Source organism: Centropristis striata, chromosome 17 (assembly GCF_030273125.1).
Source record: "Centropristis striata isolate RG_2023a ecotype Rhode Island chromosome 17, C.striata_1.0, whole genome shotgun sequence".
In the NCBI taxonomy this organism is placed as follows: domain Eukaryota; kingdom Metazoa; phylum Chordata; class Actinopteri; order Perciformes; family Serranidae; genus Centropristis; species Centropristis striata.
In genome coordinates, this window is record NC_081533.1 from 23,581,383 (window position 1) to 23,825,175 (window position 243,793).

At 39.1% G+C, this 243,793-nt stretch overlaps 13 protein-coding genes and 1 non-coding gene across 17 annotated transcripts in view; 8 read left to right on the plus strand and 6 right to left on the minus strand.

The window, feature by feature from the left end:
- syt4 (synaptotagmin IV) overlaps positions 1-4,299 on the plus strand; it is a 7,809-nt gene extending 3,510 nt beyond the window's left edge. Inside the window, exons 4-5 of the mRNA XM_059354122.1 lie at positions 2,825-2,945; positions 3,414-4,299. Coding sequence (XP_059210105.1) covers positions 2,825-2,945; positions 3,414-3,733 — 441 coding nt within the window. The 3' untranslated portion in view covers positions 3,734-4,299. The remainder of the gene's footprint in view (positions 1-2,824; positions 2,946-3,413) is intronic.
- A 25,898-nt stretch (positions 4,300-30,197) lies between these two features.
- Positions 30,198-57,025, plus strand: si:dkey-183c6.7 (urea transporter 2). The gene is made up of 9 exons (XM_059354847.1): positions 30,198-30,425; positions 31,170-31,320; positions 31,863-32,052; positions 32,676-32,804; positions 34,564-34,753; positions 40,384-40,531; positions 49,737-49,871; positions 53,745-53,794; positions 54,914-57,025. The coding sequence occupies exons 2-9, from the start codon at positions 31,194-31,196 to the stop codon at positions 55,094-55,096; spliced, it is 1,152 nt and encodes a 383-aa protein (XP_059210830.1). The 5' UTR covers positions 30,198-30,425; positions 31,170-31,193; the 3' UTR covers positions 55,097-57,025.
- A 283-nt stretch (positions 57,026-57,308) lies between these two features.
- On the minus strand, positions 57,309-79,312 carry si:dkey-183c6.8 (protein O-GlcNAcase). The gene is made up of 17 exons (XM_059354849.1): positions 79,212-79,312; positions 76,763-76,814; positions 71,653-71,750; positions 70,619-70,749; positions 70,340-70,511; positions 70,145-70,243; positions 67,412-67,681; positions 66,084-66,170; positions 64,975-65,453; positions 64,345-64,519; positions 63,175-63,231; positions 62,662-62,747; positions 62,361-62,465; positions 61,193-61,284; positions 60,868-61,057; positions 59,577-59,736; positions 57,309-59,061 (listed from the first exon to the last, which is right to left on the minus strand). Exons 1-17 carry the CDS (start codon positions 79,249-79,251, stop codon positions 58,925-58,927), a joined length of 2,430 nt encoding a protein of 809 aa, XP_059210832.1. The 5' UTR covers positions 79,252-79,312; the 3' UTR covers positions 57,309-58,924.
- A 9,474-nt stretch (positions 79,313-88,786) lies between these two features.
- On the plus strand, positions 88,787-140,452 carry LOC131989226 (receptor-type tyrosine-protein phosphatase H-like). The gene is made up of 12 exons (XM_059354416.1): positions 88,787-88,982; positions 91,781-92,035; positions 94,997-95,251; positions 96,177-96,431; positions 98,087-98,341; positions 102,446-102,700; positions 105,333-105,587; positions 132,458-132,712; positions 133,035-133,289; positions 134,190-134,444; positions 138,973-139,233; positions 140,109-140,452. The coding sequence occupies exons 1-12, from the start codon at positions 88,787-88,789 to the stop codon at positions 140,393-140,395; spliced, it is 3,039 nt and encodes a 1,012-aa protein (XP_059210399.1). The 3' UTR covers positions 140,396-140,452.
- Positions 140,453-145,408: 4,956 nt separating this feature from the next.
- On the plus strand, positions 145,409-152,268 carry LOC131989021 (E3 ubiquitin-protein ligase TRIM39-like). Its single transcript, XM_059354180.1, has 8 exons — positions 145,409-145,515; positions 146,861-147,433; positions 147,537-147,632; positions 148,005-148,238; positions 148,762-148,909; positions 149,932-149,958; positions 150,839-150,984; positions 151,076-152,268. Exons 1-8 carry the CDS (start codon positions 145,471-145,473, stop codon positions 151,505-151,507), a joined length of 1,701 nt encoding a protein of 566 aa, XP_059210163.1. The 5' UTR covers positions 145,409-145,470; the 3' UTR covers positions 151,508-152,268.
- Positions 152,269-153,308: 1,040 nt separating this feature from the next.
- Positions 153,309-172,050, plus strand: rpgrip1 (RPGR interacting protein 1). The gene is made up of 38 exons (XM_059354417.1): positions 153,309-153,411; positions 154,037-154,090; positions 154,459-154,579; positions 154,761-154,966; positions 155,069-155,171; positions 155,786-155,923; positions 156,754-156,859; positions 157,012-157,035; positions 157,812-157,958; positions 158,051-158,124; positions 158,284-158,498; positions 159,220-159,326; positions 159,422-159,472; positions 159,832-160,011; positions 160,162-160,279; positions 160,417-160,580; positions 160,668-160,998; positions 161,246-161,403; positions 162,002-162,234; positions 162,733-162,848; positions 163,006-163,214; positions 163,381-163,562; positions 163,746-163,800; positions 163,953-164,028; positions 164,331-164,425; positions 164,527-164,716; positions 164,806-164,890; positions 165,000-165,127; positions 165,340-165,557; positions 167,085-167,166; positions 167,438-167,517; positions 167,790-168,022; positions 168,907-169,057; positions 170,081-170,327; positions 170,432-170,488; positions 171,212-171,327; positions 171,530-171,588; positions 171,821-172,050. Exons 1-38 carry the CDS (start codon positions 153,324-153,326, stop codon positions 171,936-171,938), a joined length of 5,115 nt encoding a protein of 1,704 aa, XP_059210400.1. The 5' UTR covers positions 153,309-153,323; the 3' UTR covers positions 171,939-172,050.
- Positions 166,197-172,050, plus strand: LOC131989825 (PC-esterase domain-containing protein 1A-like). Of its 2 annotated transcripts, none has more exons than XM_059355164.1 (11): positions 166,197-166,559; positions 167,085-167,161; positions 167,433-167,517; positions 167,790-168,022; positions 168,907-169,057; positions 170,081-170,327; positions 170,432-170,488; positions 170,880-170,927; positions 171,133-171,327; positions 171,530-171,670; positions 171,747-172,050. In XM_059355164.1, the coding sequence occupies exons 1-10, from the start codon at positions 166,557-166,559 to the stop codon at positions 171,667-171,669; spliced, it is 1,236 nt and encodes a 411-aa protein (XP_059211147.1). In that variant the 5' UTR covers positions 166,197-166,556; the 3' UTR covers position 171,670; positions 171,747-172,050. The 2 variants fall into 2 exon arrangements, with proteins under 2 accessions (XP_059211147.1, XP_059211146.1); XM_059355163.1 differs by having other exon boundaries at positions 166,198-166,559; positions 167,085-167,166; positions 167,438-167,517.
- A 1,742-nt stretch (positions 172,051-173,792) lies between these two features.
- LOC131989826 (PC-esterase domain-containing protein 1A-like) lies at positions 173,793-177,430 on the plus strand. 2 transcript variants are annotated; one of them, XM_059355166.1, is made up of 8 exons: positions 173,793-174,146; positions 174,678-174,754; positions 175,033-175,117; positions 175,387-175,619; positions 175,915-176,065; positions 176,432-176,678; positions 176,787-176,843; positions 177,128-177,430. In XM_059355166.1, exons 1-8 carry the CDS (start codon positions 174,144-174,146, stop codon positions 177,253-177,255), a joined length of 981 nt encoding a protein of 326 aa, XP_059211149.1. In that variant the 5' UTR covers positions 173,793-174,143; the 3' UTR covers positions 177,256-177,430. The 2 variants fall into 2 exon arrangements, with proteins under 2 accessions (XP_059211149.1, XP_059211148.1); XM_059355165.1 differs by having other exon boundaries at positions 173,794-174,146; positions 174,678-174,759; positions 175,038-175,117.
- Positions 177,431-179,728: 2,298 nt separating this feature from the next.
- On the minus strand, positions 179,729-179,800 carry trnam-cau (transfer RNA methionine (anticodon CAU)). The gene has a single exon. It is a non-coding gene; the product is annotated as a tRNA-Met (tRNA).
- A 4,626-nt stretch (positions 179,801-184,426) lies between these two features.
- On the minus strand, positions 184,427-185,271 carry LOC131989420 (superoxide dismutase [Mn], mitochondrial-like). Its single transcript, XM_059354633.1, has one exon. The coding sequence runs from the start codon at positions 185,209-185,211 to the stop codon at positions 184,504-184,506; it is 708 nt and encodes a 235-aa protein (XP_059210616.1). The 5' UTR covers positions 185,212-185,271; the 3' UTR covers positions 184,427-184,503.
- A 1,734-nt stretch (positions 185,272-187,005) lies between these two features.
- Positions 187,006-200,705, minus strand: LOC131989419 (dynactin subunit 1-like). The gene is made up of 32 exons (XM_059354632.1): positions 200,621-200,705; positions 199,395-199,460; positions 199,091-199,285; positions 198,768-198,849; positions 198,634-198,665; positions 198,163-198,183; positions 196,969-196,992; positions 196,221-196,307; positions 195,687-195,833; positions 195,490-195,513; positions 194,089-194,286; positions 193,701-193,905; positions 193,535-193,613; positions 193,209-193,368; positions 192,878-192,982; positions 192,544-192,735; positions 192,321-192,437; positions 192,077-192,229; positions 191,778-191,938; positions 191,402-191,570; positions 191,043-191,111; positions 190,720-190,932; positions 190,348-190,509; positions 189,963-190,094; positions 189,702-189,827; positions 189,417-189,559; positions 189,149-189,315; positions 188,303-188,424; positions 188,024-188,219; positions 187,856-187,929; positions 187,677-187,766; positions 187,006-187,567 (listed from the first exon to the last, which is right to left on the minus strand). Exons 1-32 carry the CDS (start codon positions 200,654-200,656, stop codon positions 187,433-187,435), a joined length of 3,882 nt encoding a protein of 1,293 aa, XP_059210615.1. The 5' UTR covers positions 200,657-200,705; the 3' UTR covers positions 187,006-187,432.
- A 2,320-nt stretch (positions 200,706-203,025) lies between these two features.
- Positions 203,026-226,942, plus strand: tdrd7b (tudor domain containing 7 b). The gene is made up of 20 exons (XM_059355623.1): positions 203,026-203,184; positions 205,042-205,248; positions 205,467-205,611; positions 209,594-209,807; positions 213,140-213,222; positions 214,904-215,112; positions 216,402-216,767; positions 216,871-217,178; positions 217,632-217,824; positions 217,987-218,098; positions 218,214-218,416; positions 218,501-218,635; positions 220,999-221,082; positions 221,231-221,365; positions 221,493-221,603; positions 222,671-222,819; positions 222,929-223,161; positions 223,248-223,431; positions 223,540-223,700; positions 225,203-226,942. Exons 2-20 carry the CDS (start codon positions 205,042-205,044, stop codon positions 225,421-225,423), a joined length of 3,453 nt encoding a protein of 1,150 aa, XP_059211606.1. The 5' UTR covers positions 203,026-203,184; the 3' UTR covers positions 225,424-226,942.
- A 93-nt stretch (positions 226,943-227,035) lies between these two features.
- Positions 227,036-232,063, minus strand: si:cabz01076231.1 (calcium-binding protein 2). Of its 2 annotated transcripts, XM_059355115.1 has the most exons (9): positions 232,030-232,063; positions 229,911-230,084; positions 229,634-229,696; positions 229,197-229,323; positions 228,349-228,379; positions 228,064-228,207; positions 227,871-227,980; positions 227,531-227,678; positions 227,036-227,335 (listed from the first exon to the last, which is right to left on the minus strand). In XM_059355115.1, exons 3-9 carry the CDS (start codon positions 229,693-229,695, stop codon positions 227,307-227,309), a joined length of 651 nt encoding a protein of 216 aa, XP_059211098.1. In that variant the 5' UTR covers position 229,696; positions 229,911-230,084; positions 232,030-232,063; the 3' UTR covers positions 227,036-227,306. The 2 variants fall into 2 exon arrangements, with proteins under 2 accessions (XP_059211098.1, XP_059211099.1); XM_059355116.1 differs by lacking the exon at positions 232,030-232,063 and having other exon boundaries at positions 229,197-229,320; positions 229,911-230,181.
- A 7,192-nt stretch (positions 232,064-239,255) lies between these two features.
- Positions 239,256-241,982, minus strand: LOC131989228 (mediator of RNA polymerase II transcription subunit 29-like). Its single transcript, XM_059354418.1, has 5 exons — positions 241,842-241,982; positions 240,793-240,961; positions 240,560-240,689; positions 240,111-240,465; positions 239,256-240,032 (listed from the first exon to the last, which is right to left on the minus strand). The coding sequence occupies exons 2-5, from the start codon at positions 240,956-240,958 to the stop codon at positions 239,256-239,258; spliced, it is 1,428 nt and encodes a 475-aa protein (XP_059210401.1). The 5' UTR covers positions 240,959-240,961; positions 241,842-241,982.
- Positions 241,983-243,793: the final 1,811 nt, after the last annotated feature.

The following is a 243,793-nucleotide window of genomic DNA, read 5'->3' on the forward strand; positions in this document are numbered from 1 at the left end:
CTTCACACTGCAAAACTCCTCCAAAAATGACTCACTAATTCTCTCATAATAACAAAAGTGCTAAAGTGCTATTACAATATTACATAAATCAGTACATAATCATCTTGAAATCCATTTACTTATTAAAATATGATATTTAAATCATGGAGACTTCCACAGTGAAATCTTTCATACTGCTTTCAAGGTTAACATTAATGGCCTAATCTGCGTCTTGAATGAAGGTTTTACATTTCAATCTTAATAATACATTTTACAAATGTGCTTCTCATTGAATTTATCTCTAGTTAGCAAAAGGTAGACAGGAAGTGTATCCCTCTGTGGAAAGAAGGAAAGATCTGTTGCACCATTATGGATTTGAAAGCTGATACTGAGCTCTGGTTTTGTTCTCAAATGCACTGCTATGAGGTTGGATGTGTAAAAGCCCTGCTGTGTATTTTTGTAAATGACTTATCAGTTTTTGCTTCACATCATTATCATCTAATTTATGTCATCAACAGTGGGGGTAGATCTGATATGACATGCTTCCTCTCACAATACCAGCCACTTGGCAAACAGGGCTTGGATGTTAGATCTTCATATCATCAGATAATTAAAATGTAATGCAGGGAAGGCCATTTTGAAAGGGAATCACTTGGGCATTTTAATGTTCCCAGTAGTGCATTGGGTAGATGGAGTGATATCCACACCACACCATAATGTATCAATGGGCTGCTGGTCAATAGACTTCTCCTCCAGACTGGTTGTTCCTGGCAATAGTGAGGACCACAAATGGGCTTTAGCTGATATACTCTGCTGTAGTGACAAGTGACAGAAAATACCCATGTGTACTGTATATTTCCTGAAAATGCATTGGACTAAACTTGCATTATGGCTACAGGATTGGCTGCATTACATTTAGTGTACCTGTGATTTTCAGGGATGGATTGTAAGATGATATCTTTGTCCTTATCATGGATTTGTGGTCTGGTATACAGCAGTGCTCTATAGATTGGTACAAGATGGTTCGTACACAAGCATTTATCCATTTGAAGGTGGAATGTGAGATGATATCAATGTAATTATAGATTTGTGGGCTAATAGTGTACTCTGCAGAGCTCTGCTTTAATGGAAGCACTGTGCCTACCAGGTGGGAGAGGATGTGTTCACGCAGTGTACCTTCCCAAGAGGAATGTGAGCTATCTGTAATATCTTTAAAGATCTGTGATACGATATAGTACTCCAGAGAAGGACTGGGAATTGTGGATCAGATTCTGAGAAATATAAAAGGTTTATTCCCCCTCTGCAGAGCTCCTTCTGTATTTTTATCATCAAGAGGATTATATTTCTTAAACTGTGTTCTGCTGGCTGTCTCCACGCTGAGACTAACCATATTTTTTTCAATTCCATTTCTCATTTGGGTCCCTGGAGAGACAAATCTCATAAACCTCTGCTGCAAGGAGGAGTCTGCTGTGTCTCAACGCTTTTTAGTGTAATCAATAGAAGATTGGGTTTAGAATCCATTTTATTGCTTTGCAGTGGGATTCTACTTTTGGATGCTTTTGTATAATTTTAATGTCGGCAGGTAGAAAGGGAAAAAGGTTTGGCCTATTAAAGTGTAGTTATTGTCTGAGTATCAGCTGTACTTATTTTAAGTGCTTTCTTTGTATAAAGAAGACATATTGGTACTAGTTCTGCATAAGAAAGAGAACCACTTTATGTTCAAATAAAAGCACAAACATCACTTTTTGATGGATTGACAAAAGGGCTTAACAGAGTGCAAAAGAACAAAGAATTAAACTGAATAATTCACACATATTACACCCAGTATTTCAGATCTCCATGTGATTATGTGCTTGTTTAAAAAAAATACTTGTTTAAAAAAAATTGAGCCATCTATATTGTTCTCTCTGATTATAAGCAGCTCATTGCTAACAGGGTGGTGGCTCTCTTTGTCTGCGTGGCATAGATCAGTCTCACTGCTTTGTGTGTGTGTGTGTGTGTGTGTGTGTGTGTGTGAGCGTCCAGGGAATCGATACAGAATGTCGCAATCAGCATAGCCATCGCCCTGTTTTCACCCTTGAGGATAATAAAAACAATACAATACAATAGAAATATTTTATTTATTCATTTTTTCGTTTATATCCCCAGGAGAATGATATAAAAACACATCTATATCACACTCACATTTGTATTTTCAGAGACCCTTAACATCAGGTCAGGGATTAGAAGTTGTCTTTGTCTGCATGCTACCTCTCTTTGCCATAGCAACCATGAGCTGAGGCGTGACATCTTGTTAGGTGTGATCGCAGCATCCGAGGCGCCAACTCCCTCGGGTGTGGACACAGACATGGAAGTGTATCACAAGTGTTGCACTGAAAAGGGAGCTTCTCAGTTACACGTTTGGGCTAGTTAAGATATGAGAACGCAGCACATAAGCAGGTGATGATTATTTAGCTGACAGCCATTTAATCACCAGCGATGACACCATTTGCAGTCCAAGCAGCTGCATTTCACCACAACATTGTTGATGGCAGAAAATTAATTGCAAAGTAATTTATCAATACATAGATTTTCCAATAGTCAGATGTTATTAGGTGTTACTGAGTACATGTGTATGGATTCTTTCGGGAAAACTTGTTAAATCGTGAAGCAAAGATGTAAATACAGCAAGAATGAGTGGAAGATTAACACCACTAAAAGTTGTTTTGTTTGTTGGGTGTCAGTCTGTCTGAAAGTCTCTTCTTCACACCTGCCATCTCTTTTTGCATCACCTTTTTGTTTGATGTTTTCACCCGTCCTCTGTCTCCCACCACCTGTCATTCACCATTCTCCCGTCTCTCCACAGAAGTCCTCAGCCCGAGGCGAGCTCCTGCTCTCCCTCTGTTACCAGTCCACCACCAACACTCTGACTGTGGTTGTCCTCAAAGCTCGCCACCTGCCCAAGACTGAAAACAATGGACCTACAGGTAAATAAAGCAGAACTTTTCAAAATGGAATTCACAGGATCAATATTAACACTGAAAAACTCAAATTGCATGTGTGCATGAACTTCCTTCACATAACAATAAACAGATGATATTGAATCATTTCCTCTTCCGTCCGAGCAGCCAAGACTACTTTGGATGCTGTGATAGTTGCCATAATGACACTACCACCGCACTGAAGTAATCTGATCAGGATGTGATAGAGAGCACTTCAGTGACAAGAACACACACACACACACACACACACACACATACACACAAACACACACACACACACACACACAGAGTGTTTACACAGCCAGCCTCTTTTGTCCTCATCACTAACATCCATCATTTCCGCTCCATCGATTGCTGTATTGATCTGTCTTAGGAATAATATGCCTCTCTGCAACCGCTGCAGGGATATTCACCACGCCTTTTTTTTTTGCTGCTGTCATTCTTCTTCTCTAGATCCGTATGTCAAGGTTAACATGTACCAAGGGAAGAAGCGTGTGTGCAAGAAGAAAACCCACGTGAAGAAGTGCTCTCCCAACCCTGTCTTCAACGAGCTCTTTGTCTTTGATCTGCCCTCTGATGAGGGTCTGAGGGACACCAGCGTGGAGCTGCTGCTGCTGGACTCTGACACAGGCAACTCACGCTGCCCCAACACCGTCCTCGGACGCCTGGTGCTGGGCACGTCGGTGGCAGGCACGCCCGGCGAGCACTGGAGAGAGATCTGCGACCACCCGCGTCGCCAGATTGCCAAGTGGCACGCCTTGTCAGAGGATTAGAGCGCCGGAGTGTTGGTGGATTCTGTCAAAATCACAAGAAGATTGGAATGAGGATGGGCGGGATTTAACATCCTGCTCACCAATACCCATTGGACTTTCAGTGAGGGCGGGTGGGAAACAAGGGGGAGGGAACTTTGATGTTATGGGGAGGGTCATTTGAAGTGATGTCGTCATTCACTCAATCATTCACTCACTTATCTTTGAAGTTATTGGGGTTCAGCGGGGAGGGCGGGGCATGACAAAGAGAACCCCATAGCTTTAAATGATCCCAAAGACTGTCACCGAAAATCACCTGGTAACATGCAACATCATCTCCATGGCAACAACACTGTAACCGTGTGCAGTGCAGAATGTCTTAAATGTCGCTATTACTCTTCTTCTTTTCTTCCTCTGCTCCTTCTTCTTCTCTTTCTTCAGCTCTTCTTTATATAAATAGTAACCTAGTCCATCATAGGAAAACCAGAATGAACAACATCTGACAATGCTGTAAAAAATGTGGATTATTAAAGTTTATTTTATAACAACAATGTTTTCTTCATAAAGATGTAGATTGTTTTTATTTATGTTCTCGTTTTGTACTCTTATGGTTGATTTGTTGAACATGTTTTGTAAGTATAAGTGGTATTTCATATATGATTACTTATAAAGTACAAGAAAGCCTAAATTAGGTGGTTAAAGAAAAGACTAAAACAGACTGAGTGCACTGGGGACAGTTAACTGTGGATGCATCTATGTGTGTGAGTGTGTTTCAATATGAGAGTGCTTGTGTTAAAGCGAGTGTGTGTGTGTGTGCATGCGTGCGTGTGTGTGTGTGTGTGTGTGTGTGTATGGGTGTGTGTGTATGGGTGCATATGTGTGTGTGTTTTAGCTCTGAGAGATGTGAACCGCATAATGTTTACTGTAGGTGTATTGTCCCCCTTACTGTGAGCACAAAGACAGCTGAAATGTAAATGTATGTACCTTACTATAAAATATGGCAAGTTCTGAGAAAAAAAATACGCGTTTGAAGTATTTATTTCCCAAGTATGTGGAGTTAATGGTTTATGGTGTGTGTGTGTGTGTGTGTTCAGAGGATTTTTGTTACCACTAGAAGCCTTTCAGCTCTTTTAGGATTAATGAAATAAGTTAAAGATAATCCAACAGCCCCATTTCACAGGAAATCATTTAAAACATCAGTCTGTCCAAGGTAAAAGCCTCTTTTAATATTAAAACTACTACAGTACATGGTTTTCGTAAGGATGTGTGTGTGTCGTCGCCTCCAGCACCCTGGGGATGACATCATCGGGCCCCTTTCCAAGTCTGATGATGTAATAAGTGCTGAGTGGCTAAGTGCTTCAGGATGAAGTCATCATGAATTTAATATCAGTTAAGTGGTTTTGTGAAGGAGGACAGCTGGCTCAGCATGCTTAGTCCCCCCTTGTTTCTTTCTTTGATTTACGGAGATTAAACCACCAAGCAATGTATCTTTCTAACCTCTCTCCATATCCTGCATCTGTTCCCCCTCTTTCCTCTTTCCTCCAGTCTCTAGTCTTACTCTGAGTTACATCATGTGTTTGCATCTGTAGAAGCGGGTCGTTCTGTCACTCTGCCCTTCCTCAGTGACTTTGACCTGGGACAATCTTTGAGACTGCTTTCTATTTTAAACCTCTGATGTCATTTAAAGCAATAACATGTACCAGTGCAATGTGCAGCATCACTTCCACCTCCCTATTCCTTACTTCCCCTAGCCAACCAATCACAAGTAAGCAATTTAGCTGACGCTCTAATGTCTTATTGTCCTGACCAGTGTTTTTTTCAAGGATATTTTGACAGCTGTGTCGGTGAAAAAGACGTGTTGAAAGCTAAAACAAAACTCTAATGAAACCCCCCGTCATCACATTTCCCACATACTTTTCCCTATTCTTTTTTTCCCAATTGTTCAGATGTATTGATTGACTTATAAACAAACAGACCCAAAATTATAGTTTTATGCCTGTCTCTGTCTGCCCATCTTCTGATTCACATTGCCCACAGTTATGAGTGTGTACTCTTTTTATGTAGAAAGAATTAGGCAACAGAACATAATAAAAGCGTGATACAAAAGACTGAATCAATAAAAACCCCCCAAAGAGTTAGACGGAGGCTTTCTCTCGATAGCAAATGTCAATTAAGTTAAAGTAAAATAGAGCATTCAGTGAAGCAGTGAATTTTTCTTTGCTTTTTTGTTTTCATATTGATTTAAGAGCAGACAGACAGGGCAAGGACAGCTGCCTCGTCAGCCTCACTAAACCATTCAGCCAGACATACAAATTCACGTCCTTCAGATTTCATAGTTATTTCACAGCTACTCCGGCTCAGTCTCAAGATACTGATGCAGCTGCATGTGGGTGAACAGCATATGTTAGCATGATAAGTGCGTAGGGGAGTGTGTGCAGTGACAGTTAGTCCCTCAGGATCTAATCAAAGAGCACCTTATGTGATGCAGAACCAAGGCCCCTGATCTCCTCAATACAATCCTCAGTACTGTAAACACACATTGGTGCCCCTATGGACATCAATATGTAACCGGTCTACATCCTAACATCAGTCACAGTGGGGTCAAGTCATTCAGATTCAGAGAGACAGGTACAGAAATCCATACAGCAGAGTATGAATCTGCCTGGAATACAGAGAAGGCTGCGTGTGTGTGTGTGTGTGTGTGTGTGGGAGACGGTTATTTGTCCTAATTGGGCAACATCTAAGAGAGCACAAAAACCAAATACCAAATTAGACATCTCTGTTCTTATTAATGCCTTTGATCACCAACATTCCTCTGAGTCTTAATCATCCAGCCGTTATTATGCTGCTACAGTCTCATGTTTAAGGCATAAACAGAAAAAGAGTTATCACTCTTAATGACCAAAAACCGTTTAAATAGTGTGGATTTAGTTTTTTGTTTTTTAGGTGAATTAAGAGACTTCGTGCAGGGGAATTCAAAGAGAAAGGAAATATTACATCTGAGTGGGTTGCACTAGCTATTCATAAATCCATAATTTTGTGTCTAAAGACCTTCCTAAATTCTACTTCCACGGCCAGGATTGTGTTTAGACATTGCCTGACATGAATTGAGGTGTATTGTTCTTTGGCCCTCGTTGTCTTTGCTTTTGTTTGTGCGCCCATGAGGGCTGGGCACCTTTGGTGCATAACGCTTTGAAAAAGATAATTACTTACTTACTAGCTAGCTAATTCAAACATAGACTGTATATAAGAAGTGAATGTAATCCCCGTGACGTCATCATTGGTTTGTGGAGTACCGTTTTGAAGCCTCAAGTTTGGCATTTTGGCCATTGCCATCTTGGTCGTCGCAATTTTGGTAGTTTGGAGACAAAAGTGACCACATGTGGGTGAGAGGTGTTGCTAAGTTATGAGCTAGATTGGTTAGCAATGTGCAAAAAATGAAAAGCAGAAATTAAAAGGTGACCAAGTTGTTATAATTAAGTTTAATTATTAGTAGAACCCCGGGACAGTCTGATAATGGAAATACCTTATACCTTATACTGTATATAATATAAGCCTTTCAGTCCATGCCTTTTCCTAAAGGTGTGTTTATGTTTTATATAGGAAAATGTTTTATTAAAAAGGGAGAAGTAGGGTCCTTTTCTCATGGATTTCTATATAATCTGACTTCTTTTTGTAATCGGTAGAGTTGCCCCCTGCTGGTCATTATAAAGAATGCAGGTTTAAGGCACCTCCACACTGGCTTCACTTTTGAGGCCCGTAGCTTGCAGCTGGGTTTCAAACTAAACTGATGTACGAATTAAACTTAGCAGCCAACCCTATTTAAATTTACCCCTACCAATTATATGGAGATATATGTGTTTTGGAGTTAGCTGCGTGCATGTTAGAATGAGTGGGATATATCACACTGATGCTATTAGCTGTGATGTTTTCTACTTTGAGGTCTGTGTGTTGTTATGTGCATTGTAATTTAAAATCATCATCAGTTTGCCTCATTACTGAACAGCGTTTTGATTAAGTGTCAGGTCAAATTTGCTGATAATAATTCAAAGCACCTCTTTTATGGCTCCTGGTCTCTGAAATGTGGCATAAAATAGATTGCGAGCCACACCTGGAGCTTGAAGTGCTAAGTATGCACGATAGTCCTCTGAAGCACACCTGAAAAAAAGATCAATCTGCAGCGGGAAGTGATGGAATGATAAAGGGAAAGTTTTCAAAGTGAGACTGCAGAAGTGGAGGAGGTGGCAGATAGATGGCCGGAGGGAGGAGAAGGTGACACAAGAGTCAGGCAGGAATGGAGGGAAGTGTGGAGAGGGATGGCATAGTGCCATGCTTAGATATGCAGTAGAGGCGAAGGAGTCTGAAATTGGAAGATGAGCGATGGAAAAGTAAGTTGGGGACATGGTGAGTAAGTGGTGTGTGTGGGTTTGCAGGCAGTCGTCCAGGTGGACATCTGAGGGTCGTTTGCAGATAATGAAGACAGAACAGGAAGTAGAACGGAGAGGCTGAATGACCTAAACCTGATTATTTTTAAGCGTAAGGTGAAGGACAGAAAGATATTCAGCATTATGTGCCTGTGTTGACCAAGTGATGAAAAGAAGAACCTTAAAATAAGTGACAAGTACAAAAAAAATATGGAAATGATGTCTTGAATTAGTTGGGTTTTTTTGTAGCCTTTTTCCTTTTACCTAACCTCAACCAAACCTTTTTTTTTTGTGCTAAACTTAAGCTTTAAAATCAGCGATAGTGACATGATTACAATGTTTTTTAAGAAGCAGTGTGGTTGCAGCAGTTCAGAATGATTCATATGCACTCATTTATGGTGAAACATTTTTTAGATTCAACAAATCTGTGGTTTGCAGAACTGTACAATGGCAAAAACAAAAGTCTGGTCACTGAGTTGCAACATCCCAATACGAACACTTAGATAGACCTTTTTTGACTTATTATGCCCTAGAATTTGTAGAGTTCACCTGAAACAAGATTGAGAGTAGTTTTCCTTCTTCTATTCATGTGAGTGACCCTGACTGAGTGTTTGGAAGGCAGGGTTTTAGAGAAACCAATATACTTGCTCAATGGGCCCATAGATTTGGAAGATCTGGGTAATTTCATACATATAAGTTAAGATTTCTTGGCTTCTGGCACCACTGAGCAACTTTCATAGGAATTTGAATGAACAAGGCCCAGCCTCGAATGCTGTATCCAGTTCTCTTTATACATCAATAGCCACTGAACTTTCAAGACAAACCGAGACGTTACCTTGTAGAAAACATGAAAGTTTTAAGCATCAGGGATGTAGCTGGTGAAATCAACGCCTGGAAACAGCTGGTCCCAAATAGCTAGCTGTTAGTGCATGACACTAATTGCTGGGGGCACAACTATGTCATGGTAGGTGTACTGCTGAGGTACATTGTGTCATTGTTTGGATGATCGGTTCTCAAGAGAGCTGCAAGCAGCAATACGGGAGGCCAAACAATTAGCCTGATCCCAACAGGCATATTTTGAACAGACACTGCAGTAGTAAACATAAAAAAACAAACCCAGTATAAAATGGTGCCTTTCTGCAATGTATCTTTCTCATCAGTTATTTAGTATTTAATCCCTGTTGTTATAAAAAACATGACATCTTAATTTGTGTCATAAGGTTTTATTAATAAAATTATTCTTTAATCTTCTAGCTCTAATTTTCATGTTATGTTTAATGTTTCATGTTAATGTGATAACACATTAACTACATGTTTTCTAATAAACATATGTTAATATAAAGGGTTGATCCTTTTACTTCTCAAATATTTAAGTGTAATTTAATTTACTTAATTTAATTTACTTAATAATAATTTCTCACCAAAGAATCCCAGTTATGCAAGCTATAATGAGAACCATGGTTTGTTTGCATATGTACAGTATTTTCTTTTCACATAACACTTTCCCTCAAGGCTTTATTGTGATGACATCAAAGGACATATTTATATAACCTATTATCTGTATTGTATCTTTACCCGCGGCACACTGTACCAGTGCACTGAGAGAACGAGAGAGCTGACAGCAAAGAAGAAATAAAGGAGTGAGGGATAAAACAGGAGGAGTACACATATGTGTGGTGACAACACTTCAAAGCACCAGTGAATAATTAATGGAGACAACATCCTTACATAAGACTCCATATTACAAAATGTTTACTGGCTAGAATGCCAGCAGATGAATCATGTAGCTGCTGTTTTATCCTGAGCTCTATAGGACAGAAAATACCACCAGTTAAAGTGTAATTTCTCACTTCTTAAACATGGTAACCAGCATACCTGATACCTGGTGTGAAGGAAATGTGGTGTTTCCTGCATGGTGGAACATGAAGTAGGCGGCGACCTACTTGATATTCAAGACGCAAGGCATTGTGGGAACTCACTCTGTGAACTTAACTCTGATAACACCATAAGAGAGGGGAACATGTAGACCAGTGGGCTCTGTCCTGATGTGACGTGTAGGGCAGGAAGATAGGGCCGCATTGAATCTTGCTGAAGAATCAATGCCGGGAAATACAACAGATAGAAGTCGAGCGGTGTACGGGACTTTGTTGTACTGTAAAAGAGCCATTGGGAATTGTGCGGTGTATGGAACATGAATGTGCTAATAAAACTTGCTGAACGGAGTATTGAGTGCTTTGTGTTTGGCCAGCTCACCCATTAACTTAGTGCAGTTGTCAAAATTGCCACGACACTGGACATACTGTAGGTGTCTCTATGTGATTTCTATTCATCTCTTACTTGTGTATAACAACTTATTCTGTTGATTTTGTGGGGTGCCTAATCTGCCCTATCCTAAGAATAGGATGCAAACCCTGGACCTTGTTTCTGTGAGTCACACTGTATACGGTTTTAAAGCTGGGGGAAGGCAATTTTTTGGTGTCATTGGAAAATATTTACATAATAAACTTTCAGCATATTTTAATTCAAGTCTGGGTGAACCAAAAATATATATGTGATCTGACTTTTCCAATCCACAGAAAATGTGTTATTAAACACCCAGACAAATTGTAATCAGAAAAAAAATCGGCAAGTGTAAAAACTTTGGTTTTAAAAAAGTGAAAAAATTGAGCAGTATTCTCTGCTCTGAAACGATTGATATCTGATATCCAACATCTCCGGTGACTTTCTGCCGCTGTCACACTGGCTGACTATCTTTCTCTAAATGTTCATGCCACACAAACTACAGAGAATAAATCTTTAATAAGTCGGGACCACAATAACGGTTTATTTTCAGGTTCATAGAATGCTCTAGAATTAGTGCATATGTAGGATTTAACTTCAGAAATTGAAATCTTCTGTTGCTATGACCGCTGACACGAGTTGACATTAGCTTCGGCGTTGTAGTGTTTGCGGTGGAGTTATGGCAAGGAAGTTATTTTAGACACGCCCAAAAAATCCTGAACACAGAAATGGAGAAAAACAGTTTAATGGTCTAACTACAAAATTCAGTCATATATAATTTTAAGTATTTTTTTTACATGTTTTCAGCTACTGTTTTGTGACCTGTAAAATATGTTTTGATTCAAATCTCTGATTTTACTTTTCCAAGACTTTAAAAGAAAAAATAGACTTCTGCGGGTCCTGTTTTTTTGTTTTTCTTTTCAAATCTCGTTAGTGTTGGTAGTGCCACAAATACTCCAGAAGGAGGGCTGTATTTTCTTTTTTGGGCCTTTTCCATAAAACTGATTACCTCAGCTTTAAATATACAATATAATATCCGCATTTAAATGTAGAAGAATAATAGGCTTATTTTCTATATTTTGTTGAGTTGTGTACTTACATTATCCCATTAGTTTTCAACGGTTTTCAAACCCAGAGAAGTTATTTCAATCATTTGGTCACCTGTCAATGGCATCATATCCCTTTTGTGCATGTTGTCTGACAGAAGGCTGTCATAAATTGACTTCCATCTAGTCTTGAGCCACATTTTTACAATACACTTTTTAGATCTCTATCTTTTTTTAACTATATATTTTAACCGGGTAAAGTTTTTTAGTCATTGAATGTCTGAATCTGAAAAAATGAGCAAACATTTGTGGAGAAGAAAGAGAAACACTGATCTTTTATGGTGGTTGATTTGATTTGTAGAGAAGGAGACCTCTGTGGCTATTCCAGCTCCGGTAAAAGCCTCCTGAACGATAAACACTGGAGGAATCTTAAGCTTAGCAAGAGACACTGACTGCGATGATGGCAGCCGTTTTGAAGACAACCCCTCTCAAAATTGCATATTGTGTGCTTTTTTTGCCAAGTATAAGACTGCACTGCAGTAGAAAGAATATAACTGACATGTTTTTTTTTACAGACATATTATATTGATGTATATGTGATAGATATAGATGTCATATACTATTATACCCTAACATACTGTATTTCAAATGAAGCTTTGGAGAAAGCTCTTTTCTCAAACATTTTTTCCTCTTCTCTGAAAGGATTGTTAAACATCTAGAGTCTAATCGTCAAAGTCCTTGTCTGTGGTTCAACTCAGTTCATTCTATTTATTATCCCTTATTGAAATCACTACAGGCACAATGTAAAGACGAGGTAATAGGGCATGAAAGCTCATTTCTGTTCACATTTGTAACGACAGAGATGTTTGCCCTATGCTGAGCTTTCCTCCACTGTGAGACTCAACCCATTCTGAGTCACAGTCATTTGTTTTGTCCTCAAGGGTCATTTTAATCCGACAGTGTGCTCCTCTTTTAAACTGTCTATCTGTCTGTCTGAGAAAATCTGTCCCCAATTCACTGTGGAATAGAGGGGATGAGTCATTGTGAAAATGACCTTCACACAGACAGCCAATTAAACAAGTTTTACTGAGACCTTTACATTTGGCAACTCTCTCTCTCTCTCTCTCTCTCTCTCTCTCTCTCACATACACACACACACACACACACACACACACACACACACACACACACACACATACACACATAAAGGAGCATCCAGCACATACATCCTATATAGCACAATACATACTCTCACATATTGCAAGCTATTTGAGTGTGCGTTCCAAGCAACCCTGATCATCGACTCTAAAGTGACAATAACAATACCCATCTGCGTCACACTAATGATCCCATTTAATGGCGACTGGAGGCTGTCTATTAGTCAGGTTGCGAGAGCCCAGAGAAATACATTAGTTTAGGGTTGAAGGCATTCGACAAGAAAAGTCCTGCATTGGTTAATGTGAGGATATAATCGCTTCTGGGGAGTTACAGTTGCTGCTCAAGAGATGAGAAGATGAGATGAGATGAGATGATGAGATGAGATGAGGTCTTCCGCCGCAGGCTGAAGACCTATCTCTTCCAACAATACCTCGGTTAAGCCATGGTCACCTAACACATATATATATTTAGAAAAAAAAAAAAAAAAAAAAAAATTTGCTCTTCTTCTTCTTCTTCTTTTCTATTCTTTTCTTCTTTAACATATAGCACTCCTGTAGCAATGACAGTTAGCTCTTAAAAGTTATGTACTTACTTGATTCCTGTGGTCTATGTCTAGTACCATCAGGTTGAATGCACTTATTGTAAGTCGCTTTGGACAAAAGCGTCTGCTAAATGACATGTAATGTAATGTAATGTAATGAGAACAGTGACTGTGCTGACCTGCCCACCTTCAAAAAACTCAAAAACTCATTTATTCAGAATGGCTTTCAACGCGTGACCTATTTTAGTTATTTTGTTTTTTTTGCTGTTTTTCTTTTTTTTTTTAAATGTGCTTAATCATTTGTAAAGTGTCTTTAAGCTTCCTGAAAAGAGCTCTAATAATAGCATTATTATTATTATTATTATTACAAACATGTGACAGAATCAAAATGGGACTGCACATTAACATTTTAGAGGGTTTCCTTAACTACCATTTTGGAACATTTAATTAGTGTGAATGATGTGAATGGGAATGCTTCCTTTGAATATACTGTTTATCTGTGGAAGGCGGCCACATATTGTAGAAGACTGGCAGTCTTACTCATTAACAGCTCTGCAACAAGGAATTAATCAGCTGTTTTTATGATTTGTAAAAAAAAAAAATCTACAGGATTCTGGGCGCTGCATGTTTCCCCCTTCATTCAAAATATATGGTACAAGTATAATGTTGTGTGGAATCAGTGAGTTGGCTGTAGGCTACAACTTGGGCCCCGATTTCAAGGTACCTTAGCTGCCTCTGCTGCAACTCCAACTGCTGACTGTGTTGGTTGGTGGAACAGATAAACAGGCCAAACTGCAATAAATAAACAGCTGTTTTAGAATATCTGTATTCATCTGCTCCCTTCACTTTACTCAGTGTCTTTGCCAAATGTTTCTCTCATAGGTTGAAAGCCTCTGGTCTAGTGCGGTTGGGAAATGCTGTTCACCAAAGGCAGGTAAAAACGGAAATAATGAATAATTTCATTCACATTTTATTTATTTAAAACCCCAAACCCTAAACACAAAATTGGAGTTTTTTTTTTAATTACCATCCAATTACATCCTAGTGTTTGCCTATTATACCAGTTCTTCACAATATTTGAAATAGAAAATACTGTTTTTTTATTATTATTTAAACAAAACTAATAGCTGAAAAAATCCTGTAAGAAAAATATTGTAGAGGTTGTTCATAAATTGCACCTTCTGCTCCCCCTCAAACTGGCCAAGACATAACCTGGAGAATTTCAACCAATTTAGGATCAAGTAAAGGATTGACATGGGTTGCCATAGCAACGGCATGACAGGCCACAGGTGCCTATCCTTGAGAAAGATGGAAACGAGAGAGACGAGAAGATCCTGTTGGGTTTTACGAGACAGAGCCTATAAAAGATACCAGCCACCTGGGGACTGGAGTGTGTGTGTGTGTGTGTGTGTGTGTGTGTGTGTGTGTGTGTGTGTGTGTGTGTGAACTCTGCAGTTGTGGCAGGAGAGAGGAAAGCCAGCAGGGTCAAAGATCAAGTGTGTGTGTGTGTGTGTGTGTGTGTGTGTGGGTGTGGGTGTGTGTGTGTGTGTGTGTGTTTTATTTAGGCACACACAAAAAGGTTAAAAACAGGTCCGCTGATCTCTTGCCTTGACATTACTGTCTTGCTGTCATGGCAACAGAGCGCTGTAGTGTTGCTGAGGTAGGAGTGTGGTGGGGAGCACGAGACAGGATAACAAACGGAGGCCAATGAGTTGGAGGAGAAGGAGGAGGAATGTCGGGCAGGAGGCAGGAGACTGATGGAGCAGTAAAACAGGAAGGAGGGACTGAGGGAGGGAGGCAGGAGAAATAGAAAGGAGGTGGCGTGAGATAATGAGCGTGAAAGGAAAGGATTGGCATGACTGCACTGATAACTTTTTACTGACCCAGTACTGTCGGTGTAAAAGAAATAACGCAGCTTATTACGACACATATAGACGTTTATTAGCCAGCAACCTCTTGGTTGTTTTAAGTATGGAAAGGAAACGAGGTAAAGAAGGATCTCAGTTCGGGGGGTGGGGAGAGATGGGGGTTGGTGCATGGCTCCAACAAACACAGGACTCAGGAGATGTGTTGGTGTCCCCTGTGAAAACAAAAACCAATGTCGTTCATTTAAGGTAAGTAATTACCTAGCATTTGCTGTTAGGGCCCCACGTCTCTGGAACTCTCTACCCCTTGAGGTCAGACAGGCTACATCACTAGCTTCTTTTAAATCCCTACTGAAAACGTTATTTTATCGCAAAGCCTTTTTAACTACTTAATCTCTTGGTTGTTGTTTTCTCACCCAGCTCGTGCCACTTTCTATGTTTTGACATTTGTGATTCCAACTTGTCTGCATTGCACTTTACCTTCTTTGTTGTTTTATTGTAATTTTTTCTGTCTTCCACTATGTTTTTATCTCTTGCCTGTAAAGCACTTTGTAACTTTGTTAAGAAAAGTGCTATACAAATAAAGTTTTATTATTATATATTATTATTATTATAATTAACTTCCGTATGTCACGTTACGTTCTACATTACCTCACCTACATCAAGTAATTTGTGTCCAGTAGTCATTTTAGTTATGTAAGTAATTTTAATCCAAACCCTGATATTTTTCGGAAACCTAACCAAGGAGTTCAACATTTAACATTATTTAAAAAAGAGACTGACTGTGTTTGAAACAGCACTCGTGCGAACATTTCACAGCAATAAATGCAACGGTCGTTTTTCACAAGATATCATACAAACCTGCTCATGAGAGTACTTATAAGACAACATGAGTGGAGGGATTAAATAACACAATACTTGGCCATGACAGTAAACAGTATAATGGGTTATATGGATGCATCTAAATACCTTATTCAAGAAAACACACGTAACTTGATGCAAGCAAATATTTCTTCTGCTATAAATTGTGCCTTAATATTCAAGGGGGGGAAAAACATATTTGACATGTCTCAGCATCAACCACTATGTTTCTTGAAATGATGTACAGTATTAGGATGTGGACATATATTTCACAACAACTTATATGCCAATTTTAAATCAATTTGATGCTTTGAAGGCACAGAAATTGCATTTCAATAGAATATTAGGTCAGGAAATACAAAACTTTACATAATACCCAACAACAAATATAGAGACAGATCATTTGTACACAGATACAAATACATATCATGACGTCTCTGTACACCTCTATTGAGTTCAATTAATTTGTCTGTTAGTGTGCACCTGCAGGGACCATAGCTCATGAGACACACAGAGAGAAACCAAAAGCAGGTGAAGAGTCACAAAGTAAAAAGCTCAGATGGAAAAATGGCCTTTAAACTGTAAACACTTTTGATGGATTGACTATTGCAGCATGGGACACTTTAACAAACAGGGCTTTGTGCAGTTATGCAGTTTCATGCTGGTCTAAATGCAGTGTCAGCACTCTGAAGGAATATTTAGCATGAAAATGCATTTAATAATAATAAATTATAGTGCAATGTATCTGTTTTAGCTGCTTAATCCACATTAGTCAAAGCCTGGCTGTCACAGTCCTGCTCTTTGTAAAGATATATGGGTTTGAGAATGTCAGTACTTAATACATATTTTTTTTGCATATTATATCTCTTTAGGGACTTACTTTGTCAGTATCTGTCTTTTGTTTACATGCTCAGTCAGTTTTCTCTATGTTTAGTTATCTTGAGGCTTTTGTTTTCTCTGTGTTGGGTTCTGTTTCCTGTTATATTTTGTATTATTACGTTCCTCGTGTGTCTTGTACTTCTTGTCTGCTTTTCACCGTTTCACCTGTGTCCAATCACCTGCAGTCTGTGTGCTCCCTTTGCCTGTGGCCAGTTCGTCTTCACTGACTTGGTAAGCCATTCCCTCGTGTACTCCTTGTTTTATTTTCTCTATGTTTTTTTTCTGGTGTTTTTATAACCCTTATTATGTCTGGGCTTTTTCGACGCTGTTTGTTGCCTGCTGCCTGAACCCTGCTTTAAGTAAACATTTTTATTCTCTCTGCGTCTGAATCCTCTTTTTATGCTTGTACCAGTGTGAATCATTCCTAAATTCTTATGCTGGCTTGCTCTTCCCAGCAGCATCAATCACAACATCAATCACCAGAAGCCATTTAGAAAATACACTGGCATCAGGTCACTGGAAAACACTTTGTTTATTGAGAATACTTTCTTTCTGGAAAGGGAAAAGGTGGAGTTTTGCACCAGCTGTAAAGACCAAAAAGCCTGCATAACAAGTGGTTAATGTTGTGAAAGGGTCTATTTTGACCAAACCATGATCTTTTCCTCAACCTGACCAAGCAGTTTGGTTGCAATCAGAGGAGTCCATGGAAAACAAATTTAAAAACTTGTCCATGTCGAAAAACCAGTGGCTGAAAACTGTTACGGCAACATTTGTCATTTGGACAATGGTTTACGTAGCTGCCATGAAAAGAACAATGATTAGTTGCCCAATTGAATCCAATTCCTGATGACTTCTCTCCATTTTCTCAAATTAGCAGAATCTCTTCTTCTTCTACTGTTTACTAACAGATTAGTCCACAGTAATACATTACACTGCCACCTTCTGACCAAAGTACATTTATATAGCTTTGTTTATTTGCTCTAAACCAGTTGATGACAACGTCCCCAATTCACATTGTCTTTAATATGACATTTTTCGCTTCAAAATTCACTTTGACTCTAATGGAAACACGACTATGGAGGCGATGTTTTGCTGATATGGAGTGCATAAAAATAGGCTTCACCGTATTTAATATACATACTTGATTCAGTGAATTACCAGAAAGCATGCAATGTCATACATATATCACTATCATGTAAAATGACTTATATCAGGAAAGACAATTTTGGCCAAATCACTCTGTCCTACTGTGCTACATAGCAGATTTCCATGCAGATTCACTCTTTTCCTCAGGCAACATTATTAATTTGATTCATTTTGTCATTTAGACTACAGAAAGGTGCTGTAACTCTCTTCATGCTCAGATTTCACAAAGCAGTCCTTACAGATTGTTTTGGTTTCAGAACTGTAGTCACACTATCATTCACTATTATGAAACCCATAATGTACTAAAAATATAACTAGCATTATCATTTGCCTGCTGGAGCTTTATATTACCTTACTGCATATCTAATTTTAGCATGGTTCCCAGATTTGCACACTATGATGTAATACTATACATGAAAGCATTGCATTTTCTAAAAGTCCAGCATTAAAAAAAATCTACTGAACATAAAGATTCAACATCCAACAAAATAAAAAAAACAAATGATCAAAGTGATGTCTAACATGTTGGAAGTGTGTCAGTGGCATTGAATTCTGCAGAATGTGTCGCTGTAGATGTTTATCAGTAAGCAAAATGAAAAGGCAAATCTGTTTCTCAGATTGAATCTCCAGTCTGACAGAATCTCATCCTCTTTATCGCCTTGTATTTCCACAGCTGCTTGCAGAAACAGAGGAAAGGTGTGGCTAATGGTCTGCAGAGAGGAAGGCAGAGGAAGATCAAAAGAGCAACCAAATCTGAACACGGAAGATTGTGTGAGCGTGTCAGATTGGTGCGAATATGCTGTTAACAGACGTTTTACAGCCCAAGGCGACAGATGAAGGGAGTGAAAAACCTTCTTTTGATCTCCCCCCCCCCCCCCCCCCCCCCCAGTTTTACCTCCATCTCTTTTATTTATCACTCTCATTCGACCACTCTCTCCCTGTTCAGTTCTCAGAACATCCTCTCCTCCTGCTCACCGCATCCTCTTTCAGATGCAGCTCTTGTTACCAGCCATCTACTCTGCTCTTTCTCTTTCTCCCTTCTTACCACATTCCCTGTGGTCAGTAGGGGCCTGCAATGGAGAGCCATCAGTCACACACACACACACACACACACACCCTTGATCTTTGACCCAGCTGTCTTTCCTCCCTCCTGCCACAACTGCAGAGTTCGTATATCCTCAATCGATGCCACTCACTTCTCATCCTTCTTTCCCTTGTCAGTCTTTTCATCACGTTATTTTGCATTTGACTGTTTGATTTTACACACATGCATTTAAACACTTTGAAATAGAACTTTATCCAGTATGATTTGGCATGATTGAATATGTGTGTGAATATGTGTGTGTGTGTGTGTGTGTGTGTGTGTGTTTGTGTGTGTGTGTGTGTGTGTGTGTGTGTGTGTGTGTGAGTGTGTGTGTGTGTGTGTGTGTGTGTGTGTGTGTGTGTGTGTGTGTGTGTGTGTGTGTGTGTGTGTGTGCATGCGTGTAAAATCGTCTATTTTCAATCCTCACATGTAAAAATGAAAAGAAATCTTATTTGGTGTAGCTTGATTAACTATACAGTCACAGTATGAGGAGTACAGGCGGGTCAGCCTGTTGCAAGTCCAATTGTATAGGAGTCTATGGGAAAGTGAACCTACTCCTCATTTGATTTATTACCTCAGTAAACATTTTTCTAATGACTTCATAGTCCTAATCACTAGTTTCAAGTCTTCTTCAAACTAGCATGATGTTTATTTCTAAATGATGGTCCCATTAAGAGTAAAACAAAGGATAAAGAAGGGTATGCTTTACGGCAGGTCCAGGGGCGTAATATAAAATAATGGACCCGGTGTAGCCAGGAGCCAGGTGCAGTCAGGCTGACTTATACAATGACATCAAAGTTTGTATGTGTTTTTATAATAGTGTCCCAGGGAAGCCTCCCAGGATGCACTGGGGCAACAGACTCACGGACATAAGTCTCTTTTTATGTGTTCCATTAACTTGATCCCTAAAAGACTTCCTGCACTTCATATGCAGCACACTGCACAGCCATCAAAGTCATTGCAAGGAGGTCAGACATTGTGGAGGTCAGATCGCATCACAGAACACTCTTTAGAGCTCACGGCTGCTGGGTTATGTGGATGAGCAGCTGAAGCATGCTATTGCAGTCGGTGTTGAAGAGGCTGTTTGCAAGCAGCTGTTTGTGCCACCACTTCATTTGCATAAAATTCAAGTGAATAAGATTAGGCATTTTCAAACTTTCAGCTCCTGCAGCTGAGGCACAGAAAAGGCAACAGATTCTCTGTAAAGCTTAACGATTCAAACAGTAAATTTTCTCCCAAAACCAAAATCCTCAGGTTGAATGGATGTAAATTGAGGCTGCAAAATGACAGTTCTTTTGAAGTCCTAACTCTCACTCTGACAATCCACCCTCCTCTGCTTCTTGTTCTCCAGATTTAGTAAAGGCAACCTGGATTTGAAGGGGTAAGTCTGGGCCAAGCACCCCAGAGGCAGGCAGCTGTTGTAGGCTTAGTGGAGGGTCAGTGCTGGTTTATATTTCATCCCAGAGGGGTTGAAAAGATAGAAACCTGCATTTTCCTACTATCTTACAATGCAATAGAATGAGCCCTCCATATACAAGGCACATTTTCCCAACCTCTCTTTCCTGATACAGTCTTAGGGTATTAAACATGTCACTTGGTGACATCAGCCAAAGCTAGCCAATTTACCAGCAACACCAGCCCCAGGAGTCTGAATGGATTAGCTCATGTTATCCAGTCAAGACAGTATTTTTGCTTTGTTAGCTCACTAGCAATTCATACATGTTAGCAAGAAAGCTAATATTAGCTATAATTATCCAGTTAATTCCACAATATCACAATATATAGCATGTTTGGACTCTGCTATAGTGGGTGCTTGTTTGTTGATGTCAGCTGACTCCATTTCTAAGCTAACGTTAGCTAGTGTTGCACACTGTCGGCACTATATGGGAACTGAAGAAAGGGAAAATATAATTAACAAATTCTTAAATACTGTCAATAAAATGTTCTAATGTGTGCAACAACAACTAAAAAATACATAAATTGTTGCATTACTTAAAATGAATGAACATTATTAGCATTTAATCGTTTGTTAACAGTAAAACAACTATTACCTGAAGTTTAACTAACTACCGATTTACCATTTATTTATGATGGTTATTATAAAAGTGTTGTCAGCAATGAATACATATCAATTGTGACACATGGTATGTTTCAAATTAATTTACAACTTGTCTTTGCATCAGATCCATTATTGCATCCTGGGGGAGTTCAGGGATGGAGAAGATAAGATCTGCAGTAATAGAAGTCGAGCAGGGTCTAATGATTTTTGTGTCAATGGCAGCACAACCTACACATTTACCGACGTAGGAAGAGATACACAAACACAGACAGCAAGCAGACAAACACTTTACAAACACACACTCGTGCATGCTGTGTTGATCGTTAGGGCTTAGCCTCTGTAACGATCCCTTGTCTTCATCTGCTGCTGCTGGTTAATTGCTCAGTTGCTGGAGGGAAGACGGAAGGTGATCGATCGGCTTGACACAACAGTGTCCCTCACCTCGATCACGTCACTCACTCGGGAAGCAAAAGGTTGGGCCACTGCATGATTACAACATCTCTTCATGGATTCTATTCTTCAAGTAATGCTATGATGTAGTCATTCCTTTATAAATCTGCTAAGTGAGCAAATCATACTTTAGATGTGCAGTATCGTGTGTGAAACCAGGTCACAGAGCATGTTGCTTCTCTAATTTCAACTGATGCAGCTGAAAGATAGTATAATAATAGTACAGTATATAATATATATATAATATAAAATAATATAATATAATATAATATGTAATAGTAGATAATAAACAATATAAAAGTAAAATGAAAAAATATAAATAGAGTAATTACAAGTAAAGTAATATAATATATATATATAATATATAACAATTACTATTATAATATAATAATTACTATTATTATTATATATTATATTACTTTACTTGTAATTACTCTATTTATATTTTTTCATTTTACTTTTATATTTTTTATTATCTACTATTACATATTATGTTATATTATATTATATATATATTATATACTGTACTATTATTATTATTATTATTATATACCGTCTAGTCACTAGCATTGTTGCCATCATATCACCGGTTAGTTATTACCATCATCTTGCCAACCATCCTACCAACTGATGATGTTCTTTTCTTAACTTCTTAAGTGTCCTTGTTCTTGTTTCTGTTCTGTGTTTTTTTCTATTGTTGTTTTTATTTATGCTACCTCAGTATTTTATTCTATTGTATTTTATTGTACTTGAATACCGGACTGCTGTGACAACCGAATTTCCCTTCGGGGATGAATAAAGTTATCTATCTATCTATCTATCTATCTATCTATCTATCTATCTATCTATCTATCTATCTATCTATCTATCTATCTATCTATCTATCTATCTATCTATCTATCTATCTATCTATCTATCTATCTATCTATCTATCTATCTATCTATCTATCTATCTATCTAGATGATATGTGCATAAAGAAGCTGGGGTTAATCAAATGTGTAATCTAAAAAAAAATTCCAATTTCCAAGGGTGTGGCAGAATATTATTTGTTGGGAAACAGTTTGATACATCTTGTATGACAGTATCACCTTAATTGGCACCTGGTAGCTGTTCTTATATATGCGACATATTCCTGTCGCAATAAACTTCAGCAATAAAACTGTTTTTAAAATCCTTCCGTTACCCTTTCTTGTTTACTTACCAAATGGGATTAGAAGTCAAGGAAAGAAATCATTTTTCAGGGCAAAAACATCATGCACATCTCACCTCTTAGGATTGGAATTGCTTGTGAATTAATAAACATGCTGAAAATACAGGGAAACATAAAGTAAAAGCCAAAACATGATATGTTTGTTTTCTCTCCAACCAGGCTTCAGATTATTTATTTATTTCCATTCAGCTTGATTTTTCTGCTGCGGCTCAGAGGAAGGAAGATAAAATGCTGATCTTACACATGGCCTTTTGGGGGAAAGCATCCCAAACACCCTGTCAAGCTTTCACCGAAAACTGCTGTTTTCACAGCCAGAGATCAAACAGTTGACATAAACTCAATGAAAAGCTATTTTAGGATCAAGGACTTCATATCGAGGCTCTGAGCCTTGAAAACACACAGAAAATGACTAGATATTTTAGTAAAGCATAAACAGTTTAGGCTGAGCAAAAATCCCAAAAGCTAATATTTTTGAGTTATTTGGAGGATAAACTCATGGATTAGAGTACCAGTCTGTCCAGTCTATTCTGAGAGGTAAATGATAGTGTGGTGACCTACTAAATTTCTAACATCGTACAGGCTGATACCATAACCAAATACCATCCTACTAAAAATACCACTTAAAACTGGAGGTCTCTCTGATGAGCACTTTGCTGCTGCACCACCAAATTCAACCATTTGGTCAATTCTACAGAGCTTCAAACATTCATGAGTTTCACAGGGGAGGGGTAGCTTTGATTGGTGTCATGTTCAAGGACATGTTAAAAGGCATGGAAACTGGACCCACTCTGGGATTCACAAGTATGACAAGGAATGGAAACAAGGAATGACATGAGAACCAGCAAGAATTTAGTTGTCATTTTTGGAAACTCTTTTGGAAGAGACTGGTTGGTCTACATATTCTCCTTATGCATCTACGAATTGGAAAGACAAATTTAATTTGGCTTCTTGGATTTTAATCTTGGTGACTGAATTGGATCCTTAAATGAATGTTAACTTTGCTGCAGAAATTCAATATCCGCACTAGATAAAGTCAAACAGAGTGGTTGATTATTTCTCTTGGGTCAACTTTGTTTTCAGCCAACTTTCCGATCATTTTCTTTTCTAACCTGTGAGCCCTTCCTCCACTTTATACACAAGGCTAAATTGACTGCAATCAACAATTTGGGATTGAATTTTTTCTTTACTCAGAAACAGCGCAAACATAAAAAGTCTCCAAGAAAGATGTCTGGGAGATCTGATTGGAAACTAATTGAAATGACAACAGGATTTCCAACCTAAACGACAGAATAGACTAATTCACCCATAACGACACATATGAGCGTGTCATTATACCTACATGTACGGTTGTAAAAAGGCTGCAGTTTCTTTGAATTTAGGCTACAGAACCACTGACCTAGGTTTAGGGCAAAAAACATCCTGGCTATGCGTTATAAAAGACAGTTTAAACAGTAAATAAATGTACGTAAATGCCGTAAGTGAAGTCGTTAAGAGGGTGACATGAGCAATATAAGTTACGTAAAAAAAATGTGATTCACAAACCATGAGCCACCCAAGTTACGTAAAAAATAGTTTACTTTTCTTTTCACACGTGACACAAACTGCGTTCTCCTGGGTGAAAGTCCACCGTTTATTCAACCCATTCACCTTCCCGTCCCGAATGTGAGATCGCTGTCAATCACTACTACTACATCAGCAAGATGGTGGTAGAGGACAGTCTAAAACATAAACATGAGTCTATTTTGGTGCCTGTACAAACGCTCTAGATTCTCGTCATTGAGGGGAAAAATTATAATAAATGGGTGAAATGCTCTTTCTGAGAAAAAGTTAGCAATACCTTGACATTTTGGAAGATAAAATTATTTTCGTGCTGAGAGTTAGTTGAAAAGACTGTTTAAACTCTCAGCCAGCAAGCAATTAGCTGAGGTTAGCTTAGCTTAGCATAGCATAAAGACAGGGTGACATACCTAGCCTAGCTCTTCTGAAGGCAACAAAATCCACCAACAAGCACCTCTAAAGCTCACAAATTTAAATTAAAAATACATTTAATTGAACATAAAATTATATTAATTTTAATCATAACAATGTGTTACTTTACAAATGACAAGACAGACAGCTGAAAAGCTCTAAAGGCTTTACTTGATCTACTGTTTGACCAAAATACACTCTCCTGGTTTGAATCTGTTGCATCAGCCCTGATGTGGTTAAACAGGCTGATGCCTACAGTGAATAAAACACCCAGCTAATCCATGCAGTCATATGCACAGCGCCCAGCTGGTGTGTCACAGCAGGATGAGGAGCTCAGTCATCCCCAGTGGTGAGTCAAAAACACACTGCAGTCACTCACCGCCTCCATGCTGTCTGCTTCATCTTGTGTCGCATATTCATTTGAGTGCATTAGGTTTGGTTTGGAAAGGAAAAATGCATGGAGGGAGAATTACAGGGTAAAGGGTGGCTGTGGAATCAGACATAATCTGCCAGTACTGGGGATTTCAGCTTCTACTGCAACATATTGACTATGAACACAAGAGATTATTCATTAACATATACATGCGTGCAGGCAGGCACATACAATGTCTGTAGAAAATCAGTAACAAAGAATCAGTGTGTTTGTATGAGTCACTTTGAAGAGATATGAAATAGCTAATAGCTGTCACATGCATTACACCTTGAATGTTGAATATTTGATCATAATAATCTTCAAGTCACTGTGTCTTCTAGTTTATAATTTATTTTATTTCCCAGAACAGTAAACTTCAAATGAGAGCTCAACCTTTGCTGTCTTGGATGTTGTAGGCTACATCATACTGAAGGTGCAGAAAAAAATACACAGAGTTCATTAAGACAGTCTGTGATGCAAAGGTTTAACAATGAACTTTCAGATGTAAAGCATTGTTAATATGTTTGAGAATATGTTATGTTCATGTCAAACAGAACTGCTGTCCTATATAGAAGCCCATTAAAAATCAATATAAAGTCTATGGACCGAGCAGAAACTTCTAGGCGGGGCATAACCCAGAAGTAAACAAAATACTGCCTCTGATTGGCTTTTTACCTTAATCTAAAAACCAATCTCACTCCTCGTGCTTAAACCTAACCAACCCAACTAACTAAGGCAACAAGTATTATTAGCCAATCAGAGGCAGAGTAGGGCGGGTCATGACTCTCATATATTTTAAACAGTCTAGATGCTTAGGAAGCATGAACTTGATTTAATGCACCACCTGGTGAGAGTGCTAATTGGCCAAAATCAAACACACCCACAATGTTGCCATATGGGTGCATGGTGTGTCTGGCGAACTATGCAAACTAACCATGCTAAATGCACACAGTGGATCCTCTAGCAGTGCCTTTTAGCTTCAGTGAGGTGTGTGAGCTCACTGGTTTTACTGGCACAAAGAGACAAAGTGGACTGGTTATATTATGCATTGAGAATGAATGAGCAGAGAAGTTGACTGAGGAGCTTTTTGTGATGTGCAATTAAAGAAGACTCTCAGAGAAATGTTAAAACAGGTGGGTACAACAACACACTCACATCTTAACCTGCACTCATCTACTATGTTAAAACATCTCACAGTCACTAAGTTATTCTGGTTAAGTTGTATAGTATATATTATAGTATGAAAAGTAAATGTGGATTACAATTAATAATAAATATAATTATAAACTCTGAGGTATTGGGAATGACTTCTAGTTAATAGTTATATGAATCAGCTACATTTTGATATAAGATTTGAAAGTCTGTGATGAGTGATGGTAGCTGGCGAATTTATAGTAATTTTATCACAAAGTAGGGTTAGATGTGAGCGGAGCTGGTTGGCACAATGACTTAAATGTTACTTTGCAAATGCACTGTTAATATTTTGTTTGGGTATTCTGACCAATCTAGAACTATTTTTAAAGACTAAAATAATGTCCATAATGTTTATTATTATTAACTCAATAATTAGACATTCCTCCTGATGAATTGCTGAAAAATGCTGTTGTTTTTTTAAAATGACCAGACATTCTAAAGTTTATGGTTTAATTAAATGTTAGATTGTTTCTATTGATAGTTTGATTTTTTTTTTTTTTAACTATTATTTAACAATAATCACTCATAATTTGTTGCTGCTTTGAATATTATTACTGTTCTCCGCTATTGTTAACTGGGTCATTAGGGCTCATGTTGCTGTTGCTGTATGATGATCATAATAAACATGCCACTTTTTTCTTTTAAAATGTAATGCTGTGACATTTACTCAGAGTACAACTTCTTTAAAGAAACAATTCCTTTACTTGGGAATTATACTTGAGGACTCTTGCATCCTCTGCATACACACCTGTATATTCAGAAAGAAAGAAGGAGATGAGTGAGAAGATGAAGGGCAACAGATGGCAACAAAGACTGAAAAGGGAGTGATTTGCAAGAATAGTTAGAAGGCCATGAAGGAGAATGGAGCTGCACTCATCACCCGGAGGGCTCTCCACTGGAGCAGCATGAATGAGCCTGCCATCAGTCATTCGCCTCCCCTTCCACTGTCTTTTTACTCTACAATGCTTTCCCTAATAGGCTGTGAAGAAGAAGAGCCTATTGCAATGATACTCGTGCTTGATAACTCATTGTTGATTAAGATGCTGCTTTCCGTGCATGTGTATGTGTCCTCTTAAGTAAAAGAGAAAACCTCAAGATCTGTAAAGTCATGGTTAGACTCATAATTGCTCAAAGTGCAGCCTGCGGAAACATTTCGTGTGGCCGCTGAACGTGGCATGAAATGCATGCATTATATTCAAATCTTCTGCTATCCATTTGACTACTTTTACTTTTAAAAGCTTGAATTCAACACACTACTGCATCAAACTGCTCCCCCCTAACGAGCGTCTGACAAATTTGGAATGACTGTCATCAATTCAATTGCTGTTGGGTAAAGTTATGGGCCCCTCAATCAAATGTTGGCATCTTAAAGTAGCACTCTGTCATTTAGACTTTGAGCACCCCTCTGTTAGAACAAATAATTAGTTCTGAGGTGTATGTCTCACACAGTTTTTCTGCCAGAACAATGAGAGAAATTATGCCTTGTTTTTCTCTCTTTTATCACTAAAAGCTCCATTAAGTCTTTAAGACATGTCATAATGTTTTAAGATGAGTCGCCATTTAGCGTTGACTTCTGGGAAAATTCTGTCCTACGATGAACAGTGTGAAAGTTGCATCTCGAAGTCCAGATGGGCTGTAATTTCAGCACCTCATTTGTGATGTTATCAGGGCTGCATGCTTCATTTGCTGTGGAGATTGGATTCTTTCAGCCAGTTCAGTAATTAGATATTTTAGTGGCTTTGGGGAGTTTATGTGAACTGATCCAAACACTCACAGTGCTGATTGTTATCTTGTTTTGTTTTTTAATTTAATCTCTGCCTGAGGTTAATAATATAATACTTGCTATTAACAATGTGTCTCTTTGAAGTTCTGAGCAGTACTTCTGTATTGTTCTGTTATTGGGAGATTTTGATGTGAAACTAATGCTTTGCAGTACCTTGCTATATTTCGAAGCAGGTAACATGTACTGTATTCATGCAGTGTGTGGCTCTAAATAGACATTTGACTGAAATAGAAATACACTCCTATATTGTGAATATAACTGTGAAGAAGAACGGAGAAAAAAGGATGTAGCTCAGTATAACAGCATGTGCTCTGCATGTTCAACATCTCCAGACTCATAATGATGTTTCTGAAGTTGTAAGCCTGATGCCGTGCACTTTGCCCGCCTGGTGGGAGCCGTCCAACACTGTAACAAGCTGCAGACCTGTCTGTGGGCAAGTTGATCTCATGCTGTGCCCACAAATATTATTCAGTAGTAGTAGAACTTTCGTAAGAAACCAAATACCAAAGCTTAATCTATAAATGTGACATTAGTCTAGGTTATAAACTTGTCCCTATACGGTGATTTTACTAACTTTAAAGGCACTTAAGGAGACTCAAAAGGAGAAAACTGCATAAGAGGTTATTTTTTTTGATAGCAATCAGAGGCTACACTGACCTGCTCACAGTACACTCTGGAGTCTGCTGTTGCTAGACCAATAGCTAGACCAAAAACATTAAACTGCAGGAGATATAAAGAAGTCTCTTCCCTGAAACATATGAGGAAAAAATGACAAAAATGACACTTGACATGTTTTAACAAATTTAGTTTAAGGACAAAACATGACCTTGTAAATACCTTTGCTTATTTTCAGAAAAAAACATACTGTATGTTTAAGGAAGATGTGTGTCTTTAGGAGGGCTGGTCATCCTATACGGGTCAACTTTGAGGCCCCTTTCTGCTAAAAGGTTGCTCACTCTGATGAATTACACAATCTCTCATATAGGTGCTGCACATGACTTTCGGAACGAAATCCACTGAGCTGGGATTGTGTCGTGCCAGAACTGGAGCAGGGCTAACGGGCAACAGCCCCTACGGACATCATGGCAGAGGTGAAGAGACCAAGGAGGGACAAAGAGGAGGAAAATAAGAAGCATCCGGACAAGAATACATCTTGGACTGGCTTTTGGAAAGCTTCCTAGTAAGTAATATTAGCTTGCTTGCTATGTCTTGTGTTGCTGCACCTGTGTGATGTTTGGCTGTTAGCAAAGTTAACAACTTATTTTTCTTCACTCTGAAACTATGGGAGCCCTAAATTGCAGAAAGAACAATTTATTGTAATGTTACTAAACATCCTCAACTAAACATTTGTAAATTTAAGTTTAAATAGTGGGGCCGGTAGTAATAAGTTATGTTGTAAATGGTCTATTTTTGTAGTAAGCATGTGTTGATCAGTCAAAGTATCCTCTTACACACATTTGCAGAAAACATTTGCCGATAATAAACTGCTGAAAATTATTTTTTCTTGAGAACAAAGGTCCTTAAAGTCATGTCACAGGGGTCAGAATTAAGTTGCTGCACAGTACACTGGTAACATATTAGTACAGACAGTACTTTACACTTCACCGTTTAGCCCTCTTCTGTGTAATCTATTCAGCGACCTTTGGTCTGTTATATTGAACAGAAGCACAACGTGTATATTGAACGTGAATACTAAAATTGGCTGTTGGTCTATGGTGACTTGCCCTTACTTAGTCTATGTGCGCGTGAGTGTTTCGCCTTAACAAACCCAACACATTGGCAGGTCAAAGTGTAATCTTCCACTGATACCTGCATCTCTTCCTCCTATTATAGCCCACTTTGGCGTGAATGTCCATCTGTAGTGCTTTTCCCCAGCTTCGCAGTCAGTGATTGATGGAACAAGCCAAGGAGCAGAGACAGAAAGAGGGAGGCGGATGTATTTATTGAAGCAACTAGAAGTTGGATAGAGCGAGGGAGGTGGGAAGTGAGTGAGTGAGAGATGGAGAGATATGAGCTGTCAGGGGTTCTTGAATGGCACAGCAATTTCCACCTGCAAAAACAAGGCTTTTGAATCCCTGCTGCACCGGCTCAGACGGAGTGAAAAGATTCTCTCTGTGATGGTATCTGACATGCTGTTATTGCCTTCACTTGCTGCACTTTGAGTCTGCTAATGGATGTGCACCAACAACCAGACATGCAAACGCATACTGTAAACGCACACGCCTCTCGGAAGATGCGTCGTTGCGTTTCTCGAGTGGAAGCGAAAATCCAATCTTGCCTCTGATATTCAGGTCACTCAGTGAGTTAGGTGTCACTTCAGAAGTGGAGAAAGGTGAAAACGAGGCCGAGTTGCAGGTATGCATACACACAAACTTCTACACACACCACACACACACACAGAAGTGCTCACAACTGTTTTTAAAGTGGAAACAAAATTGAAGGAAAAATCTTTAGAGGTAGAGGCGGTGAGAGGAGCTTGTTAAAAGGGATGTCAACATAAAGTCAAAAGGAAAATAAGTGCCTCTCAGAAAGAAGAATCTGGTGTCAGTATTTTCCTCTCCTGCATCTGTTTTCTCAAAGCAGCAGCAGAGATAGCAGGATTGTATATTACACCTTTCGGTGAGACTTGAGATAACAAAACGTACACTAATGGCTTTGCAATTGAAAGGAAAGACAAACATTCATGCAGATGCTGCAATAAAAGGTGAATGAGTAGCTGAGAGGGACAAACAATGGGTGAAGAGATGGCACAGTGGGGCTGGAAGAGAAAGAGGGACGAGGTGATTGTGAAATGGGACAACAGAACAGGAGCAAGGAGTTCACCAATCTTCCTCTCCTTGACCAGTCCTGATGGCGTTGGACTTTGTTCTTCTGTGGCACAGACGGTTGAAAGCTGAGTGAACACGTTACACAACCCACTAGTTTATAAGTCAACTCCTTTAAACCTCACCGGGGAGGAAAGAGGGACAGAAGGAAAGGGGATGACTGAGAAGGACAGGGAGTACTGTAAGGAGCAACAGGAGTGAAAACAGAGGAGCAAGAAGAACAAAACGGAAGCCATTTTCCACCATTACTACGACATATTTATCACTTTTCTAGTGCTGTGGTCCAGCTGCTGCAGGGATGTGGACGGATACCAAATCAGATGTGAAGGAGGCCAGCAGGAATCATGCCAGCCCCAGCCGGCGTGTGTTGAACGCTCTTCTGTGCTGTACTGGGGACATGGAATACTTGGATAAATACATGCAGGGTAGGAGACTTGTTGCAAGTATTTTTACAGGAATTGTTGTGTTGATTGGGGACTAAATGCAGGCTGTACTCACTTTGAACAGAAACAAAAAATATAAATCACAAAATGTTTTTTTTAAACTTCTAATCTTATAACTCTAACCCAAGTATAAAATGTACTATATTATATGACCTGTATAATAACATTTGCTTGTAAAATGCATAATTCTTAAGGCTAAGCTTTTTCATAAAATTACTAATTACAAAACTTTTTAGCAATTTGCTAAACACTCTAAATGTTCCCATAATCATAAATAATGATAAAATGCTTCCCATTAAAATATGCAGATGCAATAATTGCAGCAGTGGGAGTTATGCAAACATCCTCCAACATAAAAATTAACTATCATTAAACTTTCTCCTTAATTCTTGTATAAAACTCTGAATTGGGATCAATAAATCCAACTGAGAAACATGCTTTGTGTTGCAGTTTGACTAGCTGGAAACATCAGAAAGCTTTGGTGGGGGGGACATCTGTAAAATGTTTTGTTTCTGTGTCCTCAGAAAAGATGTTTGTGCTGCAGCTGGCGGTGTGGGGCCTGAGAGGGGTGACCAGGGTGATCCTAGCCAACAACCCGCTGAGCGGTGCTCTCATTATGGCTGCTCTGTACTGGGCCTCCCCCTGGCAGGGCCTGCTAGGAACTCTCGGTGTACTGACCTCTACGCTAACAGCTGTTATAATGGGACAAGACAGGTGGAATGGCATGACCATTTTCAGAAAAACATCCACAAATGAGCATAGAAGCTCGTAAAAGTCTACATTTGTGTGTACACATTTAATGATCTGTGTACCTTAAAGCCACACAACAGAGAAATGTCCCTTTTAAATAATCAAACCCTCATTAATAACCTGCCTGTTGCCTGGAAGCAGAGGCTGTAACACAAGCCATAATTTGCTCGACCTTACAACTGAAGTTGATTGAGGGTTCTACTTAAAATTCACGAGAATAACAGCTCCATGACTGATAGCCCTGTGTTCACCCACACCAACTGCCTCACATTCTTTATTGTAGTCATTGTCATAATATTTACTATATGCCACACATTGTATAATATGCTAATACACAACCTTGTTTGAAAGTTTAAAAAAATAATTCCATCTGAACTGGGGCTCATAATGTTTTTTAATCTGACGTGTTGAATACATTAGTATCACTGTGGGGCCTCTGCTCATTAAAAATGAAATTTGTTTCACAAGGAGCCATAAAAAGCTACGCGAATGTGTGTTTTGATCTTACTGTACATCAGTGTATTACACAAAATGCACAATGTTATTGTGATGCAGTGTTTGAATCTTTCTGTTCTCTCTGTTTGTAGAGCTGAGGTGTCAGGAGGCCTCCATGGTTTTAACGGCATGTTGGTGTCTCTGCTGATGGGAGTGTTCAGCTCAGCTGGAGACTGGTACTGGTGGCTGCTGCTGCCTGTCTGCTTGGGGTCAGCTACATGGTGAGACACAGTGCTCTGCTGGAATATAGGTCATTTTTTTCAACCAGTAATGTTTTTCATTGAGGACAGTCTCTGTATTTTGTCTGCCACAGAAAAATGTGCACATAGTACAAACACTCCTAGTGTGTCTTTGGACCTATAGCACCTTAACGCCTTTGTTTTTCGTGGTTATTTGGTCATCCTATTTAGTGATGAATTATTACAGACAGAGTTGTTGATTTTTTGTGATTTAATTGTTATTGAAATTCAACAAATCATGCCAGACAAAGACATGTCATGTCATTGTGATTACAGAGATGCAGAATTGTTTGCTGGGTTCTTATCTGATGCCTATGAATGTGGCAAATTATCAAAGAAGTGATGATGTTAAAGGGGTAAAATCACATGATCTGATCAACTGAGGATGTAGGCGATTTTACCATATGTGGCCGGCGTCATGAGGAGATGATTTAGGCAAAAAAAAAAAAAAAATTGACAAAAAATGACGATTATTTTAACAGTGTGACGATATCAAATAAACTTATAATTCCTATTATTCTTGTCTTTATCACAGTCAAAGTGAAGTTACTGCGGTCTGGTTTGGTTTTGATTGGATTTTGTAGTTACTGCAATTTTTACATCACTATTTCTCTGAAATAAAGCAAAATTCCCAAAATAAAATGGACATCAAGGATATCATTTCTAGTTAAAACTCAGTTTCGACCAAAAGTTACTGCAGTAAGGGTTTGTAGGGCAGAATAGTTACACATTATTTCTTGTAAAGACTGTTAGTTTTAGCTGATAGCTTAGCATCCTCCTACCTAGCTCCTCTCCTCTTCTGGCGCCAAAAACCCCCAAAGACTGGTACGGCCAAAATGCTAAGTCCATAAACTAATGAGTTGAGGTCACAGTGGCTATGTCCATTTCTTTTATTCAGATCATGGGCAGGATTTGATATTGCTCTCTGTCTTTATATAATAACAATATAGAAATACACGGTCACCCATAAAGTTGGAATAATTTTGTTTTCAGACACAATCCTCTGTTAATTGTGGTTTCACATTTAGAAGAAATTGATAAATTGAAGTATTGAGAATATACACTTTATCTCTGAAGAATAAATCACATTGTCACAATCAATTAATGGAAAGAGGTAAAGAATATTTTATTCCAACTTTATGGGTGACCAAAAACTGTTGAACTGTTGCATATTATGCATATTTCATGTATTTGGTTCTGAGAAATTATAATATATATTTTATTTATTTCTTTATTCATATTTTTTTATTATCCAGAAACTAATTGACAGACTGATGAATAATGTAAATAATTTGAAGCCAAATTCATCTTAATCGGAAAAAAAGATCAGATTGAATCATGCAATTAATCTTATTTTGTCAGTTTTATGCAGCTTTTTTTTCTGCCACAGCAGCTGCGAGTCACTTTAAGAAACAGTCTAAATTATTCCTGTCTCCAAGGGAACCAAAATACTTTCTTTATGTTAATCAACCTGCAAATATTATGACTTTTCACATACATTGGCAGGCTGAAAGCTAGAGAAAATATTATGCCAGCGGCCTTCCTCTCACCACAACAATCGGTGGCAGATATCAGTGTGTGCCTCTACCTCACTCACAATGTACAGTGTGTGAGAAAATTATCATCTCAGTGAAGCTATTTTGGAAAGGCTCTGTGTTTGGTGAAAATGTGTCTGAAAAAAGCAGGTATACCATTTAATGCGATATGTATACCATCTTTACTCTTTCGTCCCCTCCTCCAGTGTCTTTCTATTCAGTGGTCTCTCTCCATTGTTGGACCGCTGGGACTTGCCTGTCGCTGTGTTTCCCTTCAACATCGTCATTGTCCTCTACCTCCTCTGTACCGGCCCTAACAACCCGTACTTCCCGCACCACCTGACGACACCACCAGGGGCGCTGGAGCCCAACGGCACAGAGCTCATTGCTGTAGAGGTAAGCTGATCCAGTTTTTAATCAAATGTCTATTCATGGGTTCAGTTAAATGATATGAAAGCCAGAAGGTTGCTGTTCATTATTCTGATTATTATTCTGATTATTATTATTATTATTATTATTATTCTGATTATTCTGATTCTGATTCTGATTCTGATGATGATGATTATTATTATTATTATTATTGTTATTATTATTGTTATCAGTAGTAGCAGTGGTGGCATCTCCCCCTTCTTTTGTTTTGTTTTATTTATTGAATTTCTCTTTTCTCTCACTTTTTTTTAACTTAAATTAACTCTATTATTATTATTATTATTATTATTGTTGTTGTTGTTGTTGTTGTTGTTGTTGTTGTTATCAGTAGTAGCAGTGGTGGCATCTCCCCCTTGTTTTGTTTTGTTTTATTTATAGAATTTCTCTTTTCTCTCACTCTTTTTTGACTTAAATTAACTTTATTATTATTATTATTATTATTATTATTGTTATTATTGTTATAATAATTGTTATCAGTAGTAGCATTGGTGGCATCTCCCCCTTGTTTTGTTTTGTTTAATTTATTGAATTTCTCTTTTCTCTCACTCTTTTTTGACTTAAATTAACTTTATTATTATTATAATTATAATTATTATTATTATTATTGTTGTTGTTGTTGTTGTTGTTGTCGTTGTTATCAGTAGTAGCAGTGGTGGCATCTCCCCCTTGTTTTGTTTTTTCAATATATCGAATTTCTCTTTTCTCTCACTCTTTTTTGACTTAAATTTACTTTATATTATTATTATTATTATTATTATTATTATTATTATTATTATTATTATTATCAGTAGTAGCAGTGCAGAGTTTGCATAGTTTGACCCATTAGCAGTGATCAAATAACACTTCATTGTACCATAAATATATGTGTTGGATCGCTTTAAAGATTAGGTAAACTTCAAAAACAAGCAACAAGTCACTGCATCAAAAGTTTACATGTTCCACCGCTACCTACCCTTATTATTCACAGAAATATTTGGTGTAATAATTGCAATAGCCGCCACTGTGTTGTACTGGGGAAATCTGTAAGGACATGACAGCAATGGAATTAAATTTATTGAGAAATAGGGAAATTGATGAACACTAGAGGGTTTACATTAGTTATTTCTTGGCAATGCAATGAGGTGAGTGATCACATAGTTTGAATTTGAAAATGCAGGTCCCTAACATTTTTCCGCGTTGGGGGTCCTCTGCACTACACTATTGGTTGAACAGAATGTGTCTCGGTGGTGAAAGTTAGGTAGCCACAGGTCTACATAATTAAATGTCAGAAGAGCAGGCAGTCATGAAAATGGGTTTTTGGATTCAGCTGTTTGTGTGCATATTCATATTCATATTCACATGCTCATAAAGCCTACTGCATCTCATGTACAAATCTGATTCCAAAAAGCTGCAACAGAATGCATCAAATTCAGAATCAATGTGTTTATTTACAAGAAAACAAAAGTTTTCCAGAACATTAAATATCTTGTTGTTGAACTGTATTCAAGACCTTGCATTCTGTTTTTCAGTATCCCAGTTTTTTTGGAATTCAGGTTGTATGGTAACAATAGCCACACCTAAATCTCACCACAAACTGAGCTTTATCAAGCAATGTCTTAACTATATTATTCAGTTGTTAATAGTTATTTTTACAAATAATAATGATAATGTTTTCCATTAGTTTTGTTTGTTTTGTGGCAATTTCTCCTGCTCAAGTGTGAAGGAAAGAACGCTTACTTTGCATTTTGTCCTTATCAGCAGTTCACCATGAGGGGATCTGCCACAGTTACATTTGCAGTGATATTTAAACAGAGACAGCCCATCAAGTCACATGATCACAAAACAGGTGTGGACCATTAGCGGTCTCAAAGGGGACAATTAGAAGTGACAGGACATATGATGAAGGAAGACAAACAGAAACGAAGCTGAGTGAGGGCCAGAGTTGTTCTCTGCCTCTGCCATGCTGCAGTGAACTGAAAGAGAAACTGATAGAAGCACAATATGCATAAGATCAGCCAGCTATGACTCACCAGTTACTTAGCAACAGTTACTGATGGAGCTCCTGTTCGGAAATGATAATCAGCTCAAACTGTTTTAATTAACAATTCCCGGTGATTGAAACTCATAGTGGAGGTAAGGCTGTTGCAATCAAGATAAAAACTTGTTTTGTTCAGTTTGTGGAGATTGTGCTGAATATTCAGTTGAGAGCCAGTCAGGTTTTATAGTTGCTGGGGAGAAAAGTAAACCACAATGAAACGTGAAGGCTTAAATGTCTAAGCTATTGAGAGTGATTAGAATGCAAGCTGTTGCACGGTACATCCTGTAAAGAAAACAGTTTTCTTCGACCTCTGAATTGAGATAAAATGCAGTCACGATGAACCGCTTCTCACGAGACTTTGGCAAAAGAATCCAGACTCTCACCAGCTGCTGCTGTCGGCTTTTGATCTCTGTGAGCCAGCTGGCATCTCGATGCTTGAGGAGCAACTGAATTTTAATCTCTGTGCTTTTGTTTGGAAGCAGGCAGAACAGATTATGTGATCCGAATCAGAAAAGGTCCCTCTTCCTCCAAATGTAATGAGTTTACATTAAGATTACTCGGGTTAATGTTCTGACAGCAAGCAGTAAAACACTAAATGTACAAATGATATATATAAAATCACTTAAAACGAAAAGGGTGAATGATAGACAGACCTTTACTTCTCTTGGAAATAAAGTGGTAAAGGAAATTTGATTTGCAAAAGCAAATTTTTTTATTAATATAATTAGTACTGCAAGAGAAAATGCTAAAGAGATCTGGACAAATATTAAAATACTGACGTGAAATAGTATATTGCACAGAGAAATTAGGGAGCTGCAGCTAGAAGAGAAAGTCATCCATGATCCAAGGGACATTGCAACAACTTTGAACGACTACACTGCAAAAAAAAGAAAAGTTAGGTGAACTCAAAATTTCAAGGCAACAAACTTCGATAACATTTTAAGTTGGACCATTAAACTAAATATTTTAAGTTTTGCTTTTGAGTTTGCTCAACTCTGAATTCAGATTTTTGATCTTATAATTTTACATAGATTTCCTATCCTATGGATTTTATCTCAGTAGGTATTTAGGAAACTTTGTAAGCTGATGGCGAGGAGATTCGCCTAGCTTCTAACTGCCTAAATCCGAGCACCTATCCTGCTTAATCTAGAATGGCACCTGTTGAATAACCCTGGATCACAGATACCATGCTAGCCGTGCCCGTTTAATGGCAGCTCTCCTCTTTCTGATCTATGCACTTGGTGAATTGCTAGGTTAGTTTAGTGGCTAGGAATAAAAGCCCCAAGGATAAGTTGAATTTCTTTGGCTAGAGTAACCAATAAGAACCTTGTTATAGCACACAACCTCTTAATACCAAAATATTTAATAATCTAATGTCCACTACTTCACTTTAAATGCAATAGAGAATGTATTGATAATGTAGCAAGGTGCAAGCATACAGCATAAAAATGATCCAATAACTGATTACAGATAAGATATTCAAAAACCTCAATAATATAATTGCTTTTATTTTTATTTTCTGTTCTATTGTGTTTTCAAGGACACGTTTTCTCTCTCGTTAATTCCTCCTCCTGTTCATTCTGGCCATGAAGGCCAACTGTTCTACTTGTTGTTACTGTTGTTTTATTGATTTTTTTGTCTTATGATATTGACATCAACCTGCCAAAGGGACTAAAGATGCTGTGTTATGTTTATTAATATGTATTGTCCCTGTTTTAAATAAATAAACTCAAACTCAATGATCACTGCACAAATTCAATATGTTCTTCTTTCATTTAATGCAAGCAAAAATGTACACACAACAATATGATGATATAACTGTAAAAAAAACTGTAAATAAGAGGCAATCGGACATCATCACAACTTCTTCTTTTTTAAAGTTGTAGTGTAAAATTAATATTAAGTGACCTGCAGCATTTGGCCAATGGAATACCAAATATTTGTTTTCCTTTTCTTCATTACTGAATCTACATAATGATCGTTGTTCTATGTTGAACATGTTAAGTTGATTTCAATTGGCAGCAATCTTGTAAAATAATAAACAATGATTTGAATATTCTTGAGTAGGAATCAAATGTTGTTTTTCAAATTTTTCTGAAAAAACTGAACGGGGATAAACCGTAAGGCCTCTATTCTAAGAAATAAAAGGACAAAATTCTTAATGTTATCTTTGTTTTGGACAGCCATTTCTGAGACTGTCTGTATCCACCAGTCAATATTTTAGCAGTATGAACCTGACCTGTTTTATGTCTAATACTGCAGACCTGAGGGCCTCTCAGATGTTGGATTTATTTGCTACATGTTTGTGTGTTTTCGAGGCGCAATAAGAGCACGGAGTGCTGACGGATGCCGTATAAATGTATTCCTGCACACGGTGATCTGCAAACTGACTGTGAAGTTGTTTAAACTAGATTAGCCACGCTGACTAAACCTCTCTCAGCGCTGTAAGGTGTCCTCAATTTAGAGTCAAGATTTACACACAATTCTATTAACAAGCATCGAGCCCTGTGGCACAGAATGTTCCTCACACTAAACTATTACTTTCAGTTCCTCCGTCTCAGATTTTTTCACTCTGTTTCTTCCTATATTTCAGAGTTCCTCCCTGTTTCCCTCCATCTGTCCATCCCTTGCCTTGTAAGTGCTGCCATTTTCATTTAATAAATTCTGTTTGGTTTGTTACTTGGCAGATCTGAAACCTCTAAATCCTTCTTTTTATCTCCCTGCCTCTGTTCTCCCCAGTGTCTGCTCTGCAAATCCTCCATCTCACACTTTCTACATCACTTTTTCATCCTCCTTTGCTCTCCTCTTTTATAATTCAGTGTACAATAAACAACTGTGTGTGTACCTGCATTTTCAAAGACAACCCAATCAAGTCTTTTGTTTCTTTTACGCTCCCTGATGTGAAACAATCTCTTCCTCCTCTTCTATTTTATCATTTTTTTTCCTTTGCTTCCACCATCTCCATTTCCTCCTTCCTTCTCTCCTCCACTCGTCTTTCCTCTGGTTCTCTCCAGAGATGGGGATGACGTCGGTCCTATTTATATTTAATGTCTCCATCTTTCACTCTGCTGAGGAGGGTGCTCTGGCTGCACAACCACAACAGCGCATGTAATCTTTCTACACACAAACACACACATGCATATGCACGTGTGGACACACACAAGCACGCGCATTAAGAGTAATGCGTCTTCGATATAATTAAACAACATCTATGACTTGTAAATAGCAGCGACAGGCAGGTGCACCCATCCCGTCACCATGGAAACTCATCACTTCTCACTGACTGTTGGGAATGCATGCCTGCGTGCGTGCCTGTGTGCGTGCCTGCGTGTGTGTGCGTGTGTGCGTGCGTGTGTGTGTCTGTGTGTGTGTGTAACTGGGTGAAAAAGAGAGATGCTGGTTTTGACAGGGAAGAGATGCAGAATAGATTTCACACATTTTGTCATTATGTTTTATAATTATGAGTGTTCTAATTCTAGAATTCTATATTTGTATTTAGAACTTGTGTATAATAATTTTCCATATGCTACATGCTGCAGTGTAAACTCTGTTTCTCCTGTAACGCCTCTCTTGTGTCCAGGTAATGCGTGGCATCCCTCTGGGCGTGGGTCAGATCTTTGCCTGTGGAGCCCTGGGACCCTCCCTCCTCATCCTGGGAGCGGTTCTGCTCTACTCCCCCCTGCTGGCAGCCCATGCTCTGCTGGGATCAGCAGTTGGAACACTGGCTGGTGAGTCTTCATCTTCATAACTGTGTGGGAGGAGTGGGAGCGTTGGCAAAGTGGGAATATTGTTGTATTCTTTTGTAGGTCATACTGTACATAGTAATGCAATGTACACTAGAAAACAGAAAAAGCTTTAGTTCTGTCTCACATTGCAATCCTGGCTGCGCACTTTGATTTTTAGGTTGAAATAATAATAATAAGTTCTAAATTAAGTTTCCATGGGCACCACACATTATTAGTGCCAATATCACTGTACAACACTCTGTCTTGGGTCATTGCTTACAGGGAACCTCCAAAATTTCACACCTAAATGTCAGTTTACTAGTCATGGGGAGCCTGTGAACAGTTTTGTAATAATGTGCTCTGTGGCTCTGGGGCAGCTTTGTTAAATTTGAGAAAATAATCTTTAATTATATCAGCAGGGTTATATCAGCTTGGGCACTCAGACAACATTCATAACAAAAGGACTGTGATATCAAGTGTGGGCGTGCAGTTTGAGAGCTGTTTGTGTACGCACAAATCTAACAAAAAGATGGGCTCTAATATTATATTACATTTCTGGACATAGATTATGAAAAGCAGAGAGAGGACAGAAAACAAGGTAGAGAGAAACCACAGGTGTGCCCCAATTCTCTCTATTAATCCATCTTTTTTGAGTTCCCTGACTTGGAAATCCATCCGTTATCTACCGTCACTTTCCCTGTGAGGCGTTGCATAATTGACTTTGATGTACCAGTTCTGTAATTTGCACCATTAATTGTGATTTCCTTTTAAGCACAATACAAAAATGCATCACTCTATTATGTTTACTTTTAATTGCACCCTAGCCATTTCTTCCGGTATGTTTCACTCATTGCAGTGGTGATATAATAGGTATTAAAACAATAATATAAAAGCTTCATCATACCTGCTTTACTTAGTTACTGAGACTATGTTCTGCAGTCAAGGCACCATACCTGCCAATAGCATAATGCATCATTAACTTTTGTCTTAGGTAGCAGTATAAACCAGTTAGGATCTCAAAAAGATTGCAGGCTTAGCTGCCTGCATGGCAAATATTGAATGACACTAGGTTTTAACAAGGTTAAAGTGGGGTATGGTTTATTAAACCCCTCTGGCAATAAGGCAGAATGTCAGCAGCGTGTATAAATATGAAACCGTAAGACGAGCAGCAGCAGCCTGTGGGCAGCTCGAAAAGACACACAGCAATTAGCCGGGCACTGATATACTAACATGCAGGCCTGTGGCTGTGTGCCATTTACATCTGCATCACTGTGACTCTATCCAAAGAGGGAGAAGGAGAAATGCTACAAGACTTCAGCCCCCTGCTTCCGTCTGCTGATAAAAGTACAATACAGTGTCTTAAAATACTTTGCAGTGTATGTGTTTGTGCATGTGTGTGTGTGTGTGTGTGTGTGTGTGCGTGTGTGTCTTGGTGGCTATGAGTCATGCTTTAAGAAATAGAGGAGTGGGAGTGAGCTCGTACATGCACGCTTTTGCACAAAACCATGGCATGGAGACATACACACATACTCATGCACAAACGGCTGCAATAAAAACATCCATGTCAAAAGAACGTGATCAAAGAGATTGACTGTAATGAGATTGTGTAGGCTACAGAGATGAGAGCCAACAACAGGAAACAGGCAACACAGCAAACATGGTCTCTATTGCTGTCTTTTGTGCATTTCCTCTTTCTGTCTTCCCCCTTTATTGTCCAATCCTGTTGTTCCATGATTTTTCCAATTTGTTTAAGCCATTTTAGTCCAAATAGAGTTATTTGTTCTTTGAAAAAGTCAGCCATGGTTTTATCTCTTTCATTTGGATGCCTGTAATTTGGGACTCCACCAGAGACGATCTTTTATATTCCCCAAATCTTGAATGCTGTTGGTAGACGTTTAACTAGTTCCAAAAGCATATAACAATAAGTCTAGCTCTGCTGTCCTGTTTTCCTGTGAGTTTAATTATTGATTTTGCTACTGTTACTTTAATACGGCCCCCTTTTATTGAGAATTGGGGGTTGTGGGAAGTGGATGTTTAGGGGGAGATAGCAGGTCAACAATAAATGCAATTTAAAAGTGGTGGGCATTATCTGAAAGCTGTAACCTGAGTTAATTAATCAGGTAGATACACCTCAGGACTGTGTGTCAAGGTGTTCTGGTCAAAAATCTCTAATAAACATGACTTAATTAATTAAACCTTTTAAGGTTTATAAGGGTTCATTTTCAACCATGTCCCATAAGTAGTTGCAGCAATTTTTATTTACATAAAACTACTTTCAACAAAGTCTGTGGATTATCTTGAGGAACCAGGTCATGATTTCAGCTGAAATGCAGATTGAGATCTGTTCTAACTCTCTAGGGCTTTCCCTGCCCAGGCCTTTCAGCTGGCATCTCATGTTCCCTATATCCATATCACCTTTTAAATATCTTCCTTTAAATTCACTTTTTTTTCACCTTTATTCTTTGTTTTTATCTTGTACTTGATTTATTATATGAACCTGATGAAAAGGTCAGTTATTATCACTTTAATTGCAGTTATTATAAGCAGAATGTGAACATTTGTTGTTGTTAGATGCATCTTTTCCCAAGAAGTTTGGTGAACACGCTGCCCTGAATAAATGTAAATGCGCTTGCATGCACCCACACTCAGAAACAAATGAAGGAGCGGCACATAGTGAGGGAGTTAAGAGTGCGAATAAACACTACAAGGTCGGTTTCAAAACTTAATCCTGGCTGACAGCGATCCAGAGGGGAAACGAAGGAAGTGTCAGATGGAGATTGAGAGGGGAGAAAATGAATAAAGAGTTGAGAAGGGAAAAGGCAGGGGACATAAATTGAGTGAAGTAGAAAAAGTAGTGACTAAGAGAGAAAGATGTTAATAAATATATCAAGGAATAAAAGAGGTCTCCCTGAATGATCAATAGGTCTTTAATCCTTTCTTCTCGTCAGCTTCAAAACTCCTCTTATTGTTCTTTTCCCTCATCATTCTCTCCATTGCGGCTCTGCATTCATTATCCTTCGCTGCCTCAGGGTGTTATGGTTCTTTGGTTTGATTTCATGAAGTAGGTGGGTTGGGCTGTGAGTGATGTCATTACCACCTCCATTCTGAATTCAAATTTCAAAACTTGAGATTTTAAAACATTTTCTATACCTCAGCGAGGGTTGTTTCTGTCCTTTTCATTGATATCTCCATTATTTGCCATTATGTTCACTATCAGAATCCTAACTTGCATTCACTGTCGTCACCGTCTCATTCATCTCCACCTTTAGTGCTGTCATCAGTTTTAATCTTTTTCTTTTTTTCAAGGATAAAGCTGAGGTGAGAGACCAAAGGCATGCAGCAGTTGTTAAGTGATGTGTGGAAATCACTGTGGCAATGACTAATCAGCATCATCACCTCTTAGTGCTGCCTACTTTGTCTGTGAGAAGGAGAGAGAATGACAGTGATACAGTAGTGTGGGTCAGACAGAGAGCGGGAAGTTGCCCTGGGACAGTCAGCGTGTAAGGCCATATTTAGAGCTGTCACTCAAGGCATTGTGGTGTAAACTACTCCCATAAGGGGTTTCCAGAGGAGGAGATCAGGGGCTGTATGTAGGCCAGAGCCTTTACCTCCTGCTGCATTAATTTATTGAAGAATTGTATTGCAGGGATGCTTCAAAGTGAGATGTGATACAGGAGGGCAGAGAGAGTGCAGCAGTTGAAGAAAGCTGAGGTTCACAGTTCTTTAAATAGCTTTGTATTTATGATGTCACAATGCATCATGGGAATTTTAAAAAAGAATCTCACATCTGCCATCTCTGGTCTGACTTACTGTAGATCAGCTGCATCAGACAGGAAAAAGGATGGAGAAACGTGGCTCTCAGTCTGCCCCTGCACTGTCCGAAGAAATATTTTGTTGTATATTATATTATATACTATTATATTATATTATATTATATTGTGTATTTATGAACTGTACTACAAGGCAATGTCTTGAGCCAGACCTCTAGGTGTTGCATTAGAGCCCTGAAGACAAGGGTCAGGCTTTGTGGGGACCAGTTGGGTTGTGGGGGAAGCTGGATCCCTCTAAAAAAAAAAAATACAATCAGCCTGATTTGTGGTTGGTGTTAATAAATGAGGAAATCCCTTAAGTTTTCATACTTATAACATATAATTTGATAATCTGCCTTGGGTAACAACTCTGACACACCCACGAAATGAGACAGAACGTACCTGTTTCACACTGTTATGAGAACACATGTAGTTCAAATTATATATATATAATACTATGTTTAATTTGTAATTCTAGGTCAAGAAACTGCAGCCACATCGCAGGGGTTCAAACTTTGCTATACTGGGGCGTCCTGGTGGCTCACACTGGTAGAGCGCTTACCATTAAGGCTGAGTCCTTGCTGCGGCGGAGCCAGGTTCGAATCCGGCCTGAGCTCCCTTTGCTGCATGTCTTCCCCTCTATCACCCCCTTTCTATCTATCACTATCAATAAAGCAAAAAATGCCAAAAACAAAACTTTGCCATACCAAGGTCCCCCATATAGCATGAGCCTCTGGCAGGAACCCCCATGTTGAAATTGTTTTTTTACAATTATGATGGCAAATCTCAAAAATCAAACATGCAACTTCACAGTCTTCTGTTCTAAATATTCCTTGTCATTTATGTTTTAATATTCAATAGTATTATTAACAGTAAACATTTCTTTAAATATTTTTTCTCTTTTGTTAGGCCTATTTATTCATTACATTCAGTGTATTCTGTTATCAATTACATATATAAAAAGTCATATATTTAAAAAACATCAAAGTTTCTGCAACCCCCACTTGGAGTCAGTACCCCAGCTTTGAAAAACAGTGATCTGTATGGACTGTATACTCTGTATACTATATAACACTCATAGTACCTAGATTTGCTTTATAATTAAAAGAGACATAGAAATCAGGTGAGATAGAGGCTTGATACAGCAAGAAGAAATTCAAACATTAAATTCTTAGCGCATGTGATAAGAAGCATTCAAAAAGGAGGAAGAACTAGGCTTTTACAACATATGAAATCTGGATGGTGGTAACAAATGAGCCCACATACAGAGAATCCATTTAACTGCATCCACAAACAGTTTTCCCCTTGAGGGCATCAAACGGCAGAATGATGGATTCACCAGCTAAATGGAAACCAAAGGCCCAAATGCAAAGTTAGCCATTACGCACCAGCAGTTGAAAACAAGGCATTATGTTCAGTTCATTTCAGTTGTTCATTCCAACCTATTGCACTGTCCTCCACTTAGTCTGCAGCGAGTCTCTGCGGTTTGATGCAGGCTGCAACTGGAAAAGCGGAGAGGATGGAGAGGAGGTATTGGGTTTGATATGATAAGAGCTCTCTGACTCATGCTATTAGCATAGACAATATCACATTGGGAGTGACTCTCTCTCTCTCTCTCACACACACACACACACACACACACACACACATATTAGAAAAACAGTTAAATTTTTAGTATCCTCTGGGGCCTCCCTCCCACAGTGCCATTAGTCTTTAATGACAATATGATAATGTAGGGAGGGAACGAGGGGAGCAGAGTGAGTGTGTGGGATGTAGGGAGTAAGGAAGGATATGAGGGAGTTGCTGTGAATGACAAACAAAAGGGGAAATGGTGACAATGAAGAGGAAGATAATGAAGTGTGGAATGAGAGCGAAAGAAGATGAGTGCAGAGGGAGACGGAGCGTTTAAAGTCAGGCTGTGAAAGGGGCAAAACAAGCAGACAGTGGACAGAGGAAGTGGATGGCAGAGTAGCAGAGCAGACACAGGAGTGAGGAGGCAGTAATGGGGTGTGGTCAGTCTGCTTCAGGACCAGACTGCTAAACTGCAGCCCACGATGCCTGGTAATAAGGAAATCAATCACAGCAACAGCCTGAGGGTCATTTATCTACAGAAGAGCTTCCAAAATTTACTATCACTGCAGATAAATTCTTCCCAAAATCCTGCAGTGTTAATGCAAGAGAGGTGCAGGGTGGAGCAGATGCAGCAATGGTTAACTATGTATGACAACATTTATATAATTTTAGTTATTTATCTTTGTTTAGCATGGACGATCATGTATTTTAGAGTTTTAAATGAGTCAGAAAGGGCTTCTTTTAAACAAGATGAGATGGTTAATAAAATATCAATGCAACCAGGCTTTTCAGCAAATGATAATTCCTTCCCACTCACCCAGGAGCATATTCAGCTGAGCACGTGTGTGTAAATAATATATAGCTGCTTCAGCAAATAGTAGGTAACTGGTGGTCACTGTTCTGCACAGTCAGACAGCTTTCAGTAATTTTTTATGATCTTGCTCTTACCAAGGAAGGTAAAAATACACCATATCTGCTGGAGGGGTCATGTTCCCACAAACACAAGTGCTGTGTATATCAGTAAGCAGTTTTAAAGCTGGCTAGAGGCAGCAGCTCTGGCTGGGGTTACAGGACTGAAAAGTGAAGTGCCTTGAATCTGTATTCTTTCTTATGGCCAGCAGGGGGCGACTTCACTGGCCACCACTGCAAAAGTTGAATGATTGTATTAAAAACTATGAGAAAATGACTCTACTTCTCACTTGGTTTATTACTTTAGTAAACAAGGTCCTAATGAGTTTATGATATCAATCACTAGTTTCAAGTCTTCTTCAATACAGCATGATGTTCATTTAGTAAACTATATTCCAGTTAGGATAAAATAGATGATAATTTAGGGCGCGGCTACCTTGTGATTGACATGTAACCACCATGGCACACTGTGTACTTGGCACTGTTTACGTCTTAGAACTTTGATCTTTGCTAGTATGTTTTCAGCTCATGAAAGTTTGTAAAACTTGTAAAACTTTGATCACCTATAAATGTCTTGTTTGGTTGTACTGAAACAGGGGTTCCCAACCTAGGGTCCAGGCCCCCTTAGGGGGACGCCAGACATCACAGGGTGTGCATGAAATTTTGTCTGATTTGAGGTTATGAAGTTATCTAAAATAATTTGGTCCACATTTTTAATTGTTTGGCTATTTTGCAGTCAGCACGTCTGTGACCTCTGACCTTTGTCAGAAGGTCAGATATGTGTGTTTGGGCCCACTCTGTTGCAAATGTTGAGCTTAATGTTTACTTCTTGATAAGAGACTTTTTTTTCTGAAATATTTTTATTAATGTCCTTGAATTATTTCTATGTGTGTATTTTGGACACTGGTGACAAACAGGAATATATGCTGATATACCATATCCCTGACAATTAGTCCGTCTGTCCGTCTGTTTTTGGAGCTACAAGTGACCACATTTAGATGAGGGAAGCGCACAGTTAGTTAGCTACTGCTAGCAGTGATGGAATGTAACTAAGTACATTTACCCAAGTACTGTACTTAAGTAAAATTTTGAGGTACTTGTACTTAACTTGAGTATTTCCATTTTATGTAACTTTATACTTCTACTCCATTACATTTAGAGGCAAATATTGTACTTTTTACTCCACTACATTTAGCTGACAGCTTTAGTTACTTTTCAGATCGGGATTTAACATGAAAAACATGATCGGTTTAAAGTTTAAAGTGACATTTTCTAAATTAGACCTCATAAAAGCATATTAAATAGTTAAAATGAGCCCTACCTTGAGAAAATAAAATGCTGCTTATATAAATGCATCAATAATAATTATCAAATCATATATTGAGAATATATTTAACAATCTGAGTGGGGTCATTTTGCAAAACGAGTTCTTTTACTTTTGATACTTTAAGTACATTTTGATGCTGATACTTTTGTACTTTTACTGAAGTAAGTTTTGAATGCAGGACTTTTACTTGTAGTGGAGTCATTTCACAGTGTGGTATTGGTACTTTTACTTAAGTAAGGGATCTGAATACTTCTTCCACCACTGACTGCTAGCAAGATTGGATAGCTACACGCAAAAATTAACAGCCAGCCGACTCCTCAGAGTATCTTTTATTACAGTGGTTCCCAACCTTTCTAAGGCTGTGCTGGAGTCCATTATAGAGGGTTTTTCAATGTTTTGTGTTCCCTGGGCAACATAACATATCCTGCAAACCACATTTTCACTGACCTCTCGTTGTTTTATCCTGTCACCTTGTTGCAGTGACGTAAAAGCTAATTCCTGGGTATGTCAGTACACTGTGACATCACTGAGTGCATGTCTGACCCCATCCGTCTGTGACTGTGGGTGTTGAGGTGAAACAAGCTTGAAACCTTCAACCAGAGAGGCACAACTATCTACTGCTTCTGCAGAGCATTATGTTTGCTGATTCTGAATGCTGGCCTTTGCAGCTGAACCTTCATTGGCCCTATTCATTGTTATTCTCCCTCACGGATTGAAAGACACGTTGCAGCTGCTGTTCAAGGCCAGCAGTGAAGAGGTCAATGTTTCTGGCCTCACTGAGATTTATTTGGGTTAGTATTCCCCCCTGTGCAGTCTGTATACAGCTTCAGCTTCACAGTGTAGTTGTTGTTTAGTATGGACGGGAGACATTGACCTGCTGTTCACCCACCAACAACATCAATGCCCTACAGCAACATCACAGAAACTGGATGATGAAATCAGAACTTCAAAATGTTTTACCAAAAAAAAACCCACACAGATACAGAAGTTGTTATTGTAGGACTTGTTAAAATGTGATTTACTGAAGATTTCCACTAAAAGCTATTTCTCATTTCTCTTTTTTCTCATCCCCATACAACAAACAACTTGTAAACCTGAGACAACTTTTTTTAAATTTCATCTCAGGCTCACTAGAGAAGAGACAGACAGGCCCAATATCAGCACTTCCCATACCCAGCTCCACTCAACACCGTCACATGACTGCTGGCTGAACACAGGCAAAATAAATCCTAAATACACGAGACAAAGCAGACGAGTCACATCTCGGCTCCTCCTTTGTGTGCATCATATCCTGTAAACAGTTACACAAGTTCTATGTAGATCTGGCACAATAGAAAGGGAGACTCAACATTTCCTTATTAGGTTACAAACAAATTTTAATTTGAAGGCAACCATATATCTATGTGTCTTACGCCACCACATGGACAGTCCTGGTGCAGCACAGTCAACCTATGCACGTGTGTGTGTGTATTTCTGCCTGTGTGATTCCCAGATCTGTCAGCACCAATGACTCATTGTTTTTTTTAATAATTATAATTGTAAAGGATTAACTGTGTCTGTGTGTGTGTGTGTGTGTGTGTGTGTGTCACAGGTTTATCCATGGCAGTGCGTCATGGTTCTCTGTACTCTGGTCTGTCGGGGTTTAATGGCGCTCTGGGCTGCATGGCGGTTGGAGGACTCTTCTTCACCTTCAGCTGGAGGACCCACCTCTTTGCCATTGCCAGCGGTAACAAACACACGCTTGCCCACACACAGTGGCTATGTATTGTTCAAAGTGCATAATGACAGTGTTGGTGACCTCACACATCGTGTACAAATGATGTGAAATGCAGCATTTATAATAAAAGCTAGCAACAACAACAAAAAACATGTTATTTATCATTTAACCCTTTATCAGGCAAAGAACTATATTTGGTAACTTCAGGTAATATTTTGAGAAAAAAGTTGCAAATTTACTATATTAAAGTGGCAAATCTACAAGAAAAAAAGTTGCAGATTTAAGAGATTTAAAGTGGCAAATCTGCGTGAAAAAAATCGCAGATTTAAGAGAAAAAAGTGGGAAAAAAGCAACGTTTTTCTCCCAGATTCACCACTTTAAATCTCATAAATCTACGCATTTTTTTCTCGTAGATTTGCCACTTTAATCTCGCAAACTTTTTTCTCAAAATATTATTTTCGTATGTTTCTTTTTACATTCTGGCAGCATGTAATATCCTCCAATATTCTCTGGGGTTGAAATTTGGAATTTGCAAGTATTTCAATGAGTGCCCTATTAATGGTTAAAGTGGTGAATCTGGGAGAAAAAAGTTGCTTTTTTCCCACTTTTTTCTCGTAAATCTGCGAATTTTTTCAGGCAGATTTGCCACTTTAAATCTCTTAAATCTGCGACTTTTTTTCTTGTAGATTTGGCACTTTAATCTAGTAAATTTGCAACTTTTTTCTCGAAATATTACCTGAAGTTACCAAATATAGTTCTTTGCCTGATAAAGGGTTAAGTTTATCTGTTTACACTTGTGTTAGCTTAGGAATGGAGCACACAATCATTAACATATAGTACAAGTCAAAACTTTGGACACATCTTCTCTTTCAAGGGTTATTATTTATACTTTTATTATATTTTCTATATTGTATATTAATATCAAAGACATCAAAACTATGACGGAATACATATTGTATTATGTAGTAAACAAAAAAGTGTTAAACAAACCAGAATATGTTTCATATTTTAGGTTCTTTAAAGTAGCCACCTTTTGCTTTGATGCTCTCAAAATACATTAAGAAGGCAAGACGTTCCACTAATGAACTCTTAACAACTGACTGAGAATAACAGAAGTGTGCAGAGCTGGCATCAAAGCAAAAGGTGAATACTTTAAAGAATATAAAATATAAAATTTATTCTGGTTTGTTTAACACTTATTTTACTACATAATTCCATGTGTTCTTTCATAATTTTAACGTCTTAACTATAAATTTAAAATGTTGAAAATAATAAGAAATAAACAAAAAAACATTGAATGAGAAGGTTTTGACCAAACTTTTGACTGGTACTTCTCATATGTCTTGTTTTTCATCTGTCTTTGGCATTCCTACATTTTTTTTGTTTATGTTTTTTCCCACTATTCCTCCAAAAACGTGCACTATAAAAATCCTGTATCAAAACCTGTAATTCACTCAGGTCTTGTGTTGTCTTACTTTGGTTGCTCACATTTGTAAAAACGAAAGAAATTTTCATCCCATTCTTTCTTGAAGCCCAACATTTTTTTTATACTTAAATGAAATGGGGCATAATTTCAAACTTGTGGTATTTTTAATACCGCGTAGTATACTTAATAGCTTTCTGAAATATTATTATTATTTTATTATTTGTCTTTTTCTGGAATGTTTAAAACAAACAGGCTTGAAGTAAAACCTTTTTGCTTGTCATAATTATTGTCATTGTGGTACGCTGCCAGTAGAGGGAGACAGAAACCCACCAGCTGCTTCAACAACGCTCTGTGTTCATGGTGCTAAAACAAATGCAATTGCTCTCATTGTCTCTGTCCATGGTTCTGAAACAAATTAAGTCTTTTTATATCTGTCTGTGGGGCTGCAACAGATAAAATCTCGAACAGTGCCCCTGTCCAGGGTAAATGCAGTCTTTCACATTGTCTCTGTCCATGGTTCTGAAACAAATGTAACCTTTCTTGTCATCTTTGTTAATGGTTCTCAAACAAATGCAGGCTCCCACATTGTCTTTGTCCATGGCACTGAAACACAGAAATGCACTACAGTGCATATCAAATAGACAACAACAGGATAGTGTTGTTGAAAATAAACCCCCTTTAAAAAACCTACAAACTAAACCATAAGTAATTTTGAAAACATTATCCCATTAAATAATAGACTGAATAATGGGACCCATATGTTATTTTTGAGAATGATCAATACTGATCTTAGAGGGGGAGTATGAATCGATAACCAATATAATGGCCAATGTAGTAATTTTTTTTAGTTGGAATGAAAATATATCTTTTTTTATGTAGATTATGCACCAATTTTTCACCATTCCCAGATGCCTGCTTTCTCAAACAAAAAAAACTTTATATACATCATAATATTTAACGTCAGCCAATTCTTTAAATAATAACCAAGAAAATAAAGACTAAATAGGAATAAAATATATAGCTGAATAAACATAATTACTGTTCAGTTTCAGTCCATTGCTGAGCAAGCAGCATTTTCTGCATTATGTATTGTTTTAGAAAAGTTTTCATAACAGCACATACCAGACAGCATATACACAGATACAGATAAGCCTTTCATAGGCCAAAATTGGCCGATAATATCTGTCAACCAATATATCCGTCGGGCTCTAATTCCTATGGCTGTTGTCTCTGGAAATACTTTTTGATCAATAAATGCTTTTTCTTGAGACTCACTCACTATCACACTCCAGCCAATCAAACAAGGCTCACTTATTTAGTTCCTGAACAGTAGCATCCACACAGTGGGTCCCCGACAGTGTCACCTGCTAGTGTGAAAGGTGTCACATTGTGAGTTTATTTCATTGGTCTGAGCCCTTTGAGTCACTGAGGTGTCACTTACGCTCCTCGCAGTAAATCATGATATAATTTCTCTTCTGAATCATGCCTTCTTATGGAGGCACATGACAGGGCTTCATCTGGGAAGCATGTCAGCATTAATGACCACAGACACTCACAATTGTTTGCTTAAACGAGTAATAATTAAATGCCACATATTAACTGTTCAATGTACTGTAAGGGGACTAAATTTCTATACATATTTCCCCTTTGCTGTCATGCTTTTCCTTCATATATTTTTGCAATTTCTTTGCTTTTCTTAGCACCAAACGGTTGTTATTTGTTAATAGTTCCTGTATTTTTATTTTATTTTAACCCTTTATCAGGCAAAGAACTATATTTGGTAACTTCAGCTAATATTTCGAGAAAAAAGTTGCAAATTCACTAGATTAAAGTGGCAAATCTACAAGAAAAAATGTCGCAGATTCAAGAGATTTAAAGTGGCAAATCTGCGCGAAAAAAAGTTGGAGGTTTACGAGAAAAAAGTGGGAAAAAAGCAACTTTTTTCTCCCAGATTCACCACTTTGAATCTCATAAATCTGTGGATTTTTTCTTGTAGATTTGCCACTTTTATATCGTAAACTTTTTTCTCAAAATATTATTTTCGTATGTTTTTTTTTACACATTCTGGCTGTATGTAACATCCTCCAATATTCTCTAGGGTTGAAATTTGGAATTTGCAAGAATTTCAATGAGTGCCCTATTAAGGGTTAAAGCTTGATCTAATTGATGTATTTAGACTGGGTTTTTATCCCTCTGCTCTCATTCATTATAACTGACAAACATATTCACAACAGAAATTGCAGCTGGAGCAGCAGAGGCATTAGTGCTGAGCAGTTTGGCAAAGAGCTAATCGACTCAAATTAGGTAAACTGGCAGCTTCCAGTCCGTCTCCTAACAGGTCCAACTGCACTTCCCCTCTGTACCCACTGCTGTTTGTACGTCAGCAACCTGGGGACAGCTACAGAATGAGTGTGTCATGGATATATTTAGCCTAATTTCTTCTTCTCTGCCCGCAGCCTTCCTTTCTGCATATGCTGACATCGCTCTGAGCAATCTGCTGGGAACTGTAAGTACGCACACCTCATGTCATGTGTGTATGAAGCAGAACAACTGAGAAGCCTTCAACATATCTTTCCATTTTTGAAAGCTGAGGATGATTCAATTTTTGCTTCACATTTAGCACTTGTGTAATTGCAGAACAATAACAAGCTTCCAATTGGAAATAGATGACAGTGATGTCCTGCTACATTTCATCAGGAACATCAGTCAATCAAACAGCAGTTTCATATACATAAAAGAGGATTGGGAGGCCAGGTAGGAGAAAAAGATGAGAGGGGAAATTCTTTTTTTTTTTTTTTTTAGAGGAACACCATGTCTATCCAATCCACTTTTATTTATATAGCATGTGTATAGCAAACACAAGGTTTTCAAAGTGCTGCACAAAAGGTAAACACAATAAAAGCACAATAAAAAAAGATAAGTAGACAATAAAATGATAAAATATAATAAAAATAGAATAAAATAAAATAAATAAAATGCACTGCCCACACAAAATAAAATATGCATGTATACACATAAAACCAACATTCTACATGGTGTTAAAAGGCAAAGAGAAGAGGTGGGTTTTAAGAAGAGATTTAAAATGAGACAGTGAGGAGGCCTGTCTAATGTGCAGCGGCAAATATCCGAACAATTAGGTAGATTGCAAGCTACAACCTGATTTTCATCAATGTCATTAACCACAATATTTAAGGGTGTAGTAGTACTAAAATCCCCCTACATATAAATGAGCTGTTCTTGGTAGTAGCTACTACAACTATTGTTTTGGTAAAATCTGCTTTCTTTTAGACATATATTAGAGGTATTGAGGAAAATCAGGTTGTAGCTTGCAGTCTACCAAACTCAAAAAACTTTATTTATTCTAGTCTTTTTTTTACTTTTTTCTTGAAGTGCATAATTCATTTTTTTCCCCACCTCTCTCTTTTTTTTTGGTCCTACCTGACCCTAATCCTCTACCGTACATCATATACCTGTCACTCCACATTGCAGAAGCTACTCCATTCACTGTACAGTGTTTCCAACTCTTCAACTCTTCTTCAACTCTTTCGACAGGTTTAGAATTGTTTCTCTCTCAAACTGTCTGACACTTTCTTATTTATTGAAAACTCTCATTCTCTTCTCCTAGATTGGTCTCCCAGCATGCAGTTGGGCAGCTACTCTGACAGCCACGCTGATGTTGCTGCTGACCGGCAGTTTAGCAGCGTACCGCATCCCTATTGGTCAAGTCATGGCCCCCGAACATAACCTGCGCCTGCACAGCCAATGGGAAGCCGGGAACACCGCAGAAAGGGAGAGCACTGATGTGTAACACTAGGACGCACACTCACACAGTACTGTATCAGTAACTTCTTAAGTAGTTGCAGTCAGTGGTGGAATGTCACACGTACATTTACTCAAGTAATGTACCTAAGTACAGTTTTGAGGTATGTGTACTTTACTTGAGTTTGCCATTTTATGTAACTTTATACTTCTACTTCACTACATTTTAGAGGCAAATACTGAACATTATACTCCACTACATTTAGCTGACAGCTTTAGTTACTTTTCAGGACTAGATTTAACTTGGAAAACATGATACATTTAAAGTGATTAGATTTTTTATATAAACCTGTTCACAATTGAATAAATAGTTAAAATGAGCCCTATCTTAAAAAAATAAAATAAATTCTGCCTATAATAATCCAATAATATATTTGGAAATATATAACAATCTAAGTTGGTCTGAAACATTTTGATGCTGGTACTTTTGTACTTCCACTTGAGCAACTTTAAATGTAGGACTTTTACTTGTAGTGGAGTAATTTTGCATTGTGGTGTTGTAGTACTTTTACTTAAGTAAGGGATCTGAATACTTTTCCACATATCTTCGTTTTTTATTCAAAAATATTTTTAAATAGATTATATATTATCTTACGATAGATTATCTTTATAGATGCACTCACATTTCACAAGAGGCTTTCAAGTGAAAAAAGTAGATTCAACACTTTGAGGAAGCGTCATTCCACATTCTGTCCACAAGATGGCAATATATGTCCAGCAATGAAATGTTAAAAGGATATTACAATTTATTTTATATCAGCCTTTGTATTCAAATCCAACCATTTCTATTAAATGTGTATAATTTACAGCCAGGTTCTGCTACTTGTGTTATTTCAGTGAGTTTTTTTTACCTTACCATGACACCTATTAAAGAGCAAAAGTAACCAACAATATAAAGGGAAAGAAAACATCTTTTAATAGTCATGAAATCATCAAATCAGTTCAATAAAATCATTTGTTTTTAAAATGACAGTTGTCAATAAAAACACCGACTGAATTCAACAGTAATTATTTTTGAACCCCTTTTACCCCCGTTACCCTGCATAGACATACAACACATAGCACTCCACTGGGACTCATTGTAAAAACAGACATGTATCTCAATGCAGGCAGACAGTGAGACAATGAGTACACACAGATGACGTGATGCGTTTCTGAAATGGACGGAGTGGTCAGCTGCTTAGGCCAGGATGTTAAAGGCAACTGTTTGACTCTTGATTTATTATCATAATTATTATTACTATGATTAAATTGTCCTAAATGAAAAGTGAGGGTGTTCCGTGGTTCATTATTAGATTATTAGTCTTTTTTCACAGTGCTTCATGTTGCCTGTGTAGATGATTTTTTTAAATTATATTTCCCACTGACATCTATATTCCCAAACACACGCATGTCCACATTCACACACAAACCATACACCCCAATCCAATGTAAAAAATAAACAAAGAGACTATTAAATATTAAAAGATTATTAAAAAGGTTGTTTTTTTATACAGGTGAAGTGACATTCTTCCACAAACAATAACATCTTCTAATTGTTTTCTTCATCTTTTTTTCTTAATCGTTACAACATGCATTTCTATCTCATTGCTTTCACATTTTCTTTTTCCTTTTTTTTTTTTGTTTACATTATTTTTAGTACCTGGGACTAAATTCTTTTATGATGAACTACATCACAGGAAATGGTGATGAGGTCGGTAACAAGACGGAACATACAAAAGTGCCTCTCAGTCTGTGATTGATCGAGCATAACAATAAAAACAGAAAAAAGTAGAAATATAAATACTTGCACGAACAGTACTTGTGTCTTTTTAAGCTGCATTACAAAAAAATGAACATTCGTAGTTCTACGTACTTTCAGTTGAAGATTTGATTGTGAGTGCTGTTGTGCTTCTTTAAGCTTGACTTAGTGTGTGTGTGTGTGTGTGTGTGTGTGTCATATGCTTATATGCTTGTGTTCATTATGGTTCAGAATAAAGGCAGAATGACACAGCTGTCTTACTTGGTATGCTTCCACACACACATACACCATGTACAAAGTACCCTCACATACACCATACACACTCACTGGTGACGTTTACAGGATCTGATGAAGAAATGAGAGAGAGGTATCTATTATATCCAATTGAACCCAGTGTAAACTTCAGAGAAGTATGTATGTCTCTGTGTGTGTACGTGTGTTTGTGTGTGTTCAATGTACCTTATTTGTCTGCATGATTTGTTTCCATGCACAATTCAAAAAACTTGATGATTATAGTTTTTTTTTAGTTTTTTTATTGAATTTTAGCGTGCATGCACTTGCATTTTGTTGTTTTTTCCTACGATTTTATAGCTATAAGAGCTGAGAAAAGTCGCCACATCACCGCCATATGTCAATGTCAGTATACATGTAATCCTACTTTGTGAACAGCCACATGTTCTTCATGCATGTAAACATTCATCTAAACTAATTAAGTGTAAACAGTGACGCTGTGCCTGGGTCCAGTCTACTATTAGCAGACTTTATGTAACCAACAGGACACAAGCAAGAAAACAACATCCTAACTTGTAAGAAACAAAATTATTGACGAACGAAGCAGAGGGAGCAGAGCACAAGATCCACGGTGGCAGCTTAACGCTTCAAATTGTTAGTGGAAAGTAGCTAAACTTGACTTTTTTCCTCCTTAGCTTGCTGGCTTGCATGCTAGCTAGCCTGTTAGCACACCAATATTATTGCTCGCATAAGACTATCTGAGTGTATGTGTTAGTTGGCTTGCTAAACTTGCTAAATTACTTCACCTGCTAACACGATCCATAATAGTAATTTATGACAAACAATGTTGATTTAAGCCAACAATAAATTATGTAACGATATAAAGAGAAGATAATTAAGGATTACTTCCCAGCTAAATTGGGGCAGCTAGCTCTAACTTAGCTAGGTGGCTAGATCTGGCTTTGGTTACTTCGTATCACATTAGCTGGTAAAATAATTTGCTAACAGCAATTGCACACAAGCATGATAACATGTTGCCAGTTAATTAGATCATATCACTGTTCTGGTCAGTACCCAGGATGCTCACTTGTGCCCGCACACAAGCTACTGATGCTATGCTGCCTGAAGTTCCCCTAATAGCCACCTGTGTTATTAATAACAGGGATTTTTCTGAAAATTCCACGTAGTATATTTAAAGGAATAACATTTTAGGAAATTCTCATTGTAGCTGAGAGTAGGATTAGAAGATCAATAACACTCATGTCTGTATGGTATCAAGCTACAAAGAGTGGGTTGGATGATAATTCTCAGCGACCTCTTCCACATACAGGAAGTCATGTGATCCACTGATAACATAAAATATAAAATATTGATTAAAGCAGCTTTAACACAAAGAAACGTGTAAATGACACATAGCTGCCATGATCTACTGCTCTGCTCCCATCCTAAACTATTCTGTCGCTGACTTCTTTGTATCTTGACTAAATCTTTTCATCCGTAGCCAGGGGTGGAATCCGAGAAAGATTAGCTCAGCTCTGGTAAAGGTTTAAACTCAAAGCTTATTTTGATATTTTGTAAATCCTTTAGAAATCTCTACATTCATCCTCATTAATTCTGCCATAAGACTCAAAGCAATCCAAGATTGTCCCCTAGAGAATGTTTTCTCTCTTGACGGAGAAAATACACATCCTGCTTCTTTGCAAAGCTTAGCCGCCTGTCTGTTGTACAAAACATATTGTGTTTCTCCCCTCTTCTGTGTGTGTAAGTGCCATTCTGTGTTGGGTTATGTATAGGTGTAAGTGTCTGGTGGTGTATGTGTGTGACAATGTGAGTGTGTGTTTATTTTCAGAGCAGCCTCCCCAGCACCACTCCCTCTCTGCTCCTTGCTTCTCCTCTGAGGATCTCCAGGAAGCCCAGTTTTGTCAAGAACTCCAGCCTCTGACGGTCAGTTGGCTGCACCTCGCAGAACACACCCTGAGAACCTACACACATGGAAAACAATTGGTTGTTATACATGTTAGATTTTTTCAAGACAGGTAAATGAAGAAGCACCAACAAATACATAAAGTAAAATCAGAGGTTCATATAAAAGCAATGAACCATACAGACCCTTTTCGTCTGAGGCAGAAACACAATTTCAACATTCAAGATTAGCATGAGCTCCCCAGCAGACCCCAGGCAAATAAATATATTTTTAAACTACTGAATTAACGGTGTGAAAACATCTTCAGGCAGCTTGACAATTGACCCCTGTTAGCAGTGAAGTTAAGTGGTATCTCGACACTGCTTTTCTGCTCTTCTGTTTAGCCTCGAGCTGGTGAGCACATGCTAACACAGACATGAGAGTCCTCCAAATAAGGACTTTGCATACTGTACAAAGGTATGTAAATATTTTCAACATTTCATGGGTTAATGGTATCCAATTTCCCAAGTTCAAAGCTTATAAGGCAGACACACAGACACACAATTATACAGTGATTTGACACCCTGTTTTTACCGTTGGCTTTAAGTGCAGTGAGGAGGGCAGTGAGCAGGGTGCGGCTGACACTGATGTCCACCAGCTCAGGCAGGGCGTCCAGTCGCAGCTGAGATGGGAAGTGATAGAGGAGAGAGTCTGGGTACTCTCCCTGGTCCTCCTCCATCAGCTGAATCAAGTCCTACACAGAAGACGGCAGAAACACAGTTCTCACAATGTGATGATATTACTTGTAGTTTCCAACAGCTGCCACTAGATGCTACTAATGGGCCATATTTGACTGATTGCCCCTTTCAAGTTACCCATTAGCCTAACAAACAAGATTACGTAATAACAGACAGTATAAAGACTAATAATCATCACATATTAAAAATTCACTGCTTTGCAGCAAAGTCTGCTGTATCTGCAGCTTTTATTTTGTAGACACAGACCTATGTAATTAGTCTAATATGCTTCCTGGTAAGCAGTTTTCCTGGAAGGGAACTTGCTGGCAGAGGTTTTTCTATACCAAGGTTCCAAGTCATAAAACATATATTAAGGCAGAGTCAGCTATACGAGAAAGGAAAGTATAAGTAACAAAATACTTATTGTAATAACTAACTTTATACAATATTGCTTTTGTCTAATAAAGCAGGAAGTGATTCTACTTCACACACCTGTAGCCGCAGTGTGAATAATGTCACTGTGCACCATGACGCACAGAGTGGGCAGATAAGTCCTCCACAGATGTCAGGGACTGACTGTCCCTGCTGCTAACTACCGGCTCTGTTTGGCTCTTTGCCTGAGATCACTCAACTGTTTGTCATAATGAGCAACCGCAACACTGTAATCAAGAGTGTTATCTCCTCTGGTTTTCAACAAAGCTTCTGTACTAATGTAAGTGCACCATATTCACAATTCAGTACCTCAATCATTCAATATGTCTTATCATTTAAGGTAAAACACTTCTAACACAACTACCACCTATTCTTGCTGTTGCACCTCATACACCCAGTTGCCCTGTCCTGTATGTCAAAGTGGTCCACTGCTAATACAGAAACTAGAACCCCATACTGTCCATAGAGTCCAATCTGTGTAGCTGTGTGAGTGTTGATCTGTTTGTGTGTGCCACCCACTTCCCAGTGGGTTATTAGTTTGCCACAGAGGGATCCAGATGGTTTAACTGCAGGTGTGTTAGCATAATATCACCTGTGTGTTGGGTCTGTCTCTAACACTATTGTACTTGTATAACTCGTGTGTGTGACCTTCATAATGACAGAATAGTTATGGTTCAAAATAGGATGTTAAAAGCCTTCATATTCCATATGTCTACCTGTGTGTTGGGGTGTGTGTTGCCCCCTTTGGGTGGGTATTTGTCCCTCATGGCAGGCATCCAGCTGGCCTGGCACCGCTTCGCAAACGAGCGGACATCCACGATGCCTAGCACACAACCACACACACCCAGCTCATCCTCCAGGATGAAACAGTACTCTGGGCACAACGCCAGGCACGGCCCAAGGCATCTATTGAAATGAGAAGACATCACTATGTAAAAAATATGTGAGTATAGTATTCAAATAAATATTCATTATGGATGTGCTTTACAACGTGGATGATAACTCAATCTGCTTTTTCTTTCCTCTCTTTGAAACACACACCTGTCTCCAATGATATCTGGGTGAGCAGAAGTGGACTCTTGGCCACCCTGAGTCCTCAGGTGGAGTTGGCGCACCATCCGGTACAACTCCAACTACACACACACACACACGTAAAATGAATAAAATCACTAGTATCATTCTATGGTTTCATGCCCCAGTCTATTAGGCCATATGTGTCCACACCAAGGTTATTATAGTTAACGAAAACTAACGAAATAATGAAAACCAGAATTGAAAAAACATTTTCGTTAACTGAAATAAAAATAAAAACTAGAGTTTTTAAAAAAACGATAACTAACTGAAACTGTTTTTTGTGGTTACAAAACTAACTAAAACTAACTAAAATTATAGTGAAAATGTCCTTAGTTTTCGTTTTTTTTGTCAACTTTTTCCATTCATAATTCAGTGTTTCTATTTTAACATGCAACACATGGTAAATATGTTTACTGAGACTTGGATGTCTACACTCGGACCAACATTCAAATCACCTGAACTGTAAGAGTTAATAACCTTATTGGGGCTAAGATGGATAAACCAAAGGAAATAAAGGCAAAAAATGTTATGACCTCTTTGAATCTGGCACCCAACATATAGCCCATAGCCAACTAACACTAAAGCTAATAAAAACTAAACTAAAACTAAGCATTTTCAAAAAATAAGAACTGAACTAAAACTAAAAAGCTCACGCTAAAAACTAATTAAAACTAACTGAATTTGAAAACAAAAATTCACAACGAAATTAAAACTAAAACTAAAGAAAAATCCAAAACTATTATAACCTTGGTCCACACAATATATTGAACTAAAAATCTAAAGTTGATCTGAAATCTGGGTCCTTTGAGAACACTGTTTAATTTTGCAGCATTTCTCCATATAAGGATGCTAGTGCGGCACTTGATGAAAATGCAATAAATTTTCCATGACTTTCCATCACTAAATCAGAGCGTGTGCATGACCTAAAATGTTCTTCCTCCCTGGGTTGTTTCCATTTTTATTTCTAAAGAGGTAAATAGCATAGCATGGTTTCCACATGTGCAAAATATTTCCTGACTTTCACTACATTTAATGGATTTTATTGCTCTTGCATTTATTACAATGCTAGGATAATTCCTTAAATTGTTCTGGCATAATTTATGAAACAATAATGTGTGGGAGTGACTTCTCCCACCTTGTCCTTGCTGTGGTAGGGCCTGATGTTATAGAGACGAGAGGTAGGGAAGAGAGGAGGAGGATGAGTGAAGAGTTCACTGCTGCTGCCTATTGGGAGAAGCATCTACACACACACACACACACACACACACACAAAAAAAAAACACTCAGATGTTAGATAGTTTTAAAAGCATTGAACTTCAATAAAACATAATAATATAACAATACTAGTATGCACAAATGCACAATAAAAACAAACAGATGAGGATTAATCCACACAATCTATGTAAAAGGACATGTTGGACAAACAAGCACTGTACCTGCACCTCCCCAGACACGCCTCCTTTGAATGCCCATGGTTCTGACTCTACTCCCAGTAGATCTGCCCCTGCAGCCTTCCCACACCCTACCACAGACAGGAACCAAATGTCAGGTGACATCATGTGTTTAGGGACAGTGAAATGCCAGTGCAGATAGAAAATGATGGCACAGTTAGATCAGTTTAAAATATTTATGCCAGCATAAAAGTTCAGTGTTTTACAGCATTACAGCTCCTCCAGAGATGGCTGAAATTAACTTTTTTCTTTTTCATTTTTTTTTGCTGGTGCCATAAATAGTTGAGCATAACTGGTAGTTCAATCCTCGCTGCACCGATATCTGCTGAGCTCCACTAAGCTATTGCTGGCAAGTAATGATTGGATGTTAGTTTAATAATGGAGAATTTCAGACTGGATTTACTTTAGATGAGAATGATTTGTGCAGCAGAGGCTTCTTGCAGTTGCTACTAACACCTAGACAAGGAGACAGAGAGTCAAAGGGTCATGCCTACTCACAGTGAAAGCAGTTCCTCCAGGTCCCCATAGCGGAGCTGTCACTCAACACTCGTCCATCTGAGTGATATAGGTTCGTGGATGACATTAAAGTATACTACTGAAATGATGACACTATGCTATACTACACGGTCGCCCATAAAGTTGGAATAATTTTGTTTTCAGACACAATCCTCCTTTTCATTGGAAGAGATTGATTTAGAGTTAGTTTATCTGTCAATAATAAATCACATAGTGACAATCATTTAATGGAAAAAATATTTTATTCCAACTTAATGTGCAACCGTGTACCTCCTACTGACTATACTATAGGCATAGTCTTGAAAGTGTAGAATCATCCTGAATGGATTTATTCTCGTTGAATAGTTTCATTTTATGTTTCCTCAACAGCCTGAGATCAGAACTGCATCCATAGCAACAGCCTGTTATTCATATTTCTATTCAGAAATAAAACAACCTACAATGCCATAAATATTCAACAAAGCTGTGTAATAAATTCTACTAAGCTGCACTATGATAATAGAGCAAACTACTGGTATATTATAGTTATACCACAGTATGCGATACTACCATACTAGGCATACTTTACTACACTAAACTATAATATACTATACTGTATTCTACAGACAGGTCAACTATACAATATGGTCATAGTCAAAGTATTATTGAGTCGTATAGCATGACATACTATTGTTTTACAACATTATACTATAATGTACTAAGCTATACTGTAGTATACCATACTAAATATTATAGAATTGTATAACACAGCATATCATCATAGACTATACAATACTTACACACAAAATTAACAAAAAGCTGGGATGTTGTCTAAAATGTAAATAAAACAGAATGTGATAATTTGCTCACTTGTTTATTATAAATATATGCTTCCAATCCTTTTTTACTTTATTTACATTTTACTCAGCGTCCCAACTGCTGTATACCATACCATAATGTACTATATCATTATAAGTATTATAGGGTAGAACAGAATAGCATACTACATACTGGAATACTATCCAATAATATACTATACTTTAGAATGACATTGATGATAGTATCATAGTTTCACAATAGTAACCACACAGTATAAACAGAAGTAGTAAAATTAAGTCAAGCACATTATATTATTTTGTATTTCTATAGTTCCCTGCTTCTCTTTCTACTCACCCAGCCAGCATATGAATGCTTTTGCTACCAGAGCCGTGTTCCTCAGGTCCCACACATAAGGGTAAAGGTCATAGAGCACGGCCCTGTTTGCTCCACCCACCACGCTGCAGTGGAGCTGTGCTATGTCTTCACACAGGGACAGGACCCTGGAGGACCGGCCACGCCACTCATCAATCTGAGGACACACATACAAGTACAAAAACCCTGACATTTATAAGCATGCACTCCACAATTCAAATGTCACCAATAAGAAATCTGGGTAACGCTTTATATTAAGGTCCTTGTAATAACCATTAATTAACAAGTAATAAGGCCCTTGTAAGTCCTTACAAGATGCTTGTTAACACTATTGTGTGTTTATAAGCTTATATAAGTGTTAATAATGGCATTACAAACACCCATGACCCACCCATTATGTCTTTGCCATGCCTTTATTAATCTTATTTTGTTTGCTTATTGATATTAAAATATACTTTATTGCTCATCTATTATAAGTTAACTATAAGTTAACTATGCTTTTTGCAACTACCGGATCTAAAGCGAGAACAATGCCTTATTACTTGTTAATTAATGGTTATTAAGGACCTTATTATAAAGCGTTACCGAAATCTGAATAAAACACACACTGACCTTCTGAGGTGGCGTCTTCTTGCAGTTAGCGCTGACCAGGTGGCAGTTTGCTTTCAGCCAGGTCAGGTCCTGCAGCAGTTTCTGGGCAGCTGGGCCGTGCTCATGGGGCAGGTAATAAAGACCAACCAGCAGCCGCACCTGGGACTCACTTAGTGTGCCCTTCCCACCACAGAGCCCTGAACTTTGGGCCTTCTGTCCCCTCCCTCCGCCAGGCGGCGCGCCAGGCCTGGATCCTTGAGGTTGGTGATTGGGTTGACTAGGCTGGTTTGACCTCCTCTTCTCCCTCTCTCGTCCCTCTGTCTCCGTCCCCTTGAGCTTAGTCGGTGACGATGGTGGCGAGCTGGAGTTCAGGGGGAAAACGGGAAGCTTGGCCACGGCAGAGGATCCCCTGAAGCCGGAAGGGCAGTCGGATCTGTCAGAAGTTTTAGAGCAAGTGGTTTGAGCAGAGGAACGCTGCTCTGCTCGCGTGCTCTGCCGACCTGTAATAGTTACAATAACATAAGTTATGGTATAAGTTATAAGTACAAATGAAACACCAGCAAATAGACATTTCTGTCAAAATGTCAGGTTGTGCTTATTCACACACACCTTCTCATTCAATGGTTTTTGTTTTTATTTTTAATGTATTTTCTCCATTGTAGATTCATATTAAAGACATCAAAACTATGAAGGAGCACGTATGGAATTTTGATTATCAAACCTAGAACATGTTTTATATTTTAGGTTCTTCAAAGTAGCACTTTTTGCTTCGTTGGTCTCAAACACATAAAGAAGGCTAGAAATTCCCAAAAACTAACTCTTAATGAGGCACACCTGTTAACTGAAAACTATTCCAGGTGATCATTTCATGAAGCTGACTGAGAGAATAACAGAAATGTGCAGAGCTGGAATCACAGCAAAATGTGGCTACATTGAAGAATCTAAATTATACAACACGTTCTGGTTTGTTTAAAACTTTTTTCAAACTACATAATTGTGTTCTTTCATAGTTTTGATGTCTTCAGTATTAATCTACAATGTTGAAAGTAATAATAAACATTGAATGAGAAGGTGTGTCCAAACTTTTGACTGGCACTGTACATAAAAAGACACATTACTACATTTTGTACCTGCTTGTAGTGGTTGATTGAGTTCTGCCATCCAATCTTGTAGTGCAGCAGACAGAGCTCTGTCAGGACAGTATTCCAACTCCTCATCTAAATCATAAACAACATTATGTTATTATATAAGCGGATACTGAATTACTCATATTCATACATTTGAGAAAACCACTCCTCTTCAAATTTCTCAGTCTCTGACGTTCATTACAGGGTTTTTTGTGGAAAACCTCCCCACACACACACCACTCATACCTCTCCTTTATCTGCATCATCTTTTAATACCTCATTTCTGTATTTGGCAACAATTGTGAGAATTAAGACATAAAAACACAATTCATGTCTGATCTTAACTGTAACTATAATTCTTCCAGCTCCAAACATTACACATATTTTCTTCGTTTACTTCGTTTTTACACTCTGTTAAGTAAAAATTGAACTGCACTAGAAATCAAAGTTGGATTTCTCTCACACAAAAATAATCCAGTAATTATTTCACAGACTACCAACACCCCATCCCCCCATGTTATCATTAAAATTCCTCTTCCATTTCCATCCCATAGCAGGCTTCAGCGTGTCCTTCATCTCTTTCCTCATCCCCTCCCTTCTCTCTTCCAGCCCGCCACAGAGGGACCATCCTCTCTTCTACATTCCAGCACACATTTATTCCTCCATCTCCACCTCTCCCCGCTCGTCTTCAGAACAACATCACACGCGACAGTGGTTTTCTCTCCTACATTTTTTTCATTCATTTTCCTACTCCCTTGTTTCCTCTCTCTTTCTCTGGCGGTATTCTCATGCATTTTACTTTCACAGTAAATGAAATGCAATGAATATGAACCAAATGTCAAATCACACAGCTCCACCCTCACAGTCTTACAGTATACTTCAAATATAAAACATCTGAAATCAATGCACTTTGTATGAAAAAGACTAATTAATATGAAAGCTGTCGTCTCTTAACGATTTCAGTAAAAAAGATCCACTCTGCTGTGCCAGCAGATGAAGATTGATGACATTTGCGAGCTCTGCAAGTCATTAGTAAATAAATATTTCCCCGCTTATTCAGTAACTTTTTCCAGAACAACAGATGGAGCTTTAAGAGTTAATTTATTTGTTAAGTAATATCAGACAAAATGGTGTTCGTTGCCCAGCAACGCCAGCTTATTAAACTTTTCTCCAGGAAGCTATGGGACTAACTGTGCAGGCTCTGGTCTGGCACAGCCAATAATAGTTTATTAACTCAGGACATCTCCTGTCTCATCACGGCTTCTTCCTCCTTCCTTCCCACTGCTCATTAATCCTTTCTGCCTGATCCTTCCCTCCTCCGAGCCCCTCACCTTTCCTCTCCTCTTTCCCAGCTCTGTACCAGCTTCCCAGTGAATGCAGAGGGATGTAGTTGGCTTCAAACTCGCAGTTGGGGTTGAGTAACAGGCCTCGCAGGTGGCTCCTCAGCTGAGGCTCTCGACCCTTAAAAGGCCCCAGGAAGAGACGCCTGGAGTCGTAGTCATTAGCGTGCAGGTTGTCCCAGATGAGCGGGGGGCGCTGGAGGACAGACTCCACCTCAGCCAGGCAGTCTACAGACAGCTTCCTGGAGATGACCTTACTGCCTGTGGGAACGAGAGGGGTGGGAAAAAGTTGGCAAGTGGAAGCTTTAAGGTTTGAGAACACACATCCAAAACCTGAGACATAAATGAATAAGTTTCCTATATTCTGAAGGCACAATCAGACCAATCAGGAGGAAATTAATAGAGCATGACAGATATTATTGACCAATTGGCCTGTCAAAGGCGTATCGTATCGTGGATGCTGTCTGATATGTGCCGTTATGAAAACGTTTTTTACACAATATATAATACAAAGAAATATTTAGAAATTGTGTCAGCTACTGCTTTTCTTATTTATTTTTTAATAGTCTGGAATTGACTGAAACTGAACAGTAATGATGTTTATTTAGCTATATTTGATTCCCATTTATTCTTTAGTTTTTCTGTTATCATATAGAGAATTGGCTGACGATGTACTTTGTTTGTATAATGATAAAAGTGAATGTTTTATAAAAGTAGCTCTATGGGCACCTTTGCAGAGGGATGAAAATTGATGCACAATCCACATAAAAAAGGTCTATTTTCATTCCAACTCCAAAAATGACTATATCAGCTGCCATATCTGTTATAGATTAATTTTCCCCCTCTAAAATCAGTATCGGCATCAGTCTCAAAAATCCCATATCGGTTAACTTTTTATCACCAGTATCATACTTCACATCGGAGTAGATACAAAAGTCAGCTGACACTTCGGAAATGATCGCTAATCTAAATGTGTGTGAGTGAACGGTGGAGGGTTGAGGGTTGGTGAGCAGTACAAAATTAAATTGGCACAATTAAAAAGGCCCTTTCTACCTTAATTAATAATTAATTAAATGCATCACCAAGTGTGCATGCTATTTTACCAAAATCAATTACGTTGATGATATTACGTGACATGTTTGAAAACTTTGAGGAGTGCAGTAGGACGGAGAAATTGGGACTGGTTATACTGGGACGGAGAGGCTGAATGGACTGCTTATATTATGTATTGCAAATTAATAAGATGAGAAGTTAGACCTGGAGCAGACTGAGTCCAACAAACTCACTGAACTCGCTCTTCAGATGAGAATGCAAAAAAAAAGAAACACTGCGTTGCCAGGCAACATGGTTGTGTGTGCACTATGTGATGTGTAAAAACTGCAGTTTCTACTCTGCTTTCATTTTTGTGGCTGCAGCCGCTGATGTGTTTTACTGTTTATTCATCTGTGTTGTCTGCCTTGGTGATGTTTGATTCTGCTATAAGAAGTGTCAGGTTATGTAATTTATGTGGCTTAATAATGCTTGTTGCACCAGCTGTGGTGTCCGTAGTTATTGTAAGTCATTTTCATTTAGTTGTCTTGTTGAGTTTTGTTGCTTCTCTGGTTAATTTCTAATAAGGCTACACCGAGGCCAGCAAAGTGTTTGGGCTATTTAATATTGATAATAGGTTGTATTTATAAGCAGCAAAGTGCCGTCCTTGAAAACAGACGTGTTGGTCTGGACATGTTTGCTCATGTTGCTGATTCAATTCAATTCAACTTTATTTATAGAGTGCATTTCATGCACAAGGCAGACTCAATGTGCTTCACAATGGATATACATAAGTACAGTTTAAAAAACAAAACAAGACAACAGAAAACAAACAAACAAAAACAAACAAAATTAGAAAAAATCAATTACAAATGAATTGATGAGTGCAGGTAGACAAGCTATGCCATATTCACCACATACACATTTACTTACTCACACACGTGCACCCCCTCCCACACCCACACATGCACACACGCACACACACAGTTCAACCGAATGCTGTTGAAAAAAGATAGGTTTTTAATCTGTTTTTATAAATGGCTACTGATGTGGCTATTTGACTGTGTCAGGCAGGGTGTTCCACTTTCTTGGGGCATAGACACTAAAAGCTGCTTCTCCTTCTTTGGATCTGGTGTGAGGGATGAGTAAGTTGCCACTGCCTGTTGACCGAAGTGTTCTTGCTGGGGTGTAAGTGATGAGCATATCTGTGATGTACTGAGGTGCAAGGCCGTGTAGTGCTTTATAAACCAGGAGCAGTATTTTGAAATCGATGTTGTACTACTACATTACTAAAGATTAGCTTCGGAGACAGAAAAAGAATGACAATCAACACAATTCCATAAAAAGAAGTAAAAGGGAGTAGATAATGTGTTTCTAATGTACATCCATATGTGTGTGGGTGGACGTGCATCTAAAACGTTTTTTTGATCTTCGGAGGAGGTTGTGTGTAGATCTTTGCATGCATCTATTTTCATATCATTTGCATTTGCCAGTGTGTGTCTTGTTTATGTCTGCAGGAATAAATGCAAACACAATATAAAGTGAAGGAAGGAGATTTTTATACATTAGTTAGGTAGTTTGAATATATTTTTATTTACAGACGGGAGGAAGTGTGGGAATTATCACTGAATGAGGTCATCTAATACTGATCAACCCATATTCATTCATATTTACGTTAACATGAAGATGTCTTACCTGTCCATATCACTGTTATGTTGGGCAGCAGGTCCTCTCCAACAGTCTGCAGGTAGGGAGACTTTGATACACTGGGAGAACACAGAGAACCACAGTACTCTACAGGGAGAGAAAGAGGTATATTTCATCATTAAAAACTAAAAAGGTTCTGTGTTTGACGACACTTTCCACTTCAACTCAGTGCAGCACTCCTACCTGTAGGGCAGAATAGGAAGACGGGCGGTTCCCCCAAGAACCGATAAATCTCATTAGTTACAGTGACCTGAGCATGGGCGAATGAAGAAAAGGCCTCGCTGTCAGCCTGACACATGGAGTGATCGATGTCATCAAACAGAATGGCAAATGCCTGGCAGCCCAGGTCAGATACCTGAAAAGAGAGAAGACGATGTGTTTGAGTGAGAAAAGAGAAATTGAGGCAAATCATTTTAAAAAGTAACATTCCTGAAGTATTCATTATTTTATTCTTTCACATACCTGTCTCAGCTTGCGTTTGAGTAGTGTCAGATCACAGGAAGAAGAGAAGACGATGTCCTGACCAGGAGAGAGGGCGTAAACAAACCTCAGGCCTCTCGACTGGGCCTCTTTTATGAGAGTACGTAAATGACCTGAGAGCAGGAAGGGAGGAGAGGACAAACCTTATATTTGAAATTTAAATTGAAACAGAATCTCAAAGGGAATTCAGCTTGGGTCTAAATGTCCAGGCCTCAAGACTCTTTCAGGGTACTATAAAAAAATATAATGGAAAACATAAAAAACATTGATGCCTGTAGGATAGTAATGAAAATAAATTTACAAGTAATGTCAAAAAGATCATTTTATATTTGAGATGGATCCAGATCCAGGATTCAATTCTTTTCTTTCTGTGTACATGCATTAGTGCATATAACAGTTAAAATCCAATGCACCATATTTTTTTTTAACCTGCAACAGAAATTGTTATTCTATTAACTTGCTGAAAAACTACATGGTCATAGTCAAGGCCATCCTGAACAACCCTGCATTGGACATTTCAGCAAACCTCTGAAGAAATTGTTTATTTTTTTTTTATTTCATCCATTACAGTTTAAAATTAGGTATTTTGATCTATAATAATGATAATAATAATAATACATTTTATTTATGGGCACCTTTCACATCACTCAAGGTCACCTTACAAACAGAGCAAAAAACATTAGATAAAAACAAAACACAATCAGCTTCATAAAAACAAACAACTACATAAAAACAACAAACAGAGCAGACATTAGGATGGCAAGGTCAAACAGAAAAGGCTAATCTAAACAAATTAGTTTTGAGCTGTGATTTGAAGGTGGAGAGAGAGGTAATGTTGCGGGTGGTTTGTGGGAGAGAGTTCCAGAGACCTTCCAGCTAAAAGCTCTGGATCTAAAATAACCTGACGTGAATTCATCAGACTTGTTATGACTGGATGCACTTATTGCTGGATAAATGGTTGAACAGTTCAATTCTCTGCCCTCAACCCTCCAGATGAAGGAATGTGATGCTCTTACCCTCCTCTTCGTGAGAGTAGACTTCTCGCCACAGCAGTCTGTGTTTCAGGTCATCTTTTGGGCCGTACAGATAGGTGTTCAACCCCCAGTTTTGCATCCTAACACAGAAAGGAATAAAGAAACATGTGACTGGAGTGTAGGTTAAAGTAATTTCAGTTAAAGTCAGTGTTAAATATGGTAATCTGGGAATTTAAAAAGGAGGAAAGTTGTGCTTTTCAGCAACCACATTTTATCGCTGCTTCATTGAAACATTTTTGGCTGTAGCGACTTGCACTTGCACTAGTGCTAGATAGATAGCTTGGCTAGTAAGGTGCAAAAATGAACAGGCAGCGCTGTACATGCTGAATAATGTACACAGTGTGCCCTGGTCGCGATTTGTGAGTCAAAAGGTATCCCAGCCTAAAGCAAACCCTGTTGTCATCATCTACTTTACTCTAAATGGGAGCATGAAAAATACAAAATCAACATCATACTGTTTCAAAGAAGACTTGAAACTACCGTTTGATACCATAAACTCATTAGGAAAATGTTTACTTAGATAATAAATCAAGTTAGAAGTGGGAATGTTTTCTTGTAGATTTCTATACTCCAACCAGTGGTGTGACCCCCTGCTGGCCATTAGAAAGAATGCAGGTTTAAGGAACATCTGCATTGGTTTCACTTTTCATGCCAGGAGGTATCAGCTTGGCAAGGAGGAGGAAAAATCAAAACAAAACTGGAAAAACAAGAAGCGACAAGAAAATAGATCCACTGTATCGATCACTGGGCTTCATGGCTGCTTCGGTTACAGGAAATGACCTCCTGAATTATAAATAGAGCATAGTAGTAGGAGTGAAACAAAAGCTGCATCAGACACAAAAACATGAATATTGCTCCCTCTCTCCCTCTGTTTGTCTGTCTCTCTCTCTCTCTTTGGACAGGAACCAGCTCTTATCATTCTTGTCATTTGTGGGTGGACTATGTTCTCACTCTCTCCCTGCTTCATTTCCTGGACAGATGGTATGTAAGTCGCCTCCACAAAGCTGCAACCTACCTCCCTCAGACACACAATCAGATGCACACACACACTTCCATACTGTACACACATTCACAGCCCTATTCTGGCAAACTTACGTAACAGTCATTGTATGAATTTTGCCTGCACCCCACACTTGAGTCTAACAAAAACTGATCTAAAAATAAACCTGGAGCCCACACACTCAGCTGCCGAGTCCTGGAAGTCAAATTCATCCTCATAGTCAAGCATGTATCATGTGAAAATTAAAGGGACACATTATAGTGATGTGGTTATAGTTACAGTGGTTCATAGCATGAATACAAGCAGAAACAGCGTGCTATAATGATGTGGTCCCTATAATTAAGAGAACAGAAAAGCAGAGGGAACAAGTTGTCTCTGGGGATGTAGTCGACTGTCACTATTGGATGTTGAACTGCTAAACTGTGTCACAGTTCCCAAAAGGGATTTACTCCGCTTCACTCGTTATCAGTGTGTCATCAACAATTAATTGGTCCCCTACTAACTTCAAGGTATACATGTGGGGTGATCTAAATGCACATGAAAAGGTAATGCCCAGTGGCGGTTCTACACAGGGACCTACAGGGGCCACTGCCCCTGTGAAGAAGCCCTTGGCCCCTGCTGTGGCCCCTGTGTCAACTTAATAATAAAATTATCAATTTATAACGATGAAAGATGGAACAACTCTTACCTATTTTTTGTTCAAACAATATCCCATTGTACACAAAAGGAACCCATAATGTGTACATTGTATAATAGTTTAACTGTGCAATAAAAGCGTGTGCGTCCATAGATTAAAAAAAAGATAATTCTCACTATACTGCACTTTCAAAAAAAAAAAGTAATTGTGCACAAAAATGAGAAATGTCATTGTCGTACAAAAATAATTGTTATTCAATCAATGTATTTGTATCTTCCAAATATACTTAAATGAGATTTTTAAATCAGCTAAAATAAAGGTTTTGAAAGCTTAAATATCATCTTTGCCGTTTTTTAGTGTGCCCCTTTGATTAAACACTGGCCCCTCCCTGACCCCCACAGTAAAACTGGTCTACAACCGCCACTGGGAATGCCACATCCTTTATTAGCACATCAATACAGATTTGACATTAGTGTGTTCATGTTTTAATTTTCATGAATCGGTCCTAAATTGCACTTTGAATGTGTGATTTTTTTCCCCCCGTTGGAAATGATCTTTTAATATTCTACTGTAGTTCACTGTCATGAAAATCACTGCAAGCTCATTTGTGCTGAAAGAGTCTCTGAGTAAGGAGCTGTCTTGAGACTTGGCTCATGACCCTGATGACTTGATCTGGATTGCTGTCTCATACTGTATTGAGCTTTTGATTACCTTTGAGGCTGATTTTATCTGGTTGATAGGCTTTTGTTCCCAATTTTTATGTTCTCATGATGCTTGCAGAAAAGAGCCTATTACGGCACTATACTGGTATCGCTCCTCACAAAGTGCACTTGGTGCTGAGCAGCTCCCTGGTGTGAAGGTCTGTGTGTGGAAAAAGATGTTGTTGCTAAATAAAGAGGCACAGTAAAATCTCCCTTCTGTAGAGGCTAAGAGGACACATTCATTCTGCCTGAGTAACCCACAGTCATCTGAACTTTAACCTCTTAAAACCCACCTGACCAGGCAGGGTTAGGGGACAATCAAAAACATTTTTAACCAGAGCTTATAACAGAAAACCTGTAAGGTAAAAATGCATGGCTCTATTTGAATGGTAACATCTAGGGTTTTTTTTGTTTTAGCATGTGGCTAAAACACAATCTCTTTAGAGGTTAAGAGGCCTTTAGAGCCTAACATATATACCTTTGCATAAAACAGTAAATATTTGTGCCATTAAATAAACATATTTAATGATACTGAAAATCAGAAAGTCTGGAGCTGAGGCTGTACTTGTAGACCTAGGAATAGAATTACAGACTTAATGATGGCACTGCAAAATTCAGTGATCACCAAAGTGAACATGAATGTCAGAGAATGAGGTCTGTAAGTGCCATAACCTGCAGTTCCTCAAATGGCCACTTGAGGCTGGCTCCAACAGCAAGTCAATCACTGTAAAATTGCCAACTCGTGGGTGACATCTAGCCTGGGTATACCCATACTGCCTTGCACGCTCGAATTTCATTTCGAACCTCCAGGCAGTCTGGAAACTACAGCCGTTTCTTAGCCCTGTTTTAGGGATCCAATCACAGAACGGGGAGGGACGGTAAGACGATGACATGTACTACTCGGCAGACGGAAGCTTGTAGTTTTGTAGATTTCTTACAGATCCAACATGGCTGTAGCAGACGCGAAACTCTCTTTAGCTGTAGACGGCGTTTTAAATAGTTTAGAGCCAAAGTTTATTTTAAAAGAAGAACACCGTTTGACTTTACACTCTTGTTTCACCACGAAAAAGGATGTTTTAGCCTTGCTTCCGACAGGATTTGTCCAAAGCCTAATCTACCAACTAGCCCCGCTACTGCTCGCTGCTGTAACGCCGGTGATCTCGCTACGAGCCGGGGGACAGCGGAGCCGCCCAGAGACCCGCAGCAGCTCGTCTATCGCCCATAAAATCAGTGGATGTGTGTGGCTGAATAGGGGGGATAAGGCTTGAAAATAAATAATCTTCCAGAAAGCGAGAACTGGAGAAGCAAAGTAGCAAGCAACACTCTCTCAGACACACACACAACAAACATCCATTTCTGTCGCTCTACATACGTCATCTGATATAACTGATACGATTGGCTAAGAGCTACCTACAGACGCTTTTGATAGACATTCTAAGCGCCCAATAAACGGCTCCGGAGGATCATAAACCACACCTCCTCTACGGAGAAATTAATGGCTGGTTTCCAGACTAATCTCATTTCTGATTAGTCTGGTGTTAGCCAGGCTAGGTGACGTCACAGAGACTATAGCCCCTTTCAGACTGCCGTTTCAAGCTGCATCACCTATGTGACATTTCACCTTCAATCCGAACGTGCCAGAGGCGTATTGAGGGGACCAAGTGCTCCCAGATCCCAGGCTGTAAATTGGAGAGATTGTTTTGATCAATGTGAACCAGCGGAGCCAGCAAGACGTAAAATACATGACGTATCATCAGGAACACGCCTCTCACTTGTTTCCGACAGTAATTGAATCGTGCTCAGCAAAATGCAGAACAACTTTGCATGACTCTGTAGAATCTCAGCGAGAAACAGCACGACGGTCAGTTCTTCCACAAACATTGTTATGAATACACTCACCGCTGTTGTTGTTTATTGTACACAAACTGTTGCAGCACATACATACTGCGCTGTGCTACTGTGCAGCACTGCCACTGCTCTGTTTACGCCGCTACCGTCTCCTCCCACTTCGTTCTGCAATCCCAGATTGCAATGTGAATGGACGCCCATTTTACACCGTTGCGCAATCAGTATGAATGTCCTAAGGCCAAATGCAGGCAAACTTCGTGGTGGCAATATAACAGGACTTTTGCATAAGCACAGTCTGAAAGGGGCTTATGTCCATGATTTATACAGTCTATCAGGAGCACCAAGGTCTTTAAAATTCATTCTGTGTGAACCATGAATGTTAGTATAAAATTTTCTGGAAAACAGCATTAAGTAGTTGTTGAGATACTTCAGTATGGACCAAATTGGTGGACTGATTGACCCACACTGTCGTCCCTACAGCCACACTGCTAGCATGGCAAAAATGACATCTATCAACTAAATTATCTGCATCACATCTCTTTATTCTTCCACTACAACAGTTTGCAGTATCTTTCCCCTGCCACGCCGCCTTCTGTCATCCATGGTTGAGCCCCAGGACTGAGGATGAGCCTGCCCTTTGCTCTGGAGTCATTCTGCATCAGTGATTCTCTCAGGTCTGCTTGGCACTGATATAGAGGGATGCAACTGGATTTAGCCCACAGGCATCAAGTCAGTAGCTCCTAAGCTATTCACATGAAGAGCAGCCACACAAAATCACCCCCTGTCCACGTTAACAAGGCATATGCATGGACCCCTGTGCTCACAGACAGTACAGTATATGCAGGCTTGTAGACACCAGGTTCATTAAAGTTTACAAGCTACTCTAAAGAGTGCTTAAAGACTTACCATTGGAAGAGAACCTTCCTCTGGTCCATAGTCCATGGCCTCCCATAGAAACCTGCAGAGCACAATAAATTGCACACATGTCACTATAAATATATATAAAGTGTGCTCAACACTTGCAGCAAAGACAGATAGATAGACATATGCATAATCACTGAATATGCGCCGTAGCGTACTTCATAATGTATAGTTCTATGGCTCTATTATTTTTAGTCCCAGGCTCTGTAGCATTAATCAAAAACTGGACAGTATCAGCTACTGGACACAGCTACAGTACTGAATGTATACGCACATAAAACGATGCAAGCTCTTCCAGCGCTCGCCCGGTCACATCCCCTCTGTGTTTGGCAGAGCTATAATTCATCTCCAGCTACACTCTCCATCACATTTTCTATTTTTAGAAATGGGAGCATCTCCAGTGTCCCTCTCCCTCCTTTGTGTTATTTGAATAAGTCTGCAATGTGAGTGTGTGTGCACGCATATATGGGTGTAAAGTAAGTGGGTCATAGTGAGAAATAAATATGATCCATGAACAATCCAGACTGCTTTCTCCTGAATGCACAAGAGGAGTGTGCATTTAAATGTGTGTGTGTGTGTGTGTGTGTGCGTGTGTGTGTGTGTGTGCGTGTGTGCACGTGTGCGCGCGCGTGTGTGTGTGTGTGTGTCCTGCAGAGTGCTCCCCACCAAGAAAGACCTTATTACTAACTCTGTGGGATGCCACCTCATGGGAGTGAGAAACACATAGATTTGAAGGACTACAAGCATTTGCTATAATGTGTGTGTGTGTGTGTGTGTGTGCGCGCGCGCCCCCCTCCGTGCAACAATTTTAATAATAAATAATCATTTATGTCATTTATCAAACAAAAATGCCAAACCCCTGCTGGTTCCACCTTATTTGAGATTCTTTGAGATGTGCAGATTTTCTCTGTTTTACATCACTGTGATTCTGAGGGTTTTGGACTGCTGGTGATTTTTCATTATTGTCTGACATTCATAGATTTCCACTTGATTTTAACAGCATATTGATCTGTCCTTGTCATTTCCAACAGTTTTGACATGGCATAATCATCTCCATGATATCTACTTAACATTGTTTAGTGAAAGGATGACATATTTGTAAAAAAAAAAAAAAAAAAAGAAAATACAAAAAATAAATTGCAGTTACTTTGACTGATATTTTAATTCTTCTGTCATAATATTGGAGGGAAAACGTTTTGAAATGTATATATCAAAAGTATGATTTTTTATGTAAGGATCTGCACCAAACAAAATAATGTTTTTTTCTCTTCTTCTTCTGTTTTTAACAGTCTGTCGATTACAATTGATAGGCCTGAAATATCTGCAGCACAACAATTCAAAATGCCATTTTGCCTTAAAAATATTGCACCTCCTGGGATTTGCATATTACACTTGTCCTAATAGCATTTTGATGTGGTACTATGACTGCAAAACTATAAAAAGTACCAAACGCTGGCATTGACTTTTTTTGTTTTTTATATACATAATTCCTTTGATTACTTTTTGATTAATTTAGTTTATTCAGAAGTGATGTAAACAAATCTGGTGTACCACCTGTTCTTGTATTATTATACTATTGTTCTCTTGTATTTTGGTTTTATTTTCTGGGTTTACACTTGCAGCAAATAATCACATATATTTGCAGCATCATTTCTTCATATTCTGTGTGTGGGTAAGTGAAGTGGCAGGTCTCCCCTTCTTCTTTTGCAGTTATCAATAATTCATTCTTCAACAATATCTACAGGAATTAGTCCGTATGCTGCTTTGTCATTGACATAACCTGTAATATTTACTGTACTATCACCAGAGCTTGTGTTGTGGTTAATTCCTCCTGTTATTTTGTATTATTATTTCCATCATCATAATCATCATGATCACTAATATCTACACTGTCATCATCACTTCAAACATTACCAGTACTCTTCATCTGCATTTTCTGATTAAGGCTTTCCAATTGTCGTTGTATCATTATCATCAGCACTACCAACATCATGACTTGGTAGTGTTCTTCCTCTGCCATAGCATCTCCATCCTCATCATCACCACTGTCATGTCATCTCAACAAAATCATCACAGTCTCCAGTCACCATTATCACAATTACCATCTCAATCACCATCTTCACAGTCAGTGTATCAACATCTTGTTTATATCCTCAGGCTGCAGCCTTGGAATCAGACATTACTGAATTATTTTCGCCGCCTGCTCTTTGATCTCCACTTCAAGCCTGGCTGATCACCACCACATCATCTCCTAAAGACCTTTACATCCTTCCTACGTCAGTGTTCATACACATCACCACTCTGGCGCCCCCCATCTCCTGCAGTAAGTGACAAAACAATGCTGAAATATAGGTCAAGCGGTGGTCTATTCAAAGGTAAGAAAAAAAACCACATGATCTGACAGGAGGTCAGTTATGAAGTCGGCCGCTCTTACCTTCCACCACCCCGCAAAGAAACTGCTTCTTCTCCTCCATCCTGACCTCAGCCCGGCTGCTGCCCTCCGCTTCCAGTCGGCCCCCGAAAGAGCGAGGGAAGACGAGATGCTCTCCCCGTCTGTTAGCTTATATTCCGGGGATATTCTTCATGCTTCTCCTCGATCTGCCTCCACCTCCTCCACTCCCCTCTCCTTCTCTCTACAACGCTGGCGCTCTCGTGCTGCGTTCAGGTGCTTAGCGGAAGCTCCTGCTTTCTAGCACTAAACGCTTTTGAAAGAAAAGAAATCCAATAACGTCACCCTGTTAAAATAATCGCTTAACTCATTTTTTCAAGTTTTGCAGGAAACACAAAAAACTTCACCCAAAGTGTCACACAGTGACATTTATTGATCATTTCACTCAAAAAGGATGTAACAGAGGATGGCTATTGGCATAGTAGTAACACTGTGTGTAAATTATGTAACTTAAGAGAAATAAATGACTTCGGCGATTTTTTGAACCTGCCTTTGTGACTTAAGCAATATATGGTAACACTTTATTTGTGTTATTTGTGTCTACATAAGAGTCACACAAGCCTGTCAGAAACATGACATGACAAGTATCATGAGCATTAATGTTACTTCAAAGTGTCATTAATGTTCATGAAACATCCCATGTCATGTTTATGACACGCTCATGTCACTCTTGTGTAGACACCTTCAAAATAAAGTGTTACCATATCTTGCTTGAGTCACAAAGGCATGTTCAATAAATGGCCTAAGTCAAATTTTATTTTGACTTAGGCATAATAAAACCTGCTTAAGTCACACACTTGACATAGGCCATTATCTTAAAGGGGTAAAATCACATGATCTGATCAACTGAGGATGTAGTCAATTTTACCATAGGTGGCCGGGGTCATGAGGAGATGATTTAGGCAAAAAAGACAAAAAATGACTTTGGCGATTATTTTAACAGTGTGATGATAATAAACGTGACCTTTCAAAGTAAGTTGTTTTCGGTTGTTAAGTGTTTAGATGATCATAATAGAGATATACCTGTTGTACTTTATGCTGTGGTGAGCGACTGAGTTAGTTTATGATTAACGTAGACTTATCTAACACAAAAACAATAATTTTATTTGCAGTAGATGATACCTTAATTTAGTTTTACAATAAATTGTAGATTGAAACAATAAAGTATGCTTACAAAAAAGGACAACATAATTTTAAAATAGGCATAAAAATATTTTTCACGATTAGATCCGAGGGACCACTTTTCTAAATCTTTGCTTAAACCTACAGCCCCATATTTTAATCAATATTTCAAACTATATTCAGTGTGTAACAATACCAGTAAAGACACCGCACAACTAATGAACTGTACAATTAAATCAAAGAAGTTTGTGTAAAATGGGCGATTTTGTTACAAATTCAGCCCTTATCCTGTTAGTTTGAGTTGTTTTTTTGTTAGCCCTAAGACAATTACATTAAATTAAATAAAAATATTAAATTTATAGAAAAACAAGTTTAATTTTTCAATTTTTCATTTTGATTTCTTCATAAAAATGAATGAAATGCCGAGATATAGGCAAACTGTGTATTTTAAAATTAAAGTAATCTTTTCACTCATTGTGGCGAACATATTGGCATCAGGGGCATTATACTTAAGAGTTAAATACAAATTTTAGGAATACTAAAAATTCTTTGGAAAAACATACAGTTTGAACTTTCAATGGCAAGAAATGTAATAATAATTGCTGAGTCACGTCCGTCACCATGGTAATGTTTCACAATCCCTGATATTATGTATTAATTAATTACACCTGTATGTGTTTGTTTGTTTTTCAGGAGGTGGAATAACTAAATAACAAGAAGGCGAGTATACCACCGTTAACACTAATGGGAACACACAGAGCTATTAGACAACGTTACTATCCTGTTGAAGCTGTGTTTTTGCCTAACCGACAAATCAGCACTCTTTTGAAATAATCGCCTAAGTCATTTTTTCAAGTTTTGCAGGAAACACAAAAAACATCACTCAAAAAAGATGTAACAAAAAAACAATTTTGACAAAAAATGACATAAGTGATTATTTTAACAGTGTGACGATTTGTAAGTTCAGTATTTACTGACCAAAGTTAGCTCTAGAAAAATGTCTTAGTCATTGGCAGACGTTAGCTAAAGTTAGCTTAGTTGCTAACTTTGGTAAAGGTATTCCTTATGTAATGTTTTTATTTAGACTGCTGGTTACCATTAGCTTAGTTGCTAACTTTGGTAAAGGTATTCGTGTTTATTTAGACTGCTAACGTTAGTTAACGTTAGTTACCCCCACTTTAGTGTAGCTAGGCAACCTTAACATTAACTATGCTAACTGTTACCTTACTATATTTATTTATTTATTTTTTAAACTTTATCAAAGCAACATGGTGCAATACAAGACAGTACACATAAAGTGTACATAAATTCAAAGTTTTTAAAGCTTTCATGTTGGTAGATTTCTTAATAGACTTACTATATTGTTTGGTTTCATTTTCAAAGACAAGAAAAAGAGGTTTTTGATTAATGTAACGACATTTATGGATATGCCATTTGGCTAACTGTATCATGAGATTGATGATATAGTATTGTTTTTCTTTTGCAAAAGGAAAGTCAGTGAAACCAAAATATGTTCAAAGCACAGGGACTACCTTACTGATAATGGTCAGCTAACGACAATGCTAGCTGTTAACTATACGCTTAAGATATTATAGAAAGGGTATAGCTAGATAAAAGTGCGAACTTTTAAAACAACATTTCGTAATTATGTATATTTGTGTTAAAAGAAAGACTTAAGGCAACACTACACAAACATTACTGGGTAAAAATTCAGAAGTAGAAACAGGTTGTTTTAGTGACTATTCACATGTAAAAATGGGCATTCAAGATAAGATTAAATTTTACATTTTTTAAATCTGTAACATTAAATATTCTTTGGCTAGCTCAATACAAAATCCAATGTCGTTTCATCATATAATATACTTTTTTTTAAATGTATTTATAGGCTATAGTTTATTTAATTGGTCTCTGCCTGAAGTGTGTTAAGAGAATACTGTTTCTTAAAAATGTATTCACTGTTACAGCGGTCTCAACTAGTTTTTGCTCAAGACACTCTCACGTTCACAGAAAAAGCACTACTATTTCTGTAAGTAATGTCAGTGTTTGTTTTCCCCCCTCATAATTCAGATTTTTCCGGTCGCCATGAAGGCAGCATGTGCCGTTGCTTCTCGTCTCCGGTCTGCACAGGCGCACTGTCCTCCTGTAAGCAAGATGAGCAAGGTGTGTATGTGTGAACAATTGAGTGAGTAACCTGATAAACAACATAATGGCCATTTCGTTGCAATCTCATTTTCACGTTTGAATCATGTGATTATTCAAAAAAGTGTGTGTGATGTAGGAAACATATGGGCTTAATGGATTTTTATCTTTGCTCTGGAAGCTCTGGAAGAAATATACTCACTGCTTTATGCAAAATACTTTTACTTTACTCTTTCAAAAGCTTTCAGGATTGGACCTAATACTTCCTAAACTACTAGGCTAATATGCTTTACGTTTTTCTTCTGCATTATAATATTCTACAAAAAACACCTTTTTACCAACTATTGTAGACTTACAATATTACTGATTTGTAATACATGTACTATGTGTAATGTTTTTGTAGCCTAACAAAAACATTTACGGTTGTATAATTGTGAAACACCTTTGTACATTTACTATGGTATCATTGGGAATGTATAGGCTACTGTATAAATCAGACTCCAAGCACCCCTTGCTGGAATTAAAGTAAATTACATCGGTGCAACATCAGAGAGGGAACTGATAGTAGGTCAGGTTAATTTCTCATGGTGGAAACCTGGTCAGTGAAATAGTCAAAAAGACATTTTTCAGGAATACACAAAATTAGCTTGAAAATGTAATAGAATCTGCACTAGATTAGATTGATATTATATTGGACACTGCCTACTATTTGCCTCCCGCAGACCCCAGGAGACCTCCAATATAATACCCATCAGCAGTTACAAAAAATGCATGTATATTTTATGTAATATTTCATTTTCTTCTTCATCTTGATGTTTGACTGACATGGACTGTTGAAGTTAACTGATCTTAGAACATGTCAGTGTTGGGGACTTCTAGCATGATGGAGCATAAATGCTAACAATGAAATGCACCTGCTGTCTGAGGCGAGACAACAATGACTTACCATGACTGAGCGCTCACACCAGAGAAGTGGTGATTGAGTTTAGCGACTTTAAAGCAGACTAAACTATTTACCCTCTGCTATGTGAACCTCTTAGCTTATCTCAGGTTATGATCTAGAAGCATATAAGAAGGTCATGTATGTGTAACATTCAAGACATGCGTACGGTAAGTTGTCCATAACTCTTCATGACAGCTGCTCTCAACATGTCCCTGAGGAAGTAACTGCATAGAAGAATGTGGTATAACTGAGTATTTTCCATGTGAAGATATGTGCACCTGAAACTGAACCAGGATGTGCTGACAAAATGTGTGCTCCTGCTTGTAGAATGTTTTCAAAACAAACCAAAACAAATGTCTTTCTCCAGCATGACCTGTGAAATGAAAAACCTCTTGACTGGACCTAAGAGAGAGATTTGATTATGGGACTGAAGATTCTGTTTTTGACAGCATAAACCAGTGGGACAGATTACACATTTAACATGGAAAAAAAAAATAGTTGAAAATTGATAGTTTTAATGAACAATGGTTCCTGTTAATACGGATGATACCTGAGCCCTAGACACCTCTTTTTATTATTATTATTCTTTTATTTATTATCCCCCTATTTTTTTCTTTTTTTTCCTCTTATTATTATTATTATCTTTTCTTTCTTTTTTTTTTAACCTTTTTTTGTTACAAACAAAAGTTTCTAGTCTCAAATCTATGTCTCATTTATCCAGCCGTGCAGTGCTTAACACATAGACTCACAGTCACCAGCACTAGCCTGAGATGGTAGTGACAGAGGCGTTTTTAAATAGTTGATCTTAGAGAAAATTCATATGTTTGGGAAGCATTTTGTACATGACTGGACTAAGAAGACTTGGATTATTTTGCGGTAAAAAGTTGTGAGACTTTGTAAACAGATGTTTTTTTTGTGCTTTGATCACCACAATTGAAGTGCCATATTGGCCCAGTATATTTGTATATTTGAGAGAAGGTGTGTGTGTGTGTGTGTGTGTGTGTGTGTGTTGTGTGACACATGAAGCTTGAGAGGAGCGTCTTGGACCACCTTGCTCTCCAGGGAGAAGTGCTTTAGCAGCCTTCCCAATAACACAAACAGTGTGAGTACATTACAGTGAAAAATAATCCAAGACAACATTAGAATACAAGCTGGCTGTTTGCCCTCACAGACCAATGCTCAGTCAGGTTACAAGAAGAGATTGATAGGGGAAATCCCATGGCGTGTGTTTTTAACTGCTTCCTCTAAGCATACCACTGAAAACATCAAGAGTGAAGTGATTGTTCTTTACGTCAAAGTTATTTCAACAAAAGACTAACTTGCCTTTAGGTAAGCATGTTCTTAATGGAGTATCTATAAGGCTAGCACCTTGTTTGTAAAGAGGAATATGGCAATAAAGCAGGTGTTAAAATTAACTAATTGTGTGATAATAGAACAAAGGCTATTTTTATTTTATCTTATTTACTGTATTTTCCACCAAAGCATAAGCAATAATCTACAAATTGAATGAACACAATATCTTCAATGAGATTCTTCTATTTAAAAAAACTGATGGGTGTCATTTAAAAAAGAATGATTTAATATTCTTTCACTAAAACATGCTTACTGAAAGTGACACATAAAAAAAATTGTTTCTTAAAGGAAACATTGGCTTTGGAATTCCCGCTGTCAATGTCAACAAGTTTGAATACGGTTGCGGTTTGGCCAGATCAGCATACCTTTCAATCACTGTATTTCAAAGGTTGAACATTCACACGCAAAACTGTCTGGTTTTACTTTTACTTCCTGGTTCCTTTCTTTAAGATAGTCTTTGTCAGAAAGGCTGAGCACTGAACATTAAACAGCTACTTTGGTTCAGTTCAAGCAGCACACAGGAACATTTTTGAAGTCCTGTATTTTAAGTTGGAGTAAGAGGTTAAAGAGAAAATGGTAAGACATTTATAACTGTACCATATTCTGAAGGGAAGTGTATTGGGTGTCTATATACTGGCACATATCCAGAGAATAGGGGTGGTCTAAACATTTTTACAGAAACATAAATAATGTTTTGCATCCCTTCAACTGCATTTTTTCCAAGGTTTAACTCATGGATTATCAGCTGGTCATCTTTGTGCTCGCAGGTTGGTGCCTCTTGGGTGATTATTCTTGATTGTTTGTCTTTTTTAAAGCCATTACAACTCGACAGTTTGTTTATTTTCATGCCATTGGGGTATGGACTGGTCTTCATTTCGTACCGTGTGTGTGTGTGTGTGTGTGTGTGTGTGTGTGTGTGTGTGTGAATGAATGAACATCAGCATGCATGCATAACTTAACAATAGCAAAGGGACGAGATAGTATCTTAACCTATTTTTTTAAATACTGCAAATGTGCTCACAGTCATACAGACATTTGTTCACACAAACTCACACAGCTTGACTGTTTCACCAGTAGTTGAACTGGTTCCCTTTTTACTTAGACGCTTTACTCAGACAGGCGGAAACTTGATCTGGCTCAAGTTGACTGACTAATTGTTAAGGCATTAAAAGAGGCTTTTAAGTTCAGGTTTTGTGAAGCATTCATTGTTTTTATGCTCTGTAGCAAATGATACGGCACAACCCAGTCAATGGGTTATCTTTTCACAATTCACTTTCAGTGTGTTTTCATATTCATCTACTGGGTGAGAGGGTGATTGTTTGTGCAGTTCCTAAAAGTGTTTATAAGTTAAGTTTCAATTGTATGCCTGGTACATCACAAATTGGGAAGCCAATCGCTATTTAATATACAAAAGGCAGCAAAGAAACCTTAAAACATCCAGTGCAGAGCGGATTTGTGAGAGTAAAAAAAAAAACACTCTGTAACATTGCAGCAAATCTTATTGTAGGTTTCATAACCTAGCACTGTTAATCATTAACACTTACAAGCTAACAAACAACTTAAACAAATAAAAGATGCAGTCTACCATTCGGATACGTCTGCTAGTTGCTGATTTTGGTGCAAAACAGACTCCACATCTGAGTGTGGAGGTTCTAACATGTTTGGCCAAACCAATGTTTTCTCTAATATAAGCCCTCCTGATGTGCATTTGATGTTCTTCCAGCTCCTTTTCAGGTTTTTAAAACCATGTTAAACAAAATATGTTTCACAGCAGAGTATTGTGCCACACTAGAAATAAATAAAGTATATTAGGGATAAATATATGTAAATAAGTGTATGAACATAGACAAAAATATTTAAATTCTTGTAAAACCCCACAATAATGTTATTGAGCACACCTGATGCATACAGCCTTTCCATATTCACTCTAAAGGAACAAAGAGAGTCTGCATACTTTATACAAAAATGGATAATAACAAACTGAATACTCTTTGATTTAGGAGCACTGGTCAATGTTGCCTCTGCGCAAACCCGTCAGTACTACTTTGTGAGCACTTCACTGAACTGGACTGATGCTCAGAGCTTCTGCCGAGGGGTCTACACTGACCTGGCCACGATTGAAAGCACAGCTGACGTCAGTGCTGTTATCAGCACCACATCAAACTACACAGGCAAGTTCCCGACATTGGACTCATTCATTACATATATATAATGTATATACATGTACAACCATATACATACACAACATACACACAACAACCACACTGCAAAAAAGACAACTTGTATTTTTTGGCCTAAAACAGTGATTTAAGTTGGTAAAACTTGGAAATATAAATTATTGACATTTAGGGCAATAATGTAAGTTAGCACAACAAAGGAAGCCAGTTGTCTGCTCAAAAACAAGTTTGTGAGTTGTTGTTATATCTTTAAGTTGGGGTTCATAACAAGGGACAATAGTTCTGCTAACTCTTATTTTTCTGTTGTGAAATTCGGTCATTAGCGAAAGCTAGCGGCTAACTGATGCTAGCGGCTAACTGATGCTAGCGGCGCTGCATGTTACAGCTACAAGAGTAGCCATTAGCGTATCAATGCTAACTCAAAATTGTGGTCGCAACATTAGCTGACATTTCATTGCGGGATTACAACCGTGCCAATTCAGCACATTGCAGAAGTTAGCAGAAGTAAGGATTAAAAGTTAGTATAACTTATATTGTAAAATTATAAATTAGTACAATTTACAGTTGAGTTGACAAAAATCTGAATTCAGAGTTGAGCAAACTCAAAAACAAAAAAATATTTAGTTCAATTGTCCAACTTAAAATTGTATCAAAGTTTGTTGCCTTGACATTTTGAGTTCACCCAACTTTTCTTTTTTTGCAGTGCACATTTTTAAAGAACCTATTATGAATAGATACAATTATTATGACATATGTTAGTAAGTGAAAAAAACAGAGAAGCCCTCAATGAACAATAAAGTTGACACGTACAGTAATCTATGAAGTTTTCTGTAAAACAAATTTTTTGGTTCTGTTCAGCATTTGAAAACATTTTTCATCGAAGCTGTTTTGTTTTATGATAATCTTTTTGAACAGGCAAGGCCTGGATAGGTCTCTACGATGAGTTGGTAAACAGCTGGAGATGGTCCCTGAGTGACAGCAGCTTCTACGGTGAAGGAGAGACAGAGTTCAGAAATTGGTATACTGGCCAGCCCAACAATCTTGATGGACAACAGTACTGTGTGGAGCTTTTAAGTGGGAGTCCATACTTTGGCACTTGGGCAGACTCAGACTGCAGCCTCCAACGAAAATTTGTGTGCTACAATGGTGAGTTTACTTATGTCATAAGAATCAAGTAAGGGCCATTTAGATCAAATACATACAATTTTAAGAACTATCACATTTATTATGTAGCTTGTATATGCATGTGTATGTAACAAGGGCAGTATTTTCTAAATCAAGATCAAAATAGACAAACAGATTGTCTTTGAGTCCATCCTGACATTTTTTTTAACTTCTCTTAATTTATATATTTCCAGGTACAGTAAATGGCGAAGCTTCCTTTGTAAGGGTTGACACGAGTTTGAATTGGACTGATGCTCAGAGCTACTGCAGGGAGAATTATGTTGATCTAGCCAGGTACAGTATGCATCAGTGAAGACTCCAAGACATACTACTAATCTAATTTCTTTCTAATTTTATGACTACAAGCCACTTGAAGCTGAGTCGCATGGGAGTATTTCTTGAAGACACGTAGTAACCGTAGTGCACCTTAATTGTAGGTTGGTTATAATGCACTGTTTTTAAGTAGTTGAGGTAAATGGCTATGTTGTTTATGTGGCGCCAAATTTTGTAACAATTACATTTTATTTTTTACAAACAATCACTAATAAAGCATTACAATGTATAGTGGATTGAGGCTTTACCTCTCTAGTGATGATATATGTTGCTGTTTCTCTCTCAGTATAAGAAATCAGACGGACAATGACAATATCCATAGCCTCATAATGTCTGGGGATTTTGTGTGGATTGGTCTGCGCCGGGAAAAACTGTGGTCTGATGGGAGCTCCTCTCTGTTTCGACACTGGGCCAATGGGCAACCGGACGGCCCGGTACAATGTGCCACCACAGACTTCCTTGACTCAGGGCAGTGGACAGATGAACACTGCTCCCTGAGTTTCCCATTCATCTGTTACACAGCAAGTAATGCCTCATATTTCTTCTCATATACTGTACAGAGGTTCATTGTTGGATTAACGTAATATGAGAGTGTACATGAGTAAGTCTGCGAAAGAATTAAAGCAAATCAGGAACAATGTGTAGTTTTATAGTTCCTCTGTTTATGTTAAATGCTGTTCAAACGGTTATTGTATATTGCTGCTGTGCTTTTTGTCTCAGTTCCATCCAACGCAGAAATCTTCAGATCAATCGGACAAGATGAGACCAGTATCACTCTGCAGTGGAATAAAGTAAACGACACCAGCAGCTATATTCTCCAGTTAAATGGTGCAGAGACAAACATCAGTGCACCAGATGGAGATGGACCAGTAACTCACACAGTCTCATCTCTCAATGCTGGAACTGAATACACATTCACTCTCTTCTCTGTGTTTGAGACCGTCAGAAGCAGTGGAGTAAACATTACTGCAGTCACTGGTAAGATACTTAATTTCCACACGATGCAGTATAGCAACTCACCTCTCATGTAAGAAAACAAGAAAAGATATTTGGAGTATAAAATGTGTTCACTGCATTTGTATCTGAATTTTATGAAAAAAAATAATGAAATTGGCTCCACAGTCAAATTGTATGTTTATCCAGAAAAAATTAAATGTGAAAGTAATTTAACTTCTGATTCTCATGTTGTTTTTGAGTCCATATCTGGTCTCAAACACTGTGTGGTCTTTGTAAGTAAGCTATAAACTATGACACTTGGATTCACACACAGTAGCATGTCTCTTACAAACATATTCTACACTTTTCTGTATCTCATTGTGACCATTCATTTCCACGAGGGGATGCAAAATCAATGTTTTCGACACCTACAGAATGTGATTTTATGAAACCATAACCTTCTCTTTTTTCTCAGCTCCTCTGAATGCAGGAAGCTTCAGATCAACAGGACAAGATGAGACCAGTATCACTCTGCAGTGGAGTAAAGTGAACAATGTCAGCTATATTCTCCAGTTAAATGGTGCAGAGACGAACATCAGTGCACCAGATGGTGATGGACCAGTAACTCACACAGTCTCATCTCTCACTGCTGGAACTGAATACACATTCACTCTCTTCTCTGTGTTTGAGACCGTCAGAAGCAGTGGAGTAAACATTACTGCAGTCACTGGTAAGACTGAAATTTAAAAAAAGTTGCACTTTTTACAGTCAGTGAGCTATGCTCTTATTTTCAGTGTGACAGTGTAAAACTAAAATGTATTTTCTTTGTCTGCCAATGTGTCACTGAATATCCTGCTTCTCTACTGAAGAGGTTTATGTATTTCAGTATTATTTAACACATTGAAATACTTAGTTTACCCATCCTATTCCAACTCATTCCGAGTAAATTTTTTAAGTTCCTCACAGTTGCCATTATGTTTTGGACAAATGGAGCAACTTTAACAGCCAGTGGGTGCATGTATATTTTTTTCATGATATATGCTTTTTGGAGGAAATAATATCCTTTTCTTTTTTTTCTCAGCCCCTCAAAATGCAGGAAGCTTCAGATCAACAGGACAAAATGAGACCAGTATCACTCTGCAGTGGAGTAAAGTGAACAATGTCAGCTATATTCTCCAGTTAAATGGTGCAGAGACAAACATCAGTGCACCAGATGGAGATGGACCAGTAACTCACACAGTCTCATCTCTCACTGCTGGAACTGAATACACATTCACTCTCTTCTCTGTGTTTGAGACCGTCAGAAGCAGTGGAGTAAACATTACTGCAGTCACTGGTAAGACTGACATTTAAAAAAAGACACACTTTTTACAGTCCGTGAGCTATGCTCTTATTTTCAGTGTGACAGTGTGAAACTAAAATGTATTTTCCTTGTTGTCATTGTGTCACTGAATATCCTGCTCCTCTACTGAAGAGGTTTATACATTTCAGTATTAATCAACACATTAAAATACTTAATTTTCCTATCCTATTCCAACTTATTCCTAGTTGAATATTTAATTTCCTCGGAGTTGCCATTATGTTTTGTTCAAAATGGGATACAAAATGGAACAACTTAAACAGCCAGTTCATGCATGTATATTTTTTTTATGATAAATGCTTTTTGTAGAAATTAATAACCTTTCTTTTTCTTTCTCAGCCCCTCAAAATGCAGGAAGCTTCAGATCAACTGGACAAAATGAGACCAGTATCACTCTGCAGTGGAGTAAAGTGAACAATGTCAGCTATATTCTCCAGTTAAATGGTGCAGAGACAAACATCAGTGCACCAGATGGAGATGGACCAGTAACTCACACAGTCTCATCTCTCACTGCTGGAACTGAATACACATTCACTCTCTTCTCTGTGTTTGAGACCGTCAGAAGCAGTGGAGTAAACATTACTGCAGTCACTGGTAAGATACTTAATTTCCACACGATGCAGTATAGCAACTCACCTCTCATGTAAGAAAACAAGAAAAGATATTTGGAGTATAAAATGTGTTCACTGCATTTGTATCTGAATTTTATGAAAAAAAATAATGAAATTGGCTCCACAGTCAAATTGTATGTTTATCCAGAAAAAATTAAATGTGAAAGTAATTTAACTTCTGATTCTCATTTTATTTTTGAGTCCATATCTGGTCTCAAACACTGTGTGGTCTTTGTAAGTAAGCTATAAACTATGACACTTGGATTCACACACAGTAGCATGTCTTTTACAAACATATTCTACACTTTTCTGTATCTCATTGTGACCATTCATTTCCATGAGGGGATGCAAAATCAATGTTTTCGACACCTGCAGAATGTGATTTTATGAAACCATAACTTCCTCTTTTTTCTCAGCTCCTCTGAATGCAGGAAGCTTCAGATCAACAGGACAAAATGAGACCAGTATCACTCTGCAGTGGAGTAAAGTGAACAATGTCAGCTATATTCTCCAGTTAAATGGTGCAGAGACGAACATCAGTGCACCAGTTGGAGATGGACCAGTAACTCACACAGTCTCATCTCTCACTGCTGGAACTGAATACACATTCACTCTCTTCTCTGTGTTTGAGACCGTCAGAAGCAGTGGAGTAAACATTACTGCAGTCACTGGTAAGACTGAAATTTTAAAAAAGTTGCACTTTTTACAGTCAGTGAGCTATGCTCTTATTTTCAGTGTGACAGTGTAAAACTAAAATGTATTTTCTTTGTCTGCCAATGTGTCACTGAATATCCTGCTTCTCTACTGAAGAGGTTTATGTATTTCAGTATTATTTAACACATTGAAATACTTAGTTTACCCATCCTATTCCAACTCATTCCGAGTAAATTTTTTAAGTTCCTCACAGTTGACATTATGTTTTGGAAAAATGGAGCAACTTTGACAGCCAGTGGGTGCATGTATATTTTTTTCATGACATATGCTTTTTGGAGGAAATAATATCCTTTTCTTTTTTTTCTCAGCCCCTCAAAATGCAGGAAGCTTCAGGTCAACAGGACAAAATGAGACCAGTATCACTCTGCAGTGGAGTAAAGTGAACAATGTCAGCTATATTCTCCAGTTAAATGGTGCAGAGACAAACATCAGTGCACCAGATGGAGATGGACCAGTAACTCACACAGTCTCATCTCTCACTGCTGGAACTGAATACACATTCACTCTCTTCTCTGTGTTTGAGACCGTCAGAAGCAGTGGAGTAAACATTACTGCAGTCACTGGTAAGACTGACATTTAAAAAAAGACACACTTTTTACAGTCCGTGAGCTATGCTCTTATTTTCAGTGTGACAGTGTCAAACTAAAATGTATTTTCCTTGTTGTCATTGTGTCACTGAATATCCTGCTCCTCTACTGAAGAGGTTTATACATTCCAGTATTAATCAACACATTAAAATACTTAATTTTCCTATCCTATTCCAACTTATTCCTAGTTGAATATTTAATTTCCTCGGAGTTGCCATTATGTTTTGTTCAAAATGGGATACAAAATGGAACAACTTAAACAGCCAGTTCATGCATGTATATTTTTTTTATGATAAATGCTTTTTGTAGAAATTAATATCCTTTCTTTTTTTTTCTCAGCCCCTCAAAATGCAGGAAGCTTCAGATCAACAGGACAAAATGAGACCAGTATCACTCTGCAGTGGAGTAAAGTGAACAATGTCAGCTATATTCTCCAGTTAAATGGTGCAGAGACAAACATCAGTGCACCAGATGGAGATGGACCAGTAACTCACACAGTCTCATCTCTCACTGCTGGAACTGAATACACATTCACTCTCTTCTCTGTGTTTGAGACCGTCAGAAGCAGTGGAGTAAACATTACTGCAGTCACTGGTAAGATACTTAATTTCCACACGATGCAGTATAGCAACTCACCTCTCATGTGGAAACAACAAAAGATTTTTGGGCTATGGAATGTGTTCACTGCATTTGTATCTGAATTTTATGAAAAAAAATAATGAAATTGGCTCCACAGTCAAATTGTATGTTTATCCAGATAAAATTAAATGTGAAAGTCATTTAAGTTCTGATTCCCATTTTATTTTTGAGTCCATATCTGGTCTCAACCACTGTGTGGTCTTTGTAAGTAAGCTATAAACTATGACACTTGGATTCACACACAGTAGCATGTCTCTTACAAACATATTCTGCACTTTTCTGTATCTCATTGTGACCATTCATTTCCATGAGGGGATGCAAAATCAATGTTTGCGACAACTACAGAATGTGATTTTATGAAACCATAACCTCCTCTTTTTTCTCAGCTCCTTTGAATGCAGGAAGCTTCAGATCAACAGGACCAAATGAGACCAGTATCACTCTGCAGTGGAGTAAAGTGAACAATGTCAGCTATATTCTCCAGTTAAATGGTGCAGAGACAAACATCAGTGCACCAGATGGAGATGGACCAGTAACTCACACAGTCTCATCTCTCACTGCTGGAACTGAATACACATTCACTCTCTTCTCTGTGTTTGAGACCGTCAGAAGCAGTGGAGTAAACATTACTGCAGTCACTGGTAAGACTGACATTTAAAAAAAGACACACTTTTTACAGTCCGTGAGCTATGCTCTTATTTTCAGTGTGACAGTGTGAAACTAAAATGTATTTTCCTTGTTGTCATTGTGTCACTGAATATCCTGCTCCTCTACTGAAGAGGTTTATACATTCCAGTATTAATCAACACATTAAAATGCTTAATTTTCCTATCCTATTCCAACTTATTCCTAGTTGAATATTTAATTTCCTCGGAGTTGCCATTATGTTTTGTTCAAAATGGGATACAAAATGGAACAACTTAAACAGCCAGTTCATGCATGTATATTTTTTTTATGATAAATGCTTTTTGTAGAAATTAATATCCTTTCTTTTTTTTTCTCAGCCCCTCAAAATGCAGGAAGCTTCAGATCAACAGGACAAAATGAGACCAGTATCACTCTGCAGTGGAGTAAAGTGAACAATGTCAGCTATATTCTCCAGTTAAATGGTGCAGAGACAAACATCAGTGCACCAGATGGAGATGGACCAGTAACTCACACAGTCTCATCTCTCACTGCTGGAACTGAATACACATTCACTCTCTTCTCTGTGTTTGAGACCGTCAGAAGCAGTGGAGTAAACATTACTGCAGTCACTGGTAAGATACTTAATTTCCACACGATGCAGTATAGCAACTCACCTCTCATGTGGAAACAACAAAAGATTTTTGGGCTATGGAATGTGTTCACTGCTTTTGTATCTGAATTTTATGAAAAAAAAAATAATGAAATTGGCTCCACAGTCAAATTGTATGTTTATCCAGATAAAATTAAATGTGAAAGTCATTTATGTTCTGATTCCCATTTTATTTTTGAGTCCATATCTGGTCTCAACCACTGTGTGGTCTTTGTAAGTAAGCTACAAACTATGACACTTGGATTCACACACAGTAGCATGTCTCTTACAAACATATTCTGCACTTTTCTGTATCTCATTGTGACCATTCATTTCCATGAGGGGATGCATAATCAATGTTTGCGACAACTACAGAATGTGATTTTATGAAACCATAACCTTCTCTTTTTTCTCAGCTCCTTTGAATGCAGGAAGCCTCAGATCAACAGGACAAAATGAGACCAGTATCACTCTGCAGTGGAGTAAAGTGAACAATGTCACCTATATTCTCCAGTTAAATGGTGCAGAGACAAACATCAGTGCACCAGATGGAGATGGACCAGTAACTCACACAGTCTCATCTCTCACTGCTGGAACTGAATACACATTCACTCTCTTCTCTGTGTTTGAGACCATCAGAAGCAGTGGAGTAAACATTACTGCAGTCACTGGTAAGATATTTAATTTCCACACGATGCAGTATAGCAACTCACCTGTCATGTAAAACCAACAAAAGATATTTGGGGTATGCAATGTGTTCACTGCATTTGCATCTGAATTTTTATTTAAAAAATTAATGAAATTGGCTCCACAGTCAAATTGTATGTTTCTCCAGAGAAAATTCACACACAGCATGTCTCTTACAAACATATTCTGCACTTTTCTGTATCTCATTGTGACCATTAATTTCCATGTGGGGATGCAAAATGGATGTTTTTGACACCTACAGAATGTGATTTTATGAAACCATAACCTTCTCTTTTTTCTCAGCTCCTCTGAATGCAGGAAGCTTCAGATCACAAGGACAAAATGAGACCAGTATCACTCTGCAGTGGAGTAAAGTGAACAATGTCAGCTATATTCTCCAGTTAAATGGTGCAGAGACAAACATCAGTGCACCAGATGGTGATGGACCAGTAACTCACACAGTCTCATCTCTCACTGCTGGAACTGAATACACATTCACTCTCTTCTCTGTGTTTGAGACCATCAGAAGCAGTGGAGTAAACATTACTGCAGTCACTGGTAAGACTGAAATTTAAAAAAAGTTGCACTTTTTACAGTCAGTGAGCTATGCTCTTATTTTCAGTGTGACAGTGTAAAACTAAAATGTATTTTCTTTGTCTGCCAATGTGTCACTGAATATCCTGCTTCTCTACTGAAGAGGTTTATGTATTTCAGTATTATTTAACACATTGAAATACTTAGTTTACCCATCCTATTCCAACTCATTCCGAGTAAATTTTTTAAGTTCCTCACAGTTGCCATTATGTTTTGGACAAATGGAGCAACTTTGACAGCCAGTGGGTGCATGTATATTTTTTTCATGACATATGCTTTTTGGAGGAAATAATATCCTTTTCTTTTTTTTCTCAGCCCCTCAAAATGCAGGAAGCTTCAGATCAACAGGACAAAATGAGACCAGTATCACTCTGCAGTGGAGTAAAGTGAACAATGTCAGCTATATTCTCCAGTTAAATGGTGCAGAGACAAACATCAGTGCACCAGATGGAGATGGACCAGTAACTCACACAGTCTCATCTCTCACTGCTGGAACTGAATACACATTCACTCTCTTCTCTGTGTTTGAGACCGTCAGAAGCAGTGGAGTAAATATTACTGCAGTCACTGGTAAGATACTTAATTTCCACACGATGCAGTATAGCAACTCACCTGTCATGTGGAAACAACAAAAGATTTTTGGGCTATGGAATGTGTTCACTGCATTTGTATCTGAATTTTATGAAAAAAAAATAATGAAATTGGCTCCACAGTCAAATTGTATGTTTATCCAGATAAAATTAAATGTGAAAGTCATTTAAGTTCTGATTCCCATTTATTTTTGAGTCCATATCTGGTCTCAACCACTGTGTGGTCTTTGTAAGTAAGCTATAAACTATGACACTTGGATTCACACACAGTAGCATGTCTCTTACAAACATATTCTGCACTTTTCTGTATCTCATTGTGACCATTCATTTCCATGAGGGGATGCAAAATCAATGTTTGCGACAACTACAGAATGTGATTTTATGAAACCATAACCTTCTCTTTTTTCTCAGCTCCTTTGAATGCAGGAAGCTTCAGATCAACAGGACAAAATGAGACCAGTATCACTCTGCAGTGGAGTAAAGTGAACAATGTCAGCTATATTCTCCAGTTAAATGGTGCAGAGACAAACATCAGTGCACCAGATGGAGATGGACCAGTAACTCACACAGTCTCATCTCTCACTGCTGGAACTGAATACACATTCAGTCTCTTCTCTGTGTTTGAGACCGTCAGAAGCAGTGGAGTAAACATTACTGCAGTCACTGGTAAGACTGACATTTAAAAAAAGACACACTTTTTACAGTCCGTGAGCTATGCTCTTATTTTCAGTGTGACAGTGTGAAACTAATATGTATTTTCCTTGTTGTCATTGTGTCACTGAATATCCTGCTCCTCTACTGAAGAGGTTTATACATTTCAGTATTAATCAACACATTAAAATACTTAATTTTCCTATCCTATTCCAACTTATTCCTAGTTGAATATTTAATTTCCTCGGAGTTGCCATTATGTTTTGTTCAAAATGGGATACAAAATGGAACAACTTAAACAGCCAGTTCATGCATGTATATTTTTTTTATGATAAATGCTTTTTGTAGAAATTAATATCCTTTCTTTTTTTTTCTCAGCCCCTCAAAATGCAGGAAGCTTCAGATCAACAGGACAAAATGAGACCAGTATCACTCTGCAGTGGAGTAAAGTGAACAATGTCAGCTATATTCTCCAGTTAAATGGTGCAGAGACAAACATCAGTGCACCAGATGGTGATGGACCAGTAACTCACACAGTCTCATCTCTCACTGCTGGAACTGAATACACATTCACTCTCTTCTCTGTGTTTGAGACCATCAGAAGCAGTGGAGTAAACATTACTGCAGTCACTGGTAAGACTGAAATTTAAAAAAAGTTGCACTTTTTACAGTCAGTGAGCTATGCTCTTATTTTCAGTGTGACAGTGTAAAACTAAAATGTATTTTCTTTGTCTGCCAATGTGTCACTGAATATCCTGCTTCTCTACTGAAGAGGTTTATGTATTTCAGTATTATTTAACACATTGAAATACTTAGTTTACCCATCCTATTCCAACTCATTCCGAGTAAATTTTTTAAGTTCCTCACAGTTGCCATTATGTTTTGGACAAATGGAGCAACTTTGACAGCCAGTGGGTGCATGTATATTTTTTTCATGACATATGCTTTTTGGAGGAAATAATATCCTTTTCTTTTTTTTCTCAGCCCCTCAAAATGCAGGAAGCTTCAGATCAACAGGACAAAATGAGACCAGTATCACTCTGCAGTGGAGTAAAGTGAACAATGTCAGCTATATTCTCCAGTTAAATGGTGCAGAGACAAACATCAGTGCACCAGATGGAGATGGACCAGTAACTCACACAGTCTCATCTCTCACTGCTGGAACTGAATACACATTCACTCTCTTCTCTGTGTTTGAGACCGTCAGAAGCAGTGGAGTAAATATTACTGCAGTCACTGGTAAGATACTTAATTTCCACACGATGCAGTATAGCAACTCACCTGTCATGTGGAAACAACAAAAGATTTTTGGGCTATGGAATGTGTTCACTGCATTTGTATCTGAATTTTATGAAAAAAAAATAATGAAATTGGCTCCACAGTCAAATTGTATGTTTATCCAGATAAAATTAAATGTGAAAGTCATTTAAGTTCTGATTCCCATTTATTTTTGAGTCCATATCTGGTCTCAACCACTGTGTGGTCTTTGTAAGTAAGCTATAAACTATGACACTTGGATTCACACACAGTAGCATGTCTCTTACAAACATATTCTGCACTTTTCTGTATCTCATTGTGACCATTCATTTCCATGAGGGGATGCAAAATCAATGTTTGCGACAACTACAGAATGTGATTTTATGAAACCATAACCTTCTCTTTTTTCTCAGCTCCTTTGAATGCAGGAAGCTTCAGATCAACAGGACAAAATGAGACCAGTATCACTCTGCAGTGGAGTAAAGTGAACAATGTCAGCTATATTCTCCAGTTAAATGGTGCAGAGACAAACATCAGTGCACCAGATGGAGATGGACCAGTAACTCACACAGTCTCATCTCTCACTGCTGGAACTGAATACACATTCAGTCTCTTCTCTGTGTTTGAGACCGTCAGAAGCAGTGGAGTAAACATTACTGCAGTCACTGGTAAGACTGACATTTAAAAAAAGACACACTTTTTACAGTCCGTGAGCTATGCTCTTATTTTCAGTGTGACAGTGTGAAACTAATATGTATTTTCCTTGTTGTCATTGTGTCACTGAATATCCTGCTCCTCTACTGAAGAGGTTTATACATTTCAGTATTAATCAACACATTAAAATACTTAATTTTCCTATCCTATTCCAACTTATTCCTAGTTGAATATTTAATTTCCTCGGAGTTGCCATTATGTTTTGTTCAAAATGGGATACAAAATGGAACAACTTAAACAGCCAGTTCATGCATGTGTATTTTTTTTATGATAAATGCTTTTTGTAGAAATTAATATCCTTTCTTTTTTTTTCTCAGCCCCTCAAAATGCAGGAAGCTTCAGATCAACAGGACAAAATGAGACCAGTATCACTCTGCAGTGGAGTAAAGTGAACAATGTCACCTATATTCTCCAGTTAAATGGTGCAGAGACAAACATCAGTGCACCTGATGGAGATGGACCAGTAACTCACATAGTCTCATCTCTCACTGCTGGAACTGAATACACATTCGCTCTCTTCTCTGTGTTTGAGACCGTCAGAAGCAGTGGAGTAAACATTACTGCAGTCACTGGTAAGACTATTTTCTTCTTCGTTATTCAATGGAGAAACTCATGTAAGCACTATCTTCTTTACATTAGTGTTTTACTAACATGTATTTGTCGATCAGAACATTTTCTCATGTGTTATTCCACTTCACATCATACACAGTATGTGAATTTAAACAATTTGAAAACATCACCTTTTAAATTCCACTGGCATTTGGATTGTTGTTTAAATTAATGTTTACAGGAGGTGAATACTGTCTGTCTCACTTTTTTGTGTTCCTTGATGTCCAATCAGATTTCTTTTCATGTGGGACGCAACATGGACCCAATATACAAACTTTCGACAACAACAGACAGGTTTTGAAGCAACGCATTTTGTGATGAATACATTCAATGCTCTTTTTCTTCCCCAGCTCCTCTGAATGCAGGAAGCTTCAGATCAACAGGACAAGATGAGACCAGTATCACTCTGCAGTGGAGTAAAGTGAACAATGTCACCTATATTCTCCAGTTAAATGGTGCAGAGACAAACATCAGTGCACCAGATGGAGATGGACCAGTAACTCACACAGTCTCATCTCTCACTGCTGGAACTGAATACACATTCACTCTCTTCTCTGTGTTTGAGACCATCAGAAGCAGTGGAGTAAACATTACTGCAGTCACTGGTAAGATATTTAATTTCCACACGATGCAGTATAGCAACTCACCTGTCATGTAAAACCAACAAAAGATATTTGGGGTATGCAATGTGTTCACTGCATTTGCATCTGAATTTTCATTTAAAAAATTAATGAAATTGGCTCCACAGTCAAATTGTATGTTTATCCAGATAAAATTCACACACAGTAGCATGTCTCTTACAAACATATTCTGCACTTTTCTGTATCTCATTGTGACCATTAATTTCCATGTGGGGATGCAAAATGGATGTTTTTGACACCTACAGAATGTGATTTTATGAAACCATAACCTTCTCTTTTTTCTCAGCTCCTCTGAATGCAGGAAGCTTCAGATCACAAGGACAAAATGAGACCAGTATCACTCTGCAGTGGAGTAAAGTGAACAATGTCAGCTATATTCTCCAGTTAAATGGTGCAGAGACAAACATCAGTGCACCAGATGGTGATGGACCAGTAACTCACACAGTCTCATCTCTCACTGCTGGAACTGAATACACATTCACTCTCTTCTCTGTGTTTGAGACCATCAGAAGCAGTGGAGTAAACATTACTGCAGTAACTGGTAAGATATTTAATTCCCACACGATGCAGTATAGGAACTCACCTCTCATGTAAAAACAACAAAAGATATTTGGGGTATGGAATGTGTTCACTGCATTTGTATCTAAAAAATGTTTTTTAAATGAAATTGGCTCCAGAGTCAAATTGTATTTTCATCCAGATAAAATCAAATGTGAAAGTAATTTAAGTTCTGATTACCATTTTATTTTTGAGTCCATATCTAGTCTCAAACACTGTGTGGTCTTTGTATGTAAGCTATAAACTATGACAATTGGGTTCACACACAGTAGCATGTCTTTTACAAACATATTCTACACTTTTCTGTATCTCATTGTGACCATTCATTTCCATGTGGGGATGCAAAATGGATGTTTTTGACACCTACAGAATGTGATTTTATGAAACCATAACCTTCTCTTTTTTCTCAGCTCCTCTGAATGCAGGAAGCTTCAGATCACAAGGACAAAATGAGACCAGTATCACTCTGCAGTGGAGTAAAGTGAACAATGTCAGCTATATTCTCCAGTTAAATGGTGCAGAGACAAACATCAGTGCACCAGATGGAGATGGACCAGTAACTCACACAGTCTCATCTCTCACTGCTAGAACTGAATACACATTCACTCTCTTCTCTGTGTTTGAGACCATCAGAAGCAGTGGAGTAAATATTACTGCAGTCACTGGTAAGATATTTAATTTCCACACGATGCAGTATAGCAACTCACCTGTCATGTAAAACCAACAAAAGATATTTGGGGTATGCAATGTGTTCACTGCATTTGCATCTGAATTTTTATTTAAAAAATTAATGAAATTGGCTCCACAGTCAAATTGTATGTTTATCCAGATAAAATTCACACACAGTAGCATGTCTCTTACAAACATATTCTGCACTTTTCTGTATCTCATTGTGACCATTCATTTCCATGTGGGGATGCAAAATGGATGTTTTCGACACCTACAGAATGCAATTTTATGAAACCATAACCTTCTCTTTTTTCTCAGCTCCTCTGAATGCAGGAAGCTTCAGATCAACAGGACAAAATGAGACCAGTATCACTCTGCAGTGGAGTAAAGTGAACAATGTCAGCTATATTCTCCAGTTAAATGGTGCAGAGACAAACATCAGTGCACCAGATGGTGATGGACCAGTAACTCACACAGTCTCATCTCTCACTGCTGGAACTGAATACACATTCACTCTCTTCTCTGTGTTTGAGACCATCAGAAGCAGTGGAGTAAATATTACTGCAGTCAGTGGTAAGATATTTAATTTCCACACGATGCAGTATAGCAACTCACCTGTCATGTAAAACCAACAAAAGATATTTGGGGTATGCAATGTGTTCACTGCATTTGCATCTGAATTTTTATTTAAAAAGTTAATGAAATTGGCTCCACAGTCAAATTGTATGTTTATCCAGATAAAATTCACACACAGTAGCATGTCTCTTACAAACATATTCTGCACTTTTCTGTATCTCATTGTGACCATTCATTTCCATGTGGGGATGCCAAATGGATGTTTTCGACACCTACAGAATGTGATTTTATGAAACCATAAGCTTTTCTTTTTTCTCAGCTCCTTTGAATGCAGGAAGCTTCAGATCAACAGGACAAAATGAGACCAGTATCACTCTGCAGTGGAGTAAAGTGAACAATGTCAGCTATATTCTCCAGTTAAATGGTGCAGAGACAAACATCAGTGCACCAGATGGTGATGGACCAGTAACTCACACAGTCTCATCTCTCACTGCTGGAACTGAATACACATTCACTCTCTTCTCTGTGTTTGAGACCGTCAGAAGCAGTGGAGTAAATATTACTGCAGTCACTGGTAAGATATTTAATTTCCACACGATGCAGAATAGCAACACACCTGTCATGTAAAACCAACAAAAGATATTTGGGGTATACAATGTGTTCACTGCATTTGCATCTGAATTTTTATTTAAAAAATTAATGAAATTGGCTCCACAGTCAAATTGTATGTTTATCCAGAGAAAATTCACACACAGTAGCATGTCTCTTACAAACATATTCTGCACTTTTCTGTATCTCATTGTGACCATTCATTTCCATGAGGGGATGCAAAATCAATGTTTACGAGACCTACATGATGTGATTTTATGAAAACCATAACCTTCTCTTTTTTCTCAGCTCCTTTGAATGCAGGAAGCTTCAGATCAACAGGACAAGATGAGACCAGTATCACTCTGCAGTGGAGTAAAGTGAACAATGTCAGCTATATTCTCCAGTTAAATGGTGCAGAGACAAACATCAGTGCACCAGATGGTGATGGACCAGTAACTCACACAGTCTCATCTCTCACTGCTGGAACTGAATACACATTCACTCTCTTCTCTGTGTTTGAGACCATCAGAAGCAGTGGAGTAAATATTACTGCAGTCACTGGTAAGATATTTAGTTTCCACACGATGCAGAATAGCAACTCACCTGTCATGTAAAAACAACAAAAGATATTTGGGGTATGCAATGTGTTCACTGCATTTGCATCTGAATTTTTATTTAAAAAATTAATGAAATTGGCTCCACAGTCAAATTGTATGTTTATCCAGATAAAATTCACACACAGTAGCATGTCTCTTACAAACATATACTGCACTTTTCTGTATCTCATTGTGACCATTCATTTCCATGTCGGGATGCAAAATGGATGTTTTCGACACCTACATGATGTGATTTTATGAAAACCATAACCTTCTCTTTTTTCTCAGCTCCTTTGAATGCAGGAAGCTTCAGATCAACAGGACAAGATGAGACCAGTATCACTCTGCAGTGGAGTAAAGTGAACAATGTCAGCTATATTCTCCAGTTAAATGGTGCAGAGACAAACATCAGTGCACCAGATGGTGATGGACCAGTAACTCACACAGTCTCATCTCTCACTGCTGGAACTGAATACACATTCACTCTCTTCTCTGTGTTTGAGACCATCAGAAGCAGTGGAGTAAATATTACTGCAGTCACTGGTAAGATATTTAGTTTCCACACGATGCAGAATAGCAACTCACCTGTCATGTAAAAACAACAAAAGATATTTGGGGTATGCAATGTGTTCACTGCATTTGCATCTGAATTTTTATTTAAAAAATTAATGAAATTGGCTCCACAGTCAAATTGTATGTTTATCCAGATAAAATTCACACACAGTAGCATGTCTCTTACAAACATATACTGCACTTTTCTGTATCTCATTGTGACCATTCATTTCCATGTGGGGATGCAAAATGGATGTTTTCGACACCTACAGAATGTGATTTTATGAAACCATAACCTTTTCTTTTTTCTCAGCTCCTTTGAATGCAGGAAGCTTCAGATCAACAGGACAAAATGAGACCAGTATCACTCTGCAGTGGAGTAAAGTGAACAATGTCACCTATATTCTCCAGTTAAATGGTGCAGAGACAAACATCAGTGCACCCGATGGTGATGGACCAGTAACTCACACAGTCTCATCTCTCACTGCTGGAACTGAATACACATTCACTCTCTTCTCTGTGTTTGAGACCATCAGAAGCAGTGGAGTAAATATTACTGCAGTCACTGGTAAGATATTTAATTTCCACACGATGCAGTATAGCAACTCACCTGTCATGTAAAACCAACAAAAGATATTTGGGGTATGCAATGTGTTCACTGCATTTGCATCTGAATTTTTATTTAAAAAGTTAATGAAATTGGCTCCACAGTCAAATTGTATGTTTATCCAGATAAAATTCACACACAGTAGCATGTCTCTTACAAACATATTCTGCACTTTTCTGTATCTCATTGTGACCATTCATTTCCATGCGGGGATGCAAAATGGATGTTTTCGACACCTACAGAATGCAATTTTATGAAACCATAACCTTCTCTTTTTTCTCAGCTCCTTTGAATGCAGGAAGCTTCAGATCAACAGGACAAAATGAGACCAGTATCACTCTGCAGTGGAGTAAAGTGAACAATGTCAGCTATATTCTCCAGTTAAATGGTGCAGAGACAAACATCAGTGCACCAGATGGTGATGGACCAGTAACTCACACAGTCTCATCTCTCACTGCTGGAACTGAATACACATTCACTCTCTTCTCTGTGTTTGAGACCATCAGAAGCAGTGGAGTAAATATTAATGCAGTCACTGGTAAGATATTTAATTTCCACAAGATGCAGTATAGCAACTCACCTGTCATGTAAAACCAACAAAAGATATTTGGGGTATGCAATGTGTTCACTGCATTTTCATCTGAATTTTTATTTAAAAAGTTAATGAAATTGGCTCCACAGTCAAATTGTATGTTTATCCAGATAAAATTCACACACAGTAGCATGTCTCTTACAAACATATTCTGCACTTTTCTGTATCTCATTGTGACCATTCATTTCCATGTGGGGATGCCAAATGGATGTTTTCGACACCTACAGAATGTGATTTTATGAAACCATAAGCTTTTCTTTTTTCTCAGCTCCTTTGAATGCAGGAAGCTTCAGATCAACAGGACAAAATGAGACCAGTATCACTCTGCAGTGGAGTAAAGTGAACAATGTCAGCTATATTCTCCAGTTAAATGGTGCAGAGACAAACATCAGTGCACCAGATGGTGATGGACCAGTAACTCACACAGTCTCATCTCTCACTGCTGGAACTGAATACACATTCACTCTCTTCTCTGTGTTTGAGACCGTCAGAAGCAGTGGAGTAAATATTACTGCAGTCACTGGTAAGATATTTAATTTCCACACGATGCAGAATAGCAACACACCTGTCATGTAAAACCAACAAAAGATATTTGGGGTATACAATGTGTTCACTGCATTTGCATCTGAATTTTTATTTAAAAAATTAATGAAATTGGCTCCACAGTCAAATTGTATGTTTATCCAGAGAAAATTCACACACAGTAGCATGTCTCTTACAAACATATTCTGCACTTTTCTGTATCTCATTGTGACCATTCATTTCCATGAGGGGATGCAAAATCAATGTTTACGAGACCTACATGATGTGATTTTATGAAAACCATAACCTTCTCTTTTTTCTCAGCTCCTTTGAATGCAGGAAGCTTCAGATCAACAGGACAAGATGAGACCAGTATCACTCTGCAGTGGAGTAAAGTGAACAATGTCAGCTATATTCTCCAGTTAAATGGTGCAGAGACAAACATCAGTGCACCAGATGGTGATGGACCAGTAACTCACACAGTCTCATCTCTCACTGCTGGAACTGAATACACATTCACTCTCTTCTCTGTGTTTGAGACCATCAGAAGCAGTGGAGTAAATATTACTGCAGTCACTGGTAAGATATTTAGTTTCCACACGATGCAGAATAGCAACTCACCTGTCATGTAAAAACAACAAAAGATATTTGGGGTATGCAATGTGTTCACTGCATTTGCATCTGAATTTTTATTTAAAAAATTAATGAAATTGGCTCCACAGTCAAATTGTATGTTTATCCAGATAAAATTCACACACAGTAGCATGTCTCTTACAAACATATACTGCACTTTTCTGTATCTCATTGTGACCATTCATTTCCATGTCGGGATGCAAAATGGATGTTTTCGACACCTACATGATGTGATTTTATGAAAACCATAACCTTCTCTTTTTTCTCAGCTCCTTTGAATGCAGGAAGCTTCAGATCAACAGGACAAGATGAGACCAGTATCACTCTGCAGTGGAGTAAAGTGAACAATGTCAGCTATATTCTCCAGTTAAATGGTGCAGAGACAAACATCAGTGCACCAGATGGTGATGGACCAGTAACTCACACAGTCTCATCTCTCACTGCTGGAACTGAATACACATTCACTCTCTTCTCTGTGTTTGAGACCATCAGAAGCAGTGGAGTAAATATTACTGCAGTCACTGGTAAGATATTTAGTTTCCACACGATGCAGAATAGCAACTCACCTGTCATGTAAAAACAACAAAAGATATTTGGGGTATGCAATGTGTTCACTGCATTTGCATCTGAATTTTTATTTAAAAAATTAATGAAATTGGCTCCACAGTCAAATTGTATGTTTATCCAGATAAAATTCACACACAGTAGCATGTCTCTTACAAACATATACTGCACTTTTCTGTATCTCATTGTGACCATTCATTTCCATGTGGGGATGCAAAATGGATGTTTTCGACACCTACAGAATGTGATTTTATGAAACCATAACCTTTTCTTTTTTCTCAGCTCCTTTGAATGCAGGAAGCTTCAGATCAACAGGACAAAATGAGACCAGTATCACTCTGCAGTGGAGTAAAGTGAACAATGTCACCTATATTCTCCAGTTAAATGGTGCAGAGACAAACATCAGTGCACCCGATGGTGATGGACCAGTAACTCACACAGTCTCATCTCTCACTGCTGGAACTGAATACACATTCACTCTCTTCTCTGTGTTTGAGACCATCAGAAGCAGTGGAGTAAATATTACTGCAGTCACTGGTAAGATATTTAATTTCCACACGATGCAGTATAGCAACTCACCTGTCATGTAAAACCAACAAAAGATATTTGGGGTATGCAATGTGTTCACTGCATTTGCATCTGAATTTTTATTTAAAAAGTTAATGAAATTGGCTCCACAGTCAAATTGTATGTTTATCCAGATAAAATTCACACACAGTAGCATGTCTCTTACAAACATATTCTGCACTTTTCTGTATCTCATTGTGACCATTCATTTCCATGCGGGGATGCAAAATGGATGTTTTCGACACCTACAGAATGCAATTTTATGAAACCATAACCTTCTCTTTTTTCTCAGCTCCTTTGAATGCAGGAAGCTTCAGATCAACAGGACAAAATGAGACCAGTATCACTCTGCAGTGGAGTAAAGTGAACAATGTCAGCTATATTCTCCAGTTAAATGGTGCAGAGACAAACATCAGTGCACCAGATGGTGATGGACCAGTAACTCACACAGTCTCATCTCTCACTGCTGGAACTGAATACACATTCACTCTCTTCTCTGTGTTTGAGACCATCAGAAGCAGTGGAGTAAATATTAATGCAGTCACTGGTAAGATATTTAATTTCCACAAGATGCAGTATAGCAACTCACCTGTCATGTAAAACCAACAAAAGATATTTGGGGTATGCAATGTGTTCACTGCATTTGCATCTGAATTTCTATTTAAAAAATTAATGAAATTGGCTCCACAGTCAAATTGTATGTTTATCCAGATAAAATTCACACACAGTAGCATGTCTCTTACAAACATATTCTGCACTTTTCTGTATCTCATTGTGACCATTCATTTCCATGAGGGGATGCAAAATCAATGTTTACGAGACCTACATGATGTGATTTTATGAAAACCATAACCTTCTCTTTTTTCTCAGCTCCTTTGAATGCAGGAAGCTTCAGATCAACAGGACAAAATGAGACCAGTATCACTCTGCAGTGGAGTAAAGTGAACAATGTCAGCTATATTCTCCAGTTAAATGGTGCAGAGACAAACATCAGTGCACCAGATGGTGATGGACCAGTAACTCACACAGTCTCATCTCTCACTGCTGGAACTGAATACACATTCACTCTCTTCTCTGTGTTTGAGACCATCAGAAGCAGTGGAGTAAATATTACTGCAGTCACTGGTAAGATATTTAGTTTCCACACGATGCAGAATAGCAACTCACCTGTCATGTAAAAACAACAAAAGATATTTGGGGTATGCAATGTGTTCACTGCATTTGCATCTGAATTTTTATTTAAAAAATTAATGAAATTGGCTCCACAGTCAAATTGTATGTTTATCCAGATAAAATTCACACACAGTAGCATGTCTCTTACAAACATATACTGCACTTTTCTGTATCTCATTGTGACCATTCATTTCCATGTGGGGATGCAAAATGGATGTTTTCGACACCTACAGAATGTGATTTTATGAAACCATAACCTTTTCTTTTTTCTCAGCTCCTTTGAATGCAGGAAGCTTCAGATCAACAGGACAAAATGAGACCAGTATCACTCTGCAGTGGAGTAAAGTGAACAATGTCAGCTATATTCTCCAGTTAAATGGTGCAGAGACAAACATCAGTGCACCCGATGGTGATGGACCAGTAACTCACACAGTCTCATCTCTCACTGCTGGAACTGAATACACATTCACTCTCTTCTCTGTGTTTGAGACCATCAGAAGCAGTGGAGTAAATATTACTGCAGTCACTGGTAAGATATTTAATTTCCACAAGATGCAGTATAGCAACTCACCTGTCATGTAAAACCAACAAAAGATATTTGGGGTATGCAATGTGTTCACTGCATTTGCATCTGAATTTTTATTTAAAAAATGAATGAAATTGGCTCCACAGTCAAATTGTATGTTTATCCAGATACAATTCACACACAGTAGCATGTCTCTTACAAACATATACTGCACTTTTCTGTATCTCATTGTGACCATTCATTTCCATGTGGGGATGCAAAATGGATGTTTTCGACACCTACAGAATGCAATTTTATGAAACCATAACCTTCTCTTTTTTCTCAGCTCCTCTGAATGCAGGAAGCTTCAGATCAACAGGACAAAATGAGACCAGTATCACTCTGCAGTGGAGTAAAGTGAACAATGTCAGCTATATTCTCCAGTTAAATGGTGCAGAGACAAACATCAGTGCACCAGATGGTGATGGACCAGTAACTCACACAGTCTCATCTCTCACTGCTGGAACTGAATACACATTCACTCTCTTCTCTGTGTTTGAGACCATCAGAAGCAGTGGAGTAAATATTACTGCAGTCAGTGGTAAGATATTTAATTTCCACACGATGCAGTATAGCAACTCACCTGTCATGTAAAACCAACAAAAGATATTTGGGGTATGCAATGTGTTCACTGCATTTGCATCTGAATTTTTATTTAAAAAGTTAATGAAATTGGCTCCACAGTCAAATTGTATGTTTATCCAGATAAAATTCACACACAGTAGCATGTCTCTTACAAACATATTCTGCACTTTTCTGTATCTCATTGTGACCATTCATTTCCATGTGGGGATGCCAAATGGATGTTTTCGACACCTACAGAATGTGATTTTATGAAACCATAAGCTTTTCTTTTTTCTCAGCTCCTTTGAATGCAGGAAGCTTCAGATCAACAGGACAAAATGAGACCAGTATCACTCTGCAGTGGAGTAAAGTGAACAATGTCAGCTATATTCTCCAGTTAAATGGTGCAGAGACAAACATCAGTGCACCAGATGGTGATGGACCAGTAACTCACACAGTCTCATCTCTCACTGCTGGAACTGAATACACATTCACTCTCTTCTCTGTGTTTGAGACCATCAGAAGCAGTGGAGTAAATATTACTGCAGTCACTGGTAAGATATTTAGTTTCCACACGATGCAGAATAGCAACTCACCTGTCATGTAAAAACAACAAAAGATATTTGGGGTATGCAATGTGTTCACTGCATTTGCATCTGAATTTTTATTTAAAAAATTAATGAAATTGGCTCCACAGTCAAATTGTATGTTTATCCAGATAAAATTCACACACAGTAGCATGTCTCTTACAAACATATACTGCACTTTTCTGTATCTCATTGTGACCATTCATTTCCATGTCGGGATGCAAAATGGATGTTTTCGACACCTACAGAATGTGATTTTATGAAACCATAACCTTTTCTTTTTTCTCAGCTCCTTTGAATGCAGGAAGCTTCAGATCAACAGGACAAAATGAGACCAGTATCACTCTGCAGTGGAGTAAAGTGAACAATGTCACCTATATTCTCCAGTTAAATGGTGCAGAGACAAACATCAGTGCACCCGATGGTGATGGACCAGTAACTCACACAGTCTCATCTCTCACTGCTGGAACTGAATACACATTCACTCTCTTCTCTGTGTTTGAGACCATCAGAAGCAGTGGAGTAAATATTACTGCAGTCACTGGTAAGATATTTAATTTCCACACGATGCAGTATAGCAACTCACCTGTCATGTAAAACCAACAAAAGATATTTGGGGTATGCAATGTGTTCACTGCATTTGCATCTGAATTTTTATTTAAAAAGTTAATGAAATTGGCTCCACAGTCAAATTGTATGTTTATCCAGATAAAATTCACACACAGTAGCATGTCTCTTACAAACATATTCTGCACTTTTCTGTATCTCATTGTGACCATTCATTTCCATGCGGGGATGCAAAATGGATGTTTTCGACACCTACAGAATGCAATTTTATGAAACCATAACCTTCTCTTTTTTCTCAGCTCCTTTGAATGCAGGAAGCTTCAGATCAACAGGACAAAATGAGATCAGTATCACTCTGCAGTGGAGTAAAGTGAACAATGTCAGCTATATTCTCCAGTTAAATGGTGCAGAGACAAACATCAGTGCACCAGATGGTGATGGACCAGTAACTCACACAGTCTCATCTCTCACTGCTGGAACTGAATACACATTCACTCTCTTCTCTGTGTTTGAGACCATCAGAAGCAGTGGAGTAAATATTAATGCAGTCACTGGTAAGATATTTAATTTCCACAAGATGCAGTATAGCAACTCACCTGTCATGTAAAACCAACAAAAGATATTTGGGGTATGCAATGTGTTCACTGCATTTGCATCTGAATTTCTATTTAAAAAATTAATGAAATTGGCTCCACAGTCAAATTGTATGTTTATCCAGATAAAATTCACACACAGTAGCATGTCTCTTACAAACATATTCTGCACTTTTCTGTATCTCATTGTGACCATTCATTTCCATGAGGGGATGCAAAATCAATGTTTACGAGACCTACATGATGTGATTTTATGAAAACCATAACCTTCTCTTTTTTCTCAGCTCCTTTGAATGCAGGAAGCTTCAGATCAACAGGACAAAATGAGACCAGTATCACTCTGCAGTGGAGTAAAGTGAACAATGTCACCTATATTCTCCAGTTAAATGGTGCAGAGACAAACATCAGTGCACCAGATGGTGATGGACCAGTAACTCACACAGTCTCATCTCTCACTGCTGGAACTGAATACACATTCACTCTCTTCTCTGTGTTTGAGACCATCAGAAGCAGTGGAGTAAATATTACTGCAGTCACTGGTAAGATATTTAGTTTCCACACGATGCAGAATAGCAACTCACCTGTCATGTAAAAACAACAAAAGATATTTGGGGTATGCAATGTGTTCACTGCATTTGCATCTGAATTTTTATTTAAAAAATTAATGAAATTGGCTCCACAGTCAAATTGTATGTTTATCCAGATAAAATTCACACACAGTAGCATGTCTCTTACAAACATATACTGCACTTTTCTGTATCTCATTGTGACCATTCATTTCCATGTGGGGATGCAAAATGGATGTTTTCGACACCTACAGAATGTGATTTTATGAAACCATAACCTTTATTTTTTCTCAGCTCCTTTGAATGCAGGAAGCTTCAGATCAACAGGACAAAATGAGACCAGTATCACTCTGCAGTGGAGTAAAGTGAACAATGTCAGCTATATTCTCCAGTTAAATGGTGCAGAGACAAACATCAGTGCACCAGATGGTGATGGACCAGTAACTCACACAGTCTCATCTCTCACTGCTGGAACTGAATACACATTCACTCTCTTCTCTGTGTTTGATACCATCAGAAGCAGTGGAGTAAATATTACTGCAGTCACTGGTAAGATATTTAATTTCCACAAGATGCAGTATAGCAACTCACCTGTCATGTAAAACCAACAAAAGATATTTGGGGTATGCAATGTGTTCACTGCATTTGCATCTGAATTTTTATTTAAAACATGAATGAAATTGGCTCCACAGTCAAATTGTATGTTTATCCAGATACAATTCACACACAGTAGCATGTCTCTTACAAACATATACTGCACTTTTCTGTATCTCATTGTGACCATTCATTTCCATGTGGGGATGCAAAATGGATGTTTTCGACACCTACAGAATGTGATTTTATGAAACCATAACCTTTTCTTTTTTCTCAGCTCCTTTGAATGCAGGAAGCTTCAGATCAACAGGACAAAATGAGACCAGTATCACTCTGCAGTGGAGTAAAGTGAACAATGTCAGCTATATTCTCCAGTTAAATGGTGCAGAGACAAACATCAGTGCACCAGATGGTGATGGACCAGTAACTCACACAGTCTCATCTCTCACTGCTGGAACTGAATACACATTCACTCTCTTCTCTGTGTTTGAGACCATCAGAAGCAGTGGAGTAAATATTACTGCAGTCACTGGTAAGATATTTAATTTCCACACGATGCAGTATAGCAACTCACCTGTCATGTAAAACCAACAAAAGATATTTGGGGTATGCAATGTGTTCACTGCATTTGCATCTGAATTTTTATTTAAAAAGTTAATGAAATTGGCTCCACAGTCAAATTGTATGTTTATCCAGATAAAATTCACACACAGTAGCATGTCTCTTACAAACATATTCTGCACTTTTCTGTATCTCATTGTGACCATTCATTTCCATGTGGGGATGCAAAATGGATGTTTTCGACACCTACAGAATGCAATTTTATGAAACCATAACCTTCTCTTTTTTCTCAGCTCCTCTGAATGCAGGAAGCTTCAGATCAACAGGACAAGATGAGACCAGTATCACTCTGCAGTGGAGTAAAGTGAACAATGTCAGCTATATTCTCCAGTTAAATGGTGCAGAGACAAACATCAGTGCACCAGATGGTGATGGACCAGTAACTCACACAGTCTCATCTCTCACTGCTGGAACTGAATACACATTCACTCTCTTCTCTGTGTTTGAGACCATCAGAAGCAGTGGAGTAAATATTACTGCAGTCACTGGTAAGATATTTAGTTTCCACACGATGCAGAATAGCAACTCACCTGTCATGTAAAAACAACAAAAGATATTTGGGGTATGCAATGTGTTCACTGCATTTGCATCTGAATTTTTATTTAAAAAATGAATGAAATTGGCTCCACAGTCAAATTGTATGTTTATCCAGATAAAATTCACACACAGTAGCATGTCTCTTACAAACATATACTGCACTTTTCTGTATCTCATTGTGACCATTCATTTCCATGTGGGGATGCAAAATGGATGTTTTCGACACCTACAGAATGTGATTTTATGAAACCATAACCTTTTCTTTTTTCTCAGCTCCTTTGAATGCAGGAAGCTTCAGATCAACAGGACAAAATGAGACCAGTATCACTCTGCAGTGGAGTAAAGTGAACAATGTCAGCTATATTCTCCAGTTAAATGGTGCAGAGACAAACATCAGTGCACCAGATGGTGATGGACCAGTAACTCACACAGTCTCATCTCTCACTGCTGGAACTGAATACACATTCACTCTCTTCTCTGTGTTTGAGACCATCAGAAGCAGTGGAGTAAATATTACTGCAGTCACTGGTAAGATATTTAGTTTCCACACGATGCAGAATAGCAACTCACCTGTCATGTAAAAACAACAAAAGATATTTGGGGTATGCAATGTGTTCACTGCATTTGCATCTGAATTTTTATTTAAAAAATTAATGAAATTGGCTCCACAGTCAAATTGTATGTTTATCCAGATAAAATTCACACACAGTAGCATGTCTCTTACAAACATATACTGCACTTTTCTGTATCTCATTGTGACCATTCATTTCCATGTCGGGATGCAAAATGGATGTTTTCGACACCTACAGAATGTGATTTTATGAAACCATAACCTTTTCTTTTTTCTCAGCTCCTTTGAATGCAGGAAGCTTCAGATCAACAGGACAAAATGAGACCAGTATCACTCTGCAGTGGAGTAAAGTGAACAATGTCAGCTATATTCTCCAGTTAAATGGTGCAGAGACAAACATCAGTGCACCCGATGGTGATGGACCAGTAACTCACACAGTCTCATCTCTCACTGCTGGAACTGAATACACATTCACTCTCTTCTCTGTGTTTGAGACCATCAGAAGCAGTGGAGTAAATATTACTGCAGTCACTGGTAAGATATTTAATTTCCACACGATGCAGTATAGCAACTCACCTGTCATGTAAAACCAACAAAAGATATTTGGGGTATGCAATGTGTTCACTGCATTTGCATCTGAATTTTTATTTAAAAAGTTAATGAAATTGGCTCCACAGTCAAATTGTATGTTTATCCAGATAAAATTCACACACAGTAGCATGTCTCTTACAAACATATTCTGCACTTTTCTGTATCTCATTGTGACCATTCATTTCCATGCGGGGATGCAAAATGGATGTTTTCGACACCTACAGAATGCAATTTTATGAAACCATAACCTTCTCTTTTTTCTCAGCTCCTTTGAATGCAGGAAGCTTCAGATCAACAGGACAAAATGAGATCAGTATCACTCTGCAGTGGAGTAAAGTGAACAATGTCAGCTATATTCTCCAGTTAAATGGTGCAGAGACAAACATCAGTGCACCAGATGGTGATGGACCAGTAACTCACACAGTCTCATCTCTCACTGCTGGAACTGAATACACATTCACTCTCTTCTCTGTGTTTGAGACCATCAGAAGCAGTGGAGTAAATATTAATGCAGTCACTGGTAAGATATTTAATTTCCACAAGATGCAGTATAGCAACTCACCTGTCATGTAAAACCAACAAAAGATATTTGGGGTATGCAATGTGTTCACTGCATTTGCATCTGAATTTCTATTTAAAAAATTAATGAAATTGGCTCCACAGTCAAATTGTATGTTTATCCAGATAAAATTCACACACAGTAGCATGTCTCTTACAAACATATTCTGCACTTTTCTGTATCTCATTGTGACCATTCATTTCCATGAGGGGATGCAAAATCAATGTTTACGAGACCTACATGATGTGATTTTATGAAAACCATAACCTTCTCTTTTTTCTCAGCTCCTTTGAATGCAGGAAGCTTCAGATCAACAGGACAAAATGAGACCAGTATCACTCTGCAGTGGAGTAAAGTGAACAATGTCACCTATATTCTCCAGTTAAATGGTGCAGAGACAAACATCAGTGCACCAGATGGTGATGGACCAGTAACTCACACAGTCTCATCTCTCACTGCTGGAACTGAATACACATTCACTCTCTTCTCTGTGTTTGAGACCATCAGAAGCAGTGGAGTAAATATTACTGCAGTCACTGGTAAGATATTTAGTTTCCACACGATGCAGAATAGCAACTCACCTGTCATGTAAAAACAACAAAAGATATTTGGGGTATGCAATGTGTTCACTGCATTTGCATCTGAATTTTTATTTAAAAAATTAATGAAATTGGCTCCACAGTCAAATTGTATGTTTATCCAGATAAAATTCACACACAGTAGCATGTCTCTTACAAACATATACTGCACTTTTCTGTATCTCATTGTGACCATTCATTTCCATGTGGGGATGCAAAATGGATGTTTTCGACACCTACAGAATGTGATTTTATGAAACCATAACCTTTATTTTTTCTCAGCTCCTTTGAATGCAGGAAGCTTCAGATCAACAGGACAAAATGAGACCAGTATCACTCTGCAGTGGAGTAAAGTGAACAATGTCAGCTATATTCTCCAGTTAAATGGTGCAGAGACAAACATCAGTGCACCAGATGGTGATGGACCAGTAACTCACACAGTCTCATCTCTCACTGCTGGAACTGAATACACATTCACTCTCTTCTCTGTGTTTGATACCATCAGAAGCAGTGGAGTAAATATTACTGCAGTCACTGGTAAGATATTTAATTTCCACAAGATGCAGTATAGCAACTCACCTGTCATGTAAAACCAACAAAAGATATTTGGGGTATGCAATGTGTTCACTGCATTTGCATCTGAATTTTTATTTAAAACATGAATGAAATTGGCTCCACAGTCAAATTGTATGTTTATCCAGATACAATTCACACACAGTAGCATGTCTCTTACAAACATATACTGCACTTTTCTGTATCTCATTGTGACCATTCATTTCCATGTGGGGATGCAAAATGGATGTTTTCGACACCTACAGAATGTGATTTTATGAAACCATAACCTTTTCTTTTTTCTCAGCTCCTTTGAATGCAGGAAGCTTCAGATCAACAGGACAAAATGAGACCAGTATCACTCTGCAGTGGAGTAAAGTGAACAATGTCAGCTATATTCTCCAGTTAAATGGTGCAGAGACAAACATCAGTGCACCAGATGGTGATGGACCAGTAACTCACACAGTCTCATCTCTCACTGCTGGAACTGAATACACATTCACTCTCTTCTCTGTGTTTGAGACCATCAGAAGCAGTGGAGTAAATATTACTGCAGTCACTGGTAAGATATTTAATTTCCACACGATGCAGTATAGCAACTCACCTGTCATGTAAAACCAACAAAAGATATTTGGGGTATGCAATGTGTTCACTGCATTTGCATCTGAATTTTTATTTAAAAAGTTAATGAAATTGGCTCCACAGTCAAATTGTATGTTTATCCAGATAAAATTCACACACAGTAGCATGTCTCTTACAAACATATTCTGCACTTTTCTGTATCTCATTGTGACCATTCATTTCCATGTGGGGATGCAAAATGGATGTTTTCGACACCTACAGAATGCAATTTTATGAAACCATAACCTTCTCTTTTTTCTCAGCTCCTCTGAATGCAGGAAGCTTCAGATCAACAGGACAAGATGAGACCAGTATCACTCTGCAGTGGAGTAAAGTGAACAATGTCAGCTATATTCTCCAGTTAAATGGTGCAGAGACAAACATCAGTGCACCAGATGGTGATGGACCAGTAACTCACACAGTCTCATCTCTCACTGCTGGAACTGAATACACATTCACTCTCTTCTCTGTGTTTGAGACCATCAGAAGCAGTGGAGTAAATATTACTGCAGTCACTGGTAAGATATTTAGTTTCCACACGATGCAGAATAGCAACTCACCTGTCATGTAAAAACAACAAAAGATATTTGGGGTATGCAATGTGTTCACTGCATTTGCATCTGAATTTTTATTTAAAAAATGAATGAAATTGGCTCCACAGTCAAATTGTATGTTTATCCAGATAAAATTCACACACAGTAGCATGTCTCTTACAAACATATACTGCACTTTTCTGTATCTCATTGTGACCATTCATTTCCATGTGGGGATGCAAAATGGATGTTTTCGACACCTACAGAATGTGATTTTATGAAACCATAACCTTTTCTTTTTTCTCAGCTCCTTTGAATGCAGGAAGCTTCAGATCAACAGGACAAAATGAGACCAGTATCACTCTGCAGTGGAGTAAAGTGAACAATGTCAGCTATATTCTCCAGTTAAATGGTGCAGAGACAAACATCAGTGCACCAGATGGTGATGGACCAGTAACTCACACAGTCTCATCTCTCACTGCTGGAACTGAATACACATTCACTCTCTTCTCTGTGTTTGAGACCATCAGAAGCAGTGGAGTAAATATTACTGCAGTCACTGGTAAGATATTTAATTTCCACACGATGCAGTATAGCAACTCACCTGTCATGTAAAACCAACAAAAGATATTTGGGGTATGCAATGTGTTCACTGCATTTGCATCTGAATTTTTATTTAAAACATGAATGAAATTGGCTCCACAGTCAAATTGTATGTTTATCCAGATACAATTCACACACAGTAGCATGTCTCTTACAAACATATACTGCACTTTTCTGTATCTCATTGTGACCATTCATTTCCATGTGGGGATGCAAAATGGATGTTTTCGACACCTACAGAATGTGATTTTATGAAACCATAACCTTTTCTTTTTTCTCAGCTCCTTTGAATGCAGGAAGCTTCAGATCAACAGGACAAAATGAGACCAGTATCACTCTGCAGTGGAGTAAAGTGAACAATGTCAGCTATATTCTCCAGTTAAATGGTGCAGAGACAAACATCAGTGCACCAGATGGTGATGGACCAGTAACTCACACAGTCTCATCTCTCACTGCTGGAACTGAATACACATTCACTCTCTTCTCTGTGTTTGAGACCATCAGAAGCAGTGGAGTAAATATTACTGCAGTCACTGGTAAGATATTTAATTTCCACACGATGCAGTATAGCAACTCACCTGTCATGTAAAACCAACAAAAGATATTTGGGGTATGCAATGTGTTCACTGCATTTGCATCTGAATTTTTATTTAAAAAGTTAATGAAATTGGCTCCACAGTCAAATTGTATGTTTATCCAGATAAAATTCACACACAGTAGCATGTCTCTTCCAAACATATTCTGCACTTTTCTGTATCTCATTGTGACCATTCATTTCCATGTGGGGATGCAAAATGGATGTTTTCGACACCTACAGAATGCAATTTTATGAAACCATAACCTTCTCTTTTTTCTCAGCTCCTCTGAATGCAGGAAGCTTCAGATCAACAGGACAAGATGAGACCAGTATCACTCTGCAGTGGAGTAAAGTGAACAATGTCAGCTATATTCTCCAGTTAAATGGTGCAGAGACAAACATCAGTGCACCAGATGGTGATGGACCAGTAACTCACACAGTCTCATCTCTCACTGCTGGAACTGAATACACATTCACTCTCTTCTCTGTGTTTGAGACCATCAGAAGCAGTGGAGTAAATATTACTGCAGTCACTGGTAAGATATTTAATTTCCACACGATGCAGTATAGCAACTCACCTGTCATGTAAAACCAACAAAAGATATTTGGGGTATGCAATGTGTTCACTGCATTTGCATCTGAATTTTTATTTAAAAAGTTAATGAAATTGGCTCCACAGTCAAATTGTATGTTTATCCAGATAAAATTCACACACAGTAGCATGTCTCTTACAAACATATTCTGCACTTTTCTGTATCTCATTGTGACCATTCATTTCCATGCGGGGATGCAAAATGGATGTTTTCGACACCTACAGAATGCAATTTTATGAAACCATAACCTTCTCTTTTTTCTCAGCTCCTTTGAATGCAGGAAGCTTCAGATCAACAGGACAAAATGAGACCAGTATCACTCTGCAGTGGAGTAAAGTGAACAATGTCAGCTATATTCTCCAGTTAAATGGTGCAGAGACAAACATCAGTGCACCAGATGGTGATGGACCAGTAACTCACACAGTCTCATCTCTCACTGCTGGAACTGAATACACATTCACTCTCTTCTCTGTGTTTGAGACCATCAGAAGCAGTGGAGTAAATATTAATGCAGTCACTGGTAAGATATTTAATTTCCACAAGATGCAGTATAGCAACTCACCTGTCATGTAAAACCAACAAAAGATATTTGGGGTATGCAATGTGTTCACTGCATTTGCATCTGAATTTCTATTTAAAAAATTAATGAAATTGGCTCCACAGTCAAATTGTATGTTTATCCAGATAAAATTCACACACAGTAGCATGTCTCTTACAAACATATTCTGCACTTTTCTGTATCTCATTGTGACCATTCATTTCCATGAGGGGATGCAAAATCAATGTTTACGAGACCTACATGATGTGATTTTATGAAAACCATAACCTTCTCTTTTTTCTCAGCTCCTTTGAATGCAGGAAGCTTCAGATCAACAGGACAAAATGAGACCAGTATCACTCTGCAGTGGAGTAAAGTGAACAATGTCAGCTATATTCTCCAGTTAAATGGTGCAGAGACAAACATCAGTGCACCAGATGGTGATGGACCAGTAACTCACACAGTCTCATCTCTCACTGCTGGAACTGAATACACATTCACTCTCTTCTCTGTGTTTGAGACCATCAGAAGCAGTGGAGTAAATATTACTGCAGTCACTGGTAAGATATTTAGTTTCCACACGATGCAGAATAGCAACTCACCTGTCATGTAAAAACAACAAAAGATATTTGGGGTATGCAATGTGTTCACTGCATTTGCATCTGAATTTTTATTTAAAAAATTAATGAAATTGGCTCCACAGTCAAATTGTATGTTTATCCAGATAAAATTCACACACAGTAGCATGTCTCTTACAAACATATACTGCACTTTTCTGTATCTCATTGTGACCATTCATTTCCATGTGGGGATGCAAAATGGATGTTTTCGACACCTACAGAATGTGATTTTATGAAACCATAACCTTTTCTTTTTTCTCAGCTCCTTTGAATGCAGGAAGCTTCAGATCAACAGGACAAAATGAGACCAGTATCACTCTGCAGTGGAGTAAAGTGAACAATGTCAGCTATATTCTCCAGTTAAATGGTGCAGAGACAAACATCAGTGCACCCGATGGTGATGGACCAGTAACTCACACAGTCTCATCTCTCACTGCTGGAACTGAATACACATTCACTCTCTTCTCTGTGTTTGAGACCATCAGAAGCAGTGGAGTAAATATTACTGCAGTCACTGGTAAGATATTTAATTTCCACAAGATGCAGTATAGCAACTCACCTGTCATGTAAAACCAACAAAAGATATTTGGGGTATGCAATGTGTTCACTGCATTTGCATCTGAATTTTTATTTAAAAAATGAATGAAATTGGCTCCACAGTCAAATTGTATGTTTATCCAGATACAATTCACACACAGTAGCATGTCTCTTACAAACATATACTGCACTTTTCTGTATCTCATTGTGACCATTCATTTCCATGTGGGGATGCAAAATGGATGTTTTCGACACCTACAGAATGCAATTTTATGAAACCATAACCTTCTCTTTTTTCTCAGCTCCTCTGAATGCAGGAAGCTTCAGATCAACAGGACAAAATGAGACCAGTATCACTCTGCAGTGGAGTAAAGTGAACAATGTCAGCTATATTCTCCAGTTAAATGGTGCAGAGACAAACATCAGTGCACCAGATGGTGATGGACCAGTAACTCACACAGTCTCATCTCTCACTGCTGGAACTGAATACACATTCACTCTCTTCTCTGTGTTTGAGACCATCAGAAGCAGTGGAGTAAATATTACTGCAGTCAGTGGTAAGATATTTAATTTCCACACGATGCAGTATAGCAACTCACCTGTCATGTAAAACCAACAAAAGATATTTGGGGTATGCAATGTGTTCACTGCATTTGCATCTGAATTTTTATTTAAAAAGTTAATGAAATTGGCTCCACAGTCAAATTGTATGTTTATCCAGATAAAATTCACACACAGTAGCATGTCTCTTACAAACATATTCTGCACTTTTCTGTATCTCATTGTGACCATTCATTTCCATGTGGGGATGCCAAATGGATGTTTTCGACACCTACAGAATGTGATTTTATGAAACCATAAGCTTTTCTTTTTTCTCAGCTCCTTTGAATGCAGGAAGCTTCAGATCAACAGGACAAAATGAGACCAGTATCACTCTGCAGTGGAGTAAAGTGAACAATGTCAGCTATATTCTCCAGTTAAATGGTGCAGAGACAAACATCAGTGCACCAGATGGTGATGGACCAGTAACTCACACAGTCTCATCTCTCACTGCTGGAACTGAATACACATTCACTCTCTTCTCTGTGTTTGAGACCATCAGAAGCAGTGGAGTAAATATTACTGCAGTCACTGGTAAGATATTTAGTTTCCACACGATGCAGAATAGCAACTCACCTGTCATGTAAAAACAACAAAAGATATTTGGGGTATGCAATGTGTTCACTGCATTTGCATCTGAATTTTTATTTAAAAAATTAATGAAATTGGCTCCACAGTCAAATTGTATGTTTATCCAGATAAAATTCACACACAGTAGCATGTCTCTTACAAACATATACTGCACTTTTCTGTATCTCATTGTGACCATTCATTTCCATGTCGGGATGCAAAATGGATGTTTTCGACACCTACAGAATGTGATTTTATGAAACCATAACCTTTTCTTTTTTCTCAGCTCCTTTGAATGCAGGAAGCTTCAGATCAACAGGACAAAATGAGACCAGTATCACTCTGCAGTGGAGTAAAGTGAACAATGTCACCTATATTCTCCAGTTAAATGGTGCAGAGACAAACATCAGTGCACCCGATGGTGATGGACCAGTAACTCACACAGTCTCATCTCTCACTGCTGGAACTGAATACACATTCACTCTCTTCTCTGTGTTTGAGACCATCAGAAGCAGTGGAGTAAATATTACTGCAGTCACTGGTAAGATATTTAATTTCCACACGATGCAGTATAGCAACTCACCTGTCATGTAAAACCAACAAAAGATATTTGGGGTATGCAATGTGTTCACTGCATTTGCATCTGAATTTTTATTTAAAAAGTTAATGAAATTGGCTCCACAGTCAAATTGTATGTTTATCCAGATAAAATTCACACACAGTAGCATGTCTCTTACAAACATATTCTGCACTTTTCTGTATCTCATTGTGACCATTCATTTCCATGCGGGGATGCAAAATGGATGTTTTCGACACCTACAGAATGCAATTTTATGAAACCATAACCTTCTCTTTTTTCTCAGCTCCTTTGAATGCAGGAAGCTTCAGATCAACAGGACAAAATGAGATCAGTATCACTCTGCAGTGGAGTAAAGTGAACAATGTCAGCTATATTCTCCAGTTAAATGGTGCAGAGACAAACATCAGTGCACCAGATGGTGATGGACCAGTAACTCACACAGTCTCATCTCTCACTGCTGGAACTGAATACACATTCACTCTCTTCTCTGTGTTTGAGACCATCAGAAGCAGTGGAGTAAATATTAATGCAGTCACTGGTAAGATATTTAATTTCCACAAGATGCAGTATAGCAACTCACCTGTCATGTAAAACCAACAAAAGATATTTGGGGTATGCAATGTGTTCACTGCATTTGCATCTGAATTTCTATTTAAAAAATTAATGAAATTGGCTCCACAGTCAAATTGTATGTTTATCCAGATAAAATTCACACACAGTAGCATGTCTCTTACAAACATATTCTGCACTTTTCTGTATCTCATTGTGACCATTCATTTCCATGCGGGGATGCAAAATGGATGTTTTCGACACCTACAGAATGCAATTTTATGAAACCATAACCTTCTCTTTTTTCTCAGCTCCTTTGAATGCAGGAAGCTTCAGATCAACAGGACAAAATGAGATCAGTATCACTCTGCAGTGGAGTAAAGTGAACAATGTCAGCTATATTCTCCAGTTAAATGGTGCAGAGACAAACATCAGTGCACCAGATGGTGATGGACCAGTAACTCACACAGTCTCATCTCTCACTGCTGGAACTGAATACACATTCACTCTCTTCTCTGTGTTTGAGACCATCAGAAGCAGTGGAGTAAATATTAATGCAGTCACTGGTAAGATATTTAATTTCCACAAGATGCAGTATAGCAACTCACCTGTCATGTAAAACCAACAAAAGATATTTGGGGTATGCAATGTGTTCACTGCATTTGCATCTGAATTTCTATTTAAAAAATTAATGAAATTGGCTCCACAGTCAAATTGTATGTTTATCCAGATAAAATTCACACACAGTAGCATGTCTCTTACAAACATATTCTGCACTTTTCTGTATCTCATTGTGACCATTCATTTCCATGAGGGGATGCAAAATCAATGTTTACGAGACCTACATGATGTGATTTTATGAAAACCATAACCTTCTCTTTTTTCTCAGCTCCTTTGAATGCAGGAAGCTTCAGATCAACAGGACAAAATGAGACCAGTATCACTCTGCAGTGGAGTAAAGTGAACAATGTCACCTATATTCTCCAGTTAAATGGTGCAGAGACAAACATCAGTGCACCAGATGGTGATGGACCAGTAACTCACACAGTCTCATCTCTCACTGCTGGAACTGAATACACATTCACTCTCTTCTCTGTGTTTGAGACCATCAGAAGCAGTGGAGTAAATATTACTGCATTCACTGGTAAGATATTTAGTTTCCACACGATGCAGAATAGCAACTCACCTGTCATGTAAAAACAACAAAAGATATTTGGGGTATGCAATGTGTTCACTGCATTTGCATCTGAATTTTTATTTAAAAAATTAATGAAATTGGCTCCACAGTCAAATTGTATGTTTATCCAGATAAAATTCACACACAGTAGCATGTCTCTTACAAACATATACTGCACTTTTCTGTATCTCATTGTGACCATTCATTTCCATGTGGGGATGCAAAATGGATGTTTTCGACACCTACAGAATGTGATTTTATGAAACCATAACCTTTATTTTTTCTCAGCTCCTTTGAATGCAGGAAGCTTCAGATCAACAGGACAAAATGAGACCAGTATCACTCTGCAGTGGAGTAAAGTGAACAATGTCAGCTATATTCTCCAGTTAAATGGTGCAGAGACAAACATCAGTGCACCAGATGGTGATGGACCAGTAACTCACACAGTCTCATCTCTCACTGCTGGAACTGAATACACATTCACTCTCTTCTCTGTGTTTGATACCATCAGAAGCAGTGGAGTAAATATTACTGCAGTCACTGGTAAGATATTTAATTTCCACAAGATGCAGTATAGCAACTCACCTGTCATGTAAAACCAACAAAAGATATTTGGGGTATGCAATGTGTTCACTGCATTTGCATCTGAATTTTTATTTAAAACATGAATGAAATTGGCTCCACAGTCAAATTGTATGTTTATCCAGATACAATTCACACACAGTAGCATGTCTCTTACAAACATATACTGCACTTTTCTGTATCTCATTGTGACCATTCATTTCCATGTGGGGATGCAAAATGGATGTTTTCGACACCTACAGAATGTGATTTTATGAAACCATAACCTTTTCTTTTTTCTCAGCTCCTTTGAATGCAGGAAGCTTCAGATCAACAGGACAAAATGAGACCAGTATCACTCTGCAGTGGAGTAAAGTGAACAATGTCAGCTATATTCTCCAGTTAAATGGTGCAGAGACAAACATCAGTGCACCAGATGGTGATGGACCAGTAACTCACACAGTCTCATCTCTCACTGCTGGAACTGAATACACATTCACTCTCTTCTCTGTGTTTGAGACCATCAGAAGCAGTGGAGTAAATATTACTGCAGTCACTGGTAAGATATTTAATTTCCACACGATGCAGTATAGCAACTCACCTGTCATGTAAAACCAACAAAAGATATTTGGGGTATGCAATGTGTTCACTGCATTTGCATCTGAATTTTTATTTAAAAAGTTAATGAAATTGGCTCCACAGTCAAATTGTATGTTTATCCAGATAAAATTCACACACAGTAGCATGTCTCTTACAAACATATTCTGCACTTTTCTGTATCTCATTGTGACCATTCATTTCCATGTGGGGATGCAAAATGGATGTTTTCGACACCTACAGAATGCAATTTTATGAAACCATAACCTTCTCTTTTTTCTCAGCTCCTCTGAATGCAGGAAGCTTCAGATCAACAGGACAAGATGAGACCAGTATCACTCTGCAGTGGAGTAAAGTGAACAATGTCAGCTATATTCTCCAGTTAAATGGTGCAGAGACAAACATCAGTGCACCAGATGGTGATGGACCAGTAACTCACACAGTCTCATCTCTCACTGCTGGAACTGAATACACATTCACTCTCTTCTCTGTGTTTGAGACCATCAGAAGCAGTGGAGTAAATATTACTGCAGTCACTGGTAAGATATTTAGTTTCCACACGATGCAGAATAGCAACTCACCTGTCATGTAAAAACAACAAAAGATATTTGGGGTATGCAATGTGTTCACTGCATTTGCATCTGAATTTTTATTTAAAAAATGAATGAAATTGGCTCCACAGTCAAATTGTATGTTTATCCAGATAAAATTCACACACAGTAGCATGTCTCTTACAAACATATACTGCACTTTTCTGTATCTCATTGTGACCATTCATTTCCATGTGGGGATGCAAAATGGATGTTTTCGACACCTACAGAATGTGATTTTATGAAACCATAACCTTTATTTTTTCTCAGCTCCTTTGAATGCAGGAAGCTTCAGATCAACAGGACAAAATGAGACCAGTATCACTCTGCAGTGGAGTAAAGTGAACAATGTCAGCTATATTCTCCAGTTAAATGGTGCAGAGACAAACATCAGTGCACCAGATGGTGATGGACCAGTAACTCACACAGTCTCATCTCTCACTGCTGGAACTGAATACACATTCACTCTCTTCTCTGTGTTTGATACCATCAGAAGCAGTGGAGTAAATATTACTGCAGTCACTGGTAAGATATTTAATTTCCACAAGATGCAGTATAGCAACTCACCTGTCATGTAAAACCAACAAAAGATATTTGGGGTATGCAATGTGTTCACTGCATTTGCATCTGAATTTTTATTTAAAACATGAATGAAATTGGCTCCACAGTCAAATTGTATGTTTATCCAGATACAATTCACACACAGTAGCATGTCTCTTACAAACATATACTGCACTTTTCTGTATCTCATTGTGACCATTCATTTCCATGTGGGGATGCAAAATGGATGTTTTCGACACCTACAGAATGTGATTTTATGAAACCATAACCTTTTCTTTTTTCTCAGCTCCTTTGAATGCAGGAAGCTTCAGATCAACAGGACAAAATGAGACCAGTATCACTCTGCAGTGGAGTAAAGTGAACAATGTCAGCTATATTCTCCAGTTAAATGGTGCAGAGACAAACATCAGTGCACCAGATGGTGATGGACCAGTAACTCACACAGTCTCATCTCTCACTGCTGGAACTGAATACACATTCACTCTCTTCTCTGTGTTTGAGACCATCAGAAGCAGTGGAGTAAATATTACTGCAGTCACTGGTAAGATATTTAATTTCCACACGATGCAGTATAGCAACTCACCTGTCATGTAAAACCAACAAAAGATATTTGGGGTATGCAATGTGTTCACTGCATTTGCATCTGAATTTTTATTTAAAAAGTTAATGAAATTGGCTCCACAGTCAAATTGTATGTTTATCCAGATAAAATTCACACACAGTAGCATGTCTCTTACAAACATATTCTGCACTTTTCTGTATCTCATTGTGACCATTCATTTCCATGTGGGGATGCAAAATGGATGTTTTCGACACCTACAGAATGCAATTTTATGAAACCATAACCTTCTCTTTTTTCTCAGCTCCTCTGAATGCAGGAAGCTTCAGATCAACAGGACAAGATGAGACCAGTATCACTCTGCAGTGGAGTAAAGTGAACAATGTCAGCTATATTCTCCAGTTAAATGGTGCAGAGACAAACATCAGTGCACCAGATGGTGATGGACCAGTAACTCACACAGTCTCATCTCTCACTGCTGGAACTGAATACACATTCACTCTCTTCTCTGTGTTTGAGACCATCAGAAGCAGTGGAGTAAATATTACTGCAGTCACTGGTAAGATATTTAGTTTCCACACGATGCAGAATAGCAACTCACCTGTCATGTAAAAACAACAAAAGATATTTGGGGTATGCAATGTGTTCACTGCATTTGCATCTGAATTTTTATTTAAAACATGAATGAAATTGGCTCCACAGTCAAATTGTATGTTTATCCAGATAAAATTCACACACAGTAGCATGTCTCTTACAAACATATACTGCACTTTTCTGTATCTCATTGTGACCATTCATTTCCATGTGGGGATGCAAAATGGATGTTTTCGACACCTACAGAATGTGATTTTATGAAACCATAACCTTTTCTTTTTTCTCAGCTCCTTTGAATGCAGGAAGCTTCAGATCAACAGGACAAAATGAGACCAGTATCACTCTGCAGTGGAGTAAAGTGAACAATGTCAGCTATATTCTCCAGTTAAATGGTGCAGAGACAAACATCAGTGCACCAGATGGTGATGGACCAGTAACTCACACAGTCTCATCTCTCACTGCTGGAACTGAATACACATTCACTCTCTTCTCTGTGTTTGAGACCATCAGAAGCAGTGGAGTAAATATTACTGCAGTCACTGGTAAGATATTTAATTTCCACACGATGCAGTATAGCAACTCACCTGTCATGTAAAACCAACAAAAGATATTTGGGGTATGCAATGTGTTCACTGCATTTGCATCTGAATTTTTATTTAAAACATGAATGAAATTGGCTCCACAGTCAAATTGTATGTTTATCCAGATACAATTCACACACAGTAGCATGTCTCTTACAAACATATTCTGCACTTTTCTGTATCTCATTGTGACCATTCATTTCCATGTGGGGATGCAAAATGGATGTTTTCGACACCTACAGAATGCAATTTTATGAAACCATAACCTTCTCTTTTTTCTCAGCTCCTCTGAATGCAGGAAGCTTCAGATCAACAGGACAAGATGAGACCAGTATCACTCTGCAGTGGAGTAAAGTGAACAATGTCAGCTATATTCTCCAGTTAAATGGTGCAGAGACAAACATCAGTGCACCAGATGGTGATGGACCAGTAACTCACACAGTCTCATCTCTCACTGCTGGAACTGAATACACATTCACTCTCTTCTCTGTGTTTGAGACCATCAGAAGCAGTGGAGTAAATATTACTGCAGTCACTGGTAAGATATTTAGTTTCCACACGATGCAGAATAGCAACTCACCTGTCATGTAAAAACAACAAAAGATATTTGGGGTATGCAATGTGTTCACTGCATTTGCATCTGAATTTTTATTTAAAAAATGAATGAAATTGGCTCCACAGTCAAATTGTATGTTTATCCAGATAAAATTCACACACAGTAGCATGTCTCTTACAAACATATACTGCACTTTTCTGTATCTCATTGTGACCATTCATTTCCATGTGGGGATGCAAAATGGATGTTTTCGACACCTACAGAATGCGATTTTATGAAACCATAACCTTTTCTTTTTTCTCAGCTCCTTTGAATGCAGGAAGCTTCAGATCAACAGGACAAAATGAGACCAGTATCACTCTGCAGTGGAGTAAAGTGAACAATGTCAGCTATATTCTCCAGTTAAATGGTGCAGAGACAAACATCAGTGCACCAGATGGTGATGGACCAGTAACTCACACAGTCTCATCTCTCACTGCTGGAACTGAATACACATTCACTCTCTTCTCTGTGTTTGAGACCATCAGAAGCAGTGGAGTAAATATTACTGCAGTCACTGGTAAGATATTTAATTTCCACACGATGCAGTATAGCAACTCACCTGTCATGTAAAACCAACAAAAGATATTTGGGGTATGCAATGTGTTCACTGCATTTGCATCTGAATTTTTATTTAAAAAGTTAATGAAATTGGCTCCACAGTCAAATTGTATGTTTATCCAGATAAAATTCACACACAGTAGCATGTCTCTTACAAACATATTCTGCACTTTTCTGTATCTCATTGTGACCATTCATTTCCATGAGGGGATGCAAAATCAATGTTTACGAGACCTACATGATGTGATTTTATGAAAACCATAACCTTCTCTTTTTTCTCAGCTCCTTTGAATGCAGGAAGCTTCAGATCAACAGGACAAAATGAGACCAGTATCACTCTGCAGTGGAGTAAAGTGAACAATGTCAGCTATATTCTCCAGTTAAATGGTGCAGAGACAAACATCAGTGCACCAGATGGAGATGGACCAGTAACTCACACAGTCTCATCTCTCACTGCTGGAACTGAATACACATTCACTCTCTTCTCTGTGTTTGAGACCATCAGAAGCAGTGGAGTAAATATTACTGCAGTCACTGGTAAGATATTTAGTTTCCACACGATGCAGAATAGCAACTCACCTGTCATGTAAAAACAACAAAAGATATTTGGGGTATGCAATGTGTTCACTGCATTTGCATCTGAATTTTTATTTAAAAAATGAATGAAATTGGCTCCACAGTCAAATTGTATGTTTATCCAGATAAAATTCACACACAGTAGCATGTCTCTTACAAACATATACTGCACTTTTCTGTATCTCATTGTGACCATTCATTTCCATGTGGGGATGCAAAATGGATGTTTTCGACACCTACAGAATGTGATTTTATGAAACCATAACCTTTTCTTTTTTCTCAGCTCCTTTGAATGCAGGAAGCTTCAGATCAACAGGACAAAATGAGACCAGTATCACTCTGCAGTGGAGTAAAGTGAACAATGTCAGCTATATTCTCCAGTTAAATGGTGCAGAGACAAACATCAGTGCACCAGATGGTGATGGACCAGTAACTCACACAGTCTCATCTCTCACTGCTGGAACTGAATACACATTCACTCTCTTCTCTGTGTTTGAGACCATCAGAAGCAGTGGAGTAAATATTACTGCAGTCACTGGTAAGATATTTAATTTCCACACGATGCAGTATAGCAACTCACCTGTCATGTAAAACCAACAAAAGATATTTGGGGTATGCAATGTGTTCACTGCATTTGCATCTGAATTTTTATTTAAAAAGTTAATGAAATTGGCTCCACAGTCAAATTGTATGTTTATCCAGATAAAATTCACACACAGTAGCATGTCTCTTACAAACATATTCTGCACTTTTCTGTATCTCATTGTGACCATTCATTTCCATGAGGGGATGCAAAATCAATGTTTACGAGACCTACATGATGTGATTTTATGAAAACCATAACCTTCTCTTTTTTCTCAGCTCCTTTGAATGCAGGAAGCTTCAGATCAACAGGACAAAATGAGACCAGTATCACTCTGCAGTGGAGTAAAGTGAACAATGTCAGCTATATTCTCCAGTTAAATGGTGCAGAGACAAACATCAGTGCACCAGATGGAGATGGACCAGTAACTCACACAGTCTCATCTCTCACTGCTGGAACTGAATACACATTCACTCTCTTCTCTGTGTTTGAGACCATCAGAAGCAGTGGAGTAAATATTACTGCAGTCACTGGTAAGATATTTAATTTCCACACGATGCAGAATAGCAACACACCTGTCATGTAAAACCAACAAAAGATATTTGGGGTATGCAATGTGTTCACTGCATTTGCATCTGAATTTTTATTTGAAAAATTAATGAAATTGGCTCCACAGTCAAATTGTATGTTTATCCAGATAAAATTCACACACAGTAGCATGTCTCTTACAAACATATACTGCACTTTTCTGTATCTCATTGTGACCATTCATTTCCATGTGGGGGTGCTAAATGGATGTTTTTGACACCTACAGAATGTGATTTTATGAAACAATAACCTTTTCTTTTTTCTCAGCTCCTTTGAATGCAGGAAGCTTCAGATCAACAGGACAAAATGAGACCAGTATCACTCTGCAGTGGAGTAAAGTGAACAATGTCAGCTATATTCTCCAGTTAAATGGTGCAGAGACAAACATCAGTGCACCAGATGGAGATGGACCAGTAACTCACACAGTCTCATCTCTCACTGCTGGAACTGAATACACATTCACTCTCTTCTCTGTGTTTGAGACCATCAGAAGCAGTGGAGTAAATATTACTGCAGTCACTGGTAAGATATTTAATTTCCACACGATGCAGAATAGCAACACACCTGTCATGTAAAACCAACAAAAGATATTTGGGGTATGCAATGTGTTCACTGCATTTGCATCTGAATTTTTATTTGAAAAATTAATGAAATTGGCTCCACAGTCAAATTGTATGTTTATCCAGATAAAATTCACACACAGTAGCATGTCTCTTACAAACATATACTGCACTTTTCTGTATCTCATTGTGACCATTCATTTCCATGTGGGGATGCAAAATGGATGTTTTCGACACCTACAGAATGTGATTTTATGAAACCATAACCTTTTCTTTTTTTCTCAGCTCCTTTGAATGCAGGAAGCTTCAGATCAACAGGACAAAATGAGACCAGTATCACTCTGCAGTGGAGTAAAGTGACCAATGTCAGCTATATTCTCCAGTTAAATGATGCAGAGACAAACATCAGTGCACCAGATGGAGATGGACCAGTAACTCACACAGTCTCATCTCTCACTGCTGGAACTGAATACACATTCACTCTCTTCTCTGTGTTTGAGACCATCAGAAGCAGTGGAGTAAATATTACTGCAGTCACTGGTAAGATATTTAGTTTCCACACGATGCAGAATAGCAACTCACCTGTCATGTAAAAACAACAAAAGATATTTGGGGTATGCAATGTGTTCACTGCATTTGCATCTGAATTTTTATTTAAAAAATTAATGAAATTGGCTCCACAGTCAAATTGTATGTTTATCCAGATAAAATTCACACACAGTAGCATGTCTCTTACAAACATATACTGCACTTTTCTGTATCTCATTGTGACCATTCATTTCCATGTCGGGATGCAAAATGGATGTTTTCGACACCTACAGAATGTGATTTTATGAAACCATAACCTTTTCTTTTTTCTCAGCTCCTTTGAATGCAGGAAGCTTCAAATCAACAGGACAAAATGAGACCAGTATCACTCTGCAGTGGAGTAAAGTGAACAATGTCAGCTATATTCTCCAGTTAAATGGTGCAGAGACAAACATCAGTGCACCAGATGGTGATGGACCAGTAACTCACACAGTCTCATCTCTCACTGCTGGAACTGAATACACATTCACTCTCTTCTCTGTGTTTGAGACCATCAGAAGCAGTGGAGTAAATATTACTGCAGTCACTGGTAAGATATTTAATTTCCACACGATGCAGTATAGCAACTCACCTGTCATGTAAAACCAACAAAAGATATTTGGGGTATGCAATGTGTTCACTGCATTTGCATCTGAATTTTTATTTAAAAAGTTAATGAAATTGGCTCCACAGTCAAATTGTATGTTTATCCAGATAAAATTCACACACAGTAGCATGTCTCTTACAAACATATTCTGCACTTTTCTGTATCTCATTGTGACCATTCATTTCCATGAGGGGATGCAAAATCAATGTTTACGAGACCTACATGATGTGATTTTATGAAAACCATAACCTTCTCTTTTTTCTCAGCTCCTTTGAATGCAGGAAGCTTCAGATCAACAGGACAAAATGAGACCAGTATCACTCTGCAGTGGAGTAAAGTGAACAATGTCAGCTATATTCTCCAGTTAAATGGTGCAGAGACAAACATCAGTGCACCAGATGGAGATGGACCAGTAACTCACACAGTCTCATCTCTCACTGCTGGAACTGAATACACATTCACTCTCTTCTCTGTGTTTGAGACCATCAGAAGCAGTGGAGTAAATATTACTGCAGTCACTGGTAAGATATTTAATTTCCACACGATGCAGAATAGCAACTCACCTGTCATGTAAAAACAACAAAAGATATTTGGGGTATGCAATGTGTTCACTGCATTTGCATCTGAATTTTTATTTAAAAAATTAATGAAATTGGCTCCACAGTCAAATTGTATGTTTATCCAGATAAAATTCACACACAGTAGCATGTCTCTTACAAACATATACTGCACTTTTCTGTATCTCATTGTGACCATTCATTTCCATGTGGGGATGCAACATGGATGTTTTCGACACCTACAGAATGTGATTTTATGAAACCATAACCTTTTCTTTTTTCTCAGCTCCTTTGAATGCAGGAAGCTTCAGATCAACAGGACAAAATGAGACCAGTATCACTCTGCAGTGGAGTAAAGTGAACAATGTCAGCTATATTCTCCAGTTAAATGGTGTAGAGACAAACATCAGTGCACCAGATGGTGATGGACCAGTAACTCACACAGTCTCATCTCTCACTGCTGGAACTGAATACACATTCACTCTCTTCTCTGTGTTTGAGACCGTCAGAAGCAGTGGAGTAAATATTACTGCAGTCACTGGTAAATATTTAATTTCCACACGATGCAGAATAGCAACACACCTGTCATGTAAAACCAACAAAAGATATTTGGGGTATGCAATGTGTTCACTGCATTTGCATCTGAATTTTTATTTGAAAAATTAATGAAATTGGCTCCACAGTCAAATTGTATGTTTATCCAGATAAAATTCACACACAGTAGCATGTCTCTTACAAACATATTCTGCACTTTTCTGTATCTCATTTTGACCATTCATTTCCATGTGGGGATGCCAAATGGATGTTTTCGACACCTACAGAATGTGATTTTATGAAACCATAACCTTTTCTTTTTTCTCAGCTCCTTTGAATGCAGGAAGCTTCAGATCAACAGGACAAAATGAGACCAGTATCACTCTGCAGTGGAGTAAAGTGAACAATGTCAGCTATATTCTCCAGTTAAATGGTGCAGAGACAAACATCAGTGCACCAGATGGTGATGGACCAGTAACTCACACAGTCTCATCTCTCACTGCTGGAACTGAATACACATTCACTCTCTTCTCTGTGTTTGAGACCATCAGAAGCAGTGGAGTAAATATTACTGCAGTCACTGGTAAGATATTTAATTTCCACACGATGCAGTATAGCAACTCACCTGTCATGTAAAACCAACAAAAGATATTTGGGGTATGCAATGTGTTCACTGCATTTGCATCTGAATTTTTATTTAAAAAGTTAATGAAATTGGCTCCACAGTCAAATTGTATGTTTATCCAGATAAAATTCACACACAGTAGCATGTCTCTTACAAACATATTCTGCACTTTTCTGTATCTCATTGTGACCATTCATTTCCATGAGGGGATGCAAAATCAATGTTTACGAGACCTACATGATGTGATTTTATGAAAACCATAACCTTCTCTTTTTTCTCAGCTCCTTTGAATGCAGGAAGCTTCAGATCAACAGGACAAAATGAGACCAGTATCACTCTGCAGTGGAGTAAAGTGAACAATGTCAGCTATATTCTCCAGTTAAATGGTGCAGAGACAAACATCAGTGCACCAGATGGAGATGGACCAGTAACTCACACAGTCTCATCTCTCACTGCTGGAACTGAATACACATTCACTCTCTTCTCTGTGTTTGAGACCATCAGAAGCAGTGGAGTAAATATTACTGCAGTCACTGGTAAGATATTTAATTTCCACACGATGCAGAATAGCAACACACCTGTCATGTAAAACCAACAAAAGATATTTGGGGTATGCAATGTGTTCACTGCATTTGCATCTGAATTTTTATTTGAAAAATTAATGAAATTGGCTCCACAGTCAAATTGTATGTTTATCCAGATAAAATTCACACACAGTAGCATGTCTCTTACAAACATATACTGCACTTTTCTGTATCTCATTGTGACCATTCATTTCCATGTGGGGATGCAAAATGGATGTTTTCGACACCTACAGAATGTGATTTTATGAAACCATAACCTTTTCTTTTTTCTCAGCTCCTTTGAATGCAGGAAGCTTCAGATCAACAGGACAAAATGAGACCAGTATCACTCTGCAGTGGAGTAAAGTGAACAATGTCAGCTATATTCTCCAGTTAAATGATGCAGAGACAAACATCAGTGCACCAGATGGAGATGGACCAGTAACTCACACAGTCTCATCTCTCACTGCTGGAACTGAATACACATTCACTCTCTTCTCTGTGTTTGAGACCATCAGAAGCAGTGGAGTAAATATTACTGCAGTCACTGGTAAGATATTTAGTTTCCACACGATGCAGAATAGCAACTCACCTGTCATGTAAAAACAACAAAAGATATTTGGGGTATGCAATGTGTTCACTGCATTTGCATCTGAATTTTTATTTAAAAAATTAATGAAATTGCCTCCACAGTCAAATTGTATGTTTATCCAGATAAAATTCACACACAGTAGCATGTCTCTTACAAACATATACTGCACTTTTCTGTATCTCATTGTGACCATTCATTTCCATGTGGGGATGCAAAATGGATGTTTTCGACACCTACAGAATGTGATTTTATGAAACCATAACCTTTTCTTTTTTCTCAGCTCCTTTGAATGCAGGAAGCTTCAAATCAACAGGACAAAATGAGACCAGTATCACTCTGCAGTGGAGTAAAGTGAACAATGTCAGCTATATTCTCCAGTTAAATGATGCAGAGACAAACATCAGTGCACCAGATGGTGATGGACCAGTAACTCACACAGTCTCATCTCTCACTGCTGGAACTGAATACACATTCACTCTCTTCTCTGTGTTTGAGACCATCAGAAGCAGTGGAGTAAATATTACTGCAGTCACTGGTAAGATATTTAATTTCCACACGATGCAGTATAGCAACTCACCTGTCATGTAAAACCAACAAAAGATATTTGGGGTATGCAATGTGTTCACTGCATTTGCATCTGAATTTTTATTTAAAAAGTGAATGAAATTGGCTCCACAGTCAAATTGTATGTTTATCCAGATAAAATTCACACACAGTAGCATGTCTCTTACAAACATATTCTGCACTTTTCTGTATCTCATTGTGACCATTCATTTCCATGAGGGGATGCAAAATCAATGTTTACGAGACCTACATGATGTGATTTTATGAAAACCATAACCTTCTCTTTTTTCTCAGCTCCTTTGAATGCAGGAAGCTTCAGATCAACAGGACAAAATGAGACCAGTATCACTCTGCAGTGGAGTAAAGTGAACAATGTCAGCTATATTCTCCAGTTAAATGGTGCAGAGACAAACATCAGTGCACCAGATGGAGATGGACCAGTAACTCACACAGTCTCATCTCTCACTGCTGGAACTGAATACACATTCACTCTCTTCTCTGTGTTTGAGACCATCAGAAGCAGTGGAGTAAATATTACTGCAGTCACTGGTAAGATATTTAATTTCCACACGATGCAGAATAGCAACTCACCTGTCATGTAAAAACAACAAAAGATATTTGGGGTATGCAATGTGTTCACTGCATTTGCATCTGAATTTTTATTTAAAAAATGAATGAAATTGGCTCCACAGTCAAATTGTATGTTTATCCAGATAAAATTCACACACAGTAGCATGTCTCTTACAAACATATACTGCACTTTTCTGTATCTCATTGTGACCATTCATTTCCATGTGGGGATGCAAAATGGATGTTTTCGACACCTACAGAATGTGATTTTATGAAACCATAACCTTTTCTTTTTTCTCAGCTCCTTTGAATGCAGGAAGCTTCAGATCAACAGGACAAAATGAGACCAGTATCACTCTGCAGTGGAGTAAAGTGAACAATGTCAGCTATATTCTCCAGTTAAATGGTGCAGAGACAAACATCAGTGCACCAGATGGTGATGGACCAGTAACTCACACAGTCTCATCTCTCACTGCTGGAACTGAATACACATTCACTCTCTTCTCTGTGTTTGAGACCGTCAGAAGCAGTGGAGTAAATATTTCTGCAGTCACAGGTAAATATTTAATTTCCACACGATGCAGAATAGCAACACACCTGTCATGTAAAACCAACAAAAGATATTTGGGGTATGCAATGTGTTCACTGCATTTGCATCTGAATTTTTATTTGAAAAATTAATGAAATTGGCTCCACAGTCAAATTGTATGTTTATCCAGATAAAATTCACACACAGTAGCATGTCTCTTACAAACATATTCTGCACTTTTCTGTATCTCATTGTGACCATTCATTTCCATGAGGGGATGCAAAATGGATGTTTTCGACGCCTACAGAATGTGATTTTATGAAACCATAACCTTCTCTTTTTTTCTCAGCTCCTCTGAATGTAGGAAGCTTCAGATCAACAGGACAAGATGAGACCAGTATCACTCTGCAGTGGAGTAAAGTGAACAATGTCAGCTATATTCTCCAGTTAAATGGTGCAGAGACAAACATCACTGCACCAGTTGGAGATGGACCAGTAACTCACACAGTCTCATCTCTCACTGCTGGAACTGAATACACATTCACTCTCTTCTCTGTGTTTGAGACCGTCAGAAGCCGTGGAGTAAATATTACTGCAGTCACTGGTAATACTGAAATTTCAAAAGACGCACTTTTGTAACTGAATGAACCATCACATATTTCTTTAGTTGTTACAGTGTAAAAACAAAATGAATTTTCTACGTCTGCCATGTTGTCTTTGAATGTCCTTTTTCTATACATACACAGTCCATGATTTTCAAATTGGGTATTTTATTGGTCAACACATCAAACTACTACATTTCCAAATTGCAATTAAGTTGAAGTACTCTGAATTATTAAGTGTCTCAGGTATTGTTCATTACATCTGTCTTGTCATATATGCACCATGATGCACTTTAGTTGAAAATAAGATTGTTGGAACATTTTTGCTAATACCAATATGTTTCTTTAAATGAAGTGTCTATAATAGCTGTCATAAGGCTTTAAAAAAGAAGAGATTTAAAATGGAGCAACTTTAACAGCCAGTTGGTGCATTTATATTTTCTTTCATAAAACACTTTGTAAAGGATATTCAATCCCTTCTGTTCTGCAGTCTCAGCTCCTCTGAATGCAGGAAGCTTCAGATCAACAGGACAAGACGAGACCAGTATCACTCTGCAGTGGAGTAAAGTGAACAATGTCAGCTATATTCTCCAGTTAAATGGTGCAGAGACAAACATCAGTGCACCAGATGGAGATGGACCAGTAACTCACACAGTCTCATCTCTCACTGCTGGAACTGAATACACATTCACTCTCTTCTCTGTGTTTGAGACCGTCAGAAGCAGTGGAGTAAACATTACTGCAGTCACTGGTAAGATACTTCAATTCATTATTAATAGTGCAGTGCCCGTAGGAAGTATGTATTCGTACATTACATGCCACACAACAACGTCTGTAACTCCATAAAACACTAACTTTTCATAAGGTACGCAAACCATTCAGCACATACACATTGAACATTGATATTGGTTGGAAACTATTCGAATATTATTGAAAAAGCGAACCTTGTAGCAAAACTTTAAAACTCCGAAAGATAGGTAGGCTAAATAGACTTACAGATGAGATGAGTCAGGCGTGGAAATCCAGAGCGAATTTGGTTACTGACCAGGTGTAGGCCTATCACACAATGGGGCGGAGCTCCGCTTAAACGCGTCCAATGGGAAACAGTGCAATGCTGCAACACGTCCTACATAAATAATGATGATATTTTGAAAAATGAAATCAAAAATCTTCAAAAACGAGGATGCACACCTTCATGCCATGCGCAAGCCACATATGTAATCTTAGGTCAGTCTGACTAACGGTCAGCAAGATATGCCCTAGACACACACACAGACGCTTCTTGCTTTATGGATAGATAGATACACTGTAGCAAGTTTCCAAAGCATGATTTCCTTTGCAACAGTGTAAAAATAACAGGTAAATGCTGTTAATAATATGTACCACTTGACAGCATACACAGTTTGGGATTCAAACAATGTAAAGATGTCACTTTTTACTCACTTCACCTAATAAAGTGGCCAGTGGGTGTATGCTGTCTGTCTCCCCTTTTTCTGTCCCTTGTAGCCAGCATCAAATTCTATTAATGTGGATTGCAAAAATGATGACAAAAACAATTTGGAAAACAAAAGTCAGCATTAAAGATTTTATTATATTGATACATTCACTTCTTTCTTTTTTTCTCAGCTCCTTTGAATGCAGGAAGCTTCAGGTCAACAGGACAAGATGAGACCAGTATCACTCTGCAGTGGAGTAAAGTGAACAATGTCAGCTATATTCTCCAGTTAAATGGTGCAGAGACAAACATCAGTGCACCAGATGGAGATGGACCAGTAACTCACACAGTCTCATCTCTCACTGTTGGAACTGAATACACATTCACTCTCTTCTCTGTGTTTGAGACCGTCAGAAGCAGTGGAGTAAACATTACTGCAGTCACTGGTAAGACTATTTTCTTTATTATTATACACTGAAACATGGTGGTAAAACAAAAATATTGTTAACAGCTATAATATTCACTCACTGTATCTGCACTTAATTTTAACTTAAAGGTGGAGTCTGAAAATTTGGAGAAAAATTGTTGATCTGACCCAAAGAAATTCAGCTCTTCCTTCAGTTTTCCTTCAGTATTTTAGCATTTGCCAAATTTAAAGTCTTTCTCGCTCCGACTGCCTTTCTCTTTGTACACCCATGTCTTTATCCCTGTCCTGTGCATGGACATGAATGGAAAAGTGTTTGTTTTACATTTACAGAGCCAGGGCTGTGTGTGGACTCTTTCTTGTTTTTTGAGGGGGTTTCGTGAGTGCAAACACTAAACAGACAGTTCGGAGACTGTGAGGAGATAATTGCTGAATTTTACAAAAAGTGTGTGGGATAAGAATGGCAGAATCCACCTTTTTCATTATATTTGCCTCCACAGTAAAAATTTACATTCACACAAAAAGATCAAATTCTATTTGTCCTATTAGTTCTGAATATTGTTTTCAAGTCAATTTTTGGTCTAAAATGGATTGTGAATAATTTAAGTTCAGTATAAAATGTGACACTTGGATTGACAAATATAATTATTTCCTATACAAACAGATTTATTGTCTTCTTTTTAACACCAAGAGAGCAAGAGTTCATAAAATAATTCACCGCTCTTTTCCTTCTCAGCTCCTCCAAACGCAGAAAACTTCAGATCAACAGGACAAGATGAGACCAGTATCACTCTGCAGTGGAGTAAAGTGAACAATGTCAGATATATTCTCAACTTTAATGGTGCAGAGACCAACATCAGTGCACCAGATGGAGATGGACCAGTAACTCACACAGTCTCATCTCTCACTGCTGGAACTGAATACACATTCACTCTCTTCTCTGTCTTTAAGAACCTCAGAAGCAGTGGAGTTATAATTTCTGCAGCCACTGGTAAGCTATATCTCTATTTAATGCATTTTTAAAAAGGCAAGCCTCGAATATTTTGTAGGTTGTTTTTGTTCTTTTTCCAATAAAAAAATTAATCATAGAAATAAACTGTAAACAGCCATTACTGTCGTGTTTCAGCTTTCCAATGGTCCTTGAACGGATCACATGTAATATGTTACACTTCCGTCAGAAAATCAGATAGAATCCTAAAATAGTGATATTGCCTCAGAATTACTTTACATGTATCATTAAAATATAACCAAACATTAATGATTTAGACTACTTTTATCATTTTAAAAACATTTACTTCTGGGCCACTGGGAAGCCATCACTCACATCCTGGAGATGAACAGTCACATGACCAATATTCAGTGATAATCAGATAAAACTGCAGGCTGTTTACACAGAGCAGAGAGGGAAAGACAAGTGAGGTTGTAAGTACAGGTTGTAAACATGTAAATAGCTTTCATAGTTTATTTTCCAGAAATTAGAATAAAATATTATATATATATATATATATATATATATATATTTCATATTTTATATGTTATTCTAATTCTGGAAAATAAACTATGAAAGAAATTTATTTTTCGCCTTTTCTGTTGTTATGCTTAATGGCATTATGACTTTTATGACAAAATAGAATTTATGCTTTACAGTATGAGTTTTATTCCTTGGCAACTATCATATTTTTCTCAAATTATTCTATTATTCTCAAATGGCTTGAAAAATATTGCATACAGCTGACATAAAGTAAAAACAAATCTCCCAGTAGAGCATGCCCCAAGAGCCCCCTAGATGCTTACAACATATGGCTCCACATCTGCGTAATACTGTTATTCTCTTTCATACATGTAAATATAACAGATGAAGAAACATATGAAAATGTACACACATATTAAGTAGTTACCAGGAAACAAATGAGGAATGAATGAGGATCTAACTTTTAGTGAACCTAGTTGATGATAATAATAATAATCACTGCCCCAATAATTTCCGAACGATATCGCCTTGGACTGTAAAGTAGGTAATGATGAATTACCAAAGAACAGATGAAGAGATCCTGTATTAATTATTTGAGATTAATAATTGGTTATATCTGGTAGCTGATGATAGTCACTGCTTCCCTCAGAACTCGTTCCTGATTAACTGCTAACTCATGATAGAAAAACGACTAGACATTACTCCCAAGTAAAGTGATACATAATACATATTTACTAGGTTGACAGTCATTACGTTAATACATTAACATATGATTACTTTATCCTTTTTTGTGCCCCATACTTAACCCTTTATCAGGCAAAGAACTATATTTGGCGACTTCAGTGCATATCAAAATTAGGTAATATTTCGAGAAAAAAGTAGCAAATTTACTAGATTAAAGTGGCAAATCTACAAGAAAAAAAGTTGCAGATTTAAAACATTTAAAGTGGCAAATTTGCCCGAAAAAGTCGCAGATTTACGAGAAAAAAAGTGGGAAAAAAAGCAACTTTTTTTCTCGCAGATTCACCACTTTAAATCTAATAAATCTGCACATCTTTTTCTCATAGATTTGCCACTTTAAATCTAATAAATCTGCACTTTTTTTCTCGTAGATTCACCACTTTAAATCTCATAAATCTGCAAATTTTTTCTCGTAGATTTGCCACTTTAATCTTGTAAACTTTTTCCTCAAAATATGACCCTCCTCCCTAGGGTGCTTATGTTGGTTTTTTTTACACATTCTGACCGTATGTAATATCCTCCAATATTCTCTAGGGTTGAAATTTGGAATTTGCAAGTATGTTAATGAGTGCCCTATTAAGGGTTAAGAAGTATTGTTTCATCTAATGTTGGTTTTATTCGAGATTTTTAAGTGTTATTCAGAAAATGTCTTATCTTAAAATATCAATATCTTCATATTCTTCTTTCCATGTAAACAAACACCATCTTGCCAAAACTTCTGTGACTCTACTACAACAAAAGGGCCTCGTAAGTATATCCATTCGTCACACTTTTAACATAATCCTGAGGTTTTACAGCTTGATTTTAATTTATATTATGTTTATCTCAGATTTCTTGTATTTGTAAACCATTATTCTGTTGGTAGTAGAAACTCATGTTTATAACAAAAATCTATGTTAATATAAATCCAGAGAACAAACCCCTGCTTTATGATTTGATGTATAGAACATTTTTTAATGTATTATATCTATAAATAATAGTACTTATAGGTTTATGTCAGCATTTTATATACAGTTATTTTCAATGATGTTGAATATTATATAAATGAAATACATTGTGTATTGTTATATATGTAACATTGTGCATTTATGTCAACAGATTATGTTGTTGGATTGAATGTGAAATTAAAGTCATTTACTGAGCTGTCAGACACGGACATCCAAAATGTGCTGACGGAGGTGAGACTAGCTGCTGTTTCAGTTTGTCATAACCATTCAAGTAATCCAGAAATTGTTTTGTTCTGTATTAATTTTTCTTCTATTGTGTGTTCTTTGCCTTTTTAAAAAAAAATCTAGCTCTTCAGACAATATGGATTGCCAGCGTCCATGACCCTGAATATTCATTCTGTTCAGAGGAACGAAACCACTGATCCAACTTAAATACCTTATAAATTTGAAAACAAGAGGATCAAGCGTGTGTTGGTGTGTTGGAGGCAATGTGGCTCAATGGAAGCAAATCATTTCCAATGATTCAATGGTTCGATTTCTGGAACTATCCCAAACTTTGTATTAGTAGTATATTAGTATTTTATTTGTGTGTGTGTGTGTGTGTGTGTGTGTGTGTGTGTGTGTGTGTGTGTGTGTTTTATTTTCATGTGACTTTATACAACTTTACTTTCTGCACATTCCCAAAATAAATCTGCTGTAACTTTCTTCTGTTTCCCTGCTAAGAAACTGCTTATAGCTGTATAATCTATTTGTTTTGTCAGTGTTATTGTTTTTATTGTTTTTATTGTTATAGTATTGTGATAATGTGTGTGAATGTCAGAGGTGGAGGAGTGATTTTTTTTTGTAAAAGTACTTTTACTACACTAAAAAATATTCTGTTACAAGTAGAAGTCCTGCTTTGAAAATCCAACTTAAGAAAAAACATGCAAAATATCCTGTGTGACAATTAAATTACATTTTACTCGGATATATTTATATATATGAGTATATAATACATATATATTATCTAAAAGCTCGATTTTACTGTTGTGGGTAGAGCTCATTTTATACAAGACTGCAAGTAGCGATTATTTTCATTCTATATAATTAATGTGTTGATTGATTATCATCTATCTATAGATAGATAGATAGATAGATAGATAGATAGATAGATAGATGCCCATCTCTATAATGCAATGTATAATTATAGCTATAAGCACACATAAATTATACTGTGAATTACTCAAAGTGGTCATTGGGTTTTAAGTGAAGTAATTAAGTGATATAATCATATTATAATGCATTATATCAGAGGTTATAATTCAATATAAAATGATGATGTATTACAACACTTGTATGAGTTTTATGTTTTTTATGTTTATGTAAGTTTTATGAATAATAATGTGTATTTATAATGTAACCCAACATTTTAATTTGTAAGATAACAAGTAACTTAAGCTGTCAGATAAATGTAGTACTCTAAAAGGTACAATATTGTACTTATCATGAAGGAATAGTAGAAAACGATTGAAAATAATGAGTCAAATACTCAAGTAAAGTGCTAAGACCTTAAATTTATACTTAAGTACAGTACTCAAATAAATGCACTTAGCTTTCACCTTACATAATAATATGAGATAAGATATTAATTTAGGTTTTATATTTTCCCTTGTATGTTTCTGTTTGAAACAAACGGCCCTAGAATGTGAAAGAGTGCTGAATGTGACTGAGCTTTATTCAAGTACTTCTTTGGTGTTGCTCAGTTCAATACAAAACAACACAAATACAACACTATTATATAATACAATACAAAGAAATTCTGCACAATACAGCCCCAGTGAGGCACCTGACCCGGCATTACTCCTCCCACCCTGGAACAACATGGTGGTTGCAAAGCTCTGGAGATAAAAAAAAAAAAAAAGAAAAGTCCCAGAGGGAGTGGTATCAGTGAAAGCAGGAGGACTTTGGCTTCCCAACCAGAGTGCCGGTGTATGCCTTTGCTACCTCAGAGGTCACGTTTCACATTCAACGACAAGGTAAGACCACGACAAATTATCAGATGGGTATCTAGCTTTTTGAACAAAGAGTTGTGTTTCCTTTTTTATCTTGTGCCAGGCTGGTTCGTCCTGTTTGTATATGAAGCCATTAGTATTGATCCCCTGGTGTGGTGTACAATGAAGTTTGGGAGGTTGGGTACAAAAAAAACATGCAGCATAATACATGTTTGGATTTGGATTTGAATGCATGAAATCAATCCATGTTTGAAGCTAAAAGCAGTTCTTGAGAATGAGTGAAAGGCTGAGTCATGCAACTGTGCAGTTGGACTTTGGCCGGTAAAGTTTATAATTATTTAAAGTTAATGATTAGGAAGTTCAGATGTTTCTAAATTCTGGGTTTTTTTTCAGCAATTGCATGGCAAGCACTTCTCTGTTCTCTAAACTGCTGGGAAACCCCCTTATTGTCAGTATACATAGAGAAGCCATACGTCTTCTGAATGCTCTAGGTCTCTAGTTTATGGTTGTAAAGTTTGATGAGGCTGTGATTATCCTAGAGGTCACAGCAACTCATTTGATACAGAGAGGTCCAGACTCAAGAAATACCCTCAACATGATGAACTGGCTACAACTGATGACTAACATCATCCCACATGAAAAAAACTGGGCTCATTTAATTCACAAGAGTCTCAGCAATGTATGTAATTCAAAGCCTGTTTAGTGACCAGAGTATGCAGAAATATTCACATACAGAAGGTGAAAATAGCACATTTTAATGTGTGAGAAAATTGCATGCCTTAAACTGCATGTTATCAGCATAAAGCAGCCGTGTATGTAAAGAGGAGACTTGTGGGAACACAGAGAGCCCATTTTCATTCAGATCTCATGATGTCAGAGGTCACATGACCACTGAAAATCGCTATGGCAATTTAAAAAAAAATAGCCCAACTTTATTCAACTTAAATACCGACAATTTCCCACATGATATTCGGATATGTTTGGTACCAATGGAGTCCTTAGATCTTCAAGTTTCATATGTATATCTCTAAAATTGAGGTCAGGCCTTCAAAAAAAGTTTGGTCGTGTATACAACTGAAGCAATAATTTGATCATCCTTTTTGACATACAGTATATTCAATAACAAATAGTAAAAAGACAAAATATTTCATGGTAAAAGTGATGAACTTTGAGGTTTTTTGTAAATATACACTTAGATTTATGAATATAATGCATTTGGTTTTACACAACATCCTAACTTTTTTGGAAGAAGGTTGTATACATTTTTTTTTTTTTTTTAACGGAAAACACTGCTTATTTGTATGTATTTCTAATTTCTCAAAAATTTGCATTTATTTTACATTGATCTTCTTCTTTCTTGTTTTCCGAGGTCATGGCTTCCCCCAGCGTTCTCCTGTCAGAGGTGCAGTTTCAGTGTTGCATCTGTCAGGAGGTTTTCTCTGAGCCTGTCTCCATCCCCTGCGGTCACAGCTTCTGTTTCACCTGCATCACATCACACTGGGACGACAGCCATGCTGTCAGCTGTCCCAAATGTCAGACCGTCTTTGAGGGTCGTCCAGAGCTGTGTGAAAACACCTTTGCGAAGGAAATGTCAGAGCAGATCAGAGCGAGAAGGCAGAATGGCGGGATGTCAATTTCAGGGAAATTTATATATTGCGATGTGTGTGTGGGAACGCAAACAAAAGCCCTGAAGTCCTGCCTTGTATGTCTGACCTCTTATTGTGAGAGTCATCTGGAGCCACACCTGAGAGTTGCCACCTTAAAGATTCATAAGCTGATTGAACCTGTGGCCATGCTGGAGAACCGGATGTGTAAAAGGCACCAAAGGCTCCTGGAGCTGTTCTGCAGGAGTGACCAGAGGTGTGTGTGTGTTCTGTGCACTGAGACCGACCACCGCTGTCACGACACCGTCCCAGTGGAGCGAGAGAGTCAAGAGAAGAAGGTCAGGTCCTAAACTCCTCATCATCATTATATCACCATCCCATCGAATGCATTAGCATCCACTGATTGTGAGTTTTTTTGGTTTAACTGGTTGTGATGTTCAGGCTCAGATGAAAAGGATCGAGGCTGATGTGCAGCAGATGATCCTGGAGAGACTGCAGAAAGTGGAGGAGATCAAACAGTCTGTGGAGCTCAGTAAAGTCAGTCGACACAAGGCATTGTTCTCGCTTTAGATCCGGTAGTTGCAAAAAGCATAGTTAACTTATAGTTAACTTATAATAGATGAGCAATAAAGTATATTTTAATATCAATAAGCAAACAAAATAAAATTAATAAAGGCATGGCAAAGACATAATGGGTGGGTCATGGGTGTTTGTAATGCCATTATTAACACTCATATAAGCTTATAAACACACAATAATGTTAATAAGCATCTTGTAAGGACTTACAAGGGCCTTATTACTTGTTAATTAATGGTTATTACAAGGACCTTAATATCAAGCGTTACCCACTTTTTCAGTGGAGAGAGACTTTAAACAATCAGCTGTGTCTTTGTCATCCAATGTCTTCAGGAAAACTCAAAGAGGGACATAGTGGAAAGCATGGAGGTCTTCTCTGCTCTGGTTCAGTCCTTGGAGAGACGTCAGGCTGAGCTGGTCGAGGTGATCCAGAGGAAGCAGGCAGCAGCAGAGCAGAGGGCGGAGAGACTCATCACAGAGCTGGAGCTGGAAATCACTGAGCTGGAGAGAAAGAGAACTGAGATGGAGCAGCTTTCTCACACTGAGGACCACCTCCACCTGCTGCAGGTCAGGAGTCTCCTCACAGTAAGATATCTGATATTTGATCCATCCAGAAACAGAGATGCTAGTATGAAGTTGTTGTTGGTGTTTTTCATTCTTATTCCTACACTGTAATAAATTATGTAGTCATTTCATTTTACTCAATATATTTGAGTAAATATGAGTTTAATTTATTAAATATAAATGTCTTCTTGATTTTGAGGCAGTTGTTTAAGTAACTTTAATATAAAAATGTTTGAGATAGAATCTACTTATTTTGACCACATTAAATATAATCTTTATGTGTATGTAATTCTAAATCAAGAGAATTTTGAATGAATCCAACACAATAGAATGAGTTTTTAATTGACAGGCACTTCCTGTTAAGTTGTTATTAACTCAACTTGTAACGTAGTTAGATTTAATTAATAATATTGCATGCAATCTGTTGCCTCAATTTTATTGAGTAGCTATTGTTTATCTTTTTTTTTCAGTGTATCTAATTGTATCTTCTCTGCCTTTTTCTCTCATAATTGACTTGCTGTGTCAGAGGTTTCCAGCTCTGAGTTCTCCTCGGTCTGCCAAAGCCTGCTCTGACATCATGGTCCACTCAGACACATGTTTGAGGACTGTGAGGACAGCAGTGGCCAACATTGAACAGCAGCTGCAATCAGCTTTGAAAAAGCTTTCCATTCAAGGTCAACTTCTAAAAAGATTTTTCATCAGCACATCATTCTGTAACAAACTGCCACTCTTATTTCTCAGGAAAGTTCAGCCCAAAATCAAAATTACATATTTTTCCTCATACCTGTAGTGCTATTTATGAATCTAGATTGTTTTGGTGTGAGTTGCTAAATGTTGATATCAGCTGTAGAGATTTCTGCCTTTTCATATCCTTTTGAATATATTGGTACTAGATGGCACTTGACTTTTGGTGCTCAAAGCATCAATAAACAAATTACACTTTACAGAAATCCTTAAAATAATCCACGGACATTGTTTTAGGAACTTTTGTTCTTTCTACCAAACTACACCTGCCAAATGTACCACTGTGCAGAAAAAAAAGCATGCATCGACGCGGTTAACATAAAGTTTGAATAATTTTGTTTTCAGACACAATCCTCTGTTAATTGTAGTTTCATTTTCATTCTGATATGTTTGGAAGAGATTCATTATTTATCATCAGAATATATACACTTTATCTGTCCATATTAAATCACATTGTCACAATCATTTCATGGAAAGAGGTAAAAAAAATATTTTATTCCAACTTTATGAGTGACTGTGTACTTTATTGATGAGAGGAAAGGCTCATGCTCATAACAGCACAAGATGTAAACATTAATGGCATCTTCCTCAAATGAGCTATAAGTAGATGCACTTTCCTCTGCACAGTGATACAGCTGGTGGTAGTAGTTCAGTAGAAATAAAATAGTTCCATAAAACTATTCTCAAAAAAGTCTGTGGATAATCCTGAGTAACCAGATTATGATTTCTGGAAAGAAGAAGTTTTTCCACAAATTTACATCCTGTTCAAGAGAAGTTAAAAACCTCTACAATCGATATCTGTAACACCGTAAAGCAACGTAGATAGATAAAAAAGCACTCCAGGTAATATGTATTTATGATTATGGGATCTGTCCTTAATGTTACAATCACAGATTCACGACATAAATGATATTTGTTTAATTTAGAATCATGTCCTTTCATTAATTTACAGAGCATGACAAGATGCAAAAGTATGCAGGTACAGTTGGATCATTCAGCACCTTTCACTCCTCCCTCTCTCTCTCTCTCTCTCTCTCTCTCTCTCTCTCTAAAATAACAATAAAACATACCTTGAAAGACTCCAAAAGATTCTATATCAATGAGAATAATGCAAAAAATCCCACTGAAAAAAACGTGATTTATAAGCTGTCATTACATGTGAGAAGATTTTCACTTGATGAACTGTTTTGTTTTTTTTAATAATGGTTTAATTTATACAGTTTCCATCACAAATTCTCTCTTCTATTTGCTTGTTGCTTCCAAACTACAGTTTTATTGCTTAGTTGCCTCAGCTCTTATATGTCATAAGACAACGATCAAAACATCCAAATCATATGTGCACAGTTTGTCAAAGGGAGAGTACAGTGTATCATGACAAGGGCATAACCAAGGCATGATCAAGTTAACCCTTAATAGGGCACTCATTGAAATACTTGCAAATTCCAAATTTCAATCCTAGAGAATATTGGAGGATATTACATACAGCCAGAATGTGTAAAAAAATAAAACATACGGACCTGGGGGAGAGGGGTAATATTTTGAGAAAAACGTTTACGAGGTTAAAGTGGCAAATTTACAAGAAAAAAATTTGCAGATTTATGAGATTTAAAGTGGTGAATCTGCGAGAAAAAAGTTATTTTTTCCACACTTTTTTCTTGTAAATCTGCAACTTTTTTCGTGCAGATTTGTCACTTTAAATCTCTTAAATCTGTGACTTTTTTTCTTGTAGATTTGCCACTTTAATCTAGTAAATTCGCAACTTTTTTCTCGAAATATTGATGATATCCACTGAAGTTACCAAATATAGTTCTTCGCCTGATAAAGGGTTAAGGTTCCATATAAACTATGTCTGTCTCCAGTCGATGTTCATCTGGACCCCAGGACAGCCAACCCTTGGCTGGTTCTGTCAGAGGATGGGAGACAGATCTGGGATGGAGATGTTGAACAGAACCTGGTGGACTTACCAGAGCGTTTCGACATGGCACCATGTGTCCTCGCTACCAGGGTAAATACAGAGTTGGTTTGTATGTGTAGGGAAGCTTCTGCTTCACTCTCTGAGAAAATGAACAATGACTTGAGACTGTCTTGGTCTGCAGGGTTTCACCACAGGGAGGCACTACTGGGAGGTTGACGTGGGAGACAAAACAGCCTGGGACTTGGGTGTGGCTCGACAGTCAGTCAACAGGAAGGGTGTGGTCACACTGTGTCCAGAGGACGGTTATTGGACTGTTTGTTTGAGGAAGGGCAGTGAGTACCGGGCATGTGCAACTCAGGCAGAGATACTGTGTCTCCCTCAGAGGCCACAGGTTGTTGGGGTGTTTTTGGATTATGAGGACGGGACAGTGTCCTTCTATGATGCAGAGGCCAAGTCCCACATCTATTCTTTTACACAAACCCAGTTCACTGAGGCCATTTTTCCTTTTTTTAACCCAGATATGTGTGACAACGCCAGCAACAAGTCACCACTTATCATCCGCCCTGTCAGTGGAGTCAATGGAGGCGGGGATTTAGATGACATCACAATATGATGTGAAATGTATATTCAGTGTCTGTTTTTATGTTGTTGTTGTTGTATTTTATTTTTAAGATCACATATTGTAGTTTTTTGTTTGTTTATAAAAAGGCAGGTCATAGTGCTATATAAATACTATGAAAGTATCTTAACCGATCAATCCACAGAGAAATGCACACAACCTGTATTCAGAAACTCTCAACGAGCTGTCAGGACTTCTATAAGGTTGTGATGTCATAACTTTACTCTATAGATGGACAGATTAAGAGAAAATTGTCCAAGACATGTCTTGTCTCAGGAACACACTCTTGCAAGATCTGGCAACACAGATAGCATTAACTTAACCATTTTAAGCTAACGTAAACTCAGGTTCACAAGCAAAAGTTTTGTAATGCTCATGTTTTTTTAATATTAAACCATATAAACATGTTTTAATAGAAACCAAAATACAAGTATGAACCTTAAATTGAGTCCAATGTGCTCTCTCTAAACCACATAAAACTGCTCTCTCTGTTGATATGAACACTTTTTTTTACACCATTTGTAAATCGATATGAATCAGTTGTAAATTCATTCAATTTGTGTTATATCCACAACAATAACTACTTTCACACATGACTCATACATATCCTGTTTCTGACTCTGCCCCCTCCCTTAATAAACTGTTGTCTCTGTTGTATATGCTTACTTACTTCTCCTCCTTTTTCTTATCTTCCCTTTGCTCATGCTCTCTTAAAAAGTAGCACATTAAGCACAGATCTTAGACCTGCCTCACTCTAGTAATAGCCACCCTCAGTCATTAAAGGCTAACCACAAAGCTGACTTCAGACCACGTCTTAGATTGCACAATCTGTTGGTTGCTAATCAGATTAGAGCAGATGGGATTAGCCTCAAGGCAGATGGAGCCCTGAGACAGACTTCAGGATCGAGTCTTGGTTGGAGGTATTATACACACATAGAGTACTGTACACTTACAGGTATATCGCCGGACTAAATGCATGCACATGAACACACAGTGATTGCAAATCATCATTTCACACTCTTGTAAATTCCAGAAAGAAATTGGGAATAAGGAAAAATTGCTGTGAAGAGAGAGTTTGGGAAAGAAGGAAGGAGGAAGGGATGAAGAGGGATTAAAACCGATATCATTTGAGCACAGGGTGGAGACATGTAGAGAGCCTACCTACATGTTACTCTGAACACGATGCTAAAACAAGAACACACATCTTTCCAAGCTGTTAAACCTCTTTGGATGCTCAACAGACGAGGGTAAGTTGCATATTTTGTTAGTATCAATGTTGATTTCTGTAACTGTGGTAGGGGGAATGATGCAAACCACTGTTCTAGCAGTGGGATTCCTGGTGTTTATCACTTATTGTGCAGCAATGTAGACCTTAAAACAGGAAAGACATTTAACAATTGCTACATTTGGCTGTTAACTTTATTGTAAATTTATGGTGAAGCTAAAACTGTTGGGGATGACAGCTTCTCCAGGCTTGAGCAGATTATTCCCAGTCTTGAGCTTGTGATTTCAAGTATCACTGAGAGAATATATAGACTTTAATGCCCTATAGTTTGCTATTAACTAGATTTAGTTCAGTAAGTTTAATTGCACAAATGTGAATTTCACAAATTATGCTCACAAGATTGAATTATACATTTGGTTTCTCTGTTTTGCTGCAGTCTGAAGACCCGATTTTAGTCCACATTGCAGTGTGTAACCCTACCTGGATGGACCCAAGTGAACCAGTAGTGGATATCAATATGACAAGTTTGCTGTTGTGACATTTCAAAGACTTTGTGCTTGACTTGAGTCTGGGTGGAGTGGTGTGATGTCGCCAGTGATGGATGAGACAGCAGGGGATCTCCCAGTCAGAGACGTGGGACTGATGAGGAGCGGACTGATGCCAACTGCCCCAGGTATGTGTGTATAATATGTATTATCATTTGTTATAAAAAAAAAATATAGGTAAATGGTAAATGGACCTGCACTTATATAGCACTTTTCAGTTCAGTTCAGTTCAGTCAGTCAACTTTATTGTCAAGTATGCCACATAATGCGCTTGCGACCACGCAAAGCGCTTTACACTATAGACTGCGCTCATTCACCCTTTCACTACTACCCTAAACGGTCCCACCTGCCACCATTGGGAATTCATTCACACACCGATGAAGACAGCATCGGGAGCAATTTGGGGTTCAGTATCTTGCTCAAGGATACTTCGACATGTAGGCTGTGACGGTCAGGGATCGAACCAAACTCTCTAGACACAACAAAACAACAATCTTCAATCCTCATTAATGATGTGGCAGTATTAGCATGGAGCAACAGAACTACAGGTCTATCACATCACTTGTGTATTTTCTCAACAGGAGTTTAGCTATTTTAGCTTTAAGTTAAGGTTAAGTGTAGGTGTTTAGTTGAAGGAGTGAAGGTAAGGGGTTTAAGAAAATAATTGATTTTTGCTGTAGTGCATTTGTTGACATTTGTGTGTGTGTAAATACATATATACAGCCTGACTAAATCTGTCTGTGTTTTCCCCAGATACTCTACGTGACGTGAAGCCATGGAAGAAGCATCACGTCATGAAGTCAAAATGTAAAACAACTTTACTAAACTCACTTACTATCAAGGCATATGAAAGTACTATTCCTATATACAAGGTCGCCCATAAAGTTGTAATAAAATACTTTTTCACCTCTTTCCATGAAATTATTGTAACAATGTGATTTATTCTTGACAGATAAAGTGTATATCTTCTCAAAACATTAATCAATCCCTACAATGAAAATGTATCCACAATTAACAGAGGATTGTGTCTGAAAACAAAATCATTGCAACTTAATGAGTACATTTATAGTAGCATATATAATTCTATTTCAGTAGTTATGCATCAAGCATACAAGGAAAGAGCTTTCTTATATTTTTGGCTGCCTCTCTCTCCCTCTCTCTGTCTGTCTCTTCAGCAGACCCTCAGCGCCTGTTTCGGTTTCCCCGAGAGCACCTGGAGGACCTGTGTCTCAGACTGCAAGAGGAAAACAGTGTGCTAAGACAACACACTCGTACCCAGGAGCAGAGGCTACGCAGGTAATAGGAAAAAAATGACACATACCTACATATGGGCAGAAGTGGGCACATCAATGTGGCATCTCAGAGTAGCTGGGACAATCATCTCTGTTGCAGCCTTTGGATGTGTTTTAAAGACATATTTGATAATGCCAAGTCCTCTTCTAAAATGGCTGATTTGCCCTCCTCTTCCTTGCCTCAGGATGTCCACCAGACTGATGCGTCTACGTCAGGCCCGTCCTGGGTCCAGTGCTGTGAAGGACAGGGACATGGAGGACACCATACAGGAGCTGGAAGCCCGTGTGGCTATGCTAGAGAGCCAGAAAGGGGTGCTGCAGAACAAATTGAGTCTGGCCAGGCAGCACATTATGGACCTTGGGGGGCGCACACCATATAAATTCAGTAAAGGTGTGTTTGCTGCAGATGAAGATAAGCAAGGGTGACTACTGCTTTCACTTTCACTTCCTTCTCTGACTGTCTCTCCTCTCTGCATCCTCTTTTTCTTGTCAGGTAAGGGTATGGAAGTGGAGGGCGGAGTCAGGAGGGCAGCACAGACAGCCCCGCCCCGATACGGCCCCATCCTGGAGGACACCAGGGCAGAGATGGAGAGATTGTAAGTGATTGCAATGTTTCTATTTCTGCTTTTTTATTTCTTTACTTCCATGTCATTTTCTCTTAAATAAATCCCCATCGTGACCAGTGGCAGTTCTACACGGGGGCCTACAGGGGCCACTGCCCCTGTGAAGAAGCCCTTGGCCCCTGCTGTGGCCCCTGTGTCAAATTAATAATAAAATGATCAATTTATAACGATGAACAACGGAACAATTCTTACCTATTTTCTGTTATCTCATTGTACACAAAATGAACCCAGAATGTGTGCATTGTATAAAAGTTTAATTGTGCAATAAAAGCTTTCAAAATAAAAGAAAGTAATTGTGCACAAAAATTTGAAATGTCATTATTGTACAAAAATAGTTGTTATTGTTGGTAAGTCTCATTGTTTCAATCAGTGTATTTGTGTCTTCCAAATATATTTAAATTAGATTTTTAAATAAGCTAAAATTAAAGGGTTTGAAGGCTTAAATATTTTTGCCATTTTTTAAAGTGCCCCTCTGATTAAACACTGGCCCCTGCTTGGCCCCCACAGTAAAACTGGTCTAGAACCGCCACTGATCGTGACTCTACACCGACATCCCTCTACACCTCCACATATCTCCCTCTTGACAGGTCCAGTGTGACAGAGCAGGTGAGGGCTGCAGAGCTGGAGCTGACAGCCCAGGCACTCAGAGACACGCTGAAAGAGAAAGAGAAAGAGATAGAGGGAACCATGAGAGAGATGAGGAAGCAGCAGGCTGACAGACACAGGTGGCTACAGCACAAAAACACCTATCATCACATCACTAATAACTACTGCAGTTGATGGAAGGCTGCATTGTATTTTTTTGGAGTACCTACACAGAAGCTAAGCAATGTACTGCTGTGAACGGGGACAGGAAAAAAACACAGTATAGCCACTTAAAAAAAACAAGTGTACTCTATATTTGTAATATTTTACTGCTGTATCTTGTAGTAGGACTGCCTTTTCTGGGGGGAACTGAAGGTGTTCTACGCTATCTTCAACGCCACCAGGGTCCATTAACAAAGGAAGTAATTTCACCTTGCAGAACACAGGATTGCTGATATACAATTGTCTGAACTGGTTAATTTGTGTTTGCTATTGTGTGACTTGAATGAATCTGAACTAAAGACACCAAAGTCACGCAATAGCACAAACAAACGAATCAATCAAGGCAGCAGTAGACCAGAAACTTCCACATCCTATGAGGTAAAAACTTTTGCCAATGGAGTCTAGTGGCTTGACAAGAGCACAAAACGACTTCTATAATAAGCCACTGTTATGTTAAAACATTATAAATATACCACACAATTTAAATAATGATTTTCTTTGATATGGGCCTTTTTTTTGGCTAAAATAAATGTAGTTACTGCATCCATCCACAGCAGTGCATTGCTTTGCTTCCGTGTCAGTACTGCCACCTGCTTCTCCAAAATGCTGGTGCACTGACCGCCAAATACTGTAGGTAGAAGAGGACATAATATTGTCTTTCCACTGCAAGCCACCTTTTTTTCAGCTACCGCTATAACAGCTTGAACAACAATGCCAATAACAATAATATATTGCATCTTTCTGTTAGAACAAATATTAGAGAGAACGTGGATATCATACGTCTACAACGGCAACTTACAGACAAAAGCACTGCCCTGAGGGTCACCCAGGAGAAGTTCAACAACCTGCAAGAGGTTAGATGACCTTATTTGTCTATAAATCTTTTTTTTTATTAGTTTAAGAATTTGGGTTCAGTGCTTTTGTCATTTAGGCTTATAAATGTTTTTCAAAATACTTTAAAAGTTTCCAGTTAATATAAATAAATATCTTTCTTCTTTCCCTCCAGGCGTATGAGAATCAGCTGGAGGAGGTAAATGCCTTGTTACACAGAAAGCTTCATGAATCAACAGAGGTGTGGACTCGAGTCACATGACTTGGACTCGAGTCTGACTCGAGTCATGCATTGGATGACTTTAGACTCGACTTGACAAAATGTAAAGAGATTTGCAACTCGACTTGGACTTCAACGTCAATGACTCGTGACTTGAGGCTTTTGACTTTGGCTACTTTCCCCCATACCCAAAGATGAAAAAAATATGTTATTAAGGCTCTGTATCTTTCATTGTGTGTGAGCTGCTGTGGAACTAGTTAAAATGCAATATGGCATCATTGGTATGGAAGTACGAAGTTAGCACTTTTGAACAAATAATTACAGTTGCACTTGTTTTTTCAGATGTATTCAAAATTAAGAATATTCTTTCAAAATATGAGTTAAATGTTAAAAATGACTGGTTAATAGTGCAATTAGGAAGTGCAATGCCAGCACTATTTTTTTCTGCAATTTCAACTGCACTTGTTTTAATAAATAAAAACAGATTTTAAAAGCATACATGATCTGTGTAAATATATTATTACTCTGTGGTTAAAAGGACTCGAAAGGACTCGAAACTCAAACTGCTGGACTTGGGACATGACTTGATACTTGTCAATCTTGATTTCGGACTTGACTCGGGACTTGAGGGCAAAGACTTGAGACTTACTTGGGACTTGCAAAACAATGACTTGGTCCCACCTCTGTGAATCAGATCCTCAGACTAATAGTCTGATACTCATGTTAACTTTCCATGTGTTGTGTTTTCACCCCAGAGTCAGAGGTCACTGAGAGAAAGCCAGGCAGCTCTGCTGGAGAAAGTGGAGGAACTGACTGGACAGCTGAAGCAGGAGAGACAGAGAGCGCTGGCACTGGAGGGACAACTTACCACCACTACCCTGTCTCTGCACACCCTGGACAAAGTACAGCATCTATATCTGCATGTATGTAGAAAGGCTAGAGTTCATGAAAAACAATGTCAGTTTAAAAAAAAAAAAAAATTCAATCTTTTCAGCTCCAGGAGAGGATATCAGACGTGGAGGTGGAGAGGGATCTTATTAAAGAAAACTATGATACTCTGCTAGAGAGGTGAGTCGTATATCTAATAGAGCACATTAATCTGGAGGTTTTTAGATAAGGTTTATGTTCATATGACGAAGTGTTTATTTATTCATCAACTAATGACTTCTAAAAGAAATGTTGTGTTTCTCCCTGCTTGTTTAAATCTAAAACCCCTTTCCTTCGTAGTACATTATCTGTGCGAAGCAGCCACGATGGCCAGTTGAAACAACACAGAGAAGTGAACCAGAGGAGGGAGGACCAGGGAGAAAACGTCAGACAGATGGACACCATCCAGAGACTGGAGGAGATGCTGCAAGCAGAGAGGGGGGAGAGGAGCAGGCTGGAGCTGGAGAGGGAGAAACTGAGGCGAGAGAAGGAGATACTAGAGGAGCGAGAAAGAGGTAGGAGTCTCAGCAGGTTGACACTGCAATTATGTTTATATTAGACCCTACACTGCAAAAAAAGAAAAGTTGGGTGAACTCAAAATTTCAAGGCAACAAACTTCTAAAATTTTAAGTTGGACAATTAAACTAAATATTTTAAGTTTTTTGTCAACTCAACTGTAAGTTGTACTAACTTACAATTTAACATTGTAATAACTTTTAATCCTTACTTCTGCTAACTTCTGCAATGTGCTGAATTGGCACAATTTTAAAACCACTATGAAATGTCAGCTAATGTTGCGACCACAATTTTGAGTTAGCATTGATACACTAATGGCTACTCTTGTAGCTGTAACAAGCAGCGCCGCTAGCATCAGTTAGCCGCTAGCATCAGTTAGCCGCTAGCTTTCGCTAATGAATATCACCGATTTCCCGCATTTCACAACAAAGAAATAAGAGTTAGCAGAACTATTGTCCCTTGTTGTGAACCCCAACTTAAAGATATAAGTAACAACAACTCACCAACTTGTTTTTGAGCAGACAACTGGCTTCCTTTGTTGTGCTAACTTACATTATTGCTCTAAATGTCCATAATTTTTATTTCCAAGTTTTACCAACTAATATCACTGTTTTAGGCCAAAAAATACAAGATGGCTTTTTTTCAGTGTATACTTTCAGCTTCTACAATGTTGAAAACAATTCTACAGCAACAAAACAGAAACTGTGTTGTTTTATGTAGAGTTATCTACGATGACGAGGGACAATCAAGGGCATCTGGAACAGGAAGTTATCAAGTACAGAGAGCAAATTTCTGCTCTGCAGGACAGGCTGGACTCTGTCACCAAGGTCAGAGATTCACACATCGGCCTCTCATTCTTGTCTTGTCCTGTTTTCAACACATAGCCTGACATACTTTTAATCATCTCTCTTCTCTCTTCTAGGAGTTTGATATGAGTGTCGAAGACCTTAGTGAAACTCTCATACAGATCAAGGTTTGCACAAAAAATCTCTGTTAGGACTGTTAGAACTTGCATTGCATGCTTTTTTGGTTCCATATTGTATAAAACATAATTTCCATGCCTTTTTTTTTATTAAGTAGGGTAGGGGCTATTTAAATTGGGCAGCAACCTCTGGGCCAATGCAGAAGTAATTTAAACCATGCATTCTTTCTAATGGCCAGCAGAGGGAGACTCCATTGGTTGCTATAGAAATCAGATTGTATAGAAATCTATGAGAACATGACCCTTCATCTCACCTTGTGTATTTACACGTAATACACAAGTATGAATTTGAAAATAAGCATAATATGTCCTCCTTTAAACACTGTTGCACGCTTTTGCTTCGACTACAGGCATTTCGGATGCAGCAGGAGAGCAGGGCGGGGCTGAATTTCCTCTGGGCTGATAGGAAGGTGGAGGAATCGCCCCGTGATCTGGCAAACATCCAGGCATCGCATGCTGAGACTGTGCTGGAATTACAGAAAACCAGAAACCTTCTACTGCTCGAGCACCGTATCAGTAAAGACCTGCAGGTACACATACATGCACAATCAACACATTCATCACACAGGTACACAAAATTATAATCAGCATTTATATTCCGTTGATTCTCAGCTTTCTTTAAATTATTTCCTTCTCATTCTAACTGAACTTGACTTGGATCGAACTGATTACTCCCAAAGGAAGAGTTGAACACAGTCAACCAGAGGATGGGGACAGACAGGGAGGAGAGCAGGAGGAGGATGGCAGAGAAAGACAAACTTTTATCAAAAAGAGCTCTTCAGATCAACACTTTACAAGGTTTGAACAACGCTCATTTCTATAGTAACAGAAAAGGTTAGAAAACCTTATATATAGTATGAGCAGCTAAAAAAGTTAGGGAAAAAGAGCAACCTTCCAAATCTCAAAACTCTTTATTGTCTGTTTGTACTCTCAAGCTCAGTTGAAAGAGTTGGCATACAGCCCTAGGAACTACAAACGGACCATACCAATCCAGTACACCTGGCCAGCTGGAGACCAGGAGGTGGTACAGCCCATTGAGGACGACTTGTCCTTTGCTCAGCTGAGGGCTGGGGAGTCACTGCTCGAGATCCACCTGAAGGTCCACAAAACTAAGACCTTGTAGATGAATTTGATCCTTTATTTGGGGCAAGTTTCCCATAAAACTGAAATATTTTTTTACCTCCAGGCCGCCACCTTCACCCCAACAGGACTTCGTACCTTGGGCAGCATCCGTCATGAAGACATTGTGACCTTCTGCACCTATAGCCTCTTGGACTTTGAGGTGCACTCCACTCCTCTGGTGTCAGGCAGCCAACCCAACTACGGTTTCACGTCCCGCTACGCTCTAACACCCCGAGATCTGGGCAGGCTGGGAGGTCAGGGGTCAAGGGTCAGAGTGGAGCTCCACCAGGCGTTGGGAGGGGTCCGGTTTGTGACACATGGAAGTGGGCAGATGTCCCTCATGGGGGCCATGGAAAGGAGAGGGGAGCGTGTTGGTGGACATGTCAATATCACAGGTGAGTGGTGTATAAATATAAAGTAATATACTGGATTCTTCTTTTCCTGCACACAGTTTGTTAACATGCAGTGTTTGCCAATATGAAGATATTCTATACTTTTATAGATAAATTACCATCATCGTCATTTTTCTGTTTTCTGCATATTGTGTTTTAATGCTCTTGTTTATGACAAAATGCATTGTGTGTGGTAATCATCATTAATTTAATAATTAATTGTGTATAAATGTGTCTGCCTCCCTTCAAGGCTCAGAGGGTGCACTTGTTGGTGTTGTGGATTTCTGGGTGCGCATGTTTCATCCTGCAGAGCCCGTAGGCGCCGTGGCAGAGAGAGGAGCTGACAGACCAGCGGCGCACAGGAGGCCTGTTCAGGTCTCTCTCGGCTGGCAAGATACTGGTCATGAGGTATAACAGACATTTTTTTATTTACCTCTAGTGGTCTATAGCAATGCATGTTGTCTTGCTTTTATTTTATATGTGACATTTTCACTTGTGGAATTTAAGTAAATACATTTACTTCAGTACTGCACTCGATTACAGTTTTGAGGTGCTTATAGGAATTTATGTTACATTATAATTCTACTCCACTGCATTTTGAATTATTTATTATTGTACTTTTTATTTCACTACATACTTTGCATATTTAAATGCTTTACAGTAAATATTATGAACAAATAAATTCCATTATTACAGGTTAAGCCCCCCCCCTTTACCAGAAGCAATAGTGATGATTAATGCATCACTCATTATAGTCCTGTAACAGTATTCATAACATTCTGATGTTTGTGCTTTTTTTTTAATGCAGCACTTGTACCCTACTTCCTCTACCACTGAGCATTTTCTGAACAATTTCACAGTTACCCTACCTCACTGTGATTGTTTTATTTTACAATTTTCTACCAAAGAAATTGTCCATAAGAGAGCTTTGAGGATTAGCCATTGTTACACAGGGACATGCTTTTTGGAGATTTCTTTAAGTGACATTTTTCAATGCTGTTTACAGGAGTTGCATGACTACGGTGGAGGGATCCCCAATGAGTTGGTGGTTGTGTTGGAACGTTGTGTGGGCCTTAGTGCTCGCTGGCCTGGACTTCTTCCTGATGCCTACCTGACATACAGGTTCTACGACCTGCCGCCTCACGTCTCTCAAACAGTCCAGTCCAGCGCTGACCCGGTGTTCAGTGATACCACCAGCTACCCACTAGCAGTGACGGCTGATGTGTTACACTACCTGAGGTATGAGGTCTGGAGAAAGAGGAAAATGTCAGACATTTAATTCAAATTCAAATTCACATGTTTTAATTCGTATTAAGTTGGTGCTTAGATAATCCTTATCTTTGCAAAATATTGTTAACCCTTTATCAGGTGAAGAACCGTATTTGGTAACTTCAGCGGATATCCAAAGTAAAAAATAAAAACATTTAGAGAAAAAAGTTGCAAATCTACTAGATTAAAGTGGCAGATCTACAAGAAAAAAAATCGCAGATTTAAGAGATTTAAAGTGGCAAATCTGCGTGAAAAAAGTCACAGATTTACGAGAAAGAAGTGGGGAAAAAAACAACTTTTTTCTGGCAGATTCACCACTTTAAATCTCGTAAATCTGCAACTTTTTTCGCGTAGATTTGCCACTTTAATCTAGTAAAAAAATTTCCTCGACCCCATTTTGATATCCACTGAAGTTACCAAATATAGTTCTTCGCCTGATAAAGGGTTAACATTAAACTTCATGTCCAGGTCCAGCAGTTTGTGGGTGTATGTGTTTGATGACAGCGATGATCAGATACCACCAGCCTATCTGGCCAAGACCCCCATCCCACTGCGAGCCCTGGCTACAGGCAGGGAGGTCAGAGGTGAGGAGGAGAGAAAAGCAAAGCTATCACATTATTCATCTACATCCCTGATGGATGATCCCTGATTCCTTAGAGGAATCATTTGATGAAAGGTGTTACTTTCATCAAACATTTCATCAACATGTTAATTGCACATTTTTTCTCTCCTTCCTGTCAGGTGACTATGTAATGAGGGATCCAGCTGGTGGACCTCGGGGCATGGTCAGGATCATGATTAAATGGAAGTACCCCTTCCAGCCATCGGTGGATACTGTGCTGGGTAGACAGGGACCTCAGGACAGAGGAATGGAAAGCACTTACCGGGAGGAGAGGAGGAGAGAGGAGGCTGAAGCATCACAGAGGCCAATAGCCAAGCCAAGAGCAAAGGTGTTATTATTTTTCTCTGGCTTGTCGAAAGGTTTGGGAATTACCTGTAATGCTCTTGACGTGTGTATTTGATTGAATGCAGGATGAAAGTACTTGCTGCTTGGTGTTTTCATGAAATTCAAGCATAGAAATTATTTTGTTTACTAGTGTATTTGTCCGTTTACAGCCTCAGCCTCCACCTGTGAAACAGAAGAGCTCACAGAGCATACAACATGAGCAACCCCCTGTGAAACCTCTGGCCTCAGATAGGAAGAGATCCACCAAGAGGTCAACTGACCTTTACCAGGCCACTCCCCATCTGACGCCTGAGCCAAGACTGACCACACCCTTACATTTGCCAACAGGAAAGTAAGTTGCTGGATTATTTCTTTGTCTTTTAAAAATCCACTTCATTGTCTTGTTACTCTAGAGCTTTGTGAACTTGTGTGAGTTTTAGGATTAGTGTGGGAGAAAAACATAATTTTGTAGAGCAAACAAGTGTAACAAAATGTGTAAACAGATTTGAATCGTCATAATTTATTCTTATTTCAGATCTTCACCCACCACACCATCGAGGAAAAGCTCAGCCAGCTCAGCCAGGACTCAGGTAGGAGCTCTTAACTAGCCTCAAAACTGGTGGAACCATTTTCACAGGAATTGTATATTAGTTTAGACAATATTGTAAATTTTGTGTGTGTACAGAATTATAACACACCAACTGGCTGGTGAATGGGCTCATATCAAATTTCTTCTTCTCAGGACCTTCCCTCTATGGATCTGGTGTCAATGGATGAGGAGGAGGAGGAGGAGGAGGAAGAGGAGAGGAGGAAGAGTGGTAAATATTCTTATACACACAATAGGCCTAAACACCTGCTTGGAGTTTCTCTCAGTAATTTGAAACCTGAGCCATTGTTTAAACATTTCCAAATAAGACCACACAAGAATCCCTTTGACCTCAAAATCTTGAGCAAATAAAGCATTACCTTAGTTTATGCAGGACATGGAAGCTGCCTCCACCACCCTGGCCTCCAAAGTTCTGGTTCAGAGTCAAAATATGGCTCAAAAGTTTTTTTTAAAAATGGCATGCAATGTCTTGCTTTCGCAATTCTTCTCATGTTCACTTTTTTGACTATACAGCTGCTGCAGGCGACAATGAAGCCCCCGAGTCTTCAGAGTCAAGTTCCTCACAAAGCGACATTATCATCATTCCACCAAAACGGAAAATGAGGAAGGTATGAATTAACTGTGTGTGAGTGAGGGAAAATGAATAAAAGAAATAAAGAAAGTAAACATTTTAGCATCACACTGTGCTGTTCATGTCATTATGTCTCAGGGAAACAAGCTGAGAGTCGAGATTCTGTCCCTGTCGTTCGAACCGTCCTCCAACGTGGCGCTGGATAAGTCAGTGCAGCGTGTTTATGTGGAATACCGGCTGCTGGGCGTCCCGATGGAGACGACAGAAACACCCATGTCCCTCCGCAAACCCACAGAGGGAGAGGAGATCCACTACAACTTCACAAGAGGTGAGATTGGGTGAGCAGTGTGTGTGTGTGATTTTCCAGAAAGTTGATCTATTTTCTAATTCCCAAATCTCTCTGTTTGTCTCTGTTAGTGATTTATGTGGATGGTTCACAGTCAGCTCCACTCAGACAGTATCTTTACACCATGCTGGAGGGCACCGACCCCAACCAGGGGAGGTAGTATCATAACTGTTTCTGCAACATTTTACACGTTGAGTAAATATTTTATGTCTCACTACACTTTATAGATGTCTCTGAAGTGTGTGTGTCTGTGTGTCGCGGCAAGGTTAAAGTTCACAGTTGTCAGTGAGCCGATGGACGATGAGGAGGACTGTTTGGATGTGGGACACGCTTTCCTGGACCTGAAGGAACTGCTCCTCACTGGAAATGATGTCAGCGACCAACAAATTAATAGTAGGTGTTGTATTTCACTATTTGTGTCTTGTTTTTTACACCCCGACTTTGAAACAAATTGAAAGCATGAAAATTAAGCTGGCTGCATAGCAAACTATAAAGGCACTGGAAAAAGGTGTGCCTGGTACATTTTCATATTGATGCTTTTTATACCCTTTTTTTATAACATGTAAAACATATTCTGTCTGTCCCTGTGACTATGTATCCTCCAGTCTTGAGTGTGGATGAAGACAAGGAGGTGATAGGACATCTGAAAGTGTCTCTGGAAGCAGCAAAAGCTCTGACTGGGATTTACCAAGAGTATTACCAGAAAACGGAGACGAAGAAAGAAGATGCGACAGATGAAGAAGAAGAGGAGGAGGAGGAAAAAGAGGAAGAGAAGAAAAGAGATCAGATACCAGTGATAGATTATGATGATGATAGTGACTTCTGAAAGCCCTTTGTATGAGATGAACAAAGAGGTTGTGTTCTGTATGTTTTATTTCATTATTTATAGCACCTTTCTCAACATTTCCCAAAGAAATTAAGAAATAAAGATTGATTTTTGAAAAGTATTTGAGAAGTTTATTTATACATTTACAATATTTCAGTCTCCCAGTTTATCTAGTACATCTTTGCCTGTCTTTGATTGATGCTATCTTTCTGTGTAGACTGCCACTACATTTTCCTCAGTGCCATTTGTCTCTGCCAAACTCAGAGCAAAGAACTCAAAAAAATGTTGAATAATTGAATTTATTGTTCTTCAACAACAACGAGCCCTTGTAAACTTTACACTGTACACTATTAAGGGCTTACTTTTAATAAATGCTTATTTTTACAGTGGTTTTCACTCCAACAATGAAAAGATAAACATGTATTTTCTTTATGTGACTATGACTATGATCACACTTTATACAAGGACCTAACATAAAACAGTTTATAATTTGATAATTTCTAAACACAGTTAGTCAATGAAACTATTGAACGCCATCTTTTATTTATGTATTTGTTTGTTTTAGTCTACATAAGTCTCGCGAGATTGTCATTAATGGCGCGAACGAAAACTGGTATTTCCGACAGTCTTTAAAAGCACCATCAATCAAATTAGAGTCACCTGTCTCGGAAAGTAACGGCTGCGTCGAGTAACACATTTTAACTTTTATGTCGAGTCTACAAAGTGAAATAGTTGCCATAACCTTAAGCTTGTTGGAGTTGTGAAACAATTCTAAAAGTGTAGCGAAGGACCAGTTGGTTAAGAATTGCAGGTTTGAGCCGAAAACTGAAAACGCCCGAGATTGTGAGCATTTGCTCTCCAGGACCGTTGGCTGACGTCAGCTATTTTTGTAAACAAACAATCTACTAACGCTGCAAATAGCGAGGGTCGATTTAAAACGGCTAACGTTAGTTAGCTTCAGTTGTTAAATACCAGGAATTGCTGCTAAATCCATCAATGGTAAGTGACGTCAACCTTATTTTAATTCAAGTTCAATTAAAGCCAGCCGATTTGCCTGATGCTAGGTTACTATGCCAACGCTAATGTTAGGTTAGCTCAGTGGTTCCCAAACTGGGGGGCGTGACCCCTGGGGGGGTGCATGGTTACAGAAGTGTGGCAAGGCTGAATTGAAATAATTTAATTGTTCTCCAATGCTGCACTATAAAAATCTGCTTAATTTACGGAAAGAAACTGTCATTTAAACTGAATTTTCCTGTTATTTTTAGGGAAAGTATTTTTTAGATAGAAAAGGGGGGCCCAGTCGAAAAACTTTGGGAACCACTGGGTTAGCTAATGTTAACGTTAATTTAGTACCTGAAGTGATTTAACGTTACTTGGCCATTACTAACTTTACTTATTAACGTTATGTCTAATAAAGCCTATAACTTCGTTACCTGCACTTAAAGCCTAACGTTACTAAACATTGACCATCTTTCAAACCACATTAATGAAAACAATAAACATGTTTGACTTTGTAATTAACAGAAGGAAACTATGAAGCCTGTGAGCCACCAGCAGGCCAGCCAGCTGCTCCATAACAAGTTCGTTGTGGTGCTGGGAGACTCGAGTGAGTGCTTAGTTAAATTCACCTTCTCGTTTCCAAGAAAATGTGTTTTAAAGGTCTTGTAGCAGCCCATTTAATGTTAAGAGGATCATCTCATTGCTGTTGAATGAGCTAACAGGCAGATCTCATCCATTTATATTTCAAGTGGTTTGCTGACTGAAAATTTGCCAGCTTCCAACAATCAGAAGAAATCTGTTAACACTCTGGGTCAGTTGTGAGCTTGAGTCTGTTATTTACACTGCTGCTATTAACGCTCTCTGTATCTCAACCTCAGTCCAGAGGGCTGTCTACAAGGACCTTGTTCTGCTGTTGCAGAAGGACAAATATCTCTCCCTGAGACAGCTCAGGAGCAAGGCAAGTGATGTGTAGAGTGCTAACATTTACCAGGTTTATATTGTGATTAAAAAAAGACTTAACTGAAGGAATTCTGTTTTCATGCCAGTGTGTTTGTTTTGTTGTTATAAGATTTGATCTCCATTACAGAAACCTTCCCTTCCCTTATAACTGGAAAATGTTTTCAGTGGGTCTCAAGACAAACTTTATTCAAATGTCTCTCTTTTACCCACATGGTTAGCTTGTGTCTCCATCCCCATCTGTTCCGGTTCTCACATGTTTTTCTCCTTCAGGGTGAGATGAGCTTTGAACAGGACTGTCTGGTGGAAGGAGGTTGTCTCAGTGAAATGCACAACGGAACGGCGTACCGGGAGGTTCGACAGTTTCAGTCTGCCCACCACCTGGTCCGCTTCTACTTTGTAACTCGGGTTTACTCTAGCTACATGAAGAGCATCCTGGAAGACTTCCGCCATGGTTTGAAACCAGATGTAATCATAATGAACTCCTGCGTTTGGGATATTTCTAGGTGTGTTACCGGCAAAAATAATAATTTTTGCTCATCTTGTGTCACTATGTTAGCTGCTTTCTGTTTGTATGTATGGATTATGTTTTTGAATATTTATACATCCTTTCTCATTTGTTAAAGCTGATCATGCACTTCAAGATATATACAGTCATGGAAAAAAATATTAGATCACCCTTGTGATCTCTTATCTCTAATTTCTTGTTCATTTTAATGCCTGGTACAACTTAAGGTACACTTGTTTGGACAAATATGCAATTTTTCATGGTTTTCTTGACAATAACCAAAATCATTATCAAGACAACCATGGGAAATGGCTAGATATCAGATTAAATTAAACTCTTATGAGCTATTTTTGTTGTTATTATAAGAGTTTAATTTAATCTGATATCTAGCCATTTCCCATGGTTGTCTTGATAATGATTTTGGTTATTGTCAAGAAAACCAGTGTGAAGTGTACCTTAAGTTGTACCAGGCATTAAAATGAAGAATAAATTGAAGAAAACAATGGTCTAATATATTTTTCCATTACTGTAAATACTTTTATCTAATCACATGATGCGTTTCAACCAGCTAACTCCTTTTTATTGTATAAAAACACAACTTTGATAGCTTTGTGGTAGCAAATTTATGGGCTGAAGATGTGTTTGGATTGGCAAAAACTGTTTACATCTTCAAAAAGGCATTGTTGAGATCCAGTTTATGAATTTCTCCCTCATCCCCACCTCTTGATCAAACAGCGAGGGTGAGGGAGGTGTGTGTAGAAGTAAGCCATTATCTACAACTGTATAGCTGGTGGTATATGTATCACCCAATCTCTTTAGATTTTTATGTGCACAGTAAATTTGCTCCTCAAAGTTAGTCTATGTCTGTGTTGGGTTTTGTAGATACAATTCCAAATGGATGGATGACTACAAAGAGAACCTCCATAAGTTCTTTGGTGAGCTGAAAGGGATTCTGCCTGAGGAAACGCTGGTCGTATGGAACCTCACCATGCCCTTAGGAGAGAGTATCAAAGGTGGTTTCCTGGTGCCTGAGGTATGTCATCACCGATCATCTGCATCATAACTAGACATGGAGATTTGGTCTCATTGGATCAAATTTGTGCACAAACTGTCATTAAATGTTTCTCTTGCACCCTACTGTGGACAAACTGTCTTCACAAGGCTTAGTAACATCAGAAATTCAACCCACAGAATTAGTCGGACTACATTAGAAGAAAATGATGTGGTTTATGTATTTTATGTTTGACTATATGTAACCTATGTAGACTCTGCGTTGTGTTTGTAGAATGTAGAAGAATCCACACTGGCTGTCTTTTGGTCAGATTTATTCTGGTAAAACTGGCAAAACAAAGGGGACATTCCCGGTCAGCCACAGACACGGCACAGCGCACACATCCAGTCATCCTAATCACATATTGATAAAAGCAAATTAGCGACCTAGCATGCTAAGCTAATTAGCATGATCTAAGCACTTTCTGTACATTGGAGTGAATAAGCATTTATGACAGTGTAAATAATGTCGCTACATTACACGGGGGCATATATGCATTATCACATCGACATTGTATGAAAATGAAATATAATTACAATAAACAATCAAAATATGTGTATGACTGGGTGCGATTCAACCCACCACGGGCACGCTCCTCGTGCACTGACACAGCTCAGTCACGTACAATGGTATATATATACAGAGGAGACGCCCACTGACCAATCAAAACACAAAACTTCAATATAACTTGGTGGTATTGGTTGATTAAATCATGGCAAGTGGAATCACCCAATAACTCTGTTACATATACAGTAAGCTTACTATGTAGGACAGCGACATGTGGAGTTCAAACTCGTCAGTAATGTCTTTGCTCTTAAAGATCGTGATGTGTGTACACTTATGTGTTGTTTCTTGACATCATCTTTGCTTGTGTTGTATTAACTCTCAAATATTGGATAAAAGCGTCTGCTAAATGACATTTTAGAATTGTAGTGTGTCATATTTTCATGCTTTGATGGAGGGTAAGAGGCTTATTTAAACATTGTCCTTTCTCCTTCACCTCAGATTGAACACAAGGCTCCCCAGCTGCGTTACGATGTGATAGACGGCAACTTTTACAGTGGTACTCTGGCTGATGCCTATGGGATGGATGTGCTGGACCTCCACTTCCAGTTCCGCTTCTCACTGCGTCATCGTACCAACGACGGCGTCCACTGGAATGCCATCGCCCACCGCAGGATAACCTGTCTGCTGTTGCAGCACACTGCACAGGCCTGGGGTGTTCATATGCCATGTCCAGTGGCGACTGTTGGTGCGGAGACGTTTGACCAAAATATGGATTCATGTCCATTTAAAAAATTGTATTAAAATAAAAGTATGTGATAAATTGCATTGATATGACTTTGTTCTTTTTAGAGCCTCCTGAGGTTACTGATCAGCAGTCAGCCAAAGGAAATGCTACCAAACCTGCAGGTAAGATGCTGGTGATGTGTTGAGTAGGATTATTTCTATTGACTAATTATCAAAAAGAAAGCAAATATTGGCAAAATCAATAACCCATGATCTTCCAAGATTAATGCACTGGACATATGTTTGGGCTTTTTATCCGTTATACTGTGAACTTGACATCCATGAGGATGGCTGTCCATCACCAGTTAAATGTAAAAAGGCAGTGTTGGACTCCAAATACTTGAGGAGATCTTAACTATGGATGTGGGATATAAATCAGTAGTTTGTCTAGATTTAAAATTGAAGATGATGAATGGTCAGTGTTTTCACAGTTGAGAAAATGACCACAATGTTGTATCTCGTAAACTGAAGCATTCCTCACAGTTCACGTTTGCATGTCATGCTGCTGTTTCAGGAGTGAAAAGAAGAAAGCGTTCCTCGAACCACAACTTTACCAACATAGGTAAGATTTAAAACATCTAGACGGATGGGTTTTTTGTTTTTTGCTCAATCTTACTCTTTGCTATTTGTGTTAAATACTGCTTAAAATCCTTAAAAATACTGAGCCAAAGAATGATGTCACATTTCTAATGCACTGATTGAAGAACATGTCTCAGACCTCCAAGCATCAACAATCAAATGTCCGTTGCCTTGTCTGCCTTTCAAAGCGCAACACCCATCAGTCGGGTATTACGACGGCTACAGGGAGGAGTTCTTTTCTGATTCCTTCTCATCTGGTTACATGAGCTTTGAGAACTATCCACAAAAACATCACCATGAGGCTCCTGGACCTGTCAGACATGCGTACAGACCTTTCCTACCGCCACCGCATCACCTACCTGTCCATGGACACAATAGAAATGGTAATTTGGTATGCTAATATAAAGGTGATGATGACCATCAAGTGTTATTTTTCACCAAGAAGACCAGCTGCTGCACTGCTGTGTGAATATTTGTTTTTAAAAACCAACATATTGGTGGGTCTTCTGATCTAGTTATTGAAAGTTATCTAAGTTATCTTTATTCTGTACCAGAGCCTATTAACGTGTCTTGTATGTTCTGCAGGTTACTACAACAGGCCTCCCCTCCACTTTGGGCCCTACAGCCATGACCATCATCAGCATGTAATGAGGAGCCGACACATGAGGCACCACTTCGCTCCCTACTTCCACCCCAGATTCCCTCAACATGGCAACTACTACTGAGGCAGGGACTGTTTTTGACTTGTACTGTGTTACTGTGTGTGTGTTTGTGTGTGATAAAGTGTCTCTTTGTCCTCCAGTTGCGAGTGTGGATGAAGACAAGGAAGTGATTGGACATCTGTAAGTGTCTCTGGAAGCAGAAACTCTGACTGGGATTTACAAGGAGTGTCACCAGAAAACGGAGGCAGAGAAAGAAGACGAGACGGATGAAGAAGAGAAAAAAAAGAGATCAGATAGCAGTGATGGATCATGATGATGATTGTGACTTCTGAAAACACTTTGTATGAGCTTAACAGAGGTTGTTTCTGTGTGTTTCCTGTCACAACCTTAAGCCTCTTCAACCTTCAAAGAAATTAAGTAATAAAAATTAATTTTTGGATGGTATTTGAGACTTTCTGAATTTTTTTTATTTAGACATTTGATGTCTTTCAGCCTCCCAGTTTATCTAGTACATCATTATCATGTCTGATTGATGCCATCTTTCTTTGTAGGCTTGAACAGCATTTGTCTCTGCCAAACTCGGAGCAATGAACTCGCAAAAGCTCTCCCCTGTCCACCTGATAACTTTTCATTTCAGGAAAATGTTATTTGAAGGTCTTGACATCACATGTAGTTCTGAGCAATATTTAAAATTGTTAGTTAGCCTCCAACTTTGTTTTAAATCAGCTCACCGCTAACTGATGGCTAGTAGATTATGACACACAAGTTAATGTCTAAGTGACTGATATTGAAAGCATTTGTTCTTTGGCATTTCAATTTTTACACTAATGTTAAGTCGTAAACATCAGTGGGGTTTTTTTTTTTTAATGCACTGGTCAATTTTGAGGAATTAGGCTATTTTTCTCCCTTAACATGTCTTTCAGAATAGTGGAAAGAAAACATCCACAACAAACATTTAAATGTTAATTTAAACTTTTTAGAGATTTCTCCTTAATGCATCAAAATTTGGCGTTCTATTGCAAAGTGTAATACTGCAATCATGGTCTAAACCTTGTCAACACAGCATCGTTGGGAAGCTCCCACTTTCCTACACAGTGTGTTTTAAATGTTCTGTATTGTTGCTATGAATTAGATTCAATATTTTGTCTTGAAATAGCCATTTTCATTACAGTGTATGAAATCTTGCTTTTGCAAAATTATTTTTTTCTTATTCTGAGCCATAAATCTCAAATCCCAACTGTTCTAAAGGTCTCTACAGAGGGGTTTGTCTATATATAAACAATGACAAAAACATATGTGTGTGTGTGTGTGTAATGTTGTGTAATATAATGTTGGTCTGCTGTTCTTGCACTGAAAAAAAAAATTACATTAAGTGGTTATTTTTTATTTGCTTTAAACCTTTTGTAATCCTATTTATACTGTTATACATGCATTTGAGCATGAAATATGTTAAGGTACTGCATTGTAAACATATTTAAAATTGCAGTTTCATCATATCTGGTTAAGTGCACTGTCCTTTATGTGTCCCTGTGGTAGTGGTGATGAAAAATTGTGGCCCCCTCCAGCATTTAAGTTGCCCATCCCTGATATATATTATAGCTTTTGACAGTATTTTTTTTATGATTTATGAAATGATAAAATGAGATATCCCAATCCTGTAAAAAAAAAAATCTTTGAATCTTATATATCAACAAAATAAAATAACTTTGAAATGTTCAGATTTATGTCCAGGAAGTATATGCAAATTAGCACATATTTAATGAGTTCATACCTTTGCATGTCCAAACATAACCTTTCATAAATTTCATAAACATTTCATGATCATGTTATGCAAAAGAATATTGTCTTAATGTAAATCAACTGGGGAAATGTCATGGTGATCTCTATTAGTTTAAAAAAAGACTATAATCACCTGTAGCATCTCCCATTAAATCATAACAGATTAGAATGAAAGCATTAGGCAAATCTTATAAATGCTTAGTTTATAAAATACATTTTCTGAGAAAAGTAAAGGTTTACTCACCATCATATAACAGTTTATGATTTGATATTCTCTAAACACGGTAAGTGAATATTTTATTTATGAAATTATTTTAAAATCTACGTTAGTCTCGCGAGATTGTTATTAATGGCGCGAACAAATACTGTGGTATTTCCGACAGTCTTTAAAAGCACCATCAATCAAATTAGAGTCACCTGTTGTCTTGTCAAGTAACGGCTGCGTCGAGTAACACATTTTAACTTTTATGTGAGTCTACAAAGTGAAATAGTTCCCATAACCTTAAGCTTGTTGGAGTTGTGAAACAATTCTAAAAGTGTAGCGAAGGACCAGTTGGTTAAGAATTGCAGGTTTGAGCCGAGAACTGAAAACGCCCGAGATTGTGAACATTCGCTCTCCAGGACCGTTGGCTGACGTCAGCTATTTTTGTAAACAAACAATCTACTAACGCTGCAAATAGCGAGGGTCGATTTAAAACGGCTAACGTTAGTTAGCTTCAGTTGTTAAATAGCTCCAGGAATTGCTGCTAAATCCATCAATGGTAAGTAACGTCAACCTTATTTTAATTCAAGTTCAATTAAAGCCAGCCGATTTGCCTGATGCTAGGTTACTATGCCAACGCTAATGTTAGGTTAGCTCGGTGGTTCCCAAACTGGGGGGCGTGACCCCTGGGGGGGTGCATGGTTACAAAAGTGTGGCAAGGCTAAATTGAAATAATTTAATTGTTCTCCAATGCTGCACTATAAAAAATAATCTGTTTAATTTATGGAAAAAAACTGTCATTTAAACTGAATTTTCCTGTTATTTTTAGGGAAAGTATTTTTTAGATAGAAAAGGGGGGCCCAGTAGAAAAACTGTGGGAACCACTGGGTTAGCTAATGTTAACGTTAATTTAGTACCTGAAGTGATTTAACGTTACTTGGCCATTACTAACTTTACTTATTAACGTTATGTCTAATAAAGCCTATAAATGTGTTACCTGCACTTGTAAAGCCTAACGTTACTAAACATTGACCATCTTTCAAACCACATTAATGAAAACAATAAACATGTTTGACTTTCTAATTAACAGAAGGAAACTATGAAGCCTGTGAGCCACCAGCAGGCCAGCCAGCTGCTCCATAACAAGTTCGTTGTGGTGCTGGGAGACTCGAGTGAGTGCTTACTTAAATTCACCTTCTCGTTTCCAAGAAAATGTGTTTTAAAGGTCTTGTAGCAGCCCATTTAATGTTAAGAGGAACAGTCATCTCATTGCTGTTGAATGAGCTAACAGGCAGGTCAACTCATCCATTTATATTTCAAGTGGTTTGCTGACTGAAAATTTGCCAGCTTCCAACAATCAGAAGAAATCTGTTAACACTCTGGATCAGTTGTAAGCTTGAGTCTGTTATTTACACTGCTGCTATTAACGCTCTCTGTATCTCAACCTCAGTCCAGAGGGCTGTCTACAAGGACCTTGTTCTGCTGTTGCAGAAGGACAAATATCTCTCCCTGAGACAGCTCAGGAGCAAGGCAAGTGATGTGTAGAGTGCTAACATTTACCAGGTTTGAATTGTGATTAAAAAAAAGACTTAACTGAAGGAATTCTGTTTTCATGCCAGTGTGTTTGTTTTGTTATAAGATTTGATCTCCATTACAGAAACCTTGCTTCCCTTATAACTGGAAAATGTTTTCAGTGGGTCTCAAGACAAACTTTATTCAAATGTCTCTCTTTTACCCACATGGTTAGCTTGTGTCTCCATCCCCATCTGTTCTGGTTCTCACGTGTTTTTCTCCTTCAGGGTGAGATGAGCTTTGAACAGGACTGTCTGGTGGAAGGAGGTTGTCTCAGTGAAATGCACAACGGAACGGCGTACCGGGAGGTTCGACAGTTTCAGTCTGCCCACCACCTGGTCCGCTTCTACTTTGTAACTCGGGTTTACTCTAGCTACATGAAGAGCATCCTGGAAGACTTCCGCCATGGTTTGAAACCAGATGTAATCATAATGAACTCCTGCGTTTGGGATATATCTAGGTGTGTTGCTGTCTTGATCTGTTGTTGCTGCTGTTAAAAAGAATTTGACTGCTTATCCTGTGCCCCTATGTTAGTTGCTTTCTTTTTGTATGTATGGAATATACCACATTGTTTTTGAATATTTATGCATCAAATTGGACTGGCAAAAATGGTTAATATTTCGAAAAAGCCATTGTTGAGGTCCAGTTTATGAATTTCTTCCTATAGTAGCTGGTATACTTTTCACAGAATCTCTTTTATGTGCATAGTAAATTTGCTCCTCAAAGTTAGTCTATGTCTGTGTTGGGTTTTGTAGATACAATTCCAAATGGTTGGATGACTACAAAGAGAACCTCCATAAGTTCTTTGGTGAGCTGAAAGGGATTCTGCCTGAGGAAACGCTGGTCGTATGGAACCTCACCATGCCTTTAGGAGAGGGTATGAAAGGTGGTTTCCTGGTGCCTGAGGTATGTCATCACCGATCATCTGCATCATAACTAGACATGGAGATTTGGTCTCATTGGATCAAATTTGTGCACAAACTGTCATTAAATGTTTCTCTTGCACCCTACTGTGGACAAACTGTCTTCACAAGGCTTAGTAACATCAGAAATTCAACCCACAGAATTAGTTGGACTACATTAGAAGAAAATGACATGGTTTATTTATGTATTTATTTATTTGACTATACAGTAAGTTTATTAAGTAGAAAAGCTACATGTTGAGTTCAAGCTAGTCAGTAATGTCTTTGTAGTAATTGTAGTAATGTGTCATATTTTCATGTGTTTTGATTGATGGAGGGTAATAGGCTTGTCCTTTCTCCTTCACCTTAGATTGAACACAAGGCTCCCCAGCTGTGTTATGATGTGATAGACGGCAACTTTTACAGTGGTACTCTGGCTGATGCCTATGGGATGGATGTGCTGGACCTCCACTTCCAGTTCCGCTTCTCACTGCGTCATCGTACCAAAGACGGCGTCCACTGGAATGCCATCGCCCACCGCAGGATAACCTGTCTGCTGTTGCAGCACACTGCGCAGGCCTGGGGTGTTCATATGTCATGTCCAGTGGCCACTGTTGGTGAGGAGACGTTTGACCAAAATATGGATTTGTCTTATTTTATCTTTTTTTTATTTAGAGGAATAATGTGATAGAAATTGCATTGACAGTTGTTTGTTTTTTTTAAAGAGCATCCAGAGGTTACTGTTCAACATGCAGCCAAAAGAAATGCTTCCAAATCTGCAGGTAAGATGCTGTAATTGAAAAATATGGGTAAAAATAAATTACAATAACCATGTCCTCATTAGGACATATGTTTTGGGTTTTTACATTGTACAGTTTTTACATTTGCTAAACTGCACTTGACATCCATTAGGATGTCACAACAATGATATGTAATAAATAGTAATTTGGTATGCTGATATAAAGGTGGTGACCAAACGGCTGGTGTTATCCATCAGCAAGACCAGCTGCTCCACTGCTGTGTAAATATTTGTTTTTAAAAAATGTCTGTCTTGCATGTTCTGCAGATTACTACTACAGGCCTCCCTCCAGCCATTACCATCAACATGAGTACGTGATGAGGAGCCGACACGTCAGTCACCACTACATTCCATACACCAATCCCAGATCCAGCCGACATGGCAACTACTACTGAAGCAGGGAGTTTTATTTTTTTGTCCTTTTTCTTATATTGTAAATTGGTTTTCTTTTAGTTTTTTTTAGCTTCTTTCGCACCAAGACTAGATTTTAAATATTTTCTATTTCAAAGCATTTTTAGTTCTGCACTTGTCAGGTGCTGTGTTTTATTAAAAGTTGATGCAAAGATTTCACATTTTTGACTTGTTGCTAATGGAAATGATCTGTTTTACAGTCCAATGTGACTAACCAGATTAATCCAGGTTTTTAGTATTTTTTTTATTGCTACATGGCAAACAAGTTACCAGTAGGTGCTGTAGATTCTCAGAAAACCAACAAGAGCCAGCATTCATGACATGCACGCTCTTAAGGCTGTGCAATTGGGCAATTAGTTGAAAGGGGTGTGTTCAAAAATATAGCAATCCTGTGAATCACTAAACTAATATTTAGTTGTATGACCACAGTTTTCTATAACTGCTTCACATCTGTGTGGCATGGAGTCAACCAACTTGTGGCACCTTTCAGCTGTTATTCCACTCCAAGATTCTTTAACAACATTCCACAATTAACGTCTTCCATTTTCTGCCACGTGTCTCTGGCTCTGCTCTCCATTTTAAAGCATTGGAGATCATTTTAGCTGAACAGCCTATAATTGTTTGAACCTCTTTATAAGTTTTCCTCTCTCCAATCAACTTTTTAATCAAAGTCAGCTGTTATTCTGAGCAATGTCTTGAACGACCCATTTTCCTCAGGCTTTCAAAGAGAAATGCATGTTCAACAAGTGCTGGCTTCATCCTTAAATAGAGGCCATCTGATTCACACCTGTTTTTTCACAAAATTGATGACCTCTCTGATTGAATGCCACACTGCTATATTTTTGAACACAACCCTTTCAACTAATTGCCCAATTGCACAGCCTTAAGAGCTGCATATCACGAATGCTGGGTCTTGTTGGTTTTCTGAGAATCTACTGCACCTACTGGTACCTTGTTTGCCATGTAGCAATAAAAATATACTAAAAACCTGGATTGATCTGGTTAGTCACATTGGACTGCTATTATTCTGAACACTACTGTACATGCAGTACAGTTCTAAACTACGATCATTGTGATGCTCTCCATGTCAGTACATTGTGTAAAGATTTAGTTTCCTGTAAGCTTAAACACTAGTTTCGATATCAATGTCCATTTGTCAACACCTTATTCACTTAACTCTGTGGCATAACAGCAGCTTTGGAACAGAGGTAGAATTTACTCAATCAAATCCGTCTAATAAAACCAAGTCAACAACAGATTACAGCTGTAGTATGCAGTTTATTTTTGGTGTCACTGAGCAAATATTCCATATTAAATTCTCAGCATATGACATTGGCCTGAGAGGATACCAGACTTCTGCACCTACTCTTTATCAGACTTTAGCCCATGACAGAAATGACCTGTCATTGACCAGAAAGCTTTTGAATTGGCTATACATATGCAGATGTGCATGCACGTCAGTTCTTGGTGAACGCTTGATTCAGTGGTGAAATTTTTTTGCTATTCCAGCATTGGGAAAGACTGCCTATGGTGCAAAGCTACCAAAAAATAAAGACAGACTTTAAAAGAGAATCTGAAATACGTTTCACTTTTAGTGACATGGTTCCAAAAGAAAATGTGAAATGAAAATTGTTTCGCCTTGAACTAACCATATCCAGCAAACATTTCCACATTTAAAGTTTAATCTTGTTTAATGCTAGAGGTTTTCGACCTACAATCAACTCCCTGGGTAGATAAAATGTTAGTAGCATAGCCAAAGGCTTACAGCTGTGGCTGCTTCAAATCATAGACTGTATATGAATAATGGACATAGTCACCGTGACGTCACCCATTGGTTTGTGGACTGCCCGTTGGAAGCATAGACATGTATACATAGACGCAGTTGTCAAGCTATTTTCATGTTTGTCAAACGTTTGACATGGCAGAGAGAACGTAAGATATATAAACACAATTGTAATTGTTATTACTATAATTATGTTCATTATTATTGTTGCTAGTATATTAATATACACTTATATTAATTACAGAGACACAAGATAGACTCGCATCACATAAGGTGCACACTTAGGAAAACACAATTTTGTCTCAGCACTCCAGCCTGGCTCTCACTCCACCAGCCTCCTGCCCATACAGCGACCGTCTTCCTCAGTATAGCACTTTTATCCAAAGTGCTTTACTCTAGACAGCAATCATTCACCCGTTCACACACATTCATACTGGGGGCCGAGGCTATCCTAAACGGTGCCACCTGCCACCATTCATTCATACACCGATGAGCACATTATCAGGAGTCGTTTGGGGTTCCGTGGGCGACCGCTCTACCAACTGAGCCACAGCTGCCCCCCAAATAGCAATGTCTTGGTTTGCACTAGAGAACAAGTGACTACATGGTAATGTGAGCATACAAGGCAAGGACCAGGCAAGCATTGAACTTAGCTGACCCACAATAATGGAAATTAGCAGAGGATGGTTTCGATCCATCGACCTCTGGGTTATGGGCCCAGCACGCTTCCGCTGCGCCACTCTGCTCTTCGATTCAGGTGTGGTCCTGCTTGGTTTGGAACAAAAAAATAAGTTGTGTGAAGTTTGCACACTTGGAAAGTCCCTAGAAACAGGGAGCCAGACAAAAGGCTACGAAACCTTTAGATTTAGTTCATACTGACTTAGCCGGTCCTATGCCAACAACGAGCATAGAAGGACACAGATATGCACAGTCTTTTACAGGCGACTACTCAGGTACCATGTTTGTGTATTTTCTAAAGTCAAAAAGTGATGTTGTACAAGCTACTGAGAATTTTTTAGCAGATGTCGCGCCTTATGGAGAAGTCAGGTGTATTCGCTCAGATAACGGTACTGAGTTTACAAGCCACGACTTCCAGGCTCTGTTAATCAAGAATAGGATTAGAAATGAGACGTCTGCACCCTATTCACCCCACCAAAATGGCACAGCAGAGAGAGGTTGGCGAACTCTCTACAACATGGGCAGATGCTTACTGTTAGATAGTAAGTTACCAAATAAGTTATGGAACTATGCTGTGCAGACAGTGGCCTATGTTAGGAACAGGTGCTACAGCAGACGCACAAAGAAAACCCCACATGAGCTGTTCACAGGCAAAATGCCAAACATATCCAAACTGCAAAAATTTGGGTCAATGTGTCTGGCCTAGAAGCAAGAGAAAGGGAAGTTAGACTCTAGGTGTGAGCAAGGTATTTTTGTTGGCTATAACAAAAACAGTCCAGCTTACCTTGTGTACTATCCAGACACAGAGAGAGTTCAGAAATGCAGATTGGTGAAGTTCACAACAAAAACAGCCAATGAAAAAGAAACACAAACATCTGAGTCATACATAGAGTATAATGATGGGGAGGTACATCCCAAGGTCAATAACAGTGAAGAAAATGTTGATAACATGCAAAATGTACCAGGTCAAGAAATGCAGTGGTGTTTCTGGGGCTTTACCTAAACAGAGTGAGTGCACACAGATGGGTAGAGACACTTAGAATGTAAAAAGAAAGAACCCACAGAGAATGAGAAAGAAACCAACTTACCTGCAGGAGTCTGAGACTGAGGATGTAGTGGACAAATTGCAAACATGTGTGGACTCTTGTTATAGAGCAGTATGTGATATTCCTTAAACTTACCAGGCAGCCATGGTATCCACCAATTCAAGGCAATGGAAAAATACCATGAACGAGGAGATGCAATCACTGGAGGAGAATGAGACCTTCAGCCTCACAAAATTGGCACCAGGCAAGCAGACAGTGGGGGGCAGATGGGTCTACGCACTAAAGAGTGACATAGACGGATCAGACAAATACAAAGCGAGATTCGTAGCAAAAGGCTACAGTCAAAAACCAGGAACTGACTACGAGGAGACGTTCTCACCCACAGCTGACATGACGAGTGTGAGAGTTATCATGCAAAAGGCAGCACAAGAAGACTTAATCTTGCAGCAGATGGATGTGAAAACTGCATATATGCACGCACCAATTGACTGTGAGCTCTATATAGAGCAACCAGAGGGTTATGAGAAAAAGTCAGAAAATGGTGAAAAACTAGTATGCAAGTTGCATAAGTCTCTCTATGGTTTAAAGCAGTCAGGAAGAAACTGGAATGCTATGTTACATACATGTGTGACTGAGAATGGTGTACAGAATCCTGCAGATCACTGTGTGTATACGAGGGAAAAACACAACAAAAAAGTGATGTTACTTGTATGGGTTGATGATCTTATCATTGGAGCTAGCAATGAGGGTGTTCTCAACAGTGGAAAGATGATGCTCACTGAAAGGTTTAAAATGAAAGACCTGAGAAAATTGAAGCATTTCCTGGGAATAGACTTTAACCAAACAGATAGTCAGGTTAAGATGTCACAGAAGAAATATGTGACCAAAATATTGGAGAGATTTGAAATGCAAGATTGCAGGTCCAGAGAGACCCCATGTGAGCCAAAACTAGAGTACAAAGAAGATGCTGAAAAGATCAGAGACACAAGAAAGTACAGAGAGGCGGTGGGAAGTTTAATTTACTTATCCACATGCACAAGACCAGATATCACTTTTGTGGTCAGTAAACTATCTAACATTTTGCTGAACCGACAGAAGAACACTAGAACACAGTAAAACATGTCTTAAGATGCCTCAAAGGTACAGCAGAACAAGAGTTATGCTTTAAAAGGAGTGAGACAGAGAAACTAGGTCTCAGAATGTACAGTGATGCTGACTGGGCATCAGATGGAACAGATAGGCGGAGCACGTCAGGATATTGTGCCAGTCTGATTGGAGGAAGTTCTCTTTTCTCATGGAAGACACGAAAACAAGCGACAGTTGCACTGTCGACTTGTGAGGCAGAATACATATCATTAGCATCAGCTATACAGGAATGTATGTACTTGGAGTGACTACTCAGGGGTATGGACAATTACCATTATGCACAAACAAAGGTTTACGAAGACAATCAAGGTACTATAGCACTGGCTAAGAACCCAGTGAGCAGGCAAAGGTGCAAGCACATCGACATTAAGTACCATTTCATAAGAGAAAAGTGTAAACAGTGGAAAAATGATTTTATAGTACTGTCCCACTGAGCAAATGATCGCTGATGTGTTTACAAAGCCAGCCACCAAGCTAAGGCTGAAGAAGTTTGCTCAAGATTTGTTTGGCACTTAGATGCAGTGTGTTTTTGTTTACATGTCTGAAAGAAAATATTGTATTTTGTACTCAATATGTTTGAACTGTTAAGATAACCCATGGAGCTAAGAGCGAGTGGGGGTGTTAAGTGTTGTGATTTAACGGCGCTCTTACTCACAGTAAGATGTCTCTGATTAATGACATGTTTATGAATGGAGTGACATATCATTAGATCTCAGAAAAGTTGCAAGAAATGAGTGTCCAGCGGGGAAGCTCTGATATCAGTATCCGGACAATACTTGCCAAACATAACATGTGGAGAAAAGGACATATTTCAGACTCAGACCTTGAAATTGCAGTCTCTCGTACTGCCCTCCACCCTCCAGTTTGGAAAACATAGTCAAGCCAGTCGCCACTTGTTTTGCAATGCATGTATTTACTACACATTATAGTACAAACGTGTTAGAACAGCTTTCAAAACAAAATACATTTTCCAGTTTAACTGTATTTCAATCTAATTTCAGATTACAATTAAAAGAAAATTTATTTTAAAGGCTGTTATAACATTGTTGTACCACAATGGCTAGTAAATACATGAATTGCAAAAAAGTGGCGGCTGGCTTGACTGTGTTTTCCAAACTGGAGGGTGGAGGGCAGTACGAGAGACTGCAATTTCAAGGCCTGAGTCTGAAGTATGTCCTTTTCTCCGCATGTAATGTTTGGCAAGTAGTGTCCGGATAACAATTTCACAGCTTCCCCGCTGGGTTAGGGTTAGGGTTGCTCACAACTTTCTGAGATCTCATGATATGTCACTCCATTCATAAACATGTCAATAATTAGAGACATGTATGGCTGGAGTGAGGCCATTAGAATGTGGGACTCCAGTGGTCTACTGGGACTGGACCATAGACTGTACACACTCAATGGACTGGATCATGGGACTTTTGTCACTCAGACAGGTGTGTTGCTCTCCATGGATACAGAGTGACTATGCATTGTGCAAAGCAAGCAATAAATGTGAAAATGTAAATAAGATTTAAAATGTCGTTTTGGTTTCCTTGTTTATAAATAACTGAGTGATCAGATGATAAGCAGACCTAGTTCTCAAAGGCCGTTTACTTACATTTTTTTTTTATCGTGTTGATGGATAGCGGGATGAAACCGGAGCACCCGGTGTAAACCCTAAAGGACATTCACTGTTGTAGATGTCAGTGGGACAGGAACCTGGATGGGAAGCAGGTGTACATCTCAGATTTTTCCCCTTCAAGATGATTACTAAATTGACATCATCACAACATCAGACCAAAAATGGTTAAAAAAAGATTTTGGACCGAAAAGAAAATAACCTGCAGCAGATGCACTTTGGTCATGCAATGGCTGACGTTTGAAAGGGAATGCAACGTAGCTCTCAAAGGCCCTTTACTTACCTTTTTTCTTTTTTTAAATCGTGTTGATGGATAGCGGGATGAAACCGGAGCACCCGGTGTAAACCCTAAAGTACATTGACTGTTGTACAGATGTCAGTGGGACAGGATCCTGGATGGGAAGCAGGTCTTGAACTCTATTGCAGGGAGGTCAAACTGATCCATGAACGGGCTTGTGTGGCTGCAGGTTTTTGTTCCAACCAAACAGGTCCATAGCTGATACAACAAATCAACTGAGTGACGACAGTTGAGGTGATTTGAATGATGTGATTCAGGTGTGGGTCCTGTTAGGTTTGGAACAAAACCTGCAACCACACTGGTCCTTTAATGGATCAGTTTGGCACCCTTGCTCTGTTCATTCATGTTGTTGGGGATAAAAGTTCACCTCAGATCTTTTCCCTTCAAGATGAGTAATAAATAGACATCATCACAACATCACAACACAACACAAACAACAAAAAACATTTCTACGATTGAACACAGCAGGTGTTAAACCATTAAAATGGTTAAAAAAAAAAAGATTTTGGAAATAAAGATGACCTAAAGAGCAGGCAACGTAGCTCTCAAAGCCCCTTTACTTACATTTTTTTTTTTTTTTTTTTTATAATCGTGTTGATGGAAGAGCTTTAAAGTTTTCACGGGGTGCCAGACCTGCAATCACACTTGCCCTTTGATGGATCATTGGCAACGCTGCTTTACTCCATCCATGTTGGCAGTCTTGAGACGCTCGCTCACATTCTCCCAGTCAATGACATTCCAGATCTCTTTAACATAGATCGGACGCCTATTTCTGTACTGACGGTAGTAAGCATGCTCCCACACATCAATACCAAGGAGGGGAATGAGACCTGTAGTTCCCTGCAGATGATCCTCGTTAGCACAAGTAGCTATACGAAGTGTTTCGCTCTCCTTGTCGAAGCCCAGCCAGCCCCAGCCCGAGCCTTGCACTCCCACTGAGGCCGCAGACATCCTCTCCTTCATCTTCTGGAAGGAGCCAAAGTCACGTTTGATGGCCTTCATCAGCTTCCCCTGTGGCTCGCCTCCACCGTATGGAGAGAGGTTTGTCCAGAAAATGGAGTGGTTAATGTGGCCTCCTCCATTAAACTTCAGAGCAGCATGGAGGGCAACCTGTTTCCTCACATTTCCCTGTCTTAATGCCTCGAGATATTTCTCCTCTGCAACGTTGAGGTTCTTGACGTATGCGGCATGGTGCCTGTCGTAGTGCAGTTGCATGGTCTCTGCACTGATGTGGGGTTCCAGGGCGCCATAGTCGTAGGCCAGGTCAGGCAGCGAGTGCCTTTGCCTCGAAGCAGCTACCTGGTTTACAGGTTGGTTGAGGCTGGCTGCACCCCTGAATATTTGGCCAACTCTGCGCAGGACGTTCATATTAAAGTTTCTTGAATTTCCTTAAGATAAACAAAGTATGTATGTATGTTTGTATGTATCTATCTGTCTGTCTGTCTGTTTATCTATCTGTCTGTCTGTCTGTCTGATTATTTATCTATCTATCTGTCTTATCTGGAACTCACAGGGTGGTCTGGTCAAACTGGTGAATGTTAATTTAACTTAAAATGATTAAATGTAAACGTTGCTCTGACGTCAAGAATGACGTCATGTTCTTTGCTTTGTTACGCTAGAGAAGGAATTATTTCCGTCAGAGCTACGGAAATATTTCGTCAGAGATCAAAGGAATAAGTTCAAAGCAATATAGCGTTAGCTGGTAACCTAGCAACCAGCAGTCAACAAACGAAATGACGTGTTTTAAGGCCAACCCGGAAGTAGCATCACGGTTGTTTTTTTATTTTTTATTGAAGCAACACAATGCAAGACAATACACCAACAAAACGCTGTCAGGGGGTTTCAACAATACAGAGGCAAGCTTTTATACAAAAACATTGTAAAGTGTACATAAATTTAAAGTTTTTATAGCTTTCATGTTGGAAGATTTCTTAATAGATTTAATATATTGTTTGGTTTCATTTACAAAGACAAGAAAGAGGTTTTTGATTAACATAACAACATTTATGGATACACCATTTGGCTAACTAACTGTATTATGAGATTGGTGATATAGTATTGTTTTTCTTTTGCAAAAGGAAAGTCAGTGAAACCAAACAGTATATGTTCAAAGCACAGGGACAAATGAGGTTAAATCGAAAAAGAAATCAGGTTACAAATATCTTCCCATAATTTAGTTGGGAAAGGGCAAGACCAAAATAAATGAAAAACATCTTAAGGGTGTCCTTCACAGAAAGAGCAGTTTAGGTCTATGTCTTTCTTAAATCATTGTAAAAAAAAAAAAAAAAAAAAACTTTAGATGGATACATTCTGTGAATTATCTTAAAAGATACTTCTTTCACCTTATTATTGATTATATATTCAGCAGGTAAATTCCAGATCTTTTTCCAGTTAAGGTTATTAATAAGGTTACTCCAATAGGTTGTTACATATGGAGTTGATATGACTTCTTTCTGAAATAAAGAGCGTATATTATGGTTACTATTGCATGTAGAGGAGAAACAAATTCGGCCGATTTCAAGTTTGGTTGGATCAAAGGGCAATAATGATGGATTTTGTATTAATGTACTTTTAAATAAAATAATTACACCTAGCGGGATTGCATTTATGACAATATTAAATTCGCTAATAGGAATTGGGATTCTATATTTTATGATAAATTCTTGATATGCAAGTAAAGATCCATTTGAGTTAAATAACTGATTAACTAAGTCTATATTGTGAATAAACCAATAGGGGTAAAATAAGGATTTGTTTCTATATATAATGTCTTTATTGTTCCACAAGTAGCATCACGGTTGATAATGGCTCTGATAGTGTGATGGAGAAATCACCTATGGGATTTTTGCATTGGATTTTGGATCATTGCAGAAAATAAGCTCTGTGGCAAGCAGACGTTTCTGATGCTTATGCGTTTAGCGTGAAGGAGCGCGAGGGATCTGACGACACTGTGGGGCCATTATTAGAACTATTCAACTATCAAATTGTCTTGAATAAGATTTTTTACAAGCGATTGAGACAATAGTGTTGTCATATTTTGAAGTGATTACACCTTGGCATGATAGCTATGGCATCTAATTGTGTGGTGAACATACTAAACAACAAAAACATCACCTCATTTCTCAGGTAAATTGAGTAAAAACTGACTTGAGACAAACAATGTTTCTTGCTCTGAGGTCAACTGCTAGCTTTTATTGTCTGAATTACTACAAATACAAAAGATACAAAGGGAAGGAAACTGTCAATTGGTGCTAGTACAGTAGAAATGACTTCTCCCACAAAGTTGGTAAAATTGATGCATACAAATTGTTTAGTTGAAAACATGACACCTTCATAATGAAACATTCAAGAGTGAAATCCAACTTCAAAACACCAATAAGTATCAATATAAAGTCACTGCTGTGCCTAAATGTTATTAGTGCTATAATTTTAACTCAGCAAATATTGGATACAACTTCCTGAGAATAGTAAAAAGCAAAAGTGATACATAAGAGAATGTTGAAATGAAGTGGAAGCTGGAATGAGAATAAGAACAAAAGCTTTTGTTGATGTACTGTCAATCATGGCTGTGGGCTAATGGCGTGCCGTCTTAGGCCAGTAGGCGGTGCACTTTCTGCAGCTGCTGCTGTGATAGGATGAGACGGTGGACTTGTTCCTGTCCACGGGTGCACGGAATGGCAACACGACCTACAAACACGGTTCCTCCCTGCTTCTCTTCCTTGGCCTGGATAGAAATATGTACGCATGATTTAATTTTACATGGTGAATGGCTAGGGAAGATCAATTCAAGATTAATCTTGGAACTGATTGTGTGTTTGCATGTATGGTTTTACCTTAACAAAAGAGGAGACAGGGAAGGTGGCGAAGTCTGAGGAAGCTTTAGCTCCAGGTTGATAGGCGACTACATGTTCAGCTACTTCTCCCTGAAACAGAAAAGTGTCAATGTTTAGTTTTGTATTGTCGCCAGTTTATTGACATGGTGAGAAAAGTAGACATGATTCTTAGTTATCACCTTGAGTCTGCCCAGAGCATCACTGAGACTCTGCAGTCGAGCCGTTTGCTCCAGCAGCTGGGAACTGGCACTAACTAAAAAAACACAGTAGAGGAAGGACAGAAAATTAACCAGGACATTCAGCTCAATCTGAGAGGAACTTCTAGAAACAGACACACAAGCACGCACCTGATGTCTTTCCAGTGATGTCTACCACTTTAACCTCTGAACTCAGTTTGAGAAGGGTTGCCAGCAGTTGGTCAGTCCTGCGATAGATGCCTGTGTTTAGTCCTTCTGGCGGCATGGAGCTTTCTTTAGAAGCTTGTGGCATTTTTGGAGGGCAGAGTGGAGGCAGGGAGGCCAGCTGGGCTCTCATCTTCTCTGCCTGTAAGTAACATAGACATCATTATTACCAGACTAAACACATCTGGTAAAATATCACAATATAGTACTCCAACACAAGTTTACCTTGAGTCTGTTGTTTTCATTCTTGAGGTATTTAATGCCCAGCCTCTGGGCTTCAACCTGCTGCCTGAGCAGAGGGGAGTCCACCACCTGTACTGGTCCTGCCATGGATGGAGCCATACCTGCTGGCAGAGCAAGAGGGAGCATTGTGAGAGATATTCAATTACTATGACAGCCTGATGCTTCTCCTTTGACAGTGATATCTTTCCCCAAAAATTTGGAGCTTCTTTTTATGATTCCCAAAACCAGATTGGTGTCTGGTGGGACCAACACATGTCCTGCTATTGCAGTAGTAGAATTACAAACACTGTAGGCAAAACATCTTGTCATCAGCTGGCTGAATTCAAGTGGTAACCTCCAGACCTGTCGATTGGCACAGTGTAGGTTAAAATAGCCATGAACTCTTTGGGTGTTGTCTGTGTCTTAGAACTTTGGTCCTTTTACAGTCCGTCTTTAGTTCATGAGTATGAAATCTAACATTTTGGTCTCTAAAATGTCTTCAGCATTCAGTTGAATTAAAAGACTGCTAAGTACATTTTATTTTAAGCCTGCTGTGTCAGAGACAAAGCCAGCATTCCATTTATTTTGCTACCCAGACTACCTAGCACTAGCATTAGCTGGTAACTAAATTCCCCAGCTCCACCTTCTCATTTAAATATGCTCACTTCTGGCTCCAAAAAACAAGATGGCAAGGGCCAAAATGCCAAACTCAAAACACAGTGGCTTTGTCAACTTCTTCTTTGATACAGTCTTTAGTTGAATAAGAAGCCGTCACACCTTTTGTCCAAAACAAAAATTAAACATTTCAAACTTCTTACAAAAAATGACCATGACTACACAGTAATTCACCTCCTCCAGATCCCTGAACAATGGAAGCGATTCCAGAGGCAGGTGGACCTCTAAGGCCTTCAATGGTCATCTTGGATTGGTTATTAATACGTTGTTTCAGCTCTGCCTTCTCCGCCTCCAGCTGGTCGATATCAGCCTGCAGAGCATCCATCGTCTCCTCAAACTCCCTGAAGATGAGGAGAAAGGAAGGTGAGCGAGCAGTAAGATAAGATGCACAAATGTGTTGCAATGTGTTCATTTAATCTGTTTGCTCCTTTGTCCTTCATACTTTTCTTTCTTCTTCAGCAGGGCGAGGTTCTCATCCAATTTGGTCTGAATCTTCTCCACCCTTTCATCTGCATCTTTGGTGGAGGTGTCCAGCTTCTTCTCCAGCAGGCTCAGCCGGACGTTGGCCTCACTCAGCTCCTCACCCTGAAAAAGACCGGTTATGCCTGATCAGTTATGCCTGTTTTTGTGTCCGATTATTCCCATTTCGAACTAGTAGAATAATTTACAACACTAGACATCTTAGAGGAAAGAGTCTTGTTTTCCCAGACATTTTGTTCACTGTCACCTTGATCTTGAGGGACTTCTTGACCTCCTTGATGACTGTCTCTCTGTCTTCTAGCTTAACTCCAAGACCCTCAGCATCAGTCACTTCGGCCCTGACGGTGGACGCTCTCATCTCCACTGGAAGAGTCTGATGATGTGGGGGACATGATCAAATTGTAAGAAGTGGAACATGACTAAGGGTGAAAAACAGCAAAATATGCTTGGATTTTATGGTCTGAATTATGTGATTTATGAGTGTGAAAAGGTAAAGGCATACAGATACCTTGCCCTGTGGTTTGTCAGCATCGTACTCTCCTTCCTGCATGGCTGTGGCCATCTTGTTCATGGTGATGATGACGGCGCTGCAGGACTGACGCAGACAGTCTGGGCCGTTCAGGCCGTGAGAGCCATACATCTTGGAGAAAAGAGCGTAAATTTAAATAATGCAATAACGCAACCTAAAACAAACCGCCTATCTGTATTTTCTCCAAAACACCAGTACTCTGGACAAAGCATTTTTAATAGTTAAGATCAAAATGAATTAGACTGTATTATGGTTTCTTAATTGAAACCAAAACAAGAAAGACCTGAAACTAATATTGTTTGTGACAAATGGCCCACTGCATTTTCCAGTATCAGGTTATAATACAATGATATAGTTAAACTACCTGCTCCACAGCTTTGCAGGCGATATCATCCAGTTTGAGAGCATTGAGCCCCTCCTGTTCAGCCAGCGGAGCAACCATCTGAGCTCCAGCTGCAGCCACCTCCTGCAGTACAGCCACCACACGAGTCTGCTGGCGCCTGCACTCAGTAAGCGCCTCCGACACCTGACAGATGAGACAAGACACATCAGTCACATATATACTGGGGATCAATCACTTCTGTGTTCTTTAGTGGGCCAATAAATCATATTAATACTGAGGTTAGACAAAAAGGAAAGTTTCTCTTCAAACCCACTTTGAGCTCTCGTTTCATACAGATATTTACTGTACATGTGTTCACTTCATTGTCTAAATGTTTGTTTCTGTTTTCCATACCTGTGGTCCAAAATTGAGTGCAGCCGGCACTCCGACTACATCTGTTCCAGGCATGCGACGGCGGATCTTCTTACAGAACTGTTTGATATCAGAGCAGGAAGTGTCCAGGTCCTTCAGGAGGACAGCAAAGCCAGAGCTCTCCTGACCTGCTGCCAGGAACGCCCGCAGACGAGTTACCTCCACTCCCATGCAGTCCAGGGCACTCTGGGTAAACTGGAGATAAAAGGACGAGAAAAAGTGTTTTTTAATTTAAATAACCTAATTATTGAGATTTCAGTTTACTGAAACTAAGGAAACTACACTGCTGAAGAAGCTTTAAGTACCTTAATGTGATCAGCCAGCTGCACGGTGCAGTCTTCAGTGTGATCTGCCAGATGGACGCTGTACAATTGCTTGAAGACAAAACAACAGTGAGAAACTTTACTATGGGGCATTTATGTAGCAGTTGCACCGATATGCAACACAGTTGTTAGTAGCTGTAAAACAAGTGCTCAGCACCTGAAAGAATATTTAAAACAATCACGTTATAGTTTTAGATGCACACTGTAAGATTTTAACAAATCATGCTGTAAATAAAATGGAATATGCTCTTCCCTTTAGGGTCAACTGTGAATCCCTAAGTGTTTAAAAGACAGATACAACTCTAATAAATTCTTAAATGTAAATTCACATTCTTTGTTACCTGGTAGTACTTGATGGCCTTGGTCAAAGGCTCCACCTGAACAGTCTCATCTAGCTGATCTTTATGCAGCAGGTCGATGAAATAATCCAGAGAGCGCTCATGGAAGCTCATTTCAGAGTAGAGTGTACCCATGCGCTTAAAGACCTCCACACTGCAGGTATTCAGAGCCCTAAAAGCAAAGCAGAGAGGAGGGAAAAGACAAGACAAGACACACATTGTAAGGTTAACAATATCACAGCAATATTTTAGTTATTCTGGAGAAATCTAGCAGTTTTTCTAGATTCTACTTAAATTGCCAGCAGTCTTGACACAATTAAAATAAGTCTTTGATAATAATACAGTATTTTCCTCTGACATTTGAAATGACAGATCTTACTGTTCATATTTGTGCAGAGTGGCCTGCAGCAGGCAGAGGGAGTAGACCAGTCCTGAGGCGAAACTGCGCTGTTCTCCTGGAGGCCCTCTGAGCCCCGTGCCCTGGACCAAGTTCCCATTCAAGTCAAACTTTTCTTGGGCCTGTTTACTGATCAGCTCAGCCTACCAGGTAAATGACACACACAGACAGAATTATGAAAACAAACAAAGTAAAGCAAAATGAGCCAATACTGATCAGGATTTGACAAAAAGATGTATACACACATGTCCACATCTCAAAAAACACACACAGCTCCGTACCTTGCAGATGAGCCTGGGGATGAGAAGAAGGACCAGAATACAGTCGTGATCTCCACCATGACGGAGGAAGGAGTCCGGCATGAAGGAGGTGAGGAGGGACACCTGTCTGTTTGACTGAGCCACTTCCATTTTCCTCAGCTCCATTTCAATGGCCTGGGAACACAGAATATCAGTAAAAGTTGTCAGAGGTGTAAAACTTGTTATCTTATCGTTCCTCGTGCTGTAACAAATGAAGGTTTCCTACCTTGGCATAGGCCTTGGTCTCTGCAAATTTAATCTTGAAGTCAAACAGTTCAGTGGGCGGCTGCTGAACTTGTTCAGCATTTGCGTTCTGCTGACTGATGAGCTCTCTGTTGGCCTCCTGGTGCATGGGGCAAAAGCACATACAGTGTGAGAGCGACCACCTTATGGGCTTCCTCATCCAGTGTACATCCTCTGATTATAATGTTTCCCTTCTCTCCACATACCTGTAGGCTGGCTGTGAGATCTCTGTATTTGCTGATGGTCTGCTGGTAATCAGCTACAGTCTCCTGGGCAGCCTCCACCTTTTTCTCAGCCTCTCTGACTTTGGCTGAACTCAGGTCAACCTTCTCCCTCAGCTCCATTTCAGTCTCTCGTGCATTCTCCTGGAGCTCATCATTCATCTCGTTGATGGCCTCCTATTGTTGCAGGAAAAAGTTGTCAGTGATAAAAATGCAATTTTTAAATCTCATTCAACTTCTTTTCTGATTACTTATACCATGGGATAAAAGTGTGTAGTTTGTATTAGTTGGAGGGAATTATAAATGCAGTTGTACAGACCAAATCAGTGACGGTTTCTCTCAGCTCTCTGACTTTCTCCTCCAGGTCGAGGTTCCTTTCTGTCAGGGTCTCCACCATCTCCTCTGACCCCAGAGCAGCATCCACCTGGTACAGGAACACACACAAGCATATGGTATGTACAGTTAAATCATGTGATAGTAAACAACCAAGAATCGTCATTGTCACCATTTATTTTTAATGTACCTCTGCCTAGACCTATCTGTTACTAACTGGACAATTTTTAAGTGTAACCTTCAGAAAGCAGCATCAGAGACTCATATATAAACATTTCCTGTCTGTAATCACGTTCCTCTTTTCTTGCCGACTTTACCTGCTCCTTCAGTTCTTCAATGGTAGCCTCCGCCTGTTTGACCTCGTCCTGCAGTTTTTCCTTCTGAGTCCTCAGTGTCTCCAGCTCAGAGTTCTTCTTCTCCATCTGCTTCTGCAGCTTCACATGCTCCTGCTTCTCTGACGTGGACAAATCACGCATCCTGATGAGGAAAAGGTAAATTAAAAATGCTATTGTTTATTGGGTGCAGAACCAATTTGTCCTCATGAACGTTTTTGGAGGAAGTTTGAAAAACAGGTGCTTTCTTTTCACTTTTGTTTTTATTTATAATTTGCTCAAAAAGAGGCTTTTTAGACACTCTGACTGACCGAACCAATGCCTCCTTTAGCCTGCCATTCTGCTCCTCCAGCTGTTTGACATGGTAACTTGAGGCGGCTCCATCTGAGCCTGCAGGAGAACAACAAAAGGCGACACAGTGAGAGAGCAGAAAGAGGGAGAGACAGATATGAGAAATAAAAAAGCCTTTGTTGGTACCTTTCTCTGAAATCTCATGTCTAAGGATCTCCAGGTCCATGGAGAGCTCCTCCACCTTCTCTTTCAGTGTTTCCACCTCCGCTTGCATCGACTCTGCTCGCTCTTCAGCCATCTCTTTGTCCAGTGTGGCCATCTCTATGGCGTCTGCTGTGTCAGACATCTCTTCCATGAAGTGGTCCTTAGCCTCATGCGCCTCGCGGGCTTCCTGGAAACAAGGAAATACAAAATAAAACTCTAGAAAGCCATGTATAATGACAGTGAGCCAGCTTCTTTTATTCCTACATGCTTAGAAAAAAATATATATGAATGTTATCTTTGTGTTAATATATTGTAAATAAAGTAATGCTCCTATTCAGCCTCGAAACAAACAATTTATTTTTCCACGTACCTTCTTGGCCTCTTTAAGTTGTTTCTGCAGATCAGCCTGCTGCTCCTGCATTTTGGTCTTCCACTCCTGAAGCTGCTCCAGCTGGATCTTGTGTTTCTCAAGTTCCTTCAGTTTTGCTTTGTCCTCTGTACGCTTCATCTTCAGCGTTTCCAGCTTCTCCTCCAGGTCCTTGATCTGAGCTCGCAAAGATTCCTCCTCCTGTGAAGGATGGACAGGTGTAGGGGAAAAGCGAGAGGACAGTTTAAAAAAGCAGCATTTTTAGAGGATTTACTTTATTTATGTCTGTATGTTAAGATTATTTTAACCCTCCCAACCCCACAACATTGATCACAGCCCGAAAATGCTATAACAAAAACTATCTCGTGATTTCCAAATTTCCTACAATCTTTTAACAATTTTCGTTAAACAAGTTACAAGTTATAAGCTAAAAGTAGTAACAATTCATCAAAACCACTTTGTTCTAGGTCTAGGATCTTTTTTCTTTAATTTAAGAAGAAGAAAGAATAAAAGAAGAGTGTTTGCTCTAACAAGGTCCTGTGAAAGGTGTTACATTCTGCGTTAGATTCTCCCATGAATGACTCTGCTGAAACCAGTCATGTGACAAAATTCTGTGAAACTTGGACTGAACTCAGGAATACTTACACAGAGCAGAGAGGAGAGGAAAAGAGAGGCTGTAAAAATGTAAGTAGTTCCAAAAGTGTAACATGTGGGGCCCCATTTTTTTCAATACTAGAAACGTGTGGGATTTGGGAAATGTTTTATCTGTAGATTCAATTGTATTCCTATTTTTGCTACATGAATTCAACTTGCAGTTTTTCTTGTTTTATGATTTTTGGCATTACAACTGTTATACTGAACAAAAGACTTTTCTCAAGTTCTCAATACTTCTATCGATGACTGTGGTGTTTCATAGAGGTGCAGGACTTATTTGTATTTCAGTGAAAATGAGACCAAAGTGAGTGGAGTGAAGTGTGACAGGAGAAAGAAGAAAAAACACCTCGACACTGTTTTAGATTGAGAGGGGTTAAGGAACACCACCCACCACCAAAACAAACGGTACAAGAAAGCTGCCCCGAATTCATTTGCAATAATTTCCTCATTTAATTGACTGTAACCTCCAAGAATTCACCACCTTGACAGGAACCTAACATTAACATTAAAGAGCATTGAAGCCAGATTAATCCATTCCCTCCAAACACAAAGGTGGAATTAGGTTTTTCATTCAGTGTCTCAGAAAGTTTAACCATGCATCATCACAACATAATTCGCTGTGAGGGCATTACAAAGCCAAACGCCAGTACTGAGAAGGTGTACTGAGGGTCATTTTGCCCTCTGATGACTTTGTTAGTAAACTCATGCCAGGTTTCATCAGCATGCATGTAGCCATTAAAAAAACTCTACCTGCTTGGACATGGCAGGTTCCACCTGGTCAAACAACAACATGGATGAAATGGGACAATAGAAACACACAATGGAGATGTGACAAAGCGAGATGCACTGAAAAAATTCTTATATCTGTCAATTCACATGCCTTTACGGGCATATTTTTTTCAGTTTTGCTGACACTAAATTGGCTCATTTACTTATCAGTGACCCACCTTGCTTGGAGTGGCGGGGACTGGAGCTGCTGCTGCTGCAGGCGACCCGCTGGGCTGAGGTATAACAGGAGCTCCCAGTGCACCCTGGTGGGAGGACAGGCCCACCTCACTGACATCAGTGAGAGAGGACAGGCTCTCACGAGACGCCTGTTCACCACGCAGGTATGTGTTGGAGAGTGGCGAGAGGGAGAAAGGGGAAATGGAGTGGTGTTTAGTATTTGAATGCCAGTAAAAAAAAAATTAAAAAGCGCTTCTCTCACATGCAGCACCGATTAACCAAGTAGAAGTGAGAGCATCCAGAGTTACATGCTGTGCTGCTGGATCTTAAGATAGATTATGTGCTAAAATAAATAATTTTCTTGACTTCATGTGACCTCCCAGTGTCCCTCACAAGGGATGTTCTCCTACAAGTTAACACAGACACCACTATGACTTCATTTGTCTGGAAGAGCCCTGCACCAGTGCACTGATGGAAAACAAATCACCAATCCCAGTGACGTCACAGGTGAGGTTCCCTGATAAGACAGGGCGTACCGTGCGTGGCAGGCTGGAGCGTCCAGAGGGACGTACCAAGAGGGAGGGGAGGGAGACAGCAGGCGAGAGTCGACTTGGAGTGCTCCACTGCCAGTGCGATCATAGATACTGTGTTAGGACTCTCAAGAGTTATTTGTAAAATAACTCAGCTGCAAGGTGAGTTTGATTTTACCTTGCACCACGCTCTTTTTCATATACACATTTTAACTACCAAGTCAGTTACACGACCATCCTGTTTTTATGGTAAGACATTAGTACAAGTGCAGATAAATTCAACTTGCCTTTGAAAATAGTATTGAAAAGTTCACCATCACCACATCACCATTATATTTATCTATTTTTGGCACTTCATCATTTTATCTAATGCATCAAAATCAATGTTGTTGGTTATCACTGACATATCCCAAACTATGAAAAAAAATTACATAATAACCCCCCTAGCATCTAATAAACAGGAAATAATTAAATTTCTGTGCATACCACAATCATAAATCTCAATATTACATTTATCTAACTAGTAGTAATCTAGTAAGTAACCCTAGTTGTCTTCTCTGCTGTTTGAGAACAAGTATGCACTTCTTATCATAAAACACAAAAATGCATGGCCTTTATCAAGATTTCAAACATCTGAACCCCTTGCCCTTGATTAACTTTCCAAGCAACAACAAAAAAGCTGAAACATTTTAAGAACCAATTGCAGTTTAAAATCATTTTGTTTTCCTCCCCCGTCTGCTGCAGACAAGCTCACCTTGGCAGAGCGGCGGGTAGAGGACTGGAGGAGAGGAGGAGGGGAGTTGCAGAGAGAAGGATAGACACACGCACGCGCCGCACACACACAGGTATACACACACACATCCAGCGGTGAAGCAAGATAAGAGAATAGCAGCACATAAGAGGCATAGCCACTGTTAATTTCCATTGATCATAGCTTTGAGGGCTGCATGCACCATTTAACACTGTTTTAACCAAAAGTTATTCTTAATGACTCGAGCAAAAGAAGCAGAATAAAATGTAAATTCATGCAACAGTGGTAAACAGTGGCAAAATGTCACTGAGTTGTGAATAACAAGACACCAGTAGGGTTGCAAAGGGGTGGAAAATTTCCAGAAACTTTCCATGGGAAGCACGGGAATTTTGAAAATATTGAAAAATGTGTGAAATTTATGGGAATTAACTGGAAATCGGTGGTAATTTAAACAAACTGTATCATATCCAAACATAATATAAACATTTTGGTTTGTCATAAGCTGACATCCATGTAGAATAATACAATTTAAAAAGATGATGTCAACAGATTTATTTGCAAGTAGAACTTTATCAAGTTTTTGTGTGGCTTGCATAGTCTTGTGCTCTGGGCTCAAAAGTGTGGTCCAATCATCTACGCACGTGATAGAGGAATGCACAGTGCATGTAGGGGGCGTGGCTTATGTGCATGTGACTGAAGAATATGAAAGATATTCAAGTGTACTGGAATGAAATCGGAATGTTTTAGTCAAGATTAACTATATCTTCAACTATATTTAAGTTCCCTGTTAAGGGCCAACCTTCAATTTTGTACATTTTTACGGTCATTCCCGTTAATTCCCATAGAAAGTTTCCAACTTTAAAGATTCCCTGAATTTAGACACCAGCATTATGATCTTGGAGCTGTCATTAATTCACCTCTAAATGTTGACACTTGATACTTTCACCATAATAAAAAAAAATTAAAACAAAATGGAAAAAAAAAAACATCTTGTGTGCAAAATTAAGTGTGGCCAAAGAAAACCAAGAAAAAAATACAGTGAAATGTCATCAATAACAAGTGATGTATTTATGTCCCGTGCAAACGTCAATACGTAAAAGGGTAAAAGAAAAGAAAATACAAAAGATGGGTTGCCACGTTAGTGTGATTAAGAACAATCAAGGCAAAAGCAAATTTGTTGAATTGAAATATGTCTACCTTCTTAAGGTTCGAGGTTGTCTGAAAAGGTATTCAAAAAACACAAATGAGAAGACAACCCAAAGGCTGAGAGTTAAATGAAACCCATTTACATTGTACAGAAATCAAGAAAAAAGGAACATTTTGAAACAAAGCACTTCTAGTCAAAAACAAAGCACCACAGAGGACAATGCAGAGAGAGGGCCGATCATATCCTCACTCTTTGAAATAGGAGTTGCTTTACTGGTGTGATTCATCTTGTTCAATACATTTGAACCAACATAACTGCTCTAAAAACAGTCAGTAATGATTATAAAAAGATTGATAATATGGAAAAGCTGTAAGCTTTCTTAAATCCGTAGTACAGACACAAAGATCCTCAGAAATTCAACCATGTTCGAGTCATACCATGCAAAGTCATAGAAAAAACACAAAATGACTTAACGAACCATGAATGAAATAAGCAGTGAGGTGCACATGTAGGTTACCTACCTGCTTGATTGATCTGGGAGTCTCAGGAATGTCTGCAGAAAACAAAGTGAGAATTATTATCAACTGTTATGATTAACTTTGAGGTACCCAGTTTATATAGTACGGTACGAACATCAAACACAGTTCACACTCACCTTTTTGTCTGGGTATCTTGGCAGTGCTTGATTCAGGAGTATCTGGTGAGGTGGCAGGGGAGCGGTCTTCCACGACCTGGATCTGTACAGAGAAACATAGGGCAAAATGGATTTAGAAAAAAAAAACAGGGATGGGAACAAAAAGATCACTTGTTCATGTGTAATCATAAATGCATCAAAAAAAGGAATGATCCTCAAATATATCCTAGAAAACGTAACACTCTTCATACTAATGAAATTGCAGAGGAATCTTACTAGATGTCAGAGAGGCTATACACCATCACCTCATGTGTTCACCGTACATTCACCCTTATGTCACTAACCTGGGACTGTCTGACAAATATCCCATGGTTTTCCTCACAGGTGAAGTAGCGTTTACCCTGCACGGTGCCATCATTCTTGCCTTTGGCCTCATCCAGTACGACACCCACCCATTTCCCGGAGGCAAAGAGGGTGGCACCAATATAGGCAACAGTACCACGCTGACCCTTCCCTGTCACCTCCACTACAGAGCCAATCTAGGAAAAGAGGAGTGGAGACATAGGTTGACGCACTGTGAGTCAATACAAACTTGTTTATTTCCATTGATTTCTTCCTTTCTTGTGTCTGTATTGAAGTGTGACCTACCTTTGGAGGTTTACCACTCTCCACCGTTCCTGCACTGCTCATTTTGCTGATCAGTGGGCTGGTCAGCTGCAGGATTTGGAATATAGATGTTGAGAAGTAGGGGAAAAGATGAGAAAGGGGGGAGAGAGAGTGCAGGAAGGTTGGTTAGCAGTGGGAATGGGGGGTAAGAAGAGACAGCAAAGAAGCAAGGTGAGGTCATTATGTTCCAGAGAATTTATTGTTTAGATTTCAAAAACTCACAGGCACGCCAATTTTGTGTAATCTTGGTGAAATACACTTACAACCCTGATGAGAACCCAAAAAAGTTGGGACGCTTTGACAAACATTAATATAAACAGAATGATTTGCAAATCCTTACAACCAATATTCAATTGAATACAGTACAGAAACAAGAGAGCTAATGTTCAAACTGATAAAATGTGTTTTTTTGTATATATACACCCTTCATTCTGTCCCAACTTGTAGAATTCAAGGAATATTTATGACATTTATGAAATGATTTGTCATCCTGTACACCACACCTGAACAAACCATATTGTTTTTATATCCAACAATAATTTCCCATAATTCTCCCTGCTCCAGCTGTGGGGATGTCTTGGGATTCAAAAATATTCAATGAGTCTTAAGGCCACAGAGCACAAAAACACACTCATGCACCAAGTCATATGTTCTGGACCACAATAGACTTCCTGATAAGAAAGTCATATCCCTGCCTCGCTCACACAAAGACACTCATTCAAGACAAACTAGGACTGCTGTACAGTGTGATCCTTTTATGGAGCTGCAGGGAGGTATGAATTCACGCTGCCAAACAGTTTTAAACCACAGGGCAGAAAACTGGATAAAAAAGGTTTATCAAAGCTTTATGAAGCAGAGAAGCAGAGTGATGGTGGCAGAATCCTCTAGATTAAAAGCTATTTAAGATTAATGGAAAAATTAATGCAAACTTTCGTGTGGGTTACACATAAGGACAGAAACGCCATCTTCTAAATAGGATATGTAGATGTGGATACCAAAATTATATTCTTACTAATTTTATCCGATGAGGACCGAACATGCAACAAGGTGAATCCCACATCCACTATATGGTGAGTGCTACAAACATTACCTTTTTATAGGTTTAGCCATTAAAATGTAATTCCTACTCTTGTAAAGTGCATCAAACAAGCTTAACACTAATATACTAACTTGTATGTTATTAAATATTGAGTATCCATGTTACTCACCCGAGGGGTATAAGAATGCCGCCTGTTCAAAGCCATAATAGCAAATTAAAATGGTTTCACCTCCAAAACAAAGATATAGTGCTAATTTTTCTCTGCTTTCACATCCCTTCCTCTTTTCCAGAGAGAGGAGAGGACAATACAAGACTGTGATTTCAGGGAGGGATCCAATGGGGAGCATCACAAAACGTCACAGCTGATTTGAACTGAGAAAGGGAGGGTTACGCCTATCTGATGTCTCTTTACAGGAAAAACACGTGGATGCTAGATTGATACTTTACGTGGATCCACCTTAATAGCAATGAGGTCATCAGTTTAGTGACCTACATTTATATATTATTTCCCCCTCTTTGATACATTATATTCTAGTATTTCGTAGGTCATGTCACACTATATTTAACGAGCTAACATCTTAATATGCTCGTTTAATCATTCAATCAGTTGTCAGCTGACAATCAGTGGCTAATTAGCTTAGCTAGCTAATGATTCTTCGCTTGTACTGTTATTTAAAGGGTTAGGTGCTAGCTTAATTTAATGATCTGTTATATTCGGTCCTAAAATTAATATATGAGCCAAGATAGCCACACACACAATGCAATGAATACAGCAGTCAGGTTCTGGAAAGATATTTGTAACTTCCTTTTTTTTTTCAATTGAACCTGATTTGTCCCTTTGTTTTGAAAATATACTGTTTGGTTTCACTGACTTCCCGTACACAAAAAAAAATCAATATTACATTATAAATCTAATTATACTATTGGCAAAATATCACATACATAAATCTCGATACACCAAAAAAAATCCCCTCTTTTCTATATTTATAAGTGAAACCAAGCAGTATATTAATTCTATTAAAGACTCTACTAACTTGAAAGCTGCTAAAACTCTGAATATTTGTAATTTTTATAATATTTTTGTATGACAACCTCTTTATGATTTATTGAAACCCCCTGGCGACGTTCTGATGTATTTTTTTGTATTACACCCCACCCAACTGCCTTAATAAAGTTTATTTAAAAAAAAAAAAAAAAAAAAAAAAAAAAAAGGTAGACAATAACGCTAACGTTAGCTTGAGACGTTCACAATTCTACTGGCAGTCGTACACAAAAATACATAACATTACTTACACTTCCCTCTGTAGGTTTAGCTAGACACCAGAATTGAGTTAAGTAGCTGGAGCTTTATAGCCAACGTAAAAAAAACCGGCCAACTCGGCTTAGCAGGCAAGCTGAAGTCAGCAAGAAAGGCTCTGTTAAAAACCTAGCACAAATGTATTTCGTTATTTAGCTCACCTGGCGTACACAGCGATTCCTGTCTTTAAATGTAACTTGACGTTTTCATGCAGACAAACAATGATCCTCTGTTGTTGTTATTTGGCGACCTAGCTTGGAAATCCGGAAGTCTGTTCCGTTTTGACACGTCACTTCCGGTGGCCTGATAGACCAAGGATAAGAAGAGAAGCGGAAATTAGCGCCCCTGGTGGCTGCACCCATCGTCACACTGTTAAAATAATCGCCTAAGTCATTTTTTTTAAGTTTTGCAGGAAACACAAAAAACTTCACCAAAAGTATAACATATGACATTTATTGATAATTTCACTCAAAAAGGATGTCAAAAAAAATATGGCTATTGGCATAGTGTGTGTAAATTATGTAACTAAAGTCTTTTTTGTCAAAGTTGTTGTTGTTTTTTTGCCTAAATCATCTCCTCATGACGCCGGCCACCTATAGTAAAATCGCTACATCCTCAGTTGATCAGATCATGATTTGACCCCTTTAAGATAATGGCCTATGTCAAGTGTGTGACTTAAGCGGATTTATTATGCCTAAGTTAAAATAAAATGTAACTTAGGCAATTTTTTTAACATGCCTTTGTGACTTAAGCAACATATGGCAACACCTTATTTTTAAGGTGTCTACATAAGAGTGACAAGAGCGTGTCATAAACATGACGGGGGATGTGTCATGAACATTAATGACACTTTGAAGTAACATTAATGGTCATGTTAATTGTCATGTCATGTTTCTGACAGGCTTGTGTGACTCTTATGTAGACACCTTCAAAATAAAGTGTTACCATTACCATATAAGTAATTTATTTCTCTTAAGTTACATAATTTACACACAGTGTTATAACTATGCCAATAGCCATCCTTTGTTACATCCTTTTTGGTTGAAATTATCAATAAATGTCATATGTAACACTTTTGGTCAGTTAGGCGATTATTTTAACAGGGTAATTGTAATGTATTATAAATGCAGCAAATAGTTAGTACGTTCTCCAGTCCCTCTAGCTTCTGAACTGTGAATATTTGCTTCATGCTGCTGGTGGTTAGGGTTGGACAGGAGATGTGTCCTCTGTCTTGTTGGTTGAATATATTGACGTCTAATTAGCCAGAAGCCCGTGCATAGCCAACCAATCAGGTGGCGGAGGAGAGGCCGTGCCTGGACCGGCTGGCAGACACCCCGGGGACAGTGCTTCGGCCGCAGCTCAGCCCTGTGGTGGTGACAGCACTGACAGCGACTGGACCAAGTCCTGACTTCACCATCCCGTCTCTTTAGAACAAGGTAGAATGATTTTTATAGCTTTAATTCTCACTTTTATTACACTCGGTCCCAGGCAAACTTGTTGTCGGGTGTTTGTTTTGCCTCTTTCGATTCTGCCGGCTGGGATGGCTCGATAGCTTTCAAGCTGGCTAGGACACAAAAATGTACGTCCGGTTATGCCTTTCAAAATGAAAAGCTGTGTACGGTTAGAATAAATAAAAATCTGCGAGTGTGTCGTTTTATTTTGAAGGCAACATGACGTGTTCCGTTATTTTGATTGCGTTCCCTTGCTAACTTGACGAGCCGCTGTCTCGGAGGTGGCAGGAGGATTTAAGTCGATGATAAGCGCAGTATTGTTGCCTAAGCTGACTTTACACTGGTGTTGGTGCATTTGATAATTCTACCAGGAGCATTTAAGTACAGTTTTATACGGAACACGAAAAAAGACAGAGCAACTTCATCCAAATAGTTTTGTCCCGATGGAGGGTGTGGAGTCGAAGTGTGACGAGTTACGTCATTCATAGTTTCCCTGTCCCGTCTGCTGCCTGCGCTGCAAAAAAAGTGGCCATCAACAAGTGGCCGCAGCTCATCCTATGCTGAACTATTTTCCTGGTTATTAGTTAAGTAAACATGACAGTTTCATTTCACTTGTTTCCAGTCCAACCTTTTTTTCCTCTCTCACCCTGTTTATCATAGACATCAGCCAGGCAGGCCCGGTGCCTAATAGCCTATACCGTATATTTCTAAACTCTTTAATTAAAAGCATAGCCTGCACTTTATTGCAAAAAGCTCAACAAGAAGATACACTTATACTACATACAAGACTAGAGCGTCTTTGCAAATATATTTTAATTATATTTTTACGACATGCAAAGTTGTCTCTCCTTGCGGTCCGTGCATTCCTGCGTGTACACTGAGCATATCAGAAATGACGAAAACTATGTCGGAAATGACAACAATGTAAACATTTTAAAGAACGAGTATAGGTTGCCCCCCTTGTAATTAAAAACTACAGTGTTGCACTGCACAGACCTCTTTGCGTAAAGTTGAGGCTGGTTGTTGAGGGTGTGTCTCCACGTCCGCAAGCCGGCAGATTTTTCTACCATACCGAGTATTTTTTTGACATATTGTGATGTAGTCGAAGATCACAGTGGCTCAGGTTTGTACTTTGCGGAGTTTTCTAAATTCCTCTTTAGGGTGGTTTGGTTTGGCTGCAGATAAACCGAAAACGGACCGTGTTTTTCTGCAGAGAGATGGAATGTAACAGGCTGGACACCAGGGGGGAATTGGTATCTCTTGAACCTGAAGCCCTTCACCAAAATGGCTCTACAGGGATTTACAGTTGTAGTTTGTGGCTTTAAAGTGCAAAAGTTAATGTCAAAGTGAGTTAAATCTCTCATAAATGCCTCATTATTAAATCAGTGGAATAGTTGAAATGTGCTTGTCTTGGTCATATACTATTGAAAAACAAATACCGCTGTGACTGTACATAAAAAACAAACTATCTCCATGAAAAAATTCTGAACCAGCATTTATAGCCCATCCATTCAGTTTGTAACAGGGTTTTAGACTGGTTAAACAGCGTTGTTTACTTTGGAAATCTGACTAACAGTTAATAAAAACTTGCCTAACCAGTCAGCCATTGGCCCATGGGATGAACTTAATCTATGTGCAGACTATTGCAATTTTAAATGGGGTTGCAGTAGCAGTCATTAAAACTCGTTTATCATAAAGTGCAGTGTATTGGTCCTACTGTATACCTTTTGCTTGGCAGATGTGGAGCTGTTAACATTTCCACCCTTCAACTATGTCTTCATCGATTTAGTTGCTTACTGATTTTTAAAAAAAATATTGTTATTGTTATTGCTTATTGTTCAGATGGCTGACGTGGAGCTGGTGAAGAAGATGCTGCGGGCCGTCCTCCAGGCCAACAAAGGCGGAGTGTCACTGTCCCGTCTGCAGTCAGAATACAAAGAGCTGACTGGGGAGCAGATACCACACAAACAGATGGGACACAACCATCTGGATGCACTGCTATCCAGTATGCCCTCTGTTGTCCGCACGGAGCGCAGCCGCTCCGGAGAGGTGTGTGTTTGTTTGAAGGATAGGTGTGTAGAGGTTTAGCCTTAATTCAATAAGATTGTACTTCACATAACAATGTGTTTTTTTTTACCACACTGTATCCAAAGTACTGTATGCATGATTTGAATAAAGATGCACACCTGGGACTTAACTTATAACTTGCTCCACTTTGTGAGGAATCTCTTATTAATATCTGTCTGTCTGCTCTTCTTTTCCTGCAGACCGTGTGTTTTGCCTCTGGAGCCAGTGAGACGGCCCATGTAGCCAAGGTGATGGCCCGTCAGCGCAGCTCCAAGAAAACAGGCCGACCCCACCTGGTCAACACCCAGATGAGGGTTAAACCGTGTGCCCCACTTGTCCTAAATGGTAAGATTTTGGACCACCATTTTGGGGCCTTAGCAAGCATTAACACATTTACACAGCTGATCTTTTAAAAAATCATTAATTCTATATGCATATTTTAGCATTTTTTACTTTAGCATGCAATGCTTAGGGCTAGTCTCTCAACTAGTTTGGTCTCAAGGAGGCTGAACGGCTAAATCAGTTTATGCAGGGTTAGAAAAATACACAGTTTATAAATGTGGTATTTCACAGTTTCTGTGCGAGAGACAGCAAGCAAAAATGTTATAATCTGTTTTCACAAGATGCTCATACCACTTGTAATCTTATACGGTAGGGTTTCCATTTTATCAGCCTCTTCTCTATCCAAATACACGGAGTTCACTGAGTCACAAGGTGGCTTTAAATCAGTTTGTGTTGGATTACATGTCATTGAATTTACTGCTGAAACGTTAGGAGTAAACATGAAACATTTCCTTTATTGTGGGCATCTTACTGTGAATATGAAATTATTACAAAAGCCAAATCTTTGAGAGCTTGTAGTTGCACTTTTGGTTTTGAGATATCCACAGCAACTTGAGGCAGACTCAATGAGTAATCTGTATTTATAATTGATCACATAGAAATAAATAAGGACATTAAAAGATACAATCATGAAGTGTCTGGCAGCTTTGTGGCTCAGTGGTTAGCACTGTAAGACTGGTGTTGGGTGTCTTGTGTGTGTTGGACCATGGTGTTTATCCAACACTGGAAAAGAACAATACATGCTTGTAAAGGACTTTAATGTCTTTCAGTCCTGAATGAATGACTATTTGGCTGCATTATTTAAAACATGTTTGACAACATAGCAAAGAGGATAAATATCAACTCTAATAAACAGCACATGTGCTGTGACACAAGATGCATTCATGACTTCCTATAAGTCCTTGTAAAATTGCAAATATAGAAAAAAATATCTCAAATTAACCTGTTATATATCAGTAATGATATACAGTACATTATGAGGTTAATATTTTGGGATATATATTATTTTCCAACCAGCAACATGCTGTTACAAAGCCTTTTCTACACTGATATGAATAAAATCACTAAATATGATAAACGTATATGGTATATACTTTATAAGAAGAAAAAAAAGTATTCTGTTATTTATTTACCCAGAATCAACCAAAAGGCTGTTTAGAAATTAATAGAGACCTGGATTTGGCACGTTGGCTGCTGATTTCATAGGGATTTAATGGTACTATTGATATTGTATTATAAGACTAGATTAGATTACATTTTGGATATTGAATATGGCACAATGTCCGTCTTTTCCTGGTTTTTAAATGCCACATTACAGTAAAGTGATGCTATTTAACTCCACTGCTGTCTGTACATTGATGATGACAAAGCATTTGAGTTTATACTCTTACATGCTTACACAACAAAATATGACACTGATCAGACTTATTCAGTCAGTATCTGTCATCCGGAAATTTATATTTAGTTTTTCGATCCATTTTCTCAAGCTAAACCTTTTACAGACTCCAGACTCCAGACTGGGGCTGGTGCTACGGTGCGGTAGTGCTGCAGCATGAGAAAACTAGAAAGTGTCCAGTGCCTGTACCAGTACTGTGACAATGCAACATAAGCAAATGCTTTCTGTGGTGCAGCCTGACAGTTTGTGGATGACCGACTGGCCTGTTTTACCTGTTGCTCTGTCGAGACCTGTAGTACCACTCAATATAAGAAGACAGATTCACAATGTTCAGGGCTGCACGGGTGTATCAGGTTTATATGTGTGCAAGAATGTCCCATGAATTATTACTGTATACAAACACAATTCTGAACCTGTTTTTTCTTTCTATGACTTTATTTGCTATTAACACATTCATAAACCACACCTGCCCATATGCAAACATACAGTCATGCAAACCCCTTCACACACACATACAGCACATGTCCAAGAAATTCCTTTTTAGTGCGTACACCTCTGCTTTGCTGTGATGCTGCAGAATACTGTCAGAGTCAGAGGAGGAAGTGGGAGGTGGGAGTGCAGGAGTGGGAGAATAGGCTAGAGGAGGAGTGGCGGAGAGAGTGTCGGAGGAAAATAAAAGCAGAGGGATGGTGAAATGGGAAGGTGGGAGGGGGTGGACGGATGACAGGGAAGGAGAGAGTCAGAGAGAGCGAGAGAGAGAGAGAGAGAGAGAGAGAGAGAGAGAGAGTGGGGTGCGGTGTTGAGACTTGAAGCTAATGCAACGGCTGGGACTCAGCTGCAAGCGAAGACCAGCTGAGTCACAAATCAAGCTCCTCATCTCTCTCCCTCTTTCTCTCCTCCACCACCTCACCAGGATATTGATATTCAGGCAGAGACAGACCGGGGACTGTGTGTCTATGCCGGTGAGGTGACGCGGTGTCTGATCTCAGTGTGTGTGCTTCTCCTTGCTGATATATTTGCATGTGGATTTAAGCTTTCTCTTGCCTACGTGTGTGACAGCTCAGTTTTTGTAACGTGTATGCGTCCGGAAGTTTTATTGATTCATTAATTGGCTTATTGCTTAACTGATTAGCTGTTAGTAGCTGATAGGGAAGTAGCGCACTACTTGGAGAGAAAACAGTAAGATTTAGAAATCCAAATAGTCTATTCATGACTTTTGAGCTGCTTGGGGTTTTTTGTTCACTAGGGAGACTGAATGAAATTCAGTAAGAAAGCAGGAGAAAGTTCCAGATTTTGCTGAGCAGAAGAGAGATGAAAAAACAAGTGAGGATAAAATAAGAGACAGTAGGAGGCAGAACTGAAGTGTGGGAGTGGGAATGACTGAGTGTTATGTTATGTATCAACAGGGTATACTGGTGATGTCACTGAGCAGAATTGTGATGTCATGCTGGTCATGTGCTTGAATGATGTAACATCCAAGTGGTGAGGGGTTAGACTGGTATGTGGTGTGTCAGGATCATTGTATTGAGACTTTTGGGCTTTTTCTGACCATACAGTGACCATCACACATTTCAGCTACTGGGTTTTGTGAGCATGTAGAAATACTCCTGCTACTTGGTGTTACATGTTCTTTTTTTCTGCTGGTAGTGATTATGCCACCATTAAACTGGGGAATTATTGAAAGAAAAATCAATCATAGAAACTGGGTTGAAAGTGTTCAACATTCAGGGTATAAATATACAGCATGTATATTGCATGCTAAATTATACCTATATGTGCCACTTGGCAAAGATTCCATTATACCTATTAGCATATTGTAACTCACGTGACCTGAGAGAAAACTAGAATTTTGCACTTCCTCTTGGCTCTGTTTTCAGACTTTCTATCTAATCTAGTCTGTTACGGGTTTGTTTAGGTTTATGTGCCAAAACTACATGGTTTAATAAAAGATTGTGGTTTGGATTATACTAGATGTTATCTGACGGGGTGTTTCTTGTAGTAAAACACATTTAAAAATACAAAATAGAATTTTGTTTGCTTAATATGAACCCCAGTATTGCAAAAAAACAAAAAGAGGTTGTTGTTTTAAAGTGAGTTGTATGTATAGAGCTTATTATTTGTTTATTATATACATTTTGAGTGCAGTAACTTCTGTTTCTGCTGGATTTCTCTCTCCTCCCCAGTAAGTTTATCACTGAGCCTTTCCCTGCCTGCTTCCTGTCTTTATGCTAAGCTAAGCAAAGCTATCTGACTCCCTGCTGTAGCTCGGTAGTTAATGCAGTGATATGGGAGTTGTATTGATCTTCTCATCTAACTCTCAAACCAAATAGGCTTACTTACCTCACCCATTTATTACACAATCCAAATGGGAATTTAAACAGGCACATCCAAGAGTACAGGAGAGTTTTCTCAACTTTTAATTAGTGATATTGTGTTTCTGCTTGCCTGCTCATTGATGGGAGCTGTGCTACTGTGATATCGAACTATCTGTGACACTGTGCCCTCCAGACAGACACTGTGTCCTGTCTCAGCATCAGGTTCCTCTCCATAGTTTTACTTCTCTTGTTTGCTTTCTCTTTTTCTGCACAGCCAAACCTCAAACCTCTCTGAGGCAGCCTAACCACCGCGGGCGAGGCGGGGGCAGAGGAGGAGGAGGAGGCGGTGGCCGAGGGGCGGGACATGGAGACTTTAGACAGGCGAGGGACATGAGGGATGGCCAGTCAGAGGGCAAGACTGGGGCTCATCCGAACAAGATGTCCAATCAGAACACACCCAGCAGGAAAGGGAACCCACCTGCAGAGAAGTGAGTGAAGGGAATCGTCAGGAACTCACCACTGTTACTTCACTTAAAATGTGGTTTTGAATCTCAATTTCAATTTTTTTAAAGTGTTTGAGAGAAAAGACAATATTGCTTGCAGTTAAGGAATCTGCAACAAAACATAAATTGTGCGTTAATTTGTGCTGAAGCTTGTTCCTTTCCTTGGAACAAACCTCCTTTCCTTGGATTTTATAGCACAATTATATGTGGAAGTCATCAACCAGGTTTAGTAGAGGGAGAGAGTGCTCTGAAAAGTTCCATTAGATCTAATGCCAAAGCATCTCCTGTAGATTCAATCTGTACGGCCACATGCTTTCAGAGTTATTTGAGATGTCTAGGACTGTTAAAGAATATATTTTTGAGTTATTCAAACACTTATTACAGGTCAACTATACATCTTTAACTTATAGTTTCTTGTCACTCTCTACTAACTGCAGACAAAAGTCAATGAAATAAATCACACGTCTCCCTTTCTTTCTTTCTTTCTTTCTTTCTTTCTTTCTTTCTTTCTTTCTTTCTTTCACCTGTGTGGTCTGAGCTGAATCAGAATAGCCTGCCTACTGGTGAATGGGAGCCTGGTTGAACTCTGGATAGTTTCTGAGTACAAACAGCCTCCCTGCTGCTGCTTATTCAGCACTGGGCTGATGCTGTGCTCTCTAGATTATTCTGGTTCGCTCTGCCTGTTTCTGTCTACATCTTCTCCCTTCACTCACTCATCTCCTCTTTCTACCTCTTTTCTCATTGTCTCCTCATCTACATGTTTGGCACGTCCATTGTTCCCCTCTATTTGTTTTATTTTATGCTCATTTTATTATTCTTCCTTCTCTATCCTGCACTCTCTATGGATGCATTTGTTAATTGCTCATTTTGCTTTTGTTTTTCTAAAATTTACACTTATTCCAACAGACTTTGGCCTCAGAGTCCTACTGTCAGTCACCATGACCTGAATGGAGTTAAAAACCTGACTCATTGTTACCGGAGAAGCCATCTAGAAGCATTGTGAGATATTATCTATCTGCATTGCTTAAACAGTGAATCAAGATTAATCCAGCTCATAGGCTGGCTCCCTCACTTCCATCCATCCATAGCTCTGTTCGTCCGTCCACTGTGAAAACAACTGACATCAGTCCTCTGTCAGTGTCACCATGGGTGTCCAGTGTGCCGCTGTCCCTCGGCAGCACAATGGGGCGGCAGGGTGGGAAGCATGATGTGTTGGCAGGGGACACGAGCCCAGAGCAGGGGGGATATGAGCCCTTTCTAATCCCCGCTCTATTCTCTGGTAGATTAACGCTTCTAAACCGACACAGAGTGAATCAGCACATCTCTCTGTATCCCTCTAGATCTTCCATTGGACAGTATGCTGGCAGGCCAGTGTTATCATCATGTGTGTGTCTATGTGTGTGTATTCTGGGATGCATGGCAGTACAAGTGCTACATTCAGCAATCAGCATCAAAATGAAAGAGCCAACACTGAATTTTAATTTAAAATATATTTTTAGGAAACCAAAATCACAGCGAAGGAGTAGAGGAGATGGGAGAGTTTTATGTTTTCAGGCAAATGCTGTCTCCACCTGGACAGAGAAACCATGAGGGCGAGATGCTGGGTGACTCTGGTGTAGCTGGGTATCAGAACTCTATATTTTTTAGGTATCCATCAAAACGAAACAAAGTTTTGAAACTTCTCCAGTCAAACAAATACCTGCATTTCATCCTTTTTGTACCTAGATCAAGAAAAAAAACTTTTTTAATATGGTTTGCTCGCAGCTAGTCACTGCCAAAATCCCTGTATTACCCCTTTTTTGACCAAAGCAATTTCAAGGCCGTTTGGAGCCGGTTCTAGTCCTGGTTCGCAGTTGGTGCAACTTGCGAACCAGCCTTGAATCTTGTTTGTTTTCCACAGGCTCTTGAGCCACGTCATTAGTGTTTACGTCTGTATCTGTCTCCGCCCTCTCTGCAAGTATAATAACAATGGCAGACTACACGTCTCTACAACACATCAGTGCTGCTCATCTTGATCACTGAACATAAAAAGTTAATGTTGGGCTTTGTTGTAAGTTAAGTTAGTGATCGCCCGCTAATGTTAGCTCTCTAGCGATTGCTCGCTAATGTTAGTCAGTTCAGACAGTTCAATGTATATAAAAATAATTTGGATGGGGAGGAGTTTTGGTGGTGTTATGGTTGTGGAGGGTAGGAGAAATATCACTGTAACTTTAAGAGTACTAGTATCGTAGTTTTTAAAATGATACCCAGCCCTACTCCTGGGTAACTTATAACCATACTCAAACAAATTTGTAGACACTCAAGTTACCGTAATGGAAGCAAAATTCAAATGTAAGTGCAGATTTTAGTCTAACAGGTCCCAGAAAACAGGTCAACCTAAATCTTGACCTTAGATTAGAAACAATGTCACCTCAAGGTGCAGTTAGTAGCTGTATAATTTGTTCCTTATAGCAGCAGTTTGTGTTGAGTCCAGAGAATCGTCAGTGGTGGTGGACCGCTGTCTCAAAAAAATTAAATGTAGGTCAGTGGAGTGCACAGTTTGCTGTGGTGATAGTCTGTAAACTATATACGGGTAGTAAAGTCACAACAGCCTTTATGCTTTGTTTATTGATTGCTTGCTTTTATTATGTACATGGGTGAGTCTGGTTTTATGAGATAAGAGAGACAATAAAATAATAACTTTTGAACAAAGCAGTTACTGTACAGAAGGCATGATGAGGATAGGAAGAAGATGATATGGAAATGTGAAGAAGAAGGGAAGGTAAAAAATACTAGAAATTAAAATCAGTCAGTTTTGTATACAACAAGAGATGGCTCTTAAAATGTAAAAATCATTCTATACATTCTCAGTTTGTCGCTGAGTAGGTCGGAGCTTTTACAGAGCAATGCAGTATCCATTGTTCTCTACCTCACGACCCATTGTTCTAGACCAATGGGGAGTGTTGACAGTTTGATTAATGGCTGGTGTTACTGAGGACAACCCCAAAATAAGCCAATTTTTTTGCACTGAATTTGAGCAGGTTATCTAGTTGGCCTTTGAGATGTTACCAGAGTCCTTTTTGAAGTTCTCAGTGTGCCTTGTACAATAAGAGATAAAGGATCAGACATGCAGCACAGAGCCAGGCCTAGCCAAGCCTTAAACCTGAAGTCAGAAGGGATTTTTTTGAACTATGCATAAAGATGATGCATGAAAAATGTTTTTTTTTTTCAGGGTTTTTTCTCAAATACAGAAATAATAGTGTGTGTCTCCTGCACAGTTTACTTCTCCCCCAGAGTCCAAAGTAACAATTCTCCTTGTTCTGTTCTTTTGTGTCCAGGTCAGACAAGAGGATGACCCTCCCTTCAAGGTTTCAGAAGGAGGTGCACGCTCACCTTTCCAGAAACTCCCAACAGACCGGTCGTAAGTAGGACAGGCTGCTTTTCATAACACTAAAAATACATTTCTGTAGCTTTTTGTCCTCTAAAGGAACAGAAATGCTGCACAGACCTGTATAACTTTGGATAATTTAAAGCAGCTACAAGCTGCAGCATGGTCTGACAGTCCGCTCCACTCAGTTGTGGTTCTGGTTCTTCTGGTCTCTCATATGGTTTTGTAGCTCATATAGAGGCATCAATATTAAATGGAGTGGTATTATTACCAGCAAAAAGTTCCTTGTAGTTAGTAAACATTGCCCACTTCTCTGAGCATCACCAGAGGACATTTGAAGGAATTGCAGGAATTGTCCTTTACTGTTACACATAATATATAAATATATATAAACACATGATTCAAAGTTGGACCCTCTTCCTTCGTATTTTTGGTGCTGTGTAAGCTATTTTTGTAGCTTCATGTCCAAAGGCTGATTCTTAGAAACTTCCCAAACACAGCAAAATGAAAAGAGAAAGCACAGGTGGAGGGCAGGATCTCCTCAGATACAGATACTACCAGACACTAAATCTACAAATATGTTGCACGCTTAAAATAAGAAATTAACTCTTAAAACAAGATAAATTAAAGCTGCAAGCAGCGATGAACTGGCCCGAGCAGAGTGCACTGCAAATTATTTTTTTCTTACCAAGATAAAAAAAAAGTATTTGATTTAGAAGTGTTAGATAATTTATTTTTTATCTAACACTAACAATTTATTTATTTTTATTTTATTTTATTATAAGAGTTAATTTCTTATTTTAAGCGCTCAACATGTTTATTTCTAGATTAAACAATATTAATTTAAGTGAAATTATCTGTCCATGCAGCAAGATAATTTCCCTCAGATTTAGTGTTTTTATCTTGTTTTTAGACACCCCTTTTTTGCAGTGCACTCTTTGCCTCCTTAACTTTAACTAAGAATGTGTTTTCTACCATGTTGCCTGTTTGAAAAAGGGCTTTGAAGAAGGCTCTGTACAGCCTGGGGGAATGCAATGGAATGTAATAAACGACATAGCTTTGAGGCACATGTTTTCCAAGTTCCAGCCATTTTAGATGTTTATTTCAGGCCCCTACAGTCAGAAGAGGCTTTTAAAGTATGATACTGACTGTTTTAAGAGCCTGTGCTTCCTCGATGTAGAGAGCCATCCTGGAGTGAGGAGGAAATCATATTCATGTGAGACTCCTGTTTAGAAAATATGAAAAACCTATGCCTCACAGTCCAGGTATAACAAGGATCAGTTTTGAAAATAGTTATTTTAGGGAGTCACACTAATAGTGACGCTGTTTTTAATAATATCCATATTGGATGAATTCTGAATATGTTTTATTCACCACTATTGTCGTTAAAGCCTACAGGTTAATGGGTTGGCTTGTTTCAGCTTAGCCCAGCTTCATCTAGTTCATTTAAACCTAAAGACAAGTTCTAGTTCATAACAAAAAAGAACAAGAAGTCAAAAGACTAACCCAGGGGCCATGGCTTAGGGTGTGAAGGTGCCTTGTTATTATTCTTTTTCTTAATTCAAATCATCCATTTCTTTCAAAACTCAAGTGCCTTTGTTTGGGGGAAAAGCATGCCATGCAATCCACAGGGGCAAGCAGATCAAAGCAGTAATTGCTTGCATGTGTATGTATGATCTCTCTTTTCCTCTGTGTTTTTTCTCCAACTTTCCAGCACCCTTGAATCTGAATGAGAGCCTTGGCTCGGGGAAAGGAAGGCCCTATAACCCTCAGCAGGTCCAGGGTCGCATCAGGGAGATCCTGGGGAAGTACAGTAACGGGTTCTGGGTGTCGAAGCTGCCTCAGATCTACAGAGAGCTGTATAAACAGGACATACCCACTGAGGCCATCAAAGACCTGGAGACCTGGACACACATATGCACTGTAAGTACTCTTTATGTTACTCTAGTTCTGTTTTGCTATTATAAGAGGCATTTCTGTTTATCACTAATACATAATTTAGATCAAACAGTGGTGCTCATGAAAATGAGCATCTATGTGCACACTTTATTTCTGTCAATGTATAGAATTATTTATATAGAATTATTATAGTTTTTTTGTCCTGTAACATTTACTATGCATAGATTATATCAGTTCATGTCATAGTACTAGAGTACCGATCAATACATTAACTGTTGTACCTTATTTTTAAAAAGTTGCTCCAATGTCCTGTGAAAAAAAACGTATACGTCCTAAAACTGCCACTGAAACATACCAACCAACCAAACTGATCAAAATTATTTTTTATTTTAAATAAAGTAATTTTGATTTGATTTTGATTGATTGATTGATTGATTGCTTTAAATGTGAGTTTGTCGACATCATGCCACTGGAAAAAAAATGTAATCAAATCATGTTAAATATTTTTTGCATACTAAATGCTAAGTGGATTTTGACCTTATTTATCCCCGAGGGATAATTCAGTTAGTCTGTTAGCTCTGTTAGAATTAGACAGCCTGATGGCTGTAGGAGCGAAGGATCTTTTGAATCTCTCCATCTTGCAACGGGGAGAGAGGAGCCGTCCACTGCTGCTTTTTTGGTCCATAAAGGTGTTGGGTTCATTTAGAATACTCTTTTGTTGTTGTGGAGTGAAAAAAAAAAAAAAATCCAACTTGTTACCTTGGAGGACAAAAATGTCCTTTACCAAACCTGCTATAAAAACACTATATATTAATATTAAGTTTGTTGAATGAACTTAATTGTTGTTGTTTTTTTAAACACAGAAAATTTAGTTATATTCTGTAAACTAAATGCTCAGGGAATTTTTTACTTTTTTATTTTGATGAATTGTATCATTAACAATAGCGAAAACCAGGAAAATAGCATGAATTTGCCGCATAGGACAAACATGAGAAAGTTGCTGAGTCTGGTGTAAAATAATAAAAACTACAATTTCGAAGGCAGGACTCTAGATTGGAGCCTGGCATACTTTGTAATAATGCATTATTTAAAAAAAATTATTTAAAAAATGTCTGGTTTTAATGGGTTTTATTACATTACAGTAGGTTCTTGGCAGAGGTAAATTTAAAGAGCTCAGTGTAGTAAACAACAAATTATTACCAATTAAAAAAGGATTGTAAACAACGATGCTTAGTTCACACATTTTTAGTCATGTTCAGTGTGCCATTTTGCCAACAAAATGGTTTTATAAAAAGTCCTTTCCTTTCTCCTAGGTAGAGAAAACCTGCAGCAGTAACCCATCAGAGCTGCTACTCTACCCTGCCAAGGAACGGACCACCGCATCCTCCCCTCCATCCATCTTGAACCCAAACTCCACCCCTTCTCCTGTCCCAGTTTCAAACACCCCCAACAAACCTGTGCAGTCCCCCGCCCAGCAGAGACCTCCCAGCACCCACCTGACTCGCTCTGGTTCTCGCTCTCCTCAGACTACGCCATCATCCTCCTCGTCCCCCAGTCCTCCCTCCTCCCCTGCCACCCTCAGCCCCGACCTGAAGCTGAAACTGGAGGAGCTTCTGGTGAAGTATTCCAACGGCCTGTGGGCCCACGCGCTGCCTAAGCTCTTCCAGGACACCTATAAAGTCAGTAACATTGTGAAACACTGTCATATAAACATAATTACCAAATTCAGGAGCTCGGTGCACTTTTTAAAAATAAATATATATATATTTAATTTTATTAAAGTGTAAACTGCCCGGACATGTCCTGGAGAACCTTCATCTCCTCTCCGACATCTGCACCATCGACTACCCGATGCCTGACAACCCAAAGAGGGCCATCTTGTACAGGAGGAGCAGCAGTGGAGATGGAGGAGGAGAGGATGAGAACTGTAATAGGAGGAACTCGTCGGCCAGTGAGGAGGAGCTGAGGCTGAGGCAGGAGCTGGGGAGGAGGCTCAGCAACCACGCCGTGCCTTCTCTGCAGATCCCCAAAGAGGAGTACCCCTCTGTGCTGGTGGTGGAGGCCACCAACACCAATGGAGTTATACTGAGGTAGGACAGAACTGTATGTAACCAGCCATATTTCCACAAAGATATTTTATGGGCATTAAAGTTATCACACTAGAAGAGCTGAATGAAAATGGCAGTCTATCTATCTATCTATCTATCTATCTATCTATCTATCTATCTATCTATCTATCTATCTATCTATCTATCTATCTATCTATCTATCTATCTATCTATCTATCTATCTATCTATCTATCTATCTATCTATCTATCCATTTGTCTTGGTCTCCAGACAACATGAAACTTACCCAATACAAATCAAAACCCAATTTAACCAAATTCTTGAAGACCTCTGTCCTTTTTTATTGGACATGGCTGACATTTTGTTTCCGGTCGCTCCAAAACGCTTGAGGCCAACACATGTTAATTTGCATTTTTTGTGACATTCAAAATTGGAGTGGAAATACAGCTACTACCTGTCTCTCCTCCTCTCTCAGGTACATTGGTGAGGGTTACTCCCAGGCCCAGGAGTCCATGGAGGACGAAATGAGGGAGTTTTACGGCCTGAACCAAAGCAGTCCAACTCCTTTGTCATCTCCATCCTCTGGCCAACTTGTTGCTGTCAGGGCCGAGGAGGAGGAGGAGATTCTGAGGGCACAAGTCTGCGAGGTCATGGCTGACAAGGTCAAGGTGAGAAGACAAGAAACAAATTAAGGGCACTAATTAAAGGCCACGCGATGGATCCAATTATGTATGATTTACTTAAGATATAGGAAAGGTTAGCTTCTTTAGCATTCTTTAGATGTGAAGATATATCAGTTATCTCTGTGGTCTTTGTCTTTGGATCTGTAGGTGAACTATGTGGATCATGGCTTCTCAGAGGTGATCGGCAAAACCAAAGTGTTTGAGCTGAACGAGAAGTTTTTCCAACTGCCTTTCCAGGCCACCAAGTGTAAACTAGCAGGTTAGTCTGAACTGGGAAATTAACACGTTCTTGCTTTATCCTTGTTGTTTATTCTTTCTATTTTCCCCAACTCTATCACTTATTGGCCTTTATTTAAATGGATGTGTGTGTCTAGGCCTGGAGCCATTCTGTCAGGAGCCTGCCGTGCTGAAGAAGTTTGAGACAATGGCAAGTGGAAAGATCCTTTTGGCTGAGATCCTAGAGAGAGGGCAGACCCCTCTTGTCGTCTTGTATGACACATCGCAGGATGATGATGTCAACATCAATGCCGCCTGCATGAAAGCCCTGCAAGACAAGACACTAGCCAGCCCGTTACAGGTACAGGGGAGTTTGTATGTGATTGCATGGTTGGGTTAGCATGTGTGTTCAGCACATTAAACTCTCATCACTGGCTCTCCTCAGGTGAACAGCGCTTATATGAACGTGACAGTCAGAAGCGTCTGCTCAGACGGGACCATCTACTGTCAGCTGCCCTCCAGAGGCCTCGCCAAGCTGAATGAGATACTGGAGAATATAGAGACATACTTCCACTCACAGGTTAACACTGATGCTACATTTCTTTTGCCGGTGACCTTTGAAATTGTAAAAATGTTTGTGATATAAACTTGCCATAGAGTTCTTTTATTGACCAAAAACACATCAGTGAGCTACACTGACTTTTATTCCAGATTTGATATGGGTCACATAAGCAGGTTTTGGAGAGTCCGAATTAGGCTTTATTATGAATGTTGCATTTTCTGATTAAGACGTGGAATGTGCCAATTTTAACGCATTCAGAATATGCATCTTGATTGGTGTTTTTACAGCAGTTTACAGCACCTTGCGCACTCTGTGCGTTGTACACAAACCACGTAGCTAACAATTTATAAGGCTATGCATGCCCAAAACAAAAGCACATATTTCTGGTGGGAAGGGGAAAGTTACGCCGACCTCTTCAAAAAGGTGGTTGAAGTAAAGAAAGAGGGAGGCTGTGTTCATATTGTTGAACAAGTCTGCCTCGGGTGGAAAACTTTAAAAGAATGGTGTTTCAATGCAAAGAAACAAAATGGTACAATCAGCTCCAACTAATGAGATGAATAACATCCTACATTAATCAGAGTATGCATGGCTGCATGTAAACAGGACTATAACAATGTAAACAGCTTAGTAGGAATTAAGTATTGTTTTTCATGGAATAAGGGCAAAAACCAGAATATCTGTGCATGTAACCAGAGTCATTTTTCCACTGGTTTACATGATCTTTCATTCAAATGAACATAGGCAGGTTTGTTTATTTTGACTGAATGTCAATATTCATTTGAACACCGTTCACGTGGTATTCCACGACAGAAAATAGTCCCAGACAAAAGCACTAGTTACTCCTGTTTAAATAATGTTTTCTCAAAACAACAGTACACAGCTACCTTTTTAACTATTTAACTATATATTGGTGACCCGCTACAGTTGCCTGTAGAATTCAGAACTAATTCAGTGGGCTGGGCTGCTTTCAAAGCATTAACAGATTAAATAATGCAATATTCTGCTTTTTTAAAGGGGTTAACTGGTAATAATCATTATATCCATTATGGTGCAAAAACTCTACCTATGAAACCTCAGTTGAGATAAACAGGCTGAAGAATTACAACTTGCCTGTAATTACTGTGATTTAATTATGCCATCTATTTAAAGACTCATTGCTCTTCTAGGAGGAGGGTTGTGAAGGGTGACACCTCCACAACAAAATGTATAAGTAGTAAACATTTTAATTTTATTGTTGGTTTCCTCATAGATGTATATAGCACCATTCTTGTTCTGGATCTACACCTCTATACTTATTTCAGTCTTCAAATCATTTGACAGCCCATTTAATTTGGTTTTCTTTCTTCTGTTAATCTTAGGATTTTCTTGCTAGTCAGCCTTTTCTTTGTCAAGCTCTACATGTTACCCTTAAAAAAAAAACTTTAGTAGGTGCAGCAATTGCATTAGCACCTGCCTTTATATGTATTTATTAAACAATATAGAATTACTATTTGTAAATGGAGAATACACGGGTTGCACACAGATGTGTTGCATACTTCCTTGCGTGCTAATGTGTCCAGCATATGTTCCAGCACGTTAACTTCACAGAGTGTAAACAGAGTGGACTAGGTCTTACACTGTCATCCTTTTGTTAATGTATCTGTGCTGTGTTACTTCTTTCAGCCTGAGTTGTGACCAGATTGAGATTAGTCTGATAATCTTGCCAAGCCACTTAATCTGTTAGCAGCAGAGTGGAGCTGATGCTTTTTCTATGTGGGCCACTGCTGTCCTTTAAAGCTCGTAATTGCAGCTGTCAGTGTTTAGGTACAATGTGGAGGCTGGTGTTGTATTTCCGCCTGATCTTGTGTAGTAATAAGATCTTTACACGTGATTTTCATTACTCATACAAAGGATTTCAACATCCTGCAACAAACTGGATGGTCTGGTTTCGTTTTACTAGTCAGAAGGAAGTTCAGAGAATAACTTTCACAATTCAATATCCAGTTTGGTATTACATTGTTGAGCCCAGCAATGTCTTCATTGTTCCTCTGTTAGGGTAACTCCCTCTGCTAGTGTTTGAAACAAGTAAGGTGGTAACATAACTCCTCTATTCACTTACCCTTCATAATTGTAATTTATGATATCCTAATTTCCTTAAACATGAGCAACACCTTTCCATTTTAAGTAACCACAGATCTAAAGTCCCAATCTGATGTCATTGCAGTGTACACCTGCAGCAGACTGGGTGGACCTGTGAAATGTTTGTGTGAGCTTTTACAGTATCATTTAATAGCAGTCATAAAGCAGCAGTTACACATACTCACCAATGCAGAGGAAGCACAGTCAGATTTAACAATACTGTGATGTTAATGGATTCTTGATTAAACATATTTCTGTTCCAGGTCACATCAGAGTTCCTGGTATCCAGACCCTTCTGTGGGAAAGGATGTCTGGCTCGCTACAAAGGAAAATGGTCCCGTGTGGAGGTAAGATGGTGCAAACCCTGCAGCACAGACTGTAGATGAAAATGATTTATGTTGGTCTGACGAAAGTGTTTGAAAAGGAACACCATCCAAAAACACTGTGTTTTTTTGTAACAGTAAAACATTTTACCTGTCTATTTTTTGTCTTTAGATCACCAACCTGCACGGCAGCAGAGTGCTGGACATCCTGTTCATTGATGTGGGCGTCCAGGCTTCTGTAGAGGTGTTTGAGCTAAGAGAGATCCCACCGCCGTTCCTCAGTGACCTCATGGCCATCCCGCCACAGGTCAGCACCAATGATATGCTGAAAGGATATTTTTTTTAATGTAATGCACTAGTTAGGGCAGCATCCTCATAGAGCTACACAGATTATCTGAGAAAATGACATTCTGTGTCAACAAACCTGTGTTTAGGCTGTGAAGTGCTGTCTAGCAGACCTGGCTGTCAGTGTTGGATCCTGGACTCCAGATGCTGTCCAGTGGCTTCGAGAGAAAGTGCTCAACACCACAGACTGTAGCATGAAGGTAAATTGATGCTTGTCCTTCTTAACATCTAAACATCTTAATTTTTTTACCTAGTTGCCATGAGATAGAGATGGAGATGAGATGGCGATGAAATGGAGATGAGATAGCAATGATTTGTTATAGAAATCATTAAAATGAATAATAACCTCTATATTAAGACATCTGCATATGAATCATGTTTGAGGGCGCTTTGGTTGCATGCAGGTTAACACCTGGGTCGGAGAGCAAAAAGGCAGAACATATTGGTCAAAATGCAGTCTCCCATTGGCTCATCATCTGATGACGATTAGCTTTTTTAGAATACAGTATGTGCCTGCATTCACGTGCAGACGTTAGTTTATAGAGATTAGTCGCTCTAAGCTCCATTCCTGTGCCTCAAGTTACTAATTGGTCTGTAAACAATGACCGGCACACAGCAGATATCTGGGCCAACCCTTCCTCTTCTATCTGTTATACCAGGGGTCGGCAACATTTACTAACAAAGGAGCCATTGCTTGCCAAAAAAACCTAACCTAATTTTGAGCCTTACAATAAATATAAATCAGCCCACTGAGTCTAAATTAGCCTACCAACATTACTAACAGGTCATAATGAACATTTATAATATGATTTTGTCAGAATGCTGCAAGGACCCAAGTGCAAATGAGAGGCTGGACACCAAAGAAATAGCTAGGGAAACTCAAAACCATATTTGAAGATTTAGAGGTTAAGGCGCCGGGCAGGAGACATTCTTACAGTATGATGCAGATTTTAGTTGACTAAAATGTTAAAAACTTTTTTTAATGCCATATATAAGCTACACATTTTACAAAATAACAAATTGCTTTCGGCCTACACCAGTGATTAATTAAAATTGAAATAACTGTTGTATTACGTATAATTTTTTTGTCACAGCCGCAGGGAGCCACTGCAGATGGTTTAAAGAGTCACATGTGGCTCCGGAGCCCATGTGATACACATAATCCTTTAAATATTGGACATTGCCCACAGAGACGAAATTGTCATCAGACCGATCACTGATGGGTTCCTGTTTGTGCCTACACATTAACCTTGATATTCCCCCCAAGGTTGCAAAGGTAGATGAAACCAAGCGCTGCATCTACGTCCACCTTTTCACCGACAAGAACTTCCACGACCCGGCCCGCAGCCTCAACCATCAGATGGCCCAGTCTGACCTGTTCAAACAGCAACCAGATGTTTTCCTGACCAGCCACAGGTTTCTGCTGCCTTTGTATTCACTTTTATTATCCCTTCACTATCTCACTAATGTTCAGTTAAAATTCTTATCTTATACACTATGTTTCTTGTGTAATTTAATTTCACAGCCCTGCCAAGATCTCCACAGCCACTTTATCCACGAAGACTCCCAGCACCAGTGACGTCACTAATGGCAGTCCAGCGTCTACTTCTGTCCCAGCAAAGCCTCATCTAAGGAGGGCTCTAACAGGACCCAGAGGAGGTGGAGGAGGCAACACGACTACCACCAGCTCGCCAGAGACACCATCAATCCCCTCATCCTCTCTCCAGCTGCCACCATTACTAGAGCTGCCCTCATCAGGTAATAAGGATTGTAGGAATCTTTTTCTTGCCTTTTGGTAGCCTGGAAAAATCCTTTGTACTCATTTCAGTCCTTATTCTTCTCAGGAAACAACATCGATGTCTATGTATCAGTGGCGTGCCATCCAGGCCACTTTGTGCTGCAGCCTTGGAGAGACATGTACAAGCTAGTGGTGTTAATGGGAGAGATGATTCTCTATTACAATAAAACTGAAGAGAAAGCACTCAACATAGAGAAGAATCAGATTTACGCTGCTAAAGTGGAGAACAGGTGATCGTTTGTGGATTATTTGTGGTGCCTTCTGTCTTGTTTCTGTCTGCAGTGGATATTCAATAACAGCAGCTATTATGTCCACTCTCCCTCCTTCTCTTCTCTCAGCTGGCACCGTGTGTTAGTGAAGGGAGTTCTGACCAATGGGTTGGTGTCTGTGTACGAGTTGGACTATGGTAAACACGAGCTGGTCAGCTGCACACAGCTCAGACCTCTGATCAAAGAGTTCAGACAGCTGCCGTTCCAGGGAATCACTGCTCAGCTGGCTGGTGAGTAGAGAAGAGATTCATGCAGAATTGTAGCACGGCCCACCCCCCAACCAAAACAAATTTATTGTAGTATATTTGTAAAAACTCCTCAAATGAAAGCAGTTGATAAGTTCATTGGCATACGGCAGTGCTTGGGAGCAGGAAACCTCTTTGAGTTTACATGTCATTTTAAGCAAATACAGAACTGCAAAACATGTCTTTCAGGTTCCCAGTATTTGCTATATAGCGCTGGCATCGCCGGACTAATTCACATTATCATCAGAGCAAATACAAATGAGCCCAGATGATTTGTCTTGTTTCCAGGCTAACAAAAACAAAACCTTCAGGGAGCTCATATGTATAACTGGGGAATATAGGAATGACCTGCTTTGTATTACTTTTTTAATTTTTACATTTTTCATTAACAAAAATGCAACACAAAAGGGCAACAACACCTCAAACAAAGCTCAGCACAGACAAAAAAGAATAAATAAATACAATAAAAGTCAAATAAGAATTATAATTCCGTCAGGCACCGCTCACTTTGCAATTAATCACACCATCACAGAATCAGTTATCATAGTTCGGCCCTAGCCCCTCAAATACATTATATAAAGGCTCTGGCAGATACATTTATATTTACATAATCGAGAAATAGTTTCCACATTTTGCTAAAGTTAGCTGTTGAAGTGCGTTAAACAAGTCAGGAGGTCTTATTGTTCTCTACCAATCAGAGATCGTTGGAGCCTTACAGGAACACTGTTGAAGTATTATATTTTTCTTTGCACAAAATGTCTAAATCTTAAACAGTTTTCTATTATGTACATTAGTAATGTGTACACAAATATTCTGCATTTCATACAGGATGCTTTCCCAGTACTTTTGTAATTTGGGACAGGACTAAATCAACGTGTGAGGGTACCAGTGTTCACTTTGTATTTAAGACAGCTTTAAACTCTAACTACTTTATACTACTAGGTCTCACTACTTTTTAGAATATTTAGGGTTTGCTTGACCTCAACCTATGATGCAGTAATGAGTATGAAATGTAATATTCAACTGTTTTTCTGCATAATTTGTACATTTACTTTTTGTATTTAGGTAGATTTTTTTGAGTAAAGTTCTGCACTTTAAGTAAGATTTTTGAATGCAGGACTTTTTCTGGTAATGTTGCATTTTACATTAGGATATTCCTATATTTAAGGATATGAGTAATTCTGCCACACTGCCAAACAAACCTTTGGCACCAATAAGGGATAATAATCAATTACTGCCTTCCTTGTTTTCGCTAAAACTCAGGCAATAAATTCTCACTAAACATAAAACATTTTTGATCAATGTGGATCCCACATGTGCTTCAACAATTTAATTTAACTGTTATTAAAGTACCTCAGTGAAACACAATGTAAAGTCAGTTATGACCGGAGCAAACAAAGTGCCTACCTGGAGTTTCTCTGTGTAGCATTTATATTAACATTGTGTTGTTAAAGTGAGCTTATCCTCCATACTTGTCTCCCTGGCAGGATTGAAGCCGAGGCAGTGGTCGGAGGAAGCTTCCATCGTTTTCAGGAACCACGTGGAGAAGAAACCGCTCGTGGCCCAGCTGGAGGCCGTACAGGAAGCCACTAACCCGTGGGACAGGAAGTTAACTGTCTTTCTAGTTGACACTTCACAGGAAGAAAGGGACATCTGGGTGCATGACATCATGGCTGAATTTGCCGAGGAGCTGACCAACGAGCTGTAGACAACCGAAGATTGTCGACAAGTCTTACTAGCATAGCAGTTGTCCTGTTGCTCTATGAAGACACTGTGAGTTGTGGATAGACAAAATAGAAGAAGCTTATCCATCTTTATCTTTATCTATCTACCATGTAGGGGGAGCAGGAAGAAGAAAGGAATTAAAGATGAAGGAGAAGTTACAAGAAGAAGAAGGGAAACTGAGAGGTTTGATAGCATGTAGAGAGAGACTGGTATTAAGAGGAAGACAAGAGGTGTTGTAGCCACTTGCTTGTGTTTTGGGCTGTACATCGAAGGATGTTGTGATGTGATTTTGAGTGACTGCAGTGCGACTATTGGACAATACACCCATGCATGATGTTGGTTCAAACAAATACTGAAAACACACTTTCAGCATAGAGATAACAAACTTCTGAATATATCCATATTATCCTCGCAAAGCTGTGGAAGTGATAACAACGTGCATTCTTATACCATTGGGTACGGGCTCTTTAATCCAAAGCAGCATGTTACACTACAGCTTCCAGTTTTAATGTGTGTCATCCTGGAGAGGCCTGAATACCCTCAACCCTGCCAATGTGAGCACCATGTAAAGTGCATAAAATGTTCAAATTAACTCTTCTCACATGCTAGGAATACATATTTGCATTTGTTTACAAAATCTGCTTTTGGGATGGTATTTCTGATTGTCATAAAGTTTCCAAAAGTTAGAGCAAACATTCCCCTAAGAGGAGAAGAAATGGCAGAGGCAGTGATTTCTGGGAGAGAGATGTTATATAGTCAAGTTAAAAGAAAAAAACACTTTCTGTATATGCTTAAATAAACCATTTTTGTTTTTGCAGTTGTCACTTTTAAGCATATACATGATGACGCAGTTAAGGTCTTTCTGACCAATCAAGACTCAGAAACATCTGACATTGTTTTTAGTGGTGGTATATCCCAGCATTGCAGAGCCTCTGCCTTAAATTTTCCTTTGAACAAACACTTTCTCAGACTTTTGACTCAAAGCCCAGTTTCTGGCTCCCGTGTTGGCAGTGCCTCATCCCTTTCTTCTCCTCCTTTATTCTGTTTCTTGTCTGACGAGACTTTAATTTCACCAGATCACATGTGCTGCATGTTGCAGATCTTTCTTTACTGTGCACATATAGTTTGATGCTATAATAATCAACCAATTAAGTTACCAGTAGTGTTAAGCTTTTAGATTTTCAAATAGGAAATAAGTTCTGGTTATGATTGGTTTCAGTGCCACCATCAAATGTTGGCCTGATGTGGGATTTTATTCTGAAATGTGACTTTTTTTTTTTTTTGCATCATGGTTTTGGATGCTTCTCCAACTCTGAAGACAGTAGACCTGACAAAGCTCAAAACTGCATTGTTGTTAACAAGTGACATGAATTTAATTTATATTTAACTTATATTCTCTAGAAGATGATATTTACTTTATCATTTCCATCTTGTTGTTTGACAATGACCTGGAGGAAATAAAAGACTTGTTTTTGGAATAAAGACTGTTTGAGAGGTTTAAATGTGACCAGTCCATTAATTACTTAATATATTGTATTTTGCAAGAGTGTCATGTTGTTTAATTGAAAGGCACTTTTTAAAAACACATTTTAATTTCTTTATTAAAATCTTTAGCAAAATATTTCAGTCGTATTTACATGTTATATCACTGCAAAACATTCATGTCTGACACCAGAGACATACAGCATCATTTCCACTCATTCAACATATCATCATTCATACAATTATTACAGTTAGGCACACATTATGCTTGTATGTCTACACCTAAATCACAAACTTTGCAATATTGTTAGTTTGGTCATAGTTGTTTTATCTATCTATGGAATGATCCAGATGTGTTAATGTATCCAGTCTTTTTTTCAGCAGCTAGCGAATGGAGAGCATCATCACGAACTCTGAAGAGAACACAAAACAGAGAAAATCAAGTCAGAGGTGAGTTTATCTGTTGTGATGTTTAGTACCCAATGTGAAACGCACACACACACACACACACACACACACACACACACACACACACACACACACACACACACACACACTCCTGGTCAACAAGTCAAACATATAAATGTGCCTGAAGTTCTTATTCTTACCTTCAAAGTCAATGCTTCCATCCTCGTTAATGTCCAGCTCCTTTAAGATCTCCTCCAGTTCTCCTTTCTTCAGCTTCTCCCCCAGCATCGACTTCACTGCCTCCTTCATCTCATCCTGGTTGATCTTTCCATCTCCATCCAGGTCAAACTTTTAAAGACAGAGAAAATGATGAAAAGTGGGTTAACAAATGGTAAAAAAAAAAAAAAAATATTCGGAAATATGGGGAAATTGCCTGAATTAACCGCATAATCCAATTTGTTTAAATGTATCCCATTATTTATTTATTTTACATTTATTTGCTGAGATGCATACAACCTGACTGAAGTTCTTTTTACTGACCTGTACAAATGCGGACTGGAGCTCTTTTATTCCCAGCATGTGAGCGGTCTCTCCCATCATCCTGGGTCCCATCAGTTCAGTAAAGTCCTCAAAGTCCATTAACCCGCCCACTGTTGAGAGGAGAGATGCATATGTTATTGCCTTTGCTTGCTTGTATTCTATATTTATTTTAAAGAGACTCTTATGTGCTCACTTCTCATCTTGATCTGTTGTACAATCTCCAGCAGCTCCATTTCTGTGGGCATGTATCCCATAGTCCTCATGCATTCAGCCACATCCTTGTAGTTCAGGTAGCCATCTTGATCGTAGTCAAACTCTTTGAAGGCCTCTTGCAACTCTGGAACAGAGGTCAGGTCAAAAACAGATTAGAGCAGTTCCAGAAGAAGTAGTTTATCTGATCAAATAATGAAGAAGGGTTTTCAGGCTTTGTTATATTTTAAGAAGAACAATTGTAATGACTCTTTAATCTGTCACTTACCATCCAACTCTGCCTGAGCCAGTTCTCTCTCCTGCAGAAACAGTAATACAACACAAATTAAAATGTTTATTTTCATCATGATAAGACACATTTGAATTGTGCAAAAAATGCCAAAATATCTTCAAACGTTTGATTAAATTCCTGTGCTGCTTTTAATGTCAACCATTTTTAGTACTGTGTTATTCATAAGCATTGATGTAAGAAGTCGACTTAATAGAATGACAGAAGACATACAGTAGAGGATTATTCTACATATACATATGTAAAATAGAAAAGGTAAATATTTTCAAGTTGAATCAACAAAGTGTTTGGCGGTGCTCCTCATTTGGATAACCCTAATGTAAGGCGACATTGAGCCGCAACTAATGAGCCACTAATACTGCAGACACACACCAGGCTTAGTGATGGCAGCTCGAGAGAGATCAGGCACAAACTGCAAGCACACTTCCTGACTTCAGCCTCACTTCTGACTCTGACGTTTTAATGTCTGACATACAGTGCCCTTAACTGGTACTGTTGAGATCTATGCTTTTAGATCAGATAAATTAATGATTTTAAAGTCATCTACAAGCCTTTTTTTTAAACCAAATTTATGAAAGATCAAGGTGACTTAAATTGCCAGTGAGGAAAAGCTTTACTTTTGGCTGTTTAATAAAATAAGGGAAACACATTTTATTTAAGTTTTCCGTAAAAAGATATAACTTAGAACTGTTTCAAGAGTTTTTTGCAGTATAGGTTAACACAGGACCATAGAAGAGGTCAGGAGCGATATTCGCCAAGAAAAAGATGGTCATATCAAGTTCAGCGATGCAGATTTAATTGACAAAATACGGGTGTTTGCTGCTTACCGCCCCAAAAACACTGTTGAGCACAGAGTTGTAGACTTTGTTCATGTCCTGGCTTTTCTTGGCCTTCTTGGATGACTTCTTGGGTGTTTCTGAGACGGATCCTGATGGGGAGACATCTTTGCTACTACTTGAAAAAACACAACAATATTCAAAAGGTCAAATGCATAAACTTAAATGCTGCTGAGCAAATTTGAAGACACCTTGATTATAAAGTGAAAACCTTTCTCAACAACTCGATACATATCAGTAGAGTCTGCAGTGCTGTAGACCAGAAAGACCCATTTAATAATAATGTCTATTCTTGGTTATATATTTGGGGGTGGGTCAACTCAAGATTACATTGGGGCCATGCAAAATATGGCTGCATCTCCAAAAAATGGATTGTCTGTCACACACACACACAAAAAAATGCATATATTGTGAGAACAGTGGCTTACCTATCTGTTGCAGCAGAGTCAACAGAAGTTGTAGAGGGTGTCCTCTCTCCTGCCTTTGACATGCTGTGGATAAACAGAGACATACAATGCATGTGTTAGCTAGCATGCATATTTTGAAATGCTGAAGAAGTCTTTATGTGATGGTAAACGAAAGGTTGCAAGCGATCCTGTTTACCAAAAGACTTCAATGTTAATGTAAATTCCTTGGTTTCAATTCCAATCTTTGATCTCTAACATGTTATATATAGGTTCAGTTACTTCACTGCAATTTGCTTACCTTATTTCCCTCTCCTAAATGATGAGAAAAGAAAACAAGAAGTCGAGCCCTTCTCGTCCTCCTCGAGTAGTGCTCCACTTGTGTTGTGAATGGCTGCACAATATCCTGTCCGCTCTGTTTTCTTTCTCCTCTTGGCCTCCTTCAGTCGTAGAGGCTTAACAGGTAATTACCTGGCTAAACATGAAGCCAACGATTAGAAAGCAAAACGTGGAGCAGAAGTGTGACTGAAGTGCCCTTCAAGAGGACAGTGTCCTGTTGGCTCAAACCCGGCTTTAAGTGCATCTATTCAGAGGCTCTTGCAATTGCTGCAATATGCTTCACCCAACACATGCTCTTTATTTCACTGTGATGTAAACACGATGTATATGTATATGTAAAATATATTCTGACCAATCAGAAATTTTGGTGTCCACTTTAATTCACAAAGACTTGAAATAAAGATGTGTACTCCTGTGTTGGGCAGTAATCATATTATTGTTAATTGCTTATCAATTGCTACAGAAACTATGACAAACTAGTGTAGGCTTTCTGTATCTAACTTATCTACAACATTTAGCTACAACCAGGGTTGTGGAAAGGTGTTGTTTATAGCCTATTGGTGAGTAAGCCACAACTTATTCATTGCCCTGCTATTATCATTTTAGGGCCTTTTTGGATTTTCTTTTTTTTTTCTTAACTTTTTTTTCAGGCAACATCATGCAGGTATTGCTTCTCTATTAAACATAATCCTATATATATATATAAAATTTGTAGTATTTTAACTTCTATTTCCGGTCAATTTGCATACCGGCGCTGTGGCATTTCGTCATCAGCTAAATTGTTCAACTTTTTTCACCTGACCTTTACGCTTGTCCGCAAGTTTGCCCGGCGTTTTAGCTTTATTTTATTGTTACTTTTTGCTGTGTAGCATATTTATAGAAGAACATGTTTGGAATACGTCGTGTATTGCAACTGGAATGGCCTTGGCATGACTTGGAGACAACTTTTTTTTAGAATTTAGGGAACAAGTTGTTTTTTTTTGTTTTTCGCACCAGTGGTCCATGGAGGCCCTCAGCTTTCTTCATCCCAGGTGAGTTTGCTGCTTTGAAAATATGAACAAACCATTGTAGCTTGTTCTAGTAGCTTATTTTAAAACGTCTTTGCGTGGATACAGTTGCAGTCGAAAGTGAAGAAAACACGTTTCATTTTATTTTTTTAGTTACGCCCAAGGTTGGCCTTTTACTTAATCGCCTGTTGTCCCCAGTTCAATGGGATGTGACCTAACTTTTAAGCCCCCAAAGTATTTTTACACGTGTTGGTTATTGTGCTAGAACAGCCATTTAACGAATTTTAACATAAGCAAAAAAAGAAAAAGAAAAGAGCTAATTTAAATGGCCCGTTATGAAACAGGTGTAGTTACTGTTGTTTTCCACCAGATGACGCCAAAGCTCGTGATGTGGGTTTATCTTAAAAAGAAGAAGCAATGCGGTATCACCATAGACTTTATATAAATAAGAGTATCACCGCAGTATTTTGTTGTTTTGGTTTGAAGCATGCCAGAAGTTTTATTTTCCCGTCAGTGGCAGTCGAGGCCTAAACAGACTATTTTTACACTGCTCGATTAAAAAAACAAAACAAAAAAAAAACAGTGGAACGAAGCACATCGTTTGCTGACAATAGTACAGCCAATTTTTTTTTAAAAAGTGACAAATAATAAATATTTTGGTACTGATGCACTTTCTTTACAGTGCACAAGGGGCTTTGCGCATTCCAACGTATTGACGCTTCTCCAGGGACGTTTCAGAAATATAACATTTATACTGTAGTTTACAGATAATTATCTGTACAAGTGACTGTTGATCAACGAAACAAAAGTAAAAAGCCGTCCCTCACTTGATATGCAACATTTATAACAGCTGAAACGAAAGAATTAGGCTATAAAGACTGTTTTGTGAGCACACATTTTAATTGCCAGTTTAAACAAAACATTCCCGGAAGTAACCTACCATGTGACGACGCAAAGCATGACGGGAACATTTAAAAAAAATACTCTTTTACGTTTAATGTTGTTTATTGTTTAAAAAAATAGTGTAAATGTTACTGTGCACATGTTAAATATAATGTGATCATTCTACGGCACCTAAAACTGCAACGCCGCTTAACTCCCGGTACCGTGAGTCTTACTGGTATGTGGCGGAACCAGGTCCCTCTGCGGACCGTGTACAACTCATACTTACCTGGCAGGGGAGACACCATGATCAGAAAGGTGGTTCACCCAGGGCGAGGCTTAACCATTGCACATCCGGTTTTGAGCTGACCCCTGCGAATGGGGATGCGCTGAATAGGAGTGCAATTGATCCTGCACGCCATAGGCTTAGAGTCCACGTAGGTGAAATTAATTATTCTGATGTCACTGACCCACATAGTAATTTGCATATGCCTTCCCCCAGGTGTTTTGGACCAGGAAGCCCGAGGATTTGACAGCACACGTGGCTCTGACATCATCAAAACAAACAAAACAGTGACCTGTGACCTCTCTGTCAAGAGTTAAAGGTATAATTACAGTGTACTGTTCTTCCTAGGCTGTCAATCAACCGAATAAAGTGTTAAATGCATTTATTGTCATACTTTTGCTATATTTCAAGTGTGTATATGAATAAAAAGCTATTCAAAAGTCATGCCATGTAATTTTTTTGCTCCCTTTCTTTCAATAAAGTATTATTATGATTATGACTCACTCCTATGCCTCTTATGCTACTTCCCTAGAAGCCATTTATTCATATGGCCCTTATGACTTGACTTGGAGGCATTTATTCCCCTATAGGCCCCCCCCCTATATCTTTACTTTAAGTTATTCTGGGACTTATATTGCCCCTTATTTCTGATTAACTAGGCTCTATTATTGTTTAATCAATTCACAGACACTCCACGGCTCATTGTGACTGTAGCACTGACCAATTTTATTCAGTACCACAGCAAACAGCACACATGGCTCTGACATCATCAAAACAAACAAAACAGTGACCTGTGACCTCTCTGTCAAGAGTTAAAGGTATAATTACAGTGCATGAAAATGCACTGTACTGTTCTTCCTAGGCTGTCAATCAACAGAATAAAGTGTTAAATGCATTTATTGTCATACTTTTGCTATATTTCAAGTGTGTATATGAATAAAAAGCTATTCAAAAGTCATGCCATGTATTTTTTTTGCTCCCTTTCTTTCAATAAAGTATTATTATGATTATGACTCACTCCTATGCCTCTTATTCTACTTCCCTAGAAGCCATTTATTCATATGGCCCTTATGACTTGACTTGGAGGCATTTATTCCCCTATAGGCCCCCCCCATATCTTTACTTTAAGTTATTCTGGGACTTGTATTGCCCCTTATTTCTGATTAACTAGGCTCTATTATTGTTTAATCAATTCACAGACACTCCACGACTCATTGTGACTGTAGCACTGACCAATTTTATTCAGTACCACAGCAAACAGCATCCAGCTGAACCAGAACACAGTAAACAGCTGATGACATGAAGGTGCATGAAGTAGGACAACAGTGTGCAGTCAGTGCAGAGAAAAACAAAAGGTGCCGCGTTAAAGGGCACTCACAGAGGGCACAGAGGACCATGAAGTGCATGGCATTGTGGAGAAAGACATAATATAATGGCACAGTTTACAGAGCATCATAGAAGTGCAATGTTAAAGGACACTTGTAAGACCAGAGCACAGAGAACACCCCCACATAAAGTGCATGAACTAGGACAACAGTGCAGAGAACAAAAGGTGCCACAGTAAAGGATAGTCACAACAACAGAACAGCCCATCTTGAAGTGCATGACATTGTGGAGCAATACATAATCCACAGTTTACAGAGCATCACAGAAGTGCAACGTTAAAGGGCACTTGTGAGAGAACAGCCCCTGTTAAAGTGCATGAAATAGGGCAACAGTGCAGAGAACAACATGTGTCATGTTCAAGGGCAATTGTAAGACCAGAACACAGAGAACAGCCCCTGTTAAAGTGCATGAAATAGGGCAACAGTGCAGAGAACAACATGCGTCATGTGCAAGAGCCATTGTAAGACCAGAACACAGAGAACAGCCCCTGTTAAAGTGCATGAAATAGGGCAACAGTGCAGAGAACAACATGTGTCATGTTCAAGGGCAATTGTAAGACCAGAACACAGAGAACAGCCCCTGTTAAAGTGCATGAAATAGGGCAACAGCGCAGAGAACAACATGTGTCATGTTCAAGGGCAATTGTAAGACCAGAACACAGAGAACAACACACAGAACGTAGAACATGAACACAAGAACTATATACACTATTTACATTCACTTTATGGGCCCCCAGAAAGGGCATGAACAGTGCAGAGAACAAAAAGTGCTGTGTTAAAGTGCAATTGCAAGGCACAGAACAACACAGAACAGAACACAATAGTAAACACAGGAACTATGTACACTATTTACAAGGGGCCAACCATTCACTCCTCCAGTCCGTCCACAACAGAGGTGAAATGTTCATAGTTTTTGAAAACTCTGTTTTCCAGTCCCTTGGAGGGTGAACGGTGAATCGCAGGGCAATAGGTCTTTTTTTTGTACTTTTTGTGTCCCTGGATTGTTTGCCCGCACACCTTGCAGGTCGGGAGATGGTGCACCCTGGTGAGCTTCACGCCTAGCTCGGTGGGGTGGTCTGTCAGCTTCCTCTTGTACTGTGCGGATCGGGACCATGACGACCCTACCGCAGCAGCACTCTGTCCAGAGGGCGGCTGAACAGCTGGCCTGATGGACACAGGCGGAGTGACCTGCGGGATGGAGGCCTGACCAGCAGGCTGTGTGGAGGAGAGGCCCGCAGGGCAGGAGACGAGGGGCAGCAGAGGCGTGGTGACGGTGGACGGGGCAGAGCAGGAGACGAGGGGCAGCACCGGAGGAGGCCTGGTGATGGTGGAGGTGGCGGGGATTCTCCTCACCGGCAGAGGCAGGAGCTGTGGAGGAGGCTGCGGCGTCTCCAGCAGCAGGTCCGTCCGACCCCTCAACACCTTGGTGCCGGCTGTGCTGGGCGTGGGGATGTACTCCATCACGGGGTAGTCAGGTGGAGGGAGGACGTCAGGCTGGCGCGGTGCAGGAGGCAGCTGCTCACAGGACACAGACGCTCTCTTTGAGGTGGCGACTGGCTGCCTGGTGGCGTGGAGGTTGACCAGCCTCTCCTGCTTGCGGATGAAGTCTCTCACCGTCTTGATGTTGATTTTGGGGAGAGGGATGCCCGCCTTGCACAAGATCGGGTCCTCCACCAAGACCCGGTGCTGGATCCTCTCGTAGGCCTTGAGGATGCTGGTCTTCTCGGGGCTGGGGCGAGAGGCCTGAGGGGTGCGCAGCCACAGCAGCTTGACCAGCACATACATCAGCCGGTTGTGCTGCGGGCTGATGTCCTGCTGAGCTGGCGCGTACCTCTTTGCCATCTTGACGCGCTGGACCACGGCGGCATCAGCCAGGTCGTCCCTCTTTGTCCTGCAGTACAGGGTGTTGCCCCAGTGGGTTCTGTAGAGCTGGTGGTACCGCTGCGGCTGCTTGTCGTGCTCCTCTACAGCGTTCCAGGCATCCAGGACCCTGTTTCGCTGTGCGGTGTTGAGGAGCAGCTTCTGGTCCGTCAAGCCGACCTCCACCAGCGCAGCACAGAAAGCCTCCAGCTTCTGGAACCCGGGCAGAGGATTGTCACTGCAGACGTCCTCCTGTAAAACACAGAGAGAGAGAGAGAGAGACAGAGAGAGAGAGAGAGAGAAAAGTAGGTAAGTTTCAATGTATACAATGTCTTGTTTTTCAGTTTTTCACATTAACACTGTATTCTCTTCTATCAGTAGGTATTGTACTCACAAAGGCAGGAGGGTTGACCGAAGCAGTCTCGCTGCTGGTCAGCGTGATGCGGGGCTCCACATCAGTATGGCCCTCCTCCTCCTCGCTCTGGTACGCCTCGTCGGCGTCTGGGTCAGCCTCCCCAGGCTGAACGACCTCCTCCTCCGGCCCAGGACCGTCGTTGATGATCCCCTCCAGCGAGAACGCGTCCCCCGTGCTCTGGCTGAAGAGGTACTCCAGCCCGAGCAGCTCATCGGACTGGACATCAGCCGGGGCCCTGAAGTTTCGCTCCACCGGCTCGCCAAAGAGCTGCTGGCAGCGGGAGTTCAGGCGGTCGATTAGGGGCGCAGAGTACACCCGGTGGTGCCGGCCTCCACCTCCAAACACCGCGTCGGAGCTCCGGTCAGCATTCCACCTGGCGATGCCGCTTATCAGGTACACCTGATAAGGCCGCGCGGCACAGCGGGGACCTGAACATCACAACAAACAGGTATTATCAGATTAATGCAATGTGATGGAAATGTGTTTGCTGTTAAACAAGTATTTTTCCCCTTACATTACCTGGAATCATGTGGGGCAGCAATTTGTGGAACCCTTCCAGGCTGTTGCTCCCACGTAGACCCTTGTAGTAAGGGAGGTCCACGCCGTTGATGGTGGTGGTGCGGGCGACACGATACATGACCATGCCTGGTGGGTCCTGGATGCACTCCAGGTGTCGCTGCTGGGCTGCCCACATCTCGTCGATGGCCGCTGTAAACACACAAAAACACACAAACATGCATGTTGAGCTGTAGTCATTGTGTGTGTGTGTGTGTGTGTGTGTGTGTGTGTGTGTGTGTGTGTGTGTGTGTGTGTGTGTGTGTGTGTGTGAGTGAGTGTGTGAGAGGTGTGTTTTTTTCTTACCAGGGGACTTGAAGAGGCTGACGCCGCTCTCATCAAGCCCTGCCGGACCCTTCAGGTCCTCGATGAGGAGGTGGACCAGGCGAAAGGTCTCCTGGGCCCCGAGGGTGACGCGCCGGACATGGTGCTTGAGCTGGTCCCGGGAGATGTAACGCCGGACCACGACCTCATCACTCACCACCTCCATGGTGGCCGGGTCTCTGGCCCTGATGGCAGCGATGAGGAGCTGGAGGTCCTCCCGGTTGTAAGCCAGCACGGCCCCGACCAGCGCGGATTTGAACGGGCCGTACTTTGAGTGGGCCTCCGTTCGCAGAGCGGCGTCAAAGCGGTGCAGCCAGTGGAAAATGTCCAGCCTCACCACCATCCCCTCGTCCACCCAGGACTGGAAGAGCATCTCCACCGCGGTCGGACCCTGCGCTTTGCAGCAGCCGCGGTCGATGTACAGGATCTGGGGGACGGGCTGGTTAGCCAGGCGGAACCGCTCCATCACCCCACGACACATGGGCCCCAGCTTCTCCACGGACTCCTCGCAGGTGAGCACGAAGGTGACTATCTGGGAGAGCTCGTTGCCGATGCTGGTGAACCACTCAGCCGAGCCCTTGCCCTCCCCAGACAGTTTCTTCACCACCTACAACAAAACAATCAAACAAACAAACAAATACAGTTGAGTTTTGCATAATGTGATGTTTCCCTGTGAGTACTTGTATGCAACACACTTTTGGTTAACTTGCCTTCTTCGTGGAGTCCATTTTCAGGACCTTGCCAAACGTGGACAGGATCTGGCTCCTGTAGTCCTGGACGTTGTCCGCCTCGGCCAGGAGGAAGGCGTGGCGCAGGAGGTGGGCGCTGGGAACCTCTCTCGGAGGAGGTGGCGCCTGGAACTCCCCGTGGCCCAGCGCAGAGACGATGCCTCCAGGTTCCACCAGGGCCATGAGGAGGGTGGTGTAGAGGTCCTTCCTCTGGTGGTAGTCCTCCATGTGGTTCTCCTGCACCTGCCGCCACACCTTCACCATGGTGTTGCCCTCCGTCCTGTCACGCAGGAGGCGAATGACGGTCTTGTCCACCCCTCTTCTGGCGGTCAGCACGGCCGGAAACCTGGCCCGATGAGCCTCGCTCAGCTGCTGGAGGATGGCGTTGTCCCACGCCAGCCACCGACCCATGGGACCGCTCTCTCCTCCCCTGTGAGCCTTGAGACACGGCCCGCACGACAGCACCTCTGTCGCCAGGGTGTACCAGCCCGACACATCACAGATGTGACGTACCTAAAACACACACAGACAGAGAGAGAGAGAGAGAGAGAGAGAAAGATAAAAGCTAAAACAAGACTACATCACCTATTGGCAAACACAAACCAAAACACAGAGCAAAATGCAGTGCTACTTGGATCTGAAGCGACAGTACACCACAGCAGATTATTTGAGCACGGTGACGGATCCACAGCTGAGACGAACCTTGACAAAGTACAGACTGAGTGAACACAGACTGGCTGTGGAAACAGGGAGGACCAGGAAGAGCTGGCTCCGTGCAGAGCAGAGGCTGTGCTGCCACTGCAGCCTCAGTCAGCCTGAGACAGAGCTACACTTCCTCACCAAATGTAAAAAATATGAACTAATTAGAGAAACATATTTCCAAAAATTTGAATCCGTCAAAAAAGGTTTTATAAAATGGTCAGATGAGGAAAAACTGCCGCTCCTCCTCTGGGAAGAGTCACAGAGCTCTAGATTAGCAGCACTCTATGTTTCTGCCTGTCACACACTGAGAGACAGCCAGTGACACACAGCTGTTGGTTGTTTTGTTTTTATTTTTTATTTTATTTTTTCTTCTTTTTTTTGCTGGGACAGTTAGATTGTATAAATTATATGTTGATTGTAATTCAATGATTGTAAATATCGCTTTCTTTTATTGTTATTAGTTTTTCTTTTCATCTAAAATGAATAACAGAATTATAATAATTTATTGTAAATATTGCTTTCCTTATCTTGTTATCTTTTTTCCTGATGCTTGCTTTGGCAATATATACATTGTTATGTCATGCCAATAAAGCCAATTGAATTGAATTGAATTGAATTGAAAGAGAGAGAGAGAGAGAGAGAGAGAGAATCACACGTCAATCACAGGTCATGTGTGTTAAGTAGTCAATGCTGATGTGTGTATTTCTCTAAGCACAGGTGTGAAGAGACTGAGCCTTACCCGGGAGTGGTAGCCAGACTTGGAGAGGTGTGTGTTGCCTCCAGCCCCAGCACACTTCTCTCCGCGCGGACACTTCAGGGAGCACCGCCACACTCCGACGGGACGCCAGAAGAAAAAGCGGCCTCGGAAAAAGGCCTGTGGAGTGGGAATGCCGCCGCTCACAAAGCCGGGTGGCTCGGGTGGGTAGAACCACATCCGGTCTGACTTCAACACACGCCGCCTTCTAATCACGCCCCTTATGTCCTTGTAGACCTGCACTGGCGTAAAGAGGCCTCGCTCGCCGTCCTCTTTCAGCCAGGGGATGTCGGCAGAGGGGATGCCGTTGGGGTCTTCCCAGAGACGCACCCAGCCTTCCAGCTCCACCTGCAAGACACAAGGTGTACAACAACACACAACATTTAGTAATTTATTTTCCATAATGCGGTCATTTTGTGAAATGCATTAACATTGCTTGTGTTTTTTGTGATTTTACACTTACAGGAGAGTCACTCTGTGACAAGGTGGTGGCAGACGCAGGCTGTGAGGTCGACGGCGGCTGTGAGGTCGACGGCGGCTGTGAGGTGGACGGCAGCTGTGAGGTCGACGGCGGCTGTGAGGTGGACGGCGGCTGTGAGGTCGACGGCGGCTGTGAGGTCGATGGCGGCTCCTCGGGACGAGCGTCAGGGGGTCCCTGACCAGGCGCTGTGGACGGCACGGGCGTCTGCTGCTCAGGAGGCTGCTGCTCAGAGGCAGCCTCGCTGGTGGAGGGCAGCGAGGAGGGCTGCGAGGACAGCAGGAGCTGCTTGTGCTGCTTTGAGGCAGCCAAAGTCTTCCTCACAGCCCTCCACCAGGAGGGCTGTGAGGACTTTGACTTCTTCTGCTGCTTCGGCTGCTTCGGCTGCTTTGGACGCTCAGTCGAGGCAGCCTTGCTGGTGGAGGGCGGCGAGGACGGCAGGGGCTTCTGCAGGGGCTTCTGCTGCTTGCTGGCAGACTTCTCTGGAGAAGCTGGCACGTTGGTGGAGAGTGGCGGCGGCTGTTCGGGACCCCCGGCGGACACAGGAGGCTGGCTGGTGGAGATGGGCTCTCCATGGCTCTCGAAGGTGGCGAGGGCATCCACCAGAGCAGTGTCGTCCGGAGCGTCGTCGGACCACGGCACGTGGGAGGTGGCAGCTGCTGCAGGGGCCCTTGAAGTGGCGGCGGCGGCAGCAGGAGGAGTGGCGTTCTGTGAATTACAGGTGAGTGTGAGCTTTTACATTATTATTGGGTATTGCAGTGTAGTTACAGAATGCAGTGTAGTTACCTCTTTGTCAAGTATATACTGTCTGAAGCGTTTGAGTGACTTCGAGGTGATGTCACTCTCCCGCATCAGCAGCCACTGCTTGACTGAGGTGTGGGCCTCCTGCGCCATCCTCCGCTCCTGCTCGCTGCCGGCTTTGGGGTCCGCTATGTGGCACTTGTACCACTGCCACATCTCGAGGAACGTAAACGACCGGAAACGGCCCATGCCGTAAATGGCCCTGTCTACGTTCCTCTCGAGGTGGCAGGAGATAGGTGGAAAAAGCTCCACATACTTGAGGAGGCTGTCTTTCAGCCACTCCTCATTGATCCCACGCTTCTCCGGCCGCTGGCTCTCTTTTACGTGGCGGTCGACGAGACTGAAATACACACACACACACACACACATTGCTGTTAGTTTCAGTGAAGGGAAAACTGTTCATGGTTTGCTTTGGTGTTCTTGTAAATGCTTACTACTTGACGTAGCCCACGTCGTTCTCGACCAGCCACTTAAAGGTCCGGCCGGTGTAGCGGCCGAAGGTCAGTACCAGCTGGCCCAGGTACTGGGCCTCAGTAGGCCTCGGCACGCCACAGCGGCTCTTTGCTGAAGACAAGACATGTTATGACCTTAGTGAACAGGCAAGCAAAAGCTCTAGTGCACCACATTGTCATTACTTGTAGTATAAATGCAATGCCAAGATGTTTACCTTCGTCGAAGGCAGTCTTGGGGTCCCTCATCCCGTCGTCCCTCGGACAGACCTGACCCCTGCCCTTCTGGGCCTTGGCTGCCTTTGAGGCCGCAAGAACACACTGCTGCCTCTCTGCCGGCAGGCTGGTGTCGTGGATGTTGAGGGCTGGCAGCAAAGTATCCATGTCCTGAAATTGGCAATAGACTTTTAGCAATATCATTATCGTTATAACCATTGCAATAGTCACTATTATTACACAAATGGAGGCAAAAGTCATAGCATTGCCACCAGAATTGAAAATATACAATTGGCAAATGTAACACGTATTAAAATTCATACAAACAAGGTGGATAGAGGTTTTTTTATGCATAAATAATGTCTCCGGGCCAAATCGCAGACGCACTTGACCGAGTCGCAGCTCGAAAGAGCGCTTGTGCATTGTCGCTGGTGTCACTCGACTTCCATGTTACAACGCTAAAAACCTTATCTGTTATCTGTTGATGTGACATTCACAAAGTAGACAGGAAAACGATATAAATATAGCCATGCTGTATAATTTTTTCCTAAAAATAAACTTTAAAGCGTTGATTAAACAAAACACCCACGGTGCAACGCGGAGATATTTACAGTTTACGGTCATCCAGCTTTAACATTATGCTAAAACACTTGTATTATAAATAAACAGGTGATCTTGTTGATAAATTAGAGAGGTATATCGCTAGAATATGATCGTAGTAGGTAAATGCAGGCCAAAATGTACGATCGATTCCCACATTTGGGGAATTCGTAGAATTCACAACACAAGCCATTTTCTATGTGTCTATAAGTGTTTAAATTGAATAGTATATAGTTGGCTTAACTCAAAAGCTTGTAAAAAAAGTTAGCTTGGTATTCGCAGAATTCACAACACAAGCCATTTTCTATAAGTGTTTAAATTGAATAGTATATAGTTTGCTTACCTCAAAAGCTTGTAAAAAAAGTTAGCTTGGTATTCGCAGAATTCACAACACAAGCCATTTTCTATGTGTCTATAAGTGTTTAAATTGAATAGTATATAGTTTGCTTACCTCAAAAGTTTGTAAAAAAAGTTAGCTTGGTACCAAATGATGCTCGACCGTGATGGAAGGATGCAACGAAGGAAAACCAGAAAAAACCTGTCGGAGGGCGTTGATTGCTCATTTGCATACCATGCATTTGATTGGTAGTCTACGTTGGCCGGCTGAACGTAGACAGTTTGGCTCTCTGATTGGCCTAGAGTCTACGTTCAACGTAGACTCTAGGCCAATCAGAGAGCCAAACTGTGAACGTAGACAGTTTGGCTCTCTGATTGGCCTAGAGTCTACGTTGAACGTAGACTCTAGGCCAATCAGAGAGCCAAACTGTCTACGTTCAACGTAGACTGTTGCACTTCAGCTTGGACATCTTCTGCGAATGGGGATGCGCTGAATAGGAGTGCAATTGATCCTGCACGCCATAGGCTTAGAGTCCACGTAGGTGAAATTAATTATTCTGATGTCACTGACCCACATAGTAATTTGCATATGCCTTCCCCCAGGTGTTTTGGACCAGGAAGCCCGAGGATTTGACAGCACACGTGGCTCTGACATCATCAAAACAAACAAAACAGTGACCTGTGACCTCTCTGTCAAGAGTTAAAGGTATAATTACAGTGTACTGTTCTTCCTAGGCTGTCAATCAACCGAATAAAGTGTTAAATGCATTTATTGTCATACTTTTGCTATATTTCAAGTGTGTATATGAATAAAAAGCTATTCAAAAGTCATGCCATGTAATTTTTTTGCTCCCTTTCTTTCAATAAAGTATTATTATGATTATGACTCACTCCTATGCCTCTTATGCTACTTCCCTAGAAGCCATTTATTCATATGGCCCTTATGACTTGACTTGGAGGCATTTATTCCCCTATAGGCCCCCCCCCTATATCTTTACTTTAAGTTATTCTGGGACTTATATTGCCCCTTATTTCTGATTAACTAGGCTCTATTATTGTTTAATCAATTCACAGACACTCCACGGCTCATTGTGACTGTAGCACTGACCAATTTTATTCAGTACCACAGCAAACAGCACACATGGCTCTGACATCATCAAAACAAACAAAACAGTGACCTGTGACCTCTCTGTCAAGAGTTAAAGGTATAATTACAGTGCATGAAAATGCACTGTACTGTTCTTCCTAGGCTGTCAATCAACAGAATAAAGTGTTAAATGCATTTATTGTCATACTTTTGCTATATTTCAAGTGTGTATATGAATAAAAAGCTATTCAAAAGTCATGCCATGTATTTTTTTTGCTCCCTTTCTTTCAATAAAGTATTATTATGATTATGACTCACTCCTATGCCTCTTATTCTACTTCCCTAGAAGCCATTTATTCATATGGCCCTTATGACTTGACTTGGAGGCATTTATTCCCCTATAGGCCCCCCCCATATCTTTACTTTAAGTTATTCTGGGACTTGTATTGCCCCTTATTTCTGATTAACTAGGCTCTATTATTGTTTAATCAATTCACAGACACTCCACGACTCATTGTGACTGTAGCACTGACCAATTTTATTCAGTACCACAGCAAACAGCATCCAGCTGAACCAGAACACAGTAAACAGCTGATGACATGAAGGTGCATGAAGTAGGACAACAGTGTGCAGTCAGTGCAGAGAAAAACAAAAGGTGCCGCGTTAAAGGGCACTCACAGAGGGCACAGAGGACCATGAAGTGCATGGCATTGTGGAGAAAGACATAATATAATGGCACAGTTTACAGAGCATCATAGAAGTGCAATGTTAAAGGACACTTGTAAGACCAGAGCACAGAGAACACCCCCACATAAAGTGCATGAACTAGGACAACAGTGCAGAGAACAAAAGGTGCCACAGTAAAGGATAGTCACAACAACAGAACAGCCCATCTTGAAGTGCATGACATTGTGGAGCAATACATAATCCACAGTTTACAGAGCATCACAGAAGTGCAACGTTAAAGGGCACTTGTGAGA

What these genes read in the sequence shown, in the direction of transcription:
- LOC131989226 (XM_059354416.1), top strand. Translation starts at nt 88,787, where the DNA reads ATGTCTGGGGATTTTGTGTGGATTGGTCTGCGCCGGGAAAAACTGTGG. An exon ending in AAATATTACTGCAGTCACTG is followed by an intron (nt 105,588 to 132,457) that starts GTAAGATATTTA and finishes TTTTTTTCTCAG; the next exon opens with CTCCTTTGAATGCAGGAAGC. An exon ending in AAATATTACTGCAGTCACTG is followed by an intron (nt 134,445 to 138,972) that starts GTAAATATTTAA and finishes TCTGTTCTGCAG; the next exon opens with TCTCAGCTCCTCTGAATGCA.
- LOC131989228 (XM_059354418.1), bottom strand. Translation starts at nt 240,958, where the DNA reads ATGGATACTTTGCTGCCAGCCCTCAACATCCACGACACCAGCCTGCCG. An exon ending in CAAGACTGCCTTCGACGAAG is followed by an intron (nt 240,690 to 240,792) that starts GTAAACATCTTG and finishes TCTTGTCTTCAG; the next exon opens with CAAAGAGCCGCTGTGGCGTG. An exon ending in GACGTGGGCTACGTCAAGTA is followed by an intron (nt 240,466 to 240,559) that starts GTAAGCATTTAC and finishes TGTGTATTTCAG; the next exon opens with TCTCGTCGACCGCCACGTAA.
- LOC131989825 (XM_059355164.1), top strand. An exon ending in TGCGTTTGGGATATTTCTAG is followed by an intron (nt 168,023 to 168,906) that starts GTGTGTTACCGG and finishes TGGGTTTTGTAG; the next exon opens with ATACAATTCCAAATGGATGG. An exon ending in AAATGCTACCAAACCTGCAG is followed by an intron (nt 170,489 to 170,879) that starts GTAAGATGCTGG and finishes CTGCTGTTTCAG; the next exon opens with GAGTGAAAAGAAGAAAGCGT.
- tdrd7b (XM_059355623.1), top strand. Translation starts at nt 205,042, where the DNA reads ATGGCTGACGTGGAGCTGGTGAAGAAGATGCTGCGGGCCGTCCTCCAG. An exon ending in TGCCCCACTTGTCCTAAATG is followed by an intron (nt 205,612 to 209,593) that starts GTAAGATTTTGG and finishes TTTTCTGCACAG; the next exon opens with CCAAACCTCAAACCTCTCTG. An exon ending in GCTGCTAAAGTGGAGAACAG is followed by an intron (nt 223,432 to 223,539) that starts GTGATCGTTTGT and finishes CTCTTCTCTCAG; the next exon opens with CTGGCACCGTGTGTTAGTGA.
- si:dkey-183c6.7 (XM_059354847.1), top strand. Translation starts at nt 31,194, where the DNA reads ATGTGGACGGATACCAAATCAGATGTGAAGGAGGCCAGCAGGAATCAT. An exon ending in GTTATAATGGGACAAGACAG is followed by an intron (nt 32,053 to 32,675) that starts GTGGAATGGCAT and finishes CTCTGTTTGTAG; the next exon opens with AGCTGAGGTGTCAGGAGGCC. An exon ending in TGCTTGGGGTCAGCTACATG is followed by an intron (nt 32,805 to 34,563) that starts GTGAGACACAGT and finishes CCCCTCCTCCAG; the next exon opens with TGTCTTTCTATTCAGTGGTC.
- LOC131989420 (XM_059354633.1), bottom strand. Translation starts at nt 185,211, where the DNA reads ATGAACGTCCTGCGCAGAGTTGGCCAAATATTCAGGGGTGCAGCCAGC.
- si:dkey-183c6.8 (XM_059354849.1), bottom strand. Translation starts at nt 79,251, where the DNA reads ATGGAGGAGAAGAAGCAGTTTCTTTGCGGGGTGGTGGAAG. An exon ending in TGGGAAAGAGGAGAGGAAAG is followed by an intron (nt 66,171 to 67,411) that starts GTGAGGGGCTCG and finishes TTTATGATTTAG; the next exon opens with ATGAGGAGTTGGAATACTGT. An exon ending in ACACACACCCCAACACACAG is followed by an intron (nt 59,737 to 60,867) that starts GTAGACATATGG and finishes TCTTCTGTGTAG; the next exon opens with GACTTGATTCAGCTGATGGA.
- LOC131989021 (XM_059354180.1), top strand. Translation starts at nt 145,471, where the DNA reads ATGCCTTTGCTACCTCAGAGGTCACGTTTCACATTCAACGACAAG. An exon ending in AGTCTGTGGAGCTCAGTAAA is followed by an intron (nt 147,633 to 148,004) that starts GTCAGTCGACAC and finishes CAATGTCTTCAG; the next exon opens with GAAAACTCAAAGAGGGACAT. An exon ending in ACCACCTCCACCTGCTGCAG is followed by an intron (nt 148,239 to 148,761) that starts GTCAGGAGTCTC and finishes TTGCTGTGTCAG; the next exon opens with AGGTTTCCAGCTCTGAGTTC.
- rpgrip1 (XM_059354417.1), top strand. Translation starts at nt 153,324, where the DNA reads ATGTCGCCAGTGATGGATGAGACAGCAGGGGATCTCCCAGTCAGAGAC. An exon ending in TCACGTCATGAAGTCAAAAT is followed by an intron (nt 154,091 to 154,458) that starts GTAAAACAACTT and finishes CTGTCTCTTCAG; the next exon opens with CAGACCCTCAGCGCCTGTTT. An exon ending in TATGATACTCTGCTAGAGAG is followed by an intron (nt 158,125 to 158,283) that starts GTGAGTCGTATA and finishes TTTCCTTCGTAG; the next exon opens with TACATTATCTGTGCGAAGCA.
- LOC131989826 (XM_059355166.1), top strand. An exon ending in TGCGTTTGGGATATATCTAG is followed by an intron (nt 175,620 to 175,914) that starts GTGTGTTGCTGT and finishes TGGGTTTTGTAG; the next exon opens with ATACAATTCCAAATGGTTGG. An exon ending in ATGTCCAGTGGCCACTGTTG is followed by an intron (nt 176,679 to 176,786) that starts GTGAGGAGACGT and finishes TTTTTTTTAAAG; the next exon opens with AGCATCCAGAGGTTACTGTT.
- LOC131989419 (XM_059354632.1), bottom strand. Translation starts at nt 200,656, where the DNA reads ATGGCTTTGAACAGGCGGCATTCTTATACCCCTCGG. An exon ending in CTCCCAGATCAATCAAGCAG is followed by an intron (nt 198,184 to 198,633) that starts GTAGGTAACCTA and finishes ATACCTTTTCAG; the next exon opens with ACAACCTCGAACCTTAAGAA. An exon ending in CATCACTGGAAAGACATCAG is followed by an intron (nt 187,930 to 188,023) that starts GTGCGTGCTTGT and finishes GTGTTTTTTTAG; the next exon opens with TTAGTGCCAGTTCCCAGCTG.
- si:cabz01076231.1 (XM_059355115.1), bottom strand. Translation starts at nt 229,695, where the DNA reads ATGTCAAAGGCAGGAGAGAGGACACCCTCTACAACTTCTGTTGACTCT. An exon ending in GACTCTGCTGCAACAGATAG is followed by an intron (nt 229,324 to 229,633) that starts GTAAGCCACTGT and finishes TGTTTTTTCAAG; the next exon opens with TAGTAGCAAAGATGTCTCCC. An exon ending in TCAACAGTGTTTTTGGGGCG is followed by an intron (nt 228,380 to 229,196) that starts GTAAGCAGCAAA and finishes CTGTTTCTGCAG; the next exon opens with GAGAGAGAACTGGCTCAGGC.